General features: G+C 42.9%; 3 protein-coding genes and 2 long non-coding RNA genes across 8 annotated transcripts in view; 3 read left to right on the top strand and 2 right to left on the bottom strand.

Annotated features, from left to right (window-relative positions):
- LOC131511817 (collagen alpha-4(VI) chain-like) overlaps positions 1–98,808 on the bottom strand; it is a 118,662-nt gene extending 19,854 nt beyond the window's left edge. For both annotated transcript variants that reach the window (XM_058729864.1, XM_058729865.1), the window contains exons 1-32: positions 98,709–98,808; positions 83,110–83,198; positions 79,103–79,705; positions 75,118–75,723; positions 70,551–71,180; positions 65,504–66,049; positions 64,604–65,158; positions 60,920–61,254; positions 59,819–59,897; positions 57,905–58,050; positions 57,430–57,522; positions 55,513–55,566; positions 48,594–48,665; positions 47,502–47,528; positions 44,990–45,034; positions 42,947–43,000; positions 39,702–39,764; positions 39,316–39,381; positions 35,250–35,303; positions 35,097–35,132; positions 29,908–29,970; positions 28,095–28,157; positions 26,971–27,033; positions 26,365–26,427; positions 24,347–24,397; positions 19,648–19,683; positions 19,481–19,543; positions 18,155–18,217; positions 16,939–16,974; positions 15,929–15,968; positions 13,640–13,651; positions 13,051–13,544 (exon numbers count right to left, since the gene is read on the bottom strand). In XM_058729864.1, coding sequence (XP_058585847.1) covers positions 13,051–13,544; positions 13,640–13,651; positions 15,929–15,968; positions 16,939–16,974; positions 18,155–18,217; positions 19,481–19,543; positions 19,648–19,683; positions 24,347–24,397; positions 26,365–26,427; positions 26,971–27,033; positions 28,095–28,157; positions 29,908–29,970; positions 35,097–35,132; positions 35,250–35,303; positions 39,316–39,381; positions 39,702–39,764; positions 42,947–43,000; positions 44,990–45,034; positions 47,502–47,528; positions 48,594–48,665; positions 55,513–55,566; positions 57,430–57,522; positions 57,905–58,050; positions 59,819–59,897; positions 60,920–61,254; positions 64,604–65,158; positions 65,504–66,049; positions 70,551–71,180; positions 75,118–75,723; positions 79,103–79,705; positions 83,110–83,185 — 5,187 coding nt within the window. In that variant the 5' untranslated portion in view covers positions 83,186–83,198; positions 98,709–98,808. The remainder of the gene's footprint in view (positions 1–13,050; positions 13,545–13,639; positions 13,652–15,928; positions 15,969–16,938; positions 16,975–18,154; positions 18,218–19,480; positions 19,544–19,647; positions 19,684–24,346; positions 24,398–26,364; positions 26,428–26,970; positions 27,034–28,094; positions 28,158–29,907; positions 29,971–35,096; positions 35,133–35,249; positions 35,304–39,315; positions 39,382–39,701; positions 39,765–42,946; positions 43,001–44,989; positions 45,035–47,501; positions 47,529–48,593; positions 48,666–55,512; positions 55,567–57,429; positions 57,523–57,904; positions 58,051–59,818; positions 59,898–60,919; positions 61,255–64,603; positions 65,159–65,503; positions 66,050–70,550; positions 71,181–75,117; positions 75,724–79,102; positions 79,706–83,109; positions 83,199–98,708) is intronic.
- A 58,286-nt stretch (positions 98,809–157,094) lies between these two features.
- CAPN7 (calpain 7) lies at positions 157,095–199,274 on the top strand. Of its 3 annotated transcripts, XM_058729860.1 has the most exons (21): positions 157,096–157,461; positions 160,392–160,500; positions 164,695–164,852; positions 165,768–165,835; positions 167,760–167,960; positions 169,904–169,990; positions 173,150–173,276; positions 174,057–174,142; positions 175,354–175,447; positions 176,877–177,023; positions 178,288–178,394; positions 179,289–179,409; positions 183,675–183,819; positions 183,946–184,045; positions 184,362–184,497; positions 185,035–185,110; positions 188,603–188,748; positions 189,531–189,593; positions 195,442–195,572; positions 198,006–198,098; positions 198,191–199,274. In XM_058729860.1, the coding sequence occupies exons 1-21, from the start codon at positions 157,360–157,362 to the stop codon at positions 198,333–198,335; spliced, it is 2,442 nt and encodes an 813-aa protein (XP_058585843.1). In that variant the 5' UTR covers positions 157,096–157,359; the 3' UTR covers positions 198,336–199,274. The 3 variants fall into 3 exon arrangements, with proteins under 3 accessions (XP_058585845.1, XP_058585843.1, XP_058585844.1); XM_058729862.1 differs by lacking the exons at positions 184,362–184,497; positions 188,603–188,748 and having other exon boundaries at positions 157,095–157,461; XM_058729861.1 differs by lacking the exons at positions 157,096–157,461; positions 160,392–160,500; positions 164,695–164,852; positions 165,768–165,835 and adding an exon at positions 165,883–166,463.
- A 1,929-nt stretch (positions 199,275–201,203) lies between these two features.
- On the bottom strand, positions 201,204–278,720 carry SH3BP5 (SH3 domain binding protein 5). The gene is made up of 9 exons (XM_058729863.1): positions 278,388–278,720; positions 276,609–276,671; positions 251,622–251,750; positions 218,009–218,173; positions 209,625–209,755; positions 207,109–207,151; positions 206,198–206,417; positions 203,176–203,436; positions 201,204–202,684 (listed from the first exon to the last, which is right to left on the bottom strand). The coding sequence occupies exons 1-9, from the start codon at positions 278,523–278,525 to the stop codon at positions 202,482–202,484; spliced, it is 1,353 nt and encodes a 450-aa protein (XP_058585846.1). The 5' UTR covers positions 278,526–278,720; the 3' UTR covers positions 201,204–202,481.
- LOC131511816 (uncharacterized) lies at positions 238,159–246,485 on the top strand. Its single transcript, XR_009261758.1, has 2 exons — positions 238,159–238,240; positions 246,260–246,485. It is a non-coding gene; the product is annotated as an uncharacterized LOC131511816 (long non-coding RNA).
- Positions 266,847–286,738, top strand: LOC131511815 (uncharacterized). The gene is made up of 2 exons (XR_009261756.1): positions 266,847–266,988; positions 286,561–286,738. It is a non-coding gene; the product is annotated as an uncharacterized LOC131511815 (long non-coding RNA).
- Positions 286,739–288,358: the final 1,620 nt, after the last annotated feature.

Here is a 288,358-nt window from a genome sequence, read left to right as displayed (position 1 = left end):
GCAGGCAAAAATCTCTTTGATCTTGGCTGCAGCAACTTCTTACTCAACACGTCTCCAGAGGCAAGGGAAACAAAAGCAAAAATGAACTACTGGGACCTCATCAAAATAAAAAGCTTCTGCACAGTGAAGGAAACAATCAGCAAAACTAAAAGGCAACCGACAGAATGGGAGAAGATATTTGCAAATGACATATCAGATAAATGGTTAGTATCCAAAATCTATAAAGCACTCCAAGGAAGACATCCAGATGGCCAAATGACACATGAAAAAATGCTCCACATCACTCATCATCAGGGAAATACAAATCAAAACCACAATGAGATATCACCTCACACCTGTCAGAATGGCTAACATTAACAACTCAAGCAACAACAGATGTCGGTGAGGATACAGAGAAAGAGGACCTCTTCTGCATTGTTGATGGTAATGCAAGCTGGTGCAGCCACTCTGGAAAACAGTATGGAGGTTCCTCAAAAAACTAAAACTAGAACTACCCCACGACCCAGCAATTGCACTACTAGGCATTTATCCAAGGGATATAGGTGTGCTGTTTCAAAGGGACACGTGCACCCCCATGGTTATAGCAGCACTATCAACAATAGCCGAAGTATGGAAAGAGCCCAAACGTCCATCGATGGATGAATGGATAAAGAAGATGTAGTATATATATACAATGGAGTATTACTCGGCAATCAAAAAGAATGAAATCTTGCCATTTGAAACTACATGGATGGAACTGGAGGGTATTATGCTAAGGGAAATGAGTCAGTCAGAGAAAGACAAAAATCATATGATTTCACTCATATGAGGACTTTATGAGAGAAAACAGATGAACATAAGGGAAGGGAAACAAAAATAATATAAAAACAGGGAGGGGGAAAAAACAGAAGAGACTCCTAAATATGGAGAACAAACTGAGGGTTGCTGGAAGGGTTGTGGGAGGAGGGATGGGCTAAATGGGTAAGGGGCATTAAGGAATCTACTCCTGAAATCATTGTTTCACTATATGCTAATTTGGATGTAAATTTTAAAAAATTAAAAATAAAATAAAATAAAATAAAAGAATGTCCTCCTCTAACTTTTCTGAGTCCTGAAATTAAACAAAAATTTAAAGTGACCCCCCAAATTTTTTGGCTCTCCTCTTAATGTTTTCATCTTCTAAAGCTGATTTCTTTTGTCTCCATGATAGCCAGCATTCCATTCTTTGGATTTGGATTTTTTTTTTAAAGCAATACATAGAAATAAAAATAGAACCAGTTCATAGATTTATCTCATAGTGTTGTTGTAAAGATAAAATTAATTAATACATGGAAGAACTTAGAACTTCTAAACTCTCTTCCTATTTTTCACTTTTGAACTCAAAATCTTATTGCTGTTGGGAATTCTACACCTTGAGCAAGTTATTTAACTTCTCGGTGTGTCAGTCTCATCATCTGAAAAATAGGCTATGATAATAGTTATCTCACTGAGTTGTTTAAGGATTAAAAGACATAAGTGACTTAGCACAGTGCTTGAGTCAATAAACGTGAGCTATTATCCTAGGTAATGTTTCAAAGGAACATGTACTAGACTTTTCATAAAGAAACATGAAATTTGAAACCTGGCACTGAAATTGCATTTTCCCTGCAATCCTCTGCTTTTTAACTTTAAAAATAGGGCAAATATTCTGAGACACGGGCAACTGGACAGCTCTTAACAAATGGGATTAGGGAAAAAGAAAGGTATGGGGACCTGAGCTTGTCTTGTCCCTGAAACACAGCTAGATCAGCATCAAACCATTTTGAACACCTAGAAAATTGGTCTGAGGATTAACACACCAATCTGCATAATTTGAGCAATAGATCTTGGCAGGTATGCAGTGTGGAGAGGTGAATTGGGGGAGAGAAAAGCCATGGTGCCGTGGAAGGTAGGGAGCAATTTTCATGGAGAGAGGACAGAGAAAGAAAGAGAAAGGGGTATAGAGTGCAGTGCATTGGATCCTACAAGAAAAGCACTCCCCCTGAAAGTAGCTGGAGAGAAAGCAAGAGAGAAAGAGTGAAAATACAGAGGACTGGACAAGAAAACTGTTCCCCAAAGCCACTGATGGGGAAAAAGGAGAGGGTTTCAATACTGCCAATTTTCTATAAACAGTGAAGGACAGAGTCTGAAGGTTTGCAGCTCAATGCCTGGTGGTGCTCCAGCAGAAATGCAGGGTGAATCCCTAGGAGCAGACAGTTTACTCTGAGGGGCCCATATGCCCCACAGAGAAGCAGTTCCTTTGGCTGGAGTGTATTTGGTAGAGACAATATGGCCACGCCATGGGTAAAAGTCCTGGCAGACCCCAGAGAGCTGCCACATTTACTCATATTGGAACAAAGACACCAGAGTGCAGCAAACACTGGTGCCAGCTATATGTTGTGATTTACCATAAACTCTGAGCCTCTGCCACTGAGTGATCACACGAGCATTTTCCAGGACAAGGTGGCACCTGGCCATTACTCAGCAAGACCCTCCCTGAGGACCAGCACAGGTCCAAGCCACAGGAGTCGCTAAAGCGTGGAGTTTGGAAACATAGCCCTGTGTGAGACAAAACTCTGGATGGAGGCACCACCTGGCAGGCAGACAGCTTGGACAAAGATAGGGTAAAGGCAGAGAGTTGAGGACAGCCTGAGACAAAGGAGGAGGGACTGATCGTGCATCCGTGAGGGTGCAAAATTCCTGCACTGGAGATTAGAGAGTAGGGTGAAGCCATTTTCACCTCTAGCATGCTCTCACTGATCAACCCCAGTGAGCTAAGCAGTGCCATCAAGTGGTGAACAGACCCATTTACAACAAGCCCTGCCAACCTGTACAACCTAGTGGCCTATCTCCACTAGGGCAAGTCAGCCTGAGAATTAGAGCAGCAGGACTCTCCCCAAGAAGACCAGCACAATCCCTTCCACTCTGCAAAGTTCCAGTTCTAAGGGAAACTTGATATAGCTTCAATTGGATTTCATTTTGTTTGCTTGTTTGTTAATTTTCCTTGCTTCTTTTTCTGCTTATGTTGTTTTTTCTCTTTATTTTGTTTCTTTTTCTTTCTTGGAAACAGCACATTTTTTATTCTATTTTATTATTTTAAAAAAATCTTTTTTTTTCATTTTTTAGCTTTTTTTTCCTTTTGTCTTTTCTATCAAGCTTCTCTCAAAAAGTAGACCAAAACACACCTTGAATCTAGCTTCCTTTATCTGATTGTGGGGGGTTTTTTTGTTTTTAATTTTTTAATTTTAATTTTACATTTAATTGTATTAATTTTTTTTCATCCTCCCAAAATGACAAGATGGAGAAATCCACCCCCCAAAAAAGAACAGGAAAAAATGACAGCCAGGGATTTAATCAATACAAAATAGGTAAGATGTCTGAACTGGAATTTAAAACCACAATTATAAGAATACTAGCTTGGGTTCAAATAAGCATAGAAGACATCAGAGAATTCCTTTCTGTGGAGATAAAAGAAATAAATTCTAGTCAGGTTGAAATTAAAAGTGCTATAACCGAGATGCAATCTTGAATGGATGCTGTGACAGCATGGAAGGATGAAGCAGAGCAGTGAATCAGCAATATAGAAGAAAAATTATGGGGGCACCTGGGTGACTCAGTTGGTTAAGCATCCGGATTTCAGCTCAGGTCATGATCTCAATGTTTGTGAGTTTGAGCCCCACATCAGGCTGTCTGCTGTCAGTATGGAGCCTGTTTAGGATTCTCTCTCCCTGTCTCTCTCTGCTCCACTCCCACTTGTGCTCACTCTTTCGCAAAAATACATAAACATCAAAAAAAAAAAAAAAGATAAAATTATGGAGAATAATGAAGCAGGAAAAAAAGAGGGAAAGAAAGGGGAAAAAAAAAGACTTAGAGAACTCAGTGACTCATTGAAAAGGAATAACATCTGAATCATAGGAGTCCCAGAAGATTAAGAGAGAGAAAAGGGGGCAGAAGGTTTATATGAGCAAATTATAGCAGGAAACTTCTCTAATCTGGGGATGGACATAGACAGCAAAATCCAAGAAGCACAGAGAACTCCCATAAATTCAACAAAAACTGACCATCACTAAGGCATATCATAGATTACAAAACACATAAACAACGAAAAAAGCTTGAAAGCAGCAAAGGAAAGAAGTCCTTAACCTACAAGGGAATACAGATCAGGTTGGCAGCAGATCTATCCACAGGAACTTGACAGGCCAGAAAGGAGTGGCAGGATATATTCAACATGCTGAATGGGAAAAATATGCAGCCAATAATTCTTTTTTTTTTTTTAACGTTTTTTATTTATTTATTTTTTAAGACAGAGAGAGACAGGGGCGCCTGGGTGGCGTAGTCGGTTAAGCGTCCGACTTCAGCCAGGTCACGATCTCGCGGTCCGTGAGTTCGAGCCCCGCGTCAGGCTCTGGGCTGATGGCTCGGAGCCTGGAGCCTGTTTCCGATTCTGTGTCTCCCTCTCTCTCTCTGCCCCTCCCCCATTCATGCTCTGTCTCTCTCTGTCCCAAAAATAAATAAAAAACGTTGAAAAAAAAAATTAAAAAAAAAAAAAAGACAGAGAGAGACAGAGCATGAACGGGGGAGGGGCAGAGAGAGAGGGAGACACAGAATCCGAAGCAGGCTCCAGGCTCTGAGCCATCAGCCCAGAACCCGACGCGGGGCTCGAACTCACGGACCGTGAGATCGTGACCTGAGCTGAAGTCGGACGCTCAACCGACTGAGCCACCCAGGCGCCCCAATAATTCTTTATCCAGCAAGGCTGTCATTCAAAATAGGAGAGATAAAGAGTTTCCCAGGCAAACAAACACTGAAGGAGTTCGTGACCACTAAACCAGTCCTGCAAGAAATTTTAAGGAGGACTCATTGAGTGGAGAAAAAAAAAAAAACAAAACCAAACAAAACAAGACCAAAATCACGGACCAAGGACTGGAAAGGACCAGAGAACATCACCAGAAATACCAACTCTACAGGCAACACAATGGCAATGAATTCATATCTTTCAATAATCACACTGAATGTAAATGAACTAAATACTCCAATCAAAAGACATAGGGTATCAGTATGGATAAGAAAACAAGACCCACCTATATGCTGCCTGCAAGAGACTCATTTTAGACCTAAAGATGTCTGCAGATTGAACGTGAGGGGATGGAGGATCATCTATGCTGCTCATGGATGTCAAAAGAAAGACAGAGTAGCCATAATCATATCAGACAAACTAGATTTTAAAACAAAGACTGTAACAAGATATGAAGAAAGGCCTCATATCATAATGGAGGAATCTATCCACCAAGGAGATCTAACAAGTATAAATATTTATGCCCCAACTTGAAACACCCAAATATATAAATCAGTTAATCACAAACATAAACTCATCAATAATAATAATACCATAATATTAGGGGACTTTAACACCCAATTTACAACAATGGACAGATCATCTAAGCAGCAAATCAACAAGGAAACAAGGGCTTTGAATGACACACTGGACCAGATGGGACTTAACAGATACATTCAGAACATTTCATTCTAAAGCAGCAGAATACACATTCTTCTCGAGTGCAGGTGGAACATTCTCTGGAATAGATCACATACTGAGTCACAAATCAGCCTCAACAAGCACTAAAGATCGAGATCATACCATGCATATTTTCAGATCACAACACTATGGAACTTGAAATCAACAACAAGGAAAACATTGCAAAGCCCTCAAATACATGGAGGTTGAAGAACATACTACTAAAGAATGGATGGATTACCCAAGAAATTAAAGAGGAAATTACAAAGTACATGGAAACCAATGAAAATGAAAACAAGACAATCCCAAATCTTTGGGATGCAACAAAGGTGGTCATAAGAGGGAAGTATATAGCAATCCAAGCCTTCCTAAAAAGGAAGAAAGGTCTCAAATGCACAACCTAAACTTACACTTAAAAGAACTGGAAAAAGAACAGTAAATAAAGCCCCAAACCAGCAGAAGATGGGAAATCAATAATACTGAAATCAAAAAAATAAAAAAAGAGTAGAACATATCAATGAAACTAGCAGCTGATTCCTTGAAAGAATTAACAAAATTGATAAACCCCTAGCCAGATTGATCAAAAATAAAGAGGAAAGGACCCAAATAAATAACAAATGAAGGAGGAGAGATGACAAACAGCATTGCAGAAATACAAACAATAAAAAGAGAATATTATGGGCAATTATATGCCAATAATTGGGCACTCTGGAAGAAATGGATAAATTCCTAGAAACATATAAACTACCAAAACTGAAACAAGAAGAAATAGAAAATTTGAACAGACCTCTAACCAGTAAAGATATCGATTCAGTAAACAAAAATCTCCCAACAAGAGTCCAGGGCTGCATGGCTTCCCAGGGGAATTCTAGCAAAGATTTAAAGAAGAGCCAATACCTAATCTTTTGAAGCTGTTCCATAAAATAGAAATGGAAGGAAATTTTCCAAACAATTATATGAGGCCTGCATTACCTTGATTCCAAAACCAAAGACCCACTAAAATAAGAATTATAGACCAATATCCCAATTAACGTGGATGCAAAAATTCTCAACACATTACTAGCCGATCTAATGCAACAATATTTTAAGAGTTATTAACCACAATCAAATGGGATTTATTCCTGGGATGCAGGGGGTGGCTCAATATCTGCAAATCTATCAATGTGATACACCACATTAATTTAAAAAAGAATAAGAACCACATGATCCTCTCAATAGATGCAGAAAAAAACATTTGACAAAATACAGCATCCTTTCTAGATAAAAACCCTCAGGAAAATAGAGACAGAAGAAACATACCTCAGGATCATAAAGGCCATATACAGACGACCCACAACTACTATCATCTTCAATGGAGGAAAAACTGACAGCTTTCTCCCTAAAGTCAGGAACACGACAGGGATGTCCACTCTCACCACTGTTCAACATAGCACTGGAAGTCCTAGCCTCAGCAATCAGACAATGAAAAGAAATAAAAGGCATACAAGGAAGAAGTGAAACTTTCATTCTTCACAGATGACATGATACTTTGTGTGGGATACCCAAAAGACTCCATCAAAAAACTGCTAGAACTCCTACATGAATTCAGAAAGTTGGTGAATATAAAGTCAATGTACAGAAATCATTTGCTTTTCTATACACCAATAATGAAGCAGCAGAAAGCAAAATCGAGGAATCAATCCCATTTATAATTGCACCAAAAACTATAAGGTAACTATAAATAAACCTAACCAAAAAGGTAAAAGATTTGTATTCTGAAAGCTATAGAAATTTTGTGACAGAAATTGAAGAAGACACAAAGAAATGAAAAATATTCCATGCTCAGGGATTGGAAGAATAAACATTGTTAAAATGTCTATACTACCCAAAGAAATCTACACATTCAATGCAATCCCTATCACAATAACATCACCATTTTGCACAGAGCTAGAACAATCAATCCTAAAATGTGTGTGGAACCAGAAAAGGCCTCAAATAACCAAAGTAATGTTGAAAAAGAAAACCAAAGCTGGAGGCATCACATTTCTGGACCTCAAGCTGTATTACAAGGCTGTAATCATCAAGACAGTATGGTACTGGCACAAAAACAGATGCATAGATCAATGCAACAGAATAGAGAACCCAGAAATAGACCCACAAACATATGGTCAGCTAATGTTCAACAAAGCAGGAAAGAATATCCAATGGAAAAAAGACTGTCTCTTCAGCAAATGGTGTTAGGAAAACTGGACAGTGACATGCAGAAGAATGGACCTGGACCACTCTCTTACACCATACACAAACTAAACTCAAAATGGATGAAAGACCTAAATGTGAGACAGGAAACCATCAAAATCCTAGAGGGGAGAACAGGCAACAATCTCTTTGACATTGGCCGCAGCAACTTCTTACCAGACATGTCTCCAGAGGCAAGGAGAACATAGCAAAAATGAACTATTGGGACTTCATTAAGATAAAAAAAGCTTCTACACAGTGAAGGAAACAATCAACAAAACTAAAAGGCAACTGATGGAATGGGGGAAGATATTTGCAAATGACACATCAGATAAAACATTAGTATCTATAAGGAATTTATCAAACTCAACACCCACAAAACAAATAATCTGGTAAAGAAATGGGCAGAAGTCATGAAGTAACACTTTTCCAAAGAAGACATCCATATGGCTAACAGAGACATGAAAAGATGCTCAACATCACTCATCATCAGGGAGATACAAATAAAAACCACAATGATATACCACCTCACCCCTGTCAGAATAGCTAAAATCAACAACCCAAGAAATAACAGATGTTGGCAAGTATGCAGTGAAGGGGGAACACTTTTGCACTGCTGGTGGGAATGTAAACTGGTGCAGCCACTGTGGAAAACCATACGGAGGTCAAAAGATTAAAAACAGAACTACCCTATGACCCAGAAATTACACTTCTAGTTTATTTATCCAAAGGATACACAGATGCTGATTCGAAGGGGCCCATGCACCCCAGTGTTTATAGCAGCACTATCAACAGTATCCATGTTATGGAAAGAGCCCAAATGTCCATCAACAGACAAATGGATAAAGAAGAAGTGGTATATACATATATACAATTCCTTGGCGATCAAAAAGAATAAAATCTTGTCATTTGCAACAACGTGGATCAAACTAGAGGGTATTATGCTAAGCGAAATAAGTCAGTCAGAGAAAGACAAATATCATATGATCTCACCCATATGTGGAATTTAAGAAACAAAACAGATGAACATCAGAGAACGGAAGGAAAAATAAGATAAGATAGGGGCGCCTAGGTGGCTCAGTCAGTTGAGAGTCCAGCTCTTGATTTTGGCTCAGGTTGTGATCTCACAGTTTGTGAGATTGAGACCCGTGTCAGGCTCCACGTTGAGCCTGGATTCTGCTTGGGATTCTGTTTCCCTCTCTCTCTGCCCCTCCCCTGCTTGCGCGGTCTCTCTCTCAAAATTAAATCAACATTAAAATAAAAATAAATAATAAAAATAAAATATAAAATAACAATAAATATAAATATTATATATTTATATATAATATATGAACTTATATTATAAAATCTATAAAATAAATATTTATGTATATAAAATATATAAAAATATTTTATATAAATATAAAATAACAACAAACATAGAATAAAATGAAAACAGAAAGTGAAGAAACCATAAGACACTCTTAAACACAGAAAACAAACTGAGGGTTACTGGAGGGGAGGAGAGGGGCTAGATGGGTGATGGGCATTAGGGAGGACACTTGTTGGAATGAGCACTGTGTGGTATATGTAAGTGATGGATCACTACATTCTACTCCTGAAACCAATACTACATTATATGTTAACTAACTTGAATTTACATAAATTTAAAAAATAAGACCAAGAAAAAAATGGGATCAGGCACAAATAGTCCAAGGCTACAAAACTTTTGATGTTTGTTTATTTTTGTGAGAGACAGAGAGCATGAGCAAAGGGAGTGACGAGCAGAAAGAGAGGGAGACACAGAATCCAAAGCAGGCTCCAGGCTGTGAGCTGTCAGCACAGAGCCTGACATGGGGCTCAAACTCATGGACTGTGAGATCATGGCCTGAGCCGAAGTCAGACGCTTTACCAACTGAGCCACCCAGGCGCCCCATAGCTTCTTTATATTCTAGGTGTCCTTTTAGATTGTGGCTTTTTTTTCTGTGCCTCAGGGCAGACAAGTCTGCTCAGGGTTCCCTCCACATAGCCTTCCCCACTGCAGTTCAACATCAAAGGTGAAGTTCCCTTCATTGCCATGTCAGCGTCTCTCTTGCCTTTCCCTCTGTAGTGTCTCTTTCGATGTGCAGAAGCTGTTCAGTCAGCCCTCAGTTCTTCAAGAGGAATTGCTCTATAAGTGGATTTGTGTGTTCATAGAGAAGTTGTGTTCAGAATCTTTCTGCACTGCCATCTTGGACTGGAAGCTGTTTTGTTTTCTTGATAGGTTACCTAGTAATTTATCTATTTTATGAATCTATTTCAGAGAATAACTTTTTAAACTTAATTTTTGTGTCTTTTTCTTAAAGCTTTTTTCTGCATTTATATTAAATATCTTTTGTCATTTGAGATATTGTATTTAAGTCCATTGTAGAGGACACAAATAGCTACATCTAAATGCAGGGGGGGCTAGGAATGTAGCCATTTGCCCATCATTTCCATTACAGTGGTAGAAATGGAAGTTGGATTTAAAAAACTTTTTAAATTTTTTTGTGTTTATTTTTGAGAGAGAGAGAGAACAAATGGGGGAGGGGTGGAGAGAAAGGGAGACACAGAATCCGAAGCAGGCTCCAGGCTCTGAGCTGTCAGCACAGAGCCTGACACGGGGCTCAAACTCACGGACTGTGAGATCATGACCTGAGCTGAAGTCAGATGCTTAACCAACTGAGCCATGCAGGTGCCCCTACACACTTTTATTTAGAGCTAAGATGACCCAGTGGATGGCTTTAAAAAGTCTTTTCAATATGTCCTACAGCCTTGAGCATGTTTAAATGGAACAAGAAATTAGGGCATCTGTTAATATAATTGTTTCAAATTGAACAACCATCATTTTTCCAGAAGAAGCATGTAAGCATTGTTCTGTGAAATAAAATAACATAGAGGTGAAAGTCAAAACAAAACAAAACAAAACAAAAACAAAAACAAACAAACAAAAAAACCTACAGATAGTCAGAGATTCCTCTGACAGATAATTGTAAAGACAAATTATAGGATATTCCTACTCTCCTAATAGGATCCCCCTAAGCATAACACACTGAGTAGGTGGGGGAGGGTAAGGGCTACAATATACCCAGTTATGAAGAAATGAGAATTTTCTGACAGGTCCTGAGAAGGGGATTTTTATTTTTACAATTTCTCCCCTTACTAGTGTCACCAGAAATGAGGTCATCCATTATATTTGAGCTGGCAAGTGCCATTTAACACCATGTAACATTTCTACATTGCTACGCGTAAGAAACAGAATTGGTTTCCAGCATCCTGGGGCAAGAATACATCCAAGAAATAGAAAGGAGAGCAGACAGAAACGACAGAGCTGAGGTTCAAGTATATTGAAGCTGGCAAATTCTTTTCACATACCATTACATTCTTTTACCTGGAACCCAAAGCAACTAAGAGGGCAAGAACATCCTAACCAAAATCATCTCTACATCAGATCCCAACACTGTCTTCCCAGGATCCCCTGTCAGAGAAGAGCAGTGATGGGCATTTGGGGGACATAACTGTACCCCAAGGATCACTCTCCAAATGTTAGGGAAATGCTTTTTGGAAAATAGATCATTATACCTGTAAGAGAGCTAGATCACATTCATTTGTGACCCTCTCTCCATTTTAGAGCTAAGCAAAATGAGACCCAGAGAGATGAAGAGACTTTTCCAAACGCACCTCATTATTGATAAAAGCGCTCTGATTTTACCTGTTATTTGTTTACACCCTGCCTCGCCAACCCATCCCTGTCCACACATCCTGGTGGGCAAGAGGGATGTAACAGCAAACAAGGAACTTAGCTTCTGCATTTTCACTTTGTTTCTCAAATCCCAAGGTATGCAGTCCAATAGCCTGTAAGCTGTCACAATTTTACCTAGTGATTCTTAGGAGCATATTCACAGCTACAATAATAATATCCCTCACCTACCATTTCTGCTTAAGAGAAAATTAAATGGGCTAGCACAGCCAAATTAATTAGCTAGTAGGTTGAACCATATGATAATTCCAATTTTGTTGGTCCAACACAGTTGAATATTGGCAATGTCACATGGTTCAGTATGACATTCATAAGCATCCTGGTGTCTCTTAATAGAGAATCACTCTTTATTTTGATAGATCATCCCTTATATTCCATGAAATGTGTTATGTGGGCTTCAGTTAGAAAAGCCAACTCTGGAGAATAGGTAAATAAATTGTGGTGTATATACACACTCAAAATAGTTCAGAACAGCAGTTAACAAAGAACAGGTTACCTATATACACAACATAGATAAACAAAGAGAACAGATATTATGTTGAGTGGAAAAAGCCAGATACAAAAGATTACATGCTATAGGATTCAAATGACATGAAGGTTTGGAACTACCCCAACTCCTTGTTTGACTGTGATAGAAGATGCAAGAGCAGTGCCTCTGGGGAGTGTATGGTTTGGGAAAACTGATTGGATGCTGAGAGTGTTCAATATCTTGAACCATGTCTGGGTCACGAAGGTTTAAACATTTATAAAAATCCATTCAGCTGTGTATTTTAAATTAATGCACTTTACCCATTTTGCTATATGGGCATATATTTTAGAAAGAAAGAAAGAAAGAAAGAAAGAAAGAAAGAAAGAAAGAAAGAAAGAAAGAAAGAAAGAAAGAAAGAAAGAAAGAAAGAAAGAAAGAAAGAAAGAAAGAAAGAAAGAAAGAAAGAAAGAAAGAAAGAAAGAAAGAAAGAGAGAGAGAGAGAGAGAGAGAGAGAGAGAGAGAGAGAAAGAAAGAAAGAAAGAAAGAAAGAAAGAAAGAAAGAAAGAAAGAAAGAAAAAAGAAAAGAAGGAAGGGTGAGAGAAGGAGGGAGGGAGGAAGAGAGGAAGGAAGAAAGGGAGGAAGGGAGGAAGGGAAGGAGGGAGAAAACCACATTCTATAGACCCTCATGATGCAATTTAGCATAGTAGATAAGCATAGGCTCTGAAGACAGATACCAGTCTGCTACTAACTAGATATTAGCTATTTGACCTTTGATGGAACACTTAACCTCTTTAAGCCTCAGTTTTCTTATCTCTGAAATGGAGACATACAGGAATACCCACCTCATAGAGCTTTGGAGATATTAAATAAGTTAATATTGTGAGGCACATGGCACAGAGTAAGTACTAAAAGATGGCCCGTTGGTACTAGTGGTAACACTAGGAGCAGAGTCCATACTGAGGACCACCCTTTCCCGCGCATACACATCAATTTCTAGGGAATCCCTTCCTCTGAAAAACTCTCACTCCTCATGTGGTCCTCAGTGGAGGAGTAAGAAGCAGGTACTAACGCTTGCCCCCGAGCAACTCCCCTACTTACCAACAGGGCATCTGGGAGGTTGTGCTCTCTTGTGAAGGTGATGACCGCAGGGGTGATATCCAGTGCACTGAGTTCCAAAATGGCAGTGTTGATGGTATCTGTATCATGGGCCCAGCCCGCCTGGAAGAACACAGCCACCTTCCTCATAAGAAGGCCAGAGCGCACACGTTTGAATACATGTCTTGCCACAAACTTCATGGCTTCCCCAAGGCTCCTGCTGCCAGTTGACCCTTGCAAGGGGATTCTCCTGACTGCCTGCAGGAGTGCAGGCTTCCCCTTGTAGTCTGAGAAGCGAGTCAGGTAGTCTGTTTTGGAGTTGTACGAAACAATAGCCACTCGGGCACCTGTTGGGCAGTTACTTTCACTTATATCCATCTTCATCAGTAGGGATAATAGAATGTTTCTCATTCTCTCAAAATCTGAGTGGGAGACGTCATTTGACATGTCCAAGGCAAAGACCACTTCGCTAGGGAACACAGGGCATTTGGAAACACCTTGACACAAAGGATACACAGATTTAAGATTTTCTGTAATGCCTCTGAACAGGTGAAGTTTGAGATCCAAGTGAAAAAGAAGATCTATTACGTACCTGTTGAGCAAGCTGGAAGGGAAATTGTTTTGGAGAAAACACAAGACATTGTTAGTTTATATAGGCAGTGGTATGTTTTCCAGCTGAGTGCTTTAATATGAAAAAACCATCTCCTCTGAGAAATTCAAGCAGTGAACTTCTCTCTGGCCTATTTGCTCCCCAATATTCATTCTTCCTTTTTTCTATAGCAGTAGATCCCAGTCTCTGGGCATATGGCTGCCTGGCACAAAGATGGCATTTCCCAGAGGGGGAGCTATCTTACTAAGTTCTGAGTAATAGAATAAGAGAAATGGTAGAAACAATTTCAAAAAGATATTATTCCCTTTTCCCTTCCTTTTCCTACCAGCTAAAGCTTGATAGACATCTTGGACTTTGAGGGCACTTGGGAAACAGGGCCCCCTTACCCTAATGGCAAGGCAAGAAACTATAAAGACCCTGAGTCCCTGAATACTGTGGAGCTCTGTATCAACCCTGGACTGGCCACTTCCTGGCTTTGATCTGAGAAATACACTTGTGTCATTGCTATTGAGCACTGAGGTCGCTCTGTACTGAACTTAAACCTAATACACTGAACTTAAACCTAATACACTGAGATATTCTGAAACTGTATATATATACACACATGTACACATATACACACATATCTAAAACTATGTATAATATACTATATATATATATATATATATCATATACCATGTATTATGTATAAGTGTGTATGCACAAGTAATATGTTTTATGGAAAATATCAGAAAACCAAAAATTAAAATTACCTTTAATCTATAATGTATATGCATGTGTATGTATATTTAATTGTTAATTTAGTTTTATAAAACTCGGACCTTAGTATATGTCTTATGTTGAATCTTTTTTCACTTAATATATGATTAACATCTATTCTTCTCGTCCATATGTTTAGAGCAGTATCACCTCGTCTACTATAGATGTCTCATGATACTCCCACCAACATCCCTTTGTGATGAGCGCGTTTATACATGTATCTGTGCATCTCTGTCCAATCATGGTCCTATAATATGTCTATAATTGTGGCTTTTGATATGCAGTGTCCAATTGCTCTTCAGAAAGGTTGTACCAACTGACACTCCTACCCGCAGTGTGTACTTTTATACATTTCCCAAATTTAGGTAGAGAATTTTTTCTCATCTCAAAAGTATTTCCAATTTGAGAAACAAAAAGAGTATCTCATTTTCACTTGTATTCTTTGACCTCTTGGGAGGTCAAACATTTTTACAGGTTTATTGTTTGTTTGTATTTTTTTCTTCTCGAATCTTCCATTCATTCGTGTCTTTTCTCCCATTTTCAATCCAAGAGTTTTTTACATCAGGTTTAACAAATATGAACTTTCTGTGCCTGTAGGTGAAAATGATTGAGTAGGACCAACTGTATATACTTTGACCTGACAGAGTTAAAAAGATAGGTCCTTTGCTTGGGTCCATTGCTTATATTGCATATATTTTCCCCCATTTTTCTGTGTGCTTTTGACCTCACGGTGCTCTTCAATATAAAGGGGTTTTAATTTTTGACATGGTCAAGTCTGACGTTCTCCCTTTGGGGTCAAAATTATAGTATTATTCTTTATGATTTCTAGGAAAGAGGACCCCAGAATCTCCTGGACCAGAAACTGAAAGGGAATGGACAGAATTTAGAGTTTGAATAAGGAGGGCCGGGTGTATTTGTGGAGAAAACCCAAGCACCTAAATTAAGCACTCTGCCAAGTCAACATTCTCTCCCTATTGCTAGTGAATAGGGAAAAGTACATGTTACAGGATGCAAATATCCTGGCATACATTGAAGACACTAAGTAAATTCCAATCTGGGAATGTGACAAAACATTAAGATCCGATCATTTGCAATTCCATTTTTAAAACATAAATGTAAATTTAAAAAGACACATTTCTTATTGAAGGCTCACTGGTGATCCCTCTTGTTTAAATGGATGGGATAAAAATAACAAGGCTTCTCTGAATTTGTTTTGTTATAAGAAGCACCAAGATGCAGACACGTAGGTATGCAATTGCCAGTGCATTTCAGGAGGGGCCATGTTACAAGAGAATTTTTCTCCACCATTGAGATGGCATGCCTTTTAACCACTTCATTTCTGAGACCACATTCATGAAGATTACTTGCCCCAGGGGAGACTGAGCCAAATACATTAACTGATAAGAGCTTTTCATGTGAGACGAATCCACAGGTGACTTAAGTCCCCGATCCATGACCCATTCCAACTTCTCACCATTGGCCCCCATTTGAGCCTTTTCCCAAACAACTTACGGCAGTTTTCTTGTATTAAGTCAATGATTTCACAAGATTGCTAGAAAGATGGAAAAAGAGAGAAAAGTAAAAGGTATTTAATGTGAAGCATATTCCTTCTTAACCCTAGGACTTAGAAATGTTATATGTGTGTTATCAGTGCCTTTCTGAAGCTTTTTAAGCTATAATCAAAAACCAAAAAATTGTTACAGCACATGAAACTATCCAGAAGTTATACTTCTAGACACAGCAGATATTTAAAAACATTTAAAATATATTTTATATACAACACAGTGTTCGTATTATTAGAGATAGGTAAATAAGGGGAATTCTTTATTTTTTTTTATCTGCCTCACAAAGCAGTGGAATCAAATTTGATTTTGAAGAAGTTTCAATCCAGAAATCTTGGCATAAAAGGCAAAGAAATGTCTTCAATTCTTGGATCTCTATGTCAGCAATTCTTGGAACAGTTCATTAGAATAACTGCCAAGACAAGGGCCCCTCACACCTCCCCTAGAATTCTGCTGTGTTCCTTTGATCTCTCCCCTCTGTTCTGTTCATCCCTTGACCCCATTACTTCTTGATTCTCATTTGTTCCCACTTCCTTCCCCCACAAAGTAGTATTTTTGTACTTGTGAGATAAAAAGCCATCATAGCTTCTGAGATTGTTTTCAGGTGTGTCACGAGACACGAAGACCTGTACTATACTATATGTTGGCTTATAAATACTTTATAAGCAACTTTTAAACTTTACAACAAGGCATATAGCACAGGGGTAGTAGCCTCAAAGTCTTTCCTTCCACCTGAAGTACTCAAAAACAACCAAATTCCTTCCACAATTTAAAATATTATCCGACTCTTTTCACTGATGTGATTCTAACATCTCTGAGTAAAGTTTATAGATCAACTTAAAGTACTAAAATAATTTACAAGAGGAGAAACTAAAGAATCTTCATAGATTTCTATTTGGTGAAAATGGAAAGCTTTGTATGCTAAAAAGGATAAGGCTTAGAATTAAAATGTTCACGTACCATCACATCTACCAAACCTTTGGCGCCCTTGATGCCCTGGAAAGAACAGATATGAGTTTAAAATGCAAGATTCTGAGGTACAAAGTATTATTCTCCAGAGTTGGCAAGAGATTCTGAGAAAGCTACCACAGTATAGCCCACTTTCTGACCTTTACTCCTGGCCCTGAAATTCTGACTCCTTAAGGAAGAAAGTTGGAATGTCTAGGAGGTGTGGCCCAGACCTCAGAATCCAGGATATCCAGGATTATGGTACATAAGGACCTTTAGAAGATCAGGTCATCTTGTGACCAAGCCACAGTATAGGATCCAATTCAGGAAAAGACCTTTCAAGATCTCAGGACCATTCATAGACAATTGTAAAGCAGACCTCATTCCCTATCCCTTCTCCCTATCCCTTCTCCTCAGGCTACTCACTGACACCCCATCTCTGCTCTTGTGCTGCACAAGTCATCCCTGGAAACCCTCAGAACAGATAAGCCTTACTGCAGCTACTCTGGGAGTCGAAGGACCCTTGCTTCTATTTAGATTCTACAAGGTAGTAACTTGTCATCTCGGGCAGATAACTATAATCTTCTCAGCCTTTGTTTTCTCAACTGTAAATGGCCACGTCCAGTCCTTCTGCTTCTAAGATTTTTGATTCTATGACTTTGTTGCTGCTCTGCAGTGAATGGTAAATGCAGTGAAAACACCAGGTTCAACCCAGGACTCACTCACTACACCATCCCTCACGAAATGACAGCCTAGCCTCATAGGATAAGGTGTGGCACAAAGTGACAAGAGCCCCAAAGTCTTTCCTTTCATACCAGATGAACTCCCAGGCAATTTTAAAAATATTTGTGGACCAGCAACATTGTTAGTTTAGTTAAGATTGTATAAATGTCATATTTTGTTAGGATTTCCTTCTAGTGTTTGCATAATGTTGTTACTCACCTTGTTTGCATTGATAAACTCACTGTCCAGTGAGTTTTATGTATTATGTATTTAGACATGTTTATAAATCTCCAGCCACTCTAATATCTTCCCCATGTTCAGGTAAAAAATATATACCGAATAAATATACTGTATCAGTTGATGTCCTCTAAAGCAAATCTGGCCCATTCCCTATATACATCCTCTAGTGCATCCTAAATGTTCATTTTTTCATTAAGATAGCTCTTTGCAAATTCTCATTTACTTTTACCCAGGGGTTGAAAATAGAAAGAAGAGTCAATGTTACCACTGGTCCTGGAGGGCCTTGGTCACCTGGAGTTCCAATAAATCCAGGAAAGCCAGCATTACCCTAAAAATAGCCAAACCAAAGGAATAAGCTTCTCCTCTTGAATACAACTTGATTAAAACCATCAGACCCATTTTAAGATACCAAGCTGTCATTATTTCTAAGGTCCCATGAGTCTGCTATGGACAAGTTAGTTTATGAACTGTATCAATGGAGTGAGACACCAAGACTAGAAAAGGAGGGGGCTCATTATGGGAGCCATCTAAATTGCCCCCTACATACCTAATCCAAGCCAACATGCGGACATACATACAGACACACAATTGAGTCCAAATTGACTCAATACCCAGTTGAGATTCCAGGTCGTATAATTAAAAGAATGCAGGAAATACACATTGAGGGCCTGGCAACAAGAGAAAGGAAAACTTCTTTCACCACCTTCTGGTCTTTGGAGTCTGAAAAAAGGTATGAGCTGAGCTTAGCTCACTGCTTGTCTTACAGGTATTTGAACTGACACAGCATTATCTGCGTGTAATTGATGCTTTATCTTTTTTTTATTTGAAACCAGAGAGATAAGTTTAGCTGAGCAGGGCAATATTAGCCAGCAGCAAACCAAGTTAGACATAGATCAAATTTTTCTTTATGTCCTTGCCAATGTGTGAAAATACCACTTATTGAGTGCTTAGATAATAAATATTCTCTTTCCTCTCTTCTGCACTGAACATTAGTCGTGTCCTTTTCCAAAAAGCTTTGCTCTCTAATGTCTATCAGCTAAACACTACCAGGGTTTTAGATATCCACAAGATTACTCTTTCTGAATAGAGTCACCAGTGATGGCAGCTTTTCAATATTGAGTCTTTACATCCTGAAGGAATGGATTTTTAATGGTAGACTACAAAGCACAGTGAAAACATGGCTCAAAGTCCACCAAGATGGCAGCCATATTCTTGAGATTCTAGTCCTAAATTAACAAAGAAAAATTTAAGGCTTGGAAGAATCTTGAAGAAACATCAGTGTTTACTCTGCAGCTAAAACAATGCCCTTCTGAATGATATCTAGACTTCACATAGATATTGATATTGTGTAACTGAAACTCCAACTTAGATTTTCTGTTATTATGGTTTGATGAGTCGCATTTGCATTTATAAGGTAAGTGAGAGTGGTATTAAGTGGGAGAGTGGGGTAGCCCAAGGGAGGTGTGGAATATGCACTGACTTAGGGGGACAATGGCCTTCCTGCTAAGTCCATTAAGTCAATAGAAATCTGCTCCTGTGAGCGGTGTCATGTGGGCCTCTACAGATCTTGGGAAATTCCTTTGGTTCTTACCCTCCTCCCTCTGACTCCCTTCGCCCCCTTCTCTCCTCGGTGGCCCGGGTCACCATCTTCTCCCTTAACAGAATCAAAAGCAGAGTGTTGAGTGTAAAGAAAAATAAGTACAAACAAATGACACATGCTGCATACCAGATGCCAGACCCCAAAAGATAGCTTCTTACTTGTGCACCAGGAGAGCCAGGAAATCCAGGTTCACCCTAGTGTCAGAAAAGAGATAAGGTCTTGTTTACTGTCATGTGATTAAGTCTTTCTTTCACATTCCTCCGAGAAAAAGAATAAATTATAATTTTGAGAAAACAGACTCAAAACAGGTGCCAGGAAAAACAACTAGAGCAACAGTTGTTATCTTGAACTACTCCCAAGTGGCCATATTTTATTTTTATAATTCAAAGTGAAACAACTTGCAAATGACTTTTACAAATTCTTCCACTTCCTTGATATATTATGTAATGGAACTTCCTTCTTAAACAATTTTTTATCTGTTGGTCTAAATATCCAGAGGTCTGACCCAATGGAAACCAAAGGAAAGGGGACCAAACAGACTGGTGGGAAGCAGGTGCCCATTATCAGATCAAAGGCACACTACAAAGCAACTGTTCATTCAACAAATATTTATTTAGCACCTATGTGCCAACCACTGTTCTAAGCACTGGGAATTCAGCACTGAACAGAACAAAGACCCTGCTATCATGGAACTTAACTGCTAGTAAGGAAGAAAAGTATGTCAGGGAGAGAGAAATGCTATTCCAGAAAGGAGATTAAAGAATAAAGAATGATATGGATGGGGTTAGGAAGAGGGTCATTATTTTATATGAGGTGGTCGGACAAAGCTTTTTGGTAAAGGTGGCATTTGGGCCAAGACCAGCAGAAATCAAGAAAGCCAGCCAAACAGTTATCTGGGAAAAGAGCATTCCAAGCAGAGGGAAGAGTGTATGAAGAATCCTGAGGCAAGAATATGAACCTGTGCTGTGTTTGAGGAACACGGAAGCAGAATAGGGGGAGGGGAGGAGGCGAAGATAATGTCAGAGAGTTCACAGAGGGGCCAGATTATATAGAATCCTGTAGGCCATGTTTACAGTGGGGTTAATTCTGAATGACATCAGAAGGCATAGCTGGACTTTGAGTGATCTAACTATGCATTTAAAAGATGGCTCTGGGGGTACCTGACTGGCTCAGTCAGTATAGCATGTGACTCTTGATCTTGGGGTTGCAAGTTCAAGTCCCATGTTGGGTGTAGAGTTTACTTGAAAATAAAATATTTAAAATACAAAATAAAATTTAAAAAAATAGGGCTCTGGCTGCTACATGGAAGACTAACTAGATGAGGCAAGAGTAGAAGCGGGGAGAACATTTAGGTGGCCACTGCAGTAATCCAGGTGGAAATCATGCTGTCTTGGCCCAGAGGGTGGCAGCGGTGGTGGTGAGAGGTGATGAGAGGCTGCACGTATTTGGAGGGTGGACTCACCATTATTTGTTGATGGATTAAATATAGGGGGTGAGAGACAGACATTTGTTAAAGATGGGGAAATGTCTGCCTTGAGCAATCGGCAGGAGGGAGGCTCCACCCCCTGAGATGGGGAAGGCTGGAGGAGAGGCAGGTTGTCAGGGCAATTGTTTTGGCTGACCAGATGTTTGATGAAATTAAAGGATTAGTGTTAATTCTTTGGTTGACAATGTATTGTTGTTATTTTATTTTACTAGTTTTTTGAGTAGGCTGCACACCTAATGTGGGGCACAACACGGAGCTTGAACTCATGGCCCTGAGATCAAGACCTGAGCTGAGATCAAGGGTCAGACGCTTGACAGACTGAGCCACCCAGATGCCCCTGTGGTTATGTTTTTAAAGAATTTTTTAGAGATGCAACTTGAAATATTTACTCATGGAATATATGATATCTGGGATTTGCTTCAAGATAATTGGGATAAAGATATATGTGTCGTGGAATACATAAAAAACAACATTAAATTGGTCGAGGTTTTTTATTCTTTGAGCTAGGTGATGGGTACATGGGGATAGGTGTCATTATATTAGTCTCTCCACTTGTACACGTGTTTGAATTTTTCCAGAATCAAAGGTTAACAAACAAAAGAAGAAGAAGGAAGGAAGAGGAGGAGGCTGTTTGGGGACATGCCAATTTTAAGGTGGAAACATATTTAGACGTTTAAGAGTATGGTCCAAGCTGGAGAAATACACTGGAGATCACAGGATAGATGATACTTGATGCTATGTAACTGGATAAGGTCACCTGAGAAGTGAGTAAAGAGGGAAGTAAGAGAAGTAGAAAGATAGATCCCTGAGTTTTCTAATAATTAGAGGTCAAGAACATTCCAAAGAAACTGAGAAAGAGCAGTCAGCAAAAAACAAGTGAGTGGGCTGGTCTGGACGATGAGAGAGGAAAGCTTTCAAGAATAAGCTCCTGATCCCCTTTGTCAAATTCTGCTGAGACATGGAGTATGATGTGGGCAGAGAAGTGACCAATGGATTCAGCACCATGGGTTTCACCTTGACTAAAGGTGTTTAGTCGTTGCGCGGGCAGAGCCGAGGGGTGAAGGCTCAATTGTCACCAGTTAGAGAGAACCAGAGGAAAGAAAGTGGAGTTTCTCAACCTCAGCACTACTAACATTTTCGACCTGACCATTCTTCTTTGTTGTGAGGGGCTGTCCTGTGTTTTGTAGGATGAAAAATATTATCTCTGGTCTCTACTCACTAGGTGCCATTTGCATCCCTTCCCCTGGCGTGACAACCAGAACATCTCCTAGAGGGTAAAATCACCCCTGGGTGAGAACCACAGATCTAGACCTACTCTTTCAAAGAATTTTTCCAGAGAGGAAAGGGACAATGGTACTGTGTAGTTAAATGAGTGTTTTTTTTATTGTCTGTTTGCTTGTGGGAGGGGTGATATTCCCACTTCTTTGTATACTGACAGGAATGATCTGTGGAGAGGGAAAAACATTACAGAAGGGAATTGCAGAAGGGAAAGGACCCAGGAAGGAAGCAAAAGGGGAACAGAGTGCAGCCCATGAGAGAAGAGATCAGTCTTAGACAAGGGCATGGACTCTTATCCACAGCAGGAGGAGGGAAGGCAGGGCACAGAGGCTGGCCTACGCAGTGGCAGATGTATGTAGAGGTTCTCTGCTCACTGCTCCTATTTAATTAATGAAACAAGAAGCACAATCACCTGCTGAAAACGTGGGAGAGAAAGCAGGTCTTGGAAGTCTGAGGAGAAGGGAGCAGGGATGAATCAATTGATTCAGAGAGGAAAATGAACAGAGAAGGGAATGGTAGCCAGCTGGCCAAGCAGCAATAGGGCTATTTAAAGTGAGGTCATGAAGCCTTGCCAGGAAAAACCCATGCAATGTGGACTGAATCCATGATGTTAGCCATACCACAATAAGCATAGGCTGCTTTGAATGTAGTACCAGGGCTGGTATGTGGCTTAAAACGTGAACATTTGAGGGGGGCCTGGGTGGGTCAGCCAGTTAATCACCTGATTCTTAATCTTGGCTCGGGTCATAATCTCACGGCTCGTGACATCAAGCCCCATATCCAGCCCTGCGCTGACAGCGTGGAGCCGGCTTGGGATTCTCTCTCTCTCTCTCTCTCTCTCTCTCTCTCTCGCTGCGCGCTCCCTGCTCGTGTGCACTCTCTCTGTCTGTCAAAATAAATAAAATAAACTTTGAAAAACTGGACATTTGAATTCTACCCAGAATTCCCCTGCTATGCAAACTCTCCCCTAGAGAAGAAAGACTTAATTTGCCAGGGTGGAGCTCCAATGGGCTAGCTTCTACACTCAGCTCTGTCTCTAAGCAGCTGTGTGACCATCGGCAAATCACTCCATTTCTCTACGTCTCAATTTTCGTATCTATAAATCAAAAAGGCTGAACTAGATGATCACCAAGGCACCCATGGTTCGTCATTGCGCAGATATTTACTAAGAGCCTACTATGTTTTGGGCATGTATACACATTAATTATACTAAGGGCAATATCCTGATCAATAAAATGGCAACAGTGTCATCCAGGGAAACAAGACAATTGCAGGGTTAAGTAGCTGGGCATCACTAAACATCCTAGTGATTTCTTATGTTGTGAAACAATAAATGGTAACTCGCAGACTGAAGCACTCAGAATAACTGTGGCTATTGACATTTGATTTGTTCAACAGTCTTCATGTGATTTCCATTCTTAAAAACCTGTCAGTAACCCATTAACTACATGTTAAAATACCATATCCTTATGAGAGTAGAAATATTCAAATATACTTACTGAGTACCTACTCTGTGCCAGGCTCATTCAAGCAATACGAAATTGAATAAGGTGCAATCGACTGTCAAATTCACAAACTGGGAGGTAGCCAGATATGTAAGGATAAACCTCAATATAACCTCAATAGAAAGGGGCTACTATAGAAACATGACCAATGTGCGTGAGGAACACAGAGTATAGGACAACGAAATCTTTCCATGGGGGAGTCCAAGAAGGGTTCCACAAGGAAAAGTTGATACGTGAGTTGATCTGAGAAAATGTGTGAAAAAAGTCCAAAAGAGGGAGGTGTGTAAGGACATGCCTAAATAGAGTCAAGAGTGTTTGCAAAGACAGGAAATTAGGGAAGTTCCTGGCTGGGGTGGAAATATCTGGCATAGGTGGAAGATGAGGAAAGGAGTTCAAGTTTTAAATAAGGCAGTAACAAAATCAGCTTTTATTTTTTAAGGAGGGAACTCTGGCAGCTATAACATGTCATAAGCAGCATTTAGAAACCATTTCTGGCATACCACTTGGATAATAAAGACTTATTCTAGTAAAATTAAAAACAAATCACCGTAGTAGTTAGTTCAGAATACCCTGTAAGATAACCCTCACCTTTTTTCCCTTTCTTCCCGGATGTCCATATCCATCTGGACCAGTAAGACCCTAAGAAAATGACACAAGATGAATGGTAGAGTCATCTAGATCAATACTGGTTGACAATATTATCTGAACCCTTGGATTAATCAGCAGTGCAAGGAAGTGGAGAAGGCAGAGGGGCTTGGTGGAGGCTTATACTGTATCATAGGATAAACCCTCGGCTACCTTTATAGGATAAGGAGAGGATAAGTATTTAAAACTTGAAAAGTATTTTTTTTTCAATTTTAACCTCTTCTTTAGCAAGATTCTGTACCTCACCAAAATGATGCCACAGATGTAGGGAGCCACATCACTGTACAAAATCCCTCTTGACCTAAATTTCCTTTCTTTGCAGGGTAAAGTAACAAAGGAAGAAGCTCTAGAATTTGGCAAATCTCTAGAGATAAATGCAGATTTACGGAGGAAAAGACTGGGATGGAGGCAATAGAGTTTAGTGAATAAGTGCATAGGACGTATACCCAGACAGACCTGAATTTTCATTCCACTTCCAACACTGGTTGGAAGCAAGTTATTCTGGGGGGGGGGGGGGGGGGGGCGGTGCGGGCGGTGGAGGTGATGATGGCAGTGGTGGTGATCTTGGTCATGATGACGGTGTTCGTGGTGGAGGCAGTGATAGTGGAAGCAGAGGTGATGGTGATGACAACAATTATGAATATGTTAATGACACTACTGGGATCTTAGCATCTGTACATATACACAGTGAGCTTCCTATGACAAGGGATAAATTCAGAACCTTTTAGGTGCACCTTGCTGAATGGACAAAAACTGCACCCAAACCAAGCAGTCAACTGAGAACAATTTTAAGTTTTAAGCCACAAAGATCATTCCTATGGCCTAAGGGGGAAAAGCTTGAAACATTAGAAAAATGAAAAAGAATAAGATAAAGAAGATTGCCAAAGATGAATTGTTTGGGGACAAAAAAGATGCAAATGAGGTTCATTTGCTGTTCCTCCGTTTTCTCTCTGCTGAAGGACACACACAGCCTCGGGCACCTACAAATTTCAGAGATCCAAACCGCCTATCTTGGAGATAACCGCTTCTGACATTCCTGAAATGACACCTTCCAGAAAGGCATTGCTCCCCAGCTTCGTCTGTCCCAAGGAGAGACCGGTAGAAACAACCTTTGCGTTATTTTAAACCAGGAAATTTTAATAAAGTGGAACAGCATTAACTTCATCACCCGAACTGAGAGTAGATGCAGAACACTACTTATCCCATATTCCTTTTGACAGTAATCTTGTTCTATTTTCTCCCCCTTGCACATTTAATTTTAAGCTTTTTGGCCTGCTTTTTTCTTCTCCCCTTGCTAACAAATGCAATTTCAATGTTGAGTGCAAAACAATGGCAGGGTGTTCCCACTGTTGATGAAAGAAATCTCAAACATAGGAGCTGCAGGAGAGACAACATTTCTCCCTGTCATAAAGCTCATTCCAATAAAATGATGAATTGAAAATAGTCATAAAATAACTAACTGGCTCTCATGTTCAGAGGGATGGCTAAGGTCTAAATGCAGAGCCCCGTCTCTGGGAGCATTATCAAGTAAACCTTTGATGATCCTTGGTCTCCAAAGGTTATTTCTATGTTCTGGGTAATTGAGGCCATGCACTTAAAAGTCTGCAAGTCTGAATGCCTGTCTTATTTGTTTCCCTGGAAAAATTGTTTCATTGAACACATCTGTATTCCAAAAAATCTCAAATGCTTAGAAAACATCTTTGTCAAACAGATGAGGCTCACTGGCATATCCCTCTTCCACAACATGTGAGGAGGCAAAATAAATCCCAAGACATCTTTAGGTTCTTTATTTATGGGAGGAGTTTGAGAACCTTTGACTCTTTAGGGTCACAACAGCTCTGGCGATCATATCATATTTGTACCCCAAAATTCATCAGGAATATTCGAACTTTGTGTGAAACAAGAACAAATAACAAACAAGAAATTCAGCCGAGAGTCCAAAACAGAGAAGCCAGACTTACAGATTGCCCTCTGAGTCCTTGTCGACCCCGTGGGCCTGTGGCTCCTGTGTCACCAAGATCTCCCTTTTGTAACAAAAGGTAAACATGAAGTTAATTTTTTCCTATGAGTTCATGCAGTTTTATGTCATTTTCCTTAGAGAGTTTACAGTCACCCTTATTCAGGTCCCGTTGCCAACACCATACAGTCTAAGGTGAGTATCTTCCTCTGGACTTTGTTACACAGAGATTACTAACAAATATAGTGGAGATTTGGGCACTGAAAATTAGTGAAATGAGGTATATGGCATCCATGACAGAATTTTATATTTTTCTGGCTTTTTCTAGGTGTGAATGTAAGACTATGTTTGTAGAGAACCCATATATTTATCTATTTATTGATATGTCTTTGCCTACTGATATAGGTGGCCATCTATCTATCTTTCTATATGTCAGTCTATATGTCTTTCCTTCTCTGTATCCACTGTCCAACTATAAGGTATAGTCAATACCATCACCAATGATATCAAAAACTCACACTGGAAATGATCACATACGGAGAGATTCACATGAGAATACCCAAGTTACAAGAAAAAAAAACAAAAAAAAGATGTGTTCTCTAGCATTTACCTTCATTCCTGTTGGTCCCGCTTTCCCTTTTGAACCAACTGTCCCTGGAGGCCCAGGAATCCCCTACAACAAGACCACAACTAAAATCACCTCAAGGGCCACAAGGTAACTCCCTGACTCTCTTGTTATTATCGAAATGGTCTGGAACTGGTAATATACTCATAAATCACCTTTAGTGTTTTATACGATTAATTGTATCCTTCAACATACAAAATACTTCATATACACGTTTAATGTCTGGGCTGGTGGTGGGGTGGGGGAGAAGGAGGAAGGCGTTCTATGTAAGAGGCCACATCTACCAAGCTCTGAGCACTGGAGCGATGATCTGGCTACTAGAGGGAAAAACGCCGTTTGATTAAGAGATCAGGAAGACAAACACCTAGACTTTCACCTGCTCCAAACAGAAAATATTATCAAAAGAGAATGAAAATAATACAATCGGTACAAGGCTAGACTTTTTCTGATCGAGAGTTAATAAGAACAGAACTAGGGCATAGGCTATCCTGGAGCTGCTATTTTGATTCTCCAGATTGAGACGCTTATCCCTAACTTAAACCATGCTGCTCAGAATTTAAGCTATGTCAAATGCTCCCATCATCAGGAAGCCACTTGTAATCATCTGTCTCAATGTGGTCTGACGCTTCTATGAACCACTGGGAGACTGGGTCAGGAGTAGAAGGGGCACTAGAAAGAACAAGTTGGAAGCCAATTCCACCACATACCGTCCTCATGACAAATCATTTTTAATCCCTTTGAGCCTCGGTTTCCTTATCTATAAAATTAGGATAGTAACGCTTCTTTTTATGCTTGTGAGGATCATATTGGCCATTTATACCTCTGTACAGCTCTATTTTTCCTTGCACTATAGGTAAGGCACGATCAGTTTGTGTTAAACACCCTTGGGGCTCTAACCCAATCTCATTGATCACCATATTCCCACAATTTACCAGAATAGAAGGCGGTACAGCCAGTGATCAAGCTAGCTATTTCTAGAAACCCCTGATACCTACCAATTCCAGAACAAACAGTGTAGCTTTATGTTATTTATCCAGGAACACTCAGGTGTATGAATTGGCCACTGTTAATATGCAACTCTGCTGTAGTTTTTCGTTTTTCAAACGTACCTTAGCACCCAGTAAGCCTTTTGGTCCAGAATTTCCTGGTTGTCCTTGCCTTCCTCTTGGTCCCTGGTTCAAAGATGACATTAGAATTCAATCAGTGTTTATGGTCTATTTCCCATGTAACCACAAAGTCGCCTTGGTCACCAACGGGAGCACAAATCAAGGTGCCCTGACCCATCACTATCACATGTATCACACTTTATTCAGCAGCATCAGCACCAAAGCAACCCAGACTCACTCCATCTGAAGCACTGGATATGAGCCTTCAGCATCCATATTTGTGACCACCTCTGCAGTTGAATCTGATGAGCCCTAAAATCTCAGAACATTGCTTTTATATTTTAATACACCCAACTAGTTTTAAATCCTAAAAGGGGAATGAAAGGGGCTTCTGGGATATTGATCTCCTTTGAAAATTCAACCTTCTCTGTACACACACAAGGGCACATTTTGATTTTTTCAAGAACCAATAGTACCTTTAAGAAGCCTAATCGCACTGGACACGTTGCTGGGGAGTTACTCATTTTCTCCCCAATCTATTTTATTGTACTGATTTCAACACTAATTTTTCTCCAGCTTTTCTGAAAAAATGCTTTCCTATTAAAAGCATTGATCATGGCCTCTATACTCCTGGGTGAGGCATTGTAGTCTTCTATTTAAATACAGCATCATACCCACATCCCAGTGGGAGGTGAAATTAAGGAGAGGTTTTATTGATTATCTTGCTCATGGTTCACAAAACAACATGTTCCCCTTGTGTTCAGCAGTAGGATAGAGTGAATATAAAAGAGAAAGCCAGGACACAACAGTGGCAGGGGGTCCAAATTTGAATTAAGCCAGCGATCAAAATGAAGGCAAAAATATATCTCTAGGTTGTTTTCCCCTATGTTCAGACACTCTTCTATCATAAAATAAATACAATCCCTAATTACACTTTGATTACCCATTTCTTCCTTTAGTACCTTTGTCAAGTCAAAAAACAACAGAAACCTTTCAAAGTTATCACCTGACACTCATAGAATTTTTAAAGTTATGGAGAATGATTCAATGTGTTAGTAAAATGTGTTGTTTTCAAGTTCTTCCACTTGATACTTGGGAACAATTGGCTTTTAAAAGAAAGATGTAGAACATGTTCCAGAAGGGTTTACAGAATGACAGATTTGGGTTATGCTTAGAAGATTCCAAAAGAACTGGACGGGGAAATTTAAATTTCCAGTTATCACTGAATCCTTTACAACACCCTGCTTGAGGGCAAGACTCTTCCTGGCCTTAACGTCCTTCTTGAAGGTCCCACGCCTATTAGCAAAGTGACTTATGTATTACAGATACTCAATAAACACTTTGCTGATTTTTTATGCCAAACTGAATAAAATTTTAATGAATTAAGTACTGTTTGAGTAAGTTCAATACGGTTTCAAAGGCAGTAATTAAGAGCACAGATTTGATAACTAGACTGCTTGAGTTTGAATCCCATCTTTATCATTTACTAACTGTGGGAGCTTGGCCACTTTACCTTACTTCTCTATCCCCCCCCCTCCACTTCTCTCTGTAAAATAGGGATAATAACCCCCCCATTAAAGGATTAAATGGGTTAATACAAGTGCTTAGGGCCATATTTAAGACATCTTAAGAATTCATAAATATTGCTATTAGGGTTCAACCTGCCCAGGAGAGAGATACACAATTTGCTTGGGAAAGGCCCTGGAAAAGAGGTATCCAAGTCCATTCTGATATATGTTAAATCCCCATCCAAGTATCTAAGTTATAATTTCAAACAAATATCCTTTAGCACTAAAATCAACTTCACTGATACAACCTGTGGGCCTGAGTGTCCAAGCTCTCCCGGGTAACCCCGTTCACCGGATTCTCCACGCATACCCTGTTAAAATGAACAAAACTTAGTGAGTTCACCAGGCACCCTTAGGGTTCCTATTGAAGGCAGGCTTCCCTGCAATATGTCATTTGACAGCCACAAGAGAAAGATAAGAAAGATTTGATTGTCTGTGCTCAGTTCTCTTAGGATATGGAATGTGAGAAGATATGGGGGGAGGGGGCTCCACTTATGTTGCAAAGCCAGATTTTTTTTCAGTCTTTGCATGACTCTTTCCAATGTCTTAGCTTAGTGATAGAAGCAAAAACACCTTGTTTAAACAACTCAAGCTCCCATTTGACATAATAACGGGTTCCTAAAAGCCCATCCATTCCTTTTAAGGGATATGGGCTAAGTATTCACTGGTGTTAAGGACTCTTATCCCACGTGAAGGAACTCAGAATGTTGAACACAGCAACAAGCGTGACATTCTGGGGGAAGGCACATGAAGCACAAAGAGAAAGGGCAGAAACCTGACTTTAAAACCCTACGGGTTCTTGTGTGGCGCCTGGGTGGCTCAGTTGGTTAAGCGTCTGACTTTGGCTCAGGTCATGATCTCACAGTTTGTGGGTTTAAGCCCTGTGTCGGGCTCTGTGCTGACAGCTCAGAGCCTGGAACCTGCTTCCGATTCTGTGTCTCCCTCTCTCTCTGCCCCTCCCCTGCTCATGCTCTGTCTCTGTCTCAAAAATAAATAAAACATTAAATTTTTTTTTTTCTAAACCCTATGGGTTCTTGAAACAAAACCAAAAATAAACCCTATAGATTCTTACAGGATTAAGCTGGCTCTCTGGGCAAAGGGTGAGCCCTTAACATGATTCGTCTAATAACTGACTTCATTTCTCCCTCGTATTAAAAGTTTCACTTCTACAGAGAAGATACATTTTCTAAGATTGAAGATAATACCCATTTTGTGAATTATTCTGCCTTCTTTTTCATGTTGCTCATGTGTCGGAAAGGCTACTAATTATTCATAGATTTGCAAAGAGAAAAAACCTTAAAGTGAGAATTAATCACTGTGTAGGTCAATTCCTCGTGCTTCTTAAGTTTTTAAACTGTTCAGGTAAATAGGAAGCACTCCTTTTTTTTTAAGTTTTTTTCTTAAATGTGTATTTATTTTTGATAGAGCATGTGAATGCACATGAACAGGGGAGAAGCAGAGACAGAGGGAGACAGAGAGTTCCAAGCAGGCTCTGCGCGGTCAGCACAGAGCCCAACATGGGGTTTGAACTCACGAACCGTGAGCCAAAACCAAGGGTCTGATGCTTAACTGATTGAGGCACCCAGGCATCCTGGGAACCACTTGTCTTAATCATTATCGTTATCTTATTCTGCTCTTTAAAAGTTGACTTCTAGATTTACGAACATAGCTAAGTTTTAAAAGGACTGTAGCTAGAAATTTTGAAATAGGTTGTGAAAATCTTTGCACATCACATTAGTGACATTCAGAGTGCAACATCCTGAAAACAACTTGGTTCTATATAGCCAAGTTCAAACTCTTGTTATACGTCCACGCTTGTACATTTATATTAAGGGAATCATTTCAGCAAAGCAAAAGCAAGAACAAAACAAAAAAACCTGTAATACAGTTTTTCTTTTCATCACTAACCACAATATCTAACAAAACAGAAATTATCTAAATGCTTAACATAAGAATAGTTTAGCAAATAGTTGTTCTTCTACAGAGTATGCTATAATATATTTAAATAATAGGATGATTTGAAAACAGAAAAGCAGACTATAACATAATATATTCATTATAATAACTCTTACTATCTATCTCTTACAGGAAACAAACATGAAAATAATTGCAGGAAGCTAGTGAGCTTACACTTTAAAAATGATATTCTTTTTTTAATTTTTTTTAACATTTATTTATTTTTTTTTTAATTTTTTTTTCAACGTTTTTTATTTATTTTTGGGACAGAGAGAGACAGAGCATGAACGGGGGAGCGGCAGAGAGAGAGGGAGACGCAGAATCGGAAACAGGCTCCAGGCTCCGAGCCATCAGCCCAGAGCCCGACGCGGGGCTCGAACTCACGGACCGCGAGATCGTGACCTGGCTGAAGTCGGACGCTTAACCGACTGCGCCACCCAGGCGCCCCTAACATTTATTTTTTATTGAGAGACAGAGACAGAGCATGAGCATGGGAGGGGCAGAGAGAGGAGGAGACACAGAATACGAAGCAGGCTCCAGGCTCTGAGCTGTCAGCACAGAACCTGATGCAGGGCTTGAACTCACAAAACCGTGAGATCATGACCTAAGTCAAAGTCAGACACTTAACTGACTGAGCCACTCAGGCGCCCCTAAAAATGATATTCTTAATTAAAGTTTCCCCTTATTGCCAAAATAATCTATGCATTGACTTGTCTGCCATAATACAATATTTTCCATAAACAAAATCTTATTTAAATTTTCAATGTATTCTACATCTTGTAGATGTCAGCATATCTAATTTTATAGACAGTAATGAGCCATATTTTCCCCAGATCCAAGGGATGCTGTAATCTGGAATTCAGCACCTTTGGAAACTATAATCTTCCAACACTACTTGCTCATCGTTAGCAAGTCACAGCCTCAAAAACACAAATGAATCTATGCGACCAATGTTCCAACACTAGGTTAACTAGCAAACTATTGACATGTTAGATAAGTCCGCTTCAATATGATTTTATCTCTTATTTAAAAAATCAAAGCTTGAATAGGAAAAAGAGCAGACAACTAGAGGGATTCATCAAGATTACAATGTGTTAAATGGAGAGGTCTCCTATTAAAGACAGTAGTTTGCTCACATTTTTCTCTGCTCCCAAAATGAGCGGTTACTGTTCCACAATCTTTCCCAATAAGAAAACAGAGCAGAGGCCCAAGCAGCAATCGGTCTGAATCAGAGCAGGAGGTCAGAAGGCCAGAAAGGAGAAATCCAAGAGAAATAAACCTCACATGTTTGAATATACTAGGAGGTTACTGGTTTTGTCAAAGAGCTTTATAATTAACTGGCAAAGTTAATTTACAAGCAAATGAGGAGAAAGAGTACCTCAGAGAAAATAAGAGTTATATAGCTGCAAATAATATTTACCTAGCAATCGTATGAACAATGAACAGTCTTGACCAAAAGTGGAGAAAGTAAGTATCTCGCAAGATGAGTTGTGGGAAGTGTAAGAAGGAGATGGATAGGTTAAGAAAAATCTTGGGGCGCCTGGGTGGCGCAGTCGGTTAAGCGTCCGACTTCAGCCAGGTCACGATCTCGCGGTCCGTGAGTTTGAGCCCCGCGTCAGGCTCTGGGCTGATAGCTCGGAGCCTGGAGCCTGTTTCCAATTCTGTGTGTCTCCCTCTCTCTCTGCCCCTTCCCCGTTCATGCTCTGTCTCTCTCTGTCCCAAAAATAAATTAAAAACGTTGAAAAAAAAAATTAAAAAAAAAAAAAAAAAAAAAAAAAAGAAAAATCTTTATCCCCCCCTAGCAAGAAATCAATAGAACAACATCCCAAACTGAAAACCAAGAAATACCAAAGTAACCATGCTGTTTAGAGAAACGACAATAATACCAGAAGGACTTAGCCCGCAGTGAGTTGCTCCTGAAGAGCTGGGAAGAATGGACAGGGAGATAATGCAATCTGACTTCAAATATATGCACAGGCTTCACTCTGATTTAAATTAAATTTAAAATAACACAGGAGATGGGGGCGGGGGAGCACGTAGGTGACCTGGTTGGTTAAGGTGTAACTCTTGATTTCCACTCAGGTCATGATCTCACAGTCATGAGATCAAGCACCGTGTTGGGCTCTGTGCTGACAGCGTGAAACCTACTTGGGACTCTCTCTCTCTCCCCCACCCCTCTCTCTGTCTCTCAAAATAAACCTTAAAAAAAACCCACAGGAGATGAAGTGACATAGGGAAAGAAAAATAACCATGACCCAGCTGAACAGAGAACCCACTGTTAATGGATATTTAGATAAACGATATGTAGTGTCACAAAAGAATTAAATGATTCAAAAGTAGGAAATTCCTTCCACTGCCTAGAGCCACTTAATTTCTCCAAAACAGTCTATTTCTTTCTGCCTTTTGGGGATAAAAACAGTAAGATAAAATGATAGTTCCAGACATTATTTATTTCATAAGTATTAAAACCAAATTAACAGGAAATATCTATTTAAGAACTTATTTCAAATCCTAGCATTTTATGAGAAAAAAACATTTCACTTGGTGTCAACAAAACTTGTTTGGATTTTTGAGACTTGAAATTTCTTAACATCCGTGCTTTTCCAACACTGTTGTAATAAAGACACAGGAGTCACATCTTCTTTGTACCTCGGAGGTCATTGCCCAACACACACACACACACACACACACACACACACACACACACACACTTGGGCTCAGAGTTGACATAAATCAATCTGTGATTTTCCTCCATCACTAAATCAGGACGATGCTAGAAAAAATAATACCAGCAGAGCATGACCACACTGTATTAGAGAGAAGTCTACATAATAAACTTATTTTGTAAAAAAATTCCAAAAGGATCCTGATCTTTGGATTTGAATCCAGCTCTACCAATTGTTATTAGTATGTGGCCTCTGACAAGTTCTGCTAAACCATATTTTCTCTCTTATTCATAAAAGGGAACCAATGATGCTCATAACTCTGAGGGTTGTATAAAGGTTTACAGAAGGTGATAAAAATAAGGTATAATGCAGTGACTGGTGCTAGATAATTGCTTAGTAAAATACAATTCCCCCACAGAGATATCCCCTTATCCCACCCTCTAATCGCATCCTTCCCATTTGGATAAATGGTAAAAGCTCGATCTTTTTCCTTCATTTAGGGACCATGCAATCCCCTTAAGCACTCATAGGAAGCCCCACTTCTTTACATGGAAAGATCATTATTTCAGAGGTAAAACCATTTTTCACTAAGGTATTAGCTTCTTTTCAATCTAAATGAAATACTCCAGGTTGGAGGGGAAGCAGGAAACCATAAAAACTTTGTCTTCTTCATGGAAAAGGTCCCATGAAAACCTCTCAGTGATCTTCCTGCAATCTCAGACAGCCCAGCCAGCACTCCCCTTGACCTCAGAGAGAACTCTTTAAAGTAGCCATACATGCGGAACGTAAAGCAAGTCTTTGCGGAAAGCACTGACCTCCAGCCCTGGCACACCACGTCTTCCTTTTGACCCCTAAGAACAGAAGGGAAGCAAAGACCTTAGAGAAAGAAACAACCCAATTTTCACCCCAGCCTACCTCCCTCTTCCACACAAGCAGGTGAAATTCAACCCAAGAGTGGTTATAGTTACCTGAGGGCCAACATTTCCAGGTTCCCCCTGAGGTCCGTCAAAACTAGACCTTCCCTGAAAAGGAAGAAGTAAAGGGAATATAAGTTTCGATGTCTACATCCTTCTGGATTTACTCTTCAGACATGGGCTCTCTAATACAGAAGCCACTAGCTACATGTGGCTATTAATTTTAAATTCATTAAAATTAAATTAAAATTTTAGCTTCTCAGTTATACTCGGCACATTTCAAGTGTCCAGTAACTACACGTGGCCAGTAGCTACCATATCAGCACAGATATAAAATATTTGATCTCAAAAAGTTCTGTGGGTCAGTGCTTCTCTAGAAGCAAACGGATTAATTCTGGTGTTCTAAAATATCCACACTGTAGGCAGCCTCCCCCAAAGATTGTTCATGGGACAACTCTTCAGGGTTCATCGTGCTGCGACAGTAGTCATACACGTTCCCCCAATGAGCTATGCTTAATATTTGAAAAATACTGGGATTTCCCTTTCTACCCATCCTATAGGTACAGAGTGGCAGACAGAAACAGAAGGTAGATGAACGTGTCTCTGCACATGTGGAGCGATCAGTATGCACAGATGATGGAGGGAGAGGTTTTACACACAGTCACGATGAGGAAGCTTTGTGCTGCTCTCACGTCTTTAAGCCCAGAAGTGGGAAAATAAATGGTGTCCAGAGAAAAAAATGAGTCCATCTTTCAGGAGAAACAGAAACTACCTTGGAAGCCAAGGAGGGACATTTTAGATACTCAGTAAAGTCCCATGCTAACTCAGTAAGAACACAGAAACAGGGTAAGAATGTGAAATACAGAAATAAAAGCATTTGAGCAAAGCTGTCCTTCCAACGGTTACTTATGATAGATTAGGTTCGAAAACAATATAAATATTCCACAACATGGAAGGAAGCGTTGATTAAATTATGGTAGGAACGCTTATTGAAATAGTATGCAACAATTACAAATTACGTTTGGGGCGCCTGGGTGGCGCAGTCGGTTAAGCGTCCGACTTCAGCCAGGTCATGATCTCGCGGTCCGTGAGTTCGAGCCCCGCGTCAGGCTCTGGGCCGATGGCTCGGAGCCTGGAGCCTGTTTCCGATTCTGTGTCTCCCTCTCTCTCTGCCCCTCCCCTGTTCATGCTCTGTCTCTCTCTGTCCCAAAAATAAATAAAAAATGTTGAAAAAAAAAAAAATTTAAAAAAAAACAAATTACGTTTATCAAAAGTTTATAAAGGAGAAAAAATGTGTTATAACATTCTTTTCAAGTATATTAAATTTGCTGAAAGAATAATTTATTCCAAATACAGAGAAAGATAAAATGACAGTTCCTCATTTCTTTATATTGTACTAGAACATTTTTTAATAAGCCAATGGGATCCTTATTTGACTTTCTCAGGGAAAGTAATTGCATCACCAAGTTAGGAACGTTCTGTAAACTTACTTTTTTTCTTGGTTACTGGAACTATTCATTTTTTTCTTTACATTTTACATCCTGTATTCCCAAATATCTATAGTGTTACTTTTATTGTAAAAAAATTTTTTAAATATAGTAGGCTGTATGAGAAAGGAGGCTTTAGACAAGGCACTCTCACAACTGGTCTAGATATAAAAAAGATTCTTTCTTAAAACATTTATCATTTTCTCACTTCAATAGTAGACAGTTTTTTGCAGCCAGCGTAGCAAAGGAATCATTTGGGCAGATGTTGGAATCATTGGGTAAAAGACTGTCGGGAAACAAGAAATTTACAACCTCAGTATCACTGCCAGATTACTTGATCATTACAAAGAGGGAAAAAGTGTGTTTACAATGGCTAAGTCTCATCAACAGCATCTTAATCAAGTGACCAAATTAATGTACCAGTAATGAGACAGCCAGACATAGTTTCTCTCCTGGTGACTGAGAAGGCTACAGCCTTACTTAATCTGCTGAAAAAAAATATTTAAACTGAATCTTATCATGAGGAAACAATCAGACAAATCCTAACTGAGGGATGTTTGGCAAAATAACTGGTCAGGAATGCCCATGTCACGGAAACAAAGGACTGGACAACAGCTGTGACTGAGGGATACTACTGAGGCAAGACAACTAAATATACCACACAGTCCTTGATCAGCACTCAGATCTTAGGCATCAGCATGTGTTTTGCACTGAGCCTTTACAGAAGCAGCCTGCACCCCAAGCAGCGAGAGGCCCCGCCAAGCTCCTTCCCTGGGGACCACACTCAGCATCTCAGCATCCAGCTGCCATAGCTTTGAACTCTGGGAGCATCCCTGCATCTCAATTTATTTGTTCATCCCTTAGCAAAATGTGTCCTAAGGTATCAGAGAAGCCTAGAAGAGGTTATTTTGGAGGGGTCTTGGAACACTCAAATATGTTTCCATATAAATTAATGGTAATTTTCTTCGCTGACTCCATTTCCGCTTCTGATTGGTTTCAGAGGAACTCTCTGCTTTCGCACAGCCAAGGAAACTTGTACCGAGGAAAGATTGCCCCCTAGAGGTCTATCTTCTAATGACACTTACCAACCTGGAATTTCAGCATTCCCAGCTATAGGCTTGTATAATTTGTGAGAGTGACTTCTATTACCCAAGTCTATTCAAAGAATATTTAGCACCCTTCTTTGAGCTCAGAATGGGAGTAGAAACCATGTGGAACACAAGTTCACTGTTACATGGCACCACCTCAGAGGGTTCCAATTTTTGTTTGCACACACAATTCAGGGATCTAGTGTTCTAAGTTAACCCTCAGCTGAAGTCAGTGATGGAGACCTCTGAAAACTGAGAGCATGAGACTTTCCCCATGGCTGGGGTGCTGTGATGCACACGGTACTGGACAATTTGTATAGAGGCCTGAGTTCTTTTCAGCTGTAAAACCATGAGCAAACCATGGAATCAAAGCTCAATTTATATGCCTTCCTTCCCATGACGCCCATTAACTCATGGGAACTTTGAAATGGTTTTTCTAACCTTCTCACCTTATAGATGAGGGAACTGGGACCCAGATGGGTTAAGGGTTGCTTCTCTTTGCTCAATTCCATAACTGATTGGCTATTCACAGGGCTCTCCAATCTCAACTCACCCAAGAGAACCCTCTCAATGGAGTTTGTCCAAAATAACTGTAATTCACAACAGGATGAGAAATTCTTGCAGCAAGGAGTTACAGTTTTCTCCCATAGTTACATAATAAGGATCTTGTTACAAACTGGATTTTACACAGGACCTGGCCATCCACAAAATGGATGCAACCGAGTCACAATTCAGGGAAAAGAATAAACATCCTAAGGCTTTGTCAAAGGAGGCAAACTGGAGTTCAAAGGAAATAGAGGTTGCTTTACAGTTATAAACATTTTGCTGTGCAGACCTTGTTTCTGGAAATTTGGAATGACAAGATATGAGAACTGAGGCACTTAGGGTAGTCATCTTTCAGTCATGCATTTTAATAACGAGGACATCAAAAAAATTCTAAAGATGGCTTCCAATCAGCAGCATTTGCAAAGTGAACAAGTCTTTTTCCTTTGGTGCTACCTTCTGTCATAACACTTCCAGTTTTCAAAACCAGATAAGGAGCTTATCTCTAAAACTGGCTAGTACTCGATTCACATCAGTCAACAATGGCAGTGGTGGAAAGCAAGTCAACAGTGTAATGTCCTGACCATCTTTTGAATCAAGGCATCATGATGACCTTGGAGAATTTTTAAACTGCAAAGATCTTAGGCACCACGGAGCCTGACGCTTTCACTTTCGAAGTGAAGAAACCAAGCACAAAAGACATAAAGTAACCTGTATTGCTAGTGTTGTGGGAAATGAGATTTTTTTCAAGATAAAAAGAAACCACAAGACAAGGATGCAAGAATATAAGGATATAACTGGGGATTAGCATTCGGAGCTCTTGTCTCCATGGGCAGTGGCGTCCCAGAGGTTTGCTCCCTAGTTTTCAGTGCTGATACAACCAGAGTGCTCTAGCCTTCCTCACCAACTAGAATTTCCAACCGCCCCCCGCACCCGCCCCATCCCCACCCCCACCCCACCCCCCATGAACCAATAGCACCAAGTCAACAGAGATGATCTTACCTGATGTCCACGCCTTCCTTTTTCTCCCTTAGGGCCTTGGATGAAACTATCTGCTCCAGGATCCCCCTGAGAAAAGAAAAGGTTGCTTACCTCAAATGGGCAGAAAAGATAGGAGAAGAAATTACAGGAAGTATGATTTTTTAAAGGCATCAAAGTGTACCTTTTTAATTGTCTGATTTTGCTTAGAAATCCCAAATACCCAATGCAATTAAAGTTGCAAACTCTTTAAGAACCCAAATGTTCTATAAGATGGATCTCCTCACTAATCTCTTATTTGTTGCAATGCTAAGACAGGCTGAACAGATGCCTCATTAATGAATAATTAATTGCTCTCTGACTTTGTGCCTAAGCAAACTGTTTATAAGGCCCTGGATTAAAGCACTCACAGGATCTCCCCTTAACCCAGGCTCTCCACGCTTTCCAGGTGGTCCAGGTGGTCCCGTCAAGCCCTGAAATCACAGGGGGAAAAATGTGTCACATTAAAAGATCATCTATTGCCCAAAGGAAAGAGAACATTAAGAGGCAAAATGAGAATCACATTAAAAGAGCAATTTAGTACTTGAACTTTAAAGCATTTGCTGCCCAAGAGGTGAGGAGGAGATGAAGAAAAGAACATACTTTTACTGGAAATCTCTGATATATGTGGCCCTAGGTATGCATGACCTCACCCTAGATATGTGAACCCTTACAACTCAGGAATTACATACTGCATGCAAGGAACCTAAGGCTCAGCAAAGTTGGACCCAGTTGTCCCTACCACCAAATTCCTAATCTTTCCACATCTCCCTGATACTCTTACACAGAAACACACATGAGAAGAAGAAGGTGGTCTCTACCACAAACATGGGCAGCACTGGCACAGCAAGATCTCATGAAAAAGAGGCAAATGAGAGAAAAATGCTTCTGGAGCTCCTACTCTAGAAGGGGAACCAGTGAAGTGAAGCAATTTGCCATAAGACTATGACATGATAAACAAATGGTTGCTTCTCTTAAAATCTGTGGTTACTGGTACTCTCTCTGTGTAGTAGTTCCTACAGAGCCACGGCGTCAGGGAGAGCCCCCACCCCCCAGGAACCTTCCTCAAATGGGGTTATGTGCCTGGTTCTAGAGGGTATATGCCACACTCTGAGGACAGTGGAGTGGGACCCATCTCTGAGATATGGTTCTCAGACACACAGGGAATGGAATGTTCTCTAGGCTCTAAAAACAGCCACCTCATAATGTTACTCCTCCTCACCTCTTTCCTGGCCTGATATAATGGTAAAAGGGAGTTAGTTAATTCTAAATTCCAACCCTACTGTCCAATTTACTAGCTAGGTGAATTTTTTTGACTTCTCTAAGATGCAATGTTCTCATTTGTGAAACAGATATACCCATTTTATCAAGCTGTTATAGAGATTAAATGGAACAATAAATTAAAATGCTGAATACAGAGGCTGGCATTTGGTTCTTATCATGATGTGCCCAACTTCCAGTCCTTCCTTTTTCTGACCCAGAAAATCCCAAATCCCTCACCATGGCACTACATTGACTCCAACTTGCCCTTCCAGACTTTCTTCCCACTCTTTTTTTTTTTTAAGTTTATTTATTTTTGACAGAGAGAGAAATAGTGTGCATGAGCTAGGGAGGGGCAGAGAGAGAGGGAGACACAGAATACAAAGTAGGCTCCAGGCTCTGAGCTGTCAGCACAGAGCCCGATGCGGGGCTCGAACCCACGAGCCATGAGATCATGACCTGGGTCAAAGTCGGATGCTTAACGACTGAGCCACCCAGGCGCCCCTCTTCCCACTCTTTATACCTTTTATCTCACCCTCCACTCCTGTGGACTTGGAATCATTATTTGTCCGAACTCACAATGAGCTCCTCTAACTCTAAGCCTTTCCTTTTTCTTAGCCTGGAATCGTGTGTCTTAACAGGGTTGTGTGTCTCCCTCACAGAGGTCTATGAAAAATACCTTGATTTCCTGTGCTCCCTGGAATGCCAGGGTCCTCTCCTGCCTTGGGCACCATTATCAATTACCACAGGACCTTAGTATGGAAGGCTGACCTCTTGCCCCCTTCCCTCCTCCTTTACCATCTGGTTGTTACTCATCTTTCAAATTTCATGCCATCCTCACTCCCTTGATGAAGCCTTCCTGAATACACACAGTCTGGATCAGATTCCCGTCATTTATCTGTCCTTCATATCCTTATCTCAGCCATAACCTTACAGCTACTTTGTGATTATTTCATTAATATCTTTCATTCCTCACAGAGGCCAGTTTTGAGGTACAGAACCCATGCCTGTCTTGTTCCCCATTCTAAAATCATACCTGGATTACAATAGATAGATACTCAGCAAATTTTTATTATTGTTCAGATGAAGAAATGCCGCTCTAGTTTAGATTCTTCTCCAAGTCACTATACTCCCATTGATTCTTTATCTACACCATTCTTACAACCTTTATCTTATCCTATCTTGGATTATAGTTCTTCCTGTACAAATCTTATCTCCTATACTGTGAATAAGCTCTTTGTTGGTCACAACCATGACTTATTTATCTTTGAACCCTTCTTTGTATCTAGCAAAACACTCTACAGGTAGGAAGAATTTGACAGGTGTTTGTAGAATTAAACTAAATTCAATGGAAGCTGAAAGTTCTCCAGTCTTGAAAGAAATGTGGTGTCCCCCACCTTCTCTAAAATCGAATCCACAAATTGCACGTTATCAATTAAACCTCCCTCAATAAAGAACCATTTCTTGTGACTCCCTGCTTTACTTATTGGGAAATCAATCCACACCTGGGGGTAAAAGTATTACTCTAATTCCATAAGGGGTCCCCAAAATAAAAAAAAGAACAAAAGTAAATAAAATTTACCTCCCCCTCCCCCTATCTAATCCAATCAATCGGCAGAAGCTGACTATAACAGTTCTGAGATGGATCCTTCAGACTGGATTTCATAATCTCTTAGTAATGTCTGCAATGGGCATAGGGATCTGCTTTCCCTTGCATAGAAATATAATTACCAGCACGAGGCAGTGAATAGTCCCTGTCAAGCAGATAGTGCAAATAATGTACATGAGAAGGATGTAGAGAAGCGAGAGGGCAAGCACTACAGGCTGACATGGTCAAGGAGGGTGTCCTGAGGAGGAAAGAGAGGAGCTGGAAATTGGAGAAAAACTGATATTCAAATAAGCCCTGAAGATGGAGGCAGGGAAAAACCACTCCAGGATGGGGTGCCTGGGACGAGCTAAGACACAGGGGTGGGCATGCACAAGAAATCTTCAGGGTACAATGAGTAGTACAATCTGATTGGGAAGGACCCTTCTGGACTGAGAGTAATGAAGGTCGTGGCTGAGAGGCCTGGGGTGTGGGACTGAATCACTGGTGACAGGGAGTTTTGCAAAGCCCATGAGGTAGGACGCAGTGATTACTGCTCCAAAGGCTAAGTAACTGGATTTTTATCACTCATTTCACTAGCAGCACAGGAGGGTCTCAACTAAAGACTCCAAAAAGATAATATTTATTGCCCTTTAACTCCTGATCTAGAACTTAAACCATTAGAGGATTCTTTCCCAGAACTTAAACATAAACTATCAAGGTCAGTTTATGCAATAGAAATATGAGAGAAGAATAATTCTCACACTTTACCCGATTTCCTCTATTTCCTTTTTCTCCAGATGACCCCGGGGCTCCACGATTACCCTAGAAAAAGAAATATACAAAGAAGCTTTGTATATCAGGTCACAGTGGGAACTTTTTCCATGTAGTTTCACATTCTAGCCAAGAGCAGAAAGGTTACCATTCTCCTTGTATGTGACAGACTAGATGCCCTGAAAAATCCTCCCTTTGAAAATCATATAAAATTCCATATAGCAAAGTTTAAAATATTTTATACACATTAATGAGCTGATAAAGAAGAACAAGAGAAATTCTTAGAGTTCAGAGTAAAGGGAAAGTAGAAATCCAGAGAAGTAATAGCCATTGGCCATCCTGAGTCACTCTAGTCACTCTGTGAGTTGAGGAAAAACCAAAATCTCATCATTTACTTTAAAGTGATCTCAGGAGGAAGGGCCCAAGTACGTGGCAGAAGCAAATAACCTCAATTCAGGCCTTAGAGACTTCTCACAGCTGAAGTTCAATCAAAAATGAGTTTAAATCAAAAGTCACCATACACATGAGGGAGACACCATGGCGGCAAAGCCAGTAGAAACCACAGGCAACAAAATCAGACTTGCAATGACTATAGCTGTTGGAATTATCATATGCAGAATATAAAATAAGTACTTTTAATACATTTAAATAGGTAAAAAAAAGAATGAGTAAAATAACAAGCAACTGTTAAGAGAGAGAGAGAGAGAGAGAGAGAGAGAGAGACACCAAGCAGAACTGAGAAAGACAGAACTTCTTGAAGTGAAAATCAAAATAAATGAAATTAAAAATCCAATGGACAGGTTAAATGGTATATTAGACACAAGTGACATAAGGATTAATGAACTTGAAACGGAAGAAAGTGTTCAGAATGCAGCACAGGAAGACAAACAACACATGAAAGGGAGATTAAGAGACATCAGGACAAATTTCTTCTAAAAAGAGGTAATAGAGAAAATGGGAAGGATAAAAACTTCAAAGTAAGAATTTGCTAAGGAGTGTCCAAAAACGATAGAAGGCACAAATGCTCAGATTAAAAAACCTAACAAGTCCCAAGCAGTATAAATAAAAAGAAACCCACACCTGGACACATCATATTGAAACTACAGAACACTAGAAAGAAGGGGGAAAATTTTTTTTAATTCACATCCAAGCTACTTAACATATAGTATAATAATGATTTCAGGAATAGAATTTAGTGATTCATCACTTGCATATGACATCCAGTGCTCATCCCAACAAGCGTCCTCCCTAATGCCCCTTGCCCATTTAGCCCATCCCCCCACCCAACACCCCCTCCAGCAACCCTCAGTTTGTTCTCTGTATTTAAGAGTCTCTTATACTCTGTCTCCCTTTCTGTTTTTATCTTATTTTTGCTTTCCCTAGAAGGGGAAATTTTTTTTTTTAGAAGGGGAAATTTTTAAAGCAATATAATATTTTTTGTTAAGACTGCTGACAAAGGAACAATAATTAGTTTGACAAATAACTTCTTAACAGCAATAATGAAAGACAGAAGACAACAGAAGCCAGAAGACTATGAAATGACATTTTCTAAGTGCCAAAAGAAAATCATTATTTCCCCAAGAACTATCTTACAAGAAAAATTGTAAAATAAAGAGATTTTTAGAGAAACAAAAACCAAAGTGTATAAACTTCATCAAAGGAAATTCCAAAAGTGGTACCTTAGGCAAAAGACACGGGATCTTTCATGATCTTTTGAAGGCATCAGTAAAAGTAACAAATAAGGGTAAAGCTAGATGAGCAATGACTAAATAAAATAATAACAACAACTAATCGATAGACTTGAACAAAACTAAATGGAAACAAAATACTGAACAATAATATGTATTACAGAAGGCAGTTGATTAGAGCTAAGTTTCTAAGGTCCTTATATTCTGAGGATAAGGAAAAATAATAGATTGACTTAAAACTTTGTTGAGTATGCATGCTAACATTTCTAGGCTATATCGGGGAAAATATAAATAGAGAGTATAAATGCCAAACTAGTAGAGGGAGAAACATAGAATGAGAAACTTTCTATACCTGTTCCCCATCCAAGCCATCAGCGCCTTGGTCACCAGGATCTCCCTGTGGAGCAAAGGAAGATAAACTATTGAAGAAAAGAGGACCAGGGGTACATGACTACTGCTTTGATGTTGATATCCTTGCTAATATTTTTTTTTAGTCGGTAGAAGAGTCTAGACCTTCCGAAATGACATTTATATGCTGCATTCACATACTAAAAAACAATGATTATATACTGTTTTCCCTGACAGTTTTGAGTGCTAAAGGGGGAAAATAAAAAGATAAAAAAAAAAAAAAAAAGAAACTCAAATTTCAAATGGGTATAAAGACTTCTTTTTTCCACTTTTGCACTGGGAACAAGTAGTCACTCTTTCAAAAGACTGGATAAAACATTTCCCACTGGTTGTCTACATGTTAAAGATGGTCCAGGGTGCCTGGGTAGCTCAGTCATTAAGCATTTGACTTCGGCTCAGGTCATGATCTCACAGTTTGTGAGTTCAAGCCCCACATTGGGCTGTGTGCTGACATCCCAGAGCCTGGGGGCTGCTTCGGATTCTGGGTCTCCCTGTCTCTCTGCCCCTTCCCCCTTGTGCTCTGTCTCCCTCCCTCACTCAAAAATAAACATTTAAAAAATTTTAAAGATGGTCCTTTTGTCATTGACTTTTTTTATTTTAAAAAGACAGACAAATATGCCTGAATTAATTCGCATAATGGAAACTTAGAAGAGCCCAGATTAAGGAGGAATTAAATGGGGGTGCATCCACATGTATGCATTTGGGGAAACTTACAATAAGAAAAGTCCTTAAGAACTTAAAAATTTATGCTAACTGGATAAGACTAAACACTGGCCGTGGTGTGGTGACATCTCCTCAAATATTCCATCACTTCCAACTCGTGGGCCCTTTGCTTTACTGACTATCTCAGAATGACAGTTAACATATTTATTACAAAGCATTTATTGAAAAACAAAAAAAGTCCAGAGTTTTGCCAGCCAAATAAAATGCATATTATGCATGTGGAATAGTTGATTCATTCCTACCATCCGCATGAGGAAATCAAGTTTCAGGCACTTTGTTTTTAATAGAAAATTATTGTCAAATTGGTTTCCATACAACACCCAGGGCTCATCCCAACAGGTGCCCTCCTCAATGCCCATCACCCACCCTCCCCTCCCTCCCACCCCCCATCAACCCTCAGTTTGTTCTCAGTTTTTAACAGTCTCTTATGCTTTGGCTCTCTCCCACTCTAACCTCTTTTTTTTTTTTTTCCTTCCCCTCCCCCATGGGTTTCTGTTAAGTTTCTCAGGATCCACATAAGAGTGAAACCATATGGTATCTGTCTTTCTCTGTATGGCTTATTTCACTTAGCATCACACTCTCCAGTTCCACCCACGTTGCTACAAAAGGCCATATTTCATTCTTTCTCATTGCCACGTAGTACTCCATTGTGTATATAAACCACAATTTCTTTATCCATTCATCGGTTGATGGACATTTAGGCTCTTTCCATAATTTGGCTATTGTTAAAAGTGCTGCTATAAACATTGGGGTACAAGTGCCCCTATGCATCAGCACTCCTGTATCCCTTGGGTAAATTCCTAGCAGTGCTATTGCTGGGTCATAGGGTAGATCTATTTTTAATTTTTTGAGGAACCTCCACACCGTTTTCCAGAGCGGCTGCACCAGTTTGCATTCCCACCAACAGTGCAAGAGGGTTCCCGTTTCTCCACATCCTCTCCAGCATCTACAGTCTCCTGATTTGTTCATTTTGGCCACTCTGACTGGCGTGAGGTGATATCTGAGTGTGGTTTTGATTTGTATTTCCCTGATGAGGAGCAACGTTGAGCATCTTTTCATGTCAGGCACTTTTTTTAAACCAAAAGACAGCTGAGTTAGTGCATGAAAATAAGCACACCAAACTCTCATACTAAAATTATGCAATGTATTTGCCACAAGCCACATGGGTGAATCTGTGGTACCAGGAGATAGGAGTAAAGTTCTGTCAGCCCTTGTCTGTCTTGTCCATCACCTTGTAACCACTCTCAAGGATAATGTGGGGAACAGAATGGGTACCTACAAAAACATTTCTTGAGTGCACGAATGAGCAAATGGATACTTTGCTTCTGAATCTGAATGTAAAGTCATTCCCTTATTGTGCAGCTCCTTTCCTACCAACCCTGTCCTGGCGTCCATCTCCCATTTGATACTCAGCTTGACCAGACTCCTCCCTGCCACACCTTGAGTTCAGGACCAACTCTCCCAGAGCATCATATGATGAATATGGCAGCTCAATTGTTATGGAGTTAGCAGGGCATGAAAATTATATATGTCCCTGCCTTAAATATGAAATACATACCTGACAAATAGCCATTTATTGGCATAGCAGTTTGGCTGTTCATATCATCTGACATATCCCCTTGTCAGAAAGTTTGGAGGCTCACCTCACTCAAGCAAAGGAAAAGCAAGTGACCTGTTACTGTTTCCCACAGAAATTGCTCTCCCGTTTAAGAAGGGTAAGGAAGGTCACCTACCTTCTCTCCTGAAAACCCTCTTGCTCCCTAAAATTATGGGGAAAAAAATGAAAAGAATTGAGTTTGAATAAGATTTTTCTCTCTTAGGACACCATATATTCCCCAAATCCAAGAAAAGGCAATTAATTAGTAGATCAAAATGGAGATTTCGTCTCCAGCAACTACAATGCACATCATAGCACCTTGATTACTACTGCTCCCCTTTGAGTGTGACTTAGATAAAAATCACATTGGTAACTCCTCACATAGCAGGGGTGAGCAGGAAATGACAGCGACCTGCCACTTATTAATAGAAGAATCGTATATTTTTCAAACAAAAGTGAGAGTACACCGGCTAACAAGCGTGAGAAGGCTTCCAGGAACAACCGCACAAATGAACTGAAAGAGTAACTTGTTAAGAGTGTACAGAATATGGTAACTTCGGTCAGAAAAATTCTCCATAGGACTCTAAGTTGTAGAGAAAATTTTCTGGTCTTCTTCAAGGAGATTCTCTAATCCTGGAAGGTGAAGAGACACTGACGACACCAATGAAAAGGGAGCCCCACCCATTATTGCTTTAGGCTTTAAAATTTCAGTATTCTCAAACCCCCTTCCAACTATCAGCACTATGTCTTTTCCTGAGGGCTTTTTTCTGGCACTGGAGCCTGTCCACATGAAAGACAGGCCAGAAGTACTGGGGAATTAATATCCACTGGGACCAGTTTGCAACTAATGCCTGATAGGATTTAGTGCATATATATCCCAGCTCTCTCACCGCTTGGATGGGGTAACATTGAGGTGCAAGTTCAACACTGGCTCACACAGTTCCTTAGCAGGATGAGGCTCTATCTACCCACAGTGGTAATCTAATTGAAACCATACCCTTCTTAGGTCACCTCCCTTCCCTAAATTCTCTCCTGTCTTGATAGTATTTACTGAGATCCCCTTCCTATGAACTATTTGCATTTGACTCCTTTTCTCAGGCTCTACTTCTGGGAAACCCTACACTGGGAAGGAGCTAAAATGCTATGTTGAAGAATTAAGATTTTCCTCAAACTCAAGGGATAAAACCAGGATAGGGAAAGAATTCCACAGCTTTAGGTCCACACTCACCTTAGGTCCTCTCATACCCGGGCATCCTTCCTCACCTTGGGGTCCAGGAAGACCTTGGGGGCCTCTTTCTCCCTGTGGAATAAAAATACACACGGAAAGAGTCAAGCAACTATCTCTATCATCACCCAACCGATTCGAACCAGCAATAGTGACCGTCAGAATGACTAACATAGGATGCTGTCCTTCCAATTACTTCTACATCCTCAAAGACCTGATCAGATTGCCTGCAAGGTAATCGGAATGTTTATCTGTCAACTGCCCATATTGACAACCCCAAATCATACAAATCCGCCTTATCTATATTTTTGACCAATTCATTCAAGCCACTTTGGAATTCAAACAAGACAGAAGGTGTGTCTGAACACTGCCTTCAGGCAGCTAAAATTGGAAAAAGGTTTCCTTGTGATCCCACAAAGAATAAACCACTATTTAACTCTTTCTCTTCTAGGTGAAATCCTGCCCATTCCTAAGGTATAGACCATACATCACCTCCTCTTCTGAGATGATTTTTCTGTTACACTGTGTGTTATTACCTGTTTCTGTGTCTCCTGCTATATGGAGAGCTTCTAAGGAGACAAGGACTCACTTATTTATCTCTGGGTTTCCAGCCCTCAGGACGTCCATTCCGAATTTGGAGAATGACTGCCTAAATTATATTAGTGAACATAATCTTTTGATCTAGGTATTGGATAGGGAAGGGAATGATAAATAGCATGCCTTTTTGCCAAATTAATTATAAATTAGAAAGTACTGTATGGCCTGTGAGCTTTCATCAAAAGAGTCTACAAATATAATCTCACTTTGATTTAAAAAATGTTAGATAACTTCACCACATAAGCTGCCCAGGACAGTAAAAGAGAACATGGTAAAGTGAGAAACACTTTGGATCAAAAATGAAAAGGTCCCAGGTTCAAGTCCTAGTTCTGCTTCTAATTTGCTTTGTGAGCTTGGATGAGCACATGACTCTATGAATTACAATTTTCTCCATTTACAAAATATGGATCTGGGTAATACTGATTCTGCCCATTCACAGGATTGTTGTATTGCATGCATGAGATACTGTATTGAAAGTACTTCACAAGTCATATAGATTAGACACATGAGGTGTTTTATAATTAGATAGCAAGAAATGATGAGAAAAGCAGAGGTCTTGGCATCAGACAGACGTGGATTTGGGCACATCGGCAACCATCTCTGTCTGACCTTAAAAGTCACGCTGAGTTTTGAACTCTACATCCATAAAATAAAGGTATTAGCACGTATCTGGAGGGGGTTGTGAGAAAGACTAAATGTCATAATGTGTATAAAATGCTGAATGCAAAACCTAACGCACAGTAGATGCCAAGTCAAAGTCTATTCTCCCCCTTCTTCCTAGCTATCCACATTTTTAGGTTCAATGTATGGTGTTTACGTTTCATCTGGACAATCTAATTTTAACATATCCACTTACAATATTGCACTATACAGTGTTATCAGTCATGAATAATCGGTTGTTGCCTTTATCAGAAAATAGTTACCTACAAAACAAATGTCCCTAACAAAGCAGGGACACAAAGGGAAAATTCTTAAAATTTATTCTTAACAAAACAAAATAAAGCAAAACATGCTAAGGATAGCTATCATCAAAAACAAAAACAAAACAAAACAAAAACACAAGTGTTGGAAAGGATGTGAAGAAACTGGAACCCTTATGCACCGTTAGTGGGGCTATAAAGAGTGCAGCTGCCATGGAAAACATACGGTAGTCTCTCAAAAAAGCGAAAAACAGAATTACCGTATGATCTCCCAATTCCACTCCTGGGTATATACCCAAAAAAATTGGAAACTGTGTCTCGAAGAGATATTTGCACACCCACATTCATAGCAGCATTATTCACGACAGCCATAAGGCGAAAGCAACCCAAGTGTCCATTAACAGATAAACAGAAAAACAAAAAGTAGCATATCCATGAATGGGATAGTACTCAGCCTTAGAAAGGAAGGAGATTCTGACAGGCTGCAACACGAATGAATCTTAAAGATATCATGCCAAACGAAATGAGCTAAAAATACAAATACTGTTTGCTCCTACTTTATAAGGACCTAGAGGGGCCAAATTCATACAGACAGAAAGTAGAATGGCGTTCGTCAGAGGCTAGCGGGGAGGGGCTCATGGGGACAGAGTTTCAGTTTTGCAAGATGAAAAGAGTTCTGGAGATGCACGGTGGTGATGGCTTGCACAACAGCATGAATGGACTTAATACCACCGACCTGTACACTTGAAAATGGTTAAGATGACAAGTGTTATGTATATTTTGCCACAACTAAACACTTACAAGGAAATTGTGAAGGAAAAGCAAAAAGCTGACTCTTATGACTTCTACTCACAGTTCCTAAAGTTTCAGTTGCCGTGCATACATGATCAGGTATGTGTTTGCCCAAAATTATTCCTCAGAGAAAGAGTATTCTTAAACTTGAATTTTCACAAAGTCTTCACAAAGATTCTCATATTTCAAAGTACTTTCTCCATTGCTTCACTCTGAACAGCATAGTAGTGACACCCAGTCAGTGTTAAGATATTTCTAGGATCCCTATGGATGTCACCTACCAGATCAGTTAAAAAAGAAAAACAAAGGAAGTAAAGAAATCTAACAGAGATTACTTATTTATCATATTTGAAAGTGAGACCTCGCAATTTCGAACGTTAGATGCCATGCAAACGAGATTTTTAAAAATCACTTTTCTAAGCAATAGAATTCATGATTACACTGTGGAGACCATAAAGATATTCCCACAAGAAAAATGAGGCACTGGGCTTTTGAAGCTAAAACTGAAATTTGCAATGACAGCCTTTATAAACAGGCTTAAAAAGTGGTTTATCTTAAATAACTTAGAAGTGAACACAACAGACTCTAGAAAACCAGATAAGACGGTCATAAAAGAGACTCTAGGAGTGCTGCAAAAACTGATATAGAAACTCCGTGGGAAGAATTTTTAATGATCTGAGAAAATATGAGAAAGAGAGAAAAAGCAGAATTTCTTACATCATTTTACATAATGAAAGACTTTAAAGTATTTGTATAGCTAAATAAGTTAAATGTTTTAAGTAGACACTTGCCACCTATGTTCCTCAAAGTTCATATATTCTAATTGAGCAAAAGCATTTTTTCAGATGTTCTCATGAGAAAACAGGAATTGCCTTATAATGAGCACATATGTCTAATGGTTTCAAAGCTAAAATTTGGGCTTACTGTGTTTTTCATTCAGATACTAAGCTCTATCCTGCTTAAAAATCGATCCCTCATTTGTTCACAGTAGTTGTTTAAAGCTATCAACTATAGCCATGATTTCGTGGAAAGAATAACATCATCAAAAGCTGTGCTGAAAGCTGTTCAAATGCTAGGCTGGCTCAAGTTATTTTATGAGAAATGAAAATAACAGTAATATCTTATAGATGAAATGAGGAAATGTATATAAAATGTTTAGCCACGCATCTGGCACATATGAAGTTCTCAACGAATGTTAGCTGGTTTTGTTGCTGCTGAAGTTACATAGCTGTTCTTGGGGACCCTAGATAATCTGACTAATTCGATATGTAAGGCTTTGGCATGTAACCAATGCATATTTAAACCACCACCTCATACTAGGTACATTTTGAAAATATATAGAATTTACGTATAAGTCTGGCAGATGGTATTTTCCAAAGATGACCACAACAAAATCTCAGGGCTCTTCTGGATATGACCTTGCCACTCACCCATCAAGAGAAAGGATCTAATCCCCACCCCCACCCCCATCCCTCTTGAATCTGGTCTAGGGTAAGGGGCTTGCTTGTACCTAATAGAATGAGGCAGAAAAGTTACCACTTGACTTCTGAGGCTCCCTCAGAAGGCTTGAGCTTCAGCCTTGATCTCCTGGAATGCTCCCTCTCAGGATGAAACCTCCTTGGTGGGTGCTCCCTCTTAGAACCAGCCACCATACCTGTCCTTGGACCACCATGGTCCATCCTTCTGCCATCCCAGCCAAGCTCCAGAGCATTGGAGGGGAAGTCATCTCTGCAGGGGTCATCCAGCTGCCCAGTCAGCCCAGCTGAGACCTCAGGCACCTAGCAGAGAGCCATCCGCTCTTTCCTTTTCAGCTTCCCCACCCACAGAATCCGTGGATGTAATAAAATGATTGTTGTTTTATACCATTGGGTTTTTTTTTTGAGGGGGGGTGTTGGGGAAAGAGGAGTAATAGATAAGTGGAACAACGAATTAACTATTTGTCATTATATACTTTCAATTTGAATCTACAAATTATAGCCCCATTTTGGAACCTGCCATCTGCAAAGAGCCATCTTGGCCATTGAGCAGACCAGTGTGACCTGCTTTGGGGGGAAACAATATTAAAAGCCATTCAGAGGACAACATATTCTGTCACCTTCTCTCGTGAGAAATGCAGTAAAAAGAAAATGGCACCTACTAGAGCCATATATACCACACATGGCCACTGAGCACTTGCAATGTGTCTAGTCCAAACTGAGATGGACTATAGGTATAAGACACACACAGGATTTCAAAGACAGTATATTTTAAGAAGTAAGATCTCATTGGGGCGCCTGGGTGGCTCAGTCGGTTAGACATCCGACTTCGGCTCAGGTCATGATCTCACGGTTCGTGGGTTCAAGCCCCGCCTCAAGCTCTGTGCTGACAGCTCAGATCCGGGAGCCTGCTTCAGATTCTGTGTCTCCCTCTCTCTCTGGCTCTCCCCCATTCATGCTCGGTCCCTCTGTCTCTCAAAAATAAATAAACATTAAAAAGTAAATCTCATCAATTTTTATATTAATTACCTGTTGAAATAATTATATTTTGGATAGACTGGATTAAATAAAATATATTATTAAAATTAACTTCAGTTATTTATTTTTATTGTCTTTAAAATAACTACTATGAAATTTTAAATGTATAAAATTATATATATCACTCACGCTATATTCTTAGCTCTGTACTAGAGTCTTTATAAACCATCTTTGTTTTAGGATGTTAACAGAGCAGAGAAGGGGGACAAAATTGCCTCTTACTCTACACAGACAAGGGCTTGTTTATATCTTATTTGTCTGAAATTGGTGTCAATGACACTAATCAGTTGGTCAGGCCCTAAATTATTGTCTTAAATTTAGCCAGACTCATTGAACAACAGGCCAAGCAGAAAAAATAAAGTAACATTTGGGGTGCCTGGATGGCTCAGTCGATTGAGCACTGGACTCCTGATTTCGAGTCAGGTTATGATCCCAAGGTAGTGGGATCGAGCCCTACATTGAGCTCCATGCTGAGCCTGCTTAAGATTCTCTCGCTCTGCCCTTCTCCCTTGCTCACACTCTTTCTCTCTCTTTCTCTCTCTCTCAGATACATACATACATATATATTTTTCAAAACTAACACTTAAAGAACGTTTAAAACATCATAAAAATGGGAAAAAAAATATTTTCACCATACCTGAACAAAATTGCAAAAAACCACAGCCCACATTTCTGAATGTATTTCTAACATCTAAGACTAATTACTGAGGCAAATTAAAGAGAGAAAAGTTGAGCAGTTCCCCAACAAATATAATCAAAGAAATGAATCAGCTTATATAGGTCTCAGCAGCTGCATTTCCTTTCTTAATTTCTGTTGATTTTCCAAGTTCCAGCAGCCTAAATGTTTAGAACAATAAAACAATGTGAAACTCTAACTGGGCAATAAGAACACTAATGCTTGACTATCCCAGCAAGTTGAAATGTATGGTCCAAGGACACTTCAGGCCCCCAACACCCTTTGGGAGGGGGTGCTCAGAAAGTTAAAACTACTTTCCTAATTACACGAAGATGCTATTTTATTTTCTTACTCTTATTCTCTCCGAAGTGTACAGCAGAGTTTTTAAGAAACCGCAAATCAAGTGATATCACAACAGACTGAACACAGACGCAGACATATGAATCCAGCTGTCTTCTAAGAAGCCAGACGTTGAAACCATGTAAAAACAATGCCACACCTCTCACGCACTTATTTCGTTTTAGAAAATGTAGTTATTCTTCACAAAGGAAGAGGTCACTTATACTAAGGGCTTGTTTTTCTTTGGGGGGAATAAAATAAATAAATAATTTAAAATTCTGGCAGTTTTTATTTCTAACATGGTAATGATCAATAGATAGAAACTACATCAACAAAAGTTCTTTGAGGTCCTTCGAGAGTCTCCTGGGACCGAAAGTTTGAGAACCAGTGGTGTATACAAATCAACCTTAAAATAGATACCTGTGGTAAAGGGATTTTCCACAATTTGAAATTAACTGAAACCTATGGCATCCCAACATCCTTTTGATGTTTACACAGTGTAATAAAGATGGTCCCTACCACATTCCAGTCCCTTAGCCAACAATTCTCTCTATAGTATGCATTTTTCGCCACATCTAATCACGTGACAGCTAACTTTCCCGTGCCCAGGGATACAGGCAGGGTTATGTGCAAACTATTTGTGGGTAACTACAACTCTTTTCAGCCTTTTTGGCCACCCAGGAGGCATCCGAGTGATCTTGTTACAAGAATGGTCTTGATTCTCTTCATTATATTTCATCAAACTACTTACCAACATTGCGATCTCATTGATAATAACAAATTGCCTGCAATTTAGCTCACAATTAACAACTACTATTATATGCATACTCATCAGGCACAGACCACATTTTAAGTTACCTCAAATTCAGATTAAAATGACCACACTTCATCACTAAACACCTGCTGGAGCCTGTCCCCCTAACATTTGTTATAACAAATGGTTATTTTCATGAAGATATCTTAAACCCATTTTAAATGGTATATATGAGAAAAAAACTCATGACTCAAGTGCAGTTAAGTGTTTCTAATATTTGACCCATTTTACCATATGCCTTCCAAGAAAAAAAATCCGATTCAGTACTTACATGTCCCCCTTCCTCACCAGGATGACCGGGTAACCCATCAGCACCCTTCTTTCCCTGAGAAAAAAAAGAAATCAAAAGAAGTAACTTGGATTCTAAATTCTTCCCTCAAAGCCAAATGACATAAGAATTGTTACTAACATATACCCTTGTCTCATGGAGTTGACGTGTTATCGGGAATCTACTCAACATTGAGCACAGTGTGTAAAGACATACAGAAACAAGTATTTCTGGCCTGTCTTGAATATCTGTTTTTAATTGTTGGCACATCAACCTACTTTTATTTTTCTAAAATACTTTTTAAGCCATTTTATCATGAAAATCCAAGCCAAAGCTAACTTCTAGCTAAATGTTTGAGGAACACTGTTACTCTTAAAGAGGCCTTTGACCTTGTTCCACAAAAAGTCAGTAAGCAAAGGTGTTACTACCCTATTGCTTGTGAGAAATGGTTATTTCTGTATGACTCAGATGTTTAGTCTCTTCCTCGCTCTCTTTTTTACTTCTTCTGAGATAACTAAACACATAAACTATTTCCTCTCAAGGAAGTTTGGCTTGCCATTTATAGCCAGATGTGCTTATTTGACTGAAAAACTGGGCAATAAGATATAGGAGCCATATTCTCTTTGGGCTCAACAAAGACATGAATGTCGATGCAACCAACCAATCACTGACTTCTTAAGATAGAAAGAGCAGAGAAGTCAACTATTCAAAGCATTCCCATCTTTGGCCTGTGAGGCAGAGTCCTTGAGATGCAAGACAAAACAAAACAAAACAAAAAAACATATGTCAAGAAGTTCCCAAGCTTGATTTCCTAATTCTCCAGTCTGATACCTAAGAACAACACAAGGGGGAAAAATCTAGTAGTAGGGAATAACTACAATTTTTATCAAAAAGTAATCATATACTTCATACTGTTCTAAATCACGATTGACCTGCAAAGTCAGTAAGAGCTCATTCCAACAACCTCACAGAATATCTTACAAAGAGGGAATGTAAAAAGATGGGCAAAGTCAATGGGTTTAACTCAATCTTACAGGAGGATTTGTGATTATCCCATCATAAAGCTGTCATTTGTGGGCGAGGGAACCTCGTAGATAAATGAGGACCATTTTTAATGAGATTTATTCTCCTTTAAAAGTGGGACACGTTAGGGGAGCCTAGGTGCCTCAGTCAATTAAGCGTCCAACTTTGGCCCAGGTTGTGATCTCAGTTCATGAGTCTGAGCCCCACATTGGGCTCTCTGCTTGCAGCACAGAGCCCACTTCAGGTCCTCTGTCCCCCACTTTCTCTGCCCCTCCCCCGCTCATGTGCACTCTCTCTCTCTTAAAAAAATAAACATTAAGGTAATTTTTTTAATAAAAAAAAATTAAAGTGGGACATGGTAATTTTCTATCACTTCACCATGGAGTTAACAGGCAGATGCAAAATGACCACTACTGAACAAAGAAAACAATTGTATCTTTCCTCAGTTTAATCTTCTAGAACAGAAGGTTAGTTAGCTCAGAGGGGAAGAAGTACTAACCACTGTAAAGAAGGCAGATGAGGCACAAGTGAAAATTCTGCAGACAAGCGAAAACTTCTGTGCAGCAGTAGAGGTTATGAAATTTGTTTGTGAAATTATTTGTCAAATAAATGTAAGGAGACAGCATAAGAGAGTGCAAAGAACGTGAGACTTGGAGTCAGGTGGACAAAGGGGCTTAAATCCCCAAATGCTTCTTCGTAAGAATGTGACTTTGGGAAAGTAATGTTCCCTCTCTAAGCCTCTATTGCACACCCGTAAAAATAATATTCACCTCGAAGGTTTATTAAGAGGGTAGAATTAGCAAAGGTATGTTAAAGACAGAACATGGGGCCTGGTACCTAGTGGTGCTGAAATGTCATCTCTCTCTCCCCACCGTCCACGTCCAACAAAACTCTCACCTTGTTCCCAGGGTTCCCACCAACACCCCGGTGCCCATCTTCTCCAAAACACTTTGTATATATATTGCAGCATCTTCTTTCTGCAATTGTGTCCTGAGAAACAGAATTCACATAATGTGATTTTTTCCAACTGTGTTAACCTATGTCACATGATACACCAAAGTGACAAAATTCCCTCTGGGTTTTGGGGCGCCTGGGTGGCTCAGTCGGTTAACTGTCTGACTTCAGCTCAGGTCGTGATCCCGTAGTTCGTGGGTTCAAGCCCCGCATCAGGCTCTGTGCTGACAGCTCCGAGCCTGGAGGCTGCTTCAGAGTCTGTGTCTGCCTCGCTCTCTGCCCCTCCCCCGCTTGCATGCTGTGCGTGTCTCTCTCTCAAAAATAAATAAACATTAATTTTTTTAATTCCCTCTGCATTTTTTAAATTATTAGAATAAACAGACCTAGTGAATGATGGGGTTAGAAAAAAAATACTTACAAGTTGCTTCAGTAAGATGCTTGGGAGGGATTGCTGCGTGATGCTCAGAGGTTGATTATATGAGAATCCTCTGCCAAATTCTAGCTCCTGGAGTTCTTCTAATTTATGCACACCTTCCAGACCAATAATGAGGAGCCCAGAGAATCCTTCAAAATGCCAGCAGGTGGGACATTTTACTTGCAGGTCTTTTGACTGGTCTTTGTCCTGGCCCTAAATATGCATGCATCATCCCACCCTTTCTCCAGCCTTCACCTGTCTTCTGTCAAACTGCATTTCTGACCAATGAAACATGAGCAGAAGTGACGTGTGTCACTCCCTGGGAGAAATTTTCAGAGCAGTGCATACATTGCCCCATTTCCTGTCCCCTGCCACAAGAACAGACCCTCTCTCAGCCCGAGTCCTCGAGTGATGAGAATGAGACACAAATTAGCGGTCATGAAGCATAAGATAAATACACTCTTGCTCCTTTAAGCCACTGGGATTTGAAGGCTGTTTATCATTGCAGCACGAACCTATCCTACTGATGAAGGCATTACAAAATCATCCGGCTTTGTCCACATGACAGAGAACCAACAGACAAGGATGTTTTTCAAACAGCTAGAAGTCACTGTTTGTAGTATTTCTGAACAAATATTTCTGTTAATATTTTGAGCAGTACATTCACACACACACATCAGCTTTTTGCTATCGTAAACAAACCACTTAACAATCCTGCGGTTAAAAGTTGTATACATAGGGGCGCCTGGGTGGCTCAGTCGGTTAAGCGTCCGACTTCGGCTCAGGTCATGATCTTGCGGTTTGTGAGCTCGAGCCCCTAGTCGGGCTCTGTGCTGACAGCTCAGAGCCTGGAGCCTGCTTTGGATTCTGTGTCTCCTCCTCTCTCTACCTCTCCCATGCTCATGCTCTGTCTCTCTTTGTCTCTCAATAATAAGCAAACGTTAAAAAAAAATTTTTTTAAGTTGTATGCACAGTCTTAATCATTCCTTAAAATTTCTAGAAATGGAATGCTGATCTAGCATGTGGGCAAAGTTCGCTGTCTTTCATCCAAGATTTCAAATTCTCTTCCAGAAAATTTACTTTTAAAACTTCTTATGTGGTAAATTTAGTTGGAAGCAAGTTATCATCACAAAAAATATTCCAGCATAGTGTCGACCAATGGAAAGCATCATCTCAAGAGAAATACACTAAACATACTCTACCAAGGAGGGAGAAAGGTATACGGAGCATGAGTTGCTGGTGGTTCATCTTGAGTTTGCTTTAGAGCTTTTGAGTGGCACCAAATGGGGACAGAACGGCAATCGTGCACAGCCGCACAGGTGTTATTGCCCAAGCACACCCAGCTGAGGGAGCTGGTGGGCACCGAAATCCAGCCAGCACACCATTCATTAAGCCAGGCGCCCAGGCACAGGGTCGCATATACCAGGAGCATTGGCATCTTTTTTTAATTTCACAAAGATGCCGTACAGACTAGTAGCAGCCCTCGGGGATGGTCAAAGAGGAAGAATTGGTGAGCAGAGGAGGAAGGGTGGGCAGTGGAAAAAACGAAGCCCAGCTCTAGGGTGATTCCAGAGTTTAGGAAAAAAGAGACCCTTGTTAAGAAAACGCAAACAGCACTCAATTATCATGAAGTTGCACATTCAACCTTCAAAAGCAGATGCCACGCTGATAATTGGCCAATCCTGTCTCAGTCAGAGAGACCCTTGATCGTTGTCAGGGTTATGGGATCCTGGGTTCTCTCAGCCCTGAACAGCCCCTAATTCATACAAAGCATCACCCTTGTGGGCACTGAACGCCAACCACTCTATGGTTAGTCTATGGATGGCTTAACGGAATCCAGTGCCATCTGGAAATCTCAACGAGTATCTCAGTTCCTGTGGGAGGAACCACCCACCCAGGGTAACCACACGCACCCACCTTTGCTGCGGAGGAGCTCAGAGGTTTCCTTCAGTCTCTGGAGATCATCATCCAGTCCATCTGTAAACACTAAAAGGACCTGTTATTTATGAGAGAAAGGAGGGTAGTGGGGAGCAGGGATGGAGTGAAAGGAAGGGGAAAGGGGAAAGGGAAGAAAGAAGAGGGAGAAAATGGATGCTGAGTGTTGCACATTTTACAAAAATGCAAAGATAAGCTTAGCTTTTCTGGTTGTATCCAGCCTTTCACCCTGTTTTGTTTCACCCCTTCGTTTATTCATTACTTTATTACACATTCGTTTTTACTTCAATCTCAAGACCCCCCACCAAAAAGAGAATTGGAACCAGCTTAACTTGTTCACTTAAAATACCTCCAAAAACCGTCTTACAATATCCATCTTTACTGACACAAAAAAATACCAAAATTTTAATGCATTTTTAATAATTAAAATGTGTTACCTTTACTCACAGAAAATTTTAATTTAAAAGTGAATTACATATTTAAGAAATAAATCCACTGGCTGCATGATTGAAGGAAAAACTAAATGTAACTTTCAAAGTTTGGGGCCGTCATTTCCAAATAAACATCACGTAAGATCTTTTCATCTCTACAGGCTTTAGCAGGTGTATAGTTCTTGGGCACCAGGAAGGGAAAACAACCAACAAGCCCTTAGTAAGTTACTAAAGACAGTTCAAAGTGCTGACTGGAAAATAATGGGCTCTACTCTACATGACAATGAGTGAATATAATGAGCTAATATCTTCCAAGTTGTCTTTGGAATGAATTTGCATCATGGAAGAATCTGGATCACTAAATTGTGAGCAACTTGAGGGCAGGGATTTATCCTTTTATCCCTACTGGCATTATTTAGCACAGAGCTTCTTGGGCTTAGTGAGTATTTGTTGATTGAATGAAAACATATCCCTCATTGGTCTTTACTGAATAAGACTATGGTTTTTCTCTACCATACTGAATAAGACTATGGTTTTTTCTACCACCGGTAGAATCTCCGGTGAAGGACAACTTATTGGCCTCAGTCACAAAAGCCCAATCCCTCCCACCCTGGCAATTGGCTCCATATTATGGATTCTCAGCCTTTATTACCTTCACTGTAGCAGAAGAGAGCTGGATAGCATTATCTCCCAAGGACTGCAAAAAATCCACATCCATATAGTTCCTCTTGGCAGCCTGGTGAATTAAGAATGCCTGAATAATCTTATCACTATAATTTTCAAAGCCGGAGTCAAAAATAAGCTGGCCATTTGAGGCAGGGACCAAGTAGCGGAACATCACATTGGGGCGACCAGGAGCCCTACAGCTGATGTTGGAAAGCTGGGCCATCTGTTGCATCAGCTCTGGCAGTAACCATTGAAGCTTCTGCTGATCTTGCTTAATGGGACTGGAAATATCAATTCCTACGGACAAATCTATGTTGCATCCTTTGAAAGTGGAGGAGAAAAAAATCAAATTAGTCATCTCTAGATGCATGACTGGGCCCAGAATATATCAGCCAACCCTGAAAGAAGAACCTGCAGCCAACCCACAGAAATATAAGCTAAATAATGGCAGGGATTGTTTGATTTGGGGAGTGGTTTGTTACACAGCAAAGCTAACTGATACAATATATAGTGTTTCATAGCTCTGTTCCTCTGCAGATGATATTCCCTCTACCTGAAGTGTCCTTTCTCATCTCCTCAACCCCAATCTGGTTAACCCATACATGTCCTTCAAGTTGTAGTTCAAGTGATCCCCTTCCCTAAAGCTGTGACTCATGTCTCCAGGTACTCAAGTTGACTTATTAAATACCCCTGCATGTCCACTGTTATTTTACTTGAACTTCTCTCCCACTAAACAAAGTTTTCTTCATAGTAAGAACTATGACATCTAACTTCCCAAATGCCTGATAGACAGATGCTTATTAAATGTTTGACAAATGAATGAAGAAGGGAATATGAATGAGCCTTGAGTCTTCTTCCAGCACAAAGCTGTACTATTTCCTTCTCCCCTCTAAGTTTTTTCCCTCATTCACCACTCACATGTATCCTTTATTTCAGGGAAGCATATTAGAAGAGATCAAAACTGACAATCGCTCCCAATCTTCTGTTTCTTGTACCTAAAAATTGTTAAGCTCTCCTGGAAGAGAGCTAAAATTTGAAAACCCAGTGATCCTTCAGGCTATACCCACTCACTCACAGGTGAATAACAAAACCATGCACAGAATTCCAATGAGGCAAAAGTTGGTCATAGACGCACCTGGGTTAGAATGCGGACAAATAACTTAAAATGTAACTTATCAATAATAAAAGGGCCACTACCATTAACTACTTTTAGACAAAAAGCATAACTTGCAATTTGTCCAGGACAAGCCAAGACACGTGGATATTTTCTCCTTAGTCCAGTGCACATTAGAGTATTTGGCTCAGAAGTTATAAAAACAAAACTGCAGATTTTAGGAGGAAATTTGAGGAAAATAAATAAATACTGAACCCTTTACCAGTGAAAACGGTCATAAACAATATCTCAGGGATCTGAGATCCAGGCCTGAGCCATGAGTTCTCCATCCCCTAAATAATATACATCCATGCTAGCCGGCCAGATGTTTCCAGAAGTGCCAAGACACAAAATGCCTTTCTCCCTCCTTTCATATAAAATATCTTGGTTTTGTTTTGACTTTTAAATCTCCAATTGAAATTCACCAAAAGGGATTTCCACAGATGTAAATCCCATCTCTACATTGGATCTAATTTCAGAAAAACAGAAATTTCCTTTTTGCAGTATGGTGTATTATTCTAACATTTCTAATTTACATTTTTTCCCAGGAACATTTCCAGCTGGCTTTATTCTGTAATGCAAGAATATGCAAGCATTTTCTTTCCCTATTAATGTAGAGGGTTGAACCTTGCCAGGTAATCTCTAACGTCTTTATGATTCAGCTTTATGATTCTGGAATTCTGGAATTAATTAGATTCCAGTCATTATGGAGGTATCCAGCTACTCCTATCAAAAAAGTCAGAAGACAAAGCTGAAGATGAATGTAAATGCTAATTTACTACATGCTATAAAATAGTCTAAAAAGAGAAGCAGGGATCCTGTATTTCTTCTCCTGCCCAGGATAATACCCAGGGGTGTGTGTGTGTGTGTGTGTATAACCACCCAAACAACAAACAAAAATAGGACTTTGACTCCTGAAAAATCCAAACTGCTTAATACAAGACATCCCACAATCCATGCTTTATAGAAAATAATTTTACACATCCACTCTTTTCAATTGATTTCTGAATATCACAACAAAGTGATATCCTTTACACGGTATGAACAAAAATATTAATTGAATGCTCTAGAAAGTTGGCTCCAGCTTTCAACACCATATTTCTGGGAAGTTCAAACCCTGCCTCCATTATTTCCCATCTGCATTTCTCACCTGGGAATTATGTATGATAAAAGTATCTGCTTCCCATGGAGTTGATGTAGGAATGTTGGGCTTTATGGGCTTCATCATATACTCCTTTATATGATTTAATATTATACTTTGCTTTATTATACTATGCTATGCATTACTATGCCATATAATACCATTGTATGCCATTCTATGGTATTCTGTATCATACTATATTATACTCTTCTATACTATATTATCCCTCATTATGCCCTACAATACCATACTATGCTGTACTGTACTATACTACACACTCTACTACACTAGACTGTACTAGACCACTCTCCTATTCAAAGTGTAATTTGAGGACCAACTGGATCAACACCACCTGGGAGCTTGTTAGAAACGCAGAATCCCGCCCTCACCTACTGAATCAGAATCTACATTTCAACAAGATCTCCAGGTGATTTGAATGCATATTCAAGGTTGAGAGGCCCTCTTTTGCTCTACCACACTATACCAAAAGACACTCTAGAACAATATCCAGTACACAGACTCTAGAACCAGACTGCCTCAAGTTTAAATCTCAGCTGTGCCATTTACTCAGGCCAAATAACCTGATTTTGCTGTGTTTTCGTTTCCTCAACTGTAAAATGGTATTTACTTAATAGGGTTATGTGAAGATTAAATGTTTTTATACATGGAAGCCCTCAGAATAGCCCCTAACACACACACACACACACACACACACACACACACAAAAAAAAAAAAAAAAAAAAAAAGGACCATCTAAAGCTTGGCCATTCTGACTACAATGTGATTGTGTCGGAGAATCTCACTCCCTGTGGGTAGGAGGGAGCACTGTCCGTGAAGATATTCTCTGGGTCAATCGCCCACTGAAAGGCAAGTTTGGGGACCAGCATAGACCCAAACTGTTGGGAGGAGGAACTTTGTCAACAAAGCAGAGAGACCTCTCTTCAAAGCCACATAGAAAAAAAACAATGTGTTTTATTTCATAAGAGCACCCATGTAACTGATACTACTCTCTGCTTTGATTTCCCTTCTGGTATGCCCAAATCTTCATTAAGTTGTGTTTACATATTCCATTCTAGTTCTTCTATCTACAAGGAATACACTGAAGAATTGTCAGGACTTTCTACAGAGTCCTGGGAAGGTTCGGGCCACTGGAGTCCAGAATGGTGACAGCCTTGAGAATGACGAAAAAAAAAAAAAAAACCCTGGTGAAAATGAACCACAGCATTCAGAGTTCAGGCCAGCTGTCCTCTCCTCAGGGTGACCCTCCCTCCCTCCTCCAGTTAGAAGGACTTGTTTCATTTTATTAAGAGAGACAACAGTGTCCCTGACACTTACAATGGGCTCTTGGATCAAATAACAAACCCTCTGTCACTTACCTTGTGGAATGCAGACCTTAAGAAGAATTTTCTTCTCCAGGTTCTGCAGGGACTCAAAATTCTCCTCATAATACACTTTTTGTGGGTCATTAGTAATCTCCAAAAGCTGAGCACTTTTGGCTGCTCCCACCCCAATGGCAAAAATAATGATGTTCCTGTCCCTGAGAGCCTTGGCTGGTATGGCTACATTATCCTGGGCAACCCCATCAGTGATCACAATCAAATACTGATGGACACTAGGTCTCCCTCCTCTTGGACTGTCAAAAAAAGGCAGAGTGAAAGTCAGGGCTTTCCCAGTGTAGGTGCCATGATTCATTTGCTGAACATTTGAGATGGCTCTGTGGATGTCCACCTTTGAGGAGTATTGGTTGAGCCTGAATTCTTCCTGGGGGGTTGAGCTGAACTGCAAAAGGCCAATCTGAATTTCATCAGCACCAATATTAGCATGGTTCACCATCCTCTTCATGAATCCTTTCATCTTTTCAAAGTTTATTGCAGAGATGGATTCTGAACCATCTATCAGGAAGATAATATCAGCTTGCCTATTCTTACATGCTGGGGGAAAAAAAAGGAGAACAGAACATTCACTCAGAGCCTGAAACCAATGAATTATAAATCCCCAGGACAGTCTGGGGTGGCATAGACACAGCATGAAAACATTTTTAAAGGGGGTGGGAGAGGAAGTCAATGAAATAAATTTTCTGTGACCCAGCACAAATGAGATACAGCTGTATGATAAAGATAAAATTTAACCAACTTGTTTCATTCCAGGTCACGGTCACTCTGTGTCCAATATTCACTTTTGGACGAGTGAGTCCACACCTTGAGAATGAAGCCTATTCAAATAGATTGCATGCATATACTTGGCAGGAAAGAGAGACTAAGGAAAAAAATTCTTACACTCTGAGGAGCAGATGTCCTGTACCACGTCTTGTTGAATGGCCTTCAAGGAATCAAACTCAGCTGCAAAAAACATCTTGTCTTCAGCTATCTCCTTGAGTTCATTATCATTAGCGTTTTTTATTCCAATAGCATAAATGATGACTCCCTCTGCCCTCAACGCGTCTGCAGGCTCAGCCACCGGGTCCTCAGATTTACCACCAGTGATGACTATGAGATACCAAGGCACATTGCTGCGAGCAGTGTTCACAAAGACCTGAGCCATGCTGCCCAAGGCCAGACCGGTCATGGTGCCACCTCCCCTCTGTTGGATGCCATCAATGGCTACCTTCAGCGCTGCCACACTGGAATACTGGCTGAGGATAAATTGACTATTAATTCTATCTGAGTATTGAATGACTCCAAACCGTACTCTGTCAGGCCCAATATGGAACATCTTTATCACCTCATTCATGAACACCTTCATTTCAAGAAAATCATTGTGCTTGATGTTGCTAGACCCATCGACAAGGAAGTAGATGTCAGCCTTCTCGATGTGCACACAGTCTAGGCAATAAGAAGAAGGAGGAACCCATTAGAACACAGGGTGAGATAGCAAGTAGCCAAAGCTATTCATCCTGATCCCCAGCCATACCTCCTCAGCTTTCATTGTTCCCTTGAGAGCCAACAGCTTTTTACTGAAAACACCTGTGACTCTGCCTAGAGGTACTGTTTGACCAAGAGCACACCAGGCAGGCCACAGTGCCTGGGAATGAGGTTGAAAGAAGCCACGAACCAACAACCGACAGGAGCTAGTGGATAAACACCCAGCTCCCATCCCCTTGGGTGGGACAACTCTGAGGTGAGCTCTACACAGTTTCCCTGAGTCCCCAACAGAACTGAGCCCCAGCTACCAACAGCAATTACGTGCTCACCAATTCAGCTTCTGTTGGCTGCCTTCCCTTCTTTTCTCAAATCTCCACTCCCCTACCAGTATACCCTGGGGGCACTTCCCCGATAAATCACTTGCATACATATCCTTGTCTCAGAGTCTATTTCTGGTGAACCCCACTTAAGACCTGAAGTAACAGTACTTGACCTTTCTCAAATGGGGAAGTTGAAGACAAGCTAAAGTAAAATATCAGGACATATTTGAAGCTAGGAATTGTCTCAGTATCCAATATCCCTGTTTCCCATGCAAGTCAGACTTTTAAAATAAGGGCAAAAGAGTACACTTGCTGCAACTTTATTAATTTAAGCTAATATAAAACTTTGTTTTAAATGAGCTTTACTTACATGAACCACTTTGTATTAAGGCTTAGACTCCAAAGGGCAAAATGGCTCTACAATCAGATCCTTTCTCAACCACTTAGTATCAGGCTTGCCCCTTTGCATCTCAATTTCCTAATCGTCAAATGATGATCTTAACACTTCCTCAGTAAGATTATAGTAAGGATTAAATAAGATCATAGAAAAACAGCAGAACTGATTTTTTAAAGTAATGGTTAAGATCACTCATTATCACATAGCAGATTCCTCAGAAAGCATCAAAAAGGGGTGCCTGGGTGGCTCAGTCAGTTGAGCGTCTGACTCTTGATTTTTGCTCAGGTCATGATCTCATGGTTTCTGGAATCAAGCCCCATATCAGGCTCCATGATGATGGTGCAGAGCCCGCCTGGGATTCTCTCTCTCCCTCTCTCTCTGCCTCTTCCCCACTCCTCTCTCCCCCACCTCTCAAAATAAATTCATAGACTTTTTAAAAAAAGAATGAAACATAATTTTCTCCTTGCACCTCTCATAAAAGGTGGGCCAGCCGTGTGTCATTCATCTCTAGAACCCTTTGTTTCAGGGAAGAATCAAGAGCCTTTTCATGTTTCTTGGCTGAAAGGGAAGTGGTCTGAGGCTGGAGATGGGCTTCCTTGCTCAGGCTTTCATTTGAGAGGATCTTGGCTGACACAATATGTAGTATATACTTATACTTTTAAAAATAAGTATTATTATTTATCTGAATTAGATTCAAATGTAACTGGGCATCCCATATTGTACCTGGAAATCCTACCCCAGCAGGGAAAGCACTGGAAAGGTGTGGAGATAGTTATCCACCTCTCTGGTAAAATGTTTTTTGAATGCTTGGCAAATCGAGGGGAAGTTATAGAAAAAGAAGGCAGAAATTCAGATCTTGCTGGAAGTCAGCAACCACTGGTAATAGGTATGTGGCTGGCCTGAGTCTGAGAAAAAGACCATGGGGCAGGAAGGGGCATCTCTGGAGCCAGTCCCATGCAGCAATGCTCCAAAGACACTCCACTGTAGCCCAGGGCCTTTGCAGTGTCCAAAGGTATCCCAGAGCCCTGAAGACTGTCTGGCACTACACATTCATGCCAGTCTTGGCAGATGGAAATTTGAGGCAGGAAGGCAGGCAGAATAATTTTTACAGTCTGGATGCTGCTATGTATCCATATCTATTACATACATAAAGTCCTTAGCAGAGTATCTGACACATAGCTGATGACAAATAAATGATAGATAATATGATCTTGTGATCACCCAGGACAGATTTCTGGTAAAACTTCCCAAACTTCCATTTGCCTCTAACCACTGTAGACTTTGGGCTGATTTTCCTGATTCCGGGTTTCATGTTAGCTGCTGTGCAGTCTGGGAATGAAATCAACTCTCAGCCCTTATACTGTCTATGAATTAGAAGAGAAAAGGAGCTTCTCTCCCTGTCCCCTACAGATTGTAGGGAAGGGTGCACAAGGAAATGAAATTCATATTTAATGATTTTGTTTCTCATTCCCAGAACAGAGAAAGGGACTAAAGATACAGGCCAAAGCAAAAGATGGGAATTTATTTAGATATTTTAAATCTCTAGACTTCAGCACAAGTAATCAAGAAACTACAAAATTATTTAATGATTATTTTTCAAAAAAGACTCAGTGCTGGGGCGCCTGGGTGGCGCAGTCGGTTAAGCGTCCGACTTCAGCCAGGTCACGATCTCGCGGTCCGTGAGTTCGAGCCCCGCGTCAGGCTCTGGGCTGATGGCTCGGAGCCTGGAGCCTGTTTCCGATTCTGTGTCTCCCTCTCTCTCTGCCCCTCCCCCGTTCATGCTCTGTCTCTCTCTGTCCCAAAAATAAATAAAAAAAAAAAAAAAAAAAAAAGTTGAAGAAAAAAAAGACTCAGTGCTTTTCCCCTGATGATATAATCACAGCCTTGAATTTTTAAGTTAATTATTTACATTTTTAGTAGTCAACTTCTATTATTCTGATCTGAATCTTAGAAATATTAGCATGGGTGGACAAAAATAGACAAATAGACAGACACAAAGATACTTGTAATAACCAGTAAGTGGAACATTAGGGATTTAAAATTCAGGCAGTTTGTGGGGTGCCTGGATGGCTCAGTCGGTTAAGCATCAGACCCTTGAGTTTGGCTCAGGTCATGATCCCAGGGTCATGGGATTGAGCCCTGCGCCAAGTCCCAGGTCAAGCCCCAGGTCGAGTGTGGGGCCTATTTAAGATTTTCTCTCTCTGTCCACCCCCACTTGCTCTCTCACTCTCTAAAAAAAAAATATTTAACAAAAAGCTCAGGCAGTTTGACTCCATGGTGCATATACTTAACTGCTATGTTTTCTCGGGTGTGCTTTTCAAACTGCATATGCAGTAGGAGCTCTCCTAACCAACTTCCTCTGAAGCAGCTCACCAGATAATTGACTTTCTCCCTTCCCTCTATAACACATGAGTGATGCCCACACAATACACTGAGTTCCCTCCCCTTAGAAGCCCCCAAGGGCAACATTACACAGTTCTGCTTCACTCAGTGGAAGATGTGAACATTAATAAAGGGAAACCTCTCTAAAATGGACATAGGAAAGTAGAAAGGGGAGCTCTCGCACCCTACCACTTGTCCATTACAGACCTCAACAGAAGAATCCTCAGTAGGAAAGAATCAATTACAGCCCCAACAGGAAAAATATGAATAATGCATCTCCTACAAAAAACCAACTACCCCAGCACATCAGCCAATGAGAAACTGCCATCATTTTGAACTCTTGCATTTTTCCAATGGGCTTTTGTTCAGAACAATCCCTCCTGATTTCTTCCTTCTTCTCAATAAAATAACATTCTTCTCCTTTGTTTGTTGGACTCACCCACTGTTACTGTGGCTTGCTGTCCCTCATTGCAGTTCTCTGCTATTCCCAAATAAACCCATTTTTCCTGGTAAAATAACTGACTCTTTTATTTGTAAGGCCAACAAAGAATAAGCCTACCAAGAACAACGTGAGTTTGTTCTCAGCCTATTTATGGCAGTTTGTTACTACAATTACACAACAAATCAAATATTGTGCAGATCAATAGGACAGGAGCGTGAATAAAAGAAGTTTATTACATCTATGAAAACCAGGTTAACTGCTTAGAAAAGACCCAATGAAAGTAAATTGTTTTAAAGGAAATTGTTGACGTACCAGATAGCACTACAAAAATTGAATTTTTGAGATCGTAAAAATAAGGATTTCTATACTCAGACTGTTTCAAAAGCAACTAAGTTTTCATCCCACTTTAAAGAAACTGAAACTGGAAATTATAGATACCATTGGATGATTGATGAAGAAAATATACAGAACTCCAATTAGCTGGGCTCAGATGCAAAGAAGCCTCGGTCCTCCACAAAAGATTGGCAAATTAACGTTCATTTATATTTTAAAGTTAAAATCTTTCAACTTCAGGAATGTTGGTATCTTTTTAGAAATAATTTTCCACTTCAAGTAGCTTAAGATTTAGTAAATCCATACCTAGATCCCTAAGGCCTCTACTGTAAATATACATAGATCTTCATCAAACTAATAAAAGGGATGAGAGCCAAGAAAGGTAGAGTGAGGCATGTTCACTCTTTATATTCTTTTGGAATCAAAACACAATAAAGACTTTGTAAGTTTTGTGTTCCTGTTTTTTAATAAACTGACCCTGAAATCCTTCCTTGGATGAGGAGTGGAGGATGTGGGTATATGGAACAAACAGAGTAAAGATTAAAAAAAAAAAAAAAAAAAGATCAGATTTGGAGAAGGTCCTCTTACCTTCTTTCAGGGCACGGCCGCTCCCAGAAATGGAAACACTATTGTCCACAATCTCAGGGCAGAGCTGATTCTTAATCTTGCTCCCCACAACAGAGAGTTGCAGAAAGGATTCCAGCGAGATGACATGCTTCCAAGGAGGATATGATGCCATCATCTCCAGGTCCTTTCTGTTTGAGGCAAGCTGGGTGCCCACCACATAGATGGTAACCCCTGCCCTGCGGAGGAGAGAAGCTGGAACAGACACGTGGTCTTGGGAGAAACCTTCTATGATGACCACGGCCATCTGCTGCACACCCTGCTTCGACCGGCTACCTTTCTCCTCAATGAAAACCTCGTTCCTTAGGAAATCCAAAGCAGCACCAGTTTTGGTCCCTCCACTTCTTCTCCGGTAGGTTAATTTGTCCAAATGCTCCAAGATTTTGGCTTGGTTCTGAAATGCATCCAGGGAAAACTCAAGTCGTGGCTCCTCACTGTAAAATACCAAGCCAATTCTCACAACATCAGGATGAACACGTAGAGAGCGGACAGTGGTCTTTAAGAAGTTGACAACTTGTTGGAAATTCGACTGCCTGTCCTTGCTGAATTCCTCAATGAGGAAGACTAAATCAGCTGGGACAGCAGTGGGACATACTGTAAACAAAAACAGAAAGAAGGGCTTTAGGATGAGAACAGAGTAAAAGATGATACTCATTTTTGCATCATGCTATATTTTTGCCATATTTTAAATTATTTTAATTTTTAGTTTTTGAGAGAGAGAGAGAGAGAGCACATACGTGTGCAGGTGAGGGAAGGGCAGAGAAAGAGGGAGAGAGAGAGAATGCCAAGCAGGCCCCATGCTGTCAGTGCAGAGCCCAACATTGGGCTCAATTTTATGAATCCCTAGTGCATGACCTGAGCTGAAATCAAGAGTCCAACACTTAACCAACTGAGTCACTGATTTTTGCTATATTCTTATGTTGTAGTATGCTACATTTTTAAATTCTGTAATAATATATTTAGGATCAAAAATTCTAATAAATATGTTATACTAACTTATACTAATGAATTTTAGAATTTAGTAGAAGCCTTTATGACCAGTATTTGGCATGACAGTCAAAGAACATCACAGGTTTCATACCTATAGCAAAATTTTTCACTGGAAGGAGTATTCACATTACTTGCAAAATATGTAAATATATGAATATCCACAAGAAAGTGCTTTAAGATCATTTTTCAATTCATCAAAGTTCATTAAAAGCATCTGAGTCTTGCTTGACTAGTTTTTTTGTTCATTTTTCTAGTTTCAGGAAACACTGGGTCAAATTCTCTATTATAGACCTAAAACCTCCTTGATTTAATAATTTTTCCTCTTGGTACAGAAGAAAATAAGAAATTGTGACTATTAACTTGTGCCCCTTTCTCTGAAAGATCTCATGTCATTTCAACAGAGACAACATGAAATGTTGCAAGTTCCTATGAAAAATCTTTGTCCAAAACCTGGGCAAACTTTTTCACTTTGCTATAAAAGAGCCTTCTCTTGAATGTTCCTCAAACGGGAGAATGGAGCTGTAACTGCATAAACTCCCTTCCAAGAGGAATGCAGACTCCTCCCATCCAATTTAAGGCAGTTCCTAACAGAAATCCACTGTGTCCACACACCAAAAAGGTCCAGATCTGCTTTGACATGTGAAGACAGAAGCCTGCCTAGCACAGAGCAAAGCCACACATGCAGAAGGCTGAAGCCAGGCTATAGACAGCTGGGCACTGTGACACAAAGTTTAGAGAAGCCACAGAGTAACCTTGTGACTTACCTGTGGCCTCGTGATGTCCTGTAATTTCCCCCTTTTTATAAGGAACCAAAAATTTTGCCAAGCCTAAAACACTTTCTTTAGAAACTCCAGGCACCTTGACTTCTCCTTTCCTTCACCTGCTAGTACAAAGTTATATCTGCTAGTATTATAGTTGACCCTTGATCAACATGGGTTTGACCTGTGCTGGTCCTCTTACACACGTGGGTTTTGCTTTTAAGAGTTGACCCCAAAAGATGCAGGTCACCCAAATCTCCACAGACACAACCAAAGGCGCCCGCTGCCCACTGAGCACCAGGGAGGCCTGCTGAGGCTGTCGGCAGCCCCCTGGGGCCCCAGAACTGGGCAGGGCCACAGGCTGCCCTGCATGTCCATGGGATGGTCAGGTAAAGTGCCAGGGCTGGGGCAGGAGGCTGGGCTGAAGCAGAGGAAAACACCCAGATGGCAGGGATGGCACCGTGTGGGGACCCCTGAGCCCCTGGTGTACCCGCATCCTTCCCCTCCATTCTCTGCTCACCGAGCTCCCAGGCAGACCTCTTTCCATGTGATGCCCTTGCCCCTGCATCTTGCAGAGGCCAGTGCACTCATGTGTAGCCACAGCTACCCATGGCCACAGGCTGGCGCTACACCCCCAGGCAGATGGGGCAGATGTACTGAACCTCAAGGCTATATGTATGCCACCACCCATGAGCCCACCTGGCACCTGCCCTTACCAACCTGAAATCACCAGGCTGTGCCACACCTACCCTGTGCAGCCCCTGGCCCAGCCTGCCTGTGTGCGGATTTTTTTTTCAGTACTATAAATGTACTTTCTCATCCTTATAATTTTCTTAATAACATTTTCTTTTCTCTAGCTTACTTTATTGTAAGAATACAATATATGATACATGTAACACACAAAAATGTGTTAATCCACTGTTTAGGCTATCCATAAGGTTTCTGTCAACAGAAGGCTATAAATAGTTAAGTTTTGGGGGCATCAAAATTTATATGGAGATTTTCAAATATGGGGGCTGGGGTAAGTGCCCCTAACCCCTGAGTTGTTCGAGGGTCAACTGTATTCTCCTTTCAAGTTGTTCTCATTATCAGAGGCACCACAGGGCTAGACCCAGCCATCCTATGTGGCTAGGGGACAGCTCAGCCTTAAAGTCCTTCTGAGTTTGCGGTGTCCTGTGGAATGCAGCCTGGCCCCTGAAGACTTCCTTAAAGACCACTTTGGTCATGTCATTTTTCCTGCTTAAAAGCCTACAGTTACTTACCAGTACCATTGGGACCCTTGGGGTCCATCCTACCTCATCCAATCTTATCTCTCACTACTTCTAAACCCTCCCCCTTCCTCCCATTTGTTCCATTTTTCCACTCTCTTCCCCATTTATCCAGCCCATTCACATTTCCACACCCCTACTCTTCCCCTTACCAAGAGTAGCCTCCTCCCTTCTCCCCATATATTAAAATCATACTTATTATTGAGGAACCAACACAATTCCTCTCAGGTCAGATTCTCCATTATATCCTCCTTTCTACTTCTACTTAGTGTAGGGTCTGGAAGGTGCTTCTTAGTTCTTTATTACCTCTACTTAGATTTTCCTCATGTTGTCTCACATGTGTTTGTCTCTTCCGCCTATAAAATTCCAAGGACCCTCAAGCTCTACGTGTTGAGAGGTCTGGGCAGAGCTATGATAGTTCAGAGAAAAAAGGGATTTATCACATCTGTTGTGAGGATCAACTAGAAGCTCCACCAAGAAAATAACTTAGCTACTGAAGGATAAAGTTTTGCCTGTGGGCCTTCTAGGCTGCTAGTACAGTGTATTCAAGGGCAGAGACAGTGGTGGGAAAGTATGACAAGTATACAGTAAAGGCTGAGTAGTTCAGCTTGGCAAGTGATTAGAATGTATAAAAGGACTTAACAGGAGCTAAGTCTCCATGGTTCTCATCCCCAGGGGACACTTTGAAATACATGGTGGTGTTTCGAATTGTCATAAAATCTGGGGATGCTACTGGCAGGAACCAGGAATGTTAGGCCTCTCACAATGCACAGTACAATCCTACACTATGAATTGTCCCTCTCAGAATGTCAATAGCACCTCCCTTGAACATCTTGAACACCAACTGAAGGACAGACTTTGTTTAATCCCTGGGGATAAGCCTGAATGCTCCTTTCTCCTGAAAAAGGCATAGGGTAACTAGAATTATTGTGCAGAAATATTCACTCCCTACACCTCACTTCCATGGGAGGAATATACTTCCTTACTCCATTGATGGTGACATAGCTACATGACTTGCTTTGGCCAATGGGATATCAGCAGATGATGATTCAGAGGTCTTAAAAGTGCTTATGTAGTTGAGTTTTCTCTCTTGAACCTGTGTAATTACCATGGGAAGAATATGCCCAGACTAGCCTAATAATCCCAGGAGGAAGATGAGAGCTATGGCACGAAGCCAAATGTAGATCAACCAACCCTCAGACAAATCTCAAATCCGTGAATAAGCCCAGGCAAGATCAGCAAAGCCATTCAGTTGAGCCCAACAAAGATTAGATGATCCCCAGCAGATCTGAGAAAATAAATGATTCTTTTTTCTGGATGGCTTCTTAAGTGGCGTCATTGTGACCACAGTTAACGAATACAAGGTATGTGCCTGAGGAACCCCATTCCTCCTTCTCTTCCCCATTCAACTGATGTTGAATCCCAGTACTGAATCCAGAATGCCCCCTTCTCTGTTCTTTCTCCAGAGTATCTGAGACCTCTTGGTGGCTCACACACATAGGGACCAAACCTTACCTACTACAGCCTCCTTCTCGGACTCAATCCCAAACTCAGTCTTCCCGGTCCCTTGGATCACCACACTCACATCCTGCATAATCTGTCTGACTCCATTTTGTCCTTGCATCTCAAATACAAGGGGTGGGGTTGCCATCCCCTCCAGTTCTCTCTGGACAAAGTCTTGTACACCCACAGACATGACTTTCACGCCTTTCTCCCTCAAAGTCTGTGCGGCCTCCCAGACCTCATCTTCAGATTTGCCTGAGGTCATAACCACTGCATATTGGGGAACACCCTGGAGAAACCGGCTTCCTGCTGCCTCCTGGAAGAAGGTCCGATGAAGGTATCGCAGAGCTTTGCCTGTCCTCCTGGAGCCACCCCGGAGCAAAAAGTGTCCGTGGATGTGCGCAATCATCTCATCCTGGGTCTGATAGGTATTGAGCAAAAATTCAGTGTGACCTTGACCGCCATACTGAGCCAGTCCAATCTGGTACTTGTCCCTGCCAACATCCAGCAGGCCAACCACTCTGGACATGAAATTCCGCATCCACTGGAAACTCGCCTGTGATGTGTTCTGTGAGGTGTCGGCAAGAAAGACCACATCTGCATAAGCCTCGGTGAATTCTGGAATGAAAGAGAGAAGAAGGAAAGAAAAGACACAGAGGAGAAAGTAAATCAAATCAAGATCGCATGAAAATTGGATACAAGGACGTGGGGAACATAAGAGGGAGAGGTCTGCTCTTTTTGTAACACGGAACGTATGGTACTCCCACCTCCTCCATGTGAGACTATCACAAGGCTCTCTCCCTCTCACACTCCACTTCCTTTGCTGTCTGCTTTCTTAGACGAAAGTACCTCTTCTTACCTGTTCTTCTGCCAATGAAAGAGGCAAGGACAATGGACACATACAGAGCAGTTATTTTGTGCTAGCAATTTTTATACGTTGCCTGATTTAATCCTCATAAACCATCCTAGTAGGCAAGTGTTATCTTCACTGTACAGATGAGAACACTAAAGTAAAGAAGTGAAACCTGCAAGTTGACACTCACATAACTAGAAAGTGGCAAAGGCAGGATCAAAAACACGGGTCTTCTAGACTTCCTCTGAACAACATGGCAGGATGTCCTTTTCTAGCTGTGAGAACAGCATTCATCCTTCAACCCTCAGCTCCAATGTTCCTTCACCCGGGAAGTCCTCCCAGGTTCCACAGTGATGGCAGCCGACTCCTTCTCCTGCCCTCTCACTACACTCTGTGTGTCCTGAATCATACTGTAATCACGTGTCTTGGTCGGAATATTGGATTTTGACATAGCTGCTTACCTTTTACCTTACCCTCCACTGCCAAGCACAGAGTCTGAAGAACACCTCCTGAGAAATCCTGCAGGATGTTGAAGTTTTCGGTGTCGAAGAGAAACTTCTCAAATGGCTCACTGGCTATTTTTTTTGCAGTTCCTGAACATCCTGCACATTGACCCCTACCACATACACAAGAACTCCATATTCTTTTAACTTGTCGGCTGCCTCCTGGACTTCATCATTTGACTCCCCATCTGTCACCGGGATAACTATCTGAGGAACCCTGTCCTTGGCCCAGCTGCCAGCTGCCTCAGTGAAGTAGTCTATCCTGATAAACTCCAGGGCACTGCCTGTGTTTGCTCCTGTACTGTAGGGAAGATTCTGGATCTGTTCCAGGACCACACTCTTCAGAGGGTACTGGTTCAGCCGAAAGGCTGGGTAGATGTTGTCATTATACTGAGCAAGTCCCACTCGGACCTGATCACTGCTGATGCCAAGCCCCAAGACAACAGAGTGAAGGAAGTTCTTCACTTTCTGGAAGTTCTGGGGTCCAAGGCTGGCTGAGCTGTCTACTAGGAAGACAATGTCTGCAGGACTGCCTCTCTGCAAGCTGCGAGAAAGAGGACAAAAGGCATGGGGGTCTGTGGGGCTTCACTCAAAATGCTCAGAACCAATGGAGCTGAACGGCGTACAGAAAGGAGAGCAGTGCCAGCCAGGCTACACTCCATGACCCTCAGCCACCCTAAATGACAATGCTCAGAGAACTGACAACATTCCCTGAGCTTTTCCTTCCTTCGACTCCATCATCTTCTGAGGCTTCTGTCCTATTCTATTGATACCTCCAGTCTTAGAATCCATTTGGACAATCCCTTGAACCTCATTAAGAAGAAAAACCCTTTTATAAATGTAGCAGCGTGCTGAGAAAGCGGTTTTCCTCTTCCCAATGGCAGTAAACTTCATCTCTACAAGTGTGCTGCTAGCAACAGGTCAGAAAGCTGGAATATACCCATGTATTCCATGATACATCTCATTATAGCTCCATCACTTAGGAGCCCTGTGCCCTATTTATCACTCACCTTTTTGAGACTCAATTTTCTTCCCTGCAGCACTGAAATCTTTATACCAGCCCTCACACTTTCACAGAGTTGTTTTGAGGATAAAATCAGATAATCCACTGTAGTACAATCATTAGTGCTCTGCCCAGGTCCTTTCGAATTCCTTTTTCCCATTTCTGGACACTGCTTTTTGGAGGACTTCTCTTCAGGTACTGGGGCTGCCTTGCCTACAGTATAGGAAAGCCTAGCTGAAGCATAATTTTTGTTCCTGAGTTCTCCTGTAGGATCAAACTAAAACTACCCTCTGTGGAACTTTTACCTGAGATCACATCCTTCCTTTCTTTCCTCTGCCTCTCCATCCTGCACCCCCCACATCCTTACCAATAAATTGTGGGAGCTCTTCCACAATAAATAATGTATAGCCAAATCCTTGCCTCAGGCTCTGCTTCTGGGGAACACAATCTCTGACCCTTGTTCTATTGGGATGGATCTGCTCTAACAAACCTGAGATCAGATCCTAGCTCTGCCATCCAGTTATGTTACCTTTGGTCTCAGTTGCCGCGCATGAAAAATGCAACTAACAATACCAATTGCCTTACATATCTATATAAGAGTAAATACTATTTGTCCTATATAGCATACACTCCCTTATGTGTCTAACAAAGATTTGCCTTACGTATCTACCTATCTGTCAGGTGAGCAATGTAAATAAGTTTGGCAAACTATATAGTACCCAAGCAGGATCAAATGGGTGAAACATTTTAGCACTTCTTCTCATCTACCTACCTTATCTAGAAATCCCAAAATAATGAATAAGGAATGAAGGCTCTATCCTCTTATGGATTTTGATGAAAACCACTAACAAGTTTCTCTTCCTCTGCTCAAAGGTCTCTGCTTTCTGATAGAATTAAGTAATTAATTTGTAGAGGATTTCTGCAAGTTTATGCCCATCACCACCAACGGAAGGACAAAGCTAATGACAGTTACATCATCACAAGTAATGAGCACAATGCTTATCACCACGATGCTTATCACTTCTGAAGGACTGAGCACTGTGAGAAGCACTCGACTTGCACAATTTTACTTAATGCTTGCAACAACTCTCTGAGGCAGGTACTACCATCCTGGGAAGAAAATTTAGATTCCCAGAGATAAAGTAGCTTGTTCAAACGGACACAGTTAAAAAGTGGAGAACTGGAATTTGAACCCAGACCTTAGTTCTCCCTAAATTCATTCTCATAACCATTACATTATACCAACACGCTGGCAGTAAATTAAATAAGCTTCCTGGGGGATCTGCTGCCCCTCTCTCCTCCTCTGCCCTGCCCCCCATCCAGACAACATGGATAAGTTAATCTAGGCATAATCATATAATTCTGGGCACGAACATTCTTCCTTCAGAAATGGACTTACACTACATCTGTATATAGAACCAGCATCAGGCCCACAGGATTTATTTAAAAAGTTGCTAAGTCTCTGGTCAATGATTGGAGAGGAGCATAGAGCACAGATAGCTTAGTGAGACTGTAATACTAAAAATCAACATGCACACATATGGGAAATAAGAAGGATGGCGGGAGAGATGAGTAAGAGATAAAGGTTTGAGCTCTGTGACTTCTAGATCAGAAATAAGAAGGGGAAATCCTCTGTACCTGGCAAGACGTAGCCGGCAGGTTGAGCTGCCTTTGCCAAAGTATCACAGAGCCGTTGCCGCAGCTTCTGAGCATGACTGCTCAGATCAGAGAAGTTAGGGACAAAGGAGGCAAACTTCTCCACCGGACTGCTCGCAATCTCCCTGAGCTCGGTCAAGACTGCATCTTTGACACCAACGGTATAAAGCAGGACGCCTGCCTTCTTCATTGCCTCCGCAGCTTCCGGCACGTGGTCCTCAGAAGGGCTGCTGCTGATCACCACAGCCACCTGAGGCACACCCTGGCTGGCCCGACTCCCTGCTGTTTCCTGGAAGTGGTGATCTAGGAGGAACTGCAGGGCCAGGCCCATCTTGCGGCCCCCAGACTTAAATTGAAACCTTTGAATGTGTTTCAGCACATCGCTTTTGCGGTTGTAGGTGGAAAGGAGGAATCCAGAACGAGGTACGTCGCCGTACTGAGCCAGCCCCACGCGGATGGTCTCCCTGCTGACATTGAAGCCATTCACCATGATGTACAAGAAGTTCCGCACGTCACGGGCATGTTGGGGGTTGATGATGGTGTCCACCAGGAACACGACATCTCCCACAGAGGCCTCCCTGCAGACTGGGGAAGAGAGTCAATTCAAGATAAAACATCACAAAATTGCCAGCTCCTGGCTGTGAATATCTCTCTCCCCATTCATTGCCTTTACACCCCGGAGATCTACCTGCACAGCTCTTTGACGATAGCTAATATGCACAGCTTAGGCACACCACCATCTTCCCTTGCTGCCTCATGGCTACCCTCGTTCACCTGCCAGCCTCTGTTCCGTTTCAACAGACTCCTGACCCCTTCAGTGAGATCTCTGACCATGCCCCTCCACCCATCCCTTAAACTTAATAAAAGAAACCACCTTTCTACCAGCAGAGGATGCTGTTGGTACCTCACCTAGATCTCTGCTGGTGGGCACACCTATGCCCAGCTGCTTCAAGCACTACAGTTAACTGTTCCCCTCTGAGACGTTGTCTAGAGACCAGACCCTGGCTGAAAGGAGCAGCCACATCTGAAGACACCTGGAAAGTTACACTGCCCGGGTGGCCAATGTTCGATCACATGGGGATACAAACACCTGGCCGCCTTCCTTTAACTGAAATAATTCATGGTGCTATTTATGCTCCAGCATCTTCCATGGCTCAGGCCAAGGTTGCATTTTACCTGAGACTACATCCTTGCTCGGCTTATTCACCTCCAGCCTGTCTCACTTCTCTCTTTCCCTTACAGGTTTCTCCCTCAAAATAACACATTCACCAAATCCCTGTCCCAGGCTCTGCTTCTAGAGACCCGAATTTAGATCAGCTTTCCAGCTTTGACCTCTGGCACTCCCTACCTACCACCATCCCCTTTTAGTTTGACTCATGGCATTACCATAAGTGTGGCTCTCATTTGTCCTTTGGCTCCCTGAATTCAAGTCTGCACTGTACAACTACTTTTCCCAAATCCAGTTGTAACCCTGGGAACCATAATCCCAGTGGTGGTCAGACTAAGTGGTGATCCAGCTGGGCCCACCCTGGTCTCCAGTATGGAAGGGATCGGACACCAGGTGGCTGCAGGACTTGAGCAAAAAGCTAATCTTTCTGCTTCTCAGATTTCGTCTTCTCTACAATAAGGGTTTGACCAGATGACCTGGTTTCTTCCATCTCAAACATTACATTTCTGTGACAAGAAATAAGTACACAGATTAAACACAGTGCTTGTGTGGACCAAAAAAAAAAAAAAAAAAAAAAAAAAAAAGAAGGGGTGATTATGATCTACTCATCAGTGACCAGCATGACTTCTCCCCCATACCTCGCAATGTGATTATCTGTGATGATGGTAGGAGAACACATGAATTAGCGATGAGAGAGAAGAGAAACAAAAGCAGAAACCACCTCAAGATGTGTTAGTTTCAAGTGGCTGAAAAAGGGGGATGATGATCCCACACTGGTTAAACACATCTTATGTTTGGTTTTGTGCCAGGAAGAGGGTTTAAATACTGTCTTGGGCTGACCCTGCACTCTCTAGTTTGATCTCTCTGCCTTCTCCTTGTCTCTCTGCCTTATCACTTTGTTCTCCATGGTCCAGGCTCCTTAGCCTAAGTTCTCAACCTGCCACGTTCCCACTTGCTATTGCCTCCAACATACGATTCCATTGAGTTTCTTTCCACTGAGTTTCATTTCTTTTCCTTCCCCTCCCTCCCCTCCTCCTCCTGATAAATTCTCATAGAATCATGTTCTTTTATCTTGGTTTGTAATGCAACGTTCATTAAAGTGTTTATTCAATTAATGCCAATCTCCCCAATTACACTGTGGGTTTCATGAAAACACATACCATAACTTTTCTTTGTCCATCACTCGTGTCTAGCCTAGAGTAATCACCCCAAAAACATTTAAGGAAATAAATACTTAGGAAGAGAAAAGGAGAGAGGGAGGGAGAAAAGGAGAAGGCGTCACTTACAAGAATGGAAATATTGAACATTAATGAAACCAAATAAGGGAATCAGAAAATTTTAGAGTTACAGATAATCTTAGGAGATTATGCAATGAAATACTGTAGCCACCAGGTACATGTGGCTGTTGAACACTTGGAATGTAGCTAGTACAAATGAGAAACTAGATTTAAAATTTTCCTGAATTTTAACTTATTTTAATTTAAATAGTCATATGTGGCTAGTGGCCACTGTATTGAAAAATGCGAGTAGAGAGTAATGAGTCCAATTCATCCATCTCACAGATACGGAAAATGAGACCGAGAAAGGCAAAGTAACCCATGTAATCAGTTTAGAAACCAGGTCTCCTGACATCCAGTCCATACTCTGGACTGCCATAAAGATTAAACTAAAAGCCCATATTATAGAAAGGCAAAGACCCTGTAAGAGTTTAGGCAGAGAAGAGCTCATGAAGGTTGGTATACCCTAGGGACACTAAATCCATTTGTCACTTCTAGATTCCAGAGTCCCACCTCTCAGGAGTTTGCCTAATCTTGGTCGTAAAGCCAAGTGGAGTCATGATTTCCGAAAAGGCAGATAATAAATGAGCTTATGGCCTTTTGAGCTTTATTTCCCCTTGGCCCTCCAGAACGCACTGCTGTTGAGAGGAGAGTATTCAGTGAGTGCCCCAGGAAGGGCCGACTGGTTTGTCCCCCCTTAACATTTCTTTCAGAGGAGATCAAACACAGACCATGAAAGTATTTCCCTGATCATTCCAATCAGGAGAAACCTCACAGTCGTAGAATATCTTTTTTTCAGACAAATTAAGTATTGGTTCCATCACGTGCACCTTGAGAGATATATTACATTTTCGTACATTGTTGCTTTTCTTAGCCCCTCCACAGGTCCTTTGTCATTTTAGAAGGTGTTTGAAACATGAAAAGACTGACTGTCACAGCTTCTGTCCACAAGAGAGAGGATTCAGAGCTGGAGGGAAAATTTAGAGAGCTTCATGTATTTTTCCTAACAAATACCAGTCTGTGTAATTATATATAAATATTTAAGCTTCAAGATTGTCTCAGTGGGGCTTTAGGCTACTTAACCAATCTTCTCTTCATGAGACTTTCATCGTGAAAAGTCACAACAATCTGTTAAAATAACTGCAAAAAAAATTGCAAAGCTGTCGCTAGTGTTCAGTGAAGCTATCCATCTTGTAACAACAATTACCCCTCAGAACAGCTCTGCCCAAAGAGAGAAAGCAAAATGCAGAGTCAAGAGAATAGGCTTATATTTACAAAAGCATTTGACAGCCTGGTAATACATTCAGAATTAGAACATTTTTTCACATCTATTTTTTTTTTTTTTTTTGTCGTTTGAGGTTAAGCTTTGAAAACATCAAGTGCCCGCTGTTCACTAAAAGCTTCTAGGTTCTAAGCTCTACTGAAAAGAAGCATTTCCCTTTTGTTAATTATGAAGCTTCTGTAATATTTTCTTTTAGGATTATCACTACCGCTAGGTTCCCAGCAAGGTCATCGTTTTTGGCTTAGGGAATCCAATGCATTACCCATTCTCTGTGATTTGACGAAGCCAAAACTAGCTGCAAGAAAGATGAACTCCCAAAACATCTTCCGATTCTCCATTCTAGATATATACCTAGGGGGGAAAAAAAAACTTCATAATTAAAATTATGTCTTCATACATTTAAAATGAGTATACCATACCATATGTTAATTATATCTCAAAAAGTTGATTTATAAATAGTGTGTGTGTATACATACAAACATACATGTATATATATATGTCTCCATGTCTTTCCACAGACCAACAGAAACTTGATAAAAATAAAGGGATTGTTGCTACATTGTTTCAATTGTACAAAGAAGATGGCCTTGCTGACCCAACTCAGGAAGAATTTTGTAAACACCCAAAGCCTATACCTCAGACTTTACTGTTTCAAGTTGTCCAGATGCGGCTATAAAAGGATAAAGTATATAGGGCATGGGTTGGACTTCCATTTCACACAATGAATTCATTCGGTGGAACGTAAACATTTCTGGATGATTTTGCTTGTATTTTTATACAAGCACTGGATGACCTTATAAACATTCGTGGCATGCAGAAATATTCAAATATCGGAGGAGCACATCTGCCTGATGAATTCAGGCTAGCCAGAAAATGTTTTCTACGTTGCCAGGAGGAGAGCGTCAGTGTCCTCCCTTCAACTTGGACTCATTTCCAAAGGCCTCCATGAAAATGATCAAGTCCCCAATTCCATTCTATTTTTTGACTCAAAGCAAGGCCATGTGTTTAAAATTAAGAAAATCATGGCATTCACACTGAAGGAGATTTCAGCTGGAACAAGGAATACCCCGCCTTTGTCTTCTCAGCCAGCTCCCCTCAGCATCCTCGAAGGTTAAAAGTAAGGATTCTTGAAGATAAACTGTCTGAGTTGGAATCCCAGACCCGCTACTTAATAGTTAATCTTGGGCAAGTTGCTTCACTGCCTGGCCCCTCTACCACATAGCCTTGAAATCAGGAGTAAGTGAGCTCATTGCTGCAAAATGCTTCACCTATAACTGGCACAGAGAAATCACTCTTTCAGTGCTTGTTAAGTGAAATAAGTCTCCTTGGATGCCCACAATGTAAAAGTGACAAAGTATGGCCCCCAACTTGAGACTCAGAACCCGTAGAAGCAGAGGAACACTAACGCTCTGTAGTGCGCGTTCGTAAGGAAGTTATTTTGTTTTGTATGTTTTCATTTATATTTTTTATTTAACTTATTTAATTTTCACTCTCAATCACTGCTTTGTAAGTCACTATGCTAATATCTCTACGTTCCTCACCTCAAGCCTGGGAAAGGCCCTGCTCATCTTGTTCATGGAAATGGAGACATTGGGCCCCACAAAGGTTAAGTTGCATATTCCAGCCCCCTGGCCATGGACTGTCAGGTTCTATACCAGGTAACCCGACCCTGGGTGCAGTGCATGGCAGGAACTCAAACCCTTCAATGAAAATCGCTAAACCCAGACTGTCACTCAACACCCCCCCCCCGGCCCCGCTTCCACCCAGAGCCCAAATGATGTAAAATGAAGAGTGATTTGCCATGGGGTAAAAAAAGTGAGCTCAAGCCCTAAGTGTTAGCATCCACCAATTTGTCTTCAAAGACAACGGTTTTATGTACAAAACACTGTATTAGATGCTCCAGATAATGGAATTACAAACCTGCTTTCACGTTTAGAGAACTGAACAATTTGGGGAGAGAAATTTTACACACCGGAAACACGAAGAAATTTAGGAAAGTTTAAACACGTACTTTAAATATATCAAAGAGTTTCAGATAGAATCTCATTTGGCCTACATCACTTTGCAGTCTTGGGCCCTTTAAGTGGGACAGTGTGTAAAAATTATATCATGATGCCCAGAAATCCCAGCTACCCAGCAACTGAGGTCCTCTTTCCAGAAAGTGGAAGTGGAGCCATTCTGCTTCCCATAGGACATATTTCTACTATTCATGCTTAATTTACTCCTTAGAAAGGATTCAAGGATGTGAGACAAACACATCTATTTTATTATCTTATGCTAACAGAAAACACCGGGAGAAGCCTTGAACTCAAAAGAAGCCGGAAACCTTGATTCTCCTGTCAGCTTGACCATTGCCTTTGTGGACTTGAGCTATCCAGTTCACCTTTGAAGGTTTATGTGCCGACTCTCAAGGGCTTGGTGCTGATTTGGAACACCTACTACATTTCCCATGATATTACAAACACTCCCCAGGGTATTGGTCCGGGAATTTTCCAATAAGCACAAGTGATATAATTGGACTTCCCTGTTCCTCAGTCTCTACATCAACCTCCCACTAATGCCTCCTCAAGGAGACTAAGTAATTTGAGGGAAGGCACGTTCAGACTGTAAATATCCTCTTCCCCAACAAACGTTCATCTCATGGCAAACAAATGAATGCATGATCATAAAGAATAGACTCTTCTGATGGATTAAGGACAGTGTAAGAGTAAAGAGCTTCAGAGTCTGAAAGTGCCAGGAAGAATGATCCAAAATAAATCGGATGCATAGGAGAGAAGTTAAGATGGCTGAGGAGTCAGGAGGCCCTAGGCTTGCCTCATCCCTCCAACACAACTAGGTAAATATCGAATTTTGAAACCCAAGAAATCCATCCAAGGACTGAGAGAGCAAAAATGTACAACTAGAGGTGAAAAAACTGCCACCTCACGGAAGGTAGGGGCTGCAGAGAGTTGATTTGGGGGAGAGAAGAGCTGTGGGTGCTGCGATGGGGAAGGAGCCCTAACTGGGCAGAGAGTGCGAGAGTGAGGGAGAAAGGAGAGAGGTAGAAAGAGTGAAAGCATGTGCAGGCAATTGCACAAGAAAAATTCTTCCCCAGAACCGTGGACTGGGAAAGGGAGACGGGCTGAATACCGCCAAGTTCTTCGAAAGAGCGAAGCACAGAGCTTGAAGTTTTGGAGGTCTGTGCCGTTGCCTGGGTCACACGTGGTGGGCTTAGCAGTGCTGCAGGGGGGAAAGAGGGCAGACACCCAGGAGCAGGCAGTGTGTTCTGAGGAGACCCCGGGTCACACAGAGAGGAACAAGTCCCCTGTTTGGGTACATTTTGGAGAGGCAGCATAGCCCCTATGGGGGGCAAAAGTCTCCGTGGGCACCAATGAGCTGCCCCATTCACTGGAATAGAAAGAGAGTCACTGGCTGAGGGCAGTGAGCCATGGTGCCAGCTTTATACTGCACTTTATCATAAACTCTGAAGTTCACACAACTGAATTCTGGGGAAAGCCAGCACCCACCACAGCGCAGCGACACCCTCCCCCAGAGGATCAGCATGGGTCAGCACTGAGCAGATGGCTAAAATGTGGAGTTCTGAAACCCAGCCACGTGCCTGAGATAAAACACAGGAGTGCTGTGCCACCTGGCAGTGGGCAGCTCAGATGCAGGCAGAGTAAAGGTGGGGATCTGGCAGAAGCCAGAGACACAAGACAGGTGATTGCTTGCTCTTCTTGTGAGGGCTTCCAGAAGAGTGACAGGTGTGAGATCCCCACTCCGGGGACAAGAGAGTGGGGCCATGCCTCTCACCAGTCAGCACTAACCAACTTCAGTGGGTAAAACAGCGCCACCAAGTGGAGGCTGGAGCCACATACACAAGTCTCCTACCACCTCCCCTCTGCGCCCTGCAGGTGCCTCACCTCTAGGGCAAGTCTACCTGAGAATCAGCAAAGCAGGCCCCACCTCCAGAAGACTAGCACAAACCCCTCACATGCACCAAGTCTACGGATCATAGGGTACTATAAAGCTTCAGCTCTAGGGAAATATTGTTATTTTTTTCCTTACAAAAAGAAAAGGCAATTTATTTTATATGGAACATACCTCAACATCATAAGGCAATATATGAAAGACCCACAGCTAATATCATTCTCAATGGGGAAAAAACTGAGAGCCTTTCTCCTACAGGCAGGAACAAAACAGGGATGGCCACTCTCACCATTACAATTAAACGTAGTACTGGAAGTCATAGCCTCAGCAATCAGACAACAACAACAACAAAAAATAAAAGGCATCCAAATCAGCAAGGAAGAAGTCAAACTTTCACTATTTGCAGATGACATGATACTCCATGTAGAAAACCTGAAAGACTCCAGCAAAAAATTGCTAGAATTAATACATGAATTCAGCAAAGTTGCAGGATATAAAATCAATGTACAAAAATCAGTTGCATCTCTATACACCGATAATGAAGCAACAGAAAAAAAAAATCAAGGGTTCAATCCCATTTACAACTGTACCAAAAACAGTAAGATACCTAGCAATAAACCTAACCAAAGAGGTAAGTAATCTGTACTCCGAAAACTATAGAACACTTATGAAAGAAACTGAAGAGGACACAAAGAAATGGAAAAACATTCTATGTTCATGGATTGAAAGAACAAACATTGTTAAAATGTCTATACTACCCAAAGCAATCTCCACATTTAATGCAATCCCTATCAAAACACCACCATTTTTCACAGAGCTAGAACAAACAACCCTAACATTTGTATGGAACCTCAAAGACCCTAAATAGCCAAAGCAATCCTGACAAAGAAAAGCAGAGTTGGAGTCATCATGATTCTGGACTTCAGGCTATATTACAAAGCTGTAGTCATCAAGACAGTATGATACTGGCACAAAAACAGACACATAGATCAAGGGAACAAAATAGAAAATCCAGAAATGCCCCCATACTATATGGTCAACTAATCTCAACAAAGTAGGAAAGAGCATCCAATCAAAAAACAGACAGCCTATTCAACAACTAGTATTGGGAAAACTGGACAGCAGCATGTTAGAATGAAACTGGACCACTTTCTTACACCATACACAAAAATAAATTCAAAATGGATAAAAGACTTAAATGTGAGAAAGGAAATCATCAAAATCCTAGAGGAGAACACAGGCCACAACCTCTTTGACCTTGACCAGAGCAACTTCTTACTAGACACATCACCGGAGGCAAGGAAAACAAAAGCAAAAATAAACTATTGGGACTTAAAGATAAATAGCTTCTGCACAGTGAAGGAAACAATCAGCAAATCTAAAAGGGAGTCTATGGAATGGGAGAAGATATTTGCAAATGACATATATGATGAAGTGTTAGTATCCAAAATCTATAAAGAACTTATCAAACTCAACACCCAAAAAACAAATAATCCAGTGAAGAAATGTACAGAAGGCATACATAGAAACTTTTCCAAAGAAGACATCCAATGGCTAATAGACACATGAAAAGACGCTCAACATCACTCACCATCAGGGAAATACAAATCAAAACCACGATAAGATACCATCTCACACTTGTCCGGTTGGCTAAAATTAACAACACAAGAAACAACAGGTGTTGGTGAGGATGTGGAGAAAGGGGAAGCCTCTACCACTGTTGTGGGAATGCAAACTGGTGCAGCCACTCTAGAGAATAGTATGGAGGTTCCTCAAAAAGTTAAATTTAGAACTACCCTATGATCCAGCAATTGCACTACTAGGTATTTACCCAAAGGATACAAACATACAGATTCGAAGTGGTAGAGATACCCCGCCGTTTATAGAGGCATTCTCAACAATAGCCAAACTATGGAAAGAGCCCAAATATCCATCAACTGATGAATGGAAAAAGATGTGGGGTGTGTGTGTGTGTGTGTGTGTGCGCGCATGTGCGCGCGTGCTCCATTTCACAATGGAATATTACTCAGCCATCAAAAAGAATGAAGTCTTGGGGCATCTGGGCAGTTCAGTCAGTTAAGTACTGGACTCTATCTCAGCTCAGGTCATGATCTCACAATTAATGAGATGGAGCCCCACATTGGGTCTGTGCTGACAGCACGGAGCCTGCTTGGGATTCTCTCTCCCCCTCTCTGTGCCCCTTCCCCACTCATGCTCTCTCTTTCTTTCTCTCTCCAAAATAAATAAACATTAAAAAATTAAGAAAAAAAAGAATGAAATCTTGCCATTTGCAATGACATGGATGGAGCTAAAGTGTATTATGCTAAGGAAAGTTAATCGGTCAGAGAAAGACAAGTACCCCATGATTTCACTCATTTGTAAAATTTAAGAAACAAAACAGATGAACGTAGGGGAAGGTGGAAAAGAGAGAGAGGGAAACAAACCATAAAAGACTGTTAACAATAGAAAAAAATTGAAGGTTGATGAAGAGAGGTGGGTAGGGGATGGACTAAATGAATAATGGGCATTAAGGAGGGCACTTGTGTTTAATATGGGGTGTTATATGTAAGTGATGAATCACTAGATTCTACACTTGAAAACAATATTACACTATATGTTATCTAACTAGAATTTAAATAAAACTCTGAAAAGAAAAAAATAAGATAAAAAGGCATTGCTCATACATACACAAAACAAAAAAGAAAATAAATTCAGATATTATGATTATTGCTATTGTCACAATAATATACAATACTGTAATTTTTAACTCTTGAATTAATGAAATTAGAGGAAGTAGAAAACCTTCAAGTAGGGTATCTACATTTTCATATTCTGTTATGTCCTAATTATTAGTATTAATGCAATTAATCACAAAAAATGAGAAGTATTTTTAGTTAGTTGTAAATAAAGTACCAGAGCTGTTTATGGAAATACAATGGGAAAGTCAAAAGTTTCTAAACATTTACAGCTGTGCATATTTGCATTTACATTAATGAAGAGAAAAATGTCTGTAGCTTAAGGACTTAATACCTGTATTATATATACTATTTCCTGACGATGTTTCTATCTAATTAAGCTGCTGAAGGGGTTTTGCATTGAACATGTAGGGTCCGTTGTGAAGGAAAAAACAAAAAATAAACCCAAAGCAACTAAGTGGCATGCAATTGGGTAGGTCTAGCATAGAATGATACTGATTCTTTCTGAAAATAATTCTAATGGGTGTGGAGAAGAGAGATACTTCTCACAAAGTATGCTGAAAGAAGCTAAATAGTTAAATAGTCAACTAGAACAATCTATTTTTTATGTTTATTTATTTTATTTTGAAAGAAAGAGTGAGTGGGGCGCCTGGGTGGCTCAGTAGGTTAAGCGTCTGACTTCAACTCAGGTCACGATCTCGCGGTCCGTGAGTTCGAGCCCCGGGTCGGGCTCTGGGCTGATGGGTCAGGCTCTGGGCTGATGGCTCAGAGCCTGGAGCCTGCTTCGGATTCTGTGTCTCCCTCTCTCTCTGCCCCTCCCCCGCTCATGCTCTGTCTCTCTCTGTCTCAAAAATAAATAAACGTTAAAAAAATGTTTTTAAAAAAAAAAAAAAAGCAACAAAGAGTGAGCAAGGAGGAGGGGCAGAGAGAGAGGGAGAAAGAAAGAATCCCTAGCGGGCTCCACACTGTCAGCATGTGGACCCTGATGCAGGCCTCAAACTCAAGAACCTGTGAGATCATGACTTAAGCTGAAACCAAGAGTCAGACAATTCACTGACTGAGCCACTAAGGTGACCCTAGAACAATCTATTTTTTTTTTTTAAGATTAATCCATTCAATTAAAATTACCTTGCAACCAACCACTATAGTAATAATTGATTGAGGGAAGAATCACCAAATGAAGCTAAAACCATCGGGTAGAAGCATGTTAGGGAACAAGGTTTTAACACAAGTTTCAAAAATATCTCCTAACAAATAACTTCTAAGTTAAAAAGGGTAAAAAAGTATGTTTACAAAAGAGGAACATGGTGGACATGATTTAACCAACAATGTTGGGATAAACCACCATCACATACTTCCTGAACTGATGTATGAGAAAACTCTACATCACTTATATGGTAGTTCTCCTCCAAATCCACGACTTAAATCTAATAAACAGTCAAACAAACCAAAACTTGGAGATAGTCTAAAAAACAACTGGCTTGTGCTGCTCAAATATATTTATTTTTATTTATTTGTTTTGTTTTGTTTTGTTTTAGAGAGAAAGAGAGGAAGCATGAGTGGGAGAGAGAGAGGGACAGAGGGAGAGAGAATTTTAAACAGGCTCCCCACTCAGCACAGAGTCCGATGTGGGGCTCGATACCATGACCCTGGGATCATGACCAGAGCCAAAATCAAGAGTGGGATGCTCCATCCACTCAGCCACCCAGGCGCCCCCAAAATAGTAATGTCATGAAAAACAAAGAAAAGCTGAGAAACCAACTGAGGTTAAAACCATCTAAAGAGACATGAAAACTAAAAGCAATGCATGATCATGGATTGGGGGAAAAAACAGCTATAAAGGACATAAAGTGAGATAATAGGTAAAAATTAAACATGGACCGAATATTATATAATAATTCTGTATCAGTGTTACATTTCCTGAGTTTGATCATTGTGTTGTAGTCATGTAAGAGAATGCCCTTGTTATTAAGAAATATACATAATATGAAGCACAGGGTCTTGGGGTCACCAACTTACTCTCAAATGTTCAGCAGAATTATAATAATTCATAAAGAAACAACATATGGTGAGAATCTTATAGCTTTTTCATTGAGTGTTTATTGTTTACCACATAATATGTCAGGCGTATTAAAGAAATAGTTCTTGGGGCGCCTGGGTGGCACAGTCGGTTAAGCGTCCGACTTCAGCCAGGTCACGATCTCGCGGTCCGTGAGTTCGAGCCCCGCGTCAGGCTCTGGGCTGATGGCTCGGAGCCTGGAGCCTGTTTCCGATTCTGTGTCTCCCTCTCTCTCTGCCCCTCCCCCGTTCATGCTCTGTCTCTCTCTGTCCCAAAAATAAATTAAAAACGTTGAAAAAAAAATTTAAAAAAAAAAAAAAGAAAAGAAATAGTTCTTTTCCTGGGAGGACTTGGAACCCTAGGGGAGAGGAAGAAATGGATGAATTGTAATATTGTGGGATGAGCAAAATTATATCGAAATCTGTACAAGGTGTTGAAGAACACAGTGGGTGAGCATCCCTCTGCACTTGGTAAAGGCTTCAAAGAGCAGATGATGCTAGAGTTGAGACTTAAAGAAGGAGTAGAAATGTACAAGTGAGCAAGTGGAGAAAGGGAATTCCAGACATGGAACAGCATGAGCAAGGACTCAGAAGAGGTACTGGACACCCCAGGTAGAGCTCATCCAAGGCCTTGGGAGCTAAGGTTTTTGACCACAGGGGACCTGGTTAAGCCTTCTTGGAGCTCATACCCCCTTGCTGCACAGGCTCTGAGGGCATGCATCTAATAGAAACCTTTGGCTTTCTGAAATGCATGAACTCAGAAGGTGGGATATAAGAGGGGACCTGGGTAGAGTTTTTCAGTTTTCATCCATAAACTGCCTTAACTTCATTTAATTAAACCAGCAGTGCTTTATAGCAAGTCTCCCTCAAGGTTTCTATTCTCCCTCTATGGGTCCCTCAAAAATGAAATGAAAAGATTCCATCTCTAACGTTCTATGCCACTGGTTCTTAGCCTGAGCATTGAGTCAGAATCACCCAGAGGGCCTGTTAAAACCCAGCTTCCTGGACCCCATCTCCAGAGTTTCTGATGTAATAAGTCTGAGTGGTGAGAATTTGCATGCTGAGCGGAATCAAGGGACCACACTTTGAAAACCATTCTTCCATGCATTTAGCATGCAGTGGTTCCAAACCAGGCAGATGTCTGCTCCATTGACTTTCAACAGCATCTCTAGCTCCACAGGGAAGAAAACAAGTGTCTCTTATCAACTACGTGGGGAAAGGGAAGAAACGATCAATTTAAAATGTTTTCTTTATATATACATGACTGAGAGGTAAGCAGAAGCTTCAAAATATTTAGATGAAAGATCCAATGCAAATATGAAAAATTAATTTAACACATTTTTCAATTTGCCTTCTAATTATACTCTATTCCCAGAAATAATGAAGAGCTATGTCCTTTCTTTTTTTTCCAAATTTTTCTGGTCATTTAAACAGGATTCTTTCAGGCAGTGTATACTTGGCTTTCTTACAAGATAGTCTTGGAGTATACCACATCTGGGCAACAGGAAGCTCCAGGAGGCAAACAATTGGGGGACGTGAACAGATTCTTCTGTACACATCACATTAGAATTCACACGGCATGTTTAACAGTTAAGAAAAACTAAAGGTTAGCCTTAACCTATTTCATAAACATTAACATTTGCTTCCGTGCCCATTCACAAATCTTATGACGGCTTGGATATATACACAACTTTGTTGTAAAATATTTGAGGGAAGCTGTGTCAAACATTTCAATGACAATTAATGTGTTATTAGGCTCAAAAAAGAAAAAAAACCATGACAAGATGCAGAATCTTGGAGCATTGCTCCAGGGAGGGATAAGGATGACAATGTCAGAGTTCAGCAGGGCCCTGACACTCCCATCAGCTGCAATAATTTCAAGATCAGCACACAATTTGTGAGGTATTTAAAATTTTGGAAGTGAATAGCATCCCAGCTTTGGGGCAGTTTTTCTCTATCTTAGGCCCTTTTCATATCCTGATTCACCTAGTTTCCCAAAGTGCCTGGCTCATACATCACCTACACCATTTGCCGTATGTATTGCCGTCGATCATTTATCTACCCCACTGGGCTGTGAACACACAGAGAGAGGAGTCTCGGCCCAAGAAATCTTTGTAGTGCTGGCTACATTGTTGAAACGAATAAATCTTTCCCTTTTATGATCATTATTTAACGTTTGAACAAACTGCTGAACGATTTAATCCAAGGAAAAAGAATATTCAAACTCTTACAACTGACGTGTAACTTATAAATTCCACCACCCCAGCGTTTCATGAGCTTGGTTTTGCCAGAGAGATGGGGATAACTACCCTATCTTTCTCAAGTATTTCATTCAGGAAGAATGCCTGCAATCCGCTAAGCAGATCAGGCCCCTCCAAAGACGGTGGGCAGGTCAGCGCACTCTGCTACTCCCTACTTCCTGTCACCAGGAAATGTAGAAAGAGCAGGTCATGATAGTGAATAAGGGCAAGATGGCCCTCTGCAATTGTCTGGTTTGGCCTCATATACCCTATCCATTATTTATTTCATGTCCTTTAAGAAGGTCGCTTCAGAATCTGTAAAGAAAGCATAATATGGAGCAATAAAAAATTGCATAGAACTTGACTTTGAATGTTCTGGTTCAAGTTTCAACCCTGCCACGTTCTTGTTATGCAGCTTCTTGGAAGTCTCTTGAACTCACTAAGACTCAGTCCTGGCAGCATAAACTGTGCCTTCACCCCTTGACAGGGTTATTGTGGGCACAGCATAAGCTAATGGGGGGTAGTAAAAACTCTGGAGAAAGCTAGAAAACTTCAGAGGTTACTATCACTTTTGTCAAGCAATAATCTACAAAAGTCCAAAAATTTAATAGTTTGTCGCCTTAGAACCAAGCCTCAGAATTTTTATTCCAAGAGAAATGCATTGCTTGAACCAAAAGAGTCCTGGCTACATTTTCACTTCATTATGTCTAGGAAATAATCACACTATGATGTAAGTGAGATTTTGGATAGTAACAGACATTTGACAGTAGTGAGAGAAGATTCCCTAAATCAGAGAAGTGGAGTACCAGGTATGACAGCAAGCTGGTGGTCACCTGGATGAAATAAGCTCTTTGTTTTTTGGGTTTTTTTAATGAAATTTATTGTCAAATTGGTTTCCATACAACACCCAGTGCTCATCCCAAAAAAGGCCCTCTTCAATACCCATCACCCACCCTCCTCTCCCTCCCACCCCCCATCAACCCTCAGTTTGTTCTCAGTTTTTAAGGGTCTCTTATGTTTGGCTCTCTCCCACTCTAACCTCTTTTTTTTTTCCTTCCCCTCCCCCAAGGGTTTCTGTTAAGTTTCTCAGGATCCACATAAGAGTGAAAACATATGGTATCTGTCTTTCTCTGTATGGCTTATTTCACTAAGCTCTTTGAAACCTTATGTTACGAAACCTTAGCTCTCCATGTTCTTTGAGCTTAATCTTTTACTGTTGTTTCCAGGGCTTTAGCTTAAAATAACTTAAGGGCCAATGAACTTCTCTTTGTATCTTTTTTGAGTTTCTGAAATAGTGTATAATAAAATGTTTAAAGACAAACTGAAAGAATATCTACTAAATGCAGTGACACAAACTTACCTGACCCTCAGAAAGTTTACGATATTTCTTAGAGATTCCAAGATGCCCTGACTAGGCTACAAACCTTCCTGAAGTTTATAGAATTATAAGTCAGTGTGGTTTCCCAAGTCTATCAGACTTTGATGATTCTGAATGTCATTATTCCTTCCCTTTACCTGGAAGGCTGCATACTACTCCTTGGCCCGGGACACATGTGCATGCATGCGCACACGCAAACACACACACACACACACACACACACACACACACACACACACACACACACACACGGCAGGCTCTATTCACCTTTCAAAACCCAGCTCAGGTGTCACCTTCCTAACTCAAGCTTGATGGCAAATCACTCCCTGTTCTGTTCTTCCTCTGAAGTCTGTACATTTATTTCAATGAATTCTTTGGGATTTGTTAGGACTGTGTCTTTACTATTAATATATGCTCAGCACCTAGAACAGTTCCTTTCTCTGCTCTCTTTTTTCTTTCTTTCTCCCTTCTTCCTTCCTTCTTCCTTCCCTCTGTTCACTTCTCTCAGTTCATGGCAACTGCAACCTTCTCGCAGCATGGACCCAAAGCCACGGAGCTATCATTAACTCCTCTCTCACTCACACCCCCTACATCCAACCTGCCAGGAAATCATGCTGGATCAACCTTTAAAGCTGTTTACACAGAAAGTGATGCTCTTGTCATTTCTACTAACAGGCTGATTCAAGCCACCATCACCTCTCTTGCTTGATTACTACAGCAACCTCCATGGCTCGCCCTACTTCTAACCTTTCCCTCCGAAGTCTATTCTCAAAATATAACCAGAGAAATCCTTTTAAAACCTAGGTGACCTCTGCTCAGAGCCTTTCAATGGCTTCCTGTTTCATTCAGAGTAAAAAAACAAAATAGACTACAAGCTCCTATATAAACTGGCCCCCAGTTTTCTCCGACTCATTTCTCACCCTGGCACATTAGACTCGGATCACTTTGGCCTACTGGCTGTTCTTCAAATAAGCCAGTTATGCTCACTGCCTAGGGTTTTTGTACATACTGTTTATTGTTTCCTCCATCTGGAATGCTCTTCCCCTCCTATCCCCATTTACTCACATATATCCCTATATACCCACACACATCTACACATACCCACATATATCTACATACATCCACAAATATCCACGTATCTCCTAAATATCCACTTATGTCCACATATATCCATATATATTCCCACAGGTATCCATATATCTACATACTTTCCCATATGTTCCCATGTAACATTATATATCCCCATATATCCACTCATATCTATACATATATCCACATGGCTGATTCCCTTGCTTCCCTCAAGTCTTTGCTCAGGTATCACCTTCTCAGTGCAGTCCATCTTAGCCATTCTACTTAAAATTGCAACCTACCCTTGTTGTCCCAGCACACCCAAGCCCCCTTACCCTGCTCTGCTTTTCCTCTTTTCCTATCACCTTCTAACAGGCTATGTAATATTCATCATGGTTTTTATCAATTACCTGTAATCATGCCGCACCTTCACCTAGAATAGAAGCACTACGAGGAATCTTGTTTTCCATGACATAACCCCAGTGCTTGACATACAGTAGGTGCTCAAAAAAGATTCGTTGCATAAATTCATTTGTTCAGAAAAAGAATGATTTCCTGTTCTTAAGACAGAATGTTCTAAACAAAGATTTAGAGGCATTCTTGGGAAGATTGGTGCTCCCTAGGCTATTCTTTTTTGGTAAATGGAGGACTCAAAGCCAATTGGGTTCACTTTTATGTTTTAATTATAATTCTATTTTTAATTCATTTGTATTAAAAATATAATCAGAACAAATAGCATAAAACTAAACATTTGGCAAATTTGTAGAATAAGTAAAACCAGATCACAGGCGTAGTATTGGGAGGGTCTTGGTTTAAGACCTTTGAGGAATCCAAAATGGAGCCAGTCTGCAACTACAACTGTGCCCAAGGAGGCAGGAGAGAGACGCAGCCAGAGGTGAACCTTTAAAAACTCACAGTCACAAAAATCCACTTATACAGTGAGTTGCTCAAACATAAAGACACAAGATTAGGTTGGAATGTTTGGGCAAAACAATTTCCTATAGGATCTTTTTAAAAGGACTCATGGTGCTTTTATTTCAGACCAAAATATCAGGTAGATAATATTCATTATTTCACTTTCTAGCGACTCTGTAAGGGACCATATTTACTGTTTCTGCAAAAATGTAGACAGGGCTTCATTGTTCTTGGTCAGTGATGGAATAAATGCATCCACAGACCTCTCGAGGCCTATTCCTATGAGCCAGAAACTATCAGACAAAATTATGTGATGGCAGACTACTTTCAAAGGCCTGTGGCATACACACTCTGGGTTGAAATAAAAAGGACCATTCTACATTTGCAATTCCCTGGGCTTATTTCGTAGCCTCTGAAGATCAATACAAAAGAGAACAAAAAGGTGCTAGATTTTTCTCCTGTACTCCTGTGGAATAATTCTCAGTCAATATGTGATTCTTCCACCCCACAGAAGTCATCCTGAATAGTTGTCACCATCACTAAATTCAGTGAATTTAAATGTGTAGGTATCAACCCCAGTGACCAAAAAATTATACATAAAATCTGAACCTGATCAATTTCACATTAACCTTTCTTGAAGTTCTTTATAAAAATAATCATTTTCTTCAGCTCTAGTAAATGATATGCATGCTGATGTACTTAGGGAGTTTACCGATGTTTCTAATTTAAAATGCATTTAAAAATAAGGTAGAGTAACACATGGCTAGAGGGATAATGTGAAAAAACAACTATATTAAAATGTTCATAGTGAATCTGCGTGGTGAGTATACATGTATTCCCTGTGAATTCTTTAACTTTTGCTGTATGTTTGAAATTTTTTATTAAAAATGTAAATAACCATCTCACTTGTTTCTTAAAACTGTGTATGGTAGTCAAATGAAAAGAAAGCTAGTAGTGGAGTTTCATGCATCCTGGCAAACTAGGTGGAAGAAAACTTTTTTTCTAACTCAAAATTGCACCTGGCATTGTTTTGAGAGAGTCATTTTTACCTAAGTTTTATATCTCTACTAATCCTGTTTATTCCCTGATTCTTTAGTGTTTTCTTCTTCCCTTCGCCTTACGATTCTAATACTAATCTCCATGTTTAAATTCTCCCAAAGATTTGCATCAGTGAAATAATTCATGAGACATCTGTGAGTCCCCATACATTGGTTTCCCCTTTCCACACAGATGGTAAATTCTGGACCCAATCTTAAAACATTTCACATTTTCCTGCTGCATAAAAGTTCAGAGTTACACGCCTCGTTCTGTCACAGTTTGAACCTTGAAAGTTACTCTTTCTCTGTGTGTCTAACAGAGATACCTTTTGGGTTTTTTCCTCTGTGTCTTTGTCCCTGTCTCAATTTCTCTCCATCTCTTTGCTATGCAAGATCTCTCTTTCAGTCTCTATCACTTTCTCCTCTGTTGGTCTATCATTGAGTCCCTGTCTCTCTCTGCCTGGAAGTGAAAGAGAAGCAGTGTATTTGCAAAAATACATGGAAACAAACTAGAGTTCCCACCTACCCAACTCTCCCAGGGAAAAGGAATTTCCTCCTACCTGGCAAAACCTTTGCAACTTGTTCTTTTAATTCCTCCTTCTTGTCTTCATCCCTTAAGAAGCTGTTTGAGCCTTGGGAATTCCCTAGAGCACAGGAAGCCTCAAGGGTACAAAGACACACCAGCTTTTCCGGTATTTAATACTCTCCTGGGGGAAAGGGAATGGGGGGGGGGGGGTGAGGGGAGGAGCAAAAACGATGTTTATGATGACTGACGCATTGCTTGTTCTTATGCGTGCTTTATTGCCATTAAATCAAAAGGATCCTCCACTCTGTAAACACTGATCCTAAAAATGAATACAAAAAGTTCCCAGGGAGAGTATCCTCAAAAAATAGTAATAATAATAATTTTTAAATAATATAAATGAAACTAATCTTTTTCAAATTTAATTTAAAATTCCTAGAATAAAAATTAATCCTAATTATCCTTATTTCAATTATTTAGTCTCCACCTGAAGTCTCTAGCCTATGAGCCGCTTGAGAGCAGGAACAGGTATAATTCATCTTTGGGTCACTCATATCCCCTGGATATCCCCTAGCAAAGAGTCTTATACATACTAGGTCTCAAAACAGCAGATATAATGGATGGATGGATAGGTGGATAAATCAATGAACTGAACAATAGCAAACACTCCCTGCATTGATAACAAGGTAAAGCTCTTAGAGCATCTTGGATGCTCTAAACTAGCTCATACCAACCAAATTAGGGATCAGGATGGAGTCAAAGGAAATAGAGAAGTATTTTTGTGTGTGCATATACATGAGTTAAACAATTAAGCTGCTGTAACAAGAGACGTAATAACCAAGATCATTTCCTTCTCACATAGTTCAGTCCAAGGTGTCTATTCCAGGTCAGCAAGAGGCTTTCCTCCACATAGTCATTCAGGGACCCAGGCTAATATTCAACATGTGGCACCTGAGGTTTCTGCAAGTACCACCAGGGTAGCCAGTGGGGAGGGTGAAAGAGCTAACTCTGCACACTGCCTCCTAAACAAGTGAGGCAGTGGTTGCTCATAGTTCTTCCACTCACATTCTGCTGGTCAGACCTTAGTCACACAGCCACATCCAGCCTCAGGGATACTTGAGATTTTATTTCCAGCTAGGCAGCCATGTGCCTTGCTCAACTGTTACCATAAAAGAAGGAGAGGGAGAATGGAGGAGGAGGTGGGGGTGGTCAGCGACCATCTCCATCACATTTTGTATACATGTTTTTCACCATTATCTCAAAATCTGAAGACCCGTACTTGGAATGCAGTGTTGTTTTGTTTCTGGCATGAGTATTCAAGGAAGTGGGGTCAAATGAAGTTTCTCAAAATAAATTGTCAATAGAAGGACAGTGTGTCATTAACGGAGTTGAATGCAAGCTTCTCTGTGTTTTTCCAGGATTGTTAAATTTGACATAAAACCTAGAGAGTCTCCTCCACAGAGGATAACTTCCAAAATGATAGGTTAGTTCACTCTTCATCAACTGTCCCTTCATTATTCATGAGGTGTGGATAACAGAGGCAAAGTTTTGCTCTACGCAGAAATAGAGTCACTTCATATATAGCTAAGAAACAGTAAGAGCTCGCTAAATAGTCTGATTCCCTGAGGGAAATAATCAAACTATCATATGTAAGATTCTTCAGCGAAAACAGTGAAGTGCAGATATTTAATGCCATACGATGCTTTCAGTCTTTTGTTCCCTCCTGCTCAGGAAGTCATGTTCTCCCCTCTGACTCACCCACCCAACAGCATCCCACTCCTCTGTCTCCCTTTCATTCCCCAAAGAGGTAGCTTAGACCCCAAGATAGAGTTTAAGACCTTGAGCCTAAACCTAACACTGACCCTGGTTAAATAGCAAGGTCCTTATTTATTCTGTTACTTCAGAATTCACCATTTGGCTGTGCTCTGTATCCTCTCCTTGACCTTCAAGCGATATTTCTGCTTCTCCTTGTGTGCTATTCCCCCACCAGGAAGAAGCTTGCTTTTTGGGTTCCCCCAAAAGCAGACCCTGAGACAAGGACTTCAGTGTAGGCAATTTATTTAGAAAGCCATGTGAGGAAGCAAGAGAGGGAATATGGAAAGTAAGACCTGAAAGAATAAAAGCCAAAATTTGCCTTAACGTATGTGTTAACTCTGTAGGCAACTGAGGTTCAGGCTCACTGGGGACCCTCTGAAAAACTCAGAATATCCCTCAGAACCATCCCAGTGAGAGACAGCTTGGATTTCATCACTAAATGCCATCTCTCGGTGGTTGAGAACTACAGGGGTAGGGGGAATGGGAAGGATGAAGTCCTGGGCACTTCCAGGCTGTCCTGTGAGCAGACTGACTAAGCCTCCTTGGCAATCAAAAAAGCCCTCCCTCAAGTAGAGAAGCTGGAAGGCTGTGGTGGGCAACTGTACGCATGCTCAGAAACTGTGCTGGGCTGCAGGGGAGCTCAGAGATGCATTGAGTGGATCTGGAGCATGGCACCAACAGTGTCTCCTACGCGTGCCAACTTCTTCAGAACAAAGTCTCCTCTCCTCAGGACCCCAGATTCCTCCTCCCACTGACTGTTCTCCCCATGGGTAGAACCAGATTCCCACACTCAGAGTTCACAACTTCCTCCTCTTTGCTCTCACAAACGTGTATGACAAAATCCACTGTTGCCCTCACCCTGGCTCACGGAGTTTTTTTTTTTCCTTACTCATTGTATCCATCACTAAATTGTGAGCTGCTCAAGGGTAGAAATTCTATCTCCTTTGCAAAGATTAACACACAGTAGGAGCTCCACAAATATCTGCAGAGTGAATAAATGGCAAATAATTGCCTCAATAATATACAGAAACTCCAAAGATCCTTCAACTTCTCTTTGTGAATGACATGACATTTCCACCTTAACTCACTCCTTGATATTGGCTACAAAAGCCACGCTGTTATTTCAAGAGAGACCCTGATCAAGCATATATCTGATAAGTAGAAGAGAAAGAATCTCTTCTGTGAAGCTCTGGGAGGAAAAAAAAAATGCTTTTGTTAATTAACAAAAGGACATGAAAAAACTTGTTCCCTAAAATCATTGACTGTCAGAAACTGCTGTTTGAAATCACATTTAGTGAGAATGAAATACCTCTTTTTTGCCTAGAGGATCTAAGTCATTTTAACACAGAAAAACAGCCTGGATTTCCAACCCAGATCCAGAGCTTCAGATAAGGGTTTTAAACACAACATTCCATACTTATCTCAACTGTGTAGTTTCCCAGGAAACAGGACCCTGAGTTCTCATCTCAGCCCAGGCCTAATGTCAACTCTTAATATATCCCCACCTCTTTGCTCTGAGTGAGCCTATCCCTGCTTTGTTGAAATTTTACTTAAACCCCACCATTTCCCCAAATACTAGAACAAGCTTGTGTCTTCCTTTGGTGAGGTGTCCTATCATCCTTTTGGTGCATGAGTCCCCTTGTTCAGCAGGTTAACTTTGTTGGATGATAAGTGTCTCCTTGGTGGTTTTTATCAGATGGACTTTATCACCTCTGGCCAATTTGCTGGTAGCACAAATTGATCAAGGTTGCTAGTCATTATCATGAACAGCCCTTAGAGAGAGACACTGAGAAGACTGGGCACATAAACTTTGGTCAGAAGCTAAGTCATAATTTTTTTTGGAAGACCTAGGGCTTTGACTGTATAATGAACTTTTGAGAAGGGCAAATTTATATGGTAGACCCAAACCTAGAGTAGAAGGGATAAAGAGAACAACCAGGACAAGGTAAAACAATCATTTACTTTTTGCCCACCTGGAATGATAACCAGCCACCTTGTGAGAAACTTCCATTCCAACCTCTGTTCCAGTGGGAGCTGCAGTCCCCACCCCATGATTGGTCTAGGAATCAGCATGTGACCCAAGACTGGCCAATCAAAATTCTTCCTTAGATTTTCCCCCCAACATCTCAGTTATAAAGCTTTAAAAGCATAGGGGCACCTGGGTAGCTCAGTCAGTTAAGCATCTGACTTCGGCTCAGGTCATGATCTCATGGTTTGTGAGTTCAAGCCCTGTGTCTGGCTCTGTGCTGACAGCTCAGTGCAGCCTGGAGCCTGCTTCAGATTCTGTGTCTCCCTCTCTGCCCCTCACCTGCTCACACTCTGTCTCTCAAAAATAAACATTAAAAAAAACTTTTTTAAGATATGATGCTGAATTTGTCTGTTGCCGTGGTTTCAACTTCATGGGCAGCCAGCCTGACCTCAAAACGCAAAGGAAAGCAGAGATGAAACTCTGAGGGCATTCAAGTACCTGCCCTTCTTCTACTGTTTTTGTTTGTTTGGGGGTGGTTGTTTTATTTTGATTTTTGTCATTTGTAACTCAGAATCATCATTATGACACTTAGGTAGACAAAATCTAAAACTTTTTCCAGGGTCCAATATTAGATTTTCTTACTTGAGTTTTATTCCCTCTCTGCAGATGCAAGCCTGCATGTCGTTTTGTCAATGAACACCAGATAACTCAACATCTCTTCCTGTTTTCTTTTGCTACCAGGAATCCTAGAGTCAAATAAAATATTCAGCAGCAACAAATATTTGTGCAGTTTACAAAATTTAGCCCTGGAAAGGGTCTCTCAGATCATCTAGTCAAATCTCATTATTTTTCAGGGAAAACTTGAGGTCATAAAAGGTGATGCAATTTTCCCAAGAAACACATAAGCAATTAATGGTAATTTTCTTCAATAACTAATGACCTCTACTCACTCTACTGCTGTTATATTCTCTCTGCTCTTCTACCTGAAAACTGCCTTAAATAACCATCTCCATTTTCATCTTCACTAATGGGAGGACAGATGGCAGAGGATGAAGGGATGATTCTAGGAAATTATGGAGGGAAAGGGGCACCTATAACAGAATTTAACCAAGGAGTAAATAATTTCCAGGCCCTACTGAAAGCCTGGAAGTTTACATGAGAGATGGAGTTCACAGTGATTCCAGAAAGGGAAGGGATTATTGAGGAGCCAGGGAAGAGAGTTTTAAGGCTGTCAAGAGAAGACTTAGGCTTGGTGCTATACACAGGAATTCCCAAAAAATGATTACAGCTCTAGTACTCTGAAAACTTAAAGACATTTACATGCGACTCATGGAATGAGTCAGGCAATGCTAGTCACAAGTTTGTGACTTGGTGTATTCAATTAAAGGTGTATAACAGCCAGCCTGCAACAGAATCTCAGATGTAAGCCACCCCTCACAAGCCCTTCATGGATGAGAAATAGCAAGAGGGGAAGTGATGCAAGAAATGTCATCTGTGATTCATAATGTCTTTATGAGGTCTTCAGGAGGTAAGATGCTAGCTGCCATGAAGAAGATGGATAATTGTCAACTCCATGAACCAACATGAGACCCCATCAGAAGAATATGCCTTAGCGAACAAACTAACTTCATTGGTAACATCAGCCTTGTCCCCCTCTCAAACATCTCTTGATCTGGAAGCTGGAAGGGACACTCAGGACCACAGTCTTGTCCTCCATCCTCATCCCTATAAACAGAGACCTAAAGACCTTCTTCATTTGGGGGCAGAAAGGAAGGTATGAGGATTTTTGGATCCCCAAAGATGAAGAACCCCAGTCATCACCAACAAATGCTAGCTGAAAATTCACAGTGGGAGTGGTACTTCATTGGCTCTTGGAATCCAGACTAATCCCAAACTCTATGTTCTTTGGAGATACAAGATTTCTGCACCCATGACAAAGAGCAGATAGGAAGGAATTAAGAAACAAAACACAAACAAAAGAACAACCTATCTTCATATAGTCAAAGCCTACACTTTTGGTCATTCATGTAATATCATCATTTTTAAAACTATATCCAGAATATTCAGTAATTCTGTAACACAACTTCATCAGGCTACAGGGCAAGAGATCCAAACCCATTGTGGGAGAAAAAGAATTTATGTCACATATTTAATGTTTATTTAGATAGAACTTATGGAAGGAAGAATAATAGTCCTTCCTAAAAAAAAAAAAAAAAAAAAAAAAAAAAAAGTTCATTTTCATGCTATGACTTGCTAATTACAATAAGATCAAGAGATCATAGTCAGGGGATCAGTGATCCCAAGGTTAGCCATAAATTCAATCTCAATGACAAACATAGCTTTCAACTTTAAATGATAAATGCTGCAGGCTATAATAAATATTCTAACAAATGTAGTTCCTCATAACACAAACTAATGATCCCAAGGTTACTAATCAACAATCTTTCCAAGGTTTATATTTAAGTAAACTTTTGAGTATTACAGGAAACTCTGCCTTTCTAGAAAACTGACTTAGCCTGAAAGTCAACTTTATGATGCCAAGATACAGGTTAAAAGTATGCTTAATCCCATTTTTTGAAGCTTCTGCATAAATCTTTTTTAATTATCATAATCTACATAAAGCAGTGCTTTCCATTTTCAAAGCACTTACTATTTTTTCAAAGTTACTGCTATGGAAATTATCAAACTTTGACTCAAAGATATTCTGACTGACTTATTATTTAATTCCTACACAAGCCAGATAGAGCTCAGTAAATTTTCCCATATCCTGAGTGTGATGCTATGGAAAATTCTTCAAAACATTTTCCCACAGTATGGCATGTAGGTTTTGGTTTTCATCTACACCCTAGGAGAAGTGTATTGCCCTAATCTGAATGGTCAAGTAGCACTTAATCAAAAGGCCACACACCAGAGATGGCTACCACCAGTGTTTTAGATGTTTTTATCTCCAACACCAGGTATTTTGTTAATTAACATGACCATTGGAAATGGATTCTTTGGTGAAATCAGTGATGTCCTACATATGGGAATTTCCACATATGCTACAGATGCTTCCCATCATTATACAAACAGGATATAAGAATTTAACAAGCCTGGTATATTTTTGGAAATGTTGCCTGAGAGATGATTCTCAAAAGTTCCGGGTCTAGCCCCTGATTTAAAAGGATTCTTGGTTCCCTCACTTACCTAAACAGTGAGCCAAACCATATCCCTAGAACATTGTCATGTTAGAGAGGCTTTCTTTTGTGCAAGGTGCTATCAAGAGCTACTACAGGGGCGCCTGGGTGGCGCAGTCAATTGAGCACCTGACTCTTGATCTTAGCTCAGGTCTTGATTTCAGGGCCATAAGTTCAAGCCCCACATTGGGCTCTGCACTGAGTATAAAGCCTACAGGGAAAAAAAACAAAAACACAAAACACAAAAGAAAACAAAAACAAAACAAGAAAAAAACTCCTACAAGATAAAGAATTAGAACTTTCCAGATCTTGCCAAGCAGGTGGTCTGTAAACTAACTCTAATTTCAACTTTACTCTGCTTGTTTGTTCCTGCTTAAGCATAAATGTCTAACTGCATAAATGTAACCTGAAACTTGCTCTCTTAGAACTTAATATAAAGACTTATATCTAGACTTACAGCTCTAGCCTCTAACTATTAGACACAATAGATATTAATCAATAAGAAAAACAAAATAAAAACAAAGGGCATAATAATTATGAACAACCATGTCCACTTAAATCAGGTTTTAATACTGAGGCATCTACCTTTATTTTGTGGATTTTTTTTTCTCTGCTAAGTTATAACAGGAATTTAAGCAGCTTATAATATAATGGTACTTCAAATAACAAACACAAAACAAAAGAAGGGGAGGAGTTAAGCTGGCAGAGGAGTAGGGGGACCCCAAGCTTGCCTTGTCCCTCAAACACAGTGAGATAAATATCAAATTATTGTGAATATCCAAGAAATTGATCGGAAAACTGAGAGAACAAAACTGCACATACACAAGTAGAAAAATGACCACCTCATAGAAGGTAGGAGCTGCAGAGAGTTCATTTGGGCAAGAAAGGGGCTACAAGTGCTTTTAAGGGAAAAGAACGCTGATCACAAAGAGAGGAGCAAGGGAGAAAGAGAGAGAGACAGTGAAAACATGCACAAGTGATTCCACAAGAAAAACTCTTCCTAAACCCATTGATTGGAAAAAGGAGGGGGGGATAAGTAACCACAAGTTTTAATAAGCAACATAGAGCAAAGTCTGAAGTTTTAGAGGTCTGCACCATCACCAGAGTCATGCCTGTAGGCTTAGCAATGTTCCGGTGGGGAAGGAAGGCAGAGACTAGGAAGTGGGCAGCTCCATCTGAGTCATATGGAGAGAAACAGTTCCTGGGTCACATGGGGAGAAATAGTTCCTCTTCTTGGAGTGATTTGGGAGAGGTGGCATGGCCTTTTTGGGGACAAAAAACCCTGAGGGCACCATTGAGCTGCCCCATTCACTAGCATAGGAACAGGGACTCTGACTGCGGGCAGTGAGCCTTGGTGCCGGCTTCCTGCTATGCTTTACCATAAACTCCAAGGTGCTATGTGGTTGACCGACCTTTTTTCTGGCCAGGAAAAAACAGCTCCTGGCCACAGCACAGGGAGGACCTCTGCCCGAGAATCATTATGGGTCTGTGCCATGAGGGTCCCTGAAGTTTGGAGTTTTGAAACCCACCTGCACCTAAGATAAAACACAGGGGAACCAGGTGGACAGCTCAGACACAGGGAGAAGGCAGAGATCTGACACAAGCTAGGGACACAGGAGGGGTGATTGTTTGCTCTTCTATGAGGGCTTCCTGAGGAGTGGTGGGCGCAAGCTTGTCTACAGAGGGAAAAGATAAGTATTGGATTACGAATGTAGACAAAGGATATTCAGCAACTCCTTAAAGCATAATAACATTCATATCATAGGAGTCCCAGAAGATGAAGAGAGAAAAAAAGGGGCAGGAGGTTTATTTGAACAAATTATAGTTGAAAATTTCCTTCACCTGGGGATGGAAACAGACATCGAAATCCAAGAAATAGAGAACTCCCACTAAATTCAACAAAAGCCAGCCATCACTAAGACATACCATACTCAAATTCACAAAATACAAAGACAAAGAAAGTATCCTAAAAGCAGCAAGGGGGGAAAACGTCCTCACCTATAAGAGAAGACAGATCAGGTTTGCAGCACATCTGTCCACACAAACTTGACAGGACAGAAGGGAATGACATGATATATTGAACATGCTGAATGGGACAACTAGGCAGCCAAGAATACTTTATCCAGCAAGGCTGACATTCAGAATGAAGGGAGAGATAGTTTCCCAGACAAACAAAAACTAAAGGAGTTCATGACCCCTAAACCAGCCCTGAAAGAAATACTAAAGGGGACTCTTTGCCGGGGGTGGGGGGACCAAAAGCAACAAAGAGCATTACCAGAAACACCAACTCTACAGGTAACACAAAGGCATGAAATTCACATCTATCAATAATCACTCTGAATGTAAATGGACTAAATGCTCCAATCAAAAGACATAGGGTATCAGAATGGATAAAATAACAGGATCCATCCATAGGTTTCCTACAAGACACTCATTTTAGACACAAGGCACCTGCAGATTCAAAGCGAGGGAATGGATAACAATCTATCATGCTAATAGACATCAAAAGAATGACAGAGTAGCCATACTTATATCAGACAATCTAGACTTTAAACCAAAGACTGTAAAAAGAGATGAAGAAGGGCATTACATCATAATTAAGAGGTCTACCCACAGAGAAGATCTAACAGTTATAAATATTTATGACAACTTGGAATACTCAAATATGTAAATCAATTAATCACAAACATAAAGAACTCATTAATAATAATACAATAATAGTAGGGGGATTTGAAACCCCACTTATAGCAATGGACAGATCATCTAAGCAGAAAATCAACAAGGAAACAATAGCTCTGAATGACACACTGGAATGGATGGACTTAACAGACATATCCAGAACATTCAATCCTAAAGCAGCAGAATACACATTCTTCTCACATGCACATGGGGCATTCTCCAGAATAGATTACATACTGGGTCACAAATCAGGCCTCAACAAGTACAAAAATATTGAGCTCATACCATGAATATCTTCTGAACACACGCTATGAAACTTGAAGTCAACCACAAGAAAAAAATTGGAAAGACCACAAATACATGGAGATTAAAGACCATCCTCCTAAAGAATGGTGGGATTGCCCAGGAAATTAAAGAAGAAATTAAAAAGTACACAGAAGCAAATGAAAATGAAAACACAACAGTCCAAAACCTTTGGGATGCAAACGTAGTCCAAAAAGGGAAGTATATTGCAATACAGGCCTACTTCAAGAAGCAAGAAAAGTCTCAAATACACAACCTAATCTTACACCTAAAGGAGCTGGAAAAGGAATAGCAAATAAAGCCTAAAGCCAGCAGAAAAGGGGAAATAATAAAGACTAGAGCAAAAATAAATGATATACAAACAAACAAACAAACCAACCAGTAGAACAGATCAATGAAACTAAGAGCTGGTTCTTTGAAAGAATTTATAAAATTGATAACCCCCTAGCCAGACTTATCAAAAACAAAATAGAAAGGACCCAAATAAACAAAGTCACAAATGAAAGAGGAAAGATCACAACCAACATCACAGAAGTACAAACAATTATAAGAGAATATTATGAAAAATTATATGCCAACAAATGGGCAATCTGGAAGAAATGGACAAATTCCTAGAAACATAAAAACTACCAAAACTGAAACAGGAAGAAATAGATAATTTGAATAGACCTGTAACCATCAAAGAAATTGAAACACTGATCAAAAATCTCCCAACAAACAAAAGTCAAGGGCCATATGGCATCCCAGAAGAATTCTATCAGACATTTAAAGAAGACTTCATACCTATTCTTCTCAAACTGTTCCAAAAAATAGAAATGGAATGAAAACTTCCAAACTCATACTATAAGGACAGCTTTACCTTGATTCCAAAACCAGACCAAGATGCCATTAAAATGGAGAACTATAAGCCATATCCCTGAGGAACATGGATGCAAAAATTCTAAACAAGATACTAACAAATAGAATCCAACAGCACATTAAAAGAATTACTCACCATGACCAAATGGGATTTATTTGGTTCAGTATCTGCAAATCAATCAACGTGATACACGACATTACTAAAGAGAATAAGGACCATATGATCTTCTCAATAGATGCAGAGAAAGCATTTGACAAAATATAGCATCCATTCTTAATGAAAACCCTCATTAAAGTAGGAGTTGATCAACATCATAAAGCCACATATGAAAGACGCACAACTAATATCATCCTCAATGGGGAAAACCTGAGAGCCTTTCCCCTACAGGCAGGAACAAAACAGGGATGGCCACTCTCACCATTACTATTTAACATAGTACTAGAAGTCTTAGCCTCAGCAATCAGACAACAAAAAGAAATAAAAGGCATCTAAATCAGCAAGGAAGAAGTCAAACTTTCACTATATGCTCACAACATGATCCTGTATGTAGACAACCTGAAGACTCCACCAAAACATTGCTAGAACTAAGACACAGATTCGGCAAAATCGCAGGATATAAAATCAATTTACAGAAATTGGTTGCGTCTCTATACACCAATAATGAAGCAACAGAAAAAAAAAAAAAAATCAAGGGTTCAATCCCATTTACAACTGTACCAGAAACAGTAAGATACCTAGCAATAAACCTAACCAAAGAGGTAAGTGATCTGTACTCTGAAAACTATAGAACATTTATGAAAGAAACTGAAGAGGACACAAAACAATGGAAAAACATCCCATGCTCATGGATTGAAAGAACAAACATTGTTTGTTAAAAGAACAAACATTGTTAAAAGAATATTGTTGCATTTAATGCAACCCCTATCAAAACCACCAGTATTGGGGCGCCTGGGTGGCGCAGTCGGTTAAGCGTCCGACTTCAGCCAGGTCACGATCTCGCGGTCCGTGAGTTCGAGCCCCGCGTCAGGCTCTGGGCTGATGGCCTGGAGCCTGTTTCCGATTCTGTGTCTCCCTCTCTCTCTGCCCCTCCCCCGTTCATGCTCTGTCTCTCTCTGTCCCAAAAATAAATAAAAAACGTTGAAAAAAAAAAAAATTTAAAAAAAAAAAAAAAAAAAAAAACCACCAGTATTTTTCACAGAGCTAGAACAAACAACCCTAACATTTGTATGGAACCTCAAAGACCCTAAATAGCCAAAGCAATCCTGACAAAGAAAAGCAGAGTTGGAGTCATCATGATTCTGGACTTCAGGCTGTATTACAAAGCTGTAGTCATCAAGACAGTATGATACTGGCACAAAAACAGACACATAGATCAAGGGAACAAAATAGAAAATCCAGAAATGCCCCCATACTATATGGTCAACTAATCTTCAACAAAGCAGGAAAGAATATCCAATCAAAAACAGACATCCTATTCAACAACTAGTATTGGAAAAACTGGACAGCAACATGTTAGAATGAAACTGGACCACTTTCTTACACCATACATAAAAATAAATTCAAAATGGATGAAAGACCTAAATGCGAGACAGGAAACCATCAAAATCCTAGAGGAGAACACAGGCCACAACCTCTTTCACCTTGACCGGAGCAACTTCTTACTAGACACATCACCAGAGGCATGGAAAACAAAAGCAAAAATAAACTATTGGGACTTCAAGATAAAAAGCATCTGCATAGCGAAGGACATAATCAACAAAACTACAAGGCAACTAAAAGGCAGCCTACAGAATGGAAGAAGATATTTGTAAATGACATATCTAATAAAGGGTTACTATCCAAAATCTACAAAGAACTTATCAAACTCAACATCAAAAAAACAAATAATCCTGTGAAGAAATGGACAGAAGACACCCAGATGGCTAACAGACACATGAAAAGATGCTCAATATCACTTATCACCAGGGAAATACAAATCACAACAACAATGAGATACCATATCATACCAGTCAGAATGGCTACAATTAACAACACAAGAGACAACAGGTGTTGGTGAGGAAGTGGAGAAAGGGGAACCCTCTTACACTGTTGGTGAGAATGCAAACTGGTGCAGCCACTCTGGAAAACCATATGGAGGTTCCTCAAAGAGTTAAAGATAGAATTACCTATGATCCAGCAACTGCACTGCTAAGTATTTCCCCAAAGGATCCAAAAATACAGATTTGAAGGCATATATGTACCCTAATGTTTATAGCAGAATTATCAACAACACCCAAATTATGGTAAGAGCCCAAGTGTCCACTGACTGATGAATGAATAAAGAAGATGTGGTATACACCCCCCCACACACAGACACACACACAATGGAATATTGCTCAGCCATCAAAAAAATGAAATCTTGCTGTTTGTAACAATATGGATGGAGCTATAGTGTATTATACTGAGTGAAATAAGTAATTCACAGAAAGACAAATACCATATGATTTTATGAATTAAAGAAACAAAACAGATGAACGTATCTGGGTAGGGAAAAAGAAGGGGGGGGGACAAATCATAAGACACTCTTAAATACATAGAAGAAACTGAGGGTTGCTGGAGGGGGTATGGGTAGGAGATGGGCTAAATGGGTGATGGGTATTAAGGAGGGTACTTGTTGTAATAAGCCCTGGGTGTTGTATGTAAGTGATGAATCACTGAATTCTACTCTTGAAATCAATACAGCACTGTATGCTAAGTAACCAGTATTTAAATAAAGGGGAAAAAAAGACCAATTAAGAAATAAGAATGGAGAAACATGAGTAAAAACCTGTGGGCTGAAAAGAGGAAGAACAAATGAGCATAGGACTTAATACTGAACTTCCTAACAGGGCAAGAGTTGTGTGATTGGTCCAGAACAGTTCCTCAAAACAATCCCGGTCCACCCCAGCGATGCTGCACCTGAACAGTATGACCCTCGTGAGCCTTTTTGGGTTCATGACCTTCATTCTGAACTGCTCACCGCACCTTTCCTAGGGCTCTTCCTGTCAGCTGGCATCTGACTGGTTTCCTGTTCGCTGCCTCAGCTTCCTCCTCGGACCTAAAAACACTCAGTATGCTTTGCCCAAACATAATTTGAAGGTTATCATAATTCTCATACAAATGGTAATAAGCACACTCAAAGTTGTATTCAATTCATTAATGTGGGAACTAGCAGAAAGGCAAAGACAGTTCTAGGAGGCTATGAGAAATTTGGTTCATATGGTCAGATGTACAATGTTGAGGAACGCCACACAAGGCAATAAAACTGTAATGTCTGAGTAATGTCCTCTACTGGACAAGAAAAAAAAATCCATTGTTAGTTTAATGCAACTTAATCTCTAACTTTTTAGAGCTGTGCAATGAATGGGATCTACTCAACTTGTGAATAGCAAATCAAACAAAGTTCCATTCCTTGAACTTCAGATGATCCTGAAGTTCATCTGGATCTTCAGGATCTTTTTACTTCCTTCTCAGGTTTTAGATAATTCTCCTGAACACTTCCTTTTTTCCTAATGTCAGTCAACCAACAAGTGACCTGTTTTCCCTCTGATTGTGCTGCCAGGAGCAACCCCCAACAACCCCACTTGCACACACACACATGACATTGCCTCCCATTGCTGGGGCAGAGCCATGAGGTTTGCTCTAGCTGTCCTGATAGGCCTTATCTACTACCTTTCCTTGCTCAACAGTAGGAGGCCAGTTCATGGGTGGAGCAACATGTTTCCAGACCCTGCAGACCTAAGGATCTCACGTGCTAATCGTTATAAAAACCTCTGGCAGATTCTGATTCCATTAATCTGGGGTGGCGTTTGGGTATTTTTAACAATCATCCTCAAGGCATTCTTGCTTTTCTGCTTCCCACCTCTGCTTCCCTCCTGATTTGTTTACTTCACATGCTCTTGGTTCATGGGAATGTGCAGGAGGATAAATTATTTACAAACTTATACATGCTATTAGTCTGTCCTTCCCTACCTCCCACCCTGATCGGAGGGATGGCACTAAGATATTTGCCCCCTTCTCCAGGCAACCTCATGAACTAATCAAAAATCCTTTGTTTCAGCACAACTGAGGATTCAACCGGGCGTTTGCAGGAAGAGATGACAGGGGCCATTATCTGGATTGAGAAAGGAGGCAGAAATGCCGTGAGACTATACTCTTGGAGTGGGGTTTGGGGTCTCCACACAGGACAGACTCTGGGCCGGGCATGCCGGGTAAGCCCCAGTAGATGGGGGCCCATGCAGAGGGCCTGAAGAGTGCCTCCTTAGCTTGCTAGGAGCCAGGTGGGAAAACCAGTCCTGAGGATGGCCGCCACTATGGAACTCAAGGAGTCACAGTCCGAGGGAGAGCACCTTGGACTCATGACCCCCTCCTCGCTCCAAGCTGAGAATTTGTATTTGACCCTGCAGAGATGAGAACCTCAGTAATATCTGAAGTTAAGTTTCCTGCCAGCCAGGTAGAGGGATCCTTGGAAGAGGTCACCACAGTGAGAGAAAAAAGTACAGAGTTGAGAGCAGGGACTCTGGGGCCAGATAGTTCTAGGGTTAAATTCTGGCCCTGCCCCTTATTAGCTGTGTGACTTGGGCCAGTTACTTATTCTGAAACTCAAATGCAGGGGAGTAAAAGTCACACCTGCTACATCTACAGCCCTCAGCAGGGATGAACTATGTCCTTAAGAACAATTTTAGGGGCACCTGAGTGGCTCAGTCAGGTGTCCAATTTCAGCTCAGGTCATGATCTCACATTTCCTGAGTTTGAGCCCCACATCAGGCTCTCTGCTGTCAGTGCGGAGCCTGCTTCAGATCCCCTGTCCCTCTTTCTCAAAAAAAAAAAAAAGCAAAAAACTTAGGGACACCTGGATGGCTCCGTGAGTTAAGCACCCAACTCTTGGTTTCAGCTCAGGTCACAATCTCGTGGTTTGTGGGTTCAGGCCCCATGTCAGGCTCTGTGATGACAGTGTGGGGCTTGCTTGAGATTCTCTCTCCTTCTGCTCTTCCCCCACTGGTTCATTCTCTCTCTCTCTCTCAAAATAAATAAACTTTAAAATAAATAAACTTAAAAAAATAATATTACCCATCGGCAAAAGTGTCTTCTGACTATTTCTCACTTTGTTCTGCAGGAAGTTGAGTTCCTAAGATTTAAGCTTGTTTCTGCAAAGCTGCTGTGGAGTCGGTGCAGGGTGGGGTTGGTGGAGAGATTTGGACCAAGTATGCAGGAATTTGACTTAAGACCTAAGGAAGGAAATATATACAGATATAAATATATGTACGTATATGTATTATCCCTCTCTATGTTCAGCTGTTTGATGATTTATTTAATTTACAAATTATCTGTGCAGCTGAATTTATTTTTTTTAATCTTTGTGCTGCACACACACGCACGCACACACACACACAAAATGCATGTCCCAGGGTATTAACAAAAAATCCAAAAAATACAAGCAAGCCTAAAGGAAAAATAAACATCACCCATAACACAACCTATCACTCAGAAATAACCTCAGGGATCCTTTTAAAAAGGAAAATGTGCCTTGTTTTGCTCTTTGAAGGTTGTTTTCCTTCCTGTGTTTGGAAGTGGTGTGAGGTGAGCCAGGTACTGCCCAGAGGGGGGAAATAAAAGAATGGCCCAGAGGGCAGAGATGAAGACTTGGGCTGGCCACATGACCACCAGCAGCTGAGTTGATCTCTCTGATCTACACAGCACGGCCCCGGCAGGGTTTTCTTGGCAGGTCTTTCCTGAATCCGAAGGATAAAAGCTGAACTTTCAGCAAATTTTAGCCTCTGGCTCCAGCTTCTGAACACAATGCTGGAGATGTCAGTCTTTCTGCAAAGCTCATTTAAAATCTGGAATGAATGAGCTGATTGCCAGAGCAAAGAGGAAAAAATCTGTTTCCCCATCTATCTGATCAGAGCTGAGGCCAGAATTCGGGCTGCCAGGCACATTTACAGCCCAAAGGCAATCGTCCAGCCACACTCCTGGCAGAGATGTGCACCTTGGATCTGTGTTCTCCCTGAGTGGTTTCCTTTTTTCCCCAACTTGGAGAGAGATAAGTGTCTTAGTTAAAGCAGAGCCTTAGACACAGCAACCTGGAGGCAGGTGATTAATTTGGAAGGTAAGGCCAGGAAGCAGGAGAGAGGAAGGCAGGGAAGGAGGAAAGGCAGACCGGAGGCTGTGTTACCAAACCAGGTGAGGGCCTGATCCTGCTGCAGCCTTGTGAGAAGTAAACCACACTGAATGGCTCAGTTTCCTCTTAGCTGAGCGTTGCTTCCAAGGGCGTCAACTTCAACCAAGCTTACTAAAAAGCCCAATGGACTGCCCCCCTTTGCATTAGAGAAAGCCCTGGATTAAAAGGGGGGGGGGGGGGCGCCTGGGTGGCTCAGTCGGTTAAGCGGCCGACTTTGGCTCAGGTCATGATCTCGCGGTCTGTGAGTTCGAGCCCCGCGTCGGGCTCTGTGCGGACAGCTCAGAGCCTGGAACCTGTTTCAGATTCTGTGTCTCCCTCTCTCTGACCCTCCCCGTTCATGCTCTGTCTCTCTCTGTCTCAAAAATAAATAAACGTTAAAAAAAAAAAAAAAAAAAGAAATTTAAAAAGAGGGGAGGGGCACCTGGGTGGCTCAGTCATTTAAGCGTCCGACTTCTGCTCAGGTCATGATCTCATTGTTCAGGAGTTCGAGCCCTGCAACAGATTCTGTGCTGACAGCTGGGAGCCTGGAGCCTGCTTCAGATTCTGTGTGCGTGTGCCTCACTCTCTGCCCCTTCCCTGCTTGCTCGCTCTCTCTCTCTCTCAAAAATAAATAACCATTTAAAAAAATAAAGTGGGGACATTCAGGCCCCCTGGGTGGCTCAGTCAGTCACGCATCTGACTTCGGCTCAGGTCATGATCTCACAGTTCATGGGCTTGAGCCCCACATCAGGCTCTGAGCTGACAGCTCGGAGCCTGGAGCCTGCTTGGGATTCTCTGTCTCCCTCTTTCTCTGCCCCTCCCTCCCCCCATCTCTCTCAAAAATAAATATTTTAAAATTTTTTTCAAAAAGAGGGGAGATTCAGGGGCCACACTTGAGGGGCGAGTCATTAGGGTAAGGGGCTTCTGGGCTCCCCCTGCACTCTCCACCACAGCAGCTGCTGAAGTCAGAGGTGGTCGAGGGGACGTGAAGAGGGGCGCAGTGTCTGCTTCAGCACAGCATGAGCTGGCTGCAGACCCATCCTGGCCCCAATTTCCAGACTTCCACCTTTAGGCACATTCCAGCATTAACCTCATTTCACAGTTGAGGTTCAAAGAATTTGAATGGCTTGCAATTTCGCACCCCCAGAAAGTGGGAACAAAGGACTGAATCTGGGTCTCCTGCTACCTGACACAGTGTTCCTTCAGCCCCAACCCCACTCGTGACAGCAGGACACGGAGATCCTTCCCTCTCTTCTTTTCTTACAAAAAGCTCCCCTACCTGGCATCTCGAAGCAGCCCAGCACTTCCCCTGGAGCCCCCCCTGGTCCCACCGAAAGTCAGTGTCGTGCAGCCTGTAGTTAAACACATGAGCCCTGGGTTCCTGGCTCTGCCATTTTGACCTTGAGCTCATTACCTAGTCTGTGCTTCAGGTTCCTCAGCTATAAAATGTGATAATTATAGTATCTAATTCATAGCACTGATTGAGGCTGAAATGAATTAATATTTATAAAGCACGAAAAGGCAGCCCTGTTCTTGGGAAGTGCTCAATAAATTCAGTCCTCACTCGACAGATATTCACTGAACACCTACTTTATGTTAGACACTGTTCTAAGTTCTGAAGATGTGGCAGAAAACGAACAGATAAAGCTCCTTCTCTCTCCTTTCCCAGACCAGTGATTCTCAAACTTGCGTGTGCATCACCGGCTGTTATACATAGGGCATGAATCACTGGATTCTACTCCTGAAATCATTATTGCACTGTATGCTAGCTCACTGGGATGTAAATTTTAAAATAAAAATAAAATAATTTTTAAAAATTAAAAAAAATGCATAGTGCTATTCCATTTGTATTTGGCAAAGAATGGATGTTGTGCAAAATACATATTTATACATTTGCCTGCATGTATATGGTATACACAAGCATTTACCTATGTATGTTCAGCGGTATAGCAAGGGAGGAGGTAGGCTGCTATGCAGTCTAATCCATAGGAAGGAGTATTTTATCCTGGGCATTGTTTAGAATTCCTAGTGCATGGTGCTAATGAAAAATAGACAAAAAACAAACAAAAAAGCAAACCTGAGTGTGCATCAGAATTACCTCCAGGGTTTATTAAAACACAGGTAAATGGGTCCCACTTCCAGGGTTTCTGATTCAAAAGGTCTGGGGTAGGGCCAGGAAGTTTGCATTTCTGACAAGTTCCCAGGTAAGGCTGCTGCTGCTGGTTGAGGGGCTGATCTAGAATCATTGTCTAGAAGGTAAAGTAAGTAAAGACAGCAGTAATGCCAGATGGCAATTAGTAATGTGAAGAAAAACAAAGCAGGGAGAAGGAGGTGGGTGATAGCACGTCCACAGAGCTCAGAGGAGATTTCTCTGATAAAGGTACCCTTTGAGGAAGGGCCTGAGGGAAGTTAATGAGCAATTCAGGTATTCTGAGTGGAGAAAATACAAGGCAAAGAACAACAAGTGCAAAGGCCCTGGGGAAGCAGCATGCCTTAGGAAATCAAGACTGCTGCCAGGTAAGAGGACACCTTGGTGTCAATCATGCCAAGAACAGAGAGTGCTAAGTGCAGCCCAGGCTGGATTTCTGCTCTCTCTGCCCCCTTGGTTGGGTACTTCCTACAGAGCTCAATTCACATGACGGATTGTGGTGGTTCTGGGAGGGCTCAAGGAACAGCAAGGAGGTCTAAGTGGCTGGAGCTGATTGAGGCGAGGAGTGGTAACGGAAGATGAGGTAAATAGGTCTTCTAAGTTACAGTAAGGACTCTGGCTTTTACCCTGGATGAAATGGGAGCCATCAGACAGCTCTGAGCAGAGAAGTGATAGGATTTAACTTAAAATCACACTGCCTGTGAGGTGAAAAGAGAGGGCAAAGGTGGGAGCAGGGCAACTACTTGAGGAGGTTATAAGTATTAGTTTTACAGAAGTATCACTTCTGCAGGGAGTGGCTTCCCGTAATAAGCCTAGTGATGCCCAGCCTTGAGCGACTGCCTAGAAGGGCAGGAGTTATAGGAAACTCTCCATCATATCCTAGCTAAAGTATTTAGACAGTCACTATTATGCATTTTCCCTACATTGTATCATTTAACGTCCCAGGAACTCCATGAGCTGAATATTAACCATACAAATGGATAAAATGAGGCTCAGAGAAATGAAGCATCTTTCCCAAAGACAGCAAGGTCTCTCAGACCTCAAAGAAGGCCTCTTGTGTCCTTTCCCTGTCTCCTGGATAATAGCTGAAATATTGTAATTAACTAATGAATAACTTTTAAAAATGTAAGTTAGTGCTGATTCCAAGTTGTCCCGATGGTACTGTCATTCTTAGTCACTTCCTTCTATGTTTTCTTGGCCTGGAGAGGACTGGAGTTGCACTGGGAGCTAGAAATTCCATCTCAGCCGGGTAAACCCATGTAACCCTCACTGTAAAAGCTTTCTAGGGAAGCTGAAAATAAAGTTTAAGAACCAATGTAGAAGAGCATCCAAGTTACTATTGCTGCATAACAAAGTACCCCAACACTTGAGGCAACCGTTTCATTTTGCTCACTACTCTGGGTCAGGGATTCAGGAAGGGCTTGCCTACAGTTTTCGCTCCTGGGGGTGTCCAACATGGTTGGGGTATCTAATGCAGTTGCAGCCAGATGTCAGCTGGACCTGTGCTCATCTAATGGCTCCACTATCCAGATGTCGCCCTCACTCACATGGCCAGCAATTAGTCCTTTCTGTGGCTGGTAGTTCAGCTGAGCTGTCGATTGGAGTGCCTACACGAGGCCACTCCAGCCTGGTGGTCAGGGTGGTCAGACTTCTTTCATAATGGTTGCTTTCCATAGTGCGAGCTCCCAAACTGAACTGGGTAGAAGCTACATGGCCTTTTATGGCATAGCCTCAGAAATCATAGAGCATCACTTGACCACAACTATTTCTTGAAGCAGTCACAACCCATCCAGGTTCAGAGGGAGGGGACATACAGTCCACCTCCCGATGGGAGGTGCATCAAAGAATGTGCAGACATGTAAAACTTCCGCCAAAATGTCATCTGCTGGCATTCAAAAAGTATCTGCCTAACTCATATACTTTGCTGGTGGGAAAGTAAATTAACATAAGCCCCATAGAAACCAATTTGGGAATACGTATCAAAATTACAAATGCATATACTCTTAGATGGAGCAATTCCACTTCCGGGAATTTAATTTGCAGAAGTGGTCAACGCAAATCACCACAAGTCAACTCCAATATTTCAGGAGTGTTCAAGAAGCAGAGCCAGCATTTCCACTAAAAGAAAAAAAAAATCTGGGTGCATTTCTCCATTTAAGGAGACCACAACACTATTAAGTATATTAGATGATCCTAATTATTATTACGTGGCCTTCCATGTGCCCAGCATGCTACCTGCTTTATACCTCTTCTTTCTAATCTTTTGCACAACTCTCAAACGTCAATTATTTCTATCTCTCTAGAGGTTTGGAAAAATGTGACCTGCCCATGGCCACACAGTTTGTTAAGTAGGGGACCCAAAATTCAGATCCAGTTATACCTGACTCCATATCCCAATCTTCAGCTTGCAGTAGCATAATGCAGTCTTTAACGTCATATGCTTGCATTTGAGAATCTCTAGTCTTTTCGCATTCCCCATCCACTGCACAGTGTTTCATTACAAGTTGTTTCCTGACAGAAGTAACATATAAAGATAAACCCATACGATTCTTTGAAGGAGACCGACTGTGAGATTAATGTTTATACCGAAAATTTCCTTAGAAATGAAAATTATTCTTGAAATGTGTAAGTATAAACATTGTTAGTTTGCATATCTTCTTAATAAATTCCCAGAAATTGCATCTCAGCACATTTTCCCTCATCTCTACTCTTGCCAACATTGTGTGAAGACAGCTGAAGATGTAAGAATAGAGGTTAATACGAATCAATAATGCTTGTTTATTGCCCAAAATGGAGTAAGCATAGGTAATGGGCAAAAATGCTTTGTCTTAGTAAGTTAGCCAACATCTTCCCCATCCCCTGATTCCTCACAAGTGTCACTGAACGTAGCTGCCCCATGGAAGTTGCCCCATGGAAGGAGCTCCCCATCCCAGCACTTTACACATACTCACACACTTACACACATGTGCACATCCACACATCTTGCACCTGAAATTTACTCCTGCTTTTTTTTTTTCACTGAAATATAAAGGCACAAAAAATTCCCCAACTCAGCAAACTTTCCCAGTTTGTTGAGCCGACTGGACCACTCCCTTGCTCAGACTTTTAGAATAGCTCCATATTGCTCATTGCAGTAAATCCACACTCCTTTCATCAGTAAAATTTTAAAGTACTGTATTCTAAGAAGTAGATAAGAAAGTAAAACTTCCATGTTCATTCTACAAGGCCAGCATTACTCAGATACCAAAAACAGACAGACACGCCAAAAAAAAAAAAAAAAAAAGCAGCTACAAGCCAGTATCTCTGATGAACATAGATGCAAAAATCCTCAACAAAATATTAGCAAGCCAAATTCAACAATACATTATAAAAATTATTCACCACAATCAAATGAGATTTATTCCAGAGATGCAAAGGTAGTTCAACAATCACAAATCAATGTGATATATTACATTAGTAGGAGAGATGATAAAAACCATAAGAGTATCTCAATAGATGCAAAAAAAAGCATTTGACAAAATAGACATCCACTCATGATAAAAACTCTCAACAAAGTGGGTTAAGAAGGAATATGCCTCAAAATAACAAAGTCCATATATGAAAAACCCACAGGTAACATCATACTCAATGGTGAAAAACCGAAAGCATTTCCTCTAAGATCAGGAACAAGACAGGGGTGTCCACTCATCACTTTTATTCAACACAGTACTTGAAGACCTAGCTTCAGCAATCAAATAAGAAAAAGAAATAAAAGACATCCAAAGTGGTAAGAAAGAGGTTAAAAGTGTCACTGTTCACAGATGACATGATACCATATAGAGAAAACCCTCAAGACTCCACCAAAAAACTATTACAACTGATACACGAATTCAGTGCAGTTGTAGGATACAAAATTAATATATAGAAACCGGTCACATTTCTATTCACTAATAACACAGTAGAAGAAAGAGAAATTAAGAAAACAATTCCACTTACAATTACACTGGAAAGAACAAACTACCTAGGAATGAATTTTACCAAGGAGGTGCAAGACCTATACTATGAAAACTATAAGACATTGACGAAAAAGGACACAAACAAGTGGAAAGATATGTCATGCTCACAGATTTGAAGAACTAATATTGTTAAAATATTCATACTCCCCAAAGCAATCTAGCAATCTACAGATTCGATGCAATCCCTATCAAAATATCAATGGCAATTTTCATAGAACTAGAACAAATACTCCTAAAATTTGTATGGAACCGCAAAATTAAACCCTAACTAGTCAAAACAATCTTGAGAAAGAAAAACAAAGCAGGAGGTATCACAATCTCAGGTTTCAAGATACACTACACAGCTATAGTAATCAAAATAGTAGGATACTGGCATAAAAACAGATACATAGATCAGTGGAACAGAATAGAGAGCCCAGAAATAAATCCACACCTATATAGTCAATTAATCTACAGCAAAGGAGGCAAGAATATACAATGGGGGAAAGACAGTCTTTTCAATAAATGGTGTTGGAAAGACTAGATAGCTACATGCAAAAGAATGAAAGTGGACCACTTTCTTACACTCTATACAAACATAAACTCAAAATGGATTACAGACCTAAAAATGAGGCCTGAAACCATCAAACTCCTAGAAGAAAACATTAATCTCTTGGCCATCACTTGTAGCAACACATGTATAGATAGGTCTCTTCAAACAAAGGGGGAAAAGCAAAACTAAGCAATTGGGACTACACCAAAATAAAAAGCTTTCGCACAGTGAAGGAAACCATCAACAAAACAAAAAAGCAAGCTACTGAATGGGAAAAGATATTTGCAAAGGATGTATCTGATAAGGGGTTAACATCCAAAAAAACACAAAGAATTCATATAATCCAACACCAAAAAGACCCAAACAATTCAATTAAAAAATGGGTAAAGGACCTGAATAGACATTTTTCCAAAGAAGACATACAGATGGCCAACAGACACATGAAAAAGATGCTCAACACCACTAACCATCAGGGAAATGAAAATCAAAACCACAATGAGATATCACCTCACACCAGTCAGAACGGCTAGTACCAAAAAGGCAAGAAATAACAAGGGTTGACAAGGATGTGGAGACAAGGGAACCCTTGTGCACTGTTGGTGGGAATGTAAATTAGTGCAACCACTGGAAAATAGTATGGACGATCCTCAAAAACTTAAAAATAGAATTACTGCATGATCCAGTTATTCTACTACTGGGTATTTTCTCAAAGAAAATGAAACACTAATTCAAAAAAATATATGCACCCTATGTTTATTACAGTATTATTTACAATAGCCAAGATATGGAAGTAACCCAAGTGCCTACTGATAGATGAATGGATAAAGAAGATACATATATAAGAAACATAAATAAGAAATTTTATATATATATACATAACATATATCACATATAACACATATAACCTATAACACCTATATAACCTATATATATATATATAAAATACCTATATAACATATTTTATATATATATAGGCACCTGGGTGGCTCAGTTGGTTAAGTATCCAACTTTGGCTCAAGTCTTGATCTCATAGTTCATGAGTTCAAGCCCCACGTTGGTCTCTGTGCTGACAGCTCAGAGCGTGGAGACTGCTTTGGATTCTGTGTCTCCCTCTCTCTCTGCCCCTCCCCTGCTCATGCTCTGTCTCTCTGTCCCAAAAATAAACATTAAATTTTTTTTTAAAAAAGATATATTATTCTGCCATAAAAAAGAATATCTTGTATGGATAAAGAAATTGTGGTTTATATACACAATGGAGCACTATGTGGTAATGAGAAAGAATGAAATATGGCCCTTTGTAGCAACATGGATGGAACTGGAGAGTGTGATGCTAAGTGAAATAAGCCATACAGAGAAAGACAGATACCATATGTGTTCATTCTTATGTGGATCCTGAGAAACTTAACAGGAACTCATGGGGAGGGGAAGAAAAAAAAAAAAAAAAAAAAGAGGTTAGAGTGGGAGAGAGCCAAAGCATAAGAGACTCTTAAAAACTGAGAACAGAGGCGCCTGGGTGGCTCAGTCGGTTAAGCATCCGACTCCGGTCAGGCCATGATCTCACGGGGTTCATGGGTTCGAGCCCCGCGTCGGGCTCTGTGCTGATAGCTCAGAGCCTGGAGCCTTCTTCGGATTCTGTGTCTCCCTCTCTCTCTGCGCCTCCCCTGCTCATGCTCTGTCTCTCTCTGTCTCAAAAACAGATAAAAACATTAAAAAAAATTTTTAAACTGACAACAAACTGAGGGCTGATGGGGGGTGGGAGGGTGGGGAGGATGGGTGATGGGTATTGAGGAGGGCACCTGTTGGGATGAGCACTGGGTGTTGTATGGAAACCAGTATGACAATAAATTTCATATATTTAAAAAAAAAATTTCTTGTTATTTGCAACAACATGGGATGGAACTAGAGGATATCATGCTAAGTGAAATAAGTCAGACAGAGAAAGATAAATACCATATGATTTTACTTATATAGAAGCTAAAAAATAAAACAAACCAAAAAATTCAAACAAACAGACTCTTACATACAGAGTACAAACTGGTCATTGCCAGAGGGATAGTGGGTGGTAGGATTAATAGGTACGAACTTCCAATTATAAAATAAATAAGCCACAGGTATTAAAAATACAGCATAGGGAATATAGGCAATGATATTGTGATAACATTAGATGATGACAGATGGTCACTACACTTACCATGATGATCACTGAATAATATATAGACTTGTCTAATCCATATGGTGTACACCTGAAAGTAACATAACATTGTATGTTAATTATAGTTTAATCCTTAAAATCTTAAAAGTATTTGTATAAAAAAAATATGAAACATCACTCCCAAATTTCTTCCTTTCTGCTACACTAAGTCCAGTCTCTGACACTTCTGTATAAGCCAAATCCACTCCCCAAGAACCTCCCTGTAGTACCCATTATACGTCTCTTTTTCCCAATGCCATATAGTATTTTAGGACCTTCAGAATCCAACTTAACAGTTGGTTGTCTATGACCTTGTAAACTCTTTAATTCAGTGCTCCCCAAATGCTGGTGTGCATAAGAAGAACCTGGAGGGTTTTAAACAGATTGCGGGGCTCCACTCCCAGGATTTCTTTTTTTTTTTTTTTAAAGATTTTTTTAACGTTTATTTATTTTTGAGACAGAAAGAGACAGAGCATGAATGGGGGAGGGTCAGAGAGAGAGGAAGACACAGAATCTGAAACAGGCTCCAGGCTCTGAGCAGTCAGCACAGAGCCTGACGCGGGGCTTGAACTCACAGACCGTGAGATCATGACCTGAGCCGAAGTCGGACGCTTAACCGACTGAGCCACCCAGGTGCCCCTCACTCCCAGGATTTCTAATTCAGCAGGTATGGAACGGGGCTCAAGAACCTGCATTTCTGATGAGTTCCCAGGCGATGCTGCTGCTATTGGGACTGCAGCGAGGGAGCCACTGGTGTAGGGAAAGAGCAGGCTGTTTGCTAGCTACTTGAATCTGGGCAAATGACACAGACGTTCTTCATCCACACTCTCACTTCCAACGACTGTGGAAAGAACGGAAGTAATGTATTTTAAATGTTTAGTACAGTCCTGGTGCATAGTAAGAGCTCAATACATGGGAGCTATTATTTCTAGCAGAAAAAAGACTAGACTTCCTGGGGATTAACTAGATAACAAAGGCAACACCTAGGCTGTGGCTTAACAATGTTCTGGGCTGTAGTCTTATTAGCAGGACAGCCAGTCCCTTGCCAGAACCTGAAAGGAAGCCAAGCAAATTTTTACTCGTCCACTTATGTAAGTCTTTATCCAGGAAGGGCAACTGAGAATAACATTTCCCATGTTTATAAGACCTCTCTCAAAGCTGAACACCTGTGATTTGTTCAAATCGCAATTAAATAGGGAAGTTTAATATTATTTTCACATTATTGTAAATTGTACTAACAGTGACAAGAAGCAAAATAACCTAGAGTCTGTCCCAAATTGTCTTATCGTGGCTCTTCATTAGAAAAAAAAATAAAGGGGGGGGCGCCTGGGTGGCGCAGTCGGTTAAGCGTCCGACTTCAGCCAGGTCACGATCTCGCTGTCTGTGAGTTCGAGCCCCGCGTCAGGCTCTGGGCTGATGGCTCAGAGCCTGGAGCCTGTTTCCGATTCTGTGTCTCCCTCTCTCTCTGCCCCTCCCCCGTTCATGCTATGTCTCTCTCTGTCCCAAAAAAAAAAAAACAAAAACAAAAACAAAAAAACGTTGAAAAAAAAGAAAAAAAAATAAAGTAGAATCTTAAGAAAAGCTTCAAGAATAATTTATAATTACAAAACCAGCTCTGACTACCTTTGTTGGCAAGGGTATCTGAAAAGAAGGTCCACGTTTGCAGAATCCTGGACTGTGGTGGGGGTGTAGTTCTTTGCAACCTAATCCATCCAGCGGAAGGGGTGGGGGGCGGAAAAGCTGGCATCCAACCTGATCAGACTCTGCCCCAATGGCCTGCGGCGAGCAGGGGACTGCGGACCGACCTCTGATTTTGTAGAGCCGGGGCCTGACCAACACCCTGGCTTCAGCAGCTGCAGGCTCAGGCCTGGACTTTTCTTGGGACTTCCGGGAAACCGCGAGACAAACAATGGGGCTGACAGAGCATATCCGGTCTCGTACAGCCTCCAAAACCCTCAGCCCCACTGTTCCGCCCCCCTGCCAGTCCCAGGCGCAGCTTTCACACCTCTTTGAGACTCAGCACCTCATACACGGCACCTGGAAAGCGATAGGAGCTCAAGAAATGCTGATTTCCTAATCAAGTTACTAAACAAGGTAATAGTTGACAGGTTTTGTTTTTTTTTTTAATCTGTTATGACACTGGTGCTATATGGTAGCTGTGGTAAATTCAAGAAACTGGGAGTCATAAGAAAGCAGTATGTAGACAGGCTTCAAATTTGCCTGCTAATATTGTTTCTTTCCATACCTGTATCAGTCAGGGTTTAATCAGAGAACCGCCAGGAGAAATATAAGCAATTATGGCTTTTTTAAAGGGATTTGAACGTTCGTAATCATGAGCGCCGGTTAAACAGTTTATACAGGGCTGTTGTTTCCACATCTGGTAGGGGGACTGAGTCAGTAGGGCTGGTCGGCAAAAGCAAAGGTGGATGTGAAGAGGGAGAAAACGGGACAAGCTAGACTTTTCAGGCTGAGCAGGAAAGCACAAAGATGGATGGAGCCATGTCAGACTCTCACGGCCTCCCAGCCGCCATCTTCAGTGATGCAAGGGACCTGTAGGCAAAGTTGGTGCCCTTTGTCACAGAGATAAACACTCAGCTGGCACGGGAGTTGGAGAAGCCAGAGAGGAGATTCGGCAGAAGCAGAGTCGCTACGGACAGGGCTGCTGCCCCCCCCCCCCCCCACCAACCAGGTGAAGAGCAACAACAAGCATCACCTACCACACCAACCAGTACCCCAAACCCACCTTCCAAGCACTGAAGACAATATAGCTGCTGATTCATTTCTGCCTTCCAAGTTTCACACAAAATGTCGCATGGGGTCCCCACCATGCAGAAAAGAAAACTCTGGAAAATGTAGTCCTAACTAAGAGGAGTCGACGTGAAAGAAACCCACCACAACCCCTGGCATGGTGGCCAGAAGTCAGACTCTCCTGAGGGTGAAGCTCCTTGCTCCAGCTCAGAGAGGGTCTAAGCACAAGAATCAGGTGCTGGTGATAAACCCTGACTTGCAGCCAGTTCTCAGAAAAGATGTTGAACAGAAGAGGGGCAGAGTGCAAACTGCAACCTTGGAAATTTTAGGAGGCGTAATTCATTTCAGATGGATTTCATACCAATTAGCCAAGGGAGGCAACTCAGGACAGATTCTTGACAAGCCGGCTCTTCAGGACAAGATGAGAAATGCAATCTAGACACAGAAATTGGACTCCATAAAAATCCCCCACTTTGTGGTAAACACACAGATTCCTCCCCCTCCCCCACCCCCGCCCCATGATCCTGGAAGGTCCGGGAGGACTCCCGGAAATCTGTGTTTCAACTAACACCCAAAATGATTCTCCCACCAGTGAACCTTAGTCCACACTCAAGACTTTTCTAGCGGCTTGCAAGTCAACTTGCAAACTCCCAAATCTACCCCGGCTGCAAAAGCTGGTGGCTGCAGGTTACTTTAATTGAGGGAACATCAGAGAGTATTTTTACAGGAAGGCAGCGGTGGGAGATTAAAAACTTGCTATTTATGTTAGCATGATGTTCTAAAGGTTATTTTAAAACTCTATTTATTGAGGGCTCATAAATGTTACTTGCTCTATTAATAAAAAAACCTTGCTGGTTACCAAATCACACGCTCCGTTGTGACTTGGCGAACAACCCACACGTTTTACCCGCCTCCAAGCAGCCAAGATGTACTAGCGCCACCTAAAGGCCACTAGGGGCACACGCTAAGTGCAAAACAAGACGTCCTCTGTGCTTAACTGCAGCAAACAAGAGACTAAACTTTGGGAACCGCCAATGATGAGGGTTTGATTTTTTTTTAGTCATAAATAACTGTGAGAATTTGCTGTGTGTCCTTCCTTGGCTGCTTGAGAGAATGGAAAGAACACGGACTTTGGAATTTGGCAGACTTGGTTGAAATCCCGGCTCTGTCACCTAAAAGCTACGGCCACATTTTGTGCCTGACTGCGCATCTTGGCTCACAGGTGTAGCCTGTGTAGAGTGATGGCGGCTGGTCCCAGCCTCGCTGAGTATCTCCTTGTGTCTTGCCCAGGGCTCCTCTAAGGCAGAGGGTGCTTGGGATGCCCTTCACGCGTATGTTCCATCCCTGACGTAACCTTAACCACAGGGACCCAGAGCCCATAACAAAGTCTTTACTTTTCTCTCCCATGCACATAATTCTGAAGCACATTCTACTCAGCTCCTCAGAAGATTCCTCGAGAAAGCTATGAGGAGGCAGCCCCTGTTGCCTAGAGTGATGGCCAGTTCAAGACAATCCACCCTGGCATTAGTTTTTCCTCCTTGCATTCATATTCTCTGGGATCACTTTCCAAAATAAACAACTTGCACACAAGCCCTCATCTCACCTTCTGCTTTCTCAGGGAATTCAGGCTAAGACAAAATATAACTTGAGACCTGGGTTTTCTCAGCTGTGGTGTGAGCTTATTGCAAGACGGGGACGTTGTAAAAACTCGGTGAATTCCTGTAGGAAAAACACTTGCACGATGTCTGGTCCGTAAGAGAACCCCATTTCCTGGGGGCTCCCTCTGCTACCTGGTAACTTCTTGGCAGAGGCAATTTCTTCTTCAAGCTAGACCGTCGTCACCAGCGTCACGTGCCTCACTGCCACTGCTCCCACCATGGTCACAATTATCACCTTCAACCCCAGACATACCACATACCATTAGCACCACCAAGGTCATTTTCATCACCACAACCATCACCACCCCTACCACTGTCACCTGTGCTAGGCTTTCTCCCACATCCACCATCGCCATCATCATCACCCATATGTCACCATTACCACACTCCTGTAGGTCCCTGAGCAAGATGTCTCCAGCCCGGGTCTAGTCGATTTCCTTCAGCTAGAGAAACTATTTGACACGGCTCTGTTATATCTGTCGCAGCAAAATCTACACACCAACTAATGTTAACATTTCTGGTTTGATAGCTCACTAATTTTCAGTGTTGAATAATATTCCATTGTCTGCAGGCAGCACAATTTACCCATTCATCCGCTGAAGAACATCGTGATTGCTTCCACGTTTGGGCAATTGTGAATAAAGCTGCTTACAAACATCGGTGTGCAGGTTTTTGTGAAGGTTTGGCTCATGGGGGTCAATGCCAAGGAGCATCGTTGCTGGATCATAAGGTGAGAGTATGTTTAGTCTTATAAAAAAAACTTCCAAACTGTCTTCTAAAGTGGCTGTACCATTTTCCATTCCCAGCACGGAGAAATGAGAGCTCCTGTCGCTCCATATCCTAGCCAGCATTTGGTGAGGTCAGTGTTCTGGGCTTTTGCCGTTCTAATAGGTGCAGCGCAATCTCAAAGTTGTTTAATTTGCAATTCCCTAATGATATGATGTGAGCATCTTTTCACATGCTTCCTTGCCATCTGTACTGCCTCTTTAGTGAGGTTTCTGTTCAGATATTTTGTCCACGTTTTACAAATCAGGTTGTTTGTCTTTTCATTATCGAGTTGTAAGTGTTCTTTGTGTATTTGGGAAACAGTCCTTTATCCGATGTGTCTTCTGCAAATATTTTCTCCCAGTATGTGTCTTTTCATTCTCTTGTGATGAACTGGATTTTAACCCAAATTATGTTAGTATAATAAGCTATAAATACTATAAATAAGCTATAAAAATCTTGCAATTAAGTTTCTTCTTTCATTCAGTAAGTATTGTAGTACTATTATGTGGCAAGCATCTATGAGGCCCTGGCAAACAAGACTGTGGGCTTTTCTCTCAAAGAGCTTTCTCCTTAGCAGAGAAGACGACGCACAAAGAGGGAATGCAATACGGTAGGACCAGCTCCATAACTGGGGGAAGTGAGGAGAACTAATCCAATTGGAGATGAGGAGTATTCAGGGAAAGCTGCTTCTTTTTTTTTTTTTTTTAATTTTTTTTCAATGTTTATTTTTGAGAGACAGAAGACAGAGCATGAGAGGGGGAGGGGCAGAGAGAGAGGGAGACACAGAATCTGAAGCAGGCTCCAGGCTCCAAGCCGTCAGCCCAGAGCCTGGCGTGGGGCTTGAACTCACGAACGGTGAGATCATGCCCTGAGCCGAAGTCAAACACTTAACCTACTGAGCCACCCAGGTGCCCCAGGGAAGGCTTCTCGAAGGAGGTGACTGTAGAAAGAGAAGCCAGCCAGATGTAACTGGGAAGAGATGGTAACAAGAATTCTGGCAGTGGGGACAGTACCATACTTTACCCGGGACAGACTGTATGACCTCACAGGACTGACCACAGCTGTAGTAAAAGTGTGCAAGGGGCAGTGGGGAGACATAGAGTAAGACAAACTGTGGCCAGATCACAGAGGGAGTGTATGCCACACTAAGGACTTGGGAATCAGGGTTTTTTTTTCTTTAATTTTTTTAATGTTTATTTATCTATTTTGAGAGACAGAGATTGAACGAGTGGGGGGGGGGAAGGGCAAAGAGAGAGGGAGGGAGAGAATCTCAAGCAGGCTCCATGCTGACAGCACGGAGCCCAATGTGGGGCTTAATGCCACAAATCGTGAGATCATGTCATGACCTGAGCTGAATCAGGAGTCAGGAGTTCAAGCGGCTGAGCCACCCAGGCCCCCCCCTCAGTTTTTCTACATAAATGGGGTCCCTAAAAGCACTTTTTCCCCTGGAGAAAGTAGCCTTGGAACAAAGCCAGCCCGAGCCAGATCAATGCTTCACAAAGCAAGGAAATGTTTATTAGCATCTGGTTTGCCGGAAGATTCTATCCACCGAGAACTTAAAGAGAGAGCATGGGGGTTTGAGAGTATTAACATCAACTTCATAGCTGCTTCCCTCACACGTGTCGGTTGAAGTCATCCTCGTCCGTGGGCAGGCATGTATGGGAGCTCCTATATCTGGTACCTTCTTGACAACTTTCTTCCTTCTAATGCCTCCAAGCAAAGATAGCCAGACCCTTGGTCACTACTGCTTCATATATATATATATATATATATATATATATATATATATATATATATATATGTCGGCCCATAGGCTCTGACCTCAGAGTCATAAAGAAAGCAGACTGGTAAAACTAAACCCAACCAGCCTTCTAAGAATGAACCTCTTGGGGTAATCTGTGCACTGCTGACCCCTGGGCACCACTGGCCACCAAAGTGAAATTTCCTTTATGTGCAAGAGTGGTGTTTCTCCTTTGAATTCACCATGTTTAACTGACTCCAGACAGCCCCGAGACTGAGCAGTCTTAACAAATTCTGGTGGAGGACCCCATGGGATTAAACAAAACAGCCAACTCAATAACTCTCTGCCTAGGTTCCACCTCCTCCCTCACAACCATCCCTCACTCCTGCTCCCTAGGTTTGTACTTCCTAAGCGCAGGGGCTGGACTCTAGAGAACCCAAACTAAGACATTTGGTATTCACACAGCATTTAGGTGTATCGAGCCATATGTGAAAGTCCTCCTTCTAAACCCTCCAGCACCTCCCCACCCCCTCCCCAGAGGTAACCACTATTTTTATAGACAAAATACAAAATTGGAGGGCACTTAGGTGGCTCAGTCACTTAAGTATCTGACTCTTGGTTTCAGCTTAGGTCATATCTCGCTGTTTGTGAGTTTGTGCCCTGAGTCAGGCTCTGTGCCTGCTTGGGATTGTCTCTCTCCCTCTCTCTCTCTCTGCCCCTCCCCTGCTCATGCTCTCTCTCTCAAAAGAAATAAATAAACTTAAAAAAAAATTTTTTTAATGTTTACTGATTTTGGGGGGGGGGGGAGGGGCAAAGAGAAAGGGAGACACAGAATCCAAAGCAGGCTCCAGGCTCTGAGCTGTCAGCACAGAGCCCAGTGCAGGGCTCGAACTCATGAGCCCTTATCCATGACCTGAGCCAAAGTCAGATGCTTAACCAACTGAGCCACCCAGATGTCCCAAGCTTTTTTTAAAAAAATACAAAATTTTGTACACAAAACCACTAGTTTTGCAATTCTTTTTTTTTATTTTTTTATTTTTTTGAGACAGAGAGAGACAGAGCATAAACGGGGGAGGGTCAGAGAGAGAGGAGGCACAGAATCTGAAACAGGCTCCAGGCTCCGAGCTGTTGGCACAGAGCCTGACCCGGGGCTCGAACTCACAGACCGTGAGATCATGACCCGAGCCGAAGTCGGACGCTCAACCGACTGAGCCACCCAGGTGCCCCCAAAACCACTAGCTTTGTATGCACCCTTCCAGTCTCTTCTTTATGCATTTCTGTATACATCCGTACCTATGTATATATACGATTAAATGTTAATGTATACAGAAATATATATATCTTTAAAAGAAATGTTTACATATACTAAATCATACCATTAGTATTATCCTGGGTGTATTGTTTTGCTGCCTTAGCAAGAGTTTCTTCCCAGGACATTTAAATGTGTCAAAGAGTAACTCATACATATAGTTAGCCACTCTTCATGCTATTTGGTTATTTTGCATACAAATCGTTTGCTCAGTTATTAGGGAATGGGTAAAATGCGTGAAGGAACAAAAGCGAAAACAGGATTTATGGGAGATGGGAGACTACAAAACTTACAGTGGGTCTTATCTGCACATTTTCCAGGGGGCGGGGGGTGAGGCTGGAAACAGGCAATGAATCTAGAGTCGCATTCTGTACTGAATGGGCTGATGAGGCTAGGAAGGAACACACTTCCAGTAGTTCATGGATTCCCCAGAAACTCTTGGGATTTGGAACCTCGTGACAGGCCGTCTCTGTGGATTGTCTGCCAGGATGTCCAATCACACTTCCACCTTAGGCCAGGTCTGTGACTGTACCACAGCAGAATTTGTCCAATGTTGGGGCACCTGGGTGGCTCAGCCGGTGAAGCATCTGACTTCAGCTCAGGTCATGATCTTATGGTTCGTGAGTTGGAGTCCCACATCGGGTGAGCTCCAGCCCTGCTTCTCTCTCTCTCTCCCTCTCACTCTCTCTCTGCCCCTCATTCATTTGAGCCCTCTCTTCCTCGGTCTCTCAAAAAAAAAAAAAAAAAGAACTTGTCCAATGTTAAGGTCAAAAGTCCAAATGCCCTCATCCTGCACTATGACAGCCCACATGGAGAGCTGGGACAGACCCAGAGGGAGGGGTAGGCTTGAGAAGACACTGATCAGCACACAAGCCCTCCTCAGGACGCCCCATGGGTTGTCGAATTCCTTGCTGCCCTCCCTGCAAATGGCTTCACTGTCACAGCAGCAAAATAAAGAAGCAGCAAAAGTTTTGCAATTCAGCCTTGCAAAGGGCTTCGGGAAATAGCACTGGCCTGGGACGCTGTAGGCGGGAGAGAGAATATCATTGCTAGTAGTAGCGTATTACTCTTTTTAAAGCTGCCAGCCTGGGAATGGTCATTTGCTACTTCAGTCAACAAATGCTAAGAATTCCTTTGACCGGACACGGGGGATTCGGGGGATTCAAACAAAGGGACCGAAGCGGTTCACACTGGAGCGGGTAGGAGGCACAGAAGCTAACAGTGCAAACACCATTGGATGACTGCTGAGAGAGGGGGCAGGCAGGGGCTGGCAGGGCCAGAGGAGCAGCTTGTCAATCAGCCTGGGGAGTCTCACACCCAGTCCCAGAGGAAGGCAGACAAGAGCAAAGCAGAGAGGAATAGAGGGATGTGTCAGGCTCAGGATGAGGCAGGAGTGTGGAGTCCAGGGTGCAGGGAGGATTTCCGTTCCCGGGTATGGCTGTATGGCTGTATGGCTGCGGGGAAGTGACGGCAATGACACTGGCAGGAGGCAGGGCTCCTCACACTTTGGCTGAATCGGGCTCACCTGGGGGTAGTGGGGTTCCACCCCCGGGGTTTCTGATTCAGCAGGTCTGGCTGGGGCTCTTTCCAATGTGCATTTCTGACAGGTTCCCAGGTGCTGCTGCTCTGGAGTTTAAAAGGAGGCATGGGAAGCCCAAGGTCAGTTCCCAGCCAAGACTCTTGGACCATGGCTCCATGGCCTCGTGGCCTTGAACTTGCAGGGCTCTGGGAGGGCGTGTGTCATGCTAATGATGCCAGGACAGGGCTGGGACCCATGGCTGCTGTGCCAGCTCCATGTTCTTGAACTTTCCTGCTTTCCTAATCTCTTCCTCTGCAGCCCTTTAGGCTGTTTGGGTTTTGGCCCTGCAATGTGTCTGAACACAGCTTTTCCAGGCCTCACCACCTCACAGGGCTTGTAAGGAGACAAAGCTTTTATGAGTTATCTGGGTGCAGGTGGATCGCCCTCGGGTGCTCCCACACTCCCTCCAGACTCCAGTCCTGGTGCCTCAGTCCCTGCCTGACTTCTTGTAGAAACTGTCCGATTTCAGTGACCTCCTTTCCTCCCCACATAATGGGAAAATGGAATAATTTCCCTACCTACCAACACTGCCCTGTGATTTCCCACATGGGAGAAGCAAAAATAACTGTTACTCCTTGGTCTCTTGTTTTTTTGTCTCACTTATTCCAAAAAGGGACCAATTTTTCATGTCACTGACAGATTAAGGACATTTGAATTAGAAACTAAGAAGATCCTAGTGAAAGTGAACATAAGTTAAGGTTTGTTTTCTAACAGATAAAATAAATGTGGCCCACTTGAAACATTCGGGTCAACTCCAGAAAACTGCTGATTTTGAAGGTCTAAATAGTCAAATATTTGTGCTTTCATATGGTTCGACATAATCTTATATTCTACTTGTATTAAATTTATATAATTCTATACTTATATATCTTACTTGTTTTTAAATAATGTATTTCTGATTACATATCCTAATTTCATATATATCCTAATTATATGTATTTAATAGACACTAGTTTTATATATATGTATATATACTTTAATTATATAACAAATTGTAAATGTATTTTAACTAAACCTATACATTCTATCATACATCCTAATCAGATTTATATCCCAATTACATGTCAATTAGATATATCCTAATTATGTATCTTCTAATTTTAAACATTTTTATTACATGTTATATGTGTGGATATGTGGGGGTAAAGAAACACACATTAGGAAATATGTAAAATTACAATATATTTATGTTATTAAAAGATGTGCACACACATTCATGGCAGACAGAATTCAAATCGTGGTCTGTGAAGAAAATCAGGACTGTTCAGTTCTGCTTCTCTGGCTATACCTCGGACGTATGTGGATTTCTGAGAGCACATCACCACCTTGTGTCTCCTTGAGGAACTGTGAGTCTCATAGCCTCTTACTCTGGAAGGGACTTGTGGCCGCTCGTTTGTTCGTTTAGTAAACATTTATTTAACACCTACTATGAACTTTGCACAAGGACAGATTCTGGGTACGATGATTTGTAGTCTGAAGTTTCTCTGGAGCTCTTCAGACAACATTAGCTTCATACCGCATGCAAAGAACGTCAGTGTGAGAAGCAGGCTGTGTGTAGGAAATAGAAAGGCACATGTCCCACCTAACTGGAGCAGTCACTGCTCAGCTCTAGACAGCTTCTCCAAGAAGGCAGAAGAGAGTATGGGCCTAGTATTCTCTCCCAAGAGAAGCCAGAAATTCAAATTTTGATGTGAAAATCCAATTTTTAACTAACAGCGAATTCTAATTATGTCTAAACACCGTAAGCCAACATCATGCATCTGTGGGCTCAGCTCACATCCTGCCGGTTTGGAACCCCTGGTTTTCTTTATCCCTTTCTGTATCCCTTTCCATCATTCTGGTGGGGCCTCATGAATGACAGCGGATAAATACTGACCCCTGGGGATACAGTAGTGAGCAAACAGACACAGCCCTCCTCTCATGAGGTTACAAAAATGGCGATTCCTAACATCTACGTTGATAAGAGTATTTTCTAGACTGGTAAAAAGCACAGCAGTCTAGCATACCTACAGACTTTGCTCTGGAATAAGCTAACAATCTGCCAGTTCTTAATCTTGGCAAGTCACATAACAGAGAGTAGGTGATAAAGAGGAACAAATAGTACCTCTCCCCTCCCCCACCTTAACAAGGAGCTAAGCATCTGCTTCAGTACATCTCACCATCTAAGGTGGGGGTTAAATTGGTAGAGGAAAACGTGCACAAAGCTCGAGATCAACTATCCCCCTGCTCACTGTGACTAGTACCAAGAGAATTCAAAACTAATAAAACTACATTAGAACCCCCACCAGAATGACTAAAATTGATAAGGCTGACAACATGAAGTGTTGGTGAAAATGTGGAGGAACTGGAATGTTCATACATTGCTGATGGGTGTTGCAAGTTCACAACCCTCTCTGGAGCTTTCCTGGTATAATCTGAAACCAGCCCTGCATACAGAGGGCAGGGAGAAACCAAAGAAAGAGGCAGGTTGGTAGGTGGCAGTTGTTTGTTGTTGTTGTTGTTGTTGTTGTTGTTGTTGTCAAAATGTTTGTTTATTTTTCGGGAACCCTCTTGCACTGTTGGTGGGAATGCAAACTGGTGCAGCCACTCTGGAAAACAGTGTGGAGGTTCCTCAGAAAATTAAAAATAGACCTACCCTATGACCCAGCAGTAGCACTGCTAGGAATTTACCCAAGGGATGCAGGAGTACTGATGCATAGGGGCACTTGAAACCCAATGTTTATAGCAGCACTCTCAACAATAGCCAAATTATGGAAAGAGCCTAAATGTCCATCAACTGATGAATGGATAAAGAAATTGTGGTTTATATACACAATGGAATACTACGTGGCAATGAGAAAGAATGAAATATGGCCTTTTGTAGCAACGTGGATGGAACTGGAGAGTGTTATGCTAAGTGAAATAAGCCATACAGAGAAGGACAGATACCATATGGTTTCACTCTTATGTGGATTCTGAGAAACTTAACAGAAGACCATGGGGGAGGGGAAGGGAAAAAAAGGGAAAAAAGAGGTTAGAGTGGGAGAGAGCCAAAGCATGAGAGACTCTTAAAAACTGAGAACAGAGGCACCTGGGTGACTCAGTCGGTTAAGCGTCCGACTTCAGCTCAGGTCATGATCTCACGGTCTGTGAGTTCGAGCCCCGCGTCGGGCTCTGTGCTGACAGCCTGGAGCCTGCTTCGGATTCTGTGTCTCCCTCTCTCTCTGCCCCTCCCCTGCTCATGCTCTCTCTGTCTCAAAAATAAATAAAAACATCAAAAAAATTTTTTTAACTGAGAACAAACTGAGGGTTGATGGGGGGTGGGAGGGAGGGTAGGGTAGGTGATGGGCATTGAAGAGGGCATCTTTTGGGATGAGCACTGTGTGTTGTATGGAAACTAATTTGACAATAAATTTCATATAATAAAAAAAGTTTGTTTATTTTTGATAGAGCACAGTGGTGGACGAGGTGGGGGGGGGGGCGGTGCAGAGAGAGGGAGACAGAGGATCCAAAGTAGGCTCCAGACTGTCAGCACAGAGCCCAACACGGGGCTTGAACCTATGAACAGTGAGACCATGACCTGAGCCGAAGTCAGACGCTTAACCGACTGAGTCACCCAGGCACACCCCACCCCCCCAGGTTGGCAGTTTTAATAAACAACTAAGGAGGGGTCCCTGTGTGGCTCAGTTTGTTAATCATCTGACTCTTAATTTTGGCTCATGTCATGACCTCACGATTGACAAAATCGAGCCTCGCATAAGGCTCTGCACTGACAGTGCAGAGTCTGCTTTGGATGCTCTCTCTCTCTCTGTCTCTCAAAATAAATAAACTTGAAAAATAATAATAATAGCAAAGGCAACTTACATATAAGGCTTGTCTTGGGCATCAGTAAGACAATGGATCCCTGCACCCACCTTCGAAATCTTAAAAGCTTATAAAGTGTCCCTAACTGGGCTCGGTTACACATACTGTGCATGTGTTTTAACACTCCCATTACCATCTAGAGGCTACATCCTTGGAGCAGCCTCTGGGAGCAGAAAAAGCAAGGGGAACCCACCCTCCAAATACAGGGGAAAGGAGCCTCCGAGTGCCCGGGTCCAGCTCACAGGTCAATAGGGGGTCATGTCCTTTTTATCACATTCCCAACAGGTATGTAAACTATTACACCACTTTGAAGAGCTGTTTTTGTAATATCTTATAGAGCTGAACATATGCATATCCTAGATTCAGCAAGTTTATTCCCAGGTATACACCCAAGAAAAATGAGTACATGTGTCCACTAAAAGACATGTGGAAAAATGTTCTTGGCAACTTTATTCATAATAGCACAAAACCGTAAACAACCAAATGTTCATCATGAATAGAATGGATAAATTCTGCCATGCCTCTACAATTGAATATCATACAGTAGTTCTTTACAGGAAAAAATCACTGATGCTGATACATTAAAAATATGAATAAATCTGGAAATAAGGGGCATCTGGGTGACTTAGTGGGTTAAGCATCTGGCTCTTGACTTCAGCTCAGGTCATGATCTCATTATTCATGGGTTCAAGCCCCACATCGGTCTTTGTGCAGACGGCGTGGAGCCTGCTTGGGATTATCTCTGTCTCTCTCCCTCTCCCTCTGCCCCTCCTCTACTTGCACTGTCTCTGTCTCTCTCAAAATAAATCAATAAACTTAAAAAAATTTTTTTTAATCTGAAAACATAATGATGGGTTACAGAAACAAGACTAAAAGAGTACATAACCATACAATTGCAACTGTATAAAATTAAAGAACAGGTAAAACTAATCTATATAATAGTAGTCAGAATAGTGCTCATTTCTGGGTGAAGGGAGATACTGCCTGCAAGGTGACAGAAGGGACTCTTCTAGGATATTGGAAATGCTTTATAATCTAATTTGGGTATGGTTAAATATGGTACACAAATGTAAAAGTGTATTGAGATACACACGTGCAACTTGTGCACTTTATTGGATTATTATTATTACTAAATTAGTAAAAGATCAAACAAATTAGAATCCCTAGGGATGTGTGCCATTCGGAGCTGGATGTACTCGCCAAAGAGTGGCTCTTATTACATTTTATACGAAATTGTTCAGGCTATTGACCCTTAGAGCAATCCCCAGAATGTAAAGGAGGGACCTTGAAAAGTGATCTTAAACATAATCTAGCAGACACAGGGATGTTCTGGTCAGAACCGCCTTCAAGGAAAAACTCGATCTATAGTGAAGAAGAGTATGGTTAACTGAGTGCTTCCAGCTGCTAACCCTTTTGCATCCGTTTCAGCTTTCAACGGAGGCATCCTCTTCTGGGAACAGCCCTCAAGCTATATCGGAGCAAGGCAGCAATACAAGGACCTGACCATTGGTGCCCCAAGTGAGACACCTCTAGAGAACAGTATTTGCTCTGAAGTTTCCCAACAGACCAGAGGAGGCTTTGTCTATATGGCTGGCCAATCACTCGCCTTCCCAATCTTTCTTCCTCCCACTTTCTTTCACAAGTGTTCCCAATAAGATTCCTTTTTGCCCATTTCAGCCTCTGATTCCCCGAGAACCCAGCATGTTACATAGGACTAGAGCACCACCTAGATGTTGTTTGAAAAGCAAGTGTTACAGTCTGAATGAAATGCCCTGACAGAATGTCTTAGAATAATGCTAACGACAGAGATATGTTAGCCACATGTATAATTTTTAATTTTCTGGTAGACACATATAAAAAGTTAACAAACCAGGTGAAATTTCTTTCTTAAATATCTTACTTAATCCACCTTGTTTAGAATATTGTCATTTCAACATGTAACCAATATTAAAAATAATTAATGAGATATTTTCGGTTCTCTTTTGTACTAAGCCTTCGAGATCTGGTATAAATTTTATACTTACAGTACATCTCAATTTGGGCTAGCCACATGTCAAGTGCTTTCAAGGAGAAGAAGTCTGCTAAAAAGTAGGAAAGTTAAAGAGTATTGTGGACAAAGGGAAAAGGCAGGGATTGCATTTGTACTAAGAGCATGAATGAATAAAATTGTCTCCTTTTGACGTTCTGATAAGGTCGCTGTACCTCTCCAGCCCTTCTCTTTTTTATGTTTTGACTGAGATATAACACTCCTCCTTTTCACCATCATATACCAAACTTTGGTTTGTTCCCCCAAATTCATGAAGAGCTGGGCACTTGCCACACAGCTGTCCTCTCCATTTCTACTTCTGTCACCAGGCAGAATCGTAAGTGTCATTATTACCTACATGGATGACCCATCCAGTGTTCTCCCAGTGCTCCTAAGTGCCTGGCAGGAAGTAGTAGCCATGGACTTCTCTGGGGATCTTAAAACTTACGGTCCATTTTGCAAAGAAAAATGTACATAAACAAAATGTTGCATCTAATTTCCTGGTGTCCACAGCACTCCTAAAGCTATCAATGAATCCCAGGTTAAGAGTGTGTATCTTTAGTTAATTTCTTCCACAGAACGAAGTCAAAATTCCCTTGTATATCATGAGAGGCATTCTGCCATTGAACCCCACCTTCCTTTCTGGTACCAACTCCCCACTGCCTCTCACCTTTAGTTTTCACAGGGGCTCCATCCATCCTTTTGCAGTTTGCGTAACTCACTATGCTGTTTCATACTTCTGCACATCTACATGCTCTTCTCTCTACTTAATGCTTTCTCACCCCTCAAGTGGACTTCTCTGCAGCTCAAATATTGATTAAAAGAAACCTTCCCTGACTCACACACTCTTCCCAGCCATTGAGTTAATATCTTTTGTTGTGCTTTCAATCACTTGGGTGCTAGCATCTGCAATACTATTTGATACAGCTTTTTGATACTTTTTGATACAATAATTTGTTCAAACATCTGTCTTCCTCCACAAAACTTTGAGCACCTTCAGGGTAGGGTTGTGTTTTACGCATCGTATCCCTATCACCTTGTGTCAAGTCTGGAATGCAACTGGTGCCCAATTAATGTTAACGGAATGTTGTTTAGAAAAATACTTATCTTACCTTTGGAAACAGTTTACACTGTCAGGTGCTGGCAGATATGTATGAATTTTATGTATTAATTATTGCACTAAGAATATATTACTGGGTCGGGGCGCCTGGGTGGCTCAGTTGGTGAAGCGTCTGACTTCAGCTCAGGTCAAGATCTCACTGCTAGTGAGTTCAAGCCCACATCTGGCGCTGGGCTGCCGGCTCAGAGCCTGGAGCCTGCTTCAGATTCTGTCTCTGTCTCTCTGCCCTTCCCCTGCTCGTGCTCTGTCTCTCTCTTTCTCAAATATAAAATTTTAAAAAAATTTGTCAAAAGAATATTTTACTGGGTCTTGAAATAAATTTGATTTCCTGGAAAGCTTAAATGTAAGAAGAAAAACACTTTTCTCCACCTATATTTTTCCTTTCATTTTAGAAGAGAAACACTGAGTGACCTCTTGACAGTCGTGTTAGAAAATCAAGTCAACAAATATTAAAGAGAAACGTCTTAGAGCACCTTTTCCCCTAGAATCTAATCCCATCCTGGAAAGCCATTTATAAATCCACAGTCATGTGACGTACCAGGATAGAGATATATAGCAGAAGAAATGCTATATGAAAATGCTCAGATAAGTCAGGAACTAGCTTATGAGTCACTGACAATGAGGGATTCTGTTAACATAATAAAGGCAGGCAATTTTATTCTCATTAGGCTTCTCCTACTCAAACCTTTGTCACAGTGTATAGTATTGTTATTATGTAATTAGAAGTGATATCACCCTATAGTCAAAACTTGAAATAATCTGCTAAAATGTGTTGCCTCTAACAGTCTTTAATATGCATTCCTTCTAGACATGATAAGTTTCTGACATACCTGGCCTGGTAGTCTGCAAAATTAAGCACTGGAAACTAATGAAGAAAAATAGGGTGTAGCGGGATTTTCACACAGAGCCGTGACACCAAGGCTTTTCTTTCCAGGAAGCAACTTTATTGGTGCCCACATGGCTCAACTGGGTTTGTATCCGAAGAACGGAGCCCCAAACGCCATGTGCATAGTTTTTTTTACATATCTTTTACATCTTTGTCTACCATATATGGTAACACACAAACATAAAGTCTGAGTAGGTGTTCTCCAGTTACAAGAGTTACAAGGTCGTGAGGAATGTTGTCACCTACATATAGCCAGGTTGCTTGAGGTTTTTTTTTTTTTCTTCTTTCCTTAGGGAGGGGACCCTACCACAAGGGCTATGAGTGGATCACTCACAACCTGTGCAACTTTGTAACCAATCCCTAAAAAAAGGAACAATTGTTAGGTTGAAATAATCTAGGCAGCCCCCCAGAACGTCAAGAGGCTTAGTAGGAGGATGTTTGTAAATGCACGGAAACACAATGTGGAACTCCTGGATGGCACTCTGCGACAAAGAGGGTGGAGTGGGGCTCTGAACTAGCAGAGGTACTCTTCAGGCGGGCGTGGGAAGAGACACAACCCGCCGGCAGTGTGCAAGGCATGCACACATTCATTGGTCACTTTCTTAAACTTGAGCTGAAACAGCTCTTTACCGGGTAGTCGCCATCAGAGAGCTTTTCCTTTCCTTTCCTGCTGATGTTTTTAATTCTGTGCATCCTAGGATGGCTCCCCACGCCCAGGAAAAGATGTGTACAAGCCAACACAACTGCCATGTATTGGACAATAGGAATATCTGAAATAGAAACACGTAATTTCTTTAGAAAAAGATGGAAAACATATTTTCTGTTTCTGCTTCATACACCAGCTTGAGATCATCAGAAAAGCATAAACTTCCTTGATTTGATATTACATATTTAACCTTTGGGAATTTGTGGGGAGGAAGCACTTTTTTTTTTTCATGAAATTTATTGTCAAATTGGTTTCCATACAACACCCAGTGTTCATCCCAAAAGGTGCCCTCCTCAATACCCATCACCCACGCTCCCCTCCCTCCCACCCCCCATCAACCCTCAGTTTGTTCTCAGTTTTTAACAGTCTCTTATGCTTTGGCTCTCTCCCACTCTAACCTCTTTTTTTTTTTTTTCCTTCCCCTCCCCCATGGGTTTCTGTTACGTTTCTCAGGATCCACATAAGAGTGAAACCATATGGTATCTGTCTTTCTCTGTATGGCTTATTTCACTTAGCATCACACTCTCCAGTTCCATCCACGTTGCTACAAAAGGCCATATTTCATTTTTTCTCATTGCCACGTAGTATTCCATTGTGTATATAAACCACAATTTCTTTATCCATTCATCAGTTGATGGACATTTAGGCTCTTTCCATAATTTGGCTATTGTTGAAAGTGCTGCTATAAACATTGGGTTTCAAGTGCCCCTATGCATCAGCACTCCTGTATCCCTTGGGTAAATTCCTAGCAGTGCTATTGCTGGGCCATAGGGTAGGTCTATTTTTAATTTTTTGAGGAAACCCACGCTGTTTTCCAGAGCAGCTACAGCAGTTTGCATTCCCACCAACAGTGCAAGAGGGTTCCCGTTTCTCCACATCCTCGCCAGCATCTGTAGTCTCTGATTTGTTCATTTTGGCCACTCTGACTGCCGTGAGGTGATATCTGAGTGTGGTTTTGATTTGTATTTCCCTGATGAGGAGCGACGTTGAGCATCTTTTCATGTGCCTGTTGGCCATCCCGATGTCTTCTTTAGAGAAGTGTCTATTCATGTTTTCTGCCCATTTCTTCACTGGGTTATTTGTTTTTCGGGTGTGGAGTTTGGTGAGCTCTTTGTAGATTTTGGATACTCGCCCTTTGTCCGATATGTCATTTGCAAATATCTTTTCCCATTCCGTTGGTTGCCTTTTGGTTTTGTTGGTGTTTCCTTTGCTGTGCAGAAGCTTTTTATCTTCATAAGGTCCCAGTAATTCACTTTTGCTTTTAATTCCCTTGCCTTTGGGGATGTGCCGAGTAAGAGATTGCTACGGCTGAGGTCAGAGAGGTCTTTTCCTGCTTTCTCCTCTAAGGTTTTGATGGTTTCCTGTCTCACATTCAGGTCCTTTATCCATTTTGAGTTTATTTTTGTGAATGGTGTGAGAAAGTGGTCTAGTTTCAACCTTCTGCATGTTGCTGTCCAGTTCTCCCAGCACCATTTGTTAAAGAGACTGTCTTTTTTCCATTGGATGTTCTTTCCTGCTTTGTCAAAGATGAGTTGGCCATACGTTTGTGGGTCTAGTTCTGGGGTTTCTATTCTATTCCATTGGTCTGTGTGTCTATTTTTGTGCCAATACCATGCTGTCTTGATGATGACAGCTTTGTAGTAGAGGCTAAAGTCTGGGATTGTGATGCCTCCTGCTTTGGTCTTCTTCTTCAAAATTACTTTGGCTATTCGGGGCCTTTTGTGGTTCCATATGAATTTTAGGATTGCTTGTTCTAGTTTCCAGAAGAATGCTGGTGCAATTTTGATTGGGATTGCATTGAATGTGTAGATAGCTTTGGGTAGTACTGACATTTTGACAATATTTATTCTTCCAATCCATGAGCAGGGAATGTCTTTCCATTTCTTTAAATCTTCTTCAATTACCTTCATAAGCTTTCTATAGTTTTCAGCATACAGATCTTTTACATCTTTGGTTAGATTTATTCCTAGGTATTTTATGCTTCTTGGTGCAATTGTGAATGGGATCAGTTTCTTTATTTGTCTTTCTGTTGCTTCATTGTTAGTGTATAAGAATGCAACTGATTTCTGTACATTGATTTTGTATCCTGCAACTTTGCTGAATTCGAGGAAGCACTTTTAAATTGCTACCCAGGAAAGGTTGGTGGATACTATTTTAGACACCAGCCAGATGGAAGCTTAACTAGTAAAACCACTAAAACATTGACAATCTTGTCATCTAGTTCCAAGAACCTTTACCTCCTTTACTAGAAACGATGTATTCTTTCTTTGTTCTGGATTCTACAATCAGTGGGCATAATTAACTACAGGGTGTAGTAAAAGCATATTTAATTATGAGATAGAAGGTAATAGGAGATAGAAACCATTTAAGTAATGCCAATTGGAAAATTAAACATGAAGAAATGCTAACTCTTAAAAGGTAGTTAATTACTGAAAAGGATTTTTTGTTTTTGAGCGTTCTTAGTCCTATAGAAGTAGCAATTGCAGAAAGCTACCACTACTATGGCTGAGAGAAAGTGAGCAAGGAAGGAGCTGAGAAATTTAGGCACGGGCTAGGGTGCCCTGGAAGGCTGACATTCAGGTCTCCTGGCAGAGGGTATGGTTGCCACGGGCATATGCATCCTACCAGAGTAACCTATTTGAAGGAGAGGCCTGCCCCTGGGTGGCAGACAAACTTACTGGAAGGTATAGATGATAATTGGTCCACATGAGCAACCTGCCTTAGACCATTATGGCATGAGCTTGATCTTGTCCTCTACATCACGTGCAGGTGTGGATGAGACCCGTTGGGTGTGATTCACTGGGTACAGCTCCTTTAATACCACTCCTTTTGACTGGGGAGCTGTTAATTGATAAGACTAGTGATTTGCTTCACATATACACATACTCAACATACCATGATAAGACAGACACAGGGCGATCAGTACAGAAAATCTTATTCAAAAGGGCATGGGGAAGGGAGGCAGGAGGCACACAGCAATAGTTCATACTAATTCTGAAATCCAGCTGAACACACACTTCCAGTCCTTATTTGAACTTGGTCCTGGGGCGCCTTGGTGGCTCAGTCAGTTGAGCATCCAGCTCTTGATTTCGGCTCCGGTCATGATCTCACGGTTCGTAGATTTGAGCCCCTCATTGGGCTCTGCACTGACAGTGCAGAGTCTGCTTGGGATTCTCTCTGCCTCTCCCCCGCTCACACACTGTCTCTCAAAATAAATAAATAAACTTTAAAAAGAAAAAGAACTCAGTCTTATTCTTACTCTCAGGGAGTTTTTTCCTATGAATTCCAAATTCCAAAATACATCTGGTTCCAAAGGTGTTGTAAAGAATTGTGGATCTGCACTCACAGAGTGTAAGAAAAAAACCTGATAAACACATCAACACATCACCTGTTAATAACCAAGCTCTTCAGATGATGCTATTGTTGCTTCTGTTTCCCCAAGGTGATCAGTCTCCAGGAAGCTGAATCTAAGCAGCTCAAAGGCAACACTGTTCCAGGACCATCCCTTTTGGGCCTACACTGACAGATCATCCCCTGAAACAACCAGAAGGCTACAGAGCACAGCAAAGTGTTGCAGGACATAACTGTCCAATGCCTCAAATATACCAGGCACTGTACAAAGGGCCTTTCCAACATTATCTCATTCAATCTTCTGCAAACCCTGTGCTTGTATAAATCTCCCCATTTATGTTGGCCCACTTAGATGGGATAGTTGAGACTTAGAGATGTTAGGTAATATGCTCAAAGTTTGTAAACCTAGAAGACGGTAGCAGAAATTGTGAAGCAACCGTCTCCATCAATTTTCTTGTCTTTGCTATTACGGTAGAAATGAAAATTTCTGAATTTTCTACCTTGTCCAGTGAAAACCTAAGTATAAATTGGTGGATTGTTACAACACTACTTTCCTGATTATGATATTATATTACAGATTGGCAAGATGTTACCATTGAAAGAAACTGGGTAAAGGTACATGGGATATGATCTCTCCATATTGTTTCCTTTGTTTTCTTTCTTACTGAAGTATAGTTGACATACAGTGTTATATTAGTTTCAGGTGTACAATATAGTGATTCAACAATTCTGTGCATTTCTTAGTGCTTATCATGATAAGTGTAGTTATCATCTGTTACCATAAAACATTATTACAATACTAGGGCCTATATTCCCTATACTATACTTTTCATCCCCATGATTCCTTATTTTATATAACTGGAAGTTTGTACCTCTTAATCCCCTTCACCTATTTCGCCAACCCCCCCACCCCACTACCCTCCCCTTTGGCAAGCACCAGTTTTGTTCTCAGTATCTGATTCTGTTTCTGGTTTTTGTTTATTTGCTTTGTTTTTTAGATTCCACATAGAAGCACAATCATATGGTATTTGTCTTTCTCTGCCTGATTTCTTTCACTTACTATAATACCCTCTAGGTTTATCTATGTTGTTGCAAATGGCAAGATCACATTCTTCTCTATGGCTAATATTCTGTGTGTGTGTGTGTGTGTGTGTGTGTGTGTGTGTCTGTACATATCACATCTTCTTTATCCATTCATCTATCAATGGACAATTGGGGTGCTTCCATATGTTGGCTATTGTAAATAATGCTGCAATAAACATAGGGGTGCATATATCTTTTCAACGTAGTGTTTTCATTTTCTTTGGGAAAATGCCCAGTAGTATAATTACTGGGTCATATGGTAATTCTACTTTTAATTTCTTGAGGAACCTCCATACTGTTTTCCACACTAGTTGTACCAATTTGCATTCCCACCAATAGCGCATAAGAATTCCCTTTTCTCCACATCTTTGCCAACATTTATTATTTCCTATCTTTTTGATACTAGCCATTCTGACTGGTGTGAGGTGATATCTCATTGTGGTTTTGATTTTCATTTCCCTGATGGTTAGTGGTGTTGAGCATCTTTTCATGTGTCTGTTGGCCATCCGTATATTTTCTTTGTTTTATTTTATTCTAAAGTTTATTCATTTATTTTGAGAGAGAGAGAGAAAGTGAGCATTCATGGGAAGGGCAGAAAGAGAGAGAGGATCCCAAGCAGGCTCCACACAGTCAGCACAAATCACGATGCGGGGCTCGAACTCACAAACCATGAGATCATGACCTGAGCTGAAACCAAGAGTTGGACGCTTAATTGACTGAGCTAACCAGGCATCCCCTGTATGTTTTCTTTGGAAAAAATCTGTTCAGGTCCTCTGCCCATTTTTATTTGTTTTCTTTTATGTGTGTGTGTGTGTGTGTGTGTGTGTGTGTGTGTGTGTATTGAGTTATATAAGTTCTTTATATATTTTGGATATTAATCCTTTATTGGACATAATCATTTGCAAATATCTTCTCCCATTCCATAGGTTGCCTTTTTGTTTTGTTGATGGTTTCCTTCACTGTGCAAAGGCTATTTATTTTGGTGTTGTCCCAATTGTTTATTTTTGCTTTTTTTCCATTGTCTGAGGAGACGTGTCCATAACTATGTTGCTATGGGTGAAGACCAAGGAATTACTTACTATATTTTCTTTTAGAGTCTGATGGTTTCAGGTCTCACATTTAGGTCTTTAATACAGTTTGAGTTTATGTTTGAGTATGGTGTAAGAAAGTGGTCCAGTTTCATTCTTCTGCATGTTGCTGTCCAGTTTTCCCAACATCATTTGTTGAACAGATTCTTTTTCTTCACTGTATATCCTTGCCTCCTTTGTTATAGATTAATTGACCATATAGGTGTGGGTTTACTTCTGGGTGCTCTATCTTGTTCCACTGATCTGTGTCTATTTTTATGCCCTTACCATACTGTTTTGATTACTATGGCTTTATAGTATACCTTGAGTCTGAGATTGTGATACCTCCAGCTTTATTCTTCTTTCTCAAGATTGCTTGACGGTTTGGGGTCATTTGTGCTTGCATACAAATTTTAGCATTATTTATTTTAGTTTATCTGTATTATTTCTCACAATGGTATGTTAATTCACAACTCAAAATAAAAAAAGTTTTTAAAAATACACCAAAGTTATCCTACAAAGATGGTTTCTCCGACTTCTTTTATATCTTTTTGAGAGATGATACAATTCTTCGAGCAATTCAGTGAGAAAACTGAAGAGCGATGTCATGTAATGATTTATTTCATTATTACTTCATTGATTTAGGCATTCCATCCTCTATTTCCCTGTTATCCTAGCATTTTTGAAGCATAGATTGGAATTACTTAGTAATGTTAGTAGTAATATTTAGTAATTATTCAGTAAGGAATTTCATCATTGAATCATAAAATAGTGAAATATTTTTAACACACAGAAAAATCTCCAAAGGTTGCTTAGTTGCTAAGCATCTTTCCATAAAGCAAGTCAAAAACTAAAATTGGGTCCAGTGATCTATAATGTGTACTGAGGATTAAGATAGAATCTAAATCCTTAACATGGCCAGCAAGACCCTACAGGTCTGGTACTTGACCACCCACCTCCCTAGCCTCTCTGTACATCTTACTGTTCTTACTCTCTCTGCTTCAGCCACAGTGGTCCTGTCCCATTTTTTAAGTCTGGTCACAGAACCACTGTACAAAGAGGTCCCTCTATTTGGAGGAAGTCTTTGCTGACCCCCTAGTTAAGGTCAGTTTCCTTTTCATAAGCTCTTCAAGAATAGAATTACCTTTGGGGGGCGCCTGGGTGGCGTAGTCGGTTAAGCGTCCGACTTCAGCCAGGTCACGATCTCGCGGTCTGTGAGTTCGAGCCCCGCATCAGGCTCTGGGCTGATGGCTCGGAGCCTGGAGCCTGTTTCCGATTCTGTGTCTCCCTCTCTCTCTGCCCCTCCCCTGTTCATGCTCTGTCTCTCTCTGTCCCAAAAATAAATAAAAAACATTGAAAAAAAAATTAAAAAAAAAAAAGAATAGAATTACCTTTGGAATATTCATCTCCACTTGTAACTATTCATTTGCTAGTGGATTTTTTTTTTTTTTGTCATTGTATCTCCCACTAGACTGAAAAGGTCCACAAGCAGAGGGCTGTTTCTGTTTTCACTCACCATTGCGTCCACAGGTACCAGCATTACCCCTCCCCCACGCCCCCAACAGAGATCCCTCTATAAAAAGCAAAAGAAATAAAGTACAAACCAAAAGATCGAAATGTCAGGATGTGGGCCCATGATAGCCTGCAGATACACACTGTTGGCTCATTGTATCTAGAAAAACATGTTTATTCATGTTTATTTAAAAACGGAGATTTTTACACCAAAATTTGCAGTTCTGACTTCTCTTTTAAAAAGTACTGGAGGGGCGCCTGGGTGGCCCAGTCAGTTAAGTCTCCAACTTCAGCTCAGGTCATGATCTCATAGTTCATGAGCCCTGTGTCAGGGGAGCCTGCTTGGGATTCTATGTCTCTCTCTCTTTCTGTCCCTCCCCCACTCACCCTCTGTTTCTCTCTCTCTCTCTCTCTCTCTCTCTCTCAAAAATAAGTAAAGTTAAAAAAAAAAAAAAAGTACTGGAGGGTGCCTGGGTGGCTCAGTCAGTTGAGCGTTGGGCTCTTGATCTTGGCTCAGATCATGATCTCACAGTTTCTGAAATCAAGCCCTGCGTCAAGCTCTGCACTGACAGCGGGAAGCCTGCTTGGGATTCTCTCTCTCCCTCTCTCTCTGTCCTTCCCCCATGCATGCATGTGCTCTCTCTGTCAAAATAAATAAATACTTACTTTAAAAATTAAAAAATTAAAAAGTACTGGGTCCCCAATTCCCTTGAACTGTTAAGAACTGAGCAGTGGCTAGCCCAGTTAGGTGGGACATTGACCCTCCAACTCCCCTTCCCAACCCCAGCCCACTTCTGTTTCCTTTCCTTGTCCTAAGGATGGGGCTGTTAGCCCCACAAAGGCTTGGGACTGGGAACCATTGTGCTCTTGGGCATCACGGTAAGGGTTTTAAATAAATATTTGTTCAAAAGAGTAAACTAGTGACCATAAGCACTTGGGGGGTAACATGCAGCCATGTCACATTACCGTATACAGCCCCAGGGCCACATGGAAACACGAGTAGCAGTGTGATCTCAGAAACTCACATAAACCCAGCGTGGCTGGTGAAGCTCTGCAGTAAATAGGACGAGTTGTTCCTCGGAACGGTTTTGTTTCGGTTTGGGTTTTTTATGTGTATGAGATGGCAACTGTGAAGGACCAGCATCAGCACACTCCTGTGTCCAAACAAGTCCTTTCTCCATTCTTATTACCTGCCAGGCTTTAAATCTAGGACCACTTGAGTGTGGGTACATATTAGGATATGTATGAAATAAGTACATCAGCATATATAAGATAAGTATAAAATAAGGATATGTATATAAACTTAGGAGTTCTATAAATGAGGATTATAAAATCTGTATATTAGATATATACAAATAAATTTAGAGTGTGTATAGATAAAAATATGTACATATGGTTGGGCTATATTTAAAAATCGGGATAGAAAGATAATTTGGATGGCCATATGTGTGTATAAATGATGCAGGCATAACTCAGAGATGTTACAGTTTGGTTCTAGCTCACTACAACAAAGTGAACATCTCGATGCAAGTCAAATGAATTTTTTAATTTTTTCAGTGCATTTAAAAGTGCGTGCACAGTGTCATCCATTAAGTGTGCAATAGCATTATGTCTTAATGTATATGACTTAGTTTAAAAATATTTTACTGCTAAAATAGGTTAACCATAATCTGAACTTTCAGAGTCATAATCATTGATCACAGATCACCATAACAAATATAATGATGAAAAAGTTTGAAATATTGGAAAAATTAGCACAATGTGACAAAGAGACGCCAAGTGAGCAAAGACTATTGGAAAATGGTGCTGAGGCACTTCTTTGACGCAAGGTTGCTGCAATCCTTTGAGCTGTAAAAAAATGCAGTAACTGTGAAATGCAATAAAACAAGGTGTGCCTGTGTTCCCCCAAAGGTAAAGCTGGCGGAGTCTGGACTGCCTTTCCAGGCTGGGCCTCGAGGTCTGCCAAGGTATCCTCCAGTAAGAAATTTCTGAGCCTTGATGACAAGTAACCAAGGACTCCATCAGGCAGCCAGGCCAAATGGGGCCTGAAAGCTGCCAGGTTAAAGCTGCTGCCTCAGAAAGATTTGGGGGAGTTAGGCCCCCTTTGCCCTGGAGATGATGCAGGTAGTTGAGAAGACCCAAGCTCGATGTTGCTGGAGGGCCCCAGCTGCCCTCAATGGGCTGGGACCCATCAGAACTCCTCAGGCATGTGCCTGAGATCAGGACCCCCATCAGGCATATGGTCTGATGGGGACTGACTGTTGCCAGTTTAAAACTGCTGCCTCTGGGGCAACGGGGTGGCTCAGTCCGTTAAGCATCTGGCTCTTGGTTCTGGCTCGGGTCGTAATCTCATGGTTTGTGAGTTCAAGCCCCACATCATGCTCTGCGCTGACTGTGTGGAGCCTGCTTGGGATTCTCTCTTCCTCCCTCCCTGCTCATGCTCTCTCTCTCTCTCTCTCTCTCTCTCTCTCTCTGTGTCTCTCTTCTCTCAAGATAAATAAATAAATAAACTAAAAAAAGACAAAAAACAAAAACAAAAAACTGATGCCTCACAAGGAATTTCAGGCTAGGAGTCCCCCCACCCTGGAGGCCACGTAGGTGGTTTCCACTGGAGCTCCAGGACGGCTGACAGGTGCTTACTGCAAGCTAAGCGGTGCAGGTCAGGGTAGCCAGAGACCGGGCACAGGACAGCTGTGGGGAGAGGCCCGATTACAGGAACAGGCTGCTGGGGGTGAAAGGTACCTGACTAATTCCAAGCCCTTAATCTACATAAATGCGCGGAAATATTTGCCCTGGAGGTAAAGCTGCAGGAGTCTGGACCGCCTTGTTAGCATGGGGCCTGTCCCGATGGCCTTCCCTAAGACACCTGGGACTTTTGATGACTGGTAAGCCTGGGACCCATCAGACAGCCAGTGTAACTGGAGACTAGCTATCACTGTGGAAAGCTGCCACCACAGATTTTTTAGGAGGTGGGCTCCTTTCACCCTAGAGGTTATGCAGGTGGTTTGGGACCCATCAGAACTCCACCAGCCTGGATGACCCCAGATGCCCTCTATGTGTTGGTGGGGTATGTGCTGTACGTGCGTCAGAGGCAGGGATTAGGGTAGCCAGGGTTCCGGGTCATGAGAGCAAGCTGTTGTGTCATGTGTCTAATACCAAGCCCTAACTTACACAAATGCACATACATATACATACATTCTAATTTTATATATTTATATATATATATTTATATATATATATATATATATATCCTAATTCTGTGCGTATGTATATATATTTATTCTAATTGCAGGCATATATTTGATAAGGATATATTATTAAGCTATATATAAAATAACCTATTATATATAATCTATGCATAATTACACATATAACCTATTAATATATAATTTATACATAGGGTATTCATATACAATTAAAATATATATCTAATTATAATTTATATTTAATTTAGGATATATATTTAGAATATATAGATATAAATGGGATTAAGAATTTTGAATATATAATTAAGATATATACATATATATGTAGAATTAGGTTGAACCATAGGAAGTTGCTTATTGTGACAGATATTTGACTATTTTTGACCTACAAAAATGGTGATTTGATATGGCTGAGCCTAATACTTTAAATGAGCCAAAATAATATTTACTGGCGTTCAAAGCTCATTTTGTGCAACTTTTCCCCAGACTCTTCTGTTGTTTCTAGTTCCAATGTCCCAATTCTTTAATGATTTGAAAAATTGTTCCCTCCTCATACTGTTGAGGAGCTATAACAAAAAAACAAAAAAACCAATGATTATTTTGCATATGGGAAATCACAGGGCAGTGTTGGTAGGTAGGGAAATTATTCCATTTTCCCATTATGTGGGGAGGAAAGGAGGTCACTGAAATCGGACAGTTTCTACAAGAAGTCAGGCAGGGACTGAGGCACCAGGACTGGAGTCTGGAGGGAGTGTGGGAGCACCCGAGGGCGATCCACCTGCACCCAGATAACTCATAAAAGCTTTGTCTCCTTACAAGCCCTGTGAGGTGGTGAGGCCTGGAAAAGCTGTGTTCAGACACATTGCAGGGCCAAAACCCAAACAGCCTAAAGGGCTGCAGAGGAAGAGATTAGGAAAGCAGGAAAGTTCAAGAACATGGAGCTGGCACAGCAGCCATGGGTCCCAGCCCTGTCCTGGCATCATTAGCATGACACACGCCCTCCCAGAGCCCTGCAAGTTCAAGGCCACGAGGCCATGGAGCCATGGTCCAAGAGTCTTGGCTGGGAACTGACCTTGGGCTTCCCATGCCTCCTTTTAAACTCCAGAGCAGCAGCACCTGGGAACCTGTCAGAAATGCACATTGGAAAGAGCCCCAGCCAGACCTGCTGAATCAGAAACCCCGGGGGTGGAACCCCACTACCCCCAGGTGAGCCCGATTCAGCCAAAGTGTGAGGAGCCCTGCCTCCTGCCAGTGTCATTGCCGTCACTTCCCCGCAGCCATACAGCCATACAGCCATACCCGGGAACGGAAATCCTCCCTGCACCCTGGACTCCACACTCCTGCCTCATCCTGAGCCTGACACATCCCTCTATTCCTCTCTGCTTTGCTCTTGTCTGCCTTCCTCTGGGACTGGGTGTGAGACTCCCCAGGCTGATTGACAAGCTGCTCCTCTGGCCCTGCCAGCCCCTGCCTGCCCCCTCTCTCAGCAGTCATCCAATGGTGTTTGCACTGTTAGCTTCTGTGCCTCCTACCCGCTCCAGTGTGAACCGCTTCGGTCCCTTTGTTTGAATCCCCCGAATCCCCCGTGTCCGGTCAAAGGAATTCTTAGCATTTGTTGACTGAAGTAGCAAATGACCATTCCCAGGCTGGCAGCTTTAAAAAGAGTAATACGCTACTACTAGCAATGATATTCTCTCTCCCGCCTACAGCGTCCCAGGCCAGTGCTATTTCCCGAAGCCCTTTGCAAGGCTGAATTGCAAAACTTTTGCTGCTTCTTTATTTTGCTGCTGTGACAGTGAAGCCATTTGCAGGGAGGGCAGCAAGGAATTCGACAACCCATGGGGCGTCCTGAGGAGGGCTTGTGTGCTGATCAGTGTCTTCTCAAGCCTACCCCTCCCTCTGGGTCTGTCCCAGCTCTCCATGTGGGCTGTCATAGTGCAGGATGAGGGCATTTGGACTTTTGACCTTAACATTAGACAAGTTCTACTGTGGTACATGTCACACACCTAGCCTAAGGTGGAGGTGTGATTGGACATCCTGGCAGATGGTCCACGGAGGTGGCCTGTCATGAGGTTCTACAACCAAACTCTCAAGATTTCTGGAGAATTCATAATTACCCAATACAAGGTCAATAAATAAACATCAATTCTCTTCCTATACACTACCAAAAACAATTGAAACTAAGCAATGCAATTGAAAATAGCATTAGTGATATGCTTAGTGATAAAATTTATTCAATGATGTGCAAGACCTGTGCACTGTAAAACATTGTTAAGATAAAACAGACCTGAACACATGAAGAGATTTACTCTGTTCATGGATTAGAAGACTCCATTTCGCCGAAACTGCAGCTATTTTGGAGCTTCAACTTGCTTTTACCCTGCCTTATTTCACTCTCTTGCCTTTGTGTCTTCAATATGTAGCTCTGTCTCTGACACAAAGTAGGTGTCCAGTGTTCATTGAATAAATGAATAAGAAATAGGATTACGTGTATGGGGAATAAATGAATAAGTACGGGAAGGGATCACAACTACGTAGGAGTGCTAGAAAAGGCTTCCTTCAGGATGGACTAGGAATTCTATAAGCTGTAATGAAGGAAAGAACATAAGTCATAGAAATCCTCTTATGAGTAAAACTACATTTGTCTGCTGTAGCTTCTAATCAGTTTGTGCAAGATAGTGACTGTAAATACCTTGGGAATATGGCCTGAGGTCATGTTCTGAAGGACCTTCTAATCTATGCTAAGGAATTTATATTTCATTCTTCAGTAATCAAGATGGGGGAGGGCACATTGAATATATTTAGTAGGGGAGTTCATTCATTCATGTTTGACAATACTTGCTAAACACCTGCTGTGGATCAAGGCTTGTGTTCAGTATTACCATAAAACTGGTAAAGACAGAAGCCATCCCTGCTTCAGTTATAAAACTGTATATAGTAGCTAGTGACGAGAGCTATCTTTGTTCCACGCAGCGTCCAACTCTTGTGCTTTTTACAACAGCCCAGTTTGATAGTTACTATTAACGTCACTAAATGTGAAGAATTAAAGAAACTATGGAAAGTTCCATTTAAATAAAGACTATGACTGAAAAAAAAATTTATTAAGGTGCTATTAAGAAAAACATTGTATCACACATGTAAAACGTAGACTTTAATGGGTTTTGACAAACGTTTACATTTTGGGACACGTAAAAAGACATAAAAGACATAAAAAATTTCCATTATCCCAAGTTTCCCTTGTATCCCTCCCCAGTTATTGATTTCTAGCACTATTGATTAGACTTGTCCTTTCCAGTGTTTCTTATGAACAGAACCATGCAATATGTACTCTGGCGTCTTGCTGCTTTGAATCATCATGATTGAATTTCGACTTTCATCCATATTGCCACGTGAGAAAGACATTAATCAAATAACCACCTAATTAACAATTACAACAGCATTGAGTTGAACAAAGGATAAGTACAAGTTAAGATAAATCACCTTGTTTGTTGACAATTCAACCAATATCACACACGGTGGGGGGTGCTATATAGGGTGATGATTGAGTTGGTAGAAAATAAATGTTATTAAAGGGTATCTTAAGAGAATCCTATGTTCTATTTTACGTCCCTAATTTTTAAGAAATCGGTCCAGATGACTCTGGAAACTGTTCTTCCATGGCCCTTTACGCTTCCCCCACCTTTACACATTGTAGAGAAAACGGCTCCCTAAGGCGCATGCGCCGCTCCTGCCTAGCGCTGCCAGCAACAGCCGCCGTAGGCATTGTCACACCCCCGCAAACCAAGGGGAGGTGTGCCACCCGGACTCCACTCTGCTTTCGCCTGCCCAATCCCCGGAGCCTTGGCGATCACGTGCGCGCTGCCGCCGCGCAGGCCAGGCCCCTCCTATCACCCACGTACTCCCGCGAGCCCGGCCTCGGCCTCCCCATCTCCCGAGAAACTCCCGAGGGTCGGGCTGCGCCTGCGCAGTGGAACCGGTGGGCGGGACGGGGGAAATGCGGTGGCCGAGAAGTGGGGCGGCAGTACTGGCTGGGAGCCGGCGCGGCGTTGAGGCGGCTCGGAGTGGCCGCGGACCCGGGCTGGGAAGACCCGCTCTCCTCCCTCAGTCACTGAAAATAAACTTTGCTGCTCTTTTGGCGGCGTTCTCGAGTCCGCCTCCCGGCCTGTGCGGAGGTCGGCCCGGAGCCTTCGTTCGTCAGGTTTTCCCTCCCTCCCTCCGCCGGTGCCGGGCCTTGGCGCCATGGACGCCACGGCGCTGGAGCGGGACGCCGTGCAGTTCGCCCGGCTGGCGGTGCAGCGCGACCACGAAGGTCGCTACTCCGAGGCTGTGTTTTACTACAAGGTAGAGCGGGGGGATCGCTGCACTGTTTATGAAGCTAGGGGGCGGGTCCAGGTGCCGCGGCGGCCAGGCCCACTGAGCTTTGCTTTTCCCTCTTCCTGCTCTGTTGCCCTCCTTTGCAGGGGAGAGCCCACCCGGGCTCCTGCCACCGTGGGCGGGTTTGGTCGCGGCTTGGGAGCCACCACTTCTCTGGTTACAGTCTTGGATGGCCAGTGTCCACCGTTGAGCTACGTATGGCAGCAGTAGTTAGGCATGGGTTGTTAAGTAGCCAGCTAATTCTCGCTGTCATTTGGCTCTGATTTATGGCTAAGTGGGAAGTGGTCTCTGATAAACACTGAAATAATGCATGTTCGTTGAAGAAAATAAAGTTTTAAAGAAGAATAACACGTCTCTTACCGGAGCATTTATCTTTGTGCTTGTTTGTCTACGCGTATGCACGTACACACGTTTAAAAAAAGGGAGTATAGTTGACGTGGAACGTTACATGAGTTTCAGGTGAACAACACAGTGATTCAGCTTCTCTGTACAAGACAAACTTGGATTGTACTGTTTATAGTATTTTAGCCTGTTCTTTGTATTTGAGCTTTAAAAAAGTCATTAAAGTTGCTTGTTTAATCTTATTAACGACAGATGCGTAGTATTCCATTGTGTGGATGTGCCATAATTTATTTACAGACTAATGGACATTTAGGTTCATTCTGATTTTTCAGCATCGTAAGTATTGGTGCGACTAATCTCCTTATAACTAACGCTTTACACATTTCTTGGCAGTTTATTCCTAAATTACCGGGGGCGGAATAATTAAAGAATATGACCTTCTACAGCCCACTCTCTGCTCTCCGGTCCTGAGGATTTGCAAATACACTCCTCCAGCTCTTAGCCATGGCCTCTGCTTCCTAGTAGAGGTAGCTGTATCCTCGTGATACAGTCATCTTTTTTTTTTTTTTTTTAAAGAAACAATGTCGGACTTTGATCATACCAGTAGTAGTAATTTTTTTTTATATATAAACGTGTTTGCTATCAGTAATGTGTGGTTTGCTTTTCTCAGATTATTATTTTATTGCCTTCATTTAATAATCCATAGTTAGAGACTTTTGGTGTGTTTCAGAATCATTCCTTTTGGACTTTTTTTTTTGAACAATTTCGCGAAGGTGGTATGTGTTTAAAATTCAATGTGTTTTACTTTTGTGAAATAACTGACAGATATTCATAGGTTAAAATAGTGCCATATGAAACAGCTTTGTCTAAAGCAAAAGAAAATACTACATCAGTGCCTCTTATTTTGCTGTAAGATTGCATGCATGAAGAATTTTTTATCCTTGAGAAAGTCAGAAAAGTGGTTGTGCTTCTAGGAACTGTTTATGTAAACTTTACCAGATATTTAGCATTTTCTGTCTTCATACTGTTGTGTGAGGGATTCCTTAATTGTCATTTTCAAATATAGATTAAATGAATAAAAACTGATACCAGCAAGTTTTTAGTTGGCTTTATTTCTTTTAAGCCAGATAGTTATTTGAAAATCAGTATTTACATGCAAGATAATTGGAGGTATGAAATATATATTTATACATATATAACACCAGTTTGAGATAAACTATGTTGTATTTAGATAATAATAGTACATAAAATATTTAATGTTTACATGTAAAATTTTCTTTCTCCTATGAAATGTTTAAGTCACAGAATCTGAGGAAATCATCTTCCTTACCCCCCCCCCCCCCCACAGCCTTTCAATAAATTTTCATATGGATCAAAACCATACTCTTCTTACTGATTTTGTTAAGTTCAGTGAAACAACCCCTGCTCCACTAACTGTATTCAGAAAGTTTTGTTCAGTAGATAGCTGGCTTCTTTGGATCCAGACAATTTGGCAACAGCCTCTGCAAAGTGCACATGCTTAGGTTATTGCTAGGAAGGTGTTGCGTGGAGAAATCTCTTTATGGTCCTTCTCGCCATAGCATTTGTAACCTGTTATCCTAAAATGGTAATGGGGAGAACTAGCCGCAGCATAACTGGCTTTGCGAGTATTAAAAGAACTGGAAGATGAATGCAGATTTTCTTAATTAAAATACGTTGATTCCGTACAACTGAAATCTGCTTTAAAATAGATTTAAAAGGGCACCTAGGGCACCTAGGTAGCTCAGTCGAGAGTCCGACTCTTGATTTGGGGTCAGGTCACGATCTCAGTGTTCCTGAGTTCCAGCTCTGCATAGTGCTGCTCGGGATTCTTTCTCTCAATCTGTCTCTCCAGCTGGCATGATCTCTCTCTCTGTCTCAAAATAAAGTTTAAAAAAAAATGTGTCACCCTTTGGCAGTATTTTACATGGAAAAAAAGATTTTCCACTGTGAGATATTTAACCTTTATAATTCCCCCCCCCCTTTTTTTTTTTTAATTTTTAATCTCACCATTCAACAAGGGGCTCAAACTTCGAACCTTGAGATCAGGAGTCGCATACTCTACTGACTGAGCCAGCAAGGCACCCTAAGCTTTATAATTTCTTACAATCTTTTTTTGACACTTAATATTTTTAGTTATCATTAACCTATTATTAGTATGAACCAGTAATAACCAGTATTATTATTATTATATACTTATTCTAATGCTTTTCAGGCCTAATTTTCAAGGTATATAATTTTAAGTCTGACCTATTGCATAAAAAAGGAAAGCAGAAAACATAGAAGTACAGCTATCCTGAGAAAATGTTTATAATCTCATATTTGAGTTCATAAATTTTTAACAGTATGAAAAAATTGAGAACTGAAGAAAAGGTATCGGGGGGTTATATAAAACCCACTTACTACTGTCTTAAAGACCTTATTTTGTCATTTATAGAAAGCAGTAGTGAGTTAGAAAGTGGTAGAGAAAATTCAAATTGTAATTCATTTATTAGATTCCTTTGATTTTTTATTTTTTTTATTTTTATTTTTTTTAGGAAGCTGCACAAGCCTTAATTTATGCTGAGATGGCAGGATCAAGCCTAGAACATATTCAAGAAAAAATAAATGAGTATCTGGAAAGAGTTCAGGCTTTGCATTCAGCAGGTTAGTAAAGGACTACTAAGTGTCATTTTTTTCCTTCTCTCATCACATCCTTTCCCCCTATGTTTCTCTCTTTTTTAAATTTTTATTATTTAAGTATAGTTGACATATATAGTGTTTTATTAGCCCCCTATGTTTCTCTTTCCTTTTCATTTTCATCATTGCGTCTTGATCTTCACTCTTGCTGCTCATTTCTTTTTTGGTAGTCATGTTTTTATAAGTCATAATATGGAAATAAGTGATAGATCTGTGAATAGGAAACTTAGGGATAATATAGTCCAGTCTCCTCTAATTTCTCAGGAGTACAGAGGTACTGAATTACCTATATTTAAATTGTATCAGTGGCAGAGTCAGGATTAGGACCCTGTTAAAGTCTACTTTTTAAATATCTGTCACATGCCCTCTCCTGATACTAAGATTAAATGACTTCAGTTGACCCTTGAACAAACAGGGGTTTGAACTGTGTAGGTCCACTTACACACAGACTTTTTTTATGGTACTGTGAATATATTTTCTTCCTTATGATTTTCTTAATAACATCTTCTTTTGTCTAGCTTACTTTATTGTAAGAATATAGTATATAACACATATTTAAAATATGTGTTTATCAACTTGTAAGGCTTCCAGTGAGCAGTAGGCTATTAGTAGTTAAGTTTTTGGGGAGTCAAAAGTTACATGTGGATTTCTGTCAGTGCCCCTAACCTCTTCATTGTTCAGGGGTTATGTCTCCAGTGTTGACTTCAGCAGCGTGTTCATAATCTCTTCTATATCAGTATCCTCAACCTCAAGACCTTAACTAAACTCTTTTTTTAAGCCATATCTTGGAAACCAACATGTAAGTTGATACCTGGAACAACTTGTATTTACTTTTATAGTAAACAGCATGGCAAATGCTGTGACACAAGCACACAGGCTTACTGATCACAGTTTTGTTAGAGGTATGTGGCTGCTGTCAAAACTCTGTTGCCACCGTAGAAAAGGAAGTGATAACCTACTGATATTTAGCCTTAAAAATGGATTCATCTCACTAAGAGCTCTTCTTACCCCTTTTCTTCTGTGACCCTGTAATAAAACCACAAGCAGCTTAGAGGAGTCTTTATTCAGCATTCCGTGCTGGACTTTGTGCTGTTTTCCATCACTTGTTCTCAGTAGATCAGAGCATTTATTAGCACATGGTTAGGAAAAAGTAGATCCCATCATTGGATTTCTTGTTAGGATAATCCTCTTAAGGACGAGGTAGTTTAGTTTAAGACAGTGCCCAGAAATTGCATGTATTGAAAAGTCAACTCCCTGTGTATTAGGGCCTCAATTAATACAAAGTTCTGCTGATTCATGTATCCAAAATAACATGAAATTCAAAGTAACTCTGTCTTCCCAGCCAAATGAGTTTATAAATAAGATATTTTTAAATGTGATATTCAGGCATGGATTGTGACAACTCTAATCTCTTGAGAAGTAAAGGTTTGCCAGTGAAACAGAAGTAAAGTTCAAAAGGATTTTTAAAGCATAGCATACCTTAATTGTTTTGCTAGCTTTTTGACCCTCTTTGTTCAACAAATGAAGTATAATTTGTAGAGAATCCAATGGATTAATTATTATTTTAAGCAAAAGAATCCCTCTTCAGGTGAACATTTCAGACAATGTGTAAAACAAATTTTGCTGACAGGGCACTCTTGAGGGATAAGTTGATTTCTGGGTGAGGAAGGGTAACACAGTTTGAAATTCACCAGTATAGTATAAAGAGCTCAAGATTTAGAATTAAAAGATCTAAATTGTATCTTGTAGCTGCAAAACCTTAGGCTAGATCAGTCCATCTCAACTGGGAACAGTTTTGTACCTCAGAAGATTTTGGGCAGTGTCTGGAGAGATTTTTGGGGTTTTAGAATAGGGAGAGGTGGGAAGTATACTATGGCAACTAGCTGGGTAAAGGCCAGAGATCTTACTAAAGATCCTCCGATGCAGAGGACAGTCTACAGCAAAGAATTATCCAGGTGAAAATGTCAGTCATGTGTGACTGAGAAACTTTGGGCTAGATATTTTAACATTTTTGAATTTTGGTGTCTTCATTTTGTAAATGGGATGAGTATATGCTTCAGAGAGGTGTTAAAGTCCTAAAAAGTTGCCACCATACCTTTAAGAGAGAAAATGTGAAGCTTTTTTTTTTTTTTTAAATAACAGCTTTATTGAGCTGTAATTCACTTACCATAAGATTCATCTTTTTAGAGTATACAATTCAGTGGTTTTTTAGTATATTTCCAGAGTTGTGGAGCCATCACTGCTAACTGTAGAACATTTTTGTTGCCCCAAAAGAAACCTCTTATCCATTAGCAGTCACCCCCTCTCCATTCCTCCCACCCACTGTCCTCTAGCAGCCACTACACTAACCTATTTTGTATCTCCCTGGAGTTGCCTTTCTGGACATTTCCTGTAAATAGAGTCATCCAGTATGTGGCCTTTTGTGTCTGACTTCTTTCCTTTAGCATTAATGTTTTCAGGGTTTATCCTTGTTGTAGTATGTGTCAACACTTCATTGCTTTTTATGGCTGAATAATAAAGCCATTGTGTCAATATACCATATGTTGTTTATCGATTCATCAGTTGATGGACATTGTCTTGCTTCTACCTTTTGGCTGTTGTGAATAATACTGTTTGGAACGTACGTGTGTGTGTTTTTGTGTGGACATAGGTTGTTAGTTCTCTTTGATATATACCCAGGAGTGAAGTTGCTGGGTCATGTGATAGTTTTATGTCTAACTTTTTGAGGAACTGCTGAACTGTTTTCCGAAGTAGCAACACCATTTATTTCCACCATCAATGTATGAGGCTTCCATTTCCTTCACATTCTTACCAACATTTATTATTTTCTGTCTTTCTTAATTTTAGCCACCCAAGTGGGTATAAATGTGGCATCTTGGGTTTTGATATGCATTTCCCTGCTGACTAATGTTGAGCATCTTCTCATGGGCCAGTTGGCCATTTGAATGTCTTTGGAGAAAGGGTTGTACAGATCTTTTGCCTATTATGTAAATCAGGGCTTTCCAGAGAAACGGAAGCAATAGGATATAAAGATATTTAGTATAAGGAATTGAATCATAACAGAGCCTCATTATGGAGGCTAAGAAATCCCATCATGTGCAGTCTGCAAGCAAGAAAGACCTAAGAAAGCCAGTGGTGTCCAAGTCAAAAAGCCTGAGAGGCAGGGGAGTTGATTGTGTAAGTCCCAGTCCCTGGGGCAGGAAAAGACTTAAAAAAAAAAAAAAAAAAGAGAGAGACAGAGAGAAAGCCGTCATTTGGAGAGGGTAAATTCTCCCTTCCTCTGCCTTTTTATTCTTTTCAGCTCCTCAGGGGATTAGTTGATGCCCACCCACACTGGGGAAGACAGTCTGCTTTTACTACCAATTCAAAGGTTAATTTCATTCAGAATCACTCTCTTAGATGTACCTAGAAACCAAGTCTAGACAAGTATCTAGGCACCCAGTAGAGTTGATACAAATTGATAAGATTAATCATCACACTCATTTTTAAAATTGGAGTTGTCTTTTTATTATTTAGTTGTAAGAGATTTTTTACATTCTTGAAATAAGTCCCTTATAAACCTTTATATTAAAAACAAACAAATACGTATTTCAAAGAGCAGTAAAAATATATGATTATTTAACCTGGACTCAGATGAATAGGAAACAACAGGAACTTTATCATCAGGGCCTAAGATACTGTGCCACACAATTATTGTCTGTACTGAAAAACATTGTTTTAATTTCCTTAAATAAAATAGAGTTTCTTTAGAATCAACATTTTCCAAATTTTTTTGTTTTGTCTTTGGGGCAGGGCAGGGGTATGTGAGGAGTACTCCAGGTGTTTTATTTTTTAAAGGAAGAAAGTGCTGGCAAGGATAAATTCAGGGGAAATTTTTTTTTTTTTTGCAAATTATACATTTTTGATATTTTTGGTCTCTGGCATGTATTGTGTGATGAATTACAAAAGTAGGGATTTTTTTCTTTTTAGGCCTTAAAATTCAGATTGAAAGGGGAGAAATTAGTCAGTTTAGGGATCATTATTTGACCTTGTTTTTAAAATGAAAAATTACAAAGTTTTGATAAAAAATGTCTTAAATGTATTAAAGTGGTGTGTTTCCTGGATATATATAAATACACGTAAATGTAATATTTCATCTATATGGCCCTTTTCCTATCCTAGTTCAGTCAAAGAGTGCAGATCCTTTGAAATCAAAACATCAGTTGGACTTAGAGCGTGCTCATTTCCTTGTTACACAAGCTTTTGACGAAGATGAAAAAGGCAATGTGGAAGATGCCATAGAATTGTATACCGAAGCTGTAGATCTCTGTCTGAAAACCGTATGTATAGCTACTAGTTAAATTTGGTGGGATTAAGCGAAGAGATTTCTTCTGTTACTGGTGAATTTTATTTAACCATTCCTTTAAGAAAAAAAATTACTGTATCGTTAAGAAATATAATTAAGTTATTACTCCTCATTAAAAGATGATGAAGAGTAGATAATTAATGATGGATTTTTAACATTTTGTTAAAAAATGGAGCTTTAAGATTGAATCGTTAGGCAATGTTGTTGTTGTTTTTAATTTTAGGTGTTATTTTTTAACCTGTTTAAACCCATGTACCTAAAATTATTACAGGAAGAATTCACCAGCACAAATCCATGAATTTAGAATAAACCTCCCCCCATTTTTTTTTTTTAATTTCATACATTAAAAAATAAGTGGTTTGGGAGAGCTTTGTTGTGTTGCAATGTAAAATCTATATGCTGAGGGGCTTTTACTGCTCCCTGTGGACCCTGTTTGGGACAGTTAGCTTTAAGGGACATCTAGGGCATGAGAGAGAGCAGTGTAGTGTATTTGATAGGAAGATGAGGTGGAATGATAGAGAGTGGTGTTCTCAGTATTGTCAGAGGACTGGCTTTTTGTCCAGGGAAACCATCTTGCCTGATTCTGTAGGAACCTGAGACTGGGGGTGAGTGTTGGTCTCCTGAGGCTCCTGCTGCTCAGCTTTCTGTGACACCATGTTTGTACAGTTGTGGCTCATTTACCACATGACGTGGTCTTAAAGTTTACCTCAGTGACAAGTTTTCAATGCTGTTTTAAATGACACCTTTAAGGATGAAAACAAATGGTCATCTTGGTTTATTCTCTCATTATTTGAAGAAATATATTGCGTTGTAAATTATCTGCTTAGAAATATGGATCAAGCAAAGAAAAAAATTATGCTTCAGAATGTCTGTCTCTCTTTCTCTTAAGTCTTATGAAACTGCTGATAAAACTCTGCAAAATAAACTGAAACAGTTGGCTCGACAGGCACTAGATAGGTGAGTTTTGGTCACTCAAGTTCTTATCCATGGATGGCAGTGTACTGTGTTACTTAAATTTGACAGATGTCTCTAAATGTGTTGTAGAGTTCATAGTGACAAACGTCCATCTTTAACCTGAGGTCTAGAGCAAGTCGACCTTCTTCCTCTGGGTGAATTTATTTCTTTTTATTCCCTGCTTTCAACTCAAGAAATAACAAATCAGTCAAGACACTTTTTATTTAGTGTTTGCTATGTGTAAAACAAAATGATTATGATATTGATATGATTATGATATTGAAGTGGAAGACTTCCTTCTGTTGTGTTGTATCAAATTTCCAGAGAGCCTTCCAGAACTACTATTAAAGTTAGAGAAATTGACATTGAGCTGGCCTGCATCCATATACATACCCCCAAATTATATAGTATCTGTAGCTCTTTCAACTCTTTGCTCAGATGTCAACTTTCCAACAAGGCTTTGCAATAACCATTTCATTTAAGATGGAATCTCCTCCAGTACTTTCATCTTGCTTACTCTAACTTTTTCCCACAGACCTTACCACTTTCTAAAGTATATGACATTTACCAGTTTTATCATGTTTATTATGAATGTCTGTGCCCCTTTGAACGCCAACCCTCCATGTAAACTGTGAGTGCAGAGAATTTTGTCTGTTTTGTTCAATGCCGTAGCCACCTAGCTGAGTGCCAGACATATAGTATGTGTTCAGTGGTATTTGAGAATGAATAGATTTGCGCAAGAGAACCATACCTCTTAAAAAAGAGTGTTAGAGATGAAGGTAAAGGATGGAAATTACATTTATGTATGAATAAAATTACCTCTTTTTGAGGCTCTTACTAGGTAGCTATACCACCCCCAGCCCTTCTTTTTTTTTTTTTATTGAGGTATAAGAGTCATCCTTCTTTTTTGTTGCCATCATCTAACATTTAGTTTGTCTCTCCAGATTCATGAGGGTATGAGCACTTGACACATAGTTATCTTCTCCATTTTCACTTCACTAGTCAGAATCATAGGTGATGTTTATTACCCATGTGGATAACCCATCCGGTATCCTCTGAGTGCACCCTAAACACAGAGGGGTGGGTCGGTCATTGGCTTCTTTGAGGGTCTGTTGAAAATTATGGGTCCTCTTCCTAAGAAAAATGTACATAAAATTTTTTTCATGTACATTTCATGTAATTTCAGAGTGTTCACAAGATTCCTGAAGCTCCTATGTGGACCTCAAGTTAAGAACTTCTGTTTGAACCTTTGACAAAACAAAGCCACAATTGCCTTGGATATCATGTGACACATTCCATGATCAACTCTTGCCCTGGTCTCATCTCCTCCTGCCTCTCATTTGTACTTTTCACAGGGGCGTCATCCATTCTTTTGAAGTTATCTTTAACTTGTTGTGCTATTTCATACTCCTGCACATCTGCACGTGCTCTTCTCTCTACTTAGAATGCTCCCTCACTCCCCAGGTGGAGTTCTGTGGCTCACACATCCAGTTCAGAAAAACCTCCCCTGACTCACCCTCATTTCTTGGTCATTAAGTTAATATCTTCTGCTGTGCGTTCACTCGCATGTAATACTTCTAGCATCTGTCACTTTTGATGCAGTTGTCTTTCTTTCCCCACAAAATTCTGAACACCTTAAGAGAAGAGATTGCATTTTATACATTCTTATATCCCCCTTACTTTGCATAGTATCTGACATGCAATAAGTGCTCAAGTAATGTTCTCAGTAATGTTATCAATTAATGTTTATCAGTAGCGAAATACTGAATCTTACTTTGGGAAGTAGCTTAAGTAGTGAACTGTTGACTGGTATGTATGAATCTTACTAGTTTTACATTAGGAATGCTTGACTGGTTCTTGAAGTAAATTTTATTTTCTGGAAAGCTTAAAAACTAGAACAGTTTTTCTGTACCTTTTTCTATTATAGAGCAGAAGCATTGAGTGAGCCTTTAACAAAACCATTATGTAAAATCAAGTCAACAAATATCAAACCAAAGCCACCTCCAACGAGAGCACATTTTCCACTAGGGACTAGTCCCTTCCTTGAAAGACCTCAGCCCTTTATAAGTCCACAGTCATGTGATGCACAAGGACAGAGATATACAGCAGAAGAAATAGAAGTTCTCAGGTAAATCAGTTTATGATTCATTGTAATGAATAATTTTGTTAACATAACACAGGTAATTTAATTTTTATCAGGTTCGCTGAGTTGTATTCACATCTTTGTTATGGTGTGTTGTGCTTTTATTCAGGTATAAATTATATTGCCATATAGCCATAACTTGAAATAGTTAAAATTTGTTCTCATATATTTTAGTGTTAGCATTTCTAGTAGGTCTTTCTGAAAATCCTAATGTACTTGAAAATCGAACACTGAGGGGCACCTGGGTGGCTCAGTCGGTTAAGCGGCCGACTTTGGCTCAGGTCATGATCTCGCGGTCTGTGAGTTCGAGCCCCGCGTCGGGCTCTGTGCTGCCAGCTCAGAGCCTGGAGCCTGTTTCAGATTCTGTGTCTCCCTCTCTCTGACCCTCCCCCGTTCATGCTCTGTCTCTCTCTGTCTCAAAAATAAATAAACGTTAAAAAAAAAAAATTTTAAATCGAACACTGAAAAGGTTAAACAATAAAATAGAGCTATGGTAGACCACTCATACTCTATGCAACTGGTAACCAGAGCCCATTAGGGAAAACAGTTGTCACCTTGAAATAGTTTAGACCTGGGTCAGCAAAGGGAATGGTCTTTAAAGGGTTATAAAAAAGAAAACGAAGAAAAAACAATGTGTGACAGAGACCTCATTGCAAAGCCAAAATGATGTACTGTCTGGTTCTTTACAGAAAACATTTGCCAATCCCTGGTTTAGGAAGCCAGCTCAGAGTCTGGAAGCAGCCTCAGGGGATATTAAAAATGCAAAACAACAAAGTTGTGGAAATCCTTGTGATTGTGTTGTGAGCCAGTGTAGATGGGCTATAGCCAGTGTGGCTTTTCTTCAGTTGGAGGAGATCCAAAGTGCGCATAACTGTGCAAGTCATGTAGTCTCACTTTTAATTTCCTAAAATTGAACTGAAAGGCTTCCTTCATTTGCAACAGCCACCAGAAGGCAGTTTTCTTTTTTTTCTTACTGAAGATTTTCATTCTTCTACTAATGTGACTCATTTAGCCTAGAACAATTGCACACGAACCAATACAACACACAGGACAAAGAAGGGTGGTTTTGGAGTTGAGAGACCATAAGTAACAGTCTGACACTGAGGCCACTCATCCATATGCTCCTTTCTACACACATTTGAGTTTCATGCTACAACAAAACAACTCTACCATTTCTGCCTAACAGAATTCAGCTATCCTTTATACAGGTGAAAAGTTCTCATCCTCTCAAAATGAGAATACACAGTCATTGTATCCATTGCTCACTGTATTATTAACCAGTCCTCAAGGTCAGTCACAGTCTCACTGAATATTATTACCTAAAGACTAAATTGTGAAGCTACCCTGAAACTACTTCTAAATAAAATGAGGGAAAGAAACAGAAGAAGAGAATAGTTGTTACATACAAATAAACATATACACAAAATATGCAAAGCTGCTACAAACCACATTTCTTTAATTCGTCAACAACCATAGCTTCCTTCTTGCACTACCCATAGCTCATGCTCATAACCAGAAAATCTGAAGGACCTATTTTTCAGAATTGTAAATGTCATGTTTTTTAAGTTCCAAAATAACTAAGTGATCACTTTCTCCCTTTGGGCTTACGATAGAAGCCTAAGTTTTGTGTCCTGGTGTCAGGGACACTTTTGATACCTTTAGTATAGGCTTATCTTGAGACCATGGTTTAGTTGTGAAGGGTGTTAGTTTTAAAAGGATAACTCTCAATGAATTGAACTGAATCAGTTATTTTTTGGTATTCAACTATTTTGTGAAAATGATATTAAAATAAAGATATCAACAGTATGAGATTGTCACTTTAATTTTATTACAGCACCGTACCTTGTCATATAATTTTAAGGCGTTTAAATGAGATTGGTAGTTAAGATAAACTTGAACAATTAGATTTTTTTTCTTGTGCTTTATAGGACAACATCAAAAATAAATGGTATAGAATATGTTCCTTTCATGAGTATTGATCTGAGGGAACGTTTTGCCTATCCAATGCCTTTTTGGTAAGTAAGTACTGTTGTAATTTCTACTTCCAAGATCATTTTAATTTTTCTGTAGTATTTCCATACTCTGAAATCCAATTTAATTCACAGCCTTGAAATTATAATTTGTAATAAAAATTTGGAAGAGAGGTACAGCTGTGAGAAAAAGGTAAGGCAACATAGCAAGAGTATCTCTGTTGTCATTTGCCTGGCAATGGGTACGTACGAATCTCCTTTTGCCTACCATTACACTAGCACAGTACCTGGCACAGAGTAAGCCCTCAGTAAATGTTTGTCAAATTGGTGTTTGAATCACAACAACAAAGTCAGTAAAGAAATTGAATGGAAAAGTTACAGAATGACAGTGTCATTGTTTACTGAAATCCAGTTCAAGAAAGGGTTAATTTTGAAAGTGTTGGTTAGCACAGCCTTCCAGCACTGTGGCAGCTTATATTAAGAGCCTTAAAAATGTTATTTGGTTCATGACTCCTGGCTTCTACTAATCCTAAGGAAATAAAGATTTGGCTAAATATGTGTATAAGAGCATTCATCAAAACATCTGTGATAGCAAAAAATTATTGAAACAAACTATCCAAAAATATGGAAATGCTTAAATTAATGGCTCATCTATGTTATAGTAAATGTTTATGCTACCAATAAAAAACGCATCTTTGAAAGATGTAGGGAAAACGCTTGCAGTATAGTAAATTAAAGAAGAAAAAATTTGGATGTTGTATGTGTATTTTTCCTTTTTTATGTATTTATAGAGATGTAGAAAAAAGATATAAAGGTACACATCCAGTATTTACAGTGGTTATCTTGATGGGAAAATTGGGTGATTTAATTTTTTAAAATTTTTCAAAATTTTTGCAATGAGCTTGTTATACTTACCAGAAAAAAATCAGAGTTGATTATTATATACAGAATATGTAAAAGGCTCTATAAAGAACAAAAGGGCTCTTTCTCATTTTCTAGTGTTTTGTTATTCTTAGATGGGCAAAAGTTAGATATCTCCAAGCCAATGGGTTATCAACCTAATTTTTTGCCCTCAACCATGTGATGCTGGTTACTGATTAGAGTCTGACACATTTTTGTATCTGAGAGGTTCTATAGTATTGATCGATGTTAAGGGCACACAAATTCTAGAGCCAGACTATCCAGTTTCATATCCTGTATGATGCTGGGCAAGTTGTTAAATCTGTCTCAAATTTTAAAATAATAGTGGAATCTGCCTCATAGTGTTACTGTAATCAATAAAATACAAAGCACTTACTGCTGCTTGTTATATTGTTAATATAATAAGGGTTAACTGGTAGAAAAATAACTACTTTGTTAAATGCTAAATTATATTACAAAATTTGGTTGTACATTTCAGACACTTCAAAGTGTTTACAGTACACAAGAAAACAAAAAATGTATCCCTTTGAACAATAATTTCACTTCAGGAAACCATTTCTGAAAAGTGTTTATGGATGTAGTAAAAAATTTATATAAAAGATATTCATCAATATTGTAATTGTGAACGTGTGAATCAGTTATTCTAATATACTCTTAAATGGTTATGTCCAAGTAGAGATGTAAACTTGCAGTTCCAGTTTTTGTGTAACAAGTTAAGATAAATCATGTTTTTAGTACTCATGCAACAGAAAGTCTTTAAGACAAATACTATACAACGATGAACAACATGTTTTCAAGAAATTAAATAACATGGGAAAATGCTTATAATTGAGACACTAAAATGTAACACCATGCAAATTCCCTTAATTTAGGCATAACACTGGTCACAGTTGGAATTTTACATGTTTTGTATAAGATTACTTGCTTAATGCCAGGCTTCCACAGTGGATTATAAATTTCATAAGGACAGAGAACATGTCTACTTTAATTAAGTTATGCTCCAGTAATCAGCAGAAAAAGTAACAGTAAATATTTCAAAATTCACAGGTAACAGACTAATGAAGAAGGGCTCCACAATTTGTAAATCTTTGGCTAGAAAGGTTGAGTGATTAAAGTTATAAGAAAACATTGAATTTGATAACTGGGGACTTTTGAGAGATCGGATATTAAGGAATCTTGGATTTACTCTGTATTCTCATATGGCAGGTTAATACAAAGTAATTAAACTATGGATTTGAATTAACTTTATATTTTCCCCTAAAATTTTGTGATGGCTGTCTTTAAATTCTTCTTAATCCATTCAGCTCATTTTCCATTAACAATCAGCTACTGTTAACTACTCAGGTACCAAAATGTTACCTAGAACACCAGTGGTTCTATGAGACGATCATCAAAAAGTTTGAGAAGTGTTATATATGATAGTCTAAGAAATTTACATACACCTTGGTTTATTAAACATTTACAGATGTCCTCTAATGAAAACAAACAATGTAGGAGTTTGTAGATCACACCTGATCACAGAACCTCCTTTTGCCTAATATCAACACTTTCTGCAAAAAGCATATTATATTTGCTTCAGTTTGCATATCATAAACTTTGTATTGTCCTAGAAATCTTAAGAAACCTGAAGACTGTTACCCTTCTTCTAGAAGAGGTTTAAGGAAAGGTAGATGTTTTTTATTTTGTGCTATACATTAATTTTAGAAGAATTCTACACAGTGTATTCCCAACACACAGTGAGTTAGAGGGTAATGGATAAGAATGGTGGCTTTGGCACCAGAGACCTGGATTCAAATACCACTTCTGCCACTTTTTAGCTGTATGACCGTGGCAAGTTAATCACTTTAAGCCTTTTACAAAATTACTTGCTTTAATGGAATTGTTTTCAAGGTTAAATGAATAGCGTATGTAAAATACTTTAGCATGATGCCTAACACATGCTTATTACTTAGTAATTAGCTACTCTAAACATTAGCCTTGCAGAGAAGAGTTTGTCGAGCCATGGTAAGGATCTGTAGCTTCCTAGGTCCCTTTGATTTGAATCAGTTTGTATTGTAATTAATGGCTCCATTTTATTGAAACTGAATTCCTTGAATATAACAATGCTACATTAAACTTTTAAATTATATTCTTAAAGCAGTATTTTAGGATGGTACAAGCATAGCTATGATCATTATACCTCCCCCCTAAAAAATCTCTAGGAAATTTAATTTTGTTTTTGTGTTATTTTTAAAGATTAATTTTGTTATTAGTAGTAGTATTTAATTTTTATTATTACCTCAGTGATAGATGGGGCAAGCTACCGTTATCACCTAAACAAAAAGCTACATTTTCCAAATGGGTACGACCAGAAGACCTCACCAACAACCCTACAATGATTTATACTGTGTCCAGTTTTAGCATAAAGCAGGTAAATATTTTATATAATTTTATATGAAAGCTAACATTTTGAAGTAATTTAAATGTAGATTTGGGTTTTTTCTTAGTTTTTATTATATACTGAGGTGCATGAGTATAATTGGAAAGATTATTCTGCACACTTTGACTTAGACATACTGGGATAATATAAGTAAGTGTTTTGAGCAGTTACAGATTTTTATATAGACCCTGTTTATCAATATGTTCTTACAGATGAGAAAGTTGAAGATCTGAACATCACCTTTGATAAGAGAATATATATTTTTTAAAAAGGGAGATATTAGGCTTATTAAAAACACTTCAGTGGTAGAACAACAGTATGGCTTTATTGCAAGCTTTATTAATAAAAGTTTTGCATTGACGTACAGATATCTTCCAATTGGTATAAAAACAAGGGTCCTAAAATATTATGATTCAAGAATCTTTTCATGTGCATGTTCACTTTAATTGGTAATATGATAATAAACCATTTTTTAAAATACCTTTAAATTATCATTAAAAATGTGTGGATTTGGTGAAGTATGCTTTTATCCATGTAAGAAATACATCATTCATATGTATTCTAAATTAACTTTATTGAAATACCTTAGTTTTTCTAGGATTCGTTTGAAGAAAATTTGTATGAGTTGGCAGCATAGCATTTCTATTTATTATTTTAGTATTCAAGCAACAGGGTACTCCGTATAAAAAGTTCGTGCTTAGGTGCAGTGATTAAATAATGTTGAAATTACATGAATGAACAAATTGATATATTAATAATTCTTATTAACAGACAATAGTATCAGATTGTTCCTTTGTGGCATCACTGGCTATCAGTGCAGCTTATGAAAGACGATTTAATAAGAAGTTGATTACCAGGTAAAATTTTGTATTTGTCCCTTTAGCCCTTTTCATGTAATTGTTTCTTAACTAGAAATTAATAGCTTAGGTCTTATCTGCACAGAAAGTGAAGAAGGCATTTCACTTAGAATATGTTACCTTGTGTGTTAAGCAGATGATTTGTGAATGTGGAAAGGTTCCCTAAAACAGTCTAAGAACATATGCATGTGTGTTAAATATATATATATGAAATAAGTATATTTTGAAGTAAATGAAATTGGTAAATTGGTAAATTGGTAAAATAAAATTATGTCATATGTATAATTATACTCTATGGTAGCCACTAGCCACATGTGGATATTGAATACTTGAAATGGGCTAGTCTGAATCAAAACGGGTTGTTAAGTGTAAGATGCATCAGATTTTGAAAACTAAGCACAAAAAAATATAAAGTTGGAAAATATCTCAAATTTTTATAGTAATAACACATTGAAATCGTATTTTGGATAAGTTCAGTTAAATAAAATATATTAAAATCTCACCTTTTTAACTTAATATCCTACTGAAAAATATAAAATATTTCTGTTGGCTAGAACTGCTTTAGAGTGTCCTGAAATGTTGCCAAAATACTTTTTTTCTCAATTTTTAAAAGTTTTATTATCTTAAAATCATTCATTGTAAAAATTAAGCATTATAATTTTTTCATGCAACTTGTCCTGAGTGATTTTTGTGTAAGTCTTGAGATTACAAAGATGAATTAAGTACAGACCTTAGTTTCAAGCTGTTTACCATCTTGGATAAATAGATCATATAAATAATTAATATGTAGTGTAAAAGAAAATTGATACTGATACAAGTATCTTATTGGATAATTTTGTGTAACTTATCTCTGTCAGAGTTGTAGTTAAGTAGTTCTGGTTAACTGAAATGGTCTTTTCTTGAGCCAGTGGTAGATTATTTTAACTGGCTTAAAATATATCCACTTAATAGAAAATTTATTAGAGTACATAATTAAAAGCTTAGTATTTTTCAGAGTATTGTGAAATTTATTCCCTGTTGTGTGATCTCATAAGATACTTTCTTTGTACTAAATAAGCATGAAATTCTTTTTCTAGGCCTATTATAGAAAAATATTCTCAAGTTTATTTTTATAAAATTGCCAAGACATCTGTCTAAATAAAATATAATATCCTGCTTAGTTTATATTGAATATTAATTTGGTATTTCAATATTTATTTTCCTTACAAAAGCATAATTTATCCTCAGAATAAGGATGGTGAGCCAGAATACAATCCATGTGGAAAGTATATGGTAAAACTTCACCTCAATGGTGTCCCAAGAAAGGTGAATAATGTCTCTCCCCATCCCCAACCCCTTCTCTCTCTCCCTCCCCCACCTTTGAATATTGAGTAGAATCATTAAGAAATGTTAATTTGTGTAAACATTTAAAAAGATTTTGAGTCTGGTTTTATGCATATTACTACCGATAACATCATATGTTAATAATTAAAACTAAAAATCAAGAAACCATTTTAAAAATGGTTTTGGGAAATTTATAGAAAATTTCAGAAAGTAACAATGAGCTAATGACTACCAATGCTTAAACTTTAATCTGATAGTTTTTAATTGATTAAAAAAGAAATCAGACAAAACTAAATCTGTTAGGTCACAAGAGTTTATATGTATAGTCATAACTTCAGATCTAAGAAGTCTTTAGAATTATGTTTTCCTTTATGAAATATATACGCAGTTTTAAATTACACTAGTTTCTTTAAGAACTGTGAACCTGTTGTGATGGCCTGGCATTGTTGGGATTCTCTAGCTCTTGTCTACTCTGAAGTCTGTGGATCAACGTTAGCATTTCCTGGGAACTTACTAGAATTGCAGAATTTTAGGCCTCACCTTGAACCTACTGAATGAGAATCTGCATTTAAACAGTCCTTTCAGTTTGGGAAGCTGAGTTGTTGTTCAGTGGCTCAGTAATACTCAAATTTTGGTGTGTACAGAAGTAGGTGCAGGGCTTGTTAAAACAGATTTTTGGGCCCCACCCCCAGAGTTTCTGGTTCAGAAGTTGTGAGTGGGGCCATAATTTGCATTTCTAACAAGTTCTCAGGTGACATGGATGCTGCTGAGAACATCCTTTGAGAACTGCTGCTCTAGCTGATTACTTAAAATTATTGAGAATGGTTTTTCTGAACTGTAATCTTTAACTCCTTGTTTAAAGAATCTTTGAAAATGTAGTTGCATGATTCTCACATTAGTGTTAGATCGAAATTCTTCCTATCCTTGTTTCCCAAATCACTTTATAATGTGAACTAGAAACTGTATTTGTGGTGATCTCTTCCCCTATTTAAATATATTTTTTAGCCATAATATTCTACTTTTACAACTGAACATGAGTCTTTTTCTAGGTTTAGGTTAAAGTTACAGATAGTAATACAATATTTTTACCTTAATAGTGAAGCCCTTTTGTAATTATTTTAGATATAATGTACATTTCTAGAATCTGTAATAATTTTGATGGTAGATCCATTTAACCAGTTGGCTCAAAGGTATCACCTGATAGGGAGATTAGCCTGTAAAATTGTATAAAGACATATATGTATAATATTTTATAATTGACCAAATTCTAGAAATCTGAATCTATCATGATCTTTATAATAGTCATATTGTGCCTTTGTTTCATCTGTATGAAAGGTATTTTTTTTCCTTGATAGGAAGGATTTTAAGATATTTTGTACCACCTAAGGAAATTAATGTTCTCTTTCTCCAGGTGATAATTGATGATCAATTACCTGTTGATCATAAGGGAGAATTGCTCTGTTCTTATTCTAACAACAAAAGTGAATTATGGGTTTCTCTCATAGAGAAAGCATATATGAAGGTCATGGGAGGATATGATTTCCCAGGATCCAATTCAGTAAGTAACAGGATGATCCAGACAGACTTATACTATCCAGTATGACTATTTTGAGAGATTATGGAGGATATGTTTGTTTAAAGGAAAATAAACAGTATTAACTCCTGAAAAATGCTGATCCAATTCCCCTATTAAGGAAGTACTTATTTTCTTTTACAAGGATAGAGTGTTATAAAGACTCAGTATTCAGGGAAGCTTAAAATATATGTCTCCTGTCCTGTTGGGATACAAGACCAGTTAGATACAGTGTACCTTTCCAAAGAAGTCTCTTCAGATCAAAGGATGTGTCATATTGTCATCCTTACATATATATATATATGTGTGTGTATATATACGTGTGTGTGTGTGTGTGTGTGTGTATATATATATATATGTATATATATATATATATATATATATTTTATAAATTCACATTCAAGGAGTTTCTTGTTTCTTAATTTTTCCCAATCCTAACACTACTTAGCCTATAAAACAAGGTGTGTGCCAGTGTCCTTTAGTTGTATGAGGTAAACTGGGCTTAGATTAGTCATATTAGTATAACTTTGAATTACGGCACTAACCAGCCTGGAGCCTTAAAAACAGTATTTAAGCATTCTTAGCCTCTTTGTTTGTCTAAAATAGGAGGATAACACCCACCTCTCAGAATTGTAAAGACTAAATGAAATAATGTATGCAAATCATCCATTGTTCATAGCTGGTTAGTTTCCCTGCCTGGTACAGGCCTCCTTCACTCTCTGGTTCTTACAATGTTAGGCAGAGAATGTATAGGTGATAGGTAAATGAAATAGGATGTTAAAATTTTTTCTCAGCCTGCATGCTCAATTGTTCTGTCCTTCAAATATTTTCAGTTTAGCTTTCCAATTCAGTGCCTTTTAATTTACCCAGCGTAGCCTAGAAAATGAGAATATATGTAAATCATTAGAAAAGTGACTCTCACAAGTGAGTCACTTTAGTGAGTACTAAATGGTGAATGACAGTCACCATCATTATTAAAGCAGCTTTTTCCTGTTACATGTTTTTGAGTTTTCATCATACTTACCAGTAAAATAATTCTTGCATTCAGGGAAAGCAACAGAGATTATAAGGAATAGATAAACTTGTGCTTAAATCCAAGTAGGAATTTGAGTTAAACAAGAAATTTATTAGTGGTAGAAAACAGCTTGCTACCCTCTGATTTATTCTATCGAAATCATTATATCAAATTAGTGGGATTTAAGAGTCTGGCAACAACATAGACACTCCTGAAAATGTGTTTATGTTACAGAATATTGATCTTCATGCACTGACTGGGTGGATACCAGAAAGGATCGCTATGCATTCAGATAGCCAAACTTTCAGTAAGGATAATTCTTTCAGAATGCTTTATCAAAGGTAAACATACTCATATTCTCTCTCTCTCTCTCCCCCTGCCTTCCCCCCCCCCTTTTTTTGGAAGTAAAAGAGGCTATTTTAAAACTTTATGCCTTATTTATAGAAGAGATATTGCAGAGGAAACATTATTAATTAGTTAGAGAAATTGTGATTTTATTTATTTTGTTTTTGGTTTAAGTAATCTCAACACCCCGCATGGGGCTCGAACTCAACAACCCTGAGATCAAGAGTCGCATGCTCCACCAACTGAGCCAGCTGGGCACCCCGGGAAATTGTGTTTCTAAAATAGAGTTCACTTTATGTACTTGCTACGGCCAGCCCTCAGTTATCCTCACTGATGGTTACAATTAATCCAGATTATAAATAATCCCAAAACATTTGAATCTGGAATGTCATATGGACAACTTGTTTTGTACTTCCTAAGTACCTACAATTTGAGGGAAAGTGGAAAAAGAGAAGTCTGAGAATATAAAGAGGAAGGTAGCTTAACCTTAAAAGAATGATCCACATGTAGGGACTGGAAAATTGTCTATACAATACACATTCATTAGTGAAACTAGAAAACTTCAAAGATCTCACAAAATGTATTTCACATCTTCAACTTTATTTGTAAATCATTTGAAAACTTAGCATTTACTTTCCTTCACTGATAAGTTTCTACCTAATAATTGACTAAAACTGGAGGAGAGTGGGGCAGTATGATAACTTATCTGCTACATTGTAAAATACAGATGTACTTCCTGTTCTTTGAAGGGTGTCGGGAATAGCCCATTTTAGAAAAGATTTCAAATTTGTGGAAATTTTCATGTAAACCTTTAGACTAAAGGAAAGATAGTGTGATCTGCGGTTACAGAAATGTTTTCTTTAATTATTTCTCTGTCGGGGTCATTCCAGATTTCACAAAGGGGACGTCCTCATCACTGCATCAACTGGAATGATGACAGAAGCTGAAGGAGAGAAGTGGGGTCTGGTTCCCACACACGCATATGCTGTTTTGGATATTAGAGAGTTCAAGGTTTTGCTTTACATTTTTTCCTCCTTTCTCTTACTTAATAGTAAGACATTGCAAGGATCCCTGATAGTGTAATAGACTTTTGAATACTGACAAGTCAAGGTTTGGATGAAGTTTTAAAAATCATTCTGCCTATGTTCCATTAAATAATTTGACCTCACCATTGGAAATTATGAAATCAAAAGATGGGAAATGTAATGACAAGGACAGATACTGATGACAAAACAGACCTGCTGTATGCCTCTTTTTATTCATAAAAGCAAAGGGTTGAGATAAATACACAGCCCTCAAGGTTCTGGGCTATACTCTGGCATTGGGGTCAGTCATAGTGTTAGGCTGTAGAGCATGGTAGATTTCAGTAAATATTTGTGAAAGGACAGAAAATAAGAGAGTGTCTGTGAATAAGAAACATGCCATTGGTTTTGCAAATGTTTCTCTTCCTAGTTGCCCTCACGTGTTTCAGACCCTGGCCCTGTGCTCTGGTGTTGGAATGGTTGACTTCATTACTTCTCAGGTTATTGATTAGTTATTTTCAACTGAAAAATTGGTCTGTTCTATGGATTAGAAAATACAAAGATTATTACAGGAGGATTCATTTTCCCTGATGTTATATAGTACCTGAGCTATGCAGTCACTGGAAAGTTTAACTAGCCATGTGTTCCACTTTCCCCTGTTTCAACTTACAGAAGGAAGTAGTTATCAATCAGTAATGACAGTGTTCCACTGTGTATTTATTAGATTGATCTTCTTAGATGACACAGGCAATTATATGCAATTATATGAATTATGAAGGCAATAGGGACCTGCTGCAACATTGTTTTTCAAGTCTTTATAGTCTCAAGGCTTTCTAAATCAGCCACTCTTGTATCCCTAACCATACTGTGTAGAATTATGTATTCCTTTAAAAGCATAACATTTGATGACTTAAAAAAATTAAAAATATATGAAATTGAATAAGTTGAGAGCTTTGTGTTTTAGAAATGTGATTTTCCACAAACATCAGTCAAAACATTAGGAATAACAGTTGCTGTTATTTAGTACTATGTGTATGTTATTTTATTGTTAAAACATCCTGATAGGTGATCAATAGTGAGGTAATAGTAAGATAATTAAATTTAGATAATGAAAGTCAATATGGAAGTTTAATCTTGAATTTGAGGAAATTTTCTGGGAAGATTATATCATTTACAAGGCTATTTTTCTGATTGTTCAGAGGAAACTAGACAAATAACATGCTTATGAGAGAAACAGGCATCTGTGGTTTGACCTGAAAACAAAACATTTAAAAATTTGCTGAATGTCAGTAAAGAATTTCAAATAATAGCCTTTTTAAAAAATCAGAAGCATTATTCACATAGTATCAGTTCCACATGGCAGTTATTTCGTAGAGATTAAGGCATTTTAGAGCCTGTGTAGATGGAGTAAACTGTGGCCCCAAGACAGGTTTATTCACTGTGTTCATATGTGTGCTTTATGGTCATATCTTAATTCTGTGCAAATCCCTGATCAAGAGTGGTATTACCCAGCTTGAGCAGACATCTCACCTTGTGGAGTTGACCCTACTCTCCTTTTGCTTACATGAACTCTTTGTAGTCAGTGTTGATCTTTATCTAAAGGCTTCTTCATGTGTTAAAATTTTTAGGGGTTTTCTCTAGTATCTTTGATTGGTTATACATTTGGTGAGTTTCCTGGGTTCATCATTTTCATGTTATTTTTGCTGTCTATATTTTGAGATCATTCCTTAGTTCTGACTTGTATTTGAAAATATTTCCAGGGGTGCCTGGGTGGCTCAGTCAGTTAAGCGTCCAACTCTTAATCTCGGCTCAGGTCACAATCTCGTGACCTTGAACTTGAGCCCTGCATTGGGCTCTACGCTGACAGTGCGGAGCCTGCTTGAAATTCTCTCTCCCTCTCTCTCTGCCCCTACCCTACTCGTGTTCTCCCTCCTTCTCTCTCTCTCTCTCAAAATAAACTTAAAAAAAAATATTTCCAAAAATATTTCTCTCACTGAGGCATTAATTTCTAGAACCTCTGTTGTGCAGGTAGACTAATCTTAAACTAAAGCTACTGCCAATCTTCTATCATTTGTGAGTTTCTTCATTAAATAAGATTTTATTAACACTTGTGTGAAAATGTTATCCTTTTTGTTTCTATCCAGCTTGAGTTTTCTAAGATCTTTTCTAAGATCTAAGACTTTAGTCTCAGCAGTCCTTTGGGTCATTTTTTTGGTCTTCCTCCTTAAGGTAATATTCCATAGTCTACTATGAAGATACATCTCGGTCTCAGGCTGCTGTCTCTAAGTGCAGCAAGTCTCACCAAGGGATTTCTGAATCCATCCACAACGTTGCATTTGCTGCCACGTGGAAATAACTTTGAAAATGGGACGTTTCATCATAAACCAGATCCAGATCCTTTTTTAGTCTAACATTTCTTCCCCTATTCAGGGCCTCTGACTTGTAGGCTCTCTGTTCAAACAAAATCTACAGCTATATCTTAGTGTCCTTGAATGTCAGTGATTGCTCGGACCTGCCCCAGAAAAGCTTAGCAGCAATTTCCTCTCTTTTATATTCCTTTTTAAAGAAGTGTTAGACTTCTGGGGCACTTGTGGCTCCGTTGAACGTCTGACTCTTGATTTCCAGCTTGGGTCATGATCTCATGGTTTACGGGATTGAGCGCTAGGTCCAGCTCTGCACTGGTAGCGCTTGGGTACTGTTTGGGATTCTCACTCTTCCTCGCTCTGGCCCTCCCCCCACTTGTGCACTCACGCACTCTCTCTCAAAAACTTAAAGAGATAGAGTTCTGAAATAAGGCACATTTCCTGTTTATGTAGAACTAGGTTTAATGAAAAAAATAGTAGTAAATTAGAGTTAAATATCTGTGTGGCAGGGGCAAGAGTGGACAAGTGGTAAAAAAAACACTGAGGAAAGGAATTTGAAGATTCCTGAGAGGAATGAGTCTTATGTCTAGAAATCACATCTATCCCAGGCTGTGATTTGCCACATTTAAAAATAAGAGATGAATGTGTTTTTCAAAAACGTCCCCCAAACGGTTTATGACTTCATTAGAAAATTAATACGATTTCCTAATTTGACTGCCTGAAATAAGACAAATACTCTTCTGGATTTACAAGCTCTTTGGATTTTCTGAGTCCATGTAATCAGTTCTGTAGACATACCCAGTATTTGTTGAGCACTTACCATAACCTTAACGCTCAGTTTTATAAGCTCAGTAGAGACTTTTGAAAAGGACAATAGTGTTACCATTTCAGGGAGTGTACAATCTCACTGGGGAGTCAAGGCTGGTACATTTGCACAAGTAGGAAGCAAGATACAATGGGAAATTATTTGTTTTAAACTAAAGTAATACGGAGTGTTAGCACTAAAATGTTTAAAGAAAAGGTAGTAATTAATTAAAAGGAGAAGAAAACTGATTGCTAAATATTTTGCATACATTACTTCATTTAATCTTCACAAGAGTGTTCTAGGAAACATTGTAATTTTTATTTTATGTGTGACTAGACAAATACTCAGAGAGTAAATGATCCCCACCCAAGGCCCATAAAACTGATAGAGCTGGTGTTTGGTCCCATTTCATTCTGACTCCAAAGTCCATGTTCTTTTCTTCTTCACTGCTTCAGTCTGCACTGACAGAGGGTCAGTGGAGGAAAAAGCTAAGGAGGACCTGACAGGATCTGAAGGGAGGGTGGTCACAAGGGATCAGAAAGGGCCTTCTGGGGAAGGGAGACAGCATGGTAAATCCCTTTCGAGGTAAAACTGAATAAGGATTATTTGTGGGAATTTTGAGAGGAAAGACTAAGAGCCAAAGATACATGGGGTATGAATACTGGAAAATAAAGTGGGGCCAGAGCAGAGTAGGCTTTGAAAGGATGGGAAAGTCTTGATGCTCTAAGGCTGCACCATGCAAAAGAGCCTCCTACCGTGATGGAAATATTGTGTATCTGGGCTGCGCATTAACTGCTAGCTGCACGTGGTCCTTGAACACTTGGAATGCGGCTTGTGTGACTAAGGAGCTGATTTTTAAATTTTAAAAAATTTTAATTATCACCTGTGGTTAGTGACTACCATACGGACAGCATAGCCCTCAGGAATAGGTAGCCATTTACAGTTTTTGATCAGATGTGTGACCTAGTGAAAGTGTTGATTAAAGAATATTTCTAGTGGATTTGGAAGGAAAAGTATTCAAATATAATTAATTAAAAATAGGGTAAAACTCTTTTGCAACTTTACCTCCTGCTTTTTTATTAATAGGGGCTGCGATTTATCCAACTGAAAAATCCTTGGAGTCATTTACGTTGGAAAGGAAGATACAGTGAAAATGATGTAAAAAACTGGACCCCAGAGTTACAAAAATATTTAAACTTTGATCCTCGAACAGCTCAGAAAATAGACAATGGTAAGTATCTTTTTAATTTTAATACCACTTGATCTTTAAATAACACGGTTTCATAATATGAAAGGTATTTATTCAAGTCATTTATCATTAAGATATTTTATGGATTAACAGACATCTAATTTTCAGGAATATTTTGGATTTCATGGGATGATCTCTGCCAGTATTATGATGTGATTTATTTGAGTTGGAATCCAGGTCTTTTTAAAGAATCAACATGTATTCACAGGTAACTTTTTTGCACATTTCAGAATATGCTTTATGGTAGTCTCTACTTTTTTCATATATAAGGATTCATTTATGAAGGATTAAGTTATATATATATTATATCATTTATGAAGACCAGCATTCTTTTTGCCATGCCCACAGATGACTGCCACGTAATTATTTTGTTTATGTATTTCTCAGTTATGCCAAAAAATTTTTAAACAATAAAAATCCTGATAACTTAGTTGTATTAGAGACACAAAGCTTTTAAAAATAGTGTTCTACTTTAGCTCAATGAGAAATTAATTACTACTTTCTTTGTTGACTTTATCTTTTAGTACTTGGGATGCTAAGCAAGGACCTGTGAAAGATGCCTATAGCCTGGCTAACAATCCCCAGTACAAACTGGAGGTGCAGTGTCCACAAGGGGGCGCTGCAGTTTGGGTTTTGCTCAGCAGACACATAACAGACAAGGTACTGATCCCTTCCTTGTATATCTATCCCTTACAGAAACTTTAAAGAATGTAATTAGACCAATGTGAACAAGATATGTAATTTGATCACCAGCCTGTTTCACTTATATAAGTGGCTTGAAAATAGTGTAGTATTAGGTAAATGTTTTCCTCTAAGGAAATTTATATACTTACAATCTTGTTCAGAAATCATCTTTGAAGAAAAATGGGAGTTTGTGCTTTTCAGTGAGGGTTTTGAGGTTGATTATATATGCTTTAGGTCTTAAGAGTATTAACATTAAAATACTCTGAAGGGGGTTTGGAGATGTTAAATCATTAGGCCTGATTCTGTAAAGGGAAACTACCATAATCTTAATAGCCTTAGTCTTGTTTAATGTATTACTTTATACAGTGTAGTCATCCTTGAAATGAATTTAATTCAGAAAACATTTTTTATAGCACTAAGTAGCTTAAATGCTCTTAAAATTTGAATTTTCTTCCCACTTAAGAGCATTGTGAGCCCGTTTTCCTAACTACATTGGATTCTTTGTACTTTTAGGATGATTTTGCCAATAATCGAGAATTTATCACAATGGTTGTATACAAGACTGATGGGAAAAAAGTTTATTACCCAGGTATGTTTGGTAGACAAACATTCAGACAAACAATTGAAATTTTATTTACCTGATTAAATTTAAAATGACATGCTTTACGTAGATAATATGCAGAAATAATAATGCTGATAGACTAACAAAAACCACTCATACAGACGAGGTGGTATTTATACTACTTTTGTGTTTTGTTTTGATTTGTTTTTAATTTAGAGACCTCAGGAATTTGGGATTCCTATATTCTTATATGTTGCTGTCAGAGTTTTATTTCTAAAACTAATATCTTTTTCTCTGATCAAAAATTCTGTGGTTTTTCCTTGAACTCCTGGATAAAATCTAAGCTCTTTGGCATGGTTTATAAGCCTTTTGATATTCTGACCTTAACCTTCCTGTCACCTTTTATCTCATGCCGCAGCTTTTCACAGTACCCTCAGTGAGGTACTGGCTACTCCTGAACATACCATGCCCTTGTTTCCCCTCTTTTCATACAGTTTCTTCTCCTAAGGATCTCTCTCCTCCTTGTCCTCTACCCATTTTTTTCCTTTTACCCTAGTTTGTGTAATGAACACGGTTAATATCCAGCTTATATGTTACTTCTCTGTGATAACCTTTCTGCCAGGCAAAGTGAATCTTTCCCTCTGCAGGACTCCTGAAGCATTTAACATGCTGTATTGAAACCACTTTGCTTTCACATTTAAAAAAAGTTTATCACATATTAAATGATAGGAACTGTTAGTTTATGTTCTTGTTGGAGAAACAGATAATAAGAAAAATACCAGATAGTGATATGTGTGTAAAGAAATAAATGGGGTCATGTATTAGTGACTGGTTGGTTGCTTTGGTTAGGTGGCCATGGAGGGCCTCTTTGGGAAAGGATAAGAGGAACCCTAAATGACAAAAAGGAATCAGTCATGTAAAGAAATCGAGGGAAAAGCATTACAGGCAGAGGGAAGAACAAATACAAGGACTCTGAAATGAGAAAAAGAAACAGAAAAAAAGACCAGTAGGCCAAGGGTGGTGTGATATCAAGAAGTCAGAAAGATATGCAGGCTCAGATCACATGATGTTCTGTAAGCCACAAGGATTTGGATTTCATTCTCAGTGTGTTGGGAAATCTTTGGAGGGCCGTGATCAGGAAAATGACTTGATAGAAACTTTTTTTTAAAGAACATTCTCTGTAGAATATATTGGAGGGGGCAAAAAAATAGAAGCAGAGAAACAAATTACATGATTTTGTATGAGAAATAATGGTGGTTTGAACTTAGTAGAGAAAGAGTGGACAGATTTGGGTTTCAGTAGGATTATCAGGACTTGAGTTGATGTAGGGGGCAAAGAGGAATCAAGACTGATTCCTGTTTTTTGGCTTAATTCATAAAAAGCTGCTGTAACATTTACTGAGATGGGTAAGAGTTGGTGGGAGTGGGGAGGGACCAGTTTTGTTGTGGAGTAAAATCAAAAGTAAATTTTGTGGTTTTGTTACATTTAAGATATCTATTAGATATGCAAGTGTATAAACTAAGTAAGCAATTGGATTTGGGGGAAGAGTTCTGGGATAAAGTCCTGCCATTTGAAGACAGGACTGTATACACGACCAATGGAGAGAGTTGTAGGTACAGAGATGAACACTCAGAACCTGACCCTGGGCTTCAAACATCTTAAAGTTGAGCAGAGGAAGGTTACTACAAAAAATTAGAACAAAATACCTGATGAAATAGAATAAGGTTTCACATGACCCAAGGAGAGAGAATATTTCATGAGGGCAAGAATGAGCAACTGCATCTGTTGCTATTTTAGAGGTCAGGAAATTTAGGTTAGAGAAGAAACAAATGGACATAGCATCTTGGCAGTCATTGTTGACCTTAACAAGAACAGAGTTGGTGGATAGGTGGACTTATAAGCCCAGTTAGAAGTGAATTGAGGAGAGGCTGGGAGGTAAGGAAGCAATTATTGACAGTTCTTTTAAAAAGGGCAAAGAAATGGGCATTACTGGGGGAGATGAGATGGAAAGTGGTTTTGTTAAGTCTTAATTTAATCAGAGGAAAATGATACTCGTACCCATTACACTGTGAAGGTCATGAGGCAGGCACTGATTCCTATCAGTCAATATCCCTAGATATCCTGGAATGGACAAGACAGTATGTCTAAGAATTAAAGTTAAACTAGCCAGATTTTCTATTCATATGTTGGCCACTATACAACCAAAAAAACAAATACTGTGTCTATATATTCTTAGCATTAAAATGTTTATATATAGGCTTTCGACTTTCAAAAATATTTTTGTTACTCTTTTTATTTGGATTCTTTTTCTTTTTGTTTTTTTTAAAACAATGCTCCCTCTTACATATAATGATACTGCCTTTTCAGAAAAGAGTACTTTCTGATTTATAATTTTATTTTCATTACAACACGCTGAAGAAAATTTTTAAAATACTCTCAAATTGTTTCTCATTTCACAGAAGAGTAAACTGAGACATAGAAAGGTTAAAAACCTTGTCCAAGATCACAGGCCCTTTTTCTCTTCACACTAGATCACACCACTGTGAGCATTAGAGACTTTGCCTGTTACAGATAGATAGTAAAATGTTAGTTATTTCAATAGATTACATTATAAATATTCAGTGTTCCTAAATAAGCTAAGTGATACAGCATTGATTTTAAATGACATGTAGTAATTGACATGCATGAAATGATTTTATTGCATTGACCCTGATTGAGGAGACATCAGAGAATATATTGGGTAACATTGTTTGTAATAGAAAAATACTGTAAATAATCTGTCAGACTGAATAACTAGATGGGGGTATAAATAAGTTATTCATATAATGGAATATCATGCAGGCAGTTTTAAAAGGAATAAACCATATCTGTAGAACAATATGAATCTTAAAAACATGTTGAGTGCAAAATGAAAGCTTAAAATAAGGCCTATGCTGTCCTTTTTTTAGATATATGCCCACAGAAATAACACTCACTCATTCATTCATTTTTAGGGATGTGTGTGTGTTAGCGTCTGAAAAGCCCACTAAATCCATCAGAGTGGAACAGAATAGGACTAAGGGTGGTGTTTAAAAGGGACTTTGTTTTATAAAGAATCTAGTATGACAAAAAGTGTTATTCAGTTAGGAATGGTGGGGAATATATCTGTTGGTGGGAAGTATATTTTTATATAGTTCTTCGCATCTTAAAACATTTCCTCAAAACAAAACAAAGCAAAGCCAATCTTGACTTTAAAATCCCGTTAGAGAAAAATGCTACATAAGGCTTACTAGGGATTATTTTATACCTCATTGAATGTATTCCAGAAGATTCCTTTTACTTACTAGAAATTATTTAAAGTTTTAAAGTGTTTAATTACAAAGTTTTAAGTTGAAATTTAAATTCTCTAGTAGCATTATATTTTAAAGATTGAATCAGTTGGGGGGGGGGGTCCATCCATTTAATTTTTTTCCTATCATGAATTATAAAACTTAAATTTAAAAACTACAGAAACTAAAGCATAAACCTACTTTTCTGTAGGTGACCCACCTCCATATATTGATGGCATTCGAATTAACAGCCCTCATTATTTGACTAAGATAAAGCTGACCACGCCTGGGACCCATACCTTTACATTAGTGGTTTCTCAGTATGAAAAACAGAATACAATCCATTACACTGTCCGGGTGAGTAAACCAACATACAGTGACAGAACACGATAATATAAGGTACATAATATGCTTGGCTTCATAAGTGGGATTAGCTATAGAAGAAGTTTATATCTGAAAATTGATTGTCTTCTATAAATTTGTGTGTTTATCTGTATATCAGTTCAGTATTAAATTATGCTTCCTGCAGAAAGTAATGCTTTTGAAAAGTAATGTTTTTATTTTGAGTGAACATTTTAGTTTTCAGAATAATAATTTAGGCCTAAGGTAATGTGGTATGTTGGACTAATAAGTTCTATTTCAGATCAAGCAGTTAAAAACTTCTTTAACCTCTATAATACTTTCATTGAGTTAAAAAACACGACTTTGAACTTAGTGAAAGGAAATCAGTTGCTTATAAACATACTGTTCTCATGTAGCTGGGAAGGTTATTTTAATTTTGTTCTGCATAGGCTGTTTTCCCATACATCAGTACGGGAGCTCAATTTGAATAGATTTTTAGAGACATTGGGGAACTGCTTCTACCCCTTTATTCTTCAGATGCAGAAACTGAGGCCTAGCGAAATTGTCCTGAGTCAAACACACAGAAAGCCAGGACAAGAACCCCAGCTGTTCAGTTCCCAGTTCGTTAAACCGGACTTGATAACTAGGCTGTGTACAGAATCATGGCTTTTATGTATGCCAACTAAGTTTTCAGTCTTCCAATATATTCTTTTATCACTTTGGTATTTTTATAAGTATACACTATCAGTACAATAAACTTTTTTATTTTTTTCAATCACTTTTTTTTTTTAATCTAGGTATATTCAGCCTGCAGCTTTACTTTTTCAAAGATTCCTTCACCATACACCTTATCAAAACAGGTAAGAGAATTCTTTCTCTGGGTCATAATCTCAGAAAAATCTTAGAATTCCCTTGCCTTTTTCTCCTTTTCTCACTTTATCTTTCACATTTAACAATTAAACATTCTGGACTTGACAGTAACACAAGGGAAATGTAAGTAGCCTGCAGTCTGGGTTGGAATACGAGATCTTCAGTGAACAACATTCAGTGATTCTGTAGGAAGAACTAAAGTTCAAAGAAAGAAGATTATGTAGACTTTGGTCATTAGGGAAGGGTTCATCATGTAGACGAACCTTTAAAGTAGAATTTGAGACTGGTTTTGCAGGGTGTGCTAGATGTGTAGCGGAAGATTCGAGGGAGAATTCGTGGCTCCCTTGTCAAATGTTAATTGACCATACATTTTTGGGATTGTTTTGATAACTGTAGCTTTATAGCATAGCTTGAAATCAGAGAGTTTGGTATCTCCTGCTTTTTCTTCCTTGGGATTTCTTTGGCAATTCAGGGTCTTTTGTGGTTTCATGTAAATTTTAGGAGTGTTTTTTTTTACTTGTCATTAGAGTCCTGATAGGGATTGCATTGAATTTATCAATGGCTTTTGGTGGTGTTGACATTTTAACAATACTCTTTCAGTTCATGAACATAGAATACCTTTCCATTTATTGTGTTATCTTCAATTTCTTTTATTAGAATATAGTAGTTTTCAGATTAGAGATCTTTCACCTCCTTAAATTTATTCCTAAGGATCTTATTGTTTTTGATGTTACTGTAAATGGGATCAGTTTCTTTTTCAGAAAATTTGTTAACAGAAATGTTACTGATCTTCTGTATGTTAATTTTGTATCCCACAGCTTTACTGAATTTGTTGATTAAATCTGACAGGTTTTTGGTTGAGTCTTTAGGGTTTTCTATATATAAAATGTCATGTGCAAAGAGAGACAATTTTACTTCTTCTCTCCAATTCTAATACATTTTCTTTTTCTTGCTTGATTGCTCTAGCTAGGACTTCCAGAATTATGTTGAATAGCAGTGGTGAGAGTGAACATCCTTGTCTTGTTCTCCTGATCTTAGAGGAGAAGTTTTCAGTTTTTCACCATAGAGTATATGTTAATTGTGAGCTTGTCATATATGGCCTTTATTATGTTGAGATATGTTCCCTCTATGGCTCATTTCTTAGAGAAGAGTTTATATCATGAACAGATACTGAATTTTCTCAAATGCTTTTTCTGCATCTGTTGAGATGATTAGAAGATTGTTTTCTTTTGTTCTGTCTTTTATGATGTATCACATTGACTGATTAGCATATGCTGAACCATCCTTGCATCCCTGGGAATAAATCCCACGTAATTGTGGTGAATGATCGTTTTAATGTGCAGTGGAATTCGATTTGCTAAATATTTTGTTGAAAACATGTATATCTGGAGGCGCCTGGATGTCTCAGTGGAGCATCCAACTCTTAATCTCGGCTCAGGTCATGATCTCACTGGTTCATGAGTTCGAGCCCCATCTCAGGCTCTGTGCTGGCAGCATGGGGCCTGCTTTGGATTCTCTCTTTCTCCCTCTCTGTCTGTGCCTCCCCTATTTGTTCTCCTTCAAAATTAATAAACTTAAAAAAAAAAAAAATGTTTATATCTGTATTCATCAGGGATATATTGGCCTATAGATTTCTTTTTTTTTTTTAACATTTATTTATTTTTGAGACAGAGAGAGACAGAGCATGAACAGGGGAGGGTCAGAGAGAGAGGGAGACACAGAATCTGAAACCGGCTCCAGGCTCTGAGCCATCAGCCCAGAGCCCGATGCGGGGCTCGAACTCATGGGCCGTGAGATCGTGACCTGAGCTGAAGTCAGACGCTTAACCAACTGAGCTACCCAGGCGCCCCTAGATTTCTTTTTTTTTGAGAGAAAGAGAGAGATAGTACATGAGCAGGGGAGGGGCAGAGAGAGAGAGAGAGAGAGAGAGAGACACACACACACACACACACACACACACACACACACACACACAGAACCCAAAGCAGGCTTCAGGCTCTGAGCCATCAGCACAGAGCCCCACACAGGGCTCGAACTCCTGAGCCGTGAGATCATGGCCTGAGCCCAAGTCAGACGTTCAACTGACTGAGCCCCCAGGCGCCCCAGGCCTGTAGATTTCTTTTCCAGTAGTGCCCTTTTCTGTTGTTGGTATCCCGATAATGCTGGCCTTGTAAAATGAATTTGGGAGCGCTCTTTGATTTTTTTGGAAGAGCTTGAGAAGCATTGGTGTTAATTGTTTTTTACATGTTTGGTAAAATTCACCCGTGAAGTCATCTAGTCCTGGGTTTTTTTCCATCAGGAGATCTTCAGATTACAGATTGTCTCCTTACTAGTAGTTGGTCTATTCAGATTTTCCATTTCTTCTAGGTTGTCTAGTTTGTTAGCATATAGGTGTCCTGTTATGAGCCTTTGAATTTCTATGTTATCAGTTGCAGTGTAGCCTTTTTCATTTATAATTTTATTGACTTGGGTCCTTTTTCTTGCTTAGTCTAAGGGTTTGTTAGTTTTATCTTTTCAAGGAATCAACTCTGTTCATCTTTTTTTTTTTTTTTCTTTCCTGTTTTCTATTTCATTTATTTCTGCTCTGATCTTTATTATTTCCTTCTGCTAACTTTGGGCTCAGCTTGTTCTTTTTCTAGTTCCTTAAGGCATAGAGTAAGGTTATCTGGGATTTTCCTTGCTTCTTTTTTCTGTTGCTGTTTATATATTTATTTTGAGAGAGAGGGAAAGTGCATGAGTTCAGTAGCAGCAGAGAGGGAATCCCAAGCAGGTTCTTTGCTGTCAGTGCAGAGCCTGATGTGGGGCTTGATCTCGCTAACAGATCACAACCCTAGCCAAAATCAAGAGTCAGGTGCTTAACTGACTGAGCTACCCAGGTGCCCCATTCTGTGTCTTTTAATTGTAAATTTTAATGCTTATGTTTACATTAATGATAGGTAAGGACTTACTATTGCCATTTTATTGTTTTCTGGTTGTTTTATAGATCCATTCTTTCTTGTTTCTTATCCTGTTGTCTTTTTGTGTGTGTTTTGAAGTCTTTTGGTATAAAATAAGTATGCTCTGACTTTATTGGGTTCTTTTGTGTAATTACTACAGGATTTTTCCTTACTATTACCATGAGGCATACATAAAGTATCTTAAACTTATAATACTTTATTTTAAACTGATAATAACTTAATGACCTCAGTGGAATTCATGTTTTATACTTTTACTTCTCTTCCTCTTCACATTTTAGGTTATTGCTGTTACAGTTTACATGTTTTTAATATTGCATAACTAATAACAGATTATTATAGTTATTATTTTTACTACATTCAGGGTTTTTTAACTTTTAAACTGCAGTGCTAAGTGAATTATGCATCAACTATTACCATATTCCAGACTCTAACTATGACTATATATTTACTATTACCAGTGAGATTTACACTATCTTTTTATGTTTTTATGATATTAATTAGCATTCTTTTACTTCCACTTAATGAACTCCCTTTGGCATTTCTTATAAGGCAGATCTAGGGGTAATGAACTCCCCCAGCTTTTGTTTAGGAAACCCTTTTATCCCTCCATTTCTAAAGGATAGCTTTACCAGGTATAGAATTCTTGGTTGATTGCTCCCTTCTTTTAGTATTTGAAATACGTCATCCTGTTCTGTCCTAGCCTGAAAAAGTATCTGTTGAGAAATATGCTAATAATCTTATAGGAAGTCCTTGTACGTAATCTCTCTTTTCGTTTGCTGCTCTTAAAACTGTCTTTGACTTTTGACAGTTTAATAATGTGTTTGGTGTAGCCCAGTTTGGGTTTAGCTGTCGAATCCTTGGGCCTCATGGACCTGGATATTCCTCTCTCTCCCCAGGGTTTGGGAAAGGTTTGCTCTAAATATACTTTCTCTGCCTTTCTCTCTCTTCTCTTTCTAGAATTTATGTAATGCAAATAGTGTTTCTTTTCATTGTGTCCTATAATTCCTATAGGCTTTCTTCACTCTTTTTCATTCTTTTTTTGTTTTGTTCTTCTGGGTAGTTTTCAATGTCCTGTGCTCCAGATCGTTGATTCTTTCTTCAGCACTATTGAGTCTACCTTTAAAACTCTCTATTGATTTCTTCAATTATTGTATATTTCAACTCTAGGATTTGTTTGGGTGTTTGTTTTTTTTTTTGGATGATTGCTATTTCCTTATCAAACTTGTTTTGTTCATTCGTTGTTTTCTTAATTTTGTTTTCTTAGAGTTCATTAAACATCCTTAAAGATTATTCTCCATTCTTTGACAGTTCATAGATTTCCATTTTCTTAGGGTTATTGGAGCATTATTAGTTTTTTAGTGATGTCATATTTACCTGCATTTTTGTGATCCTTGGTTTCTTATGTTTGTGAATCTTCGCATTTGAGTAATCAGGCTCCTCTAGCAGACTTTACAGCTTTGTTTGGGCAAGAACAGTTTTCCACCAGTTAGTTTAGTTTGGGTTTCTGGGTGTGTCTGTTGGTATTGGCCTTGGGCAGATTGGGGCCTGCTATGATTGTTTTTGGGCAAGGCAGCTGTTAGAACTCTAAGGACAGGGATGGTGGTTGTGCCACTAGCTGAGAACAGTTGGGTAGGACTGCTGGCTTGGTCCCTACCCAAATGAGGCTGTGGATCTGGCTGCACAGCTGCTTACATTCTCTGGTCAGGCTTACGTACTACTTGGGACTACTATAGTCAGTAGTAGATTGTAATAGCAGTGAATTAGTTTCCCTGCTTTGGCTGGGCAACAGGACAGGACCCAGGCATTGTGCAGTTCATCGTGCGGGGACCCAAATCAGGCCAGAATGTGCACTGAATTTCCTAGTCCGGAGAGGCCACCAGTGTTGCTCTGCAGACAGGGCAAGCCACAAGCTGTGCTTTGCTCGAGTGCCACTGTGAGCAGGGGTGTTGGGTTTGGCGGCTTCCCATGTGCTCTGGTTAGATTCCTTAGACAGCCTGAAGGCTGTATTCCGTGATGAACAGGGCTACAAATTCCTCGCCTGGTGGGCTCAGCAGGAGATGCAGCTCTTTGTCGTCTTAACACAAGCCCACCTATACACCACGTTCCATAACCAAACAAGGCCACAGGCTTTGCTCTGAAAACTATCAGTTCTGCCTACCACTTGGCTAAAGCGCCACTAGAGCACACAGCATCCAGTAGTTGTCACCAGCCCTTCTGATCAGATTGGGCTGGAAGGCACTCTACAGCAGTTGGAGCTGTGATTCAGCTCCTTGGGTAGGTATGGGCAAACCAGGCTCTAGGGCTGGCAAAACTTGTTCGAGTGTCCAGATCAGGCAGATCTGCACCCCGCCAAGTTCCCTGGTCAGAGTGTACCCTGGACTTGGTTCTGCATGAGCCGATTACTACTTGGACACCGCAGGTATGAATTCAGTCTGCCAAGGTCCATGCGCTGGTTGTTGCGAGCTCCACCCCCTCCGCTGCCACAGATTGCCCTGCAGTCCTTATGGTGGAAGGTCAGAGTAATCCATAATGCTGGGGGATGCTGGTTGGCCACTGGAGTAATCGGACTCAGGGGAGACCTGTCCACATGGTGCGGTGCTGGCCTAGAGACAATGGGGTCCACAAGTATTATTTCTCTTTGCCTTCTAAGGCAGTTTGTCCTGGTCTCTGTGGTGCACGGGGGTCCTTCAGCCTCACCCCCATGTTTAGGATTCTCTCAGTGGTGTCCTATTCTTGAATAGCTGTTTGTTGTCCTTATGAGTGGGAGCAAAGGAGGAGGAACCTTTGTTGCCATCTTGGTGACCTTATTCCCTTTCTAAAGTCTTTAAAGTAGAATTGGAGAATGAGAATTTTTATTAATACAAAAACTTTGTTTTATTAGCTTAATGGAAAGTGGAGTGGTCAGAGTGCTGGAGGATGTGGAAATTTCCAGGAAACTCACAAAAATAACCCCATCTACCAGTTCCATATAGAAAAGACTGGGCCATTGCTGATTGAGCTAAGAGGACCAAGGTTTGTGATTAACTTTCTTAACTTAATATCTTCTTAAAAATGAGTTTAGTGGAACACAGTAGGGTTTTGAAACAGACTTATGCATATACATGCACTTGATTAATGAAAAAGATGGCATTGCAGAGGAGTGGGGGAAGGATGGTCTGTTGAGTAAATGTGCTGAAATAATTGAGTATCCGTGTGCCAAAAAGGTCATTAGACAGCTTTCTCACATCAAATCTATGTTAATGACTACAGGACAAAGATTTATAAGTATGCTACATTAGTAAAAAAAAAAAAAAAAAAAAATCAAGTTTAAAAAAAAATAAGAACTCAAATAGGCATGATGTAAGAGGAACAGTCCCAAATGGCTAATAAACCATTATAAGAGCCAACCATTTGTAACAACCCAAGTGTTCATCATGGTATTGAAGATTATAGAATAGTCCTAGAGTCCTGCATGACAATGAAAATAAATTACAACTACCCAGAATAAGATGGAGAAGTCTTAAAAACAATGCTGAGCAGAAGCCACACATAACAAAACGTCAGCTGTGTGATTCCACTTCTGTGAAGTCAGGCAAAACTAAACTATTATCTAAAGATGCACACTTAGGTTATCAAACTGTATAAAAGCAAGAAAGGAGGAGGTTGGAGATTGGGTGAGATAGGTGAAGGGGATTCAGAGGCACAAACTTCCAGTTATAAAATAAGTCAGAAGGATGAAAAGTACAACATAGAGAATACGGTCAATAATATTGTTATGTGGTGACTACAGTTACCCTGGTGAGCATGACGTAGAGAACTGTCGAATCACTGTGTTGTATTCCTGAAATTGATATGTCAACCAAACTTTTTTTTTAAAAAAGCAAGGAAGTAGGGGCGCCTGGGTGGCGCAGTCGGTTAAGCGTCCGACTTCAGCCAGGTCACGATCTCGCGGTCCGTGAGTTCGAGCCCCGCGTCAGGCTCTGGGCTGATGGCTCGGAGCCTGGAGCCTGTTTCCAATTCTGTGTGTCTCCCTCTCTCTCTGCCCCTTCCCCGTTCATGCTCTGTCTCTCTCTGTCCCAAAAATAAATAAAAAACGTTGAAAAAAAAAAATTAAAAAAAAAAAATAATAATAAAATAAAAAAGCAAGGAAGTGTTAAATGTTTGCTTTATGGGGACAGGATTTGTAAGGAAAGGAGCGTACAGGGACTTCTGTGGTGCAGAGAGGGTTGTATTGATTTAGGTAGTGGCAACCCATGTGTGTATTCATTTATAGGTTATTTAGGTTATTCTGTGTACGTTGTGTTCTGTTTTTTCTTTTAATTTTTTTTTTAATGTTTATTTTGGAGACAGAGACAGAGCATGAACGGGGGAGGGGCAGAGAGAGAGGGAGACACAGAATTGGAAGCAGGCTCTGAGCCATCAGCCCAGAGCCTGACGCAGGGCTCGAACTCACAGACCACGAGATGGTGACCTGAGCTGAAGTCGGACGCTTAACCGACTGAGCCACCCAGGTGCCCCTGTCTTTTCAACTTAAAAAGGTTTAAAGCACACAGAATAAGAATAGTACATATTTCTAAATAAAACAATTTTTGCCTTTTTACAAACTACTTCAAAAACTCAATCCTTTAGATGTGGTTAAGCTATTTTTCTACAGTTTGATAGGTGAAATAATGTATTTAGTTGCCCTTTTGTATTCGTCAGTAGAGTAAAAGTGTTTGACAGTGTGCATTTTTTCCTTTGCCTATTCACGTCTTTTGCCCATTTTTCTCTTGGAATTGTCATGTTTTTCTTAATTGTAAGCATGAATAAGGATCTGTAGCACATATTTGCAACAAATATTTTTCCCAGATTGTGTTTTGTTTTTTTTGCATAGAGAAAAACTTCCATTTTAAAGTAATCAGACCTGTCTTTTCTGGTTTATTTTGCTATGGGCAGGAAATCTCACCCCAATATCAAATTTTTACATTTTTCTAGTTCTTTTATGGTTTACTGTTAACATCCACATAGAATGTATATTTGGTGTGAATACAATTTGACAGGGTTTTTTTCCCTAAATTTGTCACTTCATCACCATCTTAATCCTGTCTTTACTGATTTAGAATGTCATGTTTACTATATGCTTATTACTTTTGTAAATTTAGGTTTTATTTCAGGGCTTTCCCTCTCCTTCCACTTTTTCTGCATACAAAGACAGTATTTTACCACTGAAATTCCACAGTATTCTCTTGAGAGCCTGTGGTAAAAACAGTTTCTTCTAAAGTAAGTTTAATATTAATCTCCATACCTTCAATTTAAAAATATAAATGGTATTTTGTATAATTAAGAGTAAAAATAGTATGCATTTCAGAGTGTTGCCTGCTCCTAAAGCTTTAGAAAGCATATGCTTGATTTAATAGTATATCTGTACTTTATTTTTAGGTATGTGTTTGATACTACTTAATAGTAATTGGTTTTTGTTGTTGGCAGGCAATATAGTGTTGGATTTGAGGTTGTAACAGTTTCCATGGTGGGAGACCCTGGTCCCCATGGCTTTCAGAGGAAATCTAGTGGTGACTATAGGTAATGTTGGCATTTTGATTGCATCTCATTTGTACTTTACTTTCTGTGGCTTCATCTTCTGTAAACTTTGTTCTCATTTTCCTTGCGTACAGGTGTGGGTTTTGCTACCTGGAATTAGAAAATATACCTGCCGGGATCTACAATATCATTCCTAGTACTTTTTTGCCTAAACAAGAAGGACCTTTTTTCTTGGACTTCAATAGTGTTATCCCCATCAAGACAACACAACTTCAATGATGCAGATTTCAGCATTTACTGGATTTTATACTTACCATCAACTCTTCGAATGAAGACAGAAACCCTCAGAACAGAATCAAATCTCTAAAAATGTCACAGTGGGATCTGGTGCTTGGGTCACAGTGTTTAGAAATGTATGTAGTCAGAATTACCCTAAATCACTTAGAAGTCCTAGTTCCACGGTTTTGTGTGTACAAGGAGTTGGTTTGCATTGAGGGGCCACATCTTATAAAAGCACGTGCTGATTAAAGGTTCGACTCTGCACTATGAGATGCCTTTGCTGAAAGAGCTGTGACCAGATAGCAACAGGACATATCCGCTCACATGGTGGAACAGTAGGCTGACATAGATCCCGAAATATTTATATTTGTCTTTTGGCAGAGCATGTCGTAAGTTAAACTTGCTTGTGTTGTGACTCTACATCTTGGGCAACGAATTACCAAATGAATCATGTCGCCATAACAGATTTTAATTCTGTACTATGACTTTCAGTGTTTGTGGCCCAGATGTTATGAAAGAATAAAGCTTTAAGAAATATTTTAACTTAGTTAACAATGAAGGTCGTTGAACTTAGGTACCTGTCTCCCATTAATTCATGTGAAGAGAACTGAGATAAATTCATTATTGGAATGCTTATTTTTTATCAGGCTGACTGAAGGTAGTAATCTTAAAAACTGTTCTTATGATGACACTGAAGAAAATACGATGGAAAATTTAATATATGGTAACTGTGGTTGCATTTAGAGCAACTGCCAAGGTACTACTGCCGTGTATAAATTCCCAGTTTACATAAAAATCCATCGGAGCAGAATGATGCTCAAGGTTTTAAACATCTGAAAATAAGGTGGAATTTTTCATTGTCTCTGCTTTATAATTATCACAACTTATTTTGTATTTCTACTTCCTTTAATTGAAATAAAATCTTTATACTTATGGAAACTGCATAGTTTAACCTAGAGAAATTATTAAAGGACTTCATCTAGTACATTCCATCTAAATGAAAATTCATACTTCAACAAATCTGTTTCATATTCAGGACAGTGATTCCACTTTGGTAACTATTTTGTGCTTTCAATTTTAGATGGATTAATTTTCTGTAGCCCTTTAAAAAGAAAAATTTGTAGCATGAAGTGTATTTTAAACACATGACTGGAACCTTTTGTATTCAATACAGTAAAACCTTCGTTTGCAAGCATAATTCATTCCAGAAACATGCTTGTAATCCAAAGCACTTGTACATCAAAGTGAATTTATCCATAAGAAATAATGGAAACTCAGTTGATTCATTCCACAACCCAAATAAATTCGTATAAAAATGATTATAACACTGTAATATAATACAAAATATAAAGAAAAAAAATCTGCACTTACCTTTGAAAACCTTCATGGCTGGTGTGACAGAGGAGGGTGATTGTGTAGGACGACTTTCGCTATAATGGAATCACTGCTATCTATTTGCTCAATGGAAACTTTTTGTGTGACTTTAACAACCTATCCAATGACATTTGCTTTTGTCTCCTTTTGATGATTTCGTGGAAATGTGACATTGTGTTGTCGTTAAACAGATTCATTGCTCACACTGCTACAGCCTTATTCAAGTGGTGCTTTTCTACAAAATTTGCACTGTTTTCCACATTTTACACCTCCCTAATTTCATTTGAAGTGAGGGATTCCCCTTCTCAGCAGACGAGATGCAGACGTAGACTTCTTATAAAATCTTGCAATTTCGGCCACTTGCACACCTTGCTTCTACTTCTCGATGACTTCTTAACTTCCGCCGTAATGATCTCCTCTGCCTTACTGCTTTTCTTTTCAACCTTTTTCCGCATTCAGGCCATTGTATATGCTCACACGGATATGGACTACAGTATTAATAAACTCTTTTCATATACTGTAATGTTACTGGCAATAAGGAAAGGTTCTACATCCGCAGGCAGCCTGACCTAGAATGAAGCAAAGCATTCCTAAGTTTACTCTTGTATGGAAAAGCAAAGGACTGTCCGTAGGTGCTTTGAAGTGACAAAAAATGCACTAGGGCCAGTTATAGGCACCTCCCAACATTCTGAAAAATCACGTGATTTCTGCTGAACACTATGACCTGAGACTGAGCATGGGAGACGATCACCCACAATCCCACAGAGAGAACGAACCACCGCTGGCTCAGTTGTGATCATGTGACATTCAGCATCGCATACTGTTGCAAGACCTGGCTCGTGTATCAACTTAAAATTAGAAATCTTTGCTCGTCTTGCAGAACATTCACACAAGTTACTGCAATCCAAGATTTTACTGTATATTGTACAACAGGGTAGAAAATGAAATAAGACCGAATCCCTGCCTTCAAAATTCTAATAGAGGCCTACGTATGAGCAATACACTATTGAATTCTATAATAGAGCTCCACGCATGGTGCTACAGACATAGCAGAGCAGGTGTGGCTGGACCAACACAGAAAACAGATCCTCAACTAGATGCACATGACAATCACCTGGCAGAGCTTTTAAAAGCTCAGTACCCAAGTATACCCCAAATTAATAATACTGGTCTCTAGGGTTAAGACCAGGGCAGGGAGTTTTTAAGCTTCCCAGGAGACTCAAGCGTAGCCGACTGAGACGCATTCCTCCAACACCGTCACCTTGTCTACTTTTCCCCGATGCCGTGTCTCCTTACTGCTCAGCTTTAGTAGCAGCCAAAGTAGAATTCTAACTCAAACCTTGGTAATCAGGACTTCAATTATTAGGACCCAGGACCTTAACTGGAAATGAGGACCGATGGTCACTGCATTCCATGCCCCTCCTTGAAGCAGGCTGCTTAGAATGGAAGATTTAGGCAACATTGGGGTTTGTTCTTTGAAGACACAGAAAGGTAAACATTTTCTGAAGCCATTTTTATTACACTCAAGGAATTAAGACAAGTACAAAATAACCTTGGAATTAGGATACTGGATCAGTCATTAAAAAAGGAGAAAACACTATAGTATGAAGAGATTTACAAATGACTAAAATAGACAAGCTGTGTCAGAATTCACAGACAACTTGAAATGGGTTTGCTTTTTTTTTCCTTTTAGAAATGCTAACTTTTCTTAACAAAAAAGGACAAATAAAATACAGTGCTCTAAATACGTGTAACTGAAAACATTAAAGAAAAGCAATCTTAACACTTACTACTATTAGCATAACAGACTTCATTGCTTCTATTTAACAGCCTGTGCCAACACATGCCTACTCCCTTTCCTATCTTTAAGGAACAGTTCCCTCTAAGAAATACTAATGCAGCATAACCCTTAAATAATTTATGTTTAAAGTCACAACCTACAGAGAAATTGACACCTTGTCAATCTAGATATAACAATGGCAACCCTTCTTCACATGCACTTCTCTTAAGAATCAAGTCCCTTGGCTGGCAGGATAAGGTTTATGCTACAGACTCTTCTCTCCCACAGCCACAAATCACCTTCTATGGTATGTCCCTGCTACTCTCCATCCCTCCCATCCCCACGTTGGCATTCACCCTTCCCACCCCAAAAAGTGCAGTTCGTGGTAACCTTTATAGAAAATGGTTCTAATGGGTATCCCAGCATATATGCTTTTTTAAAAGCCCCTTCTGAATACCAGAGGTGGTGAAAAGGAATCGTGGTCTTGGATTTTTTTTTTTTTAAGCCTTTGCTGGGTCAAAAAGGTGTTTTCTGAAGATGTGAGTTTTGTTCTTGTGTTTTTTCATTTAGATCCCTCCCCTGGGATGTAAAGGAGAGAACATCTCCCATTTTCCCAAATTGAGGGTAAGAGAAAGGAAAGAGGAGCGAGCTGTTGACCCCAGGTTGGCTCAGCTTCCCAGTCCCTTTCCTGGCTCTGGTTCTTTCACAGGAACTAGTTATTGCTTCCACAACATGGTCACAGGTAATATTCCACAAAGGCTGTGACCCTGGTCACAGTCCACCGCAACAACGCCTCTGCTCTGAAAAACAAACCAGCCCAAGAGCTCTTTCCCAGAAGAAAACTCTTCAGCCCTCACGGTCACAACTTCATTAGTGCAGTGTAGAGTAAACGCTTAAGATTTGGCATGTATTAAATGATTATTGGCACAATGTTCTCCATACAGCTCCATGTATAAATACGGATATGCCCTTGGGCCCGGGCTGCGGATGGGTCAGCCAATCTGCACCGTTTTTATGTCAGCAATAATCCCGTCTCTTCCCTTTGAGCACTGGAGGGAGAGCTGCTTCATCCTGTTCTCCAAGGCCTGGCCCTCGCGGGCGCTGCTGCTTTGGCTCTTACCACTGCTGTTGCCAAGACCTCGATTGTTGTTGGCTTTGTCGCTTGTTTTATTCTCTGCCCCTTCTGCCCTGTCTCCTACAGAAACGCAAAGATTATTGAGTGAGTACTGACAGTTCTAAGAGTCACCTGGGCCCGAGCCAACTCCGCCCTCTGGGATCTCCCAGCGCTGCCCAGCCGTGCCTGTCACAGAGCGTTCTCCATCGTGGGATTACTGCTCAAGGCATCTTATATATTCCTTAGCTTTAGAGATGATCTGTCACATTCATCTAACAGCTGGAAAACAAACCTCTCTGGCCTGTGTTCGTCAAGGGGACGGCTATGATGACAGACCCAGAACCCAAAGTGCACTCTGAAGAAGAGCTCAGGAGCAGAGCCGGGAGCCCCCAGGACGGCAGCTGGCGTCTCAGGGATCGATACCGGCCGCGTAACAGCACATTCACAGGGCCCCGTACCACAGCGCCGGGGGTCCTGAGAGCCGGCAGAGGTCTAGAACGGTGCAGGGGTCTGGCCGCCCAGGCAGTGAGTCGTCTGGCACGGGCACTACCGGCGAGAGCGCGGTAACTCACCTCGTTCTACCTCACATTCCGGGGAGGAGGCCCCGCTGCATTCGCTGCGAGGGCCCAGCACCGGGAACATCATCCCGAACTCTGACAGAGACACGGGGCTGGGCAGATCCAGGCTGCCAGGCCTTACAACCGCAGGGAATTGGTCGGGCATCTCAGACGGGCTCGCTGGTCCTGAACTGAAGCTGGACACAGACTGGGTTTCCGAGTCGTCTTCAGACACAAAGTTGCTGCAGCTGTCGTCTTCAAAGGCCTCGGAGGCCACTAGGATGAGAGAGAACACCGCTCAGGGCTCTGCCCGACAGCCGCCGGGTTCCCTCAACACCTCCAGAAGTGGCCCCTGCTGGCCAGCAGCGCCACACGGCAAGGGGCCTGCACAATCCTTGCCGCCTCGCGCACCCGCCCGAGCCTGCGTGACCGGACTATAAAACAACTTGAAGGGAAGCCGCTGGATCCCATGGATAGTCCGTGTCCTTGCAACAACTTTCTAGCTCCTGCCCTAGAAGTCAGCGTCTGCTACCTGAAGACACGACCTAAAAGTGGAAGATGAATTCAGCCACAGATCAGGGGCTTTTCTCCACCCCGGGCCCCCGCACAGAGCCACACGGACGCGGGAAGGCAGCTGGCGCCGTGTGATGCGTACTGAACAAAGCCAGTCAGACTTAGCAGCTTTCATCTTCCACACGGTAGAAGCAGGAGCTGCTAGAAGAAACAGTCCCGTGTGGAGTGTCTGTTGGGGTTTTGTGATCTTCCAGGTAACGTGCATAAAAGACACACTCGGGGCCTAACTAGCTGGGTCACCATTTGCTGCAAAAGGATAAAATTCCTTTACAATGAATGCTCTGCGGCTGGTGCCTCACTCGTTTTGTGGATCAGAATAACCAAGGCCCAGAGGACAGGTCATTCTTGTGGTTTGAAAGCCACTTCAACCTTTAACTGTTTTCCCCTCAGCCTGCACACGAGCCTGCTTATTAGAGCTTTCGTGTTCTACTGGTCTTCCCTCCTCCCTCATCTTTAAAAACAGCCTCGGTAGCGTCCCCTAGAGGACTACCATAAACGAGAAGTACTGTAACGCTGAGGACAGAAAACAGGCTCCTATCTGAATTCAGATCCTGCCTCCGCTACTTGCTGTGTAGTCTTGCTCAGGTTACTTAACCTCTCTGAGCTTCATCTTCCTCTCCATATGAAAGGATGAGTATTAGAGTACCTCACACATCACTGATCCTCAAATTTTAGTTTCCTTTACCTTCCTTTGGGCCTGGCATTTAAACATTTGTTGACTGAATTTAAAAATTCCTGAGGAAGGAAAACTTTGGAGAGCACCAAGAGGAATGATTCCACAGACAAGACAGACAGTGTTCAAAGACAATCTGGAAAGGTTTTCTTAATTCACACAGGGAAAACTGGACCATTTTCTTACACCATACACAAAAACACAAAATGGATTCAAGACCTACACGTGAGATCTGAAACCATAAAAATACTAGAACAGACCACAGGCACTAATGTCTGACATTGGCCATAGCAACACTTTTCTAGATAGGTCTCCTGAGGCAAGGAAAATAAAGCAAAAATAAGCTATTGGGTTTACTTCAAAATTAAAGCTTCTGCACAACGAAAGAAACTATCAACAAAACTAAATGGCAACCTAATGAATGGGGGAAGATACCTGCAAATCACATATCTGGTAAAGGGTTAGTATCCAAAAATGAAGAACTGATACAACTCAACAGACAAATAATCCATTTTAAAAATGGGCAGAAGACATGAACAGACATTTCTCCAAAGAAAACACACAGATGGCGAACAGACACACGAAAAGACGCTCAACGTCATTCGACATCAGGGAAATGCAAATCAAAAGGACAATGAAGTATCGTCTCGTCCACGTCAGAAGGGCTAAAATCAAAAACTCAAGAAACAAGTGTTGGCAAGGAGGAGAAAAAGTGCACTGCTGGTGGGACTATAAACTGGTGCAGCCACTGTGGAAAACAGTATAGAGCTTCCTCAAAAGGTTAAAAATAGAACTACCCTATGGTCCAGCAATTGTACTACTAGGTATTTACCCAAAGGACACAGAAATAGAGATTTGAACAGATAAACGCACCCTGATATTTACGGCATTATCAACAATAGCCAAATTGTAGAAAGAGCCCAGGCGTCCGTGGACTGATGAATGGACAAAGAAGATGTGCACACGCACGCAACGGAGTACTGAAATCTTGCCCCTCGCAACGTGGATGGAGGTCGAGAATGTAATACTAAGCAAAAGACGTCAGACCATATGATTTCAGTCATACGTGGAATTTAAGAAACAAAACAAATAAGCAATGGAAAAAAAAAGAGAGAGAGAGCCAAACCAAGAAACAGACTCAACTATAGAGAACTGATGGTTACCAGAGGGGAGGTGGGGGGGGGGGGGGGATGGGGATTAAAGAGTACATTTATCATGATGAAAAATAAATGGGGGGAGGGGCACAGCAAACGTCTGTATCAGTTTCCCAAGGAGTGGCCCTGGGGAAAAAAGGTCTCCACAGTTAGACACCAGTGAGAGCCACCGTTCTTAGACTGCTTACTGGGTGCCAGCCTCCCGTCTACACAGTGGGTAGCAGACACTCATAGTCCCCATTTTACAGGTAAAGAAACAGACATGGCTAAGCCCTTGCCCACATCATGGACTACGGGGAAGCCAGGATTTGAATCAAATCTGATTGCACGGTCCCTATTCATAGGCAACTCCTCTTTCCTGCAGTACTTCTCAGAGCCCTGAATGTCCTGATAGGTACTCCGAATGTCAGGAGTGAAAGTGTAACATTTTCTGAACTTAGGCACCACAGAATCCTGACTCCGAGGAACACTCAGTAGCACCCTGATGAACACAGTGTTCCACAAGATGTGGGAAGCCACCAGAAAGAGCCCTGAGGCGTGCCCAACTCTCAGGCCCTTCCACGATCGGCGAGACGGGCCTGGAAGGAGACCACACAGGCTGCGTCATCTCCCAGGCGCACACGAGCCCCCAGCTCACCCGAAACGGCGTCTGGCTCAGGCTTGCTCCCCGACAGGTCCTCCACAGACGTGCTGCTGCCCTCGGCCCCCACACCGCAGCCCCGAGGCCCCATGGCGCTGGAGCGCCGCCGCTCGTGGATCTCGTCCGAGATCATCTCCAGGTTCTTCAGGGCCGTCTTGTACTCGCCCTTCGCCAGAGCGAGTTTGGCCTGCAGGTCGTCCACGGTCTTCTTCAGTTGCTGGTCAGGAGAACAGAAGGCTCAGTAAGTGGAGGCAACCCCTACCGGCCTCGGGATCGAGGTCAAGGTTCAAGCACACTCTCTGCCCAGCACTCACTCCACTCCACCGACCTCCCTGAGACACGACTGCTGAGCTGATTTTCTCTTATCCGGCTCTCCACACGCCAGCACCAGCTCCCATCCGGGTGACAGACTCAAGCCAATAACCAGAAACTACTGCTGGCAGAATAAACCCCATCGGAGAAACATCAGTGGGTGGCAAACACACATTCCAGCCCTTGTACTGTGGTTTTTCACCCTGGAGTTTGCATCTGAATCCCCTGGAGGCCTTTTTAAAACTCGGCGGCCGGGCTCCACCTGCAGTTTCTAATTCGGTAGACCTGGGGTGGGGCTCAGGAATCCACACCTCCTCGGGGATGCTGAGGCCCCTGGCCCCCGGAGCCACTGAGAGCCACCACCCCAGCACGAGACAGCAAGCAGCTGAACGGCAGATTTACAGGACTTCAGAGGCCACTCCCTGAAGACCTGACGAAGACCATTCAGAGGAGGACTGAACGCTCAGTCAAGGACGTGTCTCTCCCCACCCTCCTCTTGTGGCAAATGCGCCATTTGAAAGCTCGCTACCACAAAAGTGGGACTTCGAGGGCAGAAAAATCCCATCAACGACAAAGCCAGAGAAGGCCACACCTACCTCAAGCTGCACGTAGTACTTTGCCTTGAGTTCAAAATAAGGCCTGTGGAAGACACAAAGGAAAACCGTAAGAGTAACAGAATAAGATGGCCACAGTAGACAGCACAGGGCGGATAAGAGGCATTAGCTATGGCTGGCAGGCCACCCGCCCGGGATTTAGCAAACCCTGACAAGGCCATCAGATGAAGAGAACGCACCCAGCTCTGGAGGCAGGGAGACACATGAGCCAGTCACTGCTGCTGGACTCACCCGGGGCTGAGCTGACAGAAGGCCCGCCTCAAGATCTGCAGAACCCACACATGGGAACGCTTATCCTGAGCCTTTGTACCCTGGCTCGCTTTCCTCTCTAGGAGGCTGTTCAGGGCCACACAGGGTGTGCCCAGCAGCTGAGGCAGCCCAGATGTCCTCTCCTAAGGAGGATGTCGGCTCCCCCGAGAATGAAGGCTAGATGGGGCGGGGGAGGGGACTGCCTCAACACATTCCCTTCTCTGCTGAGGTCACTCGGGGAAGAGAAAAGTGCCATCCCTCCCTCACCGAAATGAGGGGGTCTCAGACCGGTCCTCTTGAATTCTGTCCAGGACCGGAGGTATCAGATGGTCCGCAGACCTGGCCAGGTCATGGGCAAGAGAGAGGACAAATGCCAACATTCTACTAGTCCTCCGGCTCTGGGTCAAAAGACCCTGGCTATTTTTAGGAACTTGGGTGTCTGAGCATTAAGAGTAGACCAGCGCTTTTTTCTCCAGCTGTTCACCCGCTACAAAGCTCTTTTGCTTAGAGACCCAGCAACTGTGAATGAAGCAGGGAGCATGTCCCCAAGATGATTACTATTTAAAAATATATAGAAGGCAAAACTAAAAGGCAACTGACGGAATGGGAGAAGATATTTGCAAATGACATATCAGATAAAGGGTTAGTATCCGAAATCTATAAAGAATGCGTCAAACTCAACAACCTCCCCCACCCCCCAAAAAAAAAATCCAGTGAAGAAATGGGCTAAAGACATGAATAGACACTTCTCCAAAGAAGACATCCAGATGGCCAACCGACACATGAGAAAATGCTCCACATCACTCATCATCAGGGAAATATAAATCAAAACAACGAGACACCACCTCACACCTGTCAGAATGGCTAACCTTAACCACTCAGGCAACAACAGATGTTGGCGAGGATGCGGAGAAAGAGGATCTATCTCTTTTGCATTGTTGCTGGGAATGCAAGCTGGTGCAGCTACTCAGGAAAACAGTACAGAGGTTCCTCAAAAAACTAAAAATAGAACTACCCTACGACCCAGCAATTGCACTACTAGGCATTTATCCACGGGATACAGGAATGCTGTTTCAAAGGGGCACATGCACCCCATGTTTATAGCAGCCCATCGACAATAGCCAAAGTATGGAAAGAGCCCAGATGTCCATTGATGGATGAATGGATAAAGAAGATGTGGTATATATATACAATGGAGTATCACTCGGCCATCAAAAAGAATGAGGGGCACCTGGGTGGCTCAGTCGGTTAAACGTCCGACTTCGGCTCAGGTCACGATCTCACGGTCCGTGAGTTCGAGCCCCACGTCGGGCTCTGGGCTGATGGCTCAGAGCCTGGAGCCTGCTTCCGATTCTGTGTCTCCCTCTCTCTCTGCCCCTCCCCCGTTCATGCTCTGTCTCTCTCTGTCTCTCTCTGTCTCAAAAATAAATAAAGCGTTAAAAAAAAAAAAAAAAAAAAGAATGAAATCTTGCCATTTGCAACTACGTGGATGGAACTAGGGGGTATTATGCTAAGTGAAATAAGTCAGAGAAAGACAAATATCATATGACTTCACTCATATGAGGACTTTAAGAGACAAAACAGATGAACATAAGGGAAGGAAAGCAAAAATAATATAAAAACAGGGAGGGGGACAAAAACATAAGAGACTCTTAAATATGGAGAACAGAGGGTTATTGGAGGGAATGGGTGTGGGGGATGGGCTAAATGGGTAAAGGACATTAAGGAATCTTCTCCTGAAATCATTGTTGCACTCTATGCTAACTTGGATATAAATTAAAAAAATAAAAGTTAAAAATAATAAAAATTAAAAATAAAAATACATAGGAGGAATAGTGAAAAAAGTTTGCAAAAACCCCCATCAAAACGAGTCTTGGGTCATCTCATCAGCTCTTGGTCCACAGAGCTCCTCCCCAGTATGCTGACAGGTAAAATGAAGGACAGGGCTCGTCCACACTGGCTGCCCCAGAGCCAAGGGCACAATCAGGGTTTCCCAAAGGCCAGCCCCAAGCCCCAGCCAATGAACCACGCAATAGTTTGCTTCTGAAATTGCTTTTTCTTTGTCTCCTGGGTCGGTCGTGCCTGGAGCAGCACTTCCTGCCTCTGGGGGTTATACAGAACTTGGGGGGCAGACACAGCCCGGGGCGGGAGGCTCTGATGAGGCGGGTCCCTGAGAACACGAAAGGAGAAGAAGCTGCACGAGGAGGACAATCACACACAGCGCTGGGGACCCACGTGGCCAGACTCACTTGGACTTGTTGATGGCTCTCTTGAGTTTCTTCTCCAGCTGCCGCATGCGGCCCATGGCCGCGTTGTACCTGGCCGCGGTCTCCTTGTGCACCAGCTCGCTCCGCGTCTTGGTCTGCTCCGCCTCCATGACCTTCAAACAACAGCAGATGTCAGCTGACCAGACTGTCCCCTGTTGGAGTATTACTTATATCATTCTTAAAAAATATTCCTCGAGGGATTTAGTGGACTAAGATTAAACTAAATTCCAAACAGGAGAGGATCACATTTCTCATCGATCTGTTCCGGCAAAGTCCTATCAGGTGAGATTAAACAGCCAAAACTGGGTGTGGCAATGACTGAGAAAGAAAACAAGGAGAAAGAAAAATCAGAGAAAACTGAAACATTCTGTGAGTCAACCGATGTCCACTTTCTCCTGCTCCTCCCTCCTGGCACTAAGTAGCCACCATGGACTCCTGGGTTCCTGCCCTGGGACAGGGGCTCGCAAATGGGCCAACAGCACCGGCAGAGACGTCAAGGGACGGTCACGCCTAGCACAACCAGGCATGACCACATCAGAATAGCAAGGCAATCGCAATCTCAGCTTGTTGGCCCTTTCCCAAATATCCTGCATTAGCCAATGGACACACCAGAACCCAGGATCCAGAAGAGTCAAATGTTACATTTAAACAAATTAGTACCAAGTCATTCATATCAAGAGTTTGAGGTTCACAGACATTCGTGACCAGGAGGAGACCAGTCAGCATCCTGGCAGGAAATTCTGGAGGAAACATTGTGTTGAGCCTGTTGATAAAAATGAGTTTTAAAACCAACAATCAGGAGCCGTCGATGGCCAAAAACAAGGAGGCTGAAAGCGCATTCCCTAACACATGGAAATGTTAGTTCTTACCGAAAGAAAAGCATCAGAAGGAGGCCTGCCTTGAGGAGAGAGGATGAAGGAAATGAAAGGCAGCTGAGGCCACAGGCCCAGCTCACCAGTTCTATCCCATCTTCCTGTTAGAGCTCACACACGTGTCATAAAGTCAACCGGTTGGCTGGGTGGCTCAGTCAGTAAAGCTACCGACTTTGGCTCAGGTCATGATCTCATGGTTCGTGGGTTTGAGCCCCACATCGGGCTCTGTGCTGACAGCTCAGAGCCTGGAGCCTGTTTCAGATTCTGTGTCTCCTTCTCTTTCTGCCCCTCTCCCACTCATGCTTGCTCGCGCTCACTCTCTCTCAAAAATAAATCCTTAAAAAATTTTTCACTTAAAAAATTAAAAATAATTAAAGTCAACTGGAGGCAGGGGCGAGGTCACGCTACAGGCCCATACTTATTTTTACTTGAAGAGCATCAGAGTGGAGCCCAGAGGGCCCTCAGGTCATGGGTCCACTCCCTCGGACCCCAGCAGGACAATTTTAGGGAGGCACCACCATGCCTTTAACTTGAGGCTGCTGACGCCCTACTATCCCCTCCAGTCAATAGCCAGGCAGCCCTGAGAGCGTTTGTTTATGCACTTACTCATAAGAAGGATTTTAGGGGCGCCTGCGTGGCTCAGCTAAGTGTCCGATTCTTGATTTTGGCTCAGGTCATGACCTCACAGTTCATGAGTTCGAGCCCCGCATCCAGCTTTGTGCTGACAGTGTGGAGCCTACTTGGAATTCTCTCTGTCCTCCCCGCCCCTCTCTCTCTGCCCTTACCCTGCCCGTGCTCACTCACTCTGTCTCTCTCAAATGAATAAACTTAAAAAAAAAAAAAAGATTGTTTAAAGTGTCAGAAAAAATTATGAAAGACTCAAATGAGCATAAAAAAACTACTGGGTGTCTTGTCTAGTGTATCCTTCCAGGTTATGGTGGGTTTTATGGTCTCGGAGGTATTTTACAACCCTGTACACGTTGTAGAAACTAATAGTAATACAAATGATTCTTCTCCCTAGAAATGAAGATGAATTATGTCCCGGTAGAGGTGGATCTGATTATTGATTGCCCGTAAATATTGACCAATTTTGTATGTTTGTAAATTCATTTCAGCATTCCTGATGTGTGTGTGTGCATGTGTGTGTGTGTGTGTGTGTGTAATTCTCCTTTGAAATAACTGTAATATCTCATTAGTGTCCTCCTTAATGAGGGAGTTAAAATTTTGAACACTTTATATTTACCAGTTATGCTTTTCTTTTTTAAAAATATACATACCTTAGCAAAAGGCTTCAATGCTTGAGATACTTTTAAACAGCAGAATTAAAACCACATCAAAGCAGGGAAGTATGAGGAACTGAGCTAAGCGGGCAGGAGGGGACATGCTCCTTAAAATGACTTCTCAACCAAGCCCAAGGGGCTAAGAAACCCCTTTTCCTTGGCTTCAAACACCAAAGATTTCACAATTTTGAAACGAAGTGCACAAAAACTTGGCCACTTAGGGAAACCGCAGTAACTCTTCAGCCTCGTCTTAAATGGTAAGTGGTAAGGATTTACCGGTGTAACCTTCACCGCAAACCCCAAGTTTATCAGGCAGATGAAGACTTGTACTGGTGGAGAACTGTCCCATTACAACAGGAGGCGATACAGGGTTCCCTTCAAGGAGCGGGCAAAAGCATTTTAAATAGACCGATTCACAAAAGCTGTGATTTGTGGCTACAGAACAAGAAGGGTCCCCACCAGAAGCAGGATCCACACCAGCTGCACACAGGCCCTCGTCTATCTCAGCCCCTAGTCTGCAAAAAGAAGCCAAGTCTGTCTGAAATTAAACACTCAGAAAGCTCCGAGGACTTGGAGCCAGTGAAGACTGAGGAAGAGACGTGTCACTGTCCCCCGCTTCACCCCTACCAGGCCATGTCTGCCGTATCCCATCCCGATCTGCACTCCCACAGAAAAACCACCCCCAGCTCCTGGAGGAGACCCCCAACCCCCCGAACTCCTCCTTCCACCTCCAGGGAGAAAGACACCATGCATGTTGCTTTGGCTGCATGGTAACCAAGGAGCACCCCCATCTGAAGCCCAGCATCAGGCACGAGAGGTCTGCAATGGCAGGGAAAGAGAGGGCAGGGCAGCATGGGAACAGGGGCTCCGCTAGGAAGGCTGAAGCCACAGGAAACAGGGTGAGCCACGAAATAAAGCAACAACTAAGTCCCTCGGCACCCCAGGGCAGTCACGGGCCGGGCCGGGCCGAGCAACCCAATGGGCAGGTGCAACTCAGAACTGGGGTGCACACCGCCATCACCCTGGGCCTCCCCGGGCCACCCCTGCCCTCCTCCGAGCCTGGGATCGATAGCTATTGGGTCCTGACTCTAACCTCTGCACAGAGCTGCCCCCATGTCTGCGCTGTGCTCTTGTGTTTTTGCCACCTTCCCACTCAATTTGGAGCCACACACAGCACTCACGCACCTGCCGTGCGCACAGGGCACGCTGCAGACCAAACCTCGGGCTGACAGCCCAGCAGGGATAGATCTGCCCGGCAGCAGCGGCCTCCGTTCAAGGCAGCAGGGGGTCTGGGCTGTCAGGACGGCCACGGCAGCTTGGAGGTGGCACTCGAGAGAGGTCTTCAGGGCGGGCAGCTGGGGTCAAGGCTATGAAGGGAGGAAGCAGGGCTGGCTGAAACGGGGTCAGCACGGACAGCCCTCCCCTGCCTCGCACACGTCCCCCAAGCCCCATCTGCCACCCCCACTGGGATGGGCGTGAGGACTCAACAAAGGAAGACAGGCAGTGCTGGGCTTCCCACCTCCTCTCCTGGAGCTGGAAGGCTCTGGAAGGAAGGAACTGTTCAACAGAAACAGTCTTAGACTCCCTCAGGGTAGTTGAGAACTCTCTCCCCAGAGAGGACCCAGTCCTGGAGGTGACCCTCTGGCTGTGTCCACTTCTGGGTGTGTCCATCTCAGGGTCTGTCCCAAATGCTCAAGAACCAACCGTCCACCGGGGCCCAACGGCAAGGCTTGGGGCCTGGTGGCCCCGAGTGGCTAGAACCAGCGCCGAAGGGTCCGCTCCAGGATAGGCATGGGCAGGCAAGCGGGCAGGGGGCCCTGGGGAGAGCATGCAGGCCAGCAGCCGCCTGTGCTCAGGATCCGGGGAAAGACACAGGTCTCTGCCCCTCCTCCTAGGTCAGCAGGACAGAGAGAAGCGTGGGGTCCGAGAGTGCCTGACTGGCCCCCTCCTGAAAGCCCAGGGCAGGCAGGCAGCTGGGTCCCAATGGTCCGAGGGACCCTGCTCACAGCTGCTCAAACAGCTGCGGCCATCCTGCCCGGATCCCGAGCAGGTGTGCCAGCTGCACTGGGCCCAGCCTCCTCCTGACCCCACGCCTGCAGAACCACCCGCACCGGCCAGAAGACCTCTACCTGGCCTGGCTCCTCGTGGCCTCGCGTTCCCCCTTTCTCAACTCCTCTTCAAGCCCCAAAGCGTTCCACCCTCGCTCCACCACCCCTGACGTCCCAGAGCCAAGATCAGGGTCCTCCCAGGGAGGGCGGTTGCGGGTTCTCAGAACCTCGGTCAGCTCCTCGGGCTGTTTTCTGATTCTGCTGCCTCCCTGGGCGAGGGGGCCCACGGAGATGGCTTCTCACCGCCATGCGGGAGGCAGCCCAGGGCAGCTGGCCTCACCGGCTTCGCGTGTGCCACCCCAGGCCTTGGATCCCCGCTGCCAGGCAGTCTCCACGCACCCAGACCTGGGGCGAGACGCTGGCCCTGTGCCCTTTCCTCCCTGGAAAAGGGAGCCACCTGCTGCCTGCTCACCCACAGTTAATGCCTTCCCATTTCCAAGTCACAGCCCCTTCCCCGATCTGCTCTCTTTCAATAGCTATCAATCGGAAAAGCCAATTCTGGGGTACCTGGGTGGCTCAGTCAGTTGAGCGTCCGACTTCGGCTCAGGTCATGATCTCACAGTTTGCAGGTTTGAGCCCCGCGTCGGGCACTGTGCTGACAGCTCGGAGCCTGGAGCCTGCTTTGGATTCCGTGTCTCCCTCTTTCTCTGCCCCTGCCCCACTCACACTCTCTCTCAAAAATAAACATTAAAAAAAAAAATTTTTTTTTTAAAGAAAAGCCAATTCCTCTCCCCTCAGATGCTGGGCCTCCTCTCCCATTTGATGAAAAGCTATCCCCTTCCCAAAAAGGCTGTTTCAAGGCCAAAATGGCCGAGGCTATAGGGGCCTCTGCTGCCCAAGGCCCCAAGTGGTGAGCAGCAGGGACCCTAGGCCGTGTGTCCTCTGGAAAGCCACTTACATACAGGTATGGCCTGCTCAGCCACGCCGCCTCACCCACTGTGGCTTTTAAGGCCCTTCTTGACCCCAACACCGAGTGGAGAACTGTCCCTTTGTCCCTGTCTGGCATTACATGTGGCCTAACAGAGAAACTGGGACTCCTGGCGTTGCTCAGGGTCTCCTAGAATGGCTTCAGCCATGGCTTTAGGTGTAACTGCCCCATGTCACCATAAGAAGTCTGAAGGGAGCAAAGGGGACACACTGATGGGCTTGGGCAAAGAACAAGGGCACTCACTCCAGCATTTCTCCAATTGCCTGGGGTGAGGGAATTACGCAGCCCAAACCACTGCCACTTTCTCAAGATGGCGGACCTTTCTGAGCTCTGGATCTCTGACTAGACCATTAAGTGGCACTGCCCTCGGAAGAAGAGGGTGAGATAAAGCTAGCTCCTTCTGAAGGAATGGGCTTCCTGGAGCATCCGGAAGTCAGACAAGGCAGGAAACAGTCTGCACTCGTCACTGTCTTCACCACCCAACATGCAGCAGGTTGGGTGTGCCAGCCCCATGAGGTCTGGGGAGCAGGCAACACGAGCCCCACTTCGTGAAGTGCTAAATCCAGACAGAGACCCACAGCCAGGCAGAAAGTGAGGGTCTGCACCCCACCCCCATCAAATTCCGCATGCCTCATTCCAGGTTAAGGTTCTCAGCAACGCAGGGCCTTGGTTGGGGAAGGCTCTGCCACCAGAGCCTTGTCTCTTGCTGGTTTCAGTTTCGAACTTTGCTTCTCTCTCAGTGGTTCAAACCTGTGCAACCGTGAAGGAACCTGGGAAAACAGAATGGCGGCTCCAGGGGGGAAATCCCGGCCTGTGACCCGGAGCACCTGCTAATCTGCAGTAGTCATCCCCACCGCCTAGAAACCTCCAGTGGCCTCAGGGAGGGCACACATCAGATGACCCTTCCTAGGCCCTTAGGAGCCCGTGTGACCTCACTACCTTCTTAGCCCCACAAGTTATGCACTGCCCAACCCCAAGAAGCATCATTCTCAAAGACGATGGCATAAACGGTGCTCCCAAGAGTTGTGCAACGTAGAGGTCCTGGGGACACCTCTCCTTGACCAGCCGCTCACCATCCATGCTAGGGCCCTGGGACTTACAAAATATATGCTTTTGTTGTTGTTGTTTTAAGCATACACTTGATTTGTTCCTTTCTAAAGAACAGATTAAATAGCTTCTGAAATGATTTATTAAGGCTGATTTTGAGCTCCAGTTGGGGGGGAGGGAGGGCAAAAAGGAAACGGCTCTTTTGCTAATTTCTTGGAAGAAGCTACCCCCCCTTTTTTTTCTTTAAGTGTTTATGTTTTTAGAGAGAGAGAGAGAGAAAGAACAAGATGGGGAGGGGTAGGGAGAGGGGGACAGAGGATCCAAAGTGGACTCCATGCTGACAGCAGAAGCCCGACACGGGGCCAGAACTCACAAACCGGAAGATCATGACCTGAGCCGAAGTCAAACGCTTAACTGACTGAGCCACCAACCCCCTCCCCCCCTCCAACCGGCTCCCTTCTTTTTGTTTTGGTCCTTTCCACATCTGTCAGCCTGTGGCTTGTAAACTTCCAAGATTTCCAACTTCTACTTGGGTTTTTGACAGGCTGACCCAGAAAAGCTAGCTCGGCCTGTGTTTGGCTCTCGGGCATCATGTCCACGAGGGGGCAGGAGGCCCAAAGCCACACAAAGCCAGGCCCGTATCTCAGGCTTCAGAGGGAGGCGGTACACTCGACGCTGATTTGACTGGAAGTCATTTATTTGCGTGTCAGCCTTTCTATTTAGGGAAGCACAAGGCCATCTTTAATTATCAGATCCCCTGGGACTTGAACTGTGGCAGGTGACATTGAAAAAGGAGAGGCTGTGGCACCAACTCCTGACTTTCCTAGCCCCACAGGTGGCAAGGCCAGGGGGAGTTACGGCTACCCTCCCCCACTGCCTCCTCTCCATCACCCCTCTGTCTAAGGCCTTAGCTGCAGCCGCCAAAGCCACATGTCAGCTCACCCACCCACCCTGCGGCAAGCCAAGTCAGCCTGGGGGGGCGGGGGGTATCGAGAACACTCGGTGCGACTCCTAGAAAACCCAGTGGAGTTAGGTGAAGGTATCAAGTCCTGCTGAACCGAGCAGCTGTCTCGATTCTGAGCAGTGTGGTCAGAGCGCAGGTCATGTGAGCTGGTAAAGACCCGAACAATAATGGCTACAAAACCTAGGAGTCAAATTGGGGTCAAGATCATACACGGCCCACTTCCTGCTCCCGTGCTGCCTCCTCGAATCCCAGCCGAGCCCAAAGGCCAAGCTGGAGTGGCCACTGGATTCTGGTTTCATTTACCATGGCCCCCACCCTCCCGCCAACGTTATAGACACGTGCAGGCACACGCGCATACATACGCGCGCATACATACACACATACACACACACACACACACACACACACACACACACACACAGTCCAGGCCCCACGTGGTTTGGGGCCGTTAATCAAGGTTTTCCACCTTGGATTCTAAATTCAACCATTCTCCTGGAACTTAGTGGGAACAGACCCCGGAAAACAACTTGGTCCCTCTGGGAAGGCCAATCCACAGTCAAGACCTTCAGAGAGAGGATCCGAACCAGACAAACTCAAGTGACCAGGGAAGGAACAGCTGTACCCATTACTGGGAGACTCACTCCGAGTATGCCTTAGTACCAGGCCAGCAGAGACCCCAGGGAGAGACAGCCTGTGACTTTCAGAGAGTGTTTTTAGGCACCAAGCCTCTGCTGGGAGAAGCAGGGCACAAAGAGCTCGTCAGAACCAGTCTGGGTCGCGGGGCGCCTGGGTGGCTCAGTCGGTTAAGTGTCCGACTTCAGCTCAGGTCACGATCTCGTGGTCCGTGAGTTCGAGCCCCACATCGGGCTCTGGGCTGATGGCTCAGAGCCTGGAGCCTACTTCGGGTTCTGTGTCTCCCTCTCTCTCTGCCCCTCCCCCGTTCATGCTCTCTCTCTGTCTCAAAAATAAATAAACGTTAAAATAAATAAATAAATAAAAGAACCAGTCTGGATCGCATGGACGAGCAGTGTGAAGGATGCTCCCACCCCCCACCCACAAAGGGGAGGCACTGACGCAGATGCCCCCCCCACCCACCTGCAGACACAGACACATGCGCATGAAACACGACCCCCCCCCCCTCCCGGCACACATGGCTGTGACTCATACCCTCTGAGTGGCATGATTCAGCATCTCCTGCCAGGCTGAGTCGAACTGCCGCTTGTCATCCTCCAGCAGCCGCTGTTCAGCCAGGGAGATGGTTTCCTTGGCGGCTCGGAGCACCTCTGTGGCCCTCTGGAAGTCCTGCGTGGCTTTCTGAGCTTCTAGCTGGGCCTGTGCAAGAAAGAACCCTCATGAGGCCTCAGGAAACAGCAGGGGCTCCCTCTGGCCCGTCACACCCTCCAAAAGATGAGCTTCCTGAGGGTCTGGGGCTGCCCTGTCCATCTCTGCCTTCCCACGTGGGGACAAGCCAGGCACCTGCAGGGCCTCGCAAATGCTGGATAAGGGGACAGGCAGCACGTAGAGGAGCAGACGATTTCCAGAGTCCAGGAACCAAGAGATCAGATACAGATGCCGGCTCAGTCAGCTGGAGACGGCAAACCAGCCCCTCACGAGCCAGGTGAGGCCGGCTGTGGCCTTTCATAGAGCAGCTCTCATTTGCTAAGAATGCCACGGCGGACACAGCAGTTCCCAGCACCATCCCTGCCCAGATCCGTGGCTCCCTGCCAACAGGTCAGAGCCAGAGGGGCCCAGGGGATTGCAGTCCAACGGCCTCCTTCATTCTACAGGTGGTAACTGTGGCTCTGAGAGACCCGGCCAGGCCACCCGACACGGGGGAGCAGCAGAGCTGTGACCCCAGTTACTCAAAGTCCCACTAAGTGCTGTCACTCTGCCAGACAGGCTCTCGCCCAATTCGCACTCACCAACAGCGATGGGCGGAGGGAAGGACGGACACAAATCGTGGCGGGCTGTATGTTAGAGCACCACCAGCTGCACGCGCCTGTTGAGCACCTCAAAGGTCCTTAATCCACGCTGAGTGCAAAGCACCCCAGACTTCATTTTAAAGGTATTTTTCTGTACTATTTTTTTTTAAGTTTATTTGAGAGAGAGAGAGAGAGAGAGAGAGAGAGAGAGAGAGAAGGGGAGGGGCAGAAAGAGAGGGAGAGAGGACCCCAAGCAGGCTCTGCACTGTCAGCACAGAGCCTGACACAGGGCTTGAACCCACGAACCGTGAGATCATGACCTGAGCTGAGACCAACCAAGAGTCAGACGCTTAACCAACTGAGCCACCCAGGCGCCCCTAAAGCACCCCAAATTTTAAAGACTTAGTACAAAAAAAGAATTGTTAACCGTCTCCGTATTCAGAATGGCTACATGATGAAATGATGGTATTTCGGATATCGTTGGTTGAATAGACTGTCTTAATTAATTTTACCTGTGTCTTTCGACTTTTTTTTTTTTTTTTTAATGAAACTACCGGATAATTTAAAATTACATTGTTGGCTCACTTTCTATTTCTTTTGGACAGTAAACACTTCTCCCCCAAGAGTGGCCCATGAGATTGCATCAGGAACCAGCAACAAAACCCGCCGGCCACCACTCTGAATTTCCCAGCAGAGCACAAGCACACGCTGGCCCGTTGCAGCCGCCTACCCACCACCTGTGGTTAACCAGATCAGTTCCACAAACCCCGGGGACATCCACGGGGTAGCCCCTGGGGCTCAGGAGCAAGAGGAACAACCATCCCCATCCATCCCCAGAGTGAGTCTCACATGACTTAGAGGAAGTCTTCGGGAACCACAGGGCGAAGACTATTAAGGGGAACAAGACAGACCTGGAACACAGCAGCCCCCGAGGCAAGGAACAGCTCTGTGACCCTGTGGGTGCCGCTCTCCACCCTTCAGCAAACGGTGGACTCGTGCTGTGCACCACACCCAGCCTGACCTTCCAGGATGACAATCTGGTCGGGGAACAGAAACAGGCACGGAGAGGACATCCAGAAACCGTCCTCAAGAGCTGCGCACGAAGACTGCTACTGGAGGGAGGGAGATACGGACAGTACCGGGGTGTGAAGAGGAAACTGGTTCCAGGAGAGGGAATCCAGGGCTCCTTCCGAAAAGAGAATGAGCAGGAACGGAGGACTGGAGGACAAGATGACCTGAAAAATTTAGCCTTGGTGGGGGGGCCAGGAGGAAGGAGCCTCATGAGACACGGTATCTGCAGGAGACCTTGACAAAGATGAGGATCAAAATTTCAAAATGGAAGGGCACACGTATCTCGAGGAGCCCTGGGTGACGTATGGAATTGCTGAATCACAATATCGTACTCCTGAAACTAATATAGCCCTGTATGTTAACTCCGCTAGAATTAAAATTAAAATACGTATGTTGCTATCAAAAACGACACAGGAGCACCTGGGTGGCTCAGTCGGTTGAGCGTCTGACTCTTGATTTCACTCAGATCATGATCTCCGGGGTCGGTGGGGTAGAGGCCCGTGTTGGGCTACTTGGGCTTCTCTCTCTCCGTCTCTCTCTGCCCCTCCCCTCCACCACTCACATGCGCTCTCTCAAAATACGTAAGTAAACTTAAAAAAAAAAAAAAAAAAGTTTCAAAAAACATGAAGAGCATGGGACTGAGCGAACTCCCGGCTAATGCTTCAACCAGTAGCCCAGGGGCCTGCCTGCTGTGACCACTGCGTGGCCCCAGGCCACATGGCCACACAGGCGTGCCTCAGCCACACATGGGGACAAGGGGCCTGCGTCCTACAGAACTGACCAACTGAGCACGCGTGGATGCTCTCGGCACATGACACGTCACTCCAGACCCCAGGCCTCTAGGCCAGTCCATGGAAGTCCCATGAGAGGACAGCCCCGGTGGCTCTCCCACCCCCTTCTGCCTAGGTGCACTGAGGGACAAGCGGGGAGGCACTGGGACCTGGCACTTCAAAGCTACCCCAACCTGCCCCACAGACCACCTATGTGCTTTGAACCACACCAAGAGACCATCAATCCCACAGGATTCTAACAGTTCCCTAGGTGGGATTTGTACTTGTGTTTGTTTTTTCCAAGGAAATGTTAGTATTTCTCTTTTTTAATTTTTTTTTAAATGTTTATTTATTTTTGAGACAGAGAGAGACAGAGCATGAACGGGGGAGGGTCAGAGAGAGAGGGAGACACAGAATCCGAAACAGGCTCCCGGCTCTGAGCTGTCAGCAAGGAGCCCAACGCGGGGCTCGAACTCACGGACCGCGAGATCATGACCTGAGCCAAAGTCGACGCTTAACCGACTGAGCCACCCAGGCGTCCCGGAAATGTTAGTATTTCAATTCAGCACCATTTAAGGGTAAATTCTCTTCCCCGCCCCACCCCCACCCCCGGTCTCCCCATTTGAATTATGAAGCTTTTCTTTCTTCCAGCAAACAAAAGAGCGAGCTGAAATGTGGCTGCTGTATCACAGACCCGCACCCTTTACGCCTGCTATCTTGCATCTGATGAGTTCGAAATAAGGGAACCGGATCTCTACAAGGAAGGAAAAAAGGAGGCCCGTCTGAAGGGGCCTTTAGAAGAACATGCTTTCTGTCAAGTCTGTGAGTTTCTGAATTTTCGTCAAGGCTCTTTCTCCCACGTGGTGGTATCAGAAATGTGCTGGCCTTGTCATATCAAAGATCTAGTCGGAGGCTTCAGTCAACACTTGGCCCACAGAAACCGAATGGCATTCTCCATCTCTTCCCTACCTACTCATTTATTCAAGTAAATGGTGGGCGGCTCTTCAGGACCACAGTCTGTTCTCTCCATCTTCCCTGGTGAGAGAGCCTTTGTGTCTTACGGTGAGGCAATGTGCCAGCTAAAGACCTTACTTCCCAGCTGTCAAGTTAGCTAGGACTCCTGTTACTAACTTCTAGCTAATGAGATATAAATGGACACTCTTGGAGCCTTCCAAGAGGGCTTCTTTGTCTTTCCATTTGTGTTATCAACACAATGGCTGGTGCTTCAACTGCCATTTTGGATCATGAGGCAACTCTCCTAAGGATACAAGAAAAGTAAGTTAGGTCCCTGCCCTGGATTGCCTACCTCCTAACTTCTTAAATGACAGAAAAAAATATAATATAGGCTCATGTTTAAGCCAGTTTTCTGCTACATTTGGTTAAATCTAAACCCAAGTGATCACATGTTCCCTTCTATACAGCTGGGCTATTCTGTAAACATGACAGAAGGGACTACAGCAACTAGCATAGACTGGCCAAATCTCCCTCAACAGCTTTCTGGCTGCTCACAGTCCATTTTACTACTAATAAGCCCAAGGAACCAAACTTTTGGGGATTCCTAAAGAATCCCAAAGTTCATAGCTTCTTTGTAAGGCATTTCATAAAACATTTTCTAAAACCACATTCACAGGCAGGTGCACACGCAAGGCGGGGAACATTCTATCGTACCCTTGCTAGTAGGATATACTCCATTCAGTGCTGCTGAGATACGTCTTGGAACCTGATTTCTGGAGACAGGGGGCCCACACCAAATAAGGGGTTCGAAGTCAGTCAGGAAAACAGACACGTTCAGTACAAACTCCAATCCAAGACAGATCATGACCGTAACATAGGTGGAAAGCGCTATGGGAACACAGGGAAGAAAGAGAGAATGATTTACCAAAGGTTTCCTAAGGAAGATTCATCCAGGGAGAGGGTGAGACACCAGGCCAGGTCATGGAAATACAGGAGGCACCCATGAGTTTACACACATATCTACCTGGGGAGGGCTTACCTCCGAGACGGCTCGTCACAAGGGGACACGTGACCACCAAAATCAGAAACTGACTTAGCAATCCCACCAAGAGCTGACTATCTGGTTCTCACCAATGTATGAAAGAGGACACCCAGAAATCTTTGGCACGACCAACACCAACAAGTTTTATCTTCAAACTCTAAAAAAGAAAAAAAAAGGCCCTTTCAAGCTCTAGTTACGAATATATTACTCCCCGGTGTATACAAATCAGGCAGTGGGTCTCATGACAGAGGAACCCAGTTAGCAAACTGGCTGAGGCTCTACTTAGAAGAGCACCGACGAGGAAAATGTTGGGGGAGCTGGGTTTTCACTGTCAGACGCAACATAGGAAAATTTGAAATATCTTCATGACTCAGGGATACTAATGACTTTCATGGAAACAGCTCACTGGAAAGAATTTTAAAAGGCTGCTTACGAATAAATTTGACAGTGACCTTCATTAGACTCTGGCCTGGGGCCAGCTGTGACTATGAAGCACTCACACGTATGGTCCCCTGTGTCATCAACAAGGCGGGGCGGGGGGGGGGGGGTGGCATGAGGGAAGAGGTCCGCCGTGGTTGAGGCTGTTGGGAGAAGAGAGAGGCTGCACTGGACTTCCACCCCCGCCCATATTTGGTCTCAGGAAGGAACAAGGGTATCTGGACATTTACGTGGTTGCAACAAAGGTTCAGAGTAGGAGGAAGTTTACAGACCACCCGGTTCAAGACCTTCATTTTCACTTTTCAAAAGACAGCCCAGAAATGCAAGGCAACTTGCTGAATGTCACACAGCTGTTGAGTGCTTGGCCAGAGCCAGGAAACCAGAGCCTCTGACCCCTAAACAGGGCTGTTTCTCTTCCGCCAGGCAGTATCTGCCAAGGTGTAAACCTCTGGCAAGGACACAATCATTGGAGAGTTGGACAGCCTACCTGTAACTAATACACAGCAAGAAGAGCTGCTCAGGGGGCCAAAGATGAGACGGGAATTCAAGCTGTCGTGTGGGACTGCTGCCTCCCACTATGGCTCATGCAGGTGTCACTAACACACCAGCCAGTCAGCTAAGGAAACCGGAAAGATGAAGGAGTCTTGTCACATGGCTTCCCAAAGCCATACTCCAGCTGGGGATGGCCTTAAGTCACAGAGGAAGCCCCCACGATGAGACCAGTCTTGTACCCGACCACTGGCAAACCCCTAAGGGTGGATATAGATGATTATAGGTCAGTAATCATAGCAGTTACTGTTTGGGCATTTCTGAGTCCGATAACGTATGAAAGGTATTCTGAGTACAGTGCCTCATTTCAATCTCAAAATTATGCGATGAGGGTAGTCCAATGATCATCCCTATTTTATAAAGGAGACCAAGGCGCAGAAAGGTTGAATAAATTGCTCCACATCACCAAGGGTGAGGTCAAGGTTCAAACCCTGAGCCTCCATTCTAGATTTCTATTAAATACCACCTGCTGGGGCTACAAACTCCTCACAAAGAGGTCAAGCTAAGTTGGGTCTTACTCCTTCACCCTAATCAAGGCCACACTGGCCACTGCTACACAGATCAAAGAAGGTAGGGGGGTTACCGGGAGAAACCAGGCCAACCACCAAGGGGAGCACGCTGTTCCCCCCCACCCCTCCGCCAAGAGCAGGCAGGGAACAGCCTGCTTCGTCAGAGCAGAGCGTTCACGGTGTGGAGCCAGCGTGCCGACCGCGGGGTCTGGGAGCTGATCCTGAATGCTGGGTTTAACTTCTCCTGCGGCCCAACGCTATTCCCCTATCTGCTGTTGGGAACAACTTGGGTCCCACTCACAGGGAAGCTGGGGGGGCGGGGATGGAAGAGACACAGGGAAGTGTGGGCCCTCCTGGAAGGGCAAGTTACAGAGCAACGAGGTTTCCAGAAGCCGCTGGATACTTGGGCATGAAATGGAAGCGGGGGGCACGCCCACTTCCATCTAAACAGGGTCGGAAAGACATCAGCCTGCGGGAGGGAAGCAGAGGCTGCCCGAGAATGAGGTCAGCACTGACCCTTCAGCTGACATGAGCCGCAGGTCACTGGGGAAAGAGAGGCCTGGCCTATTCCTGCCGGGTCGGTGCTCTGACTGGGCTGGCCCCGAGCCCCACAGGTGCCAGGGTACGGTCGCTGCACTGAGCAACCACCAAGAAGACACCCTCTGTCCCGGCCTTTTGTCTTTTCTTTTTTTTTTTTTACACTTGATACAATTTTGCCCTTGCCCTTTAGAGTGAATGTTGTATGTGCCGCTGAAAAGAACCCATCTTCCAGCTAGAAGCTCGTGAAGAAAAGTCCCGGATTCCTCTCCAGGCCACCTGAGGAAATCAAAACGTTCGAAAGCAGGATCAAAAACCAGGCTGGCCTCAGGGAGGGAGGCATGTCTGGGATGAACATCAAAGGGGAAAACAGACAGCGACAACAGCGGCATCCGTTCTCGGTTCGATTCAAGCTCTAGTTTTTTGCGTCTATCCCGAGCAATCCCACTCATCAGCAGCTGACAGTCTGAGTCTTTCCATTCAGAAATTTTCCTCTCCTTCTTCTCCCTTTTCAAACTTCTGGGGGGGGGGGGGGGCACCTGGGTGGCTCAGTCCATGAAGCATCTGACTCTTGATTTCAGCTCAGGTCATGGTTCGTGGGTTCGATCTCTGTGTCAGCACAGAGCCTGTTGGGATTCTCGCTCTCCTTCTCTCTCTGCCCCTCCCCTGCTTCTTTGCACGAGTGCATGCTCTCTCTCAAAATAAATAAACTTAAAAAAAAGTCAAAAACAAACAAACAAAAAACCAAAAAACAACTTCTGTCGGAGCAAAACTACTGTCTGGCCAGAGGTGGGTGCCGGGCATTTTGACGAGGCCATTCGGCCCCTGAGGATGTTTTGGATACAAACATTTTAATCAGAGTTATCCCAGAGTAGACACATTTTCATTTGAAAGCATTTTCTAGAAAAAATGCCATTAAGCCCATTTAGGTCCTTGATCATTTTTTAAACCCAGTGTTCCTAATTTTTTTCATTTTTCTTTAGTCGAAGTTATTTTAATTAGGATCAGTTCTTTCCTATTTCAAATCCATAGGTTCGATCCACTGAATAGTTTCATCCATATCAACCTTTACTAAATGCAGCTTGTGCCATGGAGCTTTTCATCAGTTCTACCCAGTTCAGTTTTCCTGGATCGATTTTGTACACATCTAAGAATCAGTTGAGCATACGGGACAACAATTCTCACTCAGTCCCAACTGTTATCAGGTACAGGTTGAGCCATTATCAGTTAACAGCAAATTGCCTAATACAGGATATAGTAAACGAAACGATAGAGATTCTAAGTTAAGTGAAAGGTCCATGGTATGTATATCTGAAACCCATGAGGAAGCTGTGCGCAGTTCCGGGAGATATAATGGAGGGCCTGAAGCCATTTCAGGGGACAGGCCCCAAAGCTCTTTAACAGATCCCGGGTCAGAGGAGACTCAGGGGATCAGAAAAATCAAGGTCAAATAGTTTTGCTCTGTCCTGGAGACGAGCTGTTTAATAATAAAAATTAAAAAACTATTACCTGCTTCAAAATAGTACAGGTAGGGGCGCCTGGGTGGCTCAGTCAGTTAAGCGGCCGACTTCAGCTCAGGTCATGATCTCGTGGTCCATGAGTTCGAGCCCCACGTCGGGCTCTGTGCTGACAGCTCAGAGCCCGGAGCCTGTTTCGGATTCTGTGTCTCCCTCTCTCTCTGACCCTCCCCCATTCATGCTCTCTTTCTCAAAAATAAATAAACATTAAAAAAATAAAAAAATAATAATAAAACAGCATCTGCATTCCTGCTTTAGATTATAAATAATCATACATTTAAAAACCATAATATGGGGCGCCTGGCTGGCTCAGTTGGTTAAGCCTCTGACTTCAGCTCAGGTCATGATCTTGCAATTCATGAGTTCCAGCCCTGTGTTGGGCTCTGTGCAGACAATTCAGTCTGGAGCCTGCTTCGGATTCTGTCTCCCTCTCTCTCTGCCCTCCCCTGCTCTCACTCTGTCTCTCTCTCTCTAAGAAACATAAAAAAAAAAAAATTAAAAACCCATAATGAACCTGGAGGCTACGATGTGACTAGATCTTGGGTATGGGAAGGCCCAGCCAACCCAACAGTGTGCGGTGACTTAGTTTCCGGCCGGATGATCCCCTACTCCCCGTGGTCACGCAGGGCCTCGTGCTGACCAGAGGTGGGTCGAACTCAAGGGTTTCAGTTGGCGGCTTTGGGGAGGTTCCTCCAGGATTGAGCCCACCTTGTCTCCTCTTCTGTGCTGGGCATCAGCCCACAACTCACCTCTGGACGCAAGCATACACATCCCAATCAGACCAAAGGGCTTCCGGATCCACTCGTGTGCCCCTTGTCCCTCTGCTTTAGGGTGGCACCATTGTCGTCCTACCGAATCTCCCCAGTTCGGCCAAAAGCTCCCGGCAGGAGGAAGGCACATGCCTTGTACTTCCCCAGGCCACCAGGGGCTACTTAGTCCAATTCGGCATGTCAGAGCTAGTCGGCCAGCGGGAGGTCTCTGACCCCTTCACATACTCCTACCCCATTCAACTACCAGCGGATTACGAAACCTGCTAACCATGAGCGGCACCTCCCTGCAGGACCCCAAACCAAATCCTTTCTGTGGGTGCAGGGACATGACAGGTGCCTAGCCGTCCCCACCCCAGCTAGCAAGGCAACATCCGTGTTCCTCTACGGGCTTCCTCTTGCTCTCGCACACATGCTGGCTGGGCTGGAGCAGTGTCCGCTGGCTACAGAATTACAAACCGTCGAGGTCTGGGGCCAGGCTTGAGGCAGAGGCCCGAGGCAGAAGCCGGCAGCAAGGCCCAAAGTCAAGGTCCACGTGACCCAACACGGTCCCAGGAGCCACCATCACACCTTGATCCCTGGGGTCCACAAACCACCGAGTCTTCAGGCTCAAGGAAATGGAAACGGTGTAAACCAATCCTTTTGCTTTATCGAAGAAAATTCAAGAGCCTAACAAGTTAAAATGGCTTGCTCGAGGGCGTAAGTCACATATCCCATCTCTTAAATTCTTCAAACGCGGAGGGTTTCCCCAAATTCAGCATGGCTGCACCTTCCTCTCTGCAAGTCCACTCAAATGTATTTCCCTCCCCACCTCGGCCCCCCACACTGTCATTCCCAGGACCCAGGAAGCATCAGCATCACCCCATCCCAAGGCCAGATACACACACACACACACACACACACACACACACACCAATCAGGGGAGCCATGTCCTCCTTCCCAGGGAAACACGACGCAGACCCGCACCACAAAAGGCCACGACACGTGGCCTGATCACTGCCCTGCATTCTGAGGGAGTGAAGAATGCTGTCTGTGCTGCAGCGCGGGGGCTGGGGGCGAACCAGAACCCCGCACATGGAGAGAAACCTCGTACTCTGTAACTACATGACAGTCTTTCTCCCGCCAGTCAGCTGCTGCCGTGTATCCTGTGAGGATGGAGAGGCCGAGAGGTGGGCCGAGAGGTAGGAAGAACTGGGGTGTCAGAACTGGGGACAGCATCTCCCTCCCTTCGGCCACAGCCGGGGAGCCAAGGGCTAGAAGCCATGAGGTACCCCTGGGACAAAGCTCTGATCCCCTATTTCTCTCCTCTTCCCCTCCGGTGGAGAAGCCAGGTGGTTGGTCACCCTCACCCCTCCCCACCTCCACCCCCGCTCACCCCCCCCCCCCAAGGCATAGCTCTCTCTACCAGCACGTGCACACACAGCTGCTGGCACTTCCAGGGGACTTACCTCTAGAGATATAGTGCCTTGAACAGCAAAGGGGACAAATGGGCCCCCCTTGCAACTCTCCAACCCCCAGGGACCCCAGCTCTTAACAGACCACGGTAGCGACAAAAGAAACGCTCCAAAGCCCTGCACAGAGCTGGCGCTGATTCAACAGGACAGCTGGGCCTCCGTGAAGCAGCACACTACGTCCAAAGAACTGGGAGCAACGGGTCAAATCCTAGCACCCACAATGGCCATTGTCTTGCGTCTACAACCTTGAACAAGTAAGTCATCAGAATCTTAAGACGGGAATGCCAAGCCTTCTGTTAACTCCCAGGGAGCTGTGTTTTCAGTATTGAGGATACACAATCACAGCAGGACTCACAAGGTCATTCTGGAATGCAGTGTCTGGCTTAAACAGGCGCAAACAGTCACTCAGCAGGCGAGCTGACCACCGAGCTGTTTCACTTTTGCCGTCATTTTTATTGCGCATGTTTGCGAGTTTCCCAAAATAAAAAGTTCACAAAATTGCTTCTCGGTGCCCTTCTCAGTCAGCTATCACTTTGCTATTTATCTACTCCATAGTTCTTTCTATCCACTCAAAACTATGTCACTGGGTTGAGCAATAGCAGAACGCAAGGGCAAGGGAAGGCCCATACTGTCCAGTCAAAACAGAACAGCTGTTCCAGGTCAGATGCTTTAAACTAATAGTGAGAAAAACTTTTGATACAGCTGGGGAAATCTGAAAAAGGACTGGGTACTGGAGAATATTACAAGAACTTTAATTTTCTTTGGTAAGAAAATGTGATCTTTTACAAGTTTTTATCTATTAGAGATAAAATACTGAAGTATTTACGGTAGAAGTGATAGGGTATCTGTGACGTTGTAAAATACGAAAACAGGGGCGTCTGGGTGGCTCAGTTGGTTAAGCGCCTGAGTCTTGATTTCGGCTCAGGTCAGGATCTCATGGGTGAGTCTGAGCCCCACAGAGGGCTCTGCGCTGACAGTGCAGAACCTGCTTGGGATTCTCCCTCTCTCTGTGCCCCTCCCCTGCTTGCTCTTTCCCTCAAAAATAAAAATAAATAAGAAGAAGGAGGAGGAGGAAGAGGAGAGGAGGAGGAGGAAGAGGAGGAGGAGGAAGAGGAGGAGGAGGAGGAGGAGGAGGAGGAGGAAGAGGAGGAAGAGGAGGAGGAGGAAGAGGAGGAGGAAGAGGAGGAGGAAGAGGAGGAGGAGGAGGAAGAGGAGGAGGAGGAGGAGGAGGAGGAGGAGGAAGAGGAGGAGGAAGAGGAGGAGGAGGAAGAGGAGGAGGAAGAGGAGGAGGAGGAGGAGGAGGAGGAAGAGGAGGAGGAGGAGGAGGAGGAGGAAGAGGAGGAGGAGGAGGAAGAGGAGGAGGAGAAGAAGAAGAAGAAAACAGGAGAGTGGAGAAGACGTGACTGGCAAGATGTTAGTTTCTGGGGATGCATACAGGGGGTTCACTGACTACTCTCTCCCTTTTGTATATACTTGAAACATTTCATAATAAAAAATGGTGAAGAAATGTTTTTTTTTTTTAACGTTTATTTATTTTTGAGACAGAGAGAGACAGAGCATGAACAGGGGAGGGGCAGAGAGAGAGGGAGACACAGAATCTGAAACAGGCTACAGGCTCTGAGCTGTCAGCACAGAGCCCGACGCGGGGCTCGAACTCGCGGACCAGGAGATCGTGACCTGAGCCAAAGTCGGACGCTTACCCGACGGAGCCACCCAGGCACCCCGAAGAAATGTTTTTTGAAGGCTTGCCTATTTACCCGCCACAGAATCACAAAACTCAAGAAAACACTACTCACTGAAAGGATAGAGAAACCAAAGACATTTGTCAAAGGTTGTCCTCACTAAAGGCAAAATTTAAGCAAAAGAATAAATAAAACCACAGAAGAGTCAGTAAGACTGCCAAGGAGGGAAAGTTAAAGAGTCAGAATACTGTCCAAGTGAGAGACAAGTTTCCAAAACTGAAAGGGCTCCTGATCCCTCAAAGCCCATCCTGCCCATGTGCAACGTTTAAGTTGCATCAAAACGTGGGGATCCAACACTGGCCCCCCAACATCCTGCTAGTGGCCAAACCACTCGAGTGATCCAGAAGTTCTCATCTCTCTGTCTCTTCTGCTATGACTTGAAGCCCTCAGCTCTTTCTCCGACTCTGGCAGAGACAGAGAAGAAAAAAAATACATATACCCACTGGCAACAAAGCACACATAAGGCGGGCTGAAACCGAACTGCAGGCATCTGGCTAAGTCCTGTCCCTCCCTGCGTCTCTACTGCCCTGGGAGAGGAAGGACAAAGGAGCTGGGGCAGGGGTGTTTATTCAATCCTGCTGTGTGCCAGCTGTCCGCCATCACGGAATCTATCCTATAGCCCCTGCTGGTTAAGTCCTGTTGTACCCATTTCACATCCAAAGAAATGGAGGTTAAGAAAACTGGCCCAAGGTCATGTGCTAGAAAGAAAGGACAGGAAACTCAAACCCAAGCCCTCTGACTCCAGTGGCCCAGAGAGGAAAAGCATAAACACAGAGCCCTGGATTACTCACTTCTCCAGCAGGGACACTTCCAAAACTGATTCCCTAGATCCGGATGAGAAATCACAGGACCCCGGGGGCCACCCTCAGTCCGGTAAACAATCTCCACCACACCATCTGCACACCAACTTTGCCGAGCACTGTGGCCAAGATGTTTTCTCTGTAGAGCATCCAGAGGCTTGACGAGCCCTGCCCAAGCTCCCCTTCCCTCAAAGCTCTGCACCAAGGAACAAACGTGCCCTAAGGGAACCTCAGCAGATGTTGTCCAGCATCGGCTCTTACCCAGATTATTTTACAAGCTTTCCAACTCGTCTCCTAGCTTCCAATCTCATATAGCCGTTGAAACTCTGCATGGCATCCACGTAGTCTCACACAATAGCACTTAGGACACCTGGTCATCTGTCCAAAGTGTCTATCTGATGATGTCACTCCCTGCCTAACACTCTCCCCACCCCAACACCACCAGCCACAGCCCAGGTTCTCACTTCCCATCCACCCAGTGATGCCCGACCACTCACCATTCCTTCAACACTCCTCGTTCTTGTATGTCCCATGCCTTCCGCCAGCAACACATGCCCTTCGTCCTTGTCTCTACCTAGGGAACTCCTACTCATCCTTTAAAACCCATCTCAAATACCCCATCTTCTGTGAATTCTCTTTTCACTGCAGCTGGCTGGACTCATTTGTTAAACAATCATATCTTCTTTCTTATGACACTTCATAGGCAAAAAAAAAAAAAAGTCCTTGTCATCCTTCAGCCTCTTCCTTGCAGTGAACAGTCCTATTCTTCTAGGACTTACAGGTTTCCCTCTTTTCTCAACCTCCACTGATTAATTTCCCAACACTTGATGGAGAAGTCATTCAGGTTGACCCGCACTGCCCAAAAGCAGCTGGGTACGTGAAAGTCTGCACAATGAAACCTTCCTGAGGGCAGGAAGTATGGTTTATACCTTACCACTCACAAAGACCAGCACAGAGATGAACACACATCCCCACCCAAAGCTGCTCTCCCAGGCACTCTGGTTATACTGTCCACCCCTGGCTCCTGTATCCCATTTTGCTAAGGAGGGCCATGATCCCACTCTGCTGACATAGGCAGGAAGACTAATTAGCAGCCTACAGTTGACTGGTTCGGGAGACACCCACCATTCCCAAAACAATAAAGACTCCAACTCCTTCGAATCACATTCGGATCACTAAGAAACTAACCTAAGGTGATACGGACAATAAAGGACAGAGTGACATCATTAAGCGCACCACAGGGAGGCTAACTCTCTGGATTCCAGAGCTCCCCTCGTCTTCCTCGCCCCCCGCCCGCTGGCTACACATGCCACATGCCAAACTTTCACAAGCTACCTGTGCTCCGCTTGTCTCCATTTGGAGGCTGCTTTCTAAAACGACTAAAACAGGGGTGCCTGCGTGGCTCAGTAGGTTAAGGGTCCAACTCTTGATTTCAGCTCAGGTCGTGATTTCGCAGTCATCGTACCGCACCCAGAGTAGGACTCTGCCCTGAGCACAGAACCTGCTTGGGATTCTCTCTCTCCCTCTCTGCCTCTCCCCCACTGGAGCATTTTTGTTCTCTCTCAAAAACAAGTAACATTTAAAAATAAATAAAATAAATGGGTTCAAAGTCATGAACATTCCTCCTGCCTCAGAGACAAGAAATAATGAATGGGAGTAACTGTTGACGGCCCCTTCCCTGCCAGCTGGGATCCGTAAAAAGAAGTCCTCAACTGGAGAGCCTCCTTGTATCAGCCAGCGCTGGTCTCTCATGAGCCACCGGTCCACAGCTGCTGGGCCTCACTCCTGCAAGGCTGCCATGAACAAGGCAGAGGACACCCCCATTCTAGACAAAGTGACTTCCTTTAACACTAACTCACTTGGCAACCTGGAACAGATGACTGGAAAGAAGGTTCTCAAAGTTTTCTATTCTTGGTCTGGAAGCCTGGGAGAAACCCACCGAGGGGGACTGAAGGGAGATGAGGGAAGAGAGGTAACAGTAGGACAGCTCAACCCCAGGGCCACTGCCACGGGCTGAGTGATGAGAGACACCTGGTCAGTGCCACAGACCCAGAATCCTTGGAGTCGGTGCTATAGCAGAAAAGGCCCAGGACCCACAGAGTGTCCCTTCTGCACAATGCATGGAATTTCTATGACCTCTGCAGCACCATCACCAGTGGTGACCCAGGGAGCCTCTGAAGAACAGGGACTGTGTCACTGAATTTTTAAATTCCCCAAACCTAGCCCTAGTGGCCCGTGGCTGCAGTTGTTCAATAAATACGTGTTTCATTAAGGTACCAGGTTGGGTACCAATGATAAGCCCCAGACAACTCCCTTGTGGTCAATCTTTTAATACACCTTGTGATTCTTTTTCTTCTGTGGCTCACACACTCAGATTAATGTCTCTCTGGGTGCAATTCTCCTTGGAAATGCCCATTTACATGATGTGAAAACTCACCTGAATAATGGCCTAACTGTATACACTAAATTGTGCTAAATTGTGTGGTGTGAATGCTATTCTCTCAAGATCAAAAGAATTCCCCCTTCCACTCCACCTTGCCTCCTCCAAGCTAAAAAGATACGTAACCCAGGTCCCAGTGGGTCTCCAGAAAATTTGTTCCTGGGTGAAATTTTACCCCCTATGAATCCATAGGACCAAGTTTCTATACTCATGTCAGCAGTTTGCCACATCACAAGATAGTAGAAAAGCACTTTGAAAACTGCCCAGTATTTGAACACATGGATGACACGTCTCTTGCATTATTTTGCTCTTCATTTGGGTCTTCTCGAAATTACAAACTCCCAGAAGGCAGTGACCACGTTCTGTACCTCTGTGAGTCACTATGACCAGAATAATGAAGAATCTGCACTTAGAGACTATTCCAAACCCTTCTTGAGCCAAAGACCTAGGCTGCCTCTTCCCACCTTCTCCAAGTTTCGGGCTTCCCTGGATCATCTGGCACTATTCGTTGCCAGGTACACTTAAGTACGGCCAGAGGAACAACCAATTCACTGAAATGTCAACCCCCCTCCCCTCCAGCCCATCTTCTGTCTCTGGGTCAGCATGACTTGGCTTAATTTTAACTTCTACCTGCAGTAAGATCTCCAAAAGAATTCAAGGTCAGGGGGATGCAGATGAAAAGGAGGGCTTAACATAAACTGGAGTTAGCACAACACAGCTCCCTGCTTAGCTCAGTAAATGGAAAAGCTGGGGGTCTCCTGCAGTACAAGGCAAAGACGTCAACAAGGTTAAGGCCAGCAAACCCCAGCAGGAGCTGACGGTCAGAAAGTGACAGGGACACAAGAGCACAGGCATCCAGGGCCCCCCTGGCTGCTAGAGCGGTGCCACTTTGAGTCACCTAGGAATCTGAAAAAGACAGGAACGGCCTTGTGACAGGGCCGCAGCGGCAGCTGGGTCCCCAGCTCAGGGCAGCACTAGTTGGCGTGGCGGGGGTGTTCCAAGTGAGCCGGGTCTCCCGGCAAACCCTCTCCTTTCCACCTGCGATTGCCAAGCAAAGCTGCTCTGAGCACTGGGGCTGTCTCCCAGCTCTAAGGGGTCAGAAACAAATTGCAGCCAATAAAACTAAGAAAAAGGATAAGACACCCCGTGGAAGAATCCAAACGTCCCAGGGCCAAGACGATTATGCCTTCAGCCTGTGTAACTCAATTCTAAGCATTCCTTTCGTCAGGCATTCGTTTCACCTTCACTGTGCACCGCACACTGTGAAGGTCTGCAAAGGATAACAAGCAATTTCTGTCTTCGGGGAACTCAGGTTTCCAGGGCAGGGTTCACAGCCCTGGGTGTAGAGGTGAGGAACGCAGACTTGGAACCCAGATTGCCTGGGTCAAATCCTGGCCAGGCTGCTCATTGGCTGGGTGACCCCAAGCACTTCAATTCTCTGTGCCTCAGTCTCCTCATCTGCAAAATGCAGGTGACGACAGAAGCTAGCTCATGGTGTGGCTCGGAGGAACGCGTTAACACACACCAACTGCTCAGAACAGGCACACGGTAAGCCTTCCAGAAGTGTCAGCGGTTACATAGGCGAGCGGCATGAGCACTATTAGCTCATAGTTATTAACCCACAGGACGTGGGTGACCTTTAAGGGAAGCTGGTGAATACCTTGAAACTATGTTTGTAATTTATGCCCCCGTGCGCACAGGTTTTCCGAGGATAACACCCGTAGCCTTCATCGAATTCTCGAGATCAGACAAGATCGGGTGCGTTCAGGGCGGTATGGCCATAGACTTCATCGAATTCTCAAGAAGCAAAGCTGAAGGAAAGCTTAGTGAAGGAGGGGACTGCAGGACAACTGCAGCAGTTACCTGTGCCCTCATGTTAACTAGGCAAAGGATAAAAGCCAAGTAGAGCTGCCCAAGAGAACTTTCTGCAATGACAGAAATGTTCTCTATGTGTGCTGTCCCCAAAATAGTAGCCATCGGCCTCATGTGGCTTCTGGGCATCTGAAATGTGGCTAAGGAGACTGAAGAACTGAACTTTCAGTTTTATTAACTGGCCTTTAAGTAGTCACATGTGGCTAACGGCTGCCATTCTGCACATCACAGAGCCAGTCAGCTTGGGGTGGAAGACACCACAGGCAGAGAACAGAATACGCAACAATGCAAAACGCTGGATCATGTGCTCCAACCATAGGATGGACCCAGCAGTGGGGGCGGGGGGCTGAGGGTGTACATGGGGGCGCAGCACCGAGAACACAGGTGCCAGTGCACGAGCCAGACTGAAAAGCCCTGTGTCTGCACTCAGATCCGGGCCTGACACTGGACACAGGAATGCTGTACTGGTCAAGGTTTTCCCGAGAAACAGAACCAAAAGGACGTGCCCACCGACGTCCGTGCTGCTTCCCTTTACTGCACTTCAAGAACACTGAGGTTTTTACAAACTGAAGGTCTGTAGCAACCTTGTGTCCCACAAGCCCATCGGCGCCACTTTTCGACGGCACCTATTCACAAGTCTGTCATGTTTTGGTGATTCCCGTAATATTTCAAACGTTTTCATTATTATTATATTGGGTTGCTGCAATGTCACGCTAGAACTCGAATGGACGAGGACGTGCTTCGCAGGGATGAGCAACGAAAGTGGTTCCTTGAGATGGGAACTACTCCTGGTGAAAATGCCGTGAACGTTGTTCAAATGACAATGAAGGATTTAGAGTATCGCGTAAACTTAGTTGACGAAGCAGCAGCAGGGTGTGGGAAGACTGACTCCCAACTTTTTTTTTTTTAATTTTTTTTTTTTTTTAACATTTATTTATTTTTGAGACAGAGAGAGACAGACCATGAACGGGGGAGGGGCAGAGAGAGAGGGAGACACAGAATCGGAAGCAGGCTCCAGGCTCCGAGCCATCAGCCCAGAGCCTGACGCGGGGCACGAACCCACGGACCGCGAGATCGTGACCTGAGCGGAAGTTGGATGCTCAACCGACTGAGTCACCCAGGCACCCCCTGACTCCCAACTTTGAAAGAAATTCTACTGAGGGTAAAATGTTATCAAACAGCCTCACATGCTGCAGAGAAATCATTCGCGAAAGGGAAAATCAACTGAAAAGGCAGACTTCACTGTTGTCTGAAGAAAGTGCCCCAGCCACCCCAACCTGCACCAACTACCATCTGATCATTCACCAAGACGAACCCTCCACCGGCAAAAAGATTACAACTCACTGAAAGCTCAGATGACAGTTAACACGTTTCTTTCAAGCAATAAAATATTTTTAAATTAAGGCCTTTTGTTTTAAGAGAGCAAGCAAGCACATGAGCAGGAGAGAAGGGCAGAGAGAGAGAGAGAGAGGTGGGGGGGGAGGGGGAGAGGAAGGGAGGGTCAGTGAGAACCCCAAGCAGGCTCCATGCTAAGTGCGTAGCCTGACACAGGGCTTCATCCCGTGACCCCGGGATCACGAACTGAGCTGAAATCAAGAGTTGGACGCTCAACCTACTGACTGGGCGATTAAATTAAGGCATGTGTTTTTTTTTTTTTTTAGACATAATGCTATTGTACTTTTAATACGCTACGGTACAAGATAAACAAAGTTTATGTATGCACAGTGGAAAAAAAAAAATCACTTGACTTGCTTTACTGTGCCACTGCAGTGGTCTGGAACCAAGCCCGCCATATCCCCAAGGTATGTCTGTTTGTAAAGAAAAAGGTTTTAGGGAATCAACTCACGTAACCATGGGGCTGGCAAGTCCAAATCTGCAGGGTGGGACAACAGGCTGAACACTCAGAGAACGGCCACTACTTCAATCAAGTCCAGAGACCATCTGCTACAGAACTCTCTCTTGCTTGGGGCAGGTCGCTCTTTCGTTCCATTCAGGCCTTCAACTGATTGGACGAGCACCTTCCCCGCCCCCCTCCATTATGGAGGGCAATCTGCTTTACTTCAATCCCACCAGTTTGAATGCAAATCTCATCCAATAAACACCCTCACAGAAACGTTCAGAATGATGTTTGACCACGTACCTCGGTGCTGGTGTGGCCCAGACAAGGTGACACACAAAAGCAACCATCCCGCCCGCACGCCAAACTTTTTTGGAACTATCAGCAGAACTGACTCTGGCAAGATTCAGTTGGGAGGCAGCGGGGTGGGGGGGGGGGGGAGGTAGGGGAGGGGCACAAGGAGGCAGGAACACCAACTGAAAGGCTATTTCAATCATCCCCGCAAGAGACAGCAGGGCTTCTACCAAAGAAGTGTCAATAGGAAATGAGTCATTTAATTCGTATTTGTTAAAAGAAAGTATGAATGGATTCTGTGACTTGACAAAACACATACACGCACACAGTTACACCTTCATGGGAAGCTACTACGATTTCCTCCTAGGTCTCCGACACAATAAAAGGACAGGAAGTCTCTCCACATACCACGAAGGGAGGGAAGTGACATAGCAGAGGAAAACAGGGCGTAACATTTCCCTACTCCAGCGAGTCCTTGGTCTGCTCTGGGGGGTCACACCTGCTCACCTCTAACTCCTTCCGACCCAGAGTCTTTCTACAAGACAGACAGGTAAACCACAGCACAGACGTGGCACAATTGGTTGGCTGCCTCCCAATATCTATCCTCCCCTCCACCCTAACGTACAACTAAAAAACCACCCTAAGCCAAGCCTCCCTTGCAGCTACCCATGACTATGTGACTGGGTTCTGGAAGTAAAATGGAAGCAGAGTGTTGTCTGAGAATTCCAAGTAGACTCTTTAAAAGAGAAGAAGCATATGTCCCTTCCCCACTCCTCTTTCACCCCTTCTGTTCTGAAATGCAGATGTGACGGCTGGAGCTCCCAGAGCTACCCTGGACCATGATGTGGCTTGGAGGCTGGGACTCACACAGGACTGAGCAACACGTAAGTCGCTAGGTCTCAGATGACCATGGGGTCAGAGCACCAACCTAGACTGCCTCCTTCGGGTCCTCCTTTTAAGCAGGAGAAAGTATCCTAATGTGTGTAGACTACTGTTTTTGAGTCCTTGGTTACTTGCAACCAAATGCAATTCCTAGTTGACATAAGAGGAGGCCATTATTTTGTGCATAAGGCAATGTAAATTTCAGGACTTCAGGCTGTGGAGCTTTATATCTTCTTACGGCCTGAGATGTTGGGATAAGCCAGAAGAGGAATCTACATAAACTCAATACAGCGCCCTCTTCTCATGATTTCCTTCCAACTGTTCTCAAAAGAACCCACTAGAGATGCCTTCAATCACCTTGGTTGAGTGCCCAGGCCAGTGTGAAAACACACTTCCCAGTCTCCTCTGTGTAAAGACAACCTTCTCTTAGTTGGCCTCAGCCTGAGATCAAGAGACTTAAATTCAAAGAATAAGAGAAGCTTAGAGGAGATCGATACACCATGACTTTTAGAAATAAAAAAGGCCCACCATCTTCTCTGCGGTACGATGTTTTGCCACAGGAATGTGCTGAGGCTGGTAACGAATTGAAGAACAAATGGTCTCCTCCTTACTTCCATTCAACCTACTTCCTCCAAGGGAAACATACAAAGCAAGGCTTCCTGAACATAGCAGATCATTGCCCTAAGTGAACCAAAGAGGCACTCCTTCCCCTGTGAGAATGTAAGCGCCTCGGCGCCTAGCAAAGCTTTCAAATGAAAAATTAACACACAAACATGAATAAATGATCAAACTAACAAAGACACTTGAGCATGGGGAAGGGGAGACAGTTCAAGGGAGGCAGATGCCAGTTGGTGCCTGGATAAGTGGAGGGAAAGAGTGGCTGAGGGGCCCACATTTGGGAAGATCCTTCAGAAGAGACCTAGTTTGTGTGGCCCGTTCACGGAGCCCTTCAGAATTCTGTCTGGAGCTGACCAGCTCTCTGCAATCAAGCTGGTAAGGCTGAAGGGGGCCGTGGTCGTAGACTCAGCCACTTTTCTTAGAAACCCATTGCTTCCTGGGAACACTAGGCTTAGGAGAGCAGAACTTCAGTGTGAGATGCTGAGTGCTCTCAGTTGTCCTGGATGCTCCTACACGTTCCCTTGTGCCCGCCCAAGGCTACAGGCTAAGGAATGGCACAGCAGGGACCAGAATCCCTCCACAGCAACACATGCCATGAATTCAGGGACCTGAGGTGGGGCAGGGCTGACTCCAAAAACCACCTTATCCATCTGGCTGATGACACAGCTCCCATTCTTTGGAGGGCTGCTAGGTCTAACACATACAAACAGAGGACTCCCAGTGAAATTTTATTTCAGGTACACAACAAATAATTTTTTTTAGTTACGTAAGTCCCAAATATCACATGAGATAGAGGTATCTTTTATCTTTTTTAATTTACTTTTTAATTTACATCCAATTATTAGCATACAATGCAACAATGGTTTCAGGAGTGGATTCCTTAAGCCCCTTACCCATTTAGCTCATCCCCCCCTCCCACAACCCCTCCAGCAACCCTCTGTTTATCCTCCATGTTTAAGAGTCTCTTATGTTTGGTCCCCCTCCCTGTTTTTATATTATTTTTGCTTCCCTTCCCTTATGCTCATCTGTCTTATATCTTAAATTCTTCATGAGTGAAGTCATATGATATTTGTCTTTCTCTAATTTCACTTAGCATAATACCCTCCAGTTCCATCCACGTAGTTGCAAATGGCAAGATTTCATTCTTTTTGATTGCCAAGTAATACTCCATTGTATATATACACCACATCTTCTTTATCCATTCATCCGTCGATGGACATTTGAGCTCTTTCCATACTTTGGCTATTGCCGATAGGGCTGCTATAAACATGGGGGTGCATGTGCCCCTTCAAAACAGCACACCTGTATCCCTCAGATAAATACCTAGTGCAATTGTGGGGTCATAGGGTAGTTCCATTTTTAATTTTTTGAGGAACCTCCACACTGTTTTCCCAAGTAGCTGCACCAGTTTGCATTCCCACCAGCAGTGCAAAAGGGTCCCTCTTTATCCGCATCCTGTTAACATCTGTTAATTTTAATTTTAGTTGTTAATTTTAGCCATTCTGACGAGTGTGAGGTGGTATCTCATTGTGGTTTTGATTTGTATTTCCTGGATGGCAAGTGATGTTGAGCATTTTTTCATGTGTCCGTTAGCCATCTGGATGGCTTCTTTGGGGGAGAAGTGTCTATTCTTGTCTTTTGCCCATTTCTTCACTGGATTATTTGTTTTTTGGGTGTTGAGTTTGATAAGACAGAGGTATCTTTTTTTTTTTTTAATGTTTATTTATCTTTGAGACAGAAAGAGACAGAGCATGAATGGGGGAGGGTCAGAGAGAGGGAGACACAGAATCTGAAACGGGCTCCAGGCTCTGAGCTGTCAGCATAGAGCCCAACGCGGGGCTCGAACTCACGGACCGCGAGATCATGACCTGAGCCGAAGTCGGCTGCCCAACTGACTGAGCCACCCAGGCGCCCCCGGAGGTATCTTTGAAAAAACTATCTGAAATTCATATCAACCGAAAATCCTATATTCTGTCTGCTGCCTCCACCTCTGGTTTACATTCCATGAAAACATTCCACCATGCAGAAATGAACACACACTCCCCTCCTGGGAATGGATGTGGTTCCTTCACACACGTCAAGAAGCTTCTGCTGTGCCACAGACCCTGAGCTGGGAATCTGCAGTCCCACACACAGGAAGCAGAGTGTCCCAACACAGGGGAATGCTTCTAAAGCAGAGCTACTCAAATGTCCAGAGTCCGTAAATCCCTAAGCCTTATCACTCATCTACTTTTTTTTTTTTTTTTAGGTTCAGGTATTTACATTGCTTTAATTTTAATTTATTATTTTGAGTGTTTCTTTTTTAAGTTAGTTAACACACAGTGTAATACAAGTTTCAGGAGTAGATTTCAGTGATTCATCACTTTCATGTAACACCCAGTGCTCAACTCATCACAAGTGCTCTCCTTAATGCCCATTATACACCTAGCCCATCCCCTACCACCTCTCTCCGTCAACCCTCAGTTTGTTCTGTCCTTAAAAGTCTCTTGTGGTTTGTTTCCCTCTCTTCTCTACCCGACCCACCCTTCCCCTATGTTCATCTGTTTTGTTTCTTAAAGTCCACATACGAGTGAAATCATATGGTATTTGTCTTTTTCTGATTGACTGTTTTCGCTCTTCTGCTTCTTAGTGTGAATAAGGCCATCGATTCTTCAGGGTAGATTTTCACAGAAGGAAAGGAGGAGAATATGAAGTCACACTGGGAGGGCTTGGAGGGGGACTGGAGGAGAAAGGAAGGAAAGCAGGGTGGGCAGACGGTATCCGCAAGGTGAGGAAAGGGAACGGAAAGGTGAGCCAAAAGCGATCAAGAGAAACACCACCATCTGTCCGGGACCAAACCTTGTTACCTGACAGCATAAAAAGGCCCACCCCCATTTATAAAATAAAAATATGTCCCATAGTCTGATTTTCTTCAGCTGAGACATCGGTCGTCCTGCCACTCGTTCCAGAGTGGTTTACAGAGAGGGGAGGGAAGGGTCGGTCCGTGTTAACGCAACAATTTTATTGAAGATGGAAAGAAAGAAGAGAAACATCCAAGGAGCCTCACGGTTTTGGATACGGTACAAAACTCCACACCTCCCACTACCTTCGAGCCGCGGTGACAAACCACCTGTGTCAGCTTCAGGCAGCACATTGCCCGCCAAGCAGCACTTACTGGGCATCAGCCATGACCCCATGAAAGGCAAAGGGGACAAGGAAGAGGCAATTGGCCCTGACGACACTCCCAACTGACAAGGTAATGGGGGGTAATACTGCTGGGCTGAGACTCTGTTGCGACCAGACCCGCACTGGTAGCTTCCTGACACCTGCCAGGCAGGAAAGGGTCAAAGCAAGCGGCCCACTGCACCACCAGAGGAGAAAACCCCAGGATCAGCAACACGCCCTGCTGCAGCCCCAACACAGCCTGATGCACAGCCAGCCAAGCACGAGGCGCGGTGACTCCAGGGAGGTGAGCCCTGCCGACGTAAGCCTCAAGACCTACTCTGTGTCAGGAGGCTTCGACCTGGGTCACTTCGACCCTCTCACTGACCCCATCAGTGATCAAGCATCTAGGCTTCCCAAATGCACCTGCTTCTTCCCCAGAAATTCCAAGCAAGACTGCAAAGCAGGATGCAGTCTTACAGGCAAGGGAGAGTTAACAGTCCATTCTCCTCTCTGGCTGTAAATCACCAGGAGCTCTGCCTTGGGGCAGGTGCCCCATCACTCACCGCCTGCCCTTACCCTGGGCCGCAGGGATGACGCAGTTCCCAGAAACTGGCCTGTGCCCCCCCCCCCCCAGTGGGAACGTGATCAGGGCCATGGGGAAGGACGTCAGTGACCCAGACCTCCTCACCCGAGTCCTACGTGGGAGCTGCCGCCCAGCGGAAATGAAAGGTGACCGGGAAGAAGGGATTCATGACGAGGTCGCGCCCGAGTTGCAGGAGAAGCAGGAGGGCGTGCCACAAGGGGAAGGAGTTTCAAAGGGCCCCAAATTGCTTGGAAGAAGAGCCTCACAGTTACCCCCTGAGCAGAAAAGGCAGGGACACTGCCTTGAGTAACTCGACTTCGCTAAACCTCAGTTTCCCGCTCTGCAAAACCTACAAAAGTACCTCCCTCCTGCATGTGAAGTATGTAGAAAAGTGCTCGGTACTCAGAGTGCCAAAGTTCCTCTCCTCTCCCTCCTTCCCTCCATCCTGAAGCTCTGACTCAGTTCTTTCCACGCACACGCTTCCAGTAAACTGTCCAGAGTCGACTCCCAGCTCCCCCCCTCCAAGCCATCCTGCATCCTCGCCCATGACATCCCCACCGCGGCCCCCGTCGTGGCTTAACATTCAGGAGGGTGAGCGCACCCCCTTCTCCCAAAGCTGGATCCCCACAGTCAACTTCCTACTGGCATTCAGGCTATTCAGGTCAAAACCTCGGAGTTCCCAGTGACTCATTCTTGACCGCCGGTTAACCACTCCGTCTGTTAAAGCTGGCCTTCGTGTTCTCTCAGACTAAGCCATGACACCAGAAGGGTTTACGCACGGACGCAAGTAATGGTCTTTGGGCTCTCAGACCAGGTCCCTCACCTGTAATATGGGGACAAACAGGAAAGATAAATGCTCTCCCCTACACAGAGCAGTACACATGGTGCCTGGCACATAGTTAGATCTCTAAAGATGATGCCACTATTAACGGAAGACACAATATTTGGCTTCAATGTCTAATCACCGTCTCAAAGAATAGAACCCCGCCCGTAAGAGCCCACTGTGGCTGCTCTGAGGTGTCTCAACCCAGAGTGGAGGCCGGGCTGAGGCTGTCTGGTACTCGCTCAGCTGGCCGTCATTCCTTCCCTTTCTGGCTCTTCAGCTCCCAGAAAGCTTCCTTTCCACAGCTCTGGAGCTGACGCACTTACCCCAGGTTACGTCCACACTGACTTCTCCCTCAGATCTCAGCTCTTTTGTCTTTTCTACCCAGACTCTTGCACTTTGGGGCTCATGTGCACCTTTCTGCCCAGGCTTCCACCTCCAGCCCCTAAGTGACCTCACCACCCCCTGGCTTCTTCCACACGACGTCTACCTCTATGCCCTGTGGTTCAGTTGTCTAACCCACGAGCCTCACCCACTGGACTCTTTACTCAGTGAATACAAATGATACTCGTTATTCATGGATCCCATATTTGCAAATGTGTCTACTCACTACAACTTGTTACCCCAAATCAACATTTATGGTATCTCCAGGGTCCAGACCCACCGAGAGAAGCAAAACATTTAGTTATTCAACATGCATGTTCCCAGCTGAGGTCCAACAAGGCAACACTCTGCCTCCTTGTTTCAACTCTCATGTTGTAAACAACTGTCCATCTCTGTCTTGGTGCCACATTCCTCACATTTTTGTGCTTTTTGTTCGATTCAGCTGTTTAAGTTGGCCCCCAAGCCTAGTGCTGAAGTGCTGTCTAGTGCTCCTAAGTGCAAGAAGGCTCTGACATGCCTTATGTAAGGAGAAAATACATGTTTTACATAAGCTTCATTCAGGTGTGAGTCATAGTGCTGTTGGCCATGAGTCTACTGTTAATGAATCAACAATACAGTGCATCTAGAAAAAGAAAGAGGAAATTTGCAGATTCCTACAAGAGGCTGTTCCAGTGAGTGCTAAAGTCACGTCCATAGCGCATGAGGAAGCTACGGACAAGTTTAAATTTGTGGACTCTGTTTGGTATCAATGCATGGGAGGTCTTGACCAATTTAAAAAGCACTGTGTGATGCTCAAAGCCAAGTAAATTTACAATCGTGTCACCCAGGGTCGGAAAAATGTTTGACCCTCCTTGGCTAGTGTTTTGTTATAAAGAAGTACTGTATATAATTATTTTTAAGAAACATATATATTAAGTAAGGTGCCTTTAAAGACAAACATACATAAAACAAGGCTACGTATGGGTCAGTTGATGAAAATGTGACCCGAGGCTCTCAGGAACTGGACCCTGTATTTCACCTACAAGCAATACCTCAATAGGATGCCTCTCTAATTCAGCATGGGTAGCAACTTTTTAAGTAAATTTTGAGAGCGAAAGAGCATGCAAATGAGCAGGGGAGGGAAGTGAGAGAATCCCAAACAGGCTCCATGCTGTCAGCACAGAGCCCAATAATCCCACAAACTGTGAGATCATGACCTGAGCTGAAACCGAGTCAGACCTCTGACTGAGCCACCCAGGCATCCGGGTAGGGGCTTTGGAGAACATAACTATTGTGAATAAGAACAATGGACTGTAATTACCTATGCCATAAAAATCATCTTATTTGTATGTGTTGACAGGGCTCCTGGATGATACAGACCACATTTTATGCTCCACAATGGCCAGCACAGACAAAGGGGAGATGCTCAGAAAACACTTTCAGAAACCTTTAACTTGCCAACCCACTAGCCCACTATAATCCATGGACTCACTCTATGTCTCAGATGGAGGGGGGAACAACCCCACACTTTAAATCAGATCAGTAACAGAGATTCCACTTTTGCCCCCAAACACCCCACCCCACCCCACATGCTTTTATAAGACTAAAAGGGGAATGCCAGCTCCACAGAGTTAGGGTCTTTGTCCCATTCTTGACAAGTGGCTACAACAGTGCTCTACAATTAGTAGGAACCCAGTAAATATTTGTTGAATGAAAGAAAATAAATTAGAAGGGAAAAAAACAAAACAAAAAACAAAAACCAACAAGTAAAGAGAGCAAGAACCCATACTTGACATATCTTCAAGTTTGTGTCCCAAGTTTGTGGAACCTGGCCCTCTACTTCTCTACTTACAGAAGGTCTTCTGCCAACAAAATCAGCATCTAGAATTCCCCAACCAAAAAAAGAGACTACAATGCTCTGTTCCTCTATGACTAACGTAAGAATTCAAGGCATTATTTGATCCACTTGACCTGTCTCATCTCGTGGCAAACATGACTCTCCATCCATGCATTCAAGGCCCTCACCACACTGTCTGTGAGGGCTCAGAGTGTTTGTGATCAGTGAACAGGCAAGTCAGAGACTCCCTCTGCATTATTATTGATCTTCTGGCACATGTTACCCCCACAAGCAACTCAGTATTTCCTTGACTGCGTGGGGTCACCCTCCTGTCCTCACATTCTTGTCACTTTACCCAACACAGGATTGTTCCTTCCATCCAGAGGTTTTTGGTGTGGTGGTCTTTTGTTTTCAAGGCAGCAGATTCACCAGAGAGATAGACACAATATTTGAGAGGAAAATACATCTGGAATAAGAACTAAGATTTTTTTTTTTTTTTTTTTTTTGGTGCAAATGTTTTACAAGTACTAATTCCATTACTGTGGTAAGTTGCCAAAAATGGCTACAACATTTCACAGGTGCTTTACAGGTGGACTTTATTTTTCCCCACCTCTTGAATTTGGACTGACCGTGTGCCTTATTCTGCCCAACAGGACATTAACACATGTGATGCAGGAAGAGGCTCGAAGAGAGCTTGTCCTTTTAGTTCCTGGAATCCCAACACCACAGGAAAGAAGCCAGCCTGTTGGATGAGACTCATATGGTCCAGTCACCCGGGATGCCTTCGCTGACAACAGGCCAAGTGCCTAACAGATGAAGCCATCTAACATCAGAAAAACTGCCCACCCAAATCATGAGCTAAATAAATGTTTTAGGCCATTTTAGGTTTGGGGTGGTTTGTTTCACAGCAAAAGCTAACATACACAATTTTATAGATGAGGAAACTGAGGCACAGAGATTAAGTAATCCACCCAAGTCCCACACCTATTAAATGGTAAGGTGGGATTCAAAGCCAATCTGTCTGGCTCAGAGGCCAAGATTTGCCGGTTGTCCTACAGCTAAGTCACTCTACAAGTTTCAAATGCCTCTCCTCTCACCTACTTCCCCAAAGGAGGCTGAGTATAGAACGTGGACTCACACGGCCTCATAAACACAATACAGGCAACTTCCAGCACTGAATGACCCTATTTTGCATTTATGTTGCTCTTCAGGTTTGCAAAGTCTTCTGACACACTGCAACCATTTAAAAATAAGACTTGGGGCATCCTGGTAGCTCAGTCAGTTAAGCATCTGACGCTTGGTTTCAGCTCAAGTCATGATCTCATGGTTCATGGGTTCAAGCCCCGTGTTGGGCTCAGTGCAGAGCCTGCTTGAGATTCTTTCTCTTCCTCTCTCTCTCTCTCTCTGCCCCTTCCCTGCTTGTGGTCTCTGTCTTGCTCTCTCTCAAAATAAATTAATAAAAAACAAAAGTTGCCCAAATGTTCACCTTCAGATTAACAAAATGTGCTACATCCATACCACAAAATATTACTCAGCCTTAAAAAAGAATGAAATTTTAACATATACCGTAACATGGACGAACCTTGAAGAGGTTATGCAAAGTGAAATCAGCCAGTCACAGAAGGGCAAATACTGCATGATTCCACTTGTATGGGGCACTTAGAAGACTCAAAATCCCAGAGACAGAAAGTAGAACCATGGTTGCCAAGGGTTGGGGTGGAGGGAGGAAGGGGGAGTTGGCATCTAACACAACTTGAAGATGGATGGCGGTGGGGCTGCTCCCTAATAGGAACATACTTAATGCTGCTCAGTTATACATTTCGAAATGGCTCAAATGGTGATATGTACATTCTCTATAGTTTACCACACTTTCAAAAGAGAAACAAAAAAGCGGAAGCATTGGGACTGGCAGTGATAAAAACGACAGGCCCAGGGCCACTGCTAGACCAGTCAGAGCCCCAGGAGCAAAGCTAGCAAGAAAAGCTCAACTGTTCGGGCTCACATGGCTCCACCCCCTCGTCAGACACTGACGCCTTCTACACGCTGAAGGCCAAGTGGGCTGACAGGTATGTCAAAGCAGCCTTACAAACATGCTCTGGCTCAAGGACAAAAACCCTCAAATAAATGAAAGCCAGTTCCCTGCCCCCACCCCAGCTGGGCGTGGGGGGCTATGTTCTCCCTCCTCTTGGCGGAATTTGGGCTGGATTTTCACAATCATAGGACTGGAGCTGACTCATTCCTTATCCAACGTGACAACAGGACCAATAGAGTTAATGCAAATTTTTGATGAGCAAATACAATTTCTACTGACCCAACAATTACAACTCTTCGTAGACTCTTTATGGAAAACCAAGCTCTTTAAGTCTCTTCTGCATCAGGGCTCTGGATGGATGGACATGGGCATTCAGAGAGACAGATCATAAAACCACCACCAGGATGATCTCATACAAAAAAAAAAAAAAAAAAGGAGACACACATCAAATATTAACAGAAGATACAGGGACTTCTTTTCTTCATTTCGTCTATTTTCGAAATTTTCTCCAACAAAAAAAGGTGTTTAATGAAGCTGAAACCTACATTCATGCAGGGATTCCCCTGTCAAACACGGTGCCTCCCTGAAGTCCTGAGACAACCTCACGGGAGAGCCGAGGCGGCTCCCATAACCGCCTCGGCTAGCCTGGTCTAGGCTCCCTTCCTAGACCAGGAGGCAGAGGCTCTGGGAACACAGTGCCTCATGATACACATTGAAGGAGATGCTCAGAGACCGTCCCTGCTGTACACAGCCAAAGGGTCTGTAAATACAGAAGGGAAGGGGGTGGGGATCAGAGAGAGGAAGAAAACAGGAAGCCCAACTGGCAGCCGCTGGAGGTGGGCCCCACCCCCTTCGCCATCAGGAAGGTCAGAGGATGCTGGTACACAAACAGACCCAGTCACCTGGCCCAAGCCCAGAAAGCCCACCGTGTGCCCAGATGAAACGTGACATCCGTGCCCCGCCTCAGCCTTTGAGCATCCTTCCAGTTCCTCGGCTATACGCCAGCAAGGTCCCTTGCGGGCGAGGGGCGGAGGTCACTCTGGGCCTTCTCCGCCCTCCTTTTCCTGCCCCACCTGCAAGAAGGCAGGGGTTCCCTTCACATTCTTCTTGGCCTCTGCCGGTTGACAGTGAGTCACTCAGTCATCCCCAGGGTCTGGCTATTATCTTGTGAGACCTGATGACTCAGTGGCTCACCCAAGGGACTCCGTAATTGTCACGATCACTAGCCTCACTAGCCAAGAGAAGGGATGAGAGGAAGGAGCGATGCCATAGTTCACAGCTGCCCAGCAGTGAGACTCTACCGACCCAGCTCCCTCCCACCTCTTTTCCCATCAAAGAGGATTTGGGGAAGGAAAAGAAGAGAGTGGTATGAGATCTATCCCAGATGTGTCACAGACAACTGGGGACCTATCCGGCAAATGAGATTTAAATCAACAGATTTGCCAGCTGTGTTCCTATCCTTCCGCTTATGTGGCCACAGGGCAGGAAAGCCAGGGTGGCGGGGGGCAGGGGGACCAGGAACAACAAAGGAAACGCTCAGAATGCCAAGGAAGGGCCGGGAGGAACACTGGCCCTGCTGGAGGCCTGTCAATGCATGGTTCACTCATTTGTTCCGTTAGCCCTCATGGAGCTTCGCTACTACAAACAACAATAACAAGTCAGAAAGAGTGCCATGGAGAAAAAGCACATCAAGGAACAAGGGATGGCGGTGGTGGAGATAGCAAGTAGCAGTTATTTCAATGGTGGCCCAGGGAGGCTTTGTTGTTGATAAAGTGACATTTGAGCAGAAAAGTGAAGAACAACTGAGTGAGCAGACCATGCAGATTCTGGGGTTAAGACAATGCCAAACAGAGGGGCACCTGGGTGGCTCAGACAGTTAAGCGTCTGACTCTCGATTTTGGCTCAGATCACGATCTCACAGCTCATGAGTTCAAGTCCCATGTCGGGCTCTGTGCTGACAGCGTGGAGCCTGCCTGGGATTCATTCATTCGTTCGTTCATTCATTCAGTCTCTCTCTCTCTCCCTACCTCTGCTCTTCCCCCACTTGTGCACACTCTCTCTCAAAATAAACATTAAAAAACTAGACAATGCCACACAGAAGCACCAGCAAATTCCAAGACTCTGAGGTAGAAGCACATGTGACACGAGTACAGCCAAAGATGGACACCTCCCACCTGCTGGGGCCAGTGACCTGATGGGCCAACGTCCACTGGTCCCTGAACACAAAGGTCCTGTTCACCAGCTTGGTGTCGAAGCCCGAGCTCAGGGGACCAAGTGAGGAAACCACTGCCCCAACTCCAAGGGGTTGTTTTAACAGACCAGTCTTAACAATCCCGAGGCATGGGCACATAGTTCTAACAGATACTCGTGGGCTCAAGAGAGTCAGAGGGTTGAAGACTTTCAGAAAAGGTTTCACGACCTCCTTGGTACTGATCAATGTTTATGTTAAATTATTGTAAATTTCTCCTCAAACCCAAAACCCAAACCCTTTACACTGCAATTTCAGGTCAAGAATACTGCTACTCTGGGCTACATGGGGCAGGGGGGTGACCCATCCCCAGCTGGGGGTGCCCCTTAAAGACCGGTGAGACACAGGCACTTTGGAAACAGTACCTCAGGGTCCGGAGGACCTTTTGAGAAGCGTTTCACCTCCCACAGAAAGGCAGAAAGAGGGGGCGGCTGCTCAGAGTTTGCTGCAGCCCAGTGAGTAACAGGCACCCTGATGCTGACCAACCCGGGTTAGCTGGTCAGGAAGGAGGAAGGGTTCAGGTGGCCATTCTGTCTAGGAATAAGGCAACCTATCTGGCAGGTTCCAAACAGAAAGCTCAGCTCGGGGTTCAGAGTATGAACACACATACGCAGCTAGGATCTCAGGAGAGCCACTAAAGCATCGAGGGAATCCCCTGATGAGAAATTTGAGAGGCCCGCGGAGGCAGGGCAAAGAGGAAGAACGCCCAAGTCCTGGCCCCTGACCCTCAACAGGTCTTGTCTGAACATGTTCCTAGATTTGTGAGGCTTCGTCTCCCCAAGAGTTCACCCTCCCTGCTCTACCGTGCCCAACCGCACGCATGCACACCCTGGTGCACACGTCCCCGTCACTCACTGAACGCTTTCTTACCGGCACCTTCCGTCACATAAACACACGACACGGACGAGACCGACACTCTGGACCAACCGCTTAGGCCCGTTCTGGGTGGCCACGCACACTGAAAAGACATGATGCGAGGAAGCCAGAGCGAGCGGGGGTGTGCGAAAGCCCCGGGGCTGGCACCCAGCAGACACCGGTGAGCATCGGGGGCTCTCTTCCTCCCCCACTCACAGGGCCCGGCTAGCGGAGGCTGGGAGGGGACAGAGGCAGAACACTGCACCACCTCAATGGGGACAAAGGAGGACACATTCTGAAACCAGAGCCCGGTCCCATGCCGTCCAGCAATCGCCTGACCACAGCTTCCCTCTGCTGCCCCTTTGTTGGTGCCAGTTCCCCAGTTGCCTATTTGGGCTCTCGGGGCAAAGAACCCACGTCTCAAGAGAAGCAAATGGTAAATTCCTCTCAAACCAGAAAGAAGACGCTGCAAGGGAGGGAGTCTTCTGCCTGCTGCCTGCCAGGCGATCACCAGAGAGGGCAGAGGAAGACACCTTGTCTTCTAGACATGTCCTCTCGTCCACACCAGCTGGCCCAGCTGCCTGGGGGTGTGGATCTGGGCACCATCTCGGTAGCCAGGTGGCACCCACTCACAGGGTCGGCCAAATGCCAGCACCCACACTCTATTAATAGCATCAGGAGCTGGAATGGAGCAGCTTGGGTAGGGGGAAGGAGAAAGCAAGAGGCTGTCTTCAAATGCAGTGTATACAAAGTCGTGGTGGCTCTGCATCCTGGGGGACTCGTGCTTCTAACCTTCGACCGGGGACACAGAAGTCAGAAGGCGCATCCAAAACACGGTTTGGGGCGGAGGCAGGGGAGACGGTCAGCGGGGCTACCTTACCTGCCTCGCCACCCTCCGGGCCTCCCAGTAGGGCTTCGAGTCTTCCACAGCTTTGCCAATTTTCTTCACCAGCTCGTCCAGCTTCACCGTTGCTTCCACCAGAACGGAGCGGAACTTCTGACGAGCATCCTGCAGCCAAGAGAAAACGAGGAACAGTTGAGGCCTAAGGAGGCATCCACGAAAATCCACTTTCTCTATCCAAAAGCACCAAGGAGGGCCTTCACAAAACCTACAAGCTCCTAAATTAATATCTTTGTGAGCAGCACCGTCTAAAACTCTGTGATACTGGAAATGTTCTATCACACTGTCCAATATGGTAGCCACTAGCCACATTTGGCTACTGAGCACTTGAAATTGGCTAAGGAGGCTGAGGAAATGTGTTTCCAATTTATTCAGTTTTAATTAAGTATATTTCTATTTTAAAAATAAGCACAGGGGCGCCGGGGTGGCTCAGTCGGTTAAGCAGCCAACTTTGGCTCAGGTCATGATCTCGCAGTCCCGCGCAGGGCTCTGCTGACAGCTCGGAGCCTGGAGCCTGCTTCAGATTCTGTGTCTCCTTCTCCCTCTGCTCCTCCACTCGTGCTCTCTCTCTCAAAAATAAACGTTAAAAAAAGTTTTTAAATTTTTTTTTAACGTTTATTTATCTTTGAGACAGAGAGAGACAGAGCATGAATGGGGGAGGGTCAGAGAGAGAGAGAGGGAGACACAGAATCCGAAACAGGCTCCAGGCTCTGAGCGGTCAGCACAGAGCCCGACGCGGGGCTCGAACTCATGGACCGCGAGATCATGACCTGAGCTGAAGTCGGAGGCTCAACCGGCTGAGCCACCCAGGCGCCCCCAAAAAAGTTTTTAATGAAAGTAAATAAAAATAAAAGTAAGTGTGGCCAGTGACTACTATATGAAGGTGGACAGCTCAGGCTTGATTTAAAAGCTCTATCTCCTCAGTGGGCAGCTTCAGTGATGGCACCATGTCCTATGCTCCCATGGAGTCCCCAACCATATAATGTAGTCCTCCATGCAGAAACACTGATTGGAAACTTCCCACATGGCAGACCCTATGCTGGGTGTGGGGCTTGGTCCCTGCCCACAGGACACGTCCAGTCTGGCGGGTGAGGTAGGCATCATAGCCATTCCAGAAGAGTCCACGCCAGGATGAGTACAGGTGCCACGGAACCCAGCAGCAGAGAACCTCACAAGGTCTGGCAAGGCGGGACAGGGCGGTGAGAGACTTGGAAAACATCCAGAGGGGTGATATCTCTACAGAAGCCCAGAGCATGAATGGTCACTTGGGAGGGAGGGAGAGGAAATACTGAACCCCGAGCAGGCAGAGAAGCCATATTCGGCCAAGAGGGGAGAGGGAACGGCACAGTCTGAATGAAACTAGAAGTCAGAAATGTGGAAAACAGCAAGAGATAAGGGTGGCCACCCATCCTGGAGGCAGCTACAAGCAACTTAGGTCTCAATTAGGGGTTGGAAGGGAGGAACAGGCAGGCAGGCCATTCTAGGCTTAACCACAGTGTCAAAGTCAAGAAACCCAGATCCACGGACTTCACGAGGAGGAAATAAAATTAAAAAGAAGAAACTCAGTCCAATGTCTAGGGCGACATATTGGAGGGTTGGGTTAGTACTTTCCAGACCCCACACCCCTCTACTCCTTTTCCCTTAGGCATTTGCCTGACACAGCCTCGTGGGGGTGGGAGGAAAGGGGCACACATCTGAGAGGGGAAATAGATACTCAGAGAAGGAACAATGCATGAACACCAGCCGTGGGGCTGCCCCAAGACCAAGCAGCCACCCAGCTGGTAAAACACACCTGGGGCACCGGGGTGGCTCAGTCAGTGAAGCGTCCGACCTTCGGCTCAGGTCATGATCTTGAGGTTCGTGAGTTTGAGCCCTACGTCAGGCTCTGTACTGACAGCTCGGAGCCTAGAGCCTGCTTCACATTCTGTGTCTCCCTCTCTCTCTGCCCCTCCCTCCTTCCCTCCCTCTCCCCTCTCTCTCTCAAAAACAAACGTTAAAAAAAATTAAAACAAACACACAAACACATGTGCTCCACTGGCTGCAGAGGGCCCGCCTCACGAGCAACTATCTGAAGACTATCTCTAAGCATCGAACTGTAGGGGCCTCTTGGGCCAAGGGGATGGCTCAAGGGGGTGACGAAGGCTCTGCTCACTTGTGTATCCTCCATCCTACTGCACCAGGGCTTGCTAGATGGGTTTGAAAATGATGCCGGCACTCGAGCATACGAGGGTGCTGCCTTTGCCTCACATGGGCGCTTCTCAGCTCCTGAGCCCCATCCTACTTCTGACACTGGCCTTGGTCCCTTTCGTGGGCCCTGTATCATCATCTTCTTCTCTGCCTTCTCTTCTATGTGGCCAGGCCCGCAGTCACCTGCTACAGCTTCTGGAAACAAAGCACACCAGGTCTGTCCTGGAGAGGAAGTGGCGTGGGTGCACAGGGCAGCCCAGGGACTAGCCCCGCTGAGCCCTGGCCAGACTGCATTTCCAATATGTAGGAGGCAGCATGTTGTCTGAAGCCCGGGATTTTTTTTTTCTTTTTTTAACCAGAGAGATGGATCCAATCTCCACCAAACCTCTGTGAGGCCCTCACCAGGCAACTTCTGGACTCATCATCTTTATTACCAATTAAATCGTTACTTTCCATCTCATAGGGAGGGCAGAAAAAAGGAATAAAGGAGAATGCAAATGTAACACAACTAATAGCTCCTGGACGCACAGTACATGCTCAGCAAGTACACACAATCCCCCATTACCACCTGGCACAAAAAGAGACCCGTGATCCTGTTTTAAAAACACCGAGGTCGTCTGAGGCAGGGGCAGCTGACAGGACGGAAGTAACAACCTGTCACACCGTGTAGGCAGATGCTTTGCAAATGCACTCACAAGCATGACTGAATTCTTCAAGTCCCCACCCTGACGAGACTCAGGACCAGTGCTGTATCCAGACCACAGGTGAGAAAACGGAGGGCCATCAACAGCGTGTGACCCAGGGCAGATCACATCATCACTCCGGGTCTCTTTTGTAAAATGAGAATTGGGCCCCAAACCAGTGGCCCCTGGGCCAGTAGGCTTAGTGCCTTTGGTCCGTATGCTGGGTACTAAATGTCAGGAAAATCTGTATTTAAAAAAAAAAAAAAAAAAAAAGTGGATTCTCAATTTTCTCATAAGAAGAATCTGATAATCTAGCAACACGGGGCCCTCATTCCTACCTGGAAACCACTGGCTAGAAGTGGAGGAGATGCCCCCTTAGAAAGAGATTTCCCTTTCCAGTCCCCACCAGCCCTTTGCCTGAATCACAGCCAGCCTGCATCACCCATTGAGGTGCCCAGCCCGGCCCCTGGAGACTTTTGATTTGCCAAGAGCTATTCTGGGCACGGGTGAATATAGCCCACCAAGCCTGCCTTTCTGAGGGAGGGAGAGGGATGCAGAGCCCAGATGGGCAATTTACTATGTGGCAGACGTGACCACAAATGCTTTCATTCCATCAATTCGTGCAATCACAACCTGATCAGGCAGGTGCTATAGTGCTGTTATTCGCATTTTACGAAGAGGAAAACTGAGGCCCGAAGGTAACATGCCTGAAGCCATGGAGCTGGGAAATGGCAGAACCAAGATTTAAACTCAAGCAGTAAATAGACAAGTATAAGGCAGCGTGATAAACACTAAGGCCTCAATACACACACAGTGCAGCGGACACACAGCTGGAAAGGCCACCCCAAGTGTCACCCAAGCCAGACCCCGAAGAAAGGGGATTTCACCAGACAGGGAGGGAGGGGCACTAGAAGCAGAGGGAGGAACGTGAGCAAAGAACGGCTGGCGGGAGGGCTGGTGGGGGTTGGAGCAAGGAAGGGTGTGGGTGCTGAGTTAAGACATGTGAACTTTATCCCAGCACAGTGGGGAGACGGGGTGGATTTTTTTTTTTCTTTTCACGTAAATCTCAATTTACTTCCCATGAGCCCCTGGCAGAAATGACCAAAGAATGCATTCTTCCACAAAAAGAAAAGTGATCTAGTTTACTGGAAGGCTCCACTGTGAAGCACTTCCACAGCTGTGATAACGTACACTGAATATTGACTACAAGATAGTTCTGTTGGGAGGAAAGGAAGTGAGAAAGAGAGGTGGTTTGGGGGGGACGGAGGGAGGAAAGAAATGAAAATCTCATCTTCCAATTGGGATGCTGGCAGATGGTTAACTAAAACTGACAAATCAACAAGCAGCCACACAGAGCCCACCATTTAGTCATAGAAGTTAATACCTAATCAGCTAAAATATGGTCAACTGATCAAACTGCCCTTAAGGGAGGGGAAGATGGGAATGGGGTAGGACGGGGTTTTGTTGTTTTTTTTGTTTTGCCTTTTTAAAAACTGTGCTAAGATACCGTGGTGAATTTTTAAGCAGAGGCATGACCAGATTAGATCTGGGTTTTATCAAAGAGTGAACAGGGCTTCTCAGGGGATGCTGGTGGGCAGATCCTGGGACCACCAGCCTGGGTAAGCGTGTGGCCATCAAAGGGTATTGCACCCAAAGGACTTGATTTGACATCAGTGTTTTCCCTCTATAAATGAGGCTGTGTTGCCAGGGATGATGATGCATGGCTGGCTGACGTCCAACCACCAACAAGCCTATTCATCCAAGACTTGTTAAAAGCTAAACACAAAGCCAGCCTTCTCCCTGAGAAGATAATGCCGACCCAGTTCTTTTACCATTCCACAGAAAATCCTAGCCATTTGAGTAACACGTCTCCACAAACATTGGAGTGTGAGGGCCCACAAACCCCCATCTTTTCTGCCAGCCCAATGCTAACAGCCTGGACTTTCTTGGGCCTCACCCAGGGCCCAGAAGTGGTCACGTGACCCAGGCCTGGCCAATCAGATTTGGATACACCTAGCTTCGATGACCCATGAGAACCAATGAGGCTTCATTCTGGGACTTTTCTGAACGGTCGGAGGAACTATTTTTCACGGAGAAGGCTGAGAGAATAGAATGAAAGGCTAGAGCAGATGGCAGCCATCTTGGCAACATGAGGGGAGAGCCTGGGAGAGGGAGGAAGTCCCAGCTGGCAACACTCCGAGCTTCCGGAAGTAGCAATGCTTTACAGTCTCACCCTACACTCCACCTTCCCCAGAGCCAAAACAGCACACACAACCTCAGCTGTCGCAACTGTTTTATGTTTTGCTTAAAGCGGTTGACTTGCATTTCTGTCATTCACAATTGAATGAAACCTTAAATAAAAAGATAGACAAGTAGGCGTGAAAGTAGTCATAATTAATATAGATAGGGAGGAGAGGGTCAGTCTACAGTCGTATTATGGCAAAGCACTAGTAATTAAATATGGTTAAGTGCTAGAGGCTTTTAACCCTGACAACAAAGTCATGTTTATATGGAACAGAACCCGGAACTAACCTGGACAAAGCATTTCTCCAAATCCCTCTGAGTGCCAGTTGGCTACATCTTTCAGACAGCTTGCCGCAACTGACCTTGTGCTTTTTGCCTTATTTCCTATTTCAAGAAAAGGACTGCGGTTCTCCCATTTCCTACAAGTACAGGCAAATGTGTTTCCCAAGATCAGAGTGGAGGGTTACTTCCAGGAATGTCCCGGGAGGAGAGAAAGCTATTTTCCCTACAGTAAACGACCCATGCACTTCTGTATAACGTTACCTCGGGAGAGCCAGCAGACCTTTTACCAGCCCAGAAAAACAAGCCATTTACCAGGCAGGGCTGGTTCCCTCAGCTGGGATCCCTCAGAGCGTCAAATCTGAAAACTGTGTCATTTCCATTAGGTGACTCAGGGCAATTTATTCAAAGAACTGCTGAGGGTGGCACAGAATCCCTGTTTTGAATGTGCATGTCAAAAATACAGGCCAGTATCAGGTAAGAACTCCAGCGAAACCAAACTGGCCAGGGCCGGCATGCCTTGGAGACAGTGCGCCAGGTGTCACCCCACTGAGGACGAGTCTGTTTTCTGGCCAATCCGCTCATCAAAGCCTCAATGATGTCACCTGTAAGCTGAGAATGACGGCCTTTCTCCTCCACAAAGGTGTCCCCAGAACCAAGGGAGATTAAGATGGGACATCAGTTTTTAAAAATAACTGTCCTACAAATTAAAGATGACACCATACTTCAAAAGAGCCTGAGTAATGCCATTTATAAATACACTGCTGCTTGAAGAGAGATTTCACAGGCATTACCTGAGCCTCACAATGACCCTGTAAGACGGGCTGAGCAAGAATGATGGTCCCCAGCCTACACGTATCTCAGGTGAAGCGCTATGTGGCCTGAGGTCACACGCCAGTGCGTGCCAGACTTCAGACAAGGACACATACCTTTAGTCTTTTCATCCAATGGCTTTCACTTCACCTGTAGGTTCCCAAAGTGTGGTCCAGGGGACCACGGTAGGGGTCCCCGAGGCTCTGCAAGGTCAAAACCATTTTCCTAATCACACTGGACTTAGTTGCCTTTTCACCTTCATTCTCTCATGAGTTTTCAGTGGGGTTTCCCAGAGACTACCTCACAGGAGACATGGCAGCAGACGGAATGCAGAAGCACACAACTCAGCCCTTCTAGGAAGCCAGACTACAAAGAGACTTGTAAGACAAAAAACCATTAAATGATTAATTTCCTTTCACGAATTTTTTTTCCTTTCGTTTGGGAAAATACTTATTTTCTCATAAAATATGTCAACGTGTAATAGGTTTATTATTGTAATTTTAAATGAATGAATTTAATAATGAATGAATTTAACTTTTTTTAATGTATGTTTATTTTTGAGAGACGGGAGGCCGGGGGGAGAGGGAGGGAGGGAGGGAGAGGGAGACAGAGGATCCCAAGGGGGCTCTGTGCTGACAGTAGAGAGCCCGACATAGGGTTCAAACCCACAAACCATGAGATCATGACCTGAGCTGAAATCAAGAGTCGGATGCTTAACCTACTGAGACACCGAGGTTAACTTTTCTAACACAGCAAATATATATATTACCCACACAGAGCTCTCTGGGGTACTCAATGATTATAACAGTGTAAAGGGAGAGGCACCTGGGTGGCTCAGTCAAGTAGGTGTCTGACTCTGGCTCAGGTTATAATTTCACGGTCTGAGTTCAAGCCCTGTGTTGGGCTCTGTGCTGACAGCTCAGAGCCTGGAGCCTGTTTCTGATTCTGTCTCCCTCTCTCTCTGCCACACCCTACTCGCTCTCTCTCTCTCTCAAAAATAAATAAACATTTAAACAAAAGAAAACATTTAAAAAAAAAAAAAAAAAAAAAAGAGGGGCGCCTGGGTGGCTCAGTTGGTTAAGCTGCCGACTTCGGCTCAGGTCATGATCTCGAGGTCCGTGAGTTCAAGCCCCGCGTCGGGCTCTGTGCTGACAGCTCAGAGCCTGGAGCCCGTTTCAGATTCTGTGTCTCCCTCTCTCTGACCCTCCCCATTCATGCTCTGTCTCTCTCTGTCTCAAAAATAAACGTTAAAAAAAAAAAAACGTGTAAAGGGAACTTGAGGCCAGAAGCATCAGGTCTGCTGTGTAGACTAACCCATACTCTTCCCACCCACCCCACCCGGGGCCTGCCCTGCAAAGACATCTCACAAACTAGAAACACCAGTGCATTTTCATTAACAGCGAAGCAGTTGTTCCTGCTCAGATCTTTCTTGAATCCTTCTGATTTTGTCCAAGTAGAGGGTCCTGTTTGGTGCTACCATGTCTCCACAGCAAATGCAGCTGCTAATCCACATTTTGAGAAAGGGGGAGCTAATCTAGCTGAGCCTCCCATAGAGAAGGGAATCTGCTAGAATTTGATAAGCAAAACACATCCACTGGAAACAAAACGGCACTGGTTTGAAAGTCACCAAGCTGTGCCCTTAGGAGTTGGGCAGTTGCACACACGCAGAAAATTCTTCAATAAAAACCTTGCTTTAAGAGTACACTCATGATGAGCACTGAGAGATGAATAGCATTATTGAATGACTATGTTGGAAACCTGAAACTAATATAATGCTGTATGTTAACTCGACTGGAATTAAAATTAAAAACTTAATTAAAAGTTTGCTTTAAATAAAAACACATTTCCAGGGCACCGGGGGGGGGGGGGGGGGGGTCAGTCAGTTAAGCGTCTGGCTCTTGATTTTGGCTCAGGTCATGATCTCACAGTTGTGAGATCGAGCCTTGCATCAGGCCCTGTGCTGGGCATGGAGCCTGATTGGGATATTCATTCATTCTCTCTCTCTCTCTCTCTCTCTCTCTCTCTCTCTCTGCCCCTCCCCCACTCGGCAAGCACGCGTTCACTCTCTCTCTCTCTCTCTCTGTCTGCCCCTCCCCCACTCGTGCACATGCACACACATGGGCACACTCTCTCGCTCTCTCTCAAAAAAAGTATTTCCTTTTGATGGCTTTTCACTTACAGTCATGAAGTCTCCACTTCAAGCAAGATGAAGTAAAAATGTCAATCAATTTAAAGGGAAATATGGAATAAACAGTAGATACAGAACTAGGATAAGGCAAAAATTATGACGGTGGCAGAAGACGAACGAGTCAGAAATGTAAAGTCTCTGTTTGCAGGAACATTCTAGAATTACAGAACCAAGGGCACCACTGGAAACATTCTGGCTTACTGACCAGTTATAAGGTACCTGAAATGTTTTTATGTTTACTACGTACCATGTTTTCTTTTCACCCCCTCCAATCTTTAAGAGTACTTGTGGCAACTACTAAAACACACAAAGAAAGCACTTAAAACAGTGCTTGGGTGAAAAGGGTTAAGTGCTCTCCAGGGCCGTCACACAGAACTTTCTGCAAGAATGGAAATGTTCTGTATCTGTGCTGTCCGGTGCAGAAGTCACTGGCCACTTGTGGCTAAATAAAAGCTTGAAATGTGGCTGGTACAACGAGCTGGATTTTTAATTAAATTCTGATGTTTCAATCGTAATTTGAACGGCCACACGTGGCTAGGGTTTGCTACAGTGGACTGCGCAGGTCTAGCTCCTGACCCTGGATTTCACTCCACTTTTCCACTCTGAGACCACGCCTCGCTCCTCGGGCCCTCCGGTGGGTGGCCTTCTTTCCTTGCCTCTGTCCGGCTTTCCTTCCCTCAGTCCCAGCTCCCGTGGGGAGTGGCTTTCACAGCCTGTGAGAAGGGGGGCCAGGACAATCTCACTTCGCCTTCAGGAATTTTGCAGCAGAGGCGAAACTGGAAAGACCGCTCCGGGGTACAGCCAGGGCCTAGAGAGCCAGACCAGCGAGGCCAAGGCTTGAGCACGCAGAAGCCAGGAGGAAGCAGAGTGGAGAGGGGAGGGTCAGGGCAGAAGACCAGCAGGAAGCTGGAGCCAGCATTCCCCATTCCCCATCGCTGTGCAGGCCCAATCCCCCATCAGCCAGTTCCATCCAACCAGAAGAGCCTGGTTAAAACAGCTCCGATGAAATGGAAACACGCACGGGAAAGAAAAGGGAAGAAAATAGGGCCTCCGAGTTGGAAGAAGCCAGCACATTGTTGAGGACCGGGTACCTGACTCCCTTCCCTTCTGACTCCTTTTCTCTTCCACCTCGAGCCCTGACTTCAGTAGCAGAGGCCAAAACCACTAGTTCCTTCTGTGGGGATGGTCCGCCCACCCCCATCCCCCACATCAGGCAGAACCTTGCAGCCATGTTTCTGATACAAGACCCTCTCTCAGGGAACAGAGGAAGCCCGAGGAGGGAGACACAAAGAGAGGGCAGACAGTGAGCGAAAGCCAACGAGAACACGAGGAGGCAGCAGAGGAAGGCTCGTGGGAGATTATCTGGGTTCCCTGACTAATCCTGCAATTAACACGGCCAGACGATTCATCAATCAAGCCAAGATACTTTTGACAAGGAGGCGGAGCGCTATTAATAATTATGCTGGAACAACAGGCATAAACCAAGTCTGTCGGCCACACTGGGATGTTCAGTCTCTCCACACTTAAGGCTCTGTGGTGCTTCTCTCCCTTGGGTTCCAGGAAAGACTCCAACCTTGCAGAAATTCCTTTGACTCAAGCTGTTTTGAGCGGTTGTGGGACACAGCATAAGGGATTCTAATCCCAGTTTGGGCACTGCGCAGCTCCGGACCGAGGGGCCGTCCCTATGCAGCCTTGGTGACAAGATCAAGGGCTGTTTCCTCTTCTCATAGCACCGCACTTGTCCTGGGTCTGAACTACCGAGAGGTTCCTTCTACCAAGAGGGGGGAAAAAGGAAAGTAACAAAAGATGGTGGTCAATATGGTTTCCTGCTGCGAGTTCTTCTCTTCTGAGGTGAACAGAGGTCTGAGAGCTTTCTTTAGGCCCGAGTAGAACCAAGTTCCTCCTACCCAGAAAGGCTCTGTTTTAGAGCTCTGATGGGACTGCAGAATGTTTCCAGACATGCAGGTGAGCACCCAGTCACCTCTCCCAGGACATCACAGCCTGCCAGAGCGGTCTTGCCAGCCTCAACCATGCAGATTCCCCTGAAGCTCTATCCAACGTCAAGATCCCACAGGCCCAGCCATTTGGAGGCTGAGTTAAGGCAGTTGACAGATCTGGGAATGAGGAGAAGGCTCTTCCTTTCAGCTTTTTAATTTAAAATATCTTCAGGGGCACCTGGGTGGCTTACTTGGTTAAGGGTCCAACTCTGGATTTCACCTCAGGTCATGATCTCAGAGTTTGTGGGTTTGAGGCCTGCATTGGGCTCTGTGCTGACAGCACAGAGCCTGCTTGGGATTCTCTCTCCCTCCCTCCCTCCTTCTCTCTCTTCTCTGCCCTTCCCCCGCTCTCTCTTGGTCTCAAAAATAAACAAACTTAAAAGTTAAAATAAAATAATTTCAGACTTGGAAAAAATGAGGGTAAGATGCAGACATGATGTCCCTTTACCCTGAAATACTTTAGCCCATAGTTCCCAAAGCTGAGGACACTCTCTTACATAGCCAGAGTACAATGAGGAGAATCTGAAAATCAACACAGATACCAAGCCAACTAACCTGGTCTAGGACTTCATTCAAATTACATCAACTGTCTCACTATTGTCTTTTATAGTAAAGGAACAAAATCTTTCAGGATCCAATCCAGGATTGCCAGCTTGTATTTAGTTGTCATATTTCTCTAGCCTTCTTTAATCTGGAACAGTTCTGCAGTCTTTTTTTGTCCTCCATGGCCTTGATATTTTTGAATAATATGAGCCAGTTAAAAACGACTCACTTTCAATTCATCTTTTTTGTTGATGTGACGTGTGCATGAGCCACCAGAATGGAATTTAACCAATTACAAAAAAAGTATGTTTCAACAGCCCAAGGTCAAAGCACCACAAAGGAAAAACCCCACAGCCCTTTAAATCTTGGGGTAGAAGGATCAGTCCTAGAAGGCCCTGGAGGAAAGACTTAAAGTTGCATAACAACCCCCCCCCCCCCCCAACCACCACCACCAATGACACACACATCCTTAGACGGATGGGTCCCAGTGCTTTTTCATTCATGGTCAAACATAGGTTTTTAAATCCACAGGATTCTTTGTGAAAAAGGAGAGAGATTTGCTGAAACCAGGGCATTTTCCTGAGTTCAGCCACAAGTGAACTATTTCCAAGTTCACACCAAAAGCCTTAACGTATCTACTCAACCTCAAGACCCACTTTTTTTCAAAAATTCACAAATCTTACATTTCAGATGCACTATCCCATTGATCCGCATGTTTGTCGGGGTAATGTTTCAACCACCAACCGAGCTGGAATGCGATATAAGGTCCATTTTGTACTGAACACGAGTTTTAGAATTAGGACAATATGGTGAATTCACATAACCTTGGAAAGCTCCAGAGGTCACGCAGCCTCTGTGGGAAGAACGATTCCGTCCACCACAGCGTTCCAGGCAGGCTGGCTCTCCTGCCTCCTTTGGATAACCTCCCCGCTGCCCGCAGCTCCTCAGGATGGAAAGAAAGGAGGGCACAGGATGCAACAGCACCAAAGTCAAAACCCACTGCCATCACTTTAGACATACAGAGGAATCCACCAGAACAAATGGCTAAAAACGTTAAAGGTGGTTGTTCTGGGGAGCAGAACTGGGGGTGGGAAGGAAGGAGGCAGAGGACGTTCTCGGTGAAACTTCTCAGGGGCTTTTAACTGTGTGCATGTAGCACTTCGGTAAAAATAAAAATTTAAGCCTATTGCAGCAGAGATTGACCAAAGAGCTTTTGTATTTCCCTGTCATTGAGATGGAGGGAGATTCATAATTCATTCAACATGTGGCTAGATTAAAATCAAAATCTCAGGACTCTGCTGATCATTCAGATCAGATGCTCCCATTTCACAGACGCGGTGACTGAGGCCTCAGGAGGTACAGTTCCCCTCCCAAGGATGGTGTACCCGGTATCAGAGCAGAGGTTGGAAACCTGGTCCCCTAAGTCCTAGACCTCTTTCACCTGTAGTCCTGGTAGGAACCTCAGAACACTCATCCTCCACATCCATAACATACATCCCCAAACTACTTAAGGGCATGGCCTTCAGCCTCAGACTCCTGAATTCAAATCTTGGCTCCCCCACCCGCTCGCTTGGCCATGTGACCTGGGAGAAGGTCTCAATCTTTCAGTCAGTGCCTCCAGTTGTCATCAATGTCCTCAAGAGCTGTTGTGAGAACCGGATGAACCATACAAAGCACTTAGCACAATGCTGAGCATATAATAAGCTTTCAATCAGTAACGATTTTTTATGTAGGTGCCATCATTCAATAAATGACCAAGGGTAGAAAGAACCAACACTTGTTGAACATTACACGCGAGGTACCGTGCCAGGCACTTCATAAACATCACCTCATTTAATCCTTAACAGCCCTGCAAGGCAGGTATCACCCTTCCCATTTTAGACACAAGAAAATCAAACCCAGAAAAGACTGCACAGCTTATGAAGAGGCAGAGGGAGAATTCAAATCCAGCCCTCCTGAACTGCAAAGCCTGTGCTTTCCACCATCACATGCTATGCTGTTTAAGCATCTATTTGCTCCACAGCAAGTTCTCCTACCCATTTTTGACCTTACGTTTTATAGCATTAAAGTGTGGTCTGCTTTAACAAGTTCCAACTTGGGGAGTAGATCCAATTTCTAGCAAATGCATGCAATACCAAGGTTCTATTTCCCCACTGGAGATGCTGGCAAAACCAGGGGCAAGGAAAGAAAGCAGCATGTCAAGAGCTGCCCAAGAAGGTTTAAAACCTTCCCCCTGAACCTGTAAAGTGCCTGCCTCAGTACTGCACTTTTGGCTTGAGGCTCCGTTAATTTTTTCTAATAGGCATTGAAGCCATGGCATAATTTTCTCTCACACAAAATTTGTAAGACGTCGGCGAAGTGGCACAGAGTTCCCTAAAACAAGACCATTGCCAAAACAAGGTGCATTGCCAAAAACTGCACCCTTTTGCTTTTGCTGGTTTAAGGATCACTGAGAATGCTAACCAAAGTCCTCGCTCTGCTGGTTAACCATTAAAGCAACTCGAGGAGGCACTATGAAATGTGGCTGTTCATGAAATAAATGTAAATGGATGTCCTGTAGGCCTCAAAATGAGTCCCTGTGTATCACCGTCATGAGTGTGGCAGTTTTAAAATGTGGTTCAAAATTCCTTTTATTTTTTTTTATTTTAAAAATGTTTATTTTTGAGAGAGAGAGAGAGAGAGAGAGAGAGAGAGAGAGAGTGTGTGTGTGTGTGTGCGCGCGCGCGCAAGCAGGGGAGGGGGAGAGAGGGAGGATGAATCTGAAGCAGGCTCCAAGCTGTCAGCACAGAACTCAACACAGGGCTCGAACTCCCAAACCATGAGATCGTGACCTGAGTCAAAGTCAGATGCTTCACGGACTGAGCTACTCAGGTGCCCCTAAAACGTGGTTCAAAATTCTTTGATACTCTCCCATCAAGGGATGGAGTCTGTGTCCCCTCCGCTTGTGGGTGAGCTCATGATTGCCTGGACCTAGAAATGTGACAGCTAGGAATGTGACAGAAGTGCTACATCGGGACTCCCAAGGCTTAGAGAGAGAAAAGGCCATGATGCTTCCACCTGGTCATGTTGGATGCTCACCGTCAGGGGAGCCAAACGCCATGAGGCAGTCAGAGTGCCTGAGACAACATGCCAGAAAGGTCAGATTCAGCAGTCTGGTGGACAACCCCGGCTGAGCTCTCGGCCAAGAGCCAGTGTCCCCAACCAGACACAGGAGTGGGCCTCCTCGGATGTCCCGTCCAGCCTTCAGAGGACCACAGCCCCAGCTGACATCAGACTGCAAATGCGTGAGACGCCTCCAGTGAGAGCCTTCTCCCAGCCTTCTCAGCCCCAGCTGAGCCTTCTCCAAGCCCTGGCCCACGATCATGGGCAAAATAAAGCAGTTGTTCTAAGCAATGAAGTTTTGGGGGAATTTGCTAGGTAGAAATAGTAACCAGAACGATGGAGGAGGACAACTTCCCATTATACTTTTCTTCCAATAAAGCCAAAAACCGGGGAAGAGAACTGTAGGCTTCAAGGCGATCAGAATGCAGCAGAACCCTTGCATGCTGGCGACAAAAGGGGAGCGTGGATGAAGACAACCAAACCCCATTCGCCGTGCCTCGGCTGAGTCTAAGGTCACAATCAGACGAGTTTACATGAAGTGGGCCTGTCTGTGGTTCCAACAGCAGATGTTCCTCTCGTGGTCTCCCTGTTGGCAGTTTCTGTCAGAGCAAACAATTATGTCTTAGATAACCCAGCAAAACACAGCAAGGGAAAAATCAGGCAAGGATAGGAAAAAAAATTTTTCCCATCTTCTTTTAAGGAAGTGAAAGAGGCAGATTCTAGGGGTGCCCTCAGTTGGTTAAATACCTGATTCTTGATTGCAGCTCAGGTCGTGCGCTCACAGTTTGTGAGTTCAAGCCCCTCATCGGGTTCTGCACTGATAGTGCAGAGCGGGCTTGGAATTAATTCCCTCTCTCCCTCTCTGCCCCTCCCTCACTTGTGAGAAAGGAAAGGAAAGAAAAAGGAGGGAGAAAGAGAGAGAGAGAGCGGATTCTTGCAAAGACGTGCTTTGCAAATTATCATGAGACCCTTGGTGAAGGTGTACCACATAAAAGCCATACAGCTGTTACTGCTGGAAACATCTAAGTGAGGACAGGCAAGATTAAGTAACCCTCAAAGAGGAGGGCTGGGCAAAGATAACTGGGATAACTGCCAAGGGATAAGGTTCAAGACATGTTTAACTCATCCAGCCAAAACACACACACACACACACACACACACACACACACACACACACTCCACTACGTGAGAAATCCCTACAATAAACGCTCAGAAGGAAAAATAACAGCTTTATGTGAAAAGGCGACAGACAGTCCACGGTGACCACTGTTCTGCGGACTAGGTGACCTGAAGCTTCTATCAACCACTGGGTAAGCAGCAAATCCATCAACCCCCCTAGCCTGTCTTCTTTTGAAGTGAAGTGGAGATACTCAGAGGCAGAGGGATGGCATCTTGGAAAACCCTAATGATACAGTCATGTCACTAGGGAAAAGTTCGTTTGTACCATAACAAGGGCCTATGTTCCTATGATGGGTTCCAGCTGAGCGGCCAGCAAAGTTTATGTATTATCTCGCCGGTCTTTATAGCTTCAAAGGAAGATAGATCAGACTTTTTTTAAGGCAATAGAGTCTGTTCCAACATTAGATAGCTATTTCTGTGTTCTAGCCAGCAGCCCATACTCACAGCATTTGCTAACGGGACTCCAGGGAGCGAGATTGAGAAAGACAGCCTCCAAGTGCCCGCAGTCCCCATCCACTTAAAATTCATATAATAACTCGAATTCACATAATAACTAAGTTTCAATATCTAAATATTCTTAATACTTGAAATTTTTCCCACCATTGTATCTTGGTGATTTCTGTGTTTTACAGTAAGTGTATAAATGAGGGTTTCTTGGCTACAGAGAATCCTAAAATGCCTATATGGCACTTTTCATCCCCCCATGAATTACCACAATGACAGTTTAACAATACAGTAATTCATCAACAAACCCACTAACATCAGAGTTTATCTACAATTAAGGCAGGGACTACCAATCCCAACATTTTTTCCCACCAGCCTTCATAGTTCCTAAAATTCCTTCCATAGAAATTCATTTCTTTGACTCATAAAGACATCTCTTTATAATTGAGCTTCATTCTCTACCCCCAACCCTTCCTTATAAAAGTGATAACATATGCTCATGGTAAATAATTCAGAAGATCCCAAGAAATAAAAACTAAAAATCACCAGCATTCTTAGCAACTAGCAATAACCACTAGTCATTTCTGTGGGTACATTTTTCTAGAGGCAGCCTTCTCAAACTATATGGTAATGGATCTTTGTTTTCCCTCAACCCACCAGGAATCAACACTTCCTTAGAATACAAACAAACTAGGAAAGTGGAATGCCCTGTGACTGTCACAGCAATGTTAAACTGCATTTTTAACAAGTTTCCAAAGCTTACCCTCAATTTCTGTATTTACATTTTTATTTATTTATTTTTTTTTGAGACAGAGACAGAGCATGAGCAGGGGAGGGGCAGAGAGAGGGGGAGACACAGAATCTGAAGCGGGCTCCAGGCTCTGAGCTGTCAGCACAGAGTCCGACGCGGGGCTTGAACTCACAAGCCATGAGATCATGACCTGAGCTGAAGTCGGACGCTCAACCGACTGAGCCACCCAGGCGCCCCTGTATTTACCTCATCTTAATTGGTAACAAGCACCTCATGGTCTATGGGCCACACTAGACCTTTTTTCTTTCAGATGCACAGATTCTGTTACCGTGTGCGTATGTCATTTTACATACGGTCTACCTATTGTTTTATTACCGAATTTTTTCCCACCGAATAGATCATGGTCACTTGTCTCTAACCACACGTGCCATCCTGTTTTACCATGAAAGTCCACTCTTGAAACCCTTGCATCTTACACCTAAAACCAGCAGGATATTGTTCATCAATTGTATTTCAATTAAAAACAAATGAACCCCTAGCATCTCCAAGTAGGGCAGAATCTTAAACTTTCACAAGCTAAGACCTCTCTACATGAGGGACTTTGAGAAGGGTAAGGAGAGCACAGGTTGTGTTCTAGCAGTGTTGAAATTGTTCCCAGCCTAGGAACAGCCTGGGGACAAATGCAGTTCTGGAGTGGGCCCTAGAGAAAGGGGAGCCGCCTGTTTTGTAGGACACGATGCACGACCATGCCAAAGGGCCGGGGGTCCACAAGGATGTTCGATTCTAACCACAAGTTACATCCATCCATTCTGACATTCATGGTACCTGTGTTCAGGTGCTGCTTAAAGTGCTGGGGCACAAAGATAGGAGGCCCAGCCACTCCCCACCCAGGGCCCAGGGTAGTGGGGGTGCCAGACAAGTAAATAACTGACGGGAATACAGCCTGATGAACGTGCATGAGACAGGCACAGCTTAAGACAGGTTCCTGGGCCCGACTCCCAGAAATTCTGATTCCCTAGGTCTGTGTAGGGCCGAAAATTCTGCAACTCTAACAAAGTCCTACATCAGCCTAAGGCAGCTGGTGCAAGGGCCACACCTGGATGGCGCTGCTCTAGAGCACTGGCTCATGACCAGGGGCCGTTTTGCACCCCCGGGGCCATTCTCAAGTCTGGAGGATGCTCGGTTGGCCACAGAGCAATCAATCTAGAGTCAGACACTTGAACTCTCAGTTTGTTATCAGCAAAACGGTGAGAATAATGTCTATTGCATAATATTGTTCTGACGACTCAGCGAGTTTACGTATACAAAGTGCTTAGAACAGGGTCTGGCACGTCCTAGACACTATTATCGTTAGCTGTCATGGTTACTGAAGGGCAGTCAGGAGACAAAAACAGGCAGGGAAGACGTCCCAGGATGGACCGACGTCTCCCCTGCAAGGACGAGCCACATTACAGCCCACATCTGTCCCGCTTCATTAACAGCAGCGATAATATTTATTGATGGCTTCCCAGGCACCATCATTGGAATGGGGAAACTGAGGCCCAGAGACATTAAGTAACTTACCCAAAGCCGTGAAGGGGCAATCGTGTTATTCACCCACCCGAACAGCGACTGAGCACCACAGGTAGTACCAGACAGATCCCAGGAGGGGACACACCCTAGCAAAGCAGGGCTCCCTCGGGGAAACTCATCCCCACACCCCAGTGGGCCAGCCACAGAGCAAAACCCTGGGGCTCCAGTGAGCAGAGTCCATCCCGCTTGGACAAGCCCTCTCTCTGGCCCCTCGCCAGAGCCAGTCTCTGACAAAGAAACGCCATGGCGGGGCGCAGAGGAGGAGAACAGAGCCACGGCCAGAGCCTGTGGCAGGCCTGGCTCCCACGGACAGCCCATCAGAGAGGTCTCTGCATCCGGCACCCGGGGGACCTTGGTGCTGCCTGTCCCACATGCACGAGGCCTCTCCTTCATGCAGGCTGCATGGCTGTCAAAGCACTCCCTCTTGTCCTCCCGGCCTCCCCGGCATTTGGGCAAGAATCACTCCCTCAATTCACAGACGAGGTGACTCAGTTTCCAATGAGCCAAGTGCCCCTAAACGTCACCAGACCTCAGATTCTGCCCGTGTCACCGGATACCAAGACCAGTCTTCCCTCAGCCCACTACTTCCCCACGACTTTGGGCTTGGATTTTTTCCTGACCGTAAAGTAATACAAATTCAATGCGCATAACTAAAAAAATATATATATATAGAAAAGTATGAAGACCGTGAATATTGCTCATTTATCATCAGAACGTGTATAATCTTTTCCACACATTTTTATGCCTATAAACACGGATTTTTAGAACAGGACCATACTGCGTGCTCTTCCGGAACCTGTCTCCATCCATACATCTTACCACGTTAATGACAAGCCGTGTCATCGTTTTAAGGCTTAGGCTATCAGCCAGTGCCTGTGCCTTGTATTCATTTTACAGATCCCCTATTGACAGTCATTTAGATTCAAAATTTTCCAACATTTTTAAACAATGCTGCCATGAACGTTATTGGACCTATATTCTTGCCTAGTTATTCCCTAAGGATAAATTCTTACATGTGTGATGGCTGAGTCAAAAGTTACTGTCCCTTGACATCCCAGCAGCAGTGTGGGGGGTATGTCACTGAAGCAGGAAGCCCTAAATCCTACCATTCTGATGGCTAAACTTTAAACCAAACTTGCGGGGACAGCAGCAGATCCAGCTCAAATCACCCAGAGGCACCTAGAAAAGTCCTCGAGTGTGTTTACCTTTACAACCGGCCACCCCACCCTTCCCAGCACGGCCCAAGCTGAGGTGATGTCTGGATGGTCAGCTCTCTTCCTTCTCCACTGCCAGGCCCCTGGGATATTAACTGACCCTCCCAGATAACTTGGGGGTCTCCAGGCCTCAACTCTGATGCCCCTCCATTCCAACAAAGCTGCCCCTGGCTCCCCAAAGGCCACACACATGCCTCTGAGTAACTACATGCCTGAATCCAGGAAACCCAAGCTTGGAGAGGGCAGGGAGCCTGCGTGTGAGGTTGTGTGGAGTGCCCCACGCAGGACTCAACCTACGGGGAGGTGGGGGGAGGATGCCCAGTATTGTCACATCCAGGCCAATGCCTACTGGAACCAGATCTCACCGAAGTACAGAAGTCCCAGCGTGGACCTTCTTCAAAGCACAATTGGAATCTCACAGGGCTTTCCCCAGTACACATGTGCACTCACTCATATGTCTGTCTGTCTGTCTCTCTCTCATACACACACACACACACACACACACACACACACACACCTTGAAGGAGAAAGTGCTCAGATGTGACGACACTGTCCTTTCAGAAAAGAACTTCTCTCTTGCCCTGACTTGTGCTAACAATTCATTAGAGAGAGGGCAGGCTGCTTCCAATTCACCTCTGCCTTTCCTCTCCCACCCTTGAGTTTCCAAGGACAAAACAGTTGGGTTTTTTGTTTTATTTTAAAGAGAAAGTGTTTGCTGGTTTCTGGGAGGGGGAAAAGGCAGATTCTAGGTGCAGGCCTTATGCAAATTTGGGGAACACAGCTGGCCAGAATCAAATGCCTTTTCAAACCACCCCACCCAAGCAGTGAGAGAAAGAGTATGAGCATTTACAATTCACTGCCTTCACCTCCCTGGGGAAAGGGCAGGCTGAAAAGTCAGCTTTTGATTACTTGGAGCCAGAAAAGCTGTCCATGGGCAACTAGCCCTGATGCTGTCCTTCCTCCTCCTCTCTGACCATTTCCCAGCCCTACAACAGCCCGCAAGCAGGGGAGATCATGAAAACCACACACATCACGGTAAAAAATAAATGACTGGCAAGGAATATCGCTTGTTTTAACAAACACTTGAAAAAAGATAGCTCTGTATAACATGCATTGCAAAAGTACATCAGCACATTTACACACCGAACAACACATTTCTCTGACTCCTGCATCCACGGCTCACCCCGCCCCAAGGACACTGGACACCCCCCACCCTTGCTGGTGCTCAGTAAGCCCAGCTTAGCACTGGCTGTTCCCTCTGGCTGGAATGCTCTTCCCCCACATGGCCGTGAGGTACATTCTCTCCAGACATGCTTTCACGGAAGTCTTTCAAACCCACCATAGGTAACAATGCATCCTCCTGACTCCAAAATACCCACCCTGCGAGGCCCCTCCCTGCCTTATTTTTCTCCTCACGGCATATCACCAGGAAACCTACTGTGTACTTTCATTGTTTAACTGGAATTCTCTGCCCATTCTCTCCGTTGCTCTCTCCCCTTCGCTGTTCTCAGTACACAGTAGGTGCTCAGTAAGTACTCAATGATTCAAGCTGACTCATCAACATGTCTGGGGGTGGGGGGGAATACAGCTTCTTAATTTGAAATATCAGGCTTATATCCCAGGGCTTTCTGGTTAAAAAGTTACTCTGTCAACAGCCTGGAAGGACTGGCCCTCTTGATATAAATCAGAGTGCAAAGGGGATACAACATTGTTTAAACAATGTCAGAGGTAAACCGTGGTTGCAGGAAGAGGCAGATATCCAAGTGACAACATGGCGGGTGGCTGGCATCCAAAGGCCTTTTGGTACTCTCCGATTTCAACAACCAACACAAGAGACGGGATATGGAGGTGAATCCGGGCCCCACACCTCACCTACGGCTGCCCAGAGACAACTGTGCCACATTCTGAGTGAAGGAGCAGCTAACACAAACCTCATCACCAATCTGCTCCCACTGGAGTCCAAGTCAGGAGGGGTGCTGGGCGCTCCAGACCATAATTAAAAAGCAAAGGGAAAGGAAATGCAGAAGCCAAAGTCCCTCCCCTAGAGGCTCTGAAATTACACGCAATCAATCCTCATTATTTGCAGATTCCATACTCATTAAAATTTCTAATTCCAAAATCAATACTGTCCGAGCTCCTGCAGTCATTCATGGACATGCCCAGTGGCCGCACTCCCACGGTCCGTTTAGTGCCACACTTTTTGCACTTTTGTGCTTTGTGTTGGGGGAATCAGCTGTTTTGTTTTGGTTTGAGGTTGATTTATTTCGAGAGAGAGCGTGCCTGTGCGCACGAGTGGGGGAGGGACAGAGAGAGAGAGAGGGAGAGAGAGAGAGATTCCCAAGGAGGCTCCACGCTGTCCCCGACATGAGGTTCAGACTCACGATCAGGGAGATCATGACCTGACGCTGAAATCGAGAGTCAGACGCCCCCTAGGCAGCCAGCTGTCTCAAACGCCCCCAAGCCCAGTGCTGACACGCTGGCTAGTGTTTAGTGCTCCTGAGCCCAAGGTGGTGATGGGGCCTTAACGGAGAACGTCCGCGTGTTTAGGCAAGCTGTGTTCAGGCATGAGTCACAGCGCTGTTGCCTTTGAGCCCAACGTTAATGAATCAACAATGTGTACCAGACAGACTGTCTTTAAACAGCAACACACATAAAACAAGGTAACATATTGACTGGCTGACCAAAACTGTTGCGACCAGAGGCTCACGGGAGCGTAATACAGGGTCGGGTTCCTGTGGGTCTCTGGGCACAACACTCTGCACCCCCCCAACCCCACTAGGAGCAACGGTTCGGCATCCACGCAAGCGAGTGATCACGGCGACTTTACAGAGAACTACCAGCACGAAGACGAGAACCAACCCAGTGTTAAAATGGCTGTTTCCTGCCCCACATCTTTGGGCACACTCCCCTCCTCCACCCCCACTGCTCACTCCATCTGCTTCCCTTCGCACAGGGACTCTCCCTCACCACAGGCTTCAGCTCAGGTGTCTTCCAGCGACCCGCCTCCCCACCCCCCCCCCATCCCCTGCCACATCACTCTTTGACCGCAGTTACTACAATCAGCAATTATTATCTACCTCTCGGTTCCTCACCCTCGGCTAAAATTAAACTCCCCAAAGGCGAGTCCAGTTCACCCGGGTATATGCAGCGGCCAACAGAGCGCCCGCCCCGAGCCTGGTGCCCAGGGCTTGACCGAAGGAACATAGCCCCCCCCCCCCCCCCCCCCCACATACACATCCTCCTCCCTCCAGGCTCCGGCAACATATCAAGTGTCAGGGTGCCTGCACGGAGGGTGAAATCTCAGTGCTCCTTAGTTAGTGTGACAGGAAACATCTAGCAGCCCTGGGGCCACATGTAGCTATTAAGCACACAAACACAACACCAATACAGCCCCCGTTGTGATGTGCTGTAAGTGGAAAACATGCACGAGAATTTGGAGACTACAAAGCTACACGTAAAACATCTCTTTACTTGTTTTGATATTGACAGTGTACGATGTTGGGCATTCTGGGCTACACAACACAGAGCAAAATTCATTTCAGCCGTTTACTTTCTAATGTGGCCACTAGGGAAGTTTTAATGCCTTCCATGGCTTGCATGATACTTTGGTGAGTCCACCTTGCTTGTAACACCACCAAGAAAAGGTCAGCCAGCAATACAGGCCAGTTCTGACCACCTCTCTTCACTGCTGCCTAGTGATCTCCAGAGCGAGGCAGGAAACACCTGTCCTGCAGCTTCCTGTGACAGACAAACACTTAAGTGTATTCAGAAAGAGGATTGTGAAATCAGAGTGAAAAGTTTATCAGGTGAACTAATTTTATATTCAGAAGGTTAGCGCACCATATGGGGCTGTCTTGTTCATGACCCAAAAAAAGTGGAGTACGGGCAAATTTTGTCAAAGAAAGAAAGCAATCGTTTGCAAAAAAAAAAAAAAAAAAAACCACAAGACTATTTCCAACTTGTCTACTCCTACTTGGAATGGAAGAACATGAGAGCTAGCAGGCATGTGGAAAATGACCAGCCTCTGCCACATCACAGAACCAGTAGGCCCAGTACCCCCACATCCTCATCTGGTGAGGAGGTAGACCCCCAACTTCCAGGACTGTGCTCTCCAGAAATTTCTACGATGATGGAACTGTTCTCTGCTCTGCCCAATATGGTGGCTACTAGGCTCCTGACAGGTGGCTACACTGACTGAATTTTTAATCTTGTATCTTTTTTAATTTTTTTTAATGTTTTTATTTATTTTTGAGACAGAGAGAGACAGAGCATGAATGGGGGAGGGGCAGAGAGAGAGGGAGACACAGAATCGGAAGCAGGCTCCAGGCTCAGAGCCGTCAGCCCAGAGCCCGACGCGGGGCTCGAACTCATGGACTGCGAGATCGTGACCTGAGCTGAAGTCGGACGCTCAACCGACTGAGCCACCCAGGCGCCCCTAATCTTGTATCATTTTAATTAATTTAAAATTAAATAGCCACACACGGCCAGTGACTACCACCCTGGACAGCACGGTTCTAGGCGGCCGTAACAGGAGGAGACACAGCTTGTGAAAACCCTTTGTAAACCCTACAGCCCTACAGAAATGGTAGGGTTTTTGTCGTTGAATATTATTAGAAATGTGAGATTCTGAGAGATTTCAATTGCCCAAAAAGCCTCAACTCATCAGCAGTCAAAACATTTTAAATAAACATGCAGGTTTTACTTCACTTGGGGGAAGAAGGGCAGCCAGGGTTCATGGATACATACAATCAGAATAGAGGGGTTGGTGATAACCCTTCACACACAACTCAGAAAACAAGCTTTTAATCTTTTTTTTTTTTTTTGCCACACCCAGATTTGGTGCCTCGGGGGCCTAGCCATGCAGCCAGAAGTCAAGACTGCCAGCGTATTCCCAGTAGATTATTCCTATCTCCCCCACCCTCATTCTTAGGGACCAGATGTTTCCTGCCCTTTCCGGTGACCTTCCCTGCTATTTCTCCTGCTACAGAAACGGTCCTCCCAATAGCTCCCTGCATCCCTTCAACTCTGACAGAATCATTCACAGGCTCTCAGATACATGCGGGGCTTGTTCAAATTTGCTGATGGATGGTAAATCCAACCACTACTAAAAAGGGCTGGGGACTAATTGGTAGTTGTGAAGAATGCTCATCTGTTTACACTCACGTTGGAAGATGCTCATGAAATTCAAATCAAGTTCTAGTCCCCCAAGATTCTTCCCAGCAGGAAAGCCCTTCCAGTCTAAACAGCTTTTCCTTACCATTAAGATAATTACATTCTACACGCAAGCAGACAATAAAGAAATGAGCAGGGAGATGGAAGGGGGGTGAATTTTTAGGACAGAAAGTCAAAAACGGCAGAAGTCTAAGGAAATACGCAATGTTTCCAAGTACAAACGTAAGGAACCCCCCGAAAATATTTAAGAGATTCTGTGAACTCATTCGTTCTTCTCTATGAAACAATGCAGCTAATTCTCCCCTCAATCCTTTCAAGCTTTTCCACAAAACACATGAACTTCAAGGCTCCACACAGCCCCTGGTTTTGGCCCCACGGAGCTCCCATGATGAAAAACATGTGAAATAGGATCCACATGTGTTCCACCCACACACTGGGCTCAGCAGTGTATTTTATTCTGTCAGACAGCGGGCTGTTGCTCAACTCCATGAAGGGGACGCCAGCAGTCATCCTCCAGCTATTAAAACAAAATCAAGCAGCCTCGTGTCAGCAGGACTGACACTACCTCACCAGGAACCAGGGACCCAGCCTTCTGTACCTCAAGTTCAGTCTCCCGTCTGTTGATGTCATCCGTGGATTGATTTAACTTCTCCAGTTCTCCCTAGTGAAGAGAAGAGGGGGGGAAAAAGATTGAAACGATTTGTCTTTTGTTTCCAGTAGGAATGAGCTCATTCTCTGCAAAAGTACTCCAGCACAATTTGTAGGAAGAGGGACAAGTCAATATTAATTCTCAAGGAAAATAGCTGAGCTTTGGCTGGAAAAGCAAATGAACGTCGGTATTTCTGAAATCTTCTTCTCGATGGTGTCCTTTCAAAAATGTCTTAAGGTCCTAGGAATTTTTTTCTTAGAAGGTCAAGTATTTATTCCAGGTACGTGCCTTCAGGTAAACCCACCTGTTACAAATGGTTTAAGAGTCAAATCAAAACAGTACCTTCTGCCTTACAGGAAAAACTATGCAGAAAAGACAATAAAAGAAAATAAACAAGGCCAAGCTAAAACTCTAAACCCAGTGAAATGATGTAAATCAAGGGTAGAATTCTGGCATTAACTCATTAGTGGTTATTTTTCTAGAGATGAAAATCTTTTCAAACAGCCAATTAAAGCCTCCTAGCTGTTTTTAACAAAACAAAAATAACTTTAATCCTGATCCTTAAAATAAATATTTCTAAACTAACATTTTGTAAAAAGTACCCAGCACAAGTTAACTCATTTTACTCTGCAGACAAAGGATCTTGTTAACAGAAATCCTGTACCAGGAAAACAAGATTTAGTAGTCTAAACTAGTGATTTTAATTAATAGAATCCCTAACTGAAAAGATTTTTCCACCTGATCTTTATCTTGCTAATCTGCCAAAACAATTCATTTAAATGGCAACAGCTGAGTTAAATGAGCTTTTAATTGATCTGTGCACTGAAAAACCAATTAGGGCTCCAGAAATTGCGGCGCATGGTTAAAAGCAATATATATATATATATATATATTAAATGATTTATGAAAAGGGAGAAAAACCAGTCTTGGAAAGGGATTTGCCGTGCTTTTTGCCTAGAGGGTGAGGAGGTTAAGCTGTCACTCCTAGATCTTGCCTTGGAAATTGTTTTTTAATCATCTCCCTCAGAAATGGAGGCACAGAGAGCCAGGCCAATCCCCTCGCCTTCTCCCCGCGTCAGCTTTGCGCATCAGTTGTCCCCGATTTCTGTTCACACCCCGACCCCGTAACAAGGAAAAGCTGGGTTTTCAACCATTCGCAGCCAAGCGGAGGTCTGAGCCTGTGGTGACAATAAGCCCTTTGCTAACAATGCATCAGAGGAGGCGGAAGATGGCTCAGGCCGGGCACCTCCGCCAGGTGAGGACTCGCAACCCGGCCACGGTGCCAGCCCACGCTGCAGGGGCGGACAACGCCCACGGTGCCCAGGCCCACGCGGGCCGGGCGACCCCTCTGCCCCCAGCCCCGAGGCCGCGCGACGACCGCAGCTAGCCTGGCCGGCAGGGGCCGGGGGGTGGGGGAGGACCCCAACACCCGCAGGGTGCCCCCGCCCCCTTTTTCCCTTTGTTGCACATCCGCCCGAACCGCTGGGCAGGCTGCGGCGACCCCCAGGTCCGGCGGGGGTCTGCGGGGGATCCCCGCGATACAGTCAGGCCGCATCCACGCGGGCACTGCTGCCTCCCCACGAACCCGGTAAAACTGGGAATTCAGACCCTCTCTTCTCGCCCCCGAAGCTACGCAGCCACCATTCCCCCGGACCGCAGGCACCGGGGGCTGCGAGGCCAGCGCCAAGTGTAGATGCCCACCACCGCGGCGCCCCCCGCGCGCCCTACCTGGATCCGGGGGTCCACCTCTTCTTCCTCCTCCAGCCCCTGTTCCATCCCCTCTTCCTCCTCCTCCTCCAAGTCCCGGGCGGACGGCGGGAGCTCTGCCGGCTCCTCGGAGCGGCTCCGCTTCAGCGCCGCGTCCATGCGGGCAGCCGGAACGCCGACCGCGCGGCGGACTTCGGAGCGTCCGGAGGGGCGGCGGTCGCCGCAGGCTCGGCCAGAGCCGACTCGCCCCAGTCCCGGCACGGTCCCGAGGCGCCGCGGCCGACACCAGGGAGGCGCCGCTCGCCGATGCGGATCCCGCCGGCCCGGGCTGAGCGGAGGAAATGGGCGCGGCCGCCCCCTTTCTGCCGAGGCCGTCAGCGCAGCGGCGCCCGCTCCGCCCTCGCCCCGGCGGGCCGCCCTCGGCGCTGTGACTGTTCCGCCGCCGGTCCCAGCCGCCCAGGTCTCCGTCACAAAAACCCCAGCTCCCTGAAAACCCTCAGGGTGGTGGCACAGGAGAGCCTTCCCCCTTCTGTCAACTTAGCGGGGGGGGGGGGGGGGGGGGGAGTATCACAAAGTACGCAACGTTGGCCGCCTGCTTTCGGGGTAGCTCTCTTCCTCCCTCCACAGCCAAGGCAAACTGACTGTATGGAAGGAAAGTTTGGGGTATTTCCACGGCCTGAAGTCACCTTGGGAAGCTTGTGACCCTGGACCAGTTTCAAGACGCACTCAAATCCCTGTATGCCTCCAAAGCACGTTTCTCCCCTTGGGTGAACCTTGGGAATTGTATTTGAAGGGTTCCCCCAGAAACGGAAATGAAACATACGCTCACATAGACACAAAAGTACAGAGGGAAGCTAGGTGCACGCGCGTTCATGGATTCCTTGTCCAAAGGCTCCGTGGCCCCCGCTGTGCGGAGCTCCAGACCCAAATACCTGTGCTCTCACAGTTGTGGGATTGGCCTACCTGAATAGCCACCAAGCACGGAAAATCTAGCGATGATCATGGATGTGGTTGGTTGGGTACAGCCTTCTCCAGGTGGCAACAGGTGTAACCTCCTGTTACACCTGGGCACACTCTGGCCAAGGATTTAGGAACAAGTAGGGAGCATGAGCTCCCCTGGCAAACTCAACATCGTGAGGCAGAAGAAGGAAGGGACGTTTCTGTGCTTTTATGAAATGTCAGGACCACTATGATGTCAAGGCAGCACAAGTTCAGATGGCCTTAGCAAAGCAGACAAGGACATTGCCACTGGCCACCGCTAATGTCTCCGTCACTACAAAAATGCACAATTTGTACACGTTCTACACGGGCTTGTGGCCCATTAGCTCTGTAACTTTGGAGGGCACACTTGCTTGAGAGCAAAGCTTATGGAGAGCCTATCTTTAAAGCCACCTTTGGGGGAGCCTGGGTGGCTCACTCGGTTGAGCCTCCGACTTCGGCTCGGGTCATGATCTCACAGTCTGTGAGTTCAAGCCCCGTGTCTGGCTCTGTGCTGACAGCTCAGAGCCTGGAGACTGCTTCCGATTCTGTGTCTCCCTCTCTCTCTGCCCCTCCCCCGCTCAGGCTTGCTCTCTCTCTCTCTCTCTCTCTCTCTTTCTCTGTCAAAAATAAACATTAAAAAAAAAATTTTTTTTAAGCCACCTTTGGAAAACCTGCTTATGATGGCTTCATCAGAAGCTACATTGGGGGTTACTCCTTGGGCAAGGCACTAGCCTGCACACGATGCTGGCACTGTGGTCTACTGTGAAAGGAGATTAGTTCTGTCTCCTGAAGGTAATGCAGGTGTATGCCCAAGGTTTGGCTCTGAGACGGTCACATCTGTTCATTGTTCTTAAAAATCAATAGAGCGGCAACAATTCTTTGAGTGAAGTCCTGAAACCCCTTGCTAAAAACGTAGTTGCTTTTGATTTTCCAGTGACGGATGAAGGCAGGGACAAGATGGCCGTTAAGGGTCACTTTGGGACACAAGAACCACCAATGCTTCCCCGGTGGCTTGGAATTGAACTGTAACTGAGCAGGTCTGTCCTGTGAATAAAATGAGAGACAGAGGTTGAAAACAAGAAAAGTGGGATCGATCCTGACTCTTAAATGTTTCTCCGTTGGTGTAAACCCAAACTTCCCGTTCCGAACAGCAACCTCCAAAATACATTCCTATTTAAGCTTCGATCTGACGGCAATAGTGATTCAAAATGGCACTACAGACGTGGGGAAACTACTGCAGAACGTTTTCTGTTGTACGTTTAGGAGGCCTGCGCCAGTCATAGCATTAATCCCAGTAGCGTTCTGAAGTTAAAATGAAAATCAATCACAGCACGACTATATATTTATTGGTACGTAAGTGCATAGGAAATGCAGCAGGGAGTGAACTGAGGGTGACAAGCTGTGGAGGTCCTCTTTGAGCCAAGATCAGAGAGAAACAAGCAAGTGAACCCTGCGTGCCTTCACGGAGAGAGCGCTCCAGCCACGGAAGCTGCGTGTGCAGAACCCCCTGGGTGAAAGAAACTCTGCCTCAGGTGCTAGAGAGCCAGGGACGCAGAATCTGAGACGAGGAGGTGGGTAGACCAAGGAAGGCCATGACATGGCAAGAAGCTTGGATTGTACTGAGCAATATGCAGTCACTCTGGTTAAAGCGTGGGGACTAGACCGGGGACACAAGGAGGTGAGTTAGGCTGCTGGTCTAGCAGTGGCAGGGGAGAGACGCCCCCGCTGGTTGCTTCCCTTTTCAGTGGAATTGCCAACACAATCAGCAGCTGAGGATAAGGGTGAGCTTGGAACAACGCTGGAGGCTGGCGGAGAGACACTGAAACCGCTGTCCAGGAGAGCTGGAAAGTGGGTTGACTAGCGGGTTATATTATCATTTCCAGGCTGTACTGAGGACCGACCCATGGTTTAGGATGCCCAGTGAGACCAGTCAGCAAGGAGGAGTGGTTTTTCCCACTCAAGCTCAGCTTCCAGATACAGGTGGAAAGTAGTGGGAACACCAGATTTAACCAGGGTTGAGCTTATTTAACCAAGTTCTTACAATGGTGGGGGCGGGGACGGGAAAGAAGCATCAGGGGGTTGAGGGCCACTGCAGGTGTAACAACTTTAATGATGGCCCACGGAATTGAAACTGGATCAAATAGGGAACACAGGCATGAGGGGGTGAGGGAGAGATCATGAAAATACCAGGGAGTGATGATGAAACCCTGCATCAAGGGCTAGAAAGAGGGAGTGAATTTGAGACTGTGTGGAAGTTGGTGGCCAATAACACCACCAGGGAGTTAATAATACCACCAGGCTAATAACACCAGGGAGGCGAGTTCAAGATGATTCCAGAGTTTCTGGTTTGAGTGATTGGATGACACCATTAATTAAGACCTATGTACCTATGCTACCGAGGATCACCAGTTTTTTTTAGAACATACTGATTTGAAAAGAAAACCCCTGAAAGCTCAAGTCTCTGGTGTATTTGGAAATTAGGATCCAGGTTATCTGAGGGTTGAACAGAACTCGCCTGAAGTTCTTTCTCATAACCTCAATATACGTCCCTGCCTTAGCAAGCGTGTTACAGTTCGTCTGATCTTCGAGGATTATGCAGGTTGTGTTTCTGACAGCTGCTGCCCTCCAGGAAGCGGAGGCCCGGGGGAAACCTCTTCTTTTTGAGACGCTCACGGATGGTTATGGGAACAAGAATTCTATCTGAACTGGGTCCAAAGGCCAGCCCGTACCATTTGTGAACTGACTTTGGACAAGTTGTTTATTCTCCCTGAACCTCAGTATCCCCACCTGTAAGATAAGGATAATAACACTGGTGTCTCCCTGTCAGACATCACGAAGATTAGATGAAATGGTATTTACAGAATTATAGGCATAAGACAAAACTTTAGTTCATGGTGATTCTCGTGTCTCTGTTCTCTTCCTCTGCCCCATGCCTTAAGCCTAAGGGGATCAGTTATTTTACACAAGAGATTTGTTTTAATGTTTTGTAAAGTGAAATTTTGCAAGCTAAAGTGGTCAGCAACATTCACTGTTGGAACATGTACATGATAAAATCATAGTGTCTTCCTATCTGGGGAGACACAGCCCCCACAAAAATTGTGCAACCGTATGAGTCCCTCAGTGTGAAGTTAAGGCACTTTCTGTCAATTATTTAAAAAAAATTTTTTTTGATGTTTATTTTCGAGACAGAGCGTGAGCGAGGGAGGGGCAGAGAGAGAGGGAGACACAGAAGCTGAAACAGGCTGCAGGCTCTGAGCTGTCAGCACAGAACCTGATGTGGGGCTCGAACCCACGAATCGCAAGATCATGACCTGAGCTGAAGTCAGACGCTCAACCGACTGAGCCACCCAGATGCCCCTTTCTGTCAAATTTCAACGCTATTTAATGAAGATTCCCTGCAACGCCAATTTTTTTTTTTCTTTAATGCTTTGCACTTGCTTCTTAACCCCTATAAGGTGGGGAGGGGGCGGGGGATTGAAAACTTCTCTTTGGAACTAGGGGCACCTGGGTGGCAAAATCACTTGGGCATCTGACTCTTAATTTTAGCTCAGGTCGCGATCCCGGGTTGTGGGATCGAGTTCTGCATCCCACATGCATCCCACATCCCTCCATGCCCAGCATGGAGCCTGCTTAGGATTCTCTCTCTCCCTCTCACTCTCCCCACCCCCACCCCCGAATGCTTTGCAACTTCTTCTTAACCTCTATAGAGTAGAGAATTGCTCTTCTGAACTAAAAAGAAATGAATCTCCAGGGTGCCTAGGTGGCTCAGTCGGTTAAGCATCTGACTCTTGGTTTTGGCTCAGGTCATGATCTCATGGTTTCATGGGTTAGAGCCCCACATCGGGCAGAGCACGCTCTCTCTCTCTCTTTTTCTCTCTCTCTCTCACTCTCTCCCTCTCTCCCTGCCCCACTCATACCATGTCTCTCTCAAAATAAATTAAAAAAAAAAAGAAATGAGTGTGCATTCACACCACATTCTGGTAGCAGTGACTGAAGAAACTGACAATCAGCATCCTCTCTGGGCCAACCTGTAATCTTTACATGGTGCCTTTGGCCAAGGATTGCAAACTGGGAGCTACTGGCTGGATCAGATCCGAGGGCATGTGTGGTCTGGCTGACACAGTGCTTTAAATATTTGAGCCCACAGTTAAAACACAAGCAATACAAATGAAAACTCAGACTTCTCTACTTGGCAAGAGTCTGAAGGGGACATGAGGAGTGGGTGACCTTTTAAAAAGGGCAACCTCGGAATCGAACCTCAGAGTCCTATTGACAGACTGGCTCCTACCAGCAGGCTGCACACAGGTGAAACCCCACTTTCCCCCCAGCACCCAGGTGGGAAGCTGGTTCCCTCTGCTTTTCTCCCACTCTCTCTTCTCTCCCCACGGACCCCAAAGGATCATGGCACGGGGCAAGATGGAAGAAAATTTTAAAGTAGACTTCCAAACCCTTCAGCACTACTTTTTGGCCCCAGATGACTGGTTGTCAGAACTCAAGGAGCTACAGAAGCCAGTTCTTGGAAACGTTTCAGGGCTTCCGCAGTAACAAGGCATTTGTTTAATTCCACGATTCAGTGACATCAGTGGGTTGCCAAATTGTCCTGCACTGTGGCCACTCCCCTCTAATGAGAACCTTTATTTGTGTCCCGAATCGAATTACACTCAAGCCTCTGGGCCCAGATGAATCACAGGCCAGAGTACTTACAGAACCCAGGAAGAGACTTTCAATGTTTATCTGTGATCTTAGGGGACCTGCAGATATTTAAAATGGTGCCGGGGTTCCTAGGTGGCTCAGGTCATGATCTCGCGGTCTGTGAGTTCAAGCCCCACATCGGACTCTGTGCTAGCAGCTCAGATCCTGGAGCCTGATTCTGATTCTGTGTCTCCCTGTCTCTCTGCCCCTCCCCCACTTGCACTCTTGTCTCTCTCAAAAATAAATAAGCATTTTAAAAAAATGTAAATAAATTAAATGGTGCTGGAATCTTGGAGACAGAAAAGCTGTTCCATTAAAAAGAAGGAAGAAGGTTCCATACCCTGGGAACTAGTAAGCAGAGCAGATTGTAGGCATGATTCTAGAATGGACTTTCAAGGGGAAAAGGCATTCATGTGTCACTGGAAGAAAAATGATTGATCGCTGTGACCCAGCTCGGGTTACCCAAGAACAAATCATGTCAGCCTTGCCCTCATTTACTTATTCCACAAGTTTATGAGTCTTTGCGATGAAGGAAACACACAAGAGAGAAGATCTTCATTGTTCAAAGATAACTGATACAGGAAAAGGCCACTTAAATAAATCTACTTATAAAGGAAACCAAAATTTCATATTAAATCATGATAAAGGTTTTTATTGGGACACTACCCTGCAAAATGAAACTTAAAATTATGAAATAAGGTGGTTTTTTTTTCTATTTTAAAAACCATTTAGTTTATAGATATTTACTGAACATCTATTAGGTGATGGTCTCTGACAATGAAGATACAGCAGTGAACAAACTAGACAAAATCCCTGCCTTCATTGGGGTTTATAGTGTAAGGGAAGATGGAGAAAATGTTTTAAATACATAAATAAGCAAAATAGTTGCAGTTAACAATGACAGTGCTATGTCGAAAAACGTCAGATAACCAAATAAAGAAGGCTGGAGGGTGGGGCTGCCTTGGAAGGGAGGTAGAGAAGGCCTCTAGGGACACGATATTCTAGCTGAGATTTGATGACAAGAAGGTGTCAGGCAGGAAAAAGTAAAGAATGTCCAGACAATGGGGGACCCTGAGGAGGGAGCCCACTGGACAGCTGATGCAGTGGCTGGAGACTGAGGAGGACAGCGGTGTTGAAATTGACATGCCAGGCATGGGCACAAATCAGATGACGTGAGGCCAGGGAGGCCATGGGAAGGAGTTTGGATTTTATTGTAAATGTGATGAGAAGCCATTGGAGGGATTTAAGTTGTGGAATGATGCAATACAATCTATATGTTTAAAGGCTGGCTGTGGCTGCCATGTGCAAATGGGATGGCCGTGAAGACAAGGGCAGGAGCAGGAACACCAGTTACGGGCCTGCCTTGGGGGTCCCCAGTGAGAGGTGGCCACTCAGCTAGGTCGTGGTGGGGAGGCGGCGTGGAGTCCATTCAGGACATATTGGGGAAGGTAGGTCCAAGCGCACTTGCTACTACATTAGATGCGGGAGTAGGCAGGTCAGAAGCTTCAGGAATGACTCTTGAGATTTTGCCTTGAGAAGACGCTGAAGGACACTGCCATTTGCTGAGCAAGGCAGGGAGGACTTGAGGAGCAGGTCTGAAGTCAAGAAGTGTGTTTCTAAACACGTAAGTCTGAGAAGCTATAACCCCTCAAGTGGAGATGTTGAGTGGGCAGTAGGATATACATCTCAAGGCCAGCCAGCTGCAGGCAGATGATATTTAAAGCCCAGGGACTGTATGGGTCACTTAGGAAAGGGAGGACCCTGAAGGGAACAGGCCCAGGATGAGGCTCTGGGTACACCGACATTTTAGAGGTTGGGCCTTACAGGAGGGCCCAGGTGAGGGTCCCACCACCAGCTCGTTCTTAGAAGAGCCAGCACCACAAGAACCATCGGTCAACTGTTGAGGATTATTTCTCTTTTGGCGTAGATTATATAATGTGAAATTCTTCAATTAAGATTTGACTTTCACAGCACAGGGACAGTATAACCTGACAGAAATATCTGAGGTGCTTGTTAATTGCCCCAGGTGTCTCTTGTACCTCTGATGTTCGAATCACTCTCACTTCTTTTTGGTCCTCACCTGTTGTCTCTGATCTAACAGGGCCATGTCCTCATATGTCAATGGCTTTGCAAACGACCAGGGTAGTTCCCAAAACTGCTTTCCTATTCTTGAAATCCTGCTTATCTTGCAAGACTGATGGTTTCACTTTGCCATCAATTGTTATGGTATTTGCATTGTATCTACATTATGTTGTTAAAGTCTGACCACGGGAGAGATAATGGTGGGCAAAGACTTTGACCCAATAAGAAAGGGCAGAAGCTTGGCATTAAAAGGAAGGGAAGTGCTGTGTGGTCAGTTGAGCTCTCTTCAATGATTCTCTTCTCCATTTCTTTAAGCACTTGGCTCAACAGCATTTTCCTACCTATCATTGGCAGGTACGGCTTTGTTGACTAAGTGAGCAGCAGGGATATGCCATTTTCAGGCCTGTCCCATGACAATGTCCCACGTGTGCTTCTTTAGGCTCTCTCTTCTGTGGCTGGAAGCAGATGACAGTGAAGCCTGGAGAATGGCAGATCCAGGAGGCCGAGAGAACCTAGATCCCCAAGAGGCTGCATGGAGAAGAATGCTCCCACCAACCTGAGCACTCTGAATTGTTATCTAAGCTACAGATAAAATGCCATTGTGTTTAGCCATTTAACCCTCAGGTCTGTTGGTCATTGTGGGTGGCCTATCCTAAATAGCACCCTGCTCCACCTAACTTCAAGAAGAGGGTAATGAATACCCAGTAATGAGGAGCCCCTTACACATTTCAGCCACACCCTTAGCTGGTAACCATACAAGTTCCTATGGAGAAGCTGAGAAACACGGGTGGTTGTTAGCCCACATCAGAGAAGTGGTGACTGACCAGGCAACCCAGCCTGAAGGCTAATGAGTCACTGTCCAAACATACTCGTTTCTTTGGGCCTGATTCTTGGCTCTGTCCTTTTCAACATCCATAGTAATGAATCAAATGAATACAGAGAAGGCACGCTTCTCAATTTTGCATAAAACACAGAACTGGAAGGGGTACACTGGAGTGCACAATCATGATCTTGGCACTAAATTTTCATTATGTTGTTGTATCATGACAACCACAGAGAAAATAATTGACGAAGACTTCGACCCAATGGGCAGGGGCAGAAGCTTGGCATTTAAAGGAAGGGTCAGCAAGTCAAATAGAACATAGTGAAATTCACTGAAGCTAAATATACGGTCCTGAATTTAGCTTGAAACACACTAGAACAAGATAGAGAAGACATGGCTTAAGACATCACATTTTTACAAAAGATTTAGATGTTTTAGGCTGCATTACCAAAAGTATTGTATCTAGAATGAAGAGGTGATAATGCCACTTTTCTCTACCTAAGGGAGACTGTCCTGCAGTTTTTCAGTCAAGTTCTACATTGTATATAAAATATGTTCAGAGGAGAGCACCCAGGACTATAAAAGGGTAAGAAATATGAATTTTAGGGTTTTTTATGGTTTTTTTTTCAATATATGAAATTTATTGTCAGATTGGTTTCCATACAACACCCAGTGCTCATCCCAAAAGGTGAGAATTTTAGTTTCAGAAAAATAATTTTGTTTGTTAAGTATGTCTAATTTTCAATTGAACTGGCACAATGGATAGTGAGTTCCCCATCTCTGGAGGTGTTCAAATAAGTTAGCCATATAAAATTACTGATATTCAATTATTTTCAACCTATAAGAATAGCAATTTCATATGACTCGACCTGTCCTTTGGTGGAAATGGTGGAGGGTGAGTCAAGCCATTGACGGTATTTTAAGAGCAAGTGACAGAAATACAACTCAAACTGGCTCAAAGAGAGAAGAGAGGGGTGATAGTAAAGTGGTTTATGTCACTTAAAAAGCCCAAGGCAATTCCGGGTCCAAGTATGGCTGGATCCAGGAGTCTCTCTCTCCATCCCTCCTCCTTGCCCTCCTCTGGGTTGGCTTTGCTTCCAGACAGGCCTGCCCTTGTGGTAGACAGTTGAGCACCAGCAGCTCCAGGCATGGGTTAAATCAGCTGAACAACCCCAGCCAAGAGTCTCTCCTCACCAATAATTCCTGGGACTGACTTACTGAACTGACCTGGGTCCCATGTCCATCCCATTACTGAGGCTGGGTGTGTTGGGGGTAGAGAAGAATAGAGTCACTGATTGGCTTGGCCTTCATTACAAGTTGGTCCTACAGTTGAGATAAGGGTGGAATGAGAAGGGGTGGGGTGGGGTGGGGTGGTAAGCCACATAGCCTAAAGTAAAGCAAGGAAAGGTAGCTT

This window comes from Neofelis nebulosa, chromosome 5 (genome assembly GCF_028018385.1).
Source record: "Neofelis nebulosa isolate mNeoNeb1 chromosome 5, mNeoNeb1.pri, whole genome shotgun sequence".
In the NCBI taxonomy this organism is placed as follows: domain Eukaryota; kingdom Metazoa; phylum Chordata; class Mammalia; order Carnivora; family Felidae; genus Neofelis; species Neofelis nebulosa.
This window is presented reverse-complemented; position numbering and strand designations above follow the sequence as displayed.

Coding starts and splice junctions, on each gene's coding strand:
- CAPN7 (XM_058729860.1), top strand. CDS start 157,360: ATGGACGCCACGGCGCTGGAGCGGGACGCCGTGCAGTTCGCCCGGCTG. Junction 185,111..188,602: donor GAAAAAAGTTTATTACCCAG/GTATGTTTGGTA, acceptor ACTTTTCTGTAG/GTGACCCACCTCCATATATT. Junction 198,099..198,190: donor AAATCTAGTGGTGACTATAG/GTAATGTTGGCA, acceptor CCTTGCGTACAG/GTGTGGGTTTTGCTACCTGG.
- SH3BP5 (XM_058729863.1), bottom strand. CDS start 278,525: ATGGACGCGGCGCTGAAGCGGAGCCGCTCCGAGGAGCCGGCAGAGCTC. Junction 207,152..209,624: donor AGAGCCATCAACAAGTCCAA/GTGAGTCTGGCC, acceptor TGTCTTCCACAG/GCCTTATTTTGAACTCAAGG. Junction 202,685..203,175: donor GGAATGTGAGGTAGAACGAG/GTGAGTTACCGC, acceptor GCGTTTCTGTAG/GAGACAGGGCAGAAGGGGCA.